This window comes from Hydra viridissima, unplaced genomic scaffold (assembly GCF_058129835.1).
Source record: "Hydra viridissima isolate aposymbiotic clone 2 unplaced genomic scaffold, HvirCarnegie_v1 scaffold_6, whole genome shotgun sequence".
NCBI classification, from domain to species: Eukaryota; Metazoa; Cnidaria; class Hydrozoa; order Anthoathecata; family Hydridae; genus Hydra; species Hydra viridissima.
In genome coordinates, this window is record NW_028324305.1 from 1,587,798 (window position 1) to 1,810,813 (window position 223,016).

The following is a 223,016-nucleotide window of genomic DNA, read 5'->3' on the forward strand; positions in this document are numbered from 1 at the left end:
TTTCGCTTCGTAGTGCGTCACAAGGAAATACGTAACATCCCGACTGTCGTTATTCTAATCAAACAATAACTCAAAGAATGTTATTAATTGTATGATTTTGCAGCATCTTGAATAGAAATGTTATTGTCTCGTAAAGAGTAGTAAATCCCAGTATATTAAAAAAAAAAATTGTACTTGTAGTTTTTTTTTCCAGAAGAAAAAAGCTGCAGAAAAAACTACTAATATCTTATGGAATAAAAATAGAAAATAAAAATAGAAAATAAAGATAGAAATTAAAGATAGAAAATAAAGATAGAAAATAAAGATAGAAAATAAAGATAGAAAATAAGAATAGAAAAAATAATAGAAAATTAAAATAGAAAAGAAAAATAGAACAGAAAAATAGAAAAGAAAAATAGAAAAAACTGAAAAGGTTACAAAAGTGTAAATTTTATTTTAGGGATAAGGCAGCAATAATCGAAGAATAAAAATAAAACGAAAAATATTTTTTGATTGTAAGTATTTGTCAAAAAGTAACTATAACATATTTATATTTACGCAATTTGGATCATAGATTAGTAGTTAAAAAAGTTCTTAGGAAAAATTCGTATATAAACAACGTATTAAAAAATTATTTTTGCATTACCAACTATAAACCGGATATAAGTTATTTGTTACAATTTTATTATAACACGTCGCCTGTTCATTTACATACTTTAAACATTCGGTTCATTTATGCAAGAGTTTAGAGAATACTGGGGGGAAAATTTATTTGATGCAAAAGGCTACAGGGTTATACTTAAAAAATGATCAAAAAACAAACAGCTACAGCCATATAAAAACTAAAAATTATTCTTACATTAAACTGTTTCAAAGTCTGAAACTAAATACACAATATTAAAACAAAGCATTTAACTTAAGGTACTTAGTAAAGTTAAATTAAAACAATTGTCGCGCAAGACAGTTAATAATTAGATAACGAAAAAAGTGTCATCAAACACTCATCAAATTCATGTGTTAACAACCGGATGTTTATTTAACATTTCTACTAATGAACAGGCTTCGATTATTATGACAAATTTTCAGCATATAATGTTAATAATGATTTTTAGGTATTTTGGCACTCTGTCCCGCTGTGCAGTGTTTAAACTAAGGTAACGCTGTTTTTAAGTACTTTTGTAATTGTATTCTCTTAATGTTTGTGTTACTCACTGAGAGTGCTAAAAATATTTCAACTTCCTTAATAATAATAATAGAATACTAGGATCTAAAATCTGGGCATTCAAAGTACAAAGTTGAAAATAACTTACCACCAGAGTACTCTAATCCAGGTTTTTTGATCATCAGCTAATATAAAAATGTACTTTTAAAATTCCTGAAGTTCATTAAATATCATCTTTAAATACTTGGTATCTTCAACTTTATTTAATTTGCTTTTCATATCTTGTACCTGACGCACACGAGGCAAGATTAGTTTTTCTGCAAGGACTTACCAAACTGATCGAAGTTTTGAATAAACTTGATGCTGAATATAATTTGCTCATTGTTTCGTCAAAATATTACATATATGTTTCATCATAATATATCATATGTTTCATCAGAATATAACATATATGTTTCATCATCATTTATAATACGATTACTTATTTTCAAGTTGGGAATGATTCCTTTGCTAAAAAAAAATGATTCTTTTGCTTAAAAAAATGCTTAAAAAAAGATTCCTTTGCTCAAAAAAATGCTTAAAAAAATGCTTAAAAAAATGCTTAAAAAAATGCTTAACAAAATGCTTAAAAAAATGCTTAAAAAAATGATTCCTTTGCTTATAAAAATGCTTAAAAAAATGATTCCTTTGCTTAAAAATATCAGTATAACTTTTAAACATAAGCTTTATCGAGTAAACAAAATCTCTGCAGAATCTTCTAAGGCTATATGCATTGAAAAATAAGGTATTGGTCCATGATGTTTGTATGATGGTCCATGATGTTTGTATGATATTAAAGGTATGCTCTTCATGACTCCTTATTTTTAACTTCAATTTTTTTTAATCTAATTTTTTAAAAAATTTTCAAACTCGTCAAGTAAATTTTTTTTTTTTATAGAGCACGATAACCAAGTGAAATTTCGACTTCTAATCACTTTTGGGGTATAAGTCACCGGTACACCTAAAGTTTGAGGGAGGACAGATTGGGGCAAAACTACCACCTTTAACTATCTTAAGTTCAACATCTTCTGGTTTGAGCACAAATTCTTTTACAACAACTGTCCTTCTAAAACACACAATTAACTCTTTCGTGCCGGATTTTTTTAGGCGATTTAAAAAGCGCAAAACTATGCCACGTAGACACTTAAATAGATGGGTTTCCTTACAAAATAAGTCAAACAAAGTATATATCATTTAAAAGCAGGCAAAATTTAGAATCCAAAAATTAAGTTAAGAAAGTAAAAAAATTAAGCTGATGACGTCTGGATTATTTCATATTGATAAAGAAGAATTGCGAATTTTAAATATTTGCTAATTAAGCCTTTCAAATAGCTTGCTATATTGTTTTAGAAGTGATTAAAGGCTTGTAAAACGGTGCAAAATTTATTCAGCTTTCATTTGATGAGTTACTTTTCTAATATAGATAATTAGAAAATAAATAACATTTTTCTCTGGTGACGTCTTTTTTTTTTTTTTTCTTTTCAGCAAATGCTATTGTATAGAGTCCTTTATTATTATTAGTTCCTGAATTAATAATAGAAAAATCCACATCTATTTTTTCTGTTGAATCATCTTTGGAACAAACATAACCTTCAGATGATGAAGATGAAATAATTTCTGATGATGATGACCGACTTGCTGACAATTCCATTGTCAATGGAGCTGTTGCTGAGCAAATATCAGTTTTATTCTCTTGGAATTCGTTGTCATCAGGCTCTGAAGAATCAGAAGACAAATCACTAACATCTTCCATTTCATCAAGGATTCGAAGAGCTTCATTTGGATCATTTGTAATCCTCTTTCTCAAAGCCATCTGCGCTGAAAACGTGTAACAATTACGTGTAAAATTTTTGTCAATTATCTTCAGTGTTTAAAACATGAAAACTATCCGTGAATTAAAAGTTCCAAATTTTCGAAGCTCAATTTATATGTCTACAAGCACAAAAGGTTAATATTTAAGACTAAATAGGGTTGAATTGTAACTTTTAGAGAGGTGTTTTGATTGGTATATCCAAGGCGCACATATATGCGCCTTCGGCACGAAAGGGTTAAACATGGAATTAATTCCATTACATATAAGTGTATTATTTCTTGGAACACCCTTCCATACACAAACTAAAAACAGATTTTATCCATAGGTACAAGAACCTGTTCTTAAAATCACTCCATCATTTCTACCTTATAGTAACATAGGTACAAGAACCTGTTCTTAAAATCACTCCATCATTTCTACCTTATAGTAACATAGGTACAAGAACCTGTTCTTAAAATCACTCCATCATTTCTACCTTATAGTAAATAGTAATAACGATTAATCTTATTTCTTGATCTTTTTTTTAATTTTTTCTAAATTTTTTAAAACTGCTTATTATTTGTTTAGATATGTATATATACATGTAGTTATGTGAATATACTATATCATTTATTTTACCTATATCTTATTGCTTATAAAAATTTGTTTTGTAAGTACTAGTATATCAATTTTATGAAATTTTACTTTTATTATGTGATTAATTTGTTTCTAATGTTCTTTTTGTATTTTCATCATCATATTTAAGATCATTCAGTTTTTTTTAATGGATCACTGTTTGCAAAGACCTGTATTTTTGTAACATTCTTGTTCGCACAAATAAATTGATATTAATATGTATTGATACTCTAGGTCGTAATTAATATGTATTGATACTCTAGGTCGTAATTAATATGTATTGATACTCTAGGTCGTAATTAATATGTATTGATACTCTAGGTCGTAATTAATATGTATTGATACTCTAGGTCGTAATTAATATGTATTGATACTCTAGGTCGTAATTAATATGTATTGATACTCTAGGTCGTAATTAATATGTATTGATACTCTAGGTCGTAATTAATATGTATTGATACTCTAGGTCGTAATTAATATGTATTGATACTCTAGGTCGTAATTAATATGTATTGATACTCTAGGTCGTAATTAATATGTATTGATACTCTAGGTCGTAATTAATATGTATTGATACTCTAGGTCGTAATTAATATGTATTGATACTCTAGGTCGTAATTAATATGTATTGATACTCTAGGTCGTAATTAATATGTATTGATACTCTAGGTCGTAATTAATATGTATTGATACTCTAGGTCGTAATTAATATGTATTGATACTCTAGGTCGTAATTAATATGTATTGATACTCTAGGTCGTAATTAATATGTATTGATACTCTAGGTCGTAATTAATATGTATTGATACTCTAGGTCGTAATTAATATGTATTGATACTCTAGGTCGTAATTAATATGTATTGATACTCTAGGTCGTAATTAATATGTATTGATACTCTAGGTCGTAATTAATATGTATTGATACTCTAGGTCGTAAACACAAAATTTGCATGTAAAAGTTTTTTAATCCAGTCACGATCCTCGGATTTTATGCTGATTTTTACTAAAATAGTAAACAATGAGAGGTGTGGCTTTACAATTCAGATTTTTAAAAATTGAAAATGATTTGTAAACATTTTACCTTTTTTTAACATTACCATTTTTGATAACATAGTTTGATTAAATGAAAATTAGCGTTGATATAAATCATTTCTACCATCCCTAACTCCTACCCAACTGATCTAATATGTGTCTAACACAGTCTTTTTTGCTGTTACTTATCTCTGTTATTTTAAATTTATTTAGAATTTATCAGAATTACCATAAAATTTGTATGGTAAGCTTGATAAAGCAGTTGTAAATCTTTCCTGCTACTTATAATTGAGGCCTAAAAATAATGTTGGGAGGGGTTTTTGAGCAAGGCTCCAAGGCGTTAAGAAATCAGCTACACCAGTACTCAGTAGTCTAGAAATAGCACTTTTGGATATCAGTAGAAAAATATGAAATTAAAAAAAAACATATATGCCTAAAACATATATGGATGTTCCGGAACCTCCATTCCATGGAATGTTAACAACTAAACCCAAGAATTCTTATCCTACTGAGATTGGAATTCTAGGGTTTTCTTTTATAATAATATCCTTCTTGGTGGGTTATGTCAAAACATAAAACTAAAATGCTGTTATTAAGCTAAATTTAATACCCTGGTAACATACGAAGCCTAACAGCCACTAAGTAAGTCTTGTTCACAAAATTTTTCCACAATAAAGTGCAAATAAAAATAGCTGATTTTCTTACAAAATTTTTCTATAAACAAATCCAGTTGAATTGCAGTTGGTCTTTAAATTCTTGATTATCTTTTAAATCGCTTAAGTAGACCAATTTAGAAAATCTATGACAAGTGCAGTGGTCTGCATTTTTTAAACCGTTCAGATTTTTTTTGTAAAAAAAATTCACCTTTCAATCTTCCTAAAGCCTGTTTTCGCTCCCTTACAATTTGGATTGGAGTTTCATAAAACACATTTATATTAATTTTAGGACATTTATTAAGATCAAACTAAGTTGATTTTTGTCATAGCAGTGGACCCACAATGTGCTGATTTTAGCAAACAAATATTTCGTCAGCCGTGATATGTAATTTTTTTGCTCAAGATATTACGGTTGCGCATTTTTGTTTACACGGTTGTTTCGTCTGAACATCTCATAATTTTGCTTATGTATTCAGTGGATTTTTCTGTATATACTATAAAGTTAGCAGAATGATTTGATATTATATTATTGTTTTAAAAAATGGTTTTTTTAAACTATTATGTAGCAGTTTTTATGTTAGGTTGATATATATTTACCAAAAATAGACTACTGGTCTTTAAAAAACCTACCTGGCAACTATCTATTTTGTTAGTTTAACTAAATTCTCTAGTTAACTATGAAAACACATTAATAAAAGATGCGAATTATAATGGAAATTGGAGAATCTTAATGAAAAAAGAAAACTCTTTCTTGTAAGACAACTTGTCCTATTAAAAAACCAATATAAAATAGTAAGTATATATACCTACTTTAAAGTAATAAAAAGCAAAACATACTATGGTTCAGTAGGTATGAGGTACTCTCAAACAACTTTTAATGAGTTATTAAATAAAAGAAGATAGTTTAAGAAACTGTAAATTTTTCTAGTGAAATGGATTCTAATATTTGTCTACTTTAAGAGAAATGTAACAACCTCATTGCTCAAATATTTAGCACAATACCCCTATATATTTCAGTAATAAGGTTTTTACTTAAGACAATATCTTTTTTGTTAGTCTGTAAATGGTGTACAGCTATACTTGCACAACTAATAAAATGTATTCAATGTCTCTAACTTAAGTATACTGTTCATTTAATAAAATATACTTCAAAATTGTTAGTTGCAATCTCTTACAATTGAAATGGAGTGAGTTACTACTTCAATTAATTTAGCAACAATTCTTCTGCTTCAATGAATAATTGCATTTACAAAAATTATTTATATATTTCCTGTTAAAAAAGGAATTATCAAGATAGAAAGGTATTTTTTTTAATTTGATAAAGAATACATAAATGTATATCACTGTTATCAGGTAAACAAGATACCTACCTTGCAAAAATGGATTTGGGGACTATTTTAAACATTTCTTTTTGTTGTTATGGTATTTAAGAATATTTATATTATGGTATTTAAAAAATAGTATTTAAAAAATACATATTGTAATATTTAAGAATAAATTTATTGTGATGTTGCTTTGTGATAACTTAACTATTTGTCAACTACATTTGAAATGTGAATTTTGCTTTATACTTTACATAAAGATTGGGCAAGAATGCTTTTTACTCAGCTTCAAATAGAGGATTTTGAGTTTTTTGAGAAGTTGGGAAGTGGAAGTTTTGGTTCTGTTTATAGAGCAAGATGGAAATCTCAAAACAAAGAAGTAGCCATTAAAAAAGTGCTCTCCCTCGATAAAGAGGTTTAGAATTTAAGTTGTTAACATAAGTAATGCCTTCTTTTAGATTTATGATAAAATTTCAAATTTACTTTCTATATATATATATATATATATATATATATATATATATATATATATATATATATATATATATATATATATATATATATATATATATATATATATATATATATATATATATATATATATATATATATATACATATATGTATATATATGTATGTATGTATGTATGTATGTATGTATGTATGTATGTATGTATGTATGTATGTATGTATGTATGTATGTATGTATGTATGTATGTATGTATGTATATGTATATGTATGTGTGTGTGTAATCTACATTATGTAGTTACATAAAATTCTGAATATAAGTAGTATTCTGATATAAAATGGGTAATATATTTTTTTATTTAGGCTGAAATTCTTGGTGTTTTGAGTCATCGAAATATTATTCAGTTTTATGGGGCCATAATAAATGCACCAAATTTCTGCTTAATTACAGGTGAACTCTTGTGTTATTAAGGAAATTAATTCAATTTATGATTTTGTTCTTTGCAGCTTCAATAATGAGATTTTACAAAAAAATTTTATTCACAAGATTAGTTGTATATATTTTAGTATATTAAATAATGATAGCGTTTTAACTCAGGGGATTGGTGATGTGAAACTTATGATGGTTTAGTGTTTATACAAAATCTTTCATTAAAAAAAAATTCCTTTAATATTTAGTGTATTTGTCTTTCTTTTTATAACAGTGTTATTCAAGTATACTGTGAACTTTCTATATCCTGGATGTTCCTTTAATGAACCTTTTTTTATTTTTTATTAATTTTTTTTACACTTAGAGTATGCAAAACATGGCTCTCTTCATGACTATCTTGCCAAGCATGAGCTAGACTTCCATCAAATTTTAACTTGGTCTGAACAAATAGCTCTAGGTTACTTATTATTTATTTAGTAACATAATGGCTTTTGCCGTTTTTAAAAAGTATTATCTTGTCATTATAATATATATGCCAACTTGATATTACTTTTTTTAGTTGAAACAATAAAAACAATAGTTAAATTATGAAGTTTAAAGAATATAACAGAGAATTTATTTATTATAGGAATAAGTTATCTTCACAATGAAGCACCTTTTACAATTATCCACAGAGATCTGAAATCAAAAAATGGTAACTCTTCTTATAATTTTCAGAAAGACTATTTTATATTTTTTGTTTTACTAAGGTAAGACCAAAGCATTGTTTTAACTTTTTTTTTTTGGTAATAGAAAAACAATGGTGATTTAATCGTGCCATATAGATGTTTTATGAATGGCAGATCACCTGAAAAATTAAGCTAGGTACATAGATAAATCAGCAGATCATTGTCTAAAGACTTTAGGGTTAAGCCTTTGTTAATATGTTGGTTATGAAGCCTTATAAACAGCTGGCATTAATAAATTCATTAATATTTATACATTCAGATGATGCATAAGTAAAATGCAACAGGCTGACCATTCCTCCTAGAATCTGTTAAAATTTCTAAATATCCTTGAAACTAGAATGTTTGATAAATCATAAATTTTTATTATTTAAAATGAAGGTTCAATTTAACTTTAAGCAGTTTATTTCTAAGAGTTATTTTCTAATAGTTTCATAAAATTCTAATAAATTATATTCTAATAGTTTCATAAAATGGCTAAAAGTTAACTTTCCTATTTCAATTAGAATCTTCTAGAGAAATTTATTAAAGCTAAGATTTTTAGGTAATTATTCTAGAATTTAAAAAAAACTTTTTTCTAGAAACTTCTGAATCTCCTAAAATTTATAAAAGGGTTTTGAGTGGCTGTCCTGTGTAAGCGTATCAAGCTTAAAATATCACAAGATCTTGTGCATCATTAGAATACTTATTATTAGACATTGTTTATCATGGGGTTGTGATAGCTGTATGCAAATAAGTTCACACACGTTAATCTTTCAACAAGTTTCTATGATCTAAAAAAGCTATTTAAAGTTAATGTTATCACTTAATGGCTGTAAAAATATATATAGATTAAAATGTTATTCTTGTTTTTTTATTTTTAAATTTTTCTTATGCTATTTATTTCAATGGTTTTTAATTTTAGTTGTCATAACTGCTGATATGGTGGTCAAGGTAAGACATTATTTTTTATTTTTGACTTTTAACTTATTACTACTTGTATTGCTTACATTGCATTTTTTTATTCTGATTCTCCATTTGCACCTCTGCATCTATTAGTAGATTATTTTTACTTATAGCTCTGTGACTTTGGTTCTTCTCGTTACTTGGATCAAACAACGAAAATGTCATTGGCTGGTACTTTTCCATGGATGGCCCCTGAGGTACATATACTTTTGCTTTGTTTATTCAGGTTTACTATAAAAAATTGAATATTATTTATTACTAAAAGTTTGTAAATATCTTTTTAAATGCACCTTTGAATAGGCTGCTTGATCAAGTATTATAGTTAATGTATTTTATAAGTTCACATTTTAAAATTAGCACTTATTGTTAATTCTATATTTTAAATAGGTAATTCAATCAATGCCAATATCTGAAGCTTGTGATACGTTTTCTTACGGAATTGTAAGTAGAGATTTTTTAAAAAACTTGTTTTTTGTTTTTTTTTTTCAACTCTTTTACAATCTAAAAACTCTTTAAATATATTGAATTGTAATATATTTAATAAATATATATTTTTATAAGTATTCTCTGAAATTTCTTGATAGTACATCAGGGTTAATGTCTTCAAATTTCACCTTTGCACTATATTATCTTTTAGTTAAGAAATAATACTTAACCCTGAAATAATGTTTTTTCTATTAGCTTTTATGGGAAATGTTGACAAGAGAAGTACCATTTAAAGGCATGGAAGGTGTTCAAGTTGCATGGCTTGTTGTTGTTAAAGAAGAAGTTAGTAATTTTCTTTTTCTTTGTGAGCAAAAGTATTAATTATTTGAGCAGAAAGTCTTCTTTTTATTGTAGTATTTGTGTATATTGCTATACGTGTTATTGCAATAATTTAGAGTTTATAAAAATGTTATTAGAGGTTAACAATCCCTTCAACATGTCCTTCAGAGTTTTCAAATCTGTTGGTCTCTTGTTGGCAAACTGACCCAAAGGTAATCATCCTTATGATTTTAAAGGTTATTTTGATTTGAATAGACCATAAATTTCTAAATAACTCAGGTATTCAATTTAACTTCTACACAACTTCATTCTCTTTTATTCTTTTCTTTGCACCTTGTTAACAAATTATTTCCATTTAAGTTTTTTAACTTTTTAATTTCAGCTAAGACCAACCTTTAAACAAATACAGGCAGTCCTTGTCAAAATGCTCTCTAATGAAAGTTTGGCAGAAGAAACTAACTCTTTCATACATAACAAGAAAGATTGGCAGGTTGAGATTGAACAAACCGTTCTGCGGCTAAAGAAAATGGAAAAAAGCTTATCTTCAAAAGAGCAAGAATTGCATGAACGAGAGCTGCGACTTTTAAAAAAAGAACAGAAAATAAGTGTTGTAAAAATGCTTAACAAAACAAAACTTAGTGATTGGGATGAATCAGATGTATATTGCTGGGTTGAGCAACTAGGAAATGAAGCAATTGATCTATTTCCCTACAGTCAAGTTTTTTTTGATAACCACATCAATGGAAGAAGGTAATCATTTTATTTCTTTTCTTTCATCTCTACACATTTTTTCTAAAGTTGTGAGTATTGCAACAACCAAAAAATAAAAAAATGTTTTAAAAAATTTTTCTAAATTTTCTACCATTTTCTAAAAAAATTTTGTATGCAAATCTTGTTTTATCTTACATTATCTTGTATTAATCTTATGTGTAGTAGGTTTTTTTTTTTTATTGAATCTCAACCACCTGGTTGCCCCATTTGAAAAAAATTAATTTGAGCTAAAATCCAAAAATTTTTTTATGTACTCCAAACGACCCATATATCATTTTAGAAGTGGTTGAGAAGTTCACATTGCAAACTGGTTGATTTCTCATTGGTGAAGTCCAGATCCTTTAAGGGATTACTAAAAACTTGGATTTTCAGATAAAATATAAAGATTTTCCTATAAAATGTTCATGGGAAAGAGATCCTAAGACTTAAATATCTAAGTTTACATCTGGATACAAGTAGATGGGTGTAAACTCCACTAGTTCTTTTTAATTACCTCTTGGAAAGACTAGATTGACAAGTGGATATCTGCAAAATTAAACAACTTGTTGTTTTTCTAAAAATTGTTCTTTTAACTGTAAAATTATTAAGCTTAACAAACTTTTACTTAGCCATAGAAATCTTTTGTTGCATTCGAATTTGTTTGGAACTTTTGGAACATTAGATTTTAGGAGCATACTATTTACTAGTATGTTCTTTTTCCCAAAAAGGTTTTGCAGTAAAAGTCATGACTATGTCTTCAACATGCAAGCTGTAATAAAACATAATCCTGCGTATGACTTAACATTTGTACCAGCATGCTTTTTTTGTTTTTCAGTATTAGTTGCTGAAAAATTTTAAAGATGTTAAAAAGTTGGAATAAAGAAAAACAATTAGGAAAAAATTTTTTTAGCAAACCATGAAGTATGCCATTGTCATTTCCTCTGAAATGCAGTTTTGAGGATTGATCTTGGGAACCAAACAAATATTTGGTGAGAGTATATTTGTCAAACAGACGCCTGCATAATTAAAGGTCAAATTTAGATCAAAGTCAAAATAAAAATGCTTTTAATACTATAATTATTTTTCTAATTCTGCTATTTTACCATCATTTCCATTTTTTTTCCAAAACTACACATTGAATTGTACCAAGCTCCCAAAGAAAAAATCCCTGTAAAGATGGCAGAACTCTTTTTTTTTTTATCAACAAGCGCGAGAAAAGCCAAACAAGGTCAGCATTTTGCTACCGACGTTTAACTGAGTATTTAAAAAAAATTAATTCTTTGAAGACATAACGCTGAATTAAAAACTAAAAATAATCTATTTATTTGTGACAAAAAATTTGTAAAAAAATTTTAGAAAGCTTCTTTAAGACCTCAAATAAAAATTTATCTTCAAATAAAAAAGAATTCTTTTGAATTCTACTTCTAATTAACTATTATTTTACTTTTAAATTAAATTACTATTTTTTAAAGCTTCTCTAAGACTTATTTATCTTCAAATAAAAAAGAATTCTACTTTTAATCAACTATTATTTTACTTCTCCATGTTGCAAATTTTTGTTTTGTAAATTCTTTTGATAAATAGAATGAAAAAAAAAAAAAAAAACAACTCATTTTTGTTTTTGTTGATAGTGATCTTTTTTGTGACATCATTTGTTTATTTGATTCTGTTTTTTATCAAAGCTTGAAAGCAGATATTAAACAATGAACCAATCAATGCATTTTTTAACAAAGTGAACTTCCCAACCACTTTTTCTCAACCACTTTTCTAAAATAATAGGTCATTTCATGGGCATAGAAAAAATTCTGGATTTTAGCTCAATTTTTTAAAGTACCTACTTTTTGTCTGGAAAAATGTGTGTTCTTGAGTAGAATTTGTAAAACTCAGAACTTTAAAAAATGGCAATATATTTTTTATTTTTAGATTCAAACTTTTTTTTTTATAATGGATTGTCCTAAATGGTTAACTACCCCAAATGGTTGAGATTCAATAGATAAAAATTAAACTATGACATTGATTAGCAACTACTAACTAATATGTTTATGCAAAAATTTTAAAAAAAGTTAAGAAAATGCGCTTTGTGTTGTTCTAGATTGAGTTTGCTTACAAATGAAGATCTGAAAGATATGGGTATTTTATCACATGGGCACCGATTGGATCTTTTGGTTAGATTAGCTTATACTATTATACAAATTAACAAATAGATATTAAAAGCAACTCTATAAAACCTTCTAGTTGTATGAAATTGAAAAAAAATCATGATTTGAAAATTGATTTTTAAGTGCCAAAATACATTTTTTTTTTAGGACCAGATCAGCAGGTTAATTGAAGAATTAGAACATTTATTTCATTTTCCTCCTCTTCATCAGGTATTATGTAGATTTTTTTTGTTAACAGCTTAACTTTCGTTTGTGGTTGTGTATATATAGTTTAATGGTTTATTTCTTTACCAGGTATTATGTAGATTTTTTTTCCTTTGACAGTTTAACTTTCGTTTGTGGTTGTGTAAATACAGTTTAATGGTTTATTTCTTAAACTGTAATTGAAGTGCTATCTTCATACAGTCTATCTTTAGATTCCAAGTATTGAAAGTCAAGTCCAAAATCAAAAGGTCTTAAATTTGACCTTAATATTTGGCAATCATTGTAGGCTGGGGCCAACTCCAATGGTATCTGTTGAATATTGATGTTATTTTTATTATCTTGATTGCTTTTATTATTTGCTGTTTAGTGTTTAATACTGTGTTTAATATTTGTTTGTTCAAGGATCATAAATGGAAGTTGTTTGTTGAGGTTGATGGAGATGATGAAGCTGTCCTTGCAATCAAGGTTAGTTATTATTTGAAGTTAACATACAAAATGATTGTAACAAGAAAAATAAATGGGTAATCATAGTAAAAATAATAATAATAATAATAATAATAATAATGATGATGATGATGATGATGATGATGATGATGATGATGATGATGATGATGATGATGATGATGATGATGATGATGATGATGATGATGATGATGATGATGATGATGATGATGATGATGATGATGATGATGATGATGATGATGATGATGATGATGATGATGATGATGATGATGATGATGATGATGATGATGATGATGATGATGATGATGATGATGATGATGATGATGATGATGATGATGATGATGATGATGATGATGATGATGATGATGATGATGATGATGATGATGATGATGATGATGATGATGATGATGATGATGATGATGATGATGATGATGATGATGATGATGATGATGATGATGATGATGATGATGATGATGATGATGATGATGATGATGATGATGATGATGATGATGATGATGATGATGATGATGATGATGATGATGATGATGATGATGATGATGATGATGATGATGATGATGATGATGATGATGATGATGATGATGATGATGATGATGATGATGATGATGATGATGATGATGATGATGATGATGATGATGATGATGATGATGATGATGATGATGATGATGATGATGATGATGATGATGATGATGATGATGATGATGATGATGATGATGATGATGATGATGATGATGATGATGATGATGATGATGATGATGATGATGATGATGATGATGATGATGATGATGATGATGATGATGATGATGATGATGATGATGATGATGATGATGATGATGATGATGATGATGATGATGATGATGATGATGATGATGATGATGATGATGATGATGATGATGATGATGATGATGATGATGATGATGATGATGATGATGATGATGATGATGATGATGATGATGATGATGATGATGATGATGATGATGATGATGATGATGATGATGATGATGATGATGATGATGATGATGATGATGATGATGATGATGATGATGATGATGATGATGATGATGATGATGATGATGATGATGATGATGATGATGATGATGATGATGATGATGATGATGATGATGATGATGATGATGATGATGATGATGATGATGATGATGATGATGATGATGATGATGATGATGATGATGATGATGATGATGATGATGATGATGATGATGATGATGATGATGATGATGATGATGATGATGATGATGATGATGATGATGATGATGATGATGATGATGATGATGATGATGATGATGATGATGATGATGATGATGATGATGATGATGATGATGATGATGATGATGATGATGATGATGATGATGATGATGATGATGATGATGATGATGATGATGATGATGATGATGATGATGATGATGATGATGATGATGATGATGATGATGATGATGATGATGATGATGATGATGATGATGATGATGATGATGATGATGATGATGATGATGATGATGATGATGATGATGATGATGATGATGATGATGATGATGATGATGATGATGATGATGATGATGATGATGATGATGATGATGATGATGATGATGATGATGATGATGATGATGATGATGATGATGATGATGATGATGATGATGATGATGATGATGATGATGATGATGATGATGATGATGATGATGATGATGATGATGATGATGATGATGATGATGATGATGATGATGATGATGATGATGATGATGATGATGATGATGATGATGATGATGATGATGATGATGATGATGATGATGATGATGATGATGATGATGATGATGATGATGATGATGATGATGATGATGATGATGATGATGATGATGATGATGATGATGATGATGATGATGATGATGATGATGATGATGATGATGATGATGATGATGATGATGATGATGATGATGATGATGATGATGATGATGATGATGATGATGATGATGATGATGATGATGATGATGATGATGATGATGATGAGAATGACAATAACAATAACAATAACAATAACAATAACAATAACAATAACAATAACAATAACAATAACAATAACAATAACAATAATAATAATAATAATAATAATAATAATAGTAGTAGTAATAATAATAATGATAATATTATTAATAATGATAATAATAATAATAATAATAATAATAATAATAATAATAATAATAATAATAATAATAATAATAATAATAATAATAATAATAATAATAATAATAATAATAATAATAATAATAATAATAATAATAATAATAATAATAATAATAGTAATAATAATAATAATAATAATAATAATAATAATAATAATAATAATAATAATAATAGTAATAATAGTAAATGATAATAATGATAATATTAAAAATAATAATAATAAATATTTTATATTAATGGATTTATATTACTTATTATTTAGATGAAGTATTTAAATGAATTATTTAATTTGAATGAAATATTTAACATATAAAATGTTTGGATTAGTTTTTTGTTTTTTTAAAAAAAAAGATTTATATATTTTTTTTTGACTTACATTTATTTACTATTTTTTTCTTTAAATTTCTTTATATTTATTTACATTTATAGGAAATTCATTTCAGTTGGCTTGATGACCAGATGAGCATTCATGAAGTATGTAGTTTTTTTACATATATTTTACTTTTCAAGTTTTGGTTTTAAAGATATCTTTAATTTTATTTTCTAGCCGCCTTATGTGATGCATAAATGGATCGCTGTTCCTGGAAATAACTCACCCATTTTTGTTGATTGCACTGTTTTTTATGAGGTAATTATACCCATATAAGGTTTTTTCATCCTCTAGCAAAGTTTTGCTTTGTCTTAAATTCAGATTTCTTTCATAAAATCTTAATAAAAAATCTTTAAAACAGTAAATGTATTCTTTGCTTTCATTTATTCAAAAAAAAAGTTTGAAGTTTAAGATTCTTTAAATTGATTTTATAAAAGTTTATCTACATAAAGATGTGAAACACACATCTGATTGTAACACTTTAACTTTTACATGACTTGAAATAAAGAGTAAATTATTACTGACTTTATTATCAACTATTCGTGACGGTTTTACATGCATTATTAACTATTCGTGACGGTTTTACATGCATTATTAACTATTCGTGATGGTTTTACATGCATTACACGTCCTTCCATTTAGAACAGCATTAAAAAACCTCATTCAACAAAACATCGTCACGAAATTTTAATTAAAGAAGGTGGAAATGTCTGTCAAAAAACAATCGAGCTAACTTTAAAAGAAACTGCAACTTTTAAACGTCCCACCAGCTTAATATCCGCAATAGATGACGGGTATTCTTCAGCTGCTGTTGTGAGTTTTGTATTTCGTGTTTCTTTATGATTTTTATTGTTTTCTGTTGTGATTTTTTAGACATTCTTGCGTACGTCAAATCTTTGAACCTTTTTTACATTGTTTGTGCAATCTATTTTTTCATAAAATTCTACAAAGTATATATTTAGAAAGCCGTGTAAATAGAGTTTCTTTTTTTTTTACTTTTTTGGTTTTTGCCCAGACTGGTTCTGCTCCCCCGTCACGTTCCTCAACTGTTTCGCTTAAAGTTGATATTCCGGTGTCGAGTGTAGCAGAAGAGTCTAACGCTATTTCTTGGGCTAACAAAGTTAAAGGACAGTCACCAAAATTGTTTATGCCGAGAGTCATATCTGACGCAAACAATGAAGTTTTAATGAGGAATCGCGAGATTGCTCGTGGGTTTTCTACCTTAAATGCAAACAATGATTTCCTTTGAAGTTTTTAATTATGAAATTTGAAATTTTAAATGAAGAAAAAATTTATTTTTTCCTTTTTAATTTTTTTTTTAGATTCGTCACCTATGTTAGCTAAGCGTCAATTTTCGGGAAAAACATCTCCTGGAAGAGGCTCTCCTCCGTACTATCCGAGAAATTCCAGTAATTCTCGCTATTCTGTAAATTTGGAAAATCTTTCAATTAAAGAACACCCCGAAAAAACTGAGAACGCTGAGAATGTTTGGACTCTTGTAAGACACAATCGAGATGTGAAATGCAATAGCGGTACAATTGAAGTGAATGCACTTCGTGGATCTCAAACACGTGGGCGTTTTCAACCTAATCGCGGAAAATATTGCAGAAGTCAAAGTGACCAACAGCCAGGAAATAAACAAGATACAGGAAATACTTTGAAAAATAAACTGAACTATAGCGATGGAGATCGTCCAATTCGAGGAGGAAGAGGTGGATTTCGGGGTAGAGCAAGAGGTCATCCGAAGCCTTGACATTAAAAGAATAAATGTTTTAAAACGTCAATTTCAATCTTAAATATCTGTCTTATTGAAACGGTCCCATGAAGATATTCTAGGAGTTTTTGAATTGCGTAAATACTTTCTTGTCGAGTTTATTTAATGTTTATGGTGTCATGGAGATTACATTTTCAACAAAGTATCATCTCCACCATATATGAGAGAGATAATATATAAAGATATGAAAAATTAATTTAAAACAATAAGTGACTTTGCAATTGGAAATATTTTGTATTTATATTTATATCATGATAACAATTTTGTAAATAACATTTTTATATTTTATTATTTTAAGAATTTGTTTCATCTATCATCAAAAAGTTTTCTTTTTTTTTTTTATGTTAAAGCTTTTTTTTTTAATTTTTTATTTATTGGATTTAGATATTTCTTACTTTATTTTATTTTTTTATTATTATTTTTTATTTTTTTCAGGAAAAGCTGCTGTATTGATAACTGAAAGATCCTTTCGAAAAATGTTCAGTTTTTATACTTTGAAATCTTAATATCTTTCATAGCTTTATCTTTTCCATCTCAACACCCAATCGAACAAAATAAATCCTTCTCAAACCAAATCAATGATAAAAAAAAAATCAAACGGGTGATGTACAACTTTAATAAGTTATTTTTTGTTTATGAAACGAATTGTTCATCTCCTTGAGCTATTTATGAAATAAAATTGAGTTGAGTAAATTGTGATAACCAAGTGAAACGAAGCGCCTGATTGTAATCTAGGAAGATTCGCATGCTTATTTTGATAGACAATATGATGTTAGTAGCAATATCTTCTTTTTTTTTTTTTTTTTTTTTTTTGTGTGTGTGTGTGTGTGTGAAGAAATTTCAGTAAAAAAATATCTATAGTTACACTCATGAATAACGAAATTACAAAATTTTTTTTAAAAATTTCACTTTTTTTTTGTTTGTTTTTAATACAAAATAATTTCATACTTTATAACATGTTTGTTGCACTAAATATTTCAAATTATATATTTATATTTATAATTATATATTTATAATTATATATTATAAATATATATTTCGTTGTTTCAATTAAGGTGTCACCACAAAAAAACAAAAAAAAAAAGCATTTAATTTTTACGGAGATCACGGAGATGAGTGACATTATTTTTCTTTTTCATCGAAAACTAATATTTAGAGAAACAGGTTGTTACAGGTATTTTCATGGTTACGTGCAAATACTCAACAAAAATCAATAGTCTTAACTACTCTCAATACCTTTATAAACAAACTGTGCATACTTTTCGATAAAATTTCGATTATCAATCGAAATTTTATCGAAAAGATCGAAATCGAAAGATTATCAATCCACGTAGATTAGGATTCCACTTTTACGATTCTTTTGTCGTTTTCGGTCATCTTATTCCTCTTTCGCCGTTTGGCATCGTTCTCATACGCTCTGAATTACCACCTTTTTCATATCCTTTATTGACGTTCAACTCCTCTAATTTTTGATCAAAATTTGATAACTCTTTTTCTGCTTTTATCTTTCTGCGTATAAAATAAACTCCAACGATTAAAACTACGATTATAACTATTAACGGTATTGCTACACTCAGTCCGATTATAGCAGATTTGTTGAAACTGTTAGCTAAAATAAATTAGAGAGGAAATTTTACGTTTCTATAAACTATAATTAAAAATGGCGAATAAAGTTTATTCAGGAACGACACAGCTTTTTGAAGAATTTTAGATTGGGTAATAATGAAAACTTTATAAAAAAAAAGTAAGCGTAAGCATATGAGAGAAAAGTATTGCTCACACTAACCCAAGCAAATACACAAGAGAAAAGTAATGCTCACACTTACTAACGCAAGCATAACTGCCTTCTTTGTTTTCGCACTCTTGCTCAGACTTATTGCATAGAGATATTCCAAAATTTAAACTTTCTTTGCATTCGTCTACGTCTATGCATTTTTTATTATCAAAGGTTGATCTAAAACCAGGGTCGCATAAACATGAGTAGCTGCCTATAAAATTTTTGCACTGCCCCATTCCGCAAGGATTATTATTTTCGCATTCATTAATATCTTGACAATAGGTTCCATTTCCGCTGAAACCAGCTTTGCAAATGCAGCGAAAACTATCAAATATTTCTTTATAACAATCTGCGTATTGATGGCATGTTGTTCTGACATCAGAACATTGCTGACAGAAACCATTTTCTTCAAAATAACCCGAATTGCATACACATTTATAACTTCCAATCGTATTAGAACACCACGAGTTTGGAGTGCATTTAAAATCTCCGGTCTCACATTCGTTTACATCTAAACAACTTGTTACTCCGTCCCCTTTTAATCCTTTGCGACATTGACACACATAACTGCCGATCGTATTGATGCACTCTCCGTTCACATGGCAATTATAGGTATTAAGGAGACATTCGTTTATATCCGAACATTGGTTTTCTTTGTTCTCAATGAAGCCTAAGTTGCACACGCATTTATATGAACCTTCCGTATCCAAACAAGAAGTGTTGTTGCTGCAGTTGTATGAACCAATCAAGCATTCATTGATGTTGTCGCAAAATCTACCATCCCCATCGAACCCAGGTTTACATTTACAGCTATACGAGCCTTGGGTATTTATGCAATCAGCATTTTTATTGCACGTGACATTCGTATACAAACACTCGTTTAAATCTAAATTAATAGAACATATGATGAGAATAGAAAACTAGAATTAACATATATTCTCCTCAAAGTAAAAAACTCTGGCGATTGTTGGGTAATTTTTTGTGTTAAAAAGATTTGCTTTGAGTTAAAGTTAACATACCTGAGCATTCAGTAGGTCCAGAAAACCGGTATCCTAATTGACACTGACACCTGTAATCATTTTCTAACGTTTTAACGCAGTTTTGAAGCTTTTTACAGTACAAATTTTGGGGATCGCATTGAGCACCAAACGCTAGATGAAGTATAAATTAAGTATATACTTACATAAATGAATAAAAAATGTCAATAAACAAAGAGAAGAAAATATTAGTAAATTTCTTTTGTAGAATAAAAAATGTCTTGATTGCCCCACAGAAAAGGGTGCAATTAAAAAGGTTATTTAAGTCATCGAGTTAAAAACTTACAATTAAGTATGGCATTGATAATATCTATGACCCTCAAGTTTGCTACCTCTAGTGCAGGACGACTTAAAAGTACTCCAAGATCGTATAAATCTTTTTCCGTTAATATTAAAGACGCAGAATCAGACTTTGACCACTCTTTTACATAATCTAAGAATTCTTCCATGGTCTTTATAACGTCGTTTTTAAACTGATGTACTATTTGAGGAACACTGTATTGGAGAATCTCCGTTGCAGTTTTATTTTTCGTTGCGGCTAATGCTACAGGAGTCATAAGCATGATGTTTGACAAATAAATATTCAACTTCATACTCGCAATGAGTTGAGTGATTGTAAGTAAAATTAAATCGTTTCTTTCTAGTTTTAATAAGAGTCCCATATCTTTAATTCTAGTGCTTTGGAAAAAGTTATACTCTGCACTTGCTATTCTGTAATTTTCAAGAAATTCGGTGGAATTCAGATTAAATGCCTCAGAAGTAAGCGAAGTTAAAGTCGCATTCATCACGTAATCTTGTGAGAAATCAAAGATAGCTGCAAATCGTGATAAAGGGTACTTGCTCATCAAAATAAAAGATTCTTTAAATTGCGCGTATAATAAAGATGAATTGATATTACCAGCCAACGTGTTCAAAATAAGTTGGAGAGTTTGAAGTTGTAAAAATTTAACGTCAATGTTTGTATTTTTATTTTCTCCATTGATGAGTTTTGGGAGATCTTGAAAATCAATAAACTTTGCCTTCAGAGCGACGAAATCTTCGATGGCGTACATCTTTATTAATACCGTCCATGGAAGCGCGTGAATACGCGTTAGAATCTCACTAATCGTAAAGTAAATCATTGTTCTTTGAGAAATTCCGTTTTCGTTTGATAAAAGAATAAAACAACGTGTTTTTGCAACGTTCACAATGTCCATCCGTTTCTTCATTTCGATTAATTGATCTTGCACTGGAATCAAAGTTGAACTAAATAACGTTCTATTAGCCACAAAGCTTGATTCTTCAACGGTCAACGTTCTAAAGATGTTCGAATTTTCAGGCGAAAGATCGTAAAGGATAAATGCAACCTTTGAGAAATCTTGGTCAAAACATCTTTTACTAAGATTGTCTAATGTTTCTTGAGAATCGGTCAACATAGTCTGTTTACACAACAAACTCCAATGATAAAAACTTGACCTATACAACTGAATACGAACAAGAACGTCCACAACATTATTGTGATACAGAGTAGAATTTTGTTTGTGAATTTTACAGAACACTTCGTTTGCCATCTTTTCGTTAACCACATCAAATAAATCAAACGATAGAACTGTAAGCTGAGTCGGCGTAATTCCGAATGCATTTATAACGCGTAAAGTTTGATTGTATTGCAACTTTAGTAAAATCTGTTTCATGTAAGGATAGGTGTACAATAAGTACGGTTGGCTTATATTGAGCCCTAGCACTTCTGAAAAAACGGATTTCGGATCTTCTTTGTAAATATTTTTTAACAAACTGATTACGTCCTCTGTTCCTGCTGGCTCTAGGTACATAGATACTTGAAATATAAGCACTTTTAACGATACCGACCAAAAATCTTGCAGATCGAAACGTGGCATGTTATTTATTAAATCATCTATAGAAATGTTTTGCACAATAGAAACTACATCGAGAGGAATTTTATTGTTTAGAAAATAGTTTAAGACATAAAAATCCCAGTAAGGCCCGGCTGTTTGGTCAACCAACTCTGGGAGTGTTAATTTTGAAATGCTAAACATACTTAGGTTCTTGGGTGTAGCAAGGTTACTTAGAAGATTATCAAACGCGGGGGGGAAACCTAAGGAAGTATTAAAAAACAACTTGTTATATTTGTATGCGGATGTGTGTGTGTGTTTGTGCGTGTGTGTGTGTGTATAAATATATATCCAAAACAATGAATTATATATATAATTTTACCCGACATTCCTGGTGTCTCTAAGGAGATCTTAAAATTGAAATCTACTCCGCACGAGAACGAAAGGCAGAATAGCAAGAATGCCCGATAAACCATTGTACAGCATCCAACCGTCGTGGCGGTACCTAATAGAAGCCATATTTAAAAATTGCAGCGTTAGAAAATGGCTTATAGCAAGTATATATACGACAAAGCGCACTTGCCTTAAACTAATAATAGCTTTTTGACATTCTTTTTTTTCATTTGGAGATTGCGTTGAACGAAGTCTTTTTACTGTATTGTTTCTTTTTTTATTGAAACTAAAAAAGAAAACATCCATAACGGGTTACAGAAGGAATTCATTCTATTTGGCACACGAAAAATTTTTGAAAATGTTTTTTTTTTTTTTTTTTCTAAAGAAAACTTACCTTTTAAAATAAATACAAAAATAACTGTCAAACTAAATTGCTTTGTTCTTCGCGTGGGGAACGGTGGAATTAGGTTTCATTGTTCTGTTGCATAATACTTTAATTAGTCATGTAGATCGCAACACTCTCAGTTGTAGAGATTTCAAAGTTTAAAGGGAAAAAAAATTAGCAAAAAAAAAAAAATAAACAAATAAAATAGAACTTTTAACATAATAGAACATTTAAACAACATATAAAGAGCACATGTGTAGCGAATACATACATACTTAGAATTTGCTTTACAAGCAAACACATAAAATGAATCCTAAATACGACAATGACGTCCTGAATGGAAGTTTAGTTGATACAATATTGTCGACTATGAAAGGAATTTTGTAAAAAAAGAAAAATACCTTAAAACTCTTCCTGTAAACTTATCTAAAAAGTTTGGCGAGAAGGAAACCCTTACGGTGGGCCATTAAAGCATTTGACGGCATTACGATCTTTTCATCGCTAAATGAGACGCGAGAATTTAGCTTACAGTAAAAGTAGCTTTTTTTAATTTAAATTCAATATTTTTTTTACTTAATTTTGTAAGAAAGTGATATCATGTACTAATACAACTTAAGTATAATAATGTTCCTCACTACTATCTTTCTAAAATGTGTCTTCTTAAACCAGACTAGGTTTCGATTATAAACAAGACTAATTAACGAGGTATATAAAAATCTGTCTTTTTTTTTTTTCAGAAATCTTTATATTTGTAAATCATGGCATCATGAATAAAAATAAGTTGTCAAAATGAAAATTTAAAATATAGAAACATCTCTTTTTAAAATAAAAAAAAACCTTAACGAAGTTTGTCAATTATAAATATTAGTCACACATTTGTATGGCTAATTGCACTTAATCTTTATGCATACTTTTAACAAAAAAAGATTAAAGCTTAAAAACTCTTTAAATGTGTGAAACCAGAGGCGCCCAAAAAGGCTTTGGATTTTTTTAAGTAAACTTTGTTAAACTCATTTCTAAAGCAAGACTCAACAACTGCATTAAACTTTCGCAGTGTTTCAATAAACTCAAAAACTTGGAATGCAGAATCTGCATTCCAATTTTTGAAGTAAAGCATGTCTGTGTTTTTCAAGAGCTTTTTGCTCTCTGGTCCTGCCAACGGACCACCAAGTTATGGCTTGAATTAGACTTTATGTTTAGCCAGCCACTTGTCAGTGTCAGGCCATAAACCTTTGAGTGATTTAAGCAGAAACTTACATTTAAAGTTTTTGCTATTAATGACAAAATCGTGGTGTTAATGACTTTGTCAATAATAGCAAAAACTTTAAATGCAATATTTTTTCTCGGACGCCAATGGGTCAGAAGGATTGGTTTATTATTAGCAGTAAAACTTTTTCTGAAAAAGAAAAAAAAAATTTAGATGTCGAAAAAAAGTTCTAACCGAAATTCGAAAGGTTCTACATCAGAACTGTATAAAATGTTTTTTTTAAGATTCATTCAGCTCTATCCAATCTTTTTTTTTCAATTAAGTTGGAATTAAATTATTATGCAAAAACTAAAAAAAGCAGTTAATAATATTATGTAAAGTTGATTACCATTGTAAATGTTACATAATATTTATAACTGCTTTTCTAAGTTTTTGCGAGCATGTTACTGTAATCTGAAGTGCATTTTGTCGCTATAACCTGTCTTGTTTGGGAATCACAGTTTTTTAAGAATTTTTCTTGTGCTATGACTAAATGTATGCTAAAGATTTGGTCGGCATAAAATTGTTGTGGTTGGTATTTCATTTGTGTTTTTAACACAATGCCCACGCAATAATTTTTAAAGCAACGTTTCACGGGAGTTTGAAATTAGAAAAAAATATGCGTACTGTAACGGTTTGATTATTTTCGTTTTTGAGGTTTCAGAGAAAAAAAGAAGCAAATGCGATAAGAAGAACCAAGTACAATACGTGTTATCGTGATCATATTTATTCAAAAACTTGATTTTCTTCAGTTATAAAAAACAATTTTACTTACAAAAAAAGTGAGGGGGCCTTGACCTTTCTGGCCTCTCCAGTAGTACGGGTACTGTAATAAGATTATGCAGAGTATGTGTAAGTGTGCAATCATCTATTGACCTAGGTACAGGTTTTAACATTACGATTTAACTGTGGTTGGATGTGACAATTTTACAACATGCAAGGTATAATTGACATTTAAGTACATCAAATAAATTTAAAAAAGTATTGTTCACTTCAATCAATCAAAGTAATATGACGTTTTATGACCCAGTGGACTTTCATCATCCGTAAGATATACAGTGAGTCCAGAAAGGTGAAATAACGGCAAAAATTATATAACCATCAAATATAAACATTTTCTAAATCAATATTTGTATTTTTGGGTCAGAAAGTTTAAATCTCTTATTAGAAATGAGTTATACACGTATCTATGACGCGTATTACGCGCGCGTACGCGTCTGTATGTTATTTACGCGCTTAATTAATGATTTAAATAAAATATATGGATTCCTCGATCCCAAATACCATATAATACTACGTATACAATATATGCCACATATTTCTTAAATAAACTTTATGGGTATCTAAGGCGCGTACTACACACCCGTATGCTTGTTAAAGTCTTTTACGCACACAAAGATAAATTTAAATAAAAAAAATTTGGGCTCCTCAAACCAAAACGCGCACATATACTAATTAAAATAAAAAATTTGGATTCAAAAAACCAAAATACCATATTATTTTTTCTAACTATTCTATGACCAAAACAAAAAAAGAAAAAAACTATTTTTAGTTAAAACAGCTTTTTTTTGTTATTACGTCATTATAAAAGACGTATTATCGGGGGGAAGTGGTTTTCCATTTTTAGATTTGTGTTTTTTGAAACTAATGCGGTTAATGAAACTAATATTTTCAGTGGTTGCCTTCTGCTACTTCTAACTTTACCTCAGACTCGACCAGTCAATTCATTTCAGTTTTAAGATGCTCAACTTCATTTCCGATAAACTCTTTCGTTTCCTATTGATATTGGAGATGTAGGGATCTAAAATAATGGAACAATAGCTGTCTGAAAAAGACTTTGCTTGTTAACTCGGGTCTCGCCAATATTTTTATCGGTATATTTTTGTTTACACAAAAATATACTGATAAAAATAAAGAACCCTTTAAAATGAAGAACGTCTTCAAACTCATAGAGTCTTTGCATTCAGTAAAAAGTTAGTATCCTTGTCAAAGTATGATTAAACATACCCTGTAGAAAAGTGGAAGCAGATATTTCTGTCAGAACTACACTCTCAGGATAACATTTCTTTCTTTCATTCTTAATTTCATGATGCGAAGGATAACTATCTGCATTCTGTATTATCCATAATAATTTCTGAATATTTGATACTGTTCATCGGAAAGATCACACTGAACTTTTAAGCTCAAGCCATTTTCAATCTTCATTTTTTTTCGGGAAAAATAACCTCCATGCTTTTAACTTTACCAGGATTTGTAGCCTTTTTTATGACAAACACAAAATTTTTCTTGGTAGGATCTCAAGAGGCTTTTCTGATTGAAGCTAATGAAAATGTTTCAGCCGGATGTTCAGCCAACTTGGTAACCTAAATATTGCTTATAGTTACCAAATATCTTAAATATATGCCTTCAAATTAAATTTTGAACTATTTTTACCTGTATCAACCTTAAAAGAGTAACACTAAAGCTAGTATTTTGTGGGCAAGTTTTGCAATAAAAATAAATAAAATAATGTCTCAGAAAAAGATGTAAAAATTGGCGAATCCTTAAAAATTAACTAAAAAGCAATTAGTTTCCAGTTTTCTGGTGGTATTAGTTACGTCATAACTCAATTTAGTTGTTCCTAGCAATTGTTTTTTGTGGGGCTTTTTGTTAGTTTTTTTGAATTTTAACTCGCTGTGCGATGTCCATAAGACGTCCGGACGATGCATGTCTAGTGGGGAATAATCAAATTGAAAAGTACTATGATACAAGGTAAAGAACAGGAATGACACTTTTTCTTAGATGATTTTGCTCAATAGAGAATATCAAAGTGTGTCAAAGTTACCCTGCGTTATCTAAATGTTACAGATTTAATGAGAAAAACGCTGCACTGAAATCTTACTGATTTAGTGTTATTGATTTCTATTTTTATTTAGCTATAGGAAAAAGTCTATGGCTACAAAACCAACTGAAATTTACTAGAACAAGGTTTTGGGATCGGCATAGAAAGCGTTGGGGAGATCCCCTGCAGAGATCACAGAATAAAAACATGTATCTTCAATAAAAAGTTAAAACTTTTAACGTTAAAATTTATAAAAACATAAATCTTTAAAGATATTGTTAACATCGTATAAACAACAACAATAAACAAGATCACAAAACATGCTTTCTCAAATCGCGAAAATTCGGATATAATATCGAATTAAAACAAGCACAGTTAATTTGTATAAAACGCGTCTAAAATATGAACTTTAGGTAAACAATAGAAATAAGAGCCTTAAAAAGCCATTATAAAATCAATAATATTTTAATAAGATGATTTAGAAATCATCTGGTCATCATGATCTGATCTTATTGATAATTGAAATATACATAAATTAACATTTTAAAGGAAATTTTATAAAAGCTTAAACTTTTTTGAAAATGCAGTCCCCATCTACTCCCCCCATCCCCCATTGCAGCAGTCTCTAGGTTCCAGAGGCTCATCAGAATAAGTTGGGACGGCCGTTAAATAACTAACACGGCCCTTAAATAACTTCTTGACGGACTTGGCAGTCGGCATCCTCTGATCTCTCAAAGAATCATTCTCAAAATATTTAGCATCAGTATTTTGAGATTCTTCAAAAGCAAAAAATTTGATAATACTACGTCGACAGCATTAAAAGATATTGACATATGTAAAGAGCTTTGGAAGATTCCCTCGGAAATATTCGCTAAATTTTATCTTTCCACCTATTCATTACAAGGCTGCGAATAGTTTTACAAAGCTGTACAACTTTTTCATTCCGCAAAATCAAAAAGTCAGACAAAACTTGGAGTTTTAAAAGTCTGTTTTTTTCATCAAGAGTATTTTTGTAGTGACATCAAAAATTATACAAATCTACTGCTATAAATTCTTAGACAGCTGTGCTGAACTTTTGGTCATTGTAAACTAAACTACTGAACTACATGATAATCTCAAGAAGTTAGATCTTTTAATATTTTCGCTGCGATTTTTTTTTTCACGATTTATTTAACAACAAACGTCCAAACCTTAAATCTTTGCACTCCGTTGGCGACTGTATGTCGACACGATAAGTACTTAATTCTATCATACATCAAATTATTTTAATATCCGTTTGTATGGTTTTTTTTTTTAATTTAATTTTAAATAGATTTGAAAATGTAAAGTTTTACTTGAAATTGTAACAAGTACGCTGGAGATACAGGTATATCGTACAAAAAAAATATCAGGAGTTCAAAGGGTTAAAAGTTCAACAAATTTATATAAACGCGCGGTAAAATAACGTAAGAAACGGATGGTAACGAGTTTGTATATACATGGTAACGAACTTGTATGAAATGCACAGTTAACACCAATTTTTATGTTATGCAATGTAACAATTAAAAAAGTTATGCCGAAAACGACTAATTCACACAAAACTTTAATTCCAAATATAAGTCTTTTGTATATTTGATATTTGGTTTTGTAGGAGTCAGTTCAACAAAATGTTTCTTGAGTAATGTAAAACAGCTTGTTTAGTTAAAAATATTTTTTGTTGAATTCCTCCACACACTTAACAATCTTAAAATAAATTTTTTAGCAGAGCAATAACTGGATGAAACACGTGGTTCATTCTTAAAAATGACGATTGGTAAAAAGTTGATTGATAAGTAAATGATTGATAAATTTTGTCAATATACGGCGTAAAAAGCCCGATTTTCATTGGAACGTTTAAATTTTTTGTTTAACTTAAACTTTCAACCACAAGTGGGAACCAGCCTTAACAGTTTATAAACATTTTAAAAATAATATCGATGGTTTACATATGGGCTCTTTTCATTTTCGTGTTCATTGTTTCTACCGTTTAAAAATTTATTTTTGTGGCTTAAAAAATTATTTACATTTGTGAAAAAAATAAGAAAATAGAAATAATCTTTTAGGAAGTCCAAAAATTTCAACTTTAGATAGCTAATCGGTCCGGTTCTTTGTTATGGCCGGAACAAGTGAGCAAATATAAACATTTGAAAAGATCTGTTCTGAAACCTTAGATGAATTTTGGTTTAGTTGTTTTAAAAACCTCCATTTTTAAAAGGGCTATGTACATTTGTAAACATCAGCTCAGCTTACCACATTTACAGCAAACTAGATCTTGGTGATCTTGGCAATATTTAGAATAAAAATATTTAAAATAAAAATATAAACAAGCAGCAATTTTTTTAAATGCACTTTTTATTTAAATATTGTATGACAGAATAGTAATGTAATAATAAAAGAAACAATTTATATTTGGTCTTAATATGTGTGATGCAGTTAGGGAACAACCTGATGGTATAGATAATCCAGATAACTATGAAGAAGATAAACTGGATCCAAGAGTAGAGGTAAAGTTAACGTTTTATATCCTTATGTATGTAGCAGGAATGCTAACAAGGGTTTGATATATGTGTGTGTGTGTGTGTCTCTCTCTCTCTCTCTCTCTCTCTCTCTCTCTCTCTCTCTCTCTCTCTATATATATATATATATATATATATATATATATATATATATATATATATATATATATATATATATATATATATATATATATATATATCTGTATCATTTATGAACTTGTACTGTCCAGTACTGTTGTAACACCATTATTAATGTTGTCAAGAATTTTTAATGATGGTCTTGAATGGTTTCTGACAGATGCCTTTAAAAGAATTCCATGTCAATCTCAGGCAGTTTAGGATTAAAGATGTATTAGCAACAACAACTAAAGTTTTTAGACACAAGTCACATGATATTGGATGATTTTGGATACAATTCTTTACATGCAATGGTTTTGCAATAAGAAAAGTGTAAATCCAAGTTCTTGTAATACAGCAAACAAGTGCAGTAGTAATTACTTTATTTAAAATATGCCTTTTCTAATCATAACTAATATTTTGATTTCCACAATTATAATTTTAAATCAATGTTATGTCAATTTATAGATAACAAAGAATTGTACAAGCATTAATATTGAGGCATGTTTTCACTGCAAAGTGGCTAATGGAAGACATGCTTTGTTTTCATGCTAAAAGAGCATTTTATAAGTAGTAGCAATATTTTATGCATTTTTTTAAAAATTCTGCTACAAAGTGAGTAGCTAGTTCTCTCTGTTTGTTTTGAAAGCTTTGTGATGATCCTGTCTTCTCTTTTACTTGTAACACAAGTTGTTCCTGTACTTCTCCAGTTTTACTCTGTACCATATATATAATATACTTGACTATGAGCAGAAATCTTAGATGAATATTTTTACCTTTATAGATTGAACTTGAAAAATTAAACAGTGCGTCAGATTCAATAAATGTTTTGGAAAAAGAACTTGATGTAAGTTGTGTTAAATTAAATGATTTTGATTTAAATGTCTAATATTTGCATTAAATTTTGTCTAAACATTATGTAAAATACTTAAACTAGTTTTTTTATTATAAAAATAGTTTTTTAATATTTGATCTTCATAAAAAAATTAGATATTTCTATATTTACAGATAAAACATGCTTTTGTCATTTTTTTTTTTTTTAAGTATTTATATTACATTATAAAAATTTACATTATATAACTTCTTTTGTAAAAAATTTTAAATATCTTATAAATTATATCAAAATTTAAATGTTGAAATGTTTGATTTGTGAAAATTTGCCAGCTTTAGAAATTTTTTAAATGTGCTCTGCTAAGAAACTATTGTTTTATTTATAAGAATCCCCAAATCAAGTTTGTTAAATGCCATCTTCACTGAAAATTAAAAAGTAAAGGGTTTATTTTCTGGAGTGAAAGAGTAAGTATGTTCAACATCCTGCTTTTCAACTCCAAATTAAAGCAACAACCTTTTGGTTTAACTCCAAGTATCATCTTCTTGCTGTTAAGTTTGGTGGAAGAATAAATGGTTTTGGAGCAACTTAAGTTACAACATGACTTTTCCAATTCAATGTATTGATAGTTTCCTTAATCAAGTTTTGTACAAAGAAATTTTTCCAATCAAAGATTATTCATGTCTAGGAGTGGCCATTACAAAATCTAGAACTAAATCTGATTGAACATCTTGGGACCACTTAGATTGAGAACTTTAAAAAAGAAAACCATCACACAAAATCTTTTTTTTTTGCACAAACTAATTGCATCATTTTGATTAGTGCAATTTTTAATAAATTTAATATTTTGAAACAAGACAACAATAAAAGTAATTTTTTGGTCATCTATTTTCTTTATTATCTCTTTTTCCTGGTACTTATTTAATGTTTATTAAAATTGAAGTAATAAGCAAATTTTCTTTTATCTAGTTTTTTAATAAGATTTTCATAGGTTTTAGAGTTTTATGATTTCTCTAACACCTTAATAGATATTGGGATTCATACAGTTATTCCTTTAATGAATGGGAAAAATGAAATAGATGGCCTAATACTGTCTTATTCGTGAAACATCAGATGTGTTTATGATCAGGTGGATAAGTTGAGAATCTGCCCAAATATGAACTAAGAATTTTCTTTTTTGAGACCCTTTTAAACTGCAGCAATAAAAGTTAATTTCATGTGTAAAATTTACAAAATGTTGACCATTTGTAAAGTTTAAAACATGAATACTTCATGCTGCATCGACTGTTTCTTTTGATTTTTAACGCTGCTACAAAAATACATGCTGTATGCCTTTCACAACATTTTTGCTTTGATAACAAAAGTTTACCCCAAGTACTAAAACTATCTGGTGAGTTTAGATGCTCAACCATTTTTATTTTGGTTTGCTTTTATTTTTAAAAATAGAACTGAGAAAATTTAAATGGCACGATCTTATTAAAATAAAAGGTCGTCTAATTTAGTGATAAGCAACTAAGAATATTTTTTTAAAATACATCAATTTACTTCATCAATCAATATTTTAACTAATTTTAGTGTAACCTGATGCTTTTTGGTTAGTTATAGTAATAGTTGATAATAAAAGTAAATATTTTGGTTAACAATTTTTATGTGAGTAGGTTTAATCAATCCATTAGAATATGGTGAATATGAAGCAACAAATATTGAAAAAAATATTCCTGAGAAAAAAACAAATAATTCTGATGCTGTAGAATTTTTTGCCTATTTTTTCTGTAACTCGTATTAAAAACCTACTGAAATCATTTAAAATTTAGAGATAGAATTCGTTGCAGATCTGTGTAATCTGCACATTTGTCATTTTTCATAGGAAGCTAGAACATTGTTTCGTCAAAAATTAAACGATGCAACTCGTGATCTTCAACAATTAGCAAAGTCTTTAGGAAATAATATTGACAAAGCGAGACCCTATTTCGAAGTTTTAGCTGAAACAAAAAAGGTTATTACTTTTCTTTAATTACACTTTGAAATTTTTTTTAACACTTTATTTATCTTCAGGAGGTTATTTTAATTATTTTAGGATTCAAATCAATGATTTTTTTAAAAAACTTTTTTCCAGGCACATATTGAATGCTCCAGTGCTGCAATGACATATGAGAGGGCTTGTGACTTACACAAAGGTGCCCGTAAGACAATTTCAGTTGCTGAGGATAAATTAATTAACAACCCAGCATTGTTTGACTCAGCCTGGCAAGAAATGCTGAATAATGCTAACCTAAAAGTATGATTGTTTTTTTATGTCCACTTTGCTTTAAAAAAATAAAGATAACTACATTCTTGGTATAATCATATTGATGAGTATAATTTTTGTTTAGTGTATTAAAAAGATTTTTTAACAAACTCTTTTTTTTAACAGCTGTTAGAGGCAGAACAGGAAAAGATAAAGAATGAATTAGCACATCATGAAGCAGCTTTAGCATATACCAAGCTCCAGCATCGAAAAATGCAATTAGAAAAGCAGCTTAAAAATAGTATAGCTAAAGCAAGGTATTAAGTTAAACTAAAGCAAAGTGTTCAATGAAAGTTAAAAAGCTTGTTGTTTTAGTTAAAATAGTTTTTTGACTCAAGTTTATATCAGAGATATTTTTTTTTTTCTTTGAATCTGATTTCTCTTTTAGACCGTATTTTGAACAGAAGTCATTCTACTTAGATTATTTAGAGGTGCTTTCAATATTCATTTCTTTAACACTTTTTTTTTTTTGTTTTTATATACTTTTAAATTTAGTCTAGATAATCATGAACAAATGTTATAAATTAATATTATAAATTGATAATATAAATTAGTATGAATAACAATATAAATAATAATACAAATGTAAATTGTGTTAAAGAATCAAAAAGGGTACATTCAAGAACTGGAGAGTTCCTATATTGCTGCGAAAGAAAGATATTCCAAAAGTTTGCGTGAGCTTGAGAACATCAGTGAAGATATTCATCGTAAGAGGAATCAATCAAGTCCCGCTGTGTTCCGTGCAAACATACGGAATGAGTGTGTTGGTTCTGAGCGTAATTTCGAGTCATCCAAACCGCGGCGTTTGTCTCGTCAGCTCTCTGAAGACTGTTCAATAAGTTTGACTGAGGCTCAAAAAATAAAAGCCCATGCAAAACAGCGCTCTTTTCTATTAGATTTAGATGGGGATTTTGACCTTGAAACTTTTAATGCTGGGACTAACCCCAAAAGTCCGTCAACTAAAAGCGTTGATATGGGGAGTTTAAGCAGTGCAAAATATTATACAGACTACCAATTACTTGACGTTAAAAAACTATTTGACCCAGAATGGCGAAGAATTACAAAGCCAAATCTTTTGGGTCAGACCTCCGACACTGATCGTAAAAAGGTACTAAATATCAATCGTATCTCAAATAAAATTGAAAAACATCTTCCTTTTGGAAACAAAGATCAGCGACGATCACCAAGAAATCAATGGATATTTGAAGACGAAAATGAGCGTAGCTCCTGCGATGATGTACTTGCAATAAGCAGTGCTGATTAGTCGCGGAAACGTTAGAAACAAGAAGTTGCATGGCTTCAGTTTTATGCAAAAGTAAATCTCTCTAAGTCTTAATACCTCTGAGGAGGACCACCAGAAACGTGTAAACATCACTAGTTTATATATATATACATTTATATGAAGAGTTGTTCTTTACAAATCGATATTTTTAATTTTAAAAAATGAAATAATTTATCCAGATATTTTAACAAACGCATGTAAAATTTATTAATTTAATAAAGGATTCACTGAAATTATTTGTCGTAAAATTACTCGCGGTTTTCTTTGTGATAATCAAATATCGACGGTAAATAAAATTTTTAAAAAATGTGTAAAAACTGATTTCAAAACTTAAAGATCCAGATGTTTTTCATTTGTAAATGGTAACATTTTTTCTGGTTACATTTTGACTGCTTTCAGAAGTCGAACAGTTCACAATTTTTGTCAAGATCCCCTGCTTGATAAAACGCTACAGGGGGTGGATCTTGGTAACTAATGAAATCAGTTAAACAATTTGTTCCTAAGAAACATGAAGCTCGATTTGTTAAATAAAACTTTATACAACAATTTTGAATGAAGATGTGTAAAAGATTTACTTGCTTAAATCATAAACAATGCCCAATTCTTCAGGACGTTCCACTTTCGTAAATTATGCAGGTATCTCTCATTATCCGGAATCAAGTTGCTATAACTACCGGACAATCTACTACTAAGCTATTCGTGTTCTTATTTCTTCAATAAGAGACAGGTTCGATCTGGCGTGTAGTCGAGTAGTCGAGAAATTAGAGTTTAAAAAGTTTAGTATTTGTAGAACTCAGATACAAAGAACTGAAGACACAAGTGGATAAAATGTGACAACTGAGTGGATGAAGGTGTTATTTGTAAAAAACAAACAAGGTAGAAGATCTAAGACTTAAATATCTTTGTAACGAAAAATATTCAAATCTAACACCTTTATCCACTGTCAAACTCGTATTTCTGTTTCTTTTTTAAACAATGTTATTAGATAAAAGTGGATAAAAGACATGTACCGCTGCTAAAAAGAGTGGTGCATGCCTTTTACCCGGATAAAAATGTAACTATTCGTAAATGAGCAACAACGTCGTGATTTGGTTTTTTAAATAACATTGAATAGAGATCCCATATTCCTCCTATGAAATGCTGATTTTTTACTTTAACAGCTTGGTTTTATTCATTTTGGACTTCGTGAATACTCGTGAGCCATAATTTTAGTGACTAAAAGTGGTGAATCCCTGATTCGTGAATTTTGGGATAATATTTATGTCGACAATTTCCAATTATTCATAATGACCATATGAGCTATAAAAAGTTCTAAAAAAAAAAAAATTCGATTTAGTTAATTACACAAAATTTATATTGGATTTCTTTCCTTTTGTATGCAAAACATCTCTGAAACATCTTTTCCTTTTGAAACATCTTTTCCTTTTGAAACATCTTTTCATTTTGTATGCAACACATCTTCTCTGAAGAATCATCTTTTCTGTTGATAAAAGAAAAAATGCTTTACATGCAAAAGAAAAACTGTTGTTAAAAGTGTAACACGGTTTTTAATTATTTGGAAAATGCTATCTAATAGTTGTTAGCGATTAAAATAAGATAAATGCAATATTTCTAGTAATAAATAAGTTTTAAAGAAAAATAAAATATATATATATTGTCTAGAAATCGCTGTTGGTAACTTGTTTTTAGGTTCAAAGATAATTTAGGCTTAAAACCAATAAATCCACAAAATTTTACTCAAAAACATTGACGATAAATTCAGGGCCAGATTAAGGATTTAGGTAGGAAATTCGGAGTGGTCCTTTTGTATTAATTTTAAAAATTCTTAGCAATAATCCAACAACAAAGATAGAAATGATCGACGTAATAATCTGATAAGAGAATGAGTTACATAAAGTATGACAATGGATCAGTTGATGGTACAGGGATGGAGGTCTACAAAAAGAAAAATAACGTAAAAGAAAAAGTAGCTTACAAACTATATATATATATGTATATATATATATATAGTTTGTTATATATATATATATGTATATATATATAACTACTATGACTTGCCGATTCTGGCGCATTGACATTTTTTTATATGCATTGACAGTTTTCAAGACACAATATCGATTCTGGCGCATTGACATTTTTTTATATGCATTGACAGTTTTCAAGACACAATATCGATTCTGGCGCATTGACATTTTTTTATATGCATTGACAGTTTTCAAGACACAATATCGATTCTGGCGCATTGACATTTTTTTAATACCACATTAACATTTTTTATAATTCCGCATTGATACTTTTCTATACTTAAGGATTCAGGCGCATTGACATTTTTTTTAATACTTAATGAATTCAAGATGGCGTCGTGTTTTTAATTTTCTGCAATCATTTTTGTTGACTTACCTTTTTGTGTCTCTGCCTCGTGTTCTGAGTTTATATTTAATCATCATGTCCGAAGAGTTGATCATAGTCCATAAATGTAAAGCACGGTTTTAGTTTGTAATGTCCAAGGGCTAGCGTGTGAATTCCGTCTTGCAAGATGTGTCTTTTGTCATCGTTAGCGCTGAGTGCGACTTTGTTGATTTCTTCGGTGTAAATGTTATGCTGATGTGATCGGATAACGTTCATGGATGCAAGCTTTTCATTTCCACTGAATAAGCAGTCTTTATAATCTTGATGAGTGATGTGTTTTTGAACGACTTTATTTTTAACCCCTTTGCATCTTTTCTCTTCTTTTTCATAGGTTTTGTAAGAGTAGAGCTTAGGACGAAGTCCAACAAACTCTTTAATTATTTTTCCACCAGCCTCGTCTTTGAACATACCGATAATCTTATTATTTAACCCTACTTTAAACCCAGCGTTTTCAATAGCAGGATGGTCTTTAGAAAAGTTGCTCGTGTCAAATTTGGTTTCAAGATCGCCAGAAATGTCTTGATAAAAATCTTTCGTTTCGATTTCATAGATGAGTGAGTCAGTGTCAGTCATGAGTAGTTTCGCGCGATCTCCGTATTTAGGTTTGATATAGTTGTAATGGAAATCAAACATCAAAGTTTTGCTTATGTCTAGAACGCTTAGTCCTAAGTAAACAGGCTTGTTGTAAAAGAGTTTTGTTCTTTTCATATGAACTGCAGTAAGGTTTTCATCAAAAATGGTATTTCTATCATAATTAGACTTTCTTGACAATTTCAAGACTTCTTTTCTTGTGGTGATTAGTTTAATATCAACATGCTTTCGAATATTCTCCATGGTTTTTCCAAAGACAGAGTTATTCATGAGTTTAAAAAATTCTTTTTCAAACTCGTTTTTAGCTTTTGCTCTTAATCCAGTGTTGAGATCGATGTATTGTTTCATGAAGGGTTCTTCTTCAAAGGTGACACCTCGATGAATTTTAGTAGTGATCAATCCAAGTCGTTCATAGAGTTTTAGGTTTTCATGATGAATGACGTATTTTTCTTTGTTGTTTAAATTAGGAACGAGCTTGTCCACTTTATTAATTTTTAGTCTTTCAGGAGCTAAAGGATAGTCGTTGTGTAAATCGTGTAGGCTTTCGGGATAGGTTAAATCGACTTCGAGAATACAAGGCATGGATTTCCAATTAGCGAGCTCCTCTTCAGTCATCCATCTGAATCCTCTAAAAGGAAGAGGCTTACACATAGCCCATCCATATAAATTATTTGCGTCTAAATACTGAATGAATTTCGAAGGTTGTGAAGGATCATAATCACTCATGTATTTGTTATTAGCAGTTCCATGTCGTTTGCTGATCATGCAAATTCCACCGCGTATCCCTTTTTCTATCATATTAAGCATATCAATATCAGACAGAAGCTCTAAACGAATTCCAGTTAGTTTTAACATGGCATCCCAACCCAAACCAGGTGAGGTGTAATACCAAGCAGGATCAAGCTTGTAATAGGTACGGCACACGTCTCTGAAATTTTCAAAGATATCAGCAAGTATCAGAACGTCTGACTTGTTGTACAGTTCTTGATAATCTTTAAACGTTTTACATCCAAATACATCCCAAACGTTTTTTGCATGCGCATAGTCTTCACAGCTTATTCCCTCATCATTCAGTTTGGAATAGAATGCTTCAATAGGAGGTAATTGCGTTTCGGAGAACTTTTCAATCGAGTCCACCCAGTCATAAGGGTAAATACCTTTTTTTCTTAATAAATCAAACTTTTCTCCAGAGTAATATTGAGCAACGTTTTTGCATTGGTCGTTGTTTAGATTTTTAGCTAGATCTTCTAACTTGAAACTCATGAATCTGTAGCTGTCGATAAACCTTAGCTCTTTCCATACTTCCTGAAGTTTACCTTTCTTATTAATAAATTCTCTTACTTTGATTTTTTTCGAGAAACTGATATATTTTTCTTCATTGTTGGGTATGCAATTGAGCTTTCCACCTAATTTCTTGATGAACAAATGACTGTCATAACCGGACAAATTATGGAAAATGATGGGTATGAATTTTGGAAGTTTATAATTCAAGTTGCATTTGTTATGAGCAGCTCCTCGATACTTTCCAGTTAAATGGCAGTGATCCCACACTTTGTCACTGTTAAGATCTGATCCACAAATATGACATAGAGTTGCAGTCTCAAAATTCTTTTCATCCTCATCCGTTACCACTTTCTTTTTTACTATATCAATCTTGTCGAGAATCTTTATAAGGTCAGCTTCAAGCATGGTTATAAACTTTTGAGCTACGTCATCCTCTTCGCTTTCAGCTGTGTACATGACTGGTTCTCCTTTGTAAAGGCTATCGTCAAAGCATTTGATATAATAGCAGAAGGAGCTTGGAACGTGCTTTTGATATTGTCTGGTGTACGACTCTTTCGAATTCGGTGTGCAAGTGTTAAGAGGTTGGATGAAACTTTCAAAGTCTGCATAGACAACGTATGGAACTCTCATAGACTTGTTATAGTTTTTAAAATGAACGGTCGTTCTTTCTTTAGGAAGTTCGATTCTTACTGCATCGTTGTCATAGCAATAAGGTTGATGCTGTTGAAGCTTTTCTTCCTGGTCATAACCTTGTAAGCAATTTCTGCAATAATACATTTTGTGCTGATGATTTGATGTTTGTGTTGACAATAAGCGACTCAAACTTTTAATGAGACAGTAATGGTCAGTGTCTTCGTTTGAAATAAACAACAAATCAACACAGTGCTTTCGATCTACAAAGTCAGATATTTGCAAAGGGTAAAGTTTTTTATTTTCGTATCCAAAGACGTTAATGCTAATCGCTGGGTTATTCTTTTCAAACTTGTTGATTTTATTAAGCTTGACAGGAAACTCCATTCCTTCCCAATTCAGTTCTTCTGATTTTAGAACCAAGTCTTTATCAATTCTTTCGTTGTCTCTATTTTTTAAATTCAACGCTCGAGTGACTGACCATTTAAAGCATTGATCGTCCTTGTTTTCCATGTTGATGATTGCCTTTTTGTCTTTCAGCTCTTTAGACAGCTCAATATAGGAAGAACCGCTGATAGGCTCGTAATCAGTAAAGTTAATGTCCATTCTTAAAATCTTAGATATAGTGCAATTAGATCCTAAAGCATTGTATTTGACACTACTTTCCAAGACTTTTCCTTCCATTTCACCCATGAGCTCTCTTACATTTGTAGTTGCTAGAACAATCTCTGATCTTGATGAAAAGCTTGCTTCTCGAGTCACTTCTTCACCAGTCATCATGCTTACAGATTTCATTTTACACGTTAAAATAATTCTTACTCTGGTGTTTCTTTCCCCTTCCATGGTTTGAATGACAGACTCTCTCACCAAATTAAAAAAGGATGCAAGGTCTTGGTATCGAGAAGAAGGTCTATAAGAAAATTGTCTTACAGAACCCTCTGCCGAATGTTCAGTCATTTTAAACTTTACTTTAATTGGTTTTACCACAGGTTGTTTTACAGCAGGTTGTTTATACTCTGTTTTTGATACAAGCGATTTGATAGACTTTATCTTTTCATCGATTTTGTTCACTGCTTTGCTTACCTGATTCTTGACTACTTCGGGAACGTAAGGCTCCACCCATTCTTTAACATCATTTAACTTAGTTTTAACATAGGACGCCACACTTTTTGTAGTTGCCTTCAGACTTGAAAAAAATGAAGGTCTAGGTGGAATGACTGGTTTTGGTGTTATAGCAGGTGTTAAATCTGAAACAGGTTCGTCAAGGATAGGTCTTTGCAAATGAATTGGTTTTGGAGCAATAGGAGGCTTTTGCACTGCGGAAGGAACAATCCTTACTTTTGTTGGCTTTATTGAAACTTTTGTAGGTTTTATAGAAACTTTTACAGCTGGCCGAACAAACCTAACCACAGTAGGTCTACGAAAAGCAGCAGGAGCAGAGACTACTCTAGGAGGTTGTAAAACCATTATAAGTTCTCTTTTTCTCATTTTAGAGTATCCTCTTATTTTTTGCTCTTTAGCAATTTCTTTTAATTCTTTCACCGTTTTGTTTTCCATTTTATTAACAAAAGATTTTTTTATTTATATCATTTTTCAATTTTTTTAAATTCTTATATTGAATTTAAAAACTTCTTCCTCCAGAAATCTCATATTTGTAACCATCTATCACTTTTCCATTTCTGCATTCAAAGTACTGCCAGCTATGCCCTGTCTTTTTATGAGTCTCGTAAGCAGACTTGTACTCAGTCACCTCACCAGTATCCACATGAGTTATTTTTAAATGTAAAGGATTATTTCTAATTAAACCAAGTCTAGCATATTTTGGATCAAGAGGTTTCTTTTCTTTTTTCTCATGTATTCTAGGTCTGCCAACAGGTTTCTTGTCTTTCGAGTTTTCCAAAATGACATCTTTATCAATCAGATTGTTTTCAACTGCAAGCATCATGAGAGACATTTTATTGTCTGACGTTTTGGAAACACCGTTTTCTTTTAACAAATTTTTCAAAAGTTTTCTTGTATATTTCATCTTTTTTATTTGTAAAGATTTTTTTTAAATCAAATTCGATTTTTTTAAATTTATGTCATTGATGAAAATTATTCTAAAGTTTTTATATACAATATCATTAGGATCAAGTGAATGATTTAAAATTGCGCTTTTTAGATTTCCAGAAATCTTTTTCTTCTCCTCGAAATCACAATCCAAACCAAGCACATAATTGTCAATCATTCTTAGTTTTTCTTTTTTAGGCAAGACTTTCCAAGTACTGAGATTCTCTTTGATTTTCTTTTCCATTCGTGAATATTCTGTCTCACCACTCCATACAAGTAGGTAAAGCTTGTCTCTCTCTTCGTCGTTGTACTCTTTTGGAATATTAAAATCTCCGTTTTCAGTGATGTAAACAGATTCGCGAAACACACCTGCTCTTTCAAATGCAAGAAGCTCAAGATGTCTTTTTTTATTTATATCAGTCTCTTTGATACTACATTCTAGAAAAAATGGAAAAAACTGTTTCATTTTATTCTTCTTTTAACAGATTTAAATCCTTTTTAGGTCTACCCACGGGTCGATCTTCCTTCACGTCTTTAATCAATATGTTTTTATCAATCAAGTTGTTTTCAATCGCAAGCATTAATAATGACATTTTATTGTTTGACGTTTTGGAAATTCCGTTTTCTTTCAGCAATTTTTTCAAATCCTTTTTCGTATATCTCATTTTTTATTTTAAAAATATTATTTTTTGAGTCCTTTCAATAAACAAAATTAAATCTGCTTCCATCTGATTCAAATCTAAGCAATTTATCAGAAATGAGAACAGCAAAAGCCTGGGTGTTTGCAGGAACGTTCGCATTAAATGTAGCTTTTATTTGCACATCTACCACTGAAGTTTTTAGTCTCTCAGCCTGTTTGCTCACATCAAAAACAAACAGAGGGCAAATGTATCTATAGTTTAAGGCAGATATATTAGGTTGACTTATGATATCGCTTACTCCATAAAGTCTATTGTCAAATTTAGAAGCGTCCTTATAAGCTCTTGAGTATTTTTGGTTGTTAAAGTCCAAATTGTAATCAACAGCAGGATATCTTTCACTGTTTAAAGTGACATATATGTTTTTCAAGTCGCAGTGATCAAAGACTGCAGGATTTAGTTCTTGACTTCCAGATTTATTGGTTTGGAATCCAACAATGACATACCTTGGTCTTTCGCTAGCTGATCTTGCGCTTAATCTCCAACTAAAGTTATTGGATACAGGAACAGCGATGGTGTCGCATTGTCTAGATCTGAACGAAATTGGAACATTTACTTTTGATTCAATGATTTTGTAAAGATTGTTGCTAGCCGCTACAGATGGTGTGACATGAGGCATAAACAAAGACAGTTTAGTCAAATCCAGTTTTCCTGCAGCTGTTGCAGCTGTTCTAAAAATAGCATCACTATCGCTCTTTCTCACAAGAGCAATTGTATGCTTAAATCCATAGAGCACTTTATCGTAATCATCACAAAATCCAAAAATGTGCTTTAAAGGAATGCAAAACGAAAACGTTCCTTTTTCTTCACTTTTTGCAATGATGTAGTCTTGTCTTTGCTTAAATCCAGTGTTGTTGACAAGATCTGCTAAAGCTGTCGTGTCTCTTTGCCACAGCTGATTCATTCCTTCAGACACTTGGAACTCTACTGGATATTTGAGGTATCCAATCATGGTGGTAGCTTGTCCAGGTTCGTAAATGGTCTCCACCTCGTTATTCGACAAATGATAAGAAATCTGGCTGAACATGTACATGAAACCATTGTTAACCAAAGTAACAACATCTGTATCAGCGTAAGAAGTTCCATCCGCTTTTAAAAGTCTTCCTTCAACCAAAATGTATGCCTCAGATGGAAGCGTGAACAAATCTTGCTGCTCAATATTGATCCTTATTTCTCCATCCACATTTATATTTTTATTCACGGGCTCGTATTCGTGAAACTCAAATCTCTCAATTTCTTCATCCACCATAATCTCTTCTGTAAAATTTAAAACATCGGAATTTGCCATTTTTATACATCAAAGAAAAAAATTTTTGCATCCTCATGCAATCAAAAGTCCATTTCCCTTTTTTACCAAGTCTTGTATTCTAATCGCGTTGTTCTTCGACAATCCTGATCCAAACATAGAATATTCGTTCATAACCGGTGCTGCTGCTGCTGCTGCTTTGTTAACAATGCTCGAAATAATTTCTTTGCTTTTAAGACTGAGATCATTCTTTGCAGCTGGCTTTGGAGTTCCAGTCTTGGCATACAATTTTTCAATGGTCTTTTTACCTTTATCAATAGCTACGTCTTTAGCAGTGGAAATAGCTGCAGAAGTCAGCTCTTTTCCTGCAGATTTAGTAGCCATGATGGCTTCTCTTCCCAGTTCAGTTTTTGCAATTTTATTAGCCAAAGTAGATGCCGCTCTTGAAGCGCTTGAAGATGCCGCTCTTCTCAAGAAATTCTTAAGCGTGTCTATTATTCCACTTCCACCTACAATATGCTTCTTAACATATCTATTTCTATAAACGATCATTTTTTTATTTCCAAAGATTTTTTTTATTTCATATCGATATACGCCATCATAGCCTTGTACTCGTCTTTATTAATCCTATTCTGCCTCAACAGCTCATCGCAAATGGAAACAGCTACATTTCTCGACTCTTTATTTCCAGCATGCCATGCAGCGATACTCAAGTTGAGATTTTCCACAAGAGCATTTGGATCGCTTGGAAGAATAATCACACCATTGCCTTTTTTGACTTTAGTTTCACTTTTAAATTTATCCCAAAAAGGACCTATAATTTTCCGATATTTTTCGCTTCTGGAGGCTTTTGGCTTGTTTGGATTTGCATTAGAAAAAATAGCACCAGAGTTGAAAATAATTTTTTCATAATTTTCCAAATCTTCATCGGTAACATTGCTCATTAATTCGTTTGGAGCTTTAGATTCTGTCATAAGCTCCCAAAGGCCTTTTGTTCCTTTATACCTTTCTCCTCCAACAATGATATCATTTCCATCCACCTCCACCTCCATTTTTCCAAAGTATAATTTATCACTAATTTTACTAAGTTCGAAATTTCTTTTAACATCGTTTACGAATCGCTTATTATACTTATTTAAATAGACGGATGAAATGTCTCCTAAATGATTTGTCTCATCAAAACTTGGAGGTGCTTGTTCATTGCGTCTTTCTTCGATGCTCTTGATCATCTTTTCATTGCTTTCAATCAGAGGCTTGTAAAGCTTGCTCAAATCAGTCTGAAGATTAGCATCATAAATATTCTCATTCAAACTATCTTGATAGATTCTTTTTCTTCTTTCAACAAATTCTTTCACCAGTTCATCCCTCTTGTTAGGGTCTAGTATTTTAAAAAAGGACATTTTTTAAAACGCAAGAAAAAACTTAAACGTAAACTTATCTATGTTTTTTAAATTAATTTTTCTTAGATCCGTGGAAAATCTATGATTTTTTAAACATGTTGTTGAACGCTTTTATTGCATCTTCTCTTCCTTTTTGGATCAACGACTCTTTAGTTATCTCGTCAATGTTGATTTTTGTTTTAGTTCTTATTTCTTTCATCAGACTCTTAAACTTTTGAAGCTCGTCTAAAATCAATTCATACTCTGAATCGCTCACAATGTTGTCTACTAATGCCTTTGAAATGTGACTGTTGATGGTGTTCAATTTCGACTCGGCCAACACTTTAATCTTTTCATGCTTCTCCGCTTTTAATGTCAGTTTTTTGTTGACTTGTCCTCCTACAATGGATAAAAACCCCATTCCAATAGCCGCACCTTCACACGCAATCGCAATAGGAGCAGCAGCGATGGTGCTCAAAGTTCCAATTCCAACAACTCCAAGTGCAAGACCACCTGCTTGCAACGTAGAGTCTACAAAAGAAATGATTCTGAAAGCGCGATGATACTTTTTGCTGAGATGCACTCTCTTTTTCCTCTCGTTGTCCATCTCTTTTTGGACTTCGCTTATTTTTTGAAGCCTATAAACATGTCCTCCTTCATCTACAGGAGCTGATGGAAGAACTGGATAAAGTCCATGCGCTTTTGCGTTAGATTTAGCATCGTGATTGTATTCCATTTTATATTAAACGAAAAAAATATTTTTTTTCACTCATTAATGAAATTGACAAAGCATAAACTTTCCCCTTTTTTAATAATGACATCTGACTTGCTGTTATTGTAAATTTCCATGATCACATTATCCACCGACTCTGATAGTATGATGCTGTGACTGAAATAATCCTTTCGATCGTTATTAAAAAAACGAGCCTTTCGATCGTTATTAAAAAAATTTTTTTTATGCACATGATTCTCCATTTTTATTATCACAAAAAAATTAATTTTTATAATACATCATTTTATTCCTCACATATAAAGAATAAAATGATTATTGTCTGCGTCCATTAAATATTATTGTTGGTCCTCTTTCAATTATTTCATATCGTTTTTGTTTTTTAAGAGTTAATTTTTCTTCTAATGTAATTTCAACTACAGACGGTCTCCTTATAATAAGTTTAACTTTAATTTTTCCACCAGGTTCAGTAGGCTCTGTTATAATTATTTCAGACGGAGGACGTTCAATTCTTCGTCGTCGTTCGATAATATCATGTTCTTGATTTCTTTCTCTCTCATCACGTATTCTGTTTGCTCTCGTTTCATAATTTTCTCGTCGGTTTAAAAGCTCATATTGCCGTTCTATCATTTCATCGTAATAATAAAAATAACGTAAATCTTCAGGATCGCTTTCTACAATTTCAACATCTTCAGTTACACGGGTTCTTGTAATTATTGTTTCTCGTCTCTCTTCCCTCGGTAATTCATTGTAAGGTATATCCTCTGGATCATCATCTTCAGGGTCAACTAATATAAGTCTGTTTGCACTCGCTTCAATATTATTGTTAGGTATATCCTCTGGATCATCATCTTCAGGGTCAACCAACATATGCCAATTGTAAGGCCTATCCTCAGCATCAGAATCGTCTTCTAAAAATTCATTATCTGACATACTCATTGTTATTTTTTATATGAAAAGAAATTTATTTAAGTCATTTTCAATTTTTTCTTTCATCTGTACATTATATCCATTTGCGGATTCATGGAAATCACTAGTGATTTTTATGCGTAATAATAGGCTTGTCCTAGAAGAAGGTAAAAGCTTCCGGATTGACCGACTTGAGCATCACCAGAGTTGAGCGTGACAACGAGTCTTCTACCAGCTGCAACCGTAGGCATAGAATCTGCTTCTCCGAAATTTCTGTAAAAAGAGATGGTGGTGGTCGATCCGATGGATGAAGTGGATTGGTACAAAAGTCCAGTCGATTTGTTGTTGAAGGAAGTTAAATTTGAGCCGTTCCATGACGACAAATAAAAATCTTCTAATCCAGAAGAGGAAAAGATGCATGTGCTGTCACCGTCATATCCTGGAAAATACGTGTAATTGTTGGTGTTGTACGGTGTCCAAGGAGTGAGTACAGTACCGTTACCTGGAGGTAAATTCCCATCGTACATTCTAACTCTTGATTCCCACCAGTTTCCAGAAGAGCCGATGACGTGCATCCTGATGTATTTCAACGAGACACCATTTCCTTTCCCGCTGGTGTTCAACAAAACGTATTCGCTACCATAAGTGGTGTTCAAATATCGAAACGTTCTGCAGTACAGCTTGTAAAGAGGGATGGTTGCAGGAATGGAGGCAAGTGTGGAAATGAACGGTTGAATCCAGTAAGTGATGGCAGTAGCATTTCTGTTGACGAGTTGAATGGAGACGTCGTTTCTGAAAGGCATGTCCAATGTGAAATATCCTCCCAAGGAAGTGGTGTTATACATGTTGCATCCCTGCAAAGAATTGGCGTAAAAAGCTCCTCCCAAAGGAGAAAAAAGCAAATCAGTGGCAAGTCCTGTTTGATCCACTCCAATTCCTTCTGTTGTTTCTGCATAATTCCCTACATTGATTTCTCCGTCAGTAAAGATTCGAATGAAAACTTGACCTGGAATATTCGTGCCAGAGGAGCTGTATAAAGCCAACCACAATCTTCTCAGCACTCCGGATTTTCCGGAAAACGCAAACACAGGAGAAGTGGTTAGCGCCGCAACCGTCTGAGACTTAAACCCCAAACTGGTAAAACTGGATCCTGGAACGACACTGGTCAAACTCGATTTTTGCAACAACAAGTCTACATAATTCTTTGTTGATCCATCCTGTGAGTTGGTTGGATCAGTCACGTTGATCAATTTGTGTGAATTCAAATCCAAATCTGCTACACCTACAGTTGTTCCACCTGAAGCATGCGTGTCTACATAATTTTTCGTAGCTGAATCTGAAGCTGATGTAGGTTCTGCTAAATTGGTTAATTTGTGCGACGTCATGTTAATGTCGGTGTATGAAATAGCGTTGTAAGAGACTTTGGTGTCTACATACCCTTTTGTTGCAGCGTCTTTTAAAGCGGTAGGATCGGAAACGTTGATCAATTTGTGGCTATTTAAATCCAAGGCTCCAGTGATCGTGCTTGATCCATCTACTTTCACATTCATGCTCGAGCTGACGTCAACATAATTTTTTGTCGCGGCGTCATGCGAATTAGTAGGTTCGTTCAAATTGATCGCCTTGTGAAAATTCAAATCCAAGTCTGCAGTTCCAATCGATGATCCTCCTCCTGACGAATGCGTATCTACATAGTTTTTCGTAGCAGCATCGTGTGCGTTAGTCGGTTCACCTAAATTGATGATTTTATGAGAATTGTAATCCAAATCTGCAGTGATGGTGCTGTTTCCATCTGTCCTGACATAGAGATCACCTGTTATGGTTGTTGATGAGGAAGGATCATAAAAATACCTTCCTAATTCAGTTCTTCCAAATTTGTCAATCATTTTATATAGTCACGACTTTTTTTTCACCAAAGTGTGTTAACAACACTTTGAAAGTCATCTCCTTCCTGTAATTTTTTCAAGACGTAAAGACACAAGTGTCCACAATAAGACGTGTTACCAAACTGCACTCTTTCGCTGTTGTAAAAGACAGGGCTTTTCAAATAGTCAACGAGCTCGACGAGAGGAGGCTGGGCATAAGAGTCAAAGCTGTATTTTTTGTCTCCATCTTTATACCAACAGACCCAATGAAATCCATCTGTGCTGGAATCTCCCGTGTTGGTAATTCCACATTCTTTTACTCTTGGCTTTTTAGGCAATTCATCCCTCACAAAAACACCTCTAAAGTTTTTAATTTTGAGCTTTTTCACAGCATCTATTAATTGAAAGTTGGTGAGAGGTTTATTCGGTAGTACAATTCCTTCAACGTTGATCATTTTTTTAAAATTCAGAAAAATTTTAAAAAGGGTTTTTTTACATTTCATCATCCTGCTCTATTTCATCTTCTTTCACCTCTAAATTCATGTCTTCACACATCATGATGCTATGAGGTAAAGATGCATTTTTTACGATGACGGCTTCGACCAGTTTAACTTGAATAGACACAATCGAAGGACCGATATACACCCCCTCAATTCTAAGCCCTCCAATAGCATAACATCTTTGATTGATAAAATCATGTCCAGAAGATCTAACCAAATTTTTATTACCACGTTCCCCTTTGACTCTATTTTGTGTATCAAGATCTGTTTTCTTTCTATGAAATACAGAAGTAATGAATATTTCGTCTTCATTTTTAGATCCTTTAGTTATATACATTTTAGCATAAAACACTGGTGCTGCATCAGCATGGTCAGCTTTATATTTTAAAATAGTCAATTCGTCTGAATTAATTTGCTTTTTTCTTCCTCCCTTTTTAAGTTTGGCTGACAATTTATCTACTTCACTTCTAATGAACAAAGTAATCTTTTCCATTGTGCTAATAAACTTTTCTTCTTGTTCTGTCTTTCCTTTCTTAGCATCAAAGCAAACGAAGGACATGGAATAGCCAGTCAATTTTTGTGTTGCTGGATCTTTATTCTCGCATACACCATACGAAAATAATATAGGTGTTCGTAATACAAGAGGACCGTCTCCAGTTGAATAAGAATATTTTATCGGTAATTTTTGATAGGCTACTGGTTTGGTTGCTGCGTAAATTTCTCCAACTGATAATTTACTCTCATCAAAATTTTCAATTGTAATAAAACTCATTTCTTTTATATAGAAAAGAAAATTATTTAACTCGTTTTTCAGAATAATGAAAATCTACGATTTTTTAGATCATTTTTTTCATAGAAATCACTTCTTCATTATTCACCCATGAGTTGAAAGAGTCTGGATATCCTAGCCATTTGACTAGTGATCTGTTCTTTTGCTTTCGAATGACTTTTTCAATTCTGAATATGTCTTGTTGCGTCTTTTGCATTTCTTGTTCATAAAATGTACCTTGTATTTCTTCATTGTTAGCATCAGCGATTTTATACGTGGGTGGATTCGTATGCTGAACATTTAACACGGTAAAAACCTCTTCAGTCCATCTCGGTGTATACCCCTTTTCAAAATGAGACTTCTTTTTTACGATCCTCACTTTGTCTCCCATTGAAAATTTTGGTTTTGCTGGTAATGTTTGATCCTTTCCATACAGGTTCCACCATACCCTACCTTTATTCTTTTCATCGCTAGCTTCCATTGGAGTCATTTTGATGGAAGAGTGCTTGGTGTTGTTATAATTTTTCACCATTTCATCTAATACGTCAATGTATTTATTGGTGTTGTTGGCTGAAAAATATTTAAACATTCTCTCTTTCATCGTTCTGTTCCATCGTTCAACAACAGAACTTTTTTCTTCATTTTCAGTGGAGTATAATTGCGCACCTAGAGCTTGTACATGCTTGTTGTAAAACTCTTTTCCTTTATCCACCCACATCTTTGTACACTTTCTCTCCTCAAATATTTTGCTTAGAGCGCTAGCTACATCAACTCCAGTTTTACTCTTTAACGGAACGATCCATCCATACTTTGAAAACACATCGATCACCATGAGCAAGTATTTTACACCGTTGTTGAATTTTGAAAACGAATGCATGTCAACCAAATCAGCAGCCCATATTTCATCGATGTCGTTCACAAACACTTTTCTTCTTTTAAAATGATGAATGACTGGTTTATGAAGCTCCTCTGCAAGCTGATCCGTCCATTTCAGGTTCTCCGGTGGTTTTTTTTAAAACCTAATCCGAATTTAGCTTTGGCTTTGATGATGGGAGTGATCAGTTTTCTTTCGTTAATCTCTTTTTGAGTGGGGTTTGGAATGGAGTTCATTTCTTCAAGCATCATTTGATCTGCTACATTTCTGCTTTTAACATCGTTTAAATATTTGTAAGCTAAATCGTGGTGGTATGCTGCATTGTCTACTCTATCCACCGGTTTACTCCAATCTTGATACATGTCTGTGGATGTGAGTCTTTTGTCCAAGTTTGTGCCAGGTCCTGCAAAATTCATTCCTGGAATGTGCATTTCTCCTGGAAATTTTGCCCATGGAAGCTTTATTTTTTTTGAAAAATTGTTGATCGATTCCACCAAGTCTCCTCCATTGACTTCATTCGCAGAAACAAACTTGCATTTGCCTCTTCCGCAGACGGCACAAGTTCCTTTAAGCATATTTCTATTGCTTTTGCTTATAGAATGGTACAAGTTGTTCGTTTCTGTTATTTTTTTACATTTGACACAATACATTTTTTTATATTCAACATAATAAAAAAATGGAAGTGATTGATTTGTCATGGAATGTAAATAAAAGCAAAAGGAAAAACAACAAGCTTTTGCCTAAAAGTATACGTGGAATCATTATTGGGAAATCAGGATGTGGAAAAACAACGTTGCTACTCAATTTACTTTTAAGACCTGGGTGGTTAGACTATAATCATTTGCAAGTGTTTGGAAAATCCCTTTTTCAGCCAGAATATAAAATACTCAAAAACTCGTTCGAGAAGAAATTGCCAAAGGAAGTTATTCTTAATTTGTTTAACATTCAAAACAAAATTGATGAATTAAACGTAAGCCCTGAATGCGTTATTAATGAAATTTCAAAAAAATGGGATAACACAGAAGATATGGAATGCCAATTTTTCGAAACGGCTGACGATGTGCCTAATCCTGAAGATCTTGATTCATCCAAAAACAATTTAATGATCTTTGACGATTTGCAATTGACTAAACAAAACAAATGTGAAAAATACTATATCCGAGGAAGACATTCTAACGTTGACTGCTTTTACCTTGCTCAAAACTATTTTATGCTGCCTAGGCAAACCATCAGAGAAAATGCCAATTTCATTTGCTTGTTTCCTCAAGACTTTAAAAACATAAACCACATTTATCAAGATCATGTTTCAAGCGATATGAAGATAGAAGAGTTTAAAAAGTTTTGTAAATATTGTTGGTCACAACCTCACGGATTCGCCGTCATTGATTTATCCTCTAAAAAGGATTGTGGGAAATATCGAAGCGGATTCGACAATTTTTATTTTCCCAACTCTATATAAAAAGATGAGCGGATTTTATCTCCTTACAAAAGCAAAAAAAGAAACTCCAACCGTGAGAAACAGCGTCATCCAAACCGAGTTTGACAACCCCATTGAATTTGATCCTAATAAAAAGTATGAAATGGCTCTTGTTGGCTTTGACACTATTCACAGCTATACCAACATCAATTCGACAAATAATGTTTTCAGATACAGTCCTAACGCCGGTTCAAACAGCTACACCATTTACATCGAAGAAGGAGCGTATGAAATTAGCGAGATTAATGATTATCTTCAGAAGGAAATGGAAAAACAAGTTGGAACCTTGTATAGAAAGGATGGTGTTGTTATCGGTGCAAACCTAATGACTTTAAGATCTACACTGAAATTTGGAAAACCTGGATCTACAACAAAATATTGGGTGGATTTCAACGTGAATAACAGTTTAGCTCCTGTTCTCGGATTTAATAAAGCGGAATATACCTATGTAGAGAAAAAAGAAGATCCGACTAATCCGGATAAAGTCACAAGTTATATTGACTATTACGAGTCTGAAGCAATTTCGAGAATAGACGACGTGACCATCATCAGAATCACAAACGATGTTATCGGAGCATCTTATGATAACGGAAAAAGAACATCTGACATTTACTCTTTTCATCCTGACACTCCTCCAGGCTACAAAATTACCGAAAAACCTTTCCACTTGATTTACCTTCCCATAGTAGTAGGCAGAATTTCAAGAATGGAAACAAGAATTGTAGATCAAAACGGTAACTTGATCGACTTTAGAGGTGAAGACATTATCCTCCGATTTCATGTGAGAGAAAGAATAACCTCTGTGCTTCAAGACCTTTTTACGAGCAGCGCTGTTCAACGATAATTTTTTTCTTTTATTTAAAAAATGAGTTACCAAAAAGTAAAATTAAACATTTCACAAAGTCAATCTGACAAAATAAAAAAAGCGATTCAAGACAAGACTGATGTCAATATAAGGCTATCTCATCAAGACTTGAACGGTGAACATATTCTCGCTATTACTCATGCGCAATTGAACAAAATTACAAAAGCGTATGAATCCGGTAAAGGAGTCACTCTTAAATTAAGCAAAAGACAACTTGCACACAACTCAACCATTGAAGGTGGATTCATCGGAGCTCTTCTACCGTTATTAGGTATGTTAGGCAGCACTATTGCTACAAGAGTAGTTCCTGCTCTCGCCACTGGATTGTTAGCAGGAGTAGGCTCTTCTGCTGGCTCTGCTATGGTTGATAAAATTGCAGGAAGAGGAATCGTTTACTTGAAAAAGAATGGAAGTGGAATGAAAATGACTGCTGCAGGATCAGGAGTCTTTTTAAGACCTTGGGTGAAACCTACTATTGGTGAAGGACTCTTTGTTAAAAATGGAAAAGGCTATCAATCTATTGGATCTGGCTTATTGCTCGGACCTAACTCACCCTTTAATAGCATTCCCTTTTTAGGTGCTATTCTATGAATAAACTCTTGTAAATTTTATATATAAAGATATATAAAATTATTCCTTAATTTTACTCATATTGAAATTTGCTTTCGTATTCTTAACAATATCTTCACTATAATCACGATAAATTCTTTTGTTATCGTTAGCATGCACTAAACTTCTATTCACTGTTTTTCTCATTTCAATATGATTATATGTATCAATAGCAGATTTTAATCTTATTAAAACTTCTTCGAATGATAGCATTTGAATCATTTGTATAAACGATTTTTTAACACACTTTGGAAGCTTTCGAACGTTTCTTTCTAATTTAAGAAATTTTCTAGATTTCTCATCACGATATTTCACTTCTTCACCTTCAAGAATATAAAGAAGATCGAATTCATCTATTTCATCCATTTTTATTACATAAGAAATTTATTTAACTCAAAATTCAAATTTTTTTAATTGTACATCGTTTACTGTAGAATAGAAAAATACGATGACGAATTAAAAGAATGAACTCGCTCTCATTTAAAAAATGAGCATTGTCTTATTAAACACGAAAATCATGGAAAAGTTTGACAAGGATAACATTGACGATATGACGCACTTAAGATCCATATTTCTTCTTTTAGAAAACAAACACGACCTGTCAGATGAAGCTCTAAAGCATCTGATGGAGACCAAAGATGAATTGGATAAACGCAAGACTGAAAAAATAACGTTCATCGCCAAGACAAACCATCTCATCCAGCGATATCAAGACATCCTGCAGACGCAGCTTTCGTTTGAAGACCGTGCTAAATTTGACGAAGAAAAAAACCAACTTCAACGTCAATATTTTACCATTGCAGAAGAAACGCTTTCTCAACGACAGTGGACCGATATTAAAATTGCCCAAAAAATTGTCTTGCATACTAAATGTAAATTTTGCATCAACGATGACCCGAGTCAGTTTGAAATGGACGATAGCAATAAAAAATACTGCCTCTTGTGTTCAGGGCAACAAGAAATGTTACAAACAACTGTCTCATATAAAGACTACGACCGATCCAATTCAGTAAACAAGTACACTTACTCGCGCATCATTCATTTTCAAGAGTGTATAAAACAATATCAAGGCAAACAAAACTGCAAGATTCCTGAAGAAGTCTTTGAAAATTTGGAGAAAAAATTTAAGGCGCTCAACTTGCTGATCGATTCTGAAAACACCAATGTGAAATACTCCCGCATTACCAAAGAACACATTCTGATCTTTTTAAAACAACTCAACTACACGAACCAGTATGAAAATGCCAACTATATCTATTACGTGCTCGTCGGTAAGCGAGACGATATAGAATATCTGGAAGAGCAGTTGATTAAAGATTTTAAGGATCTGTCTTTCTTATACGATTTAGTGTACGGAAAAGACAAGCCAAAAGAATTAAAGAGAAAGAGTTTCATGAACGCGCAGTATATTTTGTTTCAGCTGCTTCAAAATAGAAGTCATCCATGTCGCTTGGAAGATTTTTCAGTTTTAAAGACCATTGACAAGAAACGATTTTACGACGACATTTGCTCTCATCTGTTTGAAAAACTTGGATGGAAATTCACACCCACCTTTTAATTATAAAACCGTGCTTTACATTTATGGACTATGATCAACTCTTCGGACATGATGATTAAATATAAACTCAGAACACGAGGCAGAGACACAAAAAGGTAAGTCAACAAAAATGATTGCAGAAAATTAAAAACACGACGCCATCTTGAATTCATTAAGTATTAAAAAAAATGTCAATGCGCCTGAATCCTTAAGTATAGAAAAGTATCAATGCGGAATTATAAAAAATGTTAATGTGGTATTAAAAAAATGTCAATGCGCCAGAATCGATATTGTGTCTTGAAAACTGTCAATGCATATAAAAAAATGTCAATGCGCCAGAATCGATATTGTGTCTTGAAAACTGTCAATGCATATAAAAAAATGTCAATGCGCCAGAATCGATATTGTGTCTTGAAAACTGTCAATGCATATAAAAAAATGTCAATGCGCCAGAATCGGCAAGTCATAGTAGTTATATATATAGTTTGTTATATATATATATATATGTATATATATATATATAGTTTGTTATATATATATATCTATATATATATATATATATATATATATATATATATATATATATATATATATATATATATATATATATATATATATATATATATATATATATATATATATATATAGTTTGTTATATATATATATATGTATATATATATATATATATATATCTATATATATATATATATATATATATATATATATATATATATATAATATATATATATATATATATATATATATATATATATATATATATATATATATATATATATATATATATATATATATATATATACATATATATATATATACCAGCATACCGGCAATCATCAGCCAAAATACATAATGAAAAAACCGTTACAATAGAAAACATTAAAGAAAACGAAAAAAAAACCCGTTAAAAATGCCGTTAATAAAGAATTGTTTTTATAAATGGCTTCAAATTAGTCTTTACTGTCAAATGGCGCAAGCATGTATTTATTCATATGCCTACACTTACTCACCAACTCTTGTTTTATGTTTAATAAATTTGTGCCCCTGTAGATGGCAATTTCAGTTTTTTCATTTAAGCATAGAGCGCATCTTCTTGTGGTTGGTTGGTAAGGTTATCATTTTCTAATGATACTCCATTTAGTTAACGTTTTTCCGTTTTTTTCTTTTATGCGCCACACTTCCTTAGATAGTTCGGTGTCGTTTCTGTACCATGCAGTATAAAACGGCTTAATGTGGTTTGCGTAGCGTAACATAAAAGATGGTTCACTTATGCCAATATATACTTTCTCTAAATAGTTCGGAAGGTCGGAAGAAATAACAGCTTTTTATAGCGTGTTTTTAGTCAGGCAAAGTTGATTTAAGGGACAATGCAACCTGGTGATACAATTGCAGGATTACTTATTTTGATCTGGAATTTCGTCAATGATTTAGTGGTTATGGCAGTTTATTATAGATTTTAAATTCGGCATGAAGCTGTAACTAACTTTTAAAGTTTCTGTTAAACATCTTGTTCAAAATATACTTTGTTTTAAAATGCTTGTCTACTAAGTCAAGAAATGATTTGCATCTTTTGTGATGACATTTTTGCTAAATGGTGGGTTGAACCATGTAATAATACGCTTTCCATTATGTTCCTTGCTGATTTTATTAGGATTATTATTATATTTTAACTTATAACTATAACCTGCTTTATTTAATGCTTCTTCGTAACACTTAATCGCTTTGTTCTCACTGGATGAATGTCTTGATAACCTGCGTTCTAATTAAATAGATATTTGTTTAATAATATTCTGAGGGTGATTTGATTTCTTATGTACAAAGTTTATTTGATTCTCTGGCTTCTGCTGTAGGGTTGGTAAGTGAAATCGTTTAGGTTTAAAGTGATATCCAGGTGGTTAACAATTGTAAAGTTGCATTTAATGGTAATATTTAATCCATATTCTTAAAACATTTTTGTGATTGTTTTCTTAACTCTTTCTGATTTTGGGCTACTTAGATTTTTAAAAACCGCCAAACGATCGTCTTAGTAAATACCTATACATTTTTTAATAATAACTGATAATAGCTTATCTAACAGGAAGATACCTACTAATTCGCAAACTTCAGCTCCATCAAATGCACCCATTGCTACATCAAATAGACCGCATTCTTTTTTCATCCATGTCACATTTCTATGAAACGGAAAGTTTTTCATTTGAACGTTTTTAGACCATGCCATTCTTCTTCTTTTTGATTTTGGTTTTTGTTCTTGTAGCATATAGCCTTCCAACGCATTCTGTTTATGACTAATTCAATTTTCTCCATTTGTTTATTTTTATAACTTTTTTCTGATGGAATCGGAATAATTTTCATTGAGTATTCAAAGTTTTCTTTCTCCATCGTAAGAATGAAAAACTTTCGTTGAGTGCTCGACAAAATTGGAGCAAAATTTTTGACTTTTTGGACAAATTTTGGATGAATTTTTGGACGAAAGGACTTCGCTGAAAGAATTGAAAATTTCAAATGTTGTTACTTAATTATAAGACTCTAGGATGAATCAAAAGCAAGAATCAAAAGCAAGATTTGACAACTAAATTGAAACTTTTGAATACTTTAATTATGTGAAAGATGTTGGGTACCAAGTCTCCAATAGGAGACAACAGTTTGGTCGGATTTTTTTTATCAATAAAACCAGATTAAAGTAATTATGTTTGATATCATTTTAAATGTAGTTAAGAATGTAGTTTGCTGCATAGTTAGCGACTGATATCTGGTTTGTTCTAATAAATATGCCTAAAAAATATGTCATTAATGTGTATTAGTTTCAATAAAATCCGCTCGCCGCCCGGATTTTATTAAAACTACTATACATTAATGAAAGGGTTTAGAAGCTTTCTACATTCATTTTCGTCGAACTGGCCTCCATGATATGGGCTCAGTTGAATGTGGAAGGCAGCTGGCCACTTAACAGCTTCTATCCAAGCAATTTTAAGGATCTTGAAAAGATGATTGACAACTCTACTACTAGGAAATGAGAGTTCTGGGACAAAACATTTTTCGAGCATAAATTGAATATAATTTTTTTTATTCCGCGAGAATTATTTTCTTTAGTTTTTCAATGTTATAAATAATTTTCAGCGTATTGCATCGTATCGTAATCTTTTCGTCATTTGTTTCAAGTGTGTCATGAGATTTCAACTCTATGAGTTGAATATTTTAGATGTCTGTGATTCAAATTGGCGGACAAAACAACAAGGTTTTTTGTCTTGCAATAACAATAACAAGTTGTAAATTGAAAAGGTATTGATGAGAATTACTAAGTCTTAAAATATTTTTATTTTTCATTAAAATATAATATAATATAAACCAATTATTAGTTCGTTCGTTAATAGTTAGTTCGTTTTTAAAGTACTTAATCTTAATAAAAAGTAAAACGTTGGTCGAGGAAGGGATAGAAATATTGGCTTTGCTGCAATTTTGCTCATGCCAAGTATTTAGAAACAACTTCCGTAACTTTGTTCCAGTGAGATATTTGTTCCAGTTTCATTTACATCAGTTTGAAATTTTAGTTGTGCAAAAAAACCAAATCAAATTGAAAGCAAGCTAAGGAGCAGTTTGAATGAAATTTCACAATTCTTGTTTAAGAAATATGTAAAAATCTTATAATATTTACTAAGAATCTTTTAAACAATTCATTTTTATAAACGTTTGTAGATATATGTATTTATGTATATAAATTGTGTATTTTAATGGAAATTTTTTAGTACGTAAGTATTTAGAAATATAAAAATAGATGGATAACCTAATTTAGTACTCGCTAACAATAAGTTTAATATTAATATTAATATTTTAGATAAGCCAGAGCAGATTCTTTTTTTAAATATATAATTATATAACTTCTTTTTTTTTTTAAATATATAATTGTATAACTTCTTTTTTTTTTTAAATATATAATTGTATAACTTCTTTTTTTTTAGTATCCCTAAGTACTGTGATTTATTAAATGTTTTGTTAATTTAAAAAAAAAACAACAAAAAAAAAAAAAACACAAAATTTATTTTAAAATACTCTTTTAGATGTGTTAAATTCAAGCAGGATTTTTCAGGATTTCTCAGGACATCTGTATTGACACTTTTGAGTTAATTAAGTATTTTGTCATCTACCGCAATAGCAATCAAACTTTACTTCAAGAACTAATTTTAACAGTTGGAGCATAGATGTTTTCTAGATTCAGAAAATGTAAATGAACTAAAATTTTACAATCAATATTTTCAAAGTGAAAAGTTATCAAATATATGTTAAACAATTTTACATCAAACCTAATTTAACATGTAAGTCTTAATGTCAATATTCAATTAACTTTATAAAGATTTTAATATCAACTTTTAACACCTGTTAAAACCTCAAGCAAAGTTAAAAAGATTAGAAATTGACATCTATGATGGATTAAAATGCATTTTTCCATTAATTCCATTGGTTAAAAATCAAATCCCCAAACCAGCAATTTCGGCTTCTAAACAATTAAATCACCAAGATACTCATTGTTTAAAATAATTTGTTCAGTTTTAAAAGTTCTACGCAGAGGCTAATATATGTAAAAGATATATTTACAACAAATCTAATAATATTGTTACGTATTTGCAAATAAATTTGTGCGATAAAATTGTGCGATTGTAAATATTGTTACGTAACTTACTTAATTACAATAATTATTTAGATATGGTTTTGTTAAACTTAGACATTCATAATTTTCTCCAAAAAAACAATCTTAGTATTTCAAAACAAAATATTACTGAAGATATATTAAAATTTATTCAGCCAAAATTTGCTGATTTTAAAGACGTTGATTTTAGACATGCTGTTCAACGATTTGTTTACTTGTATAAAAAAAAGTGGAAATCTGCAAACTATACTGTGAAAAATTTTGAAAAGAAGTTTTAGAATTTTTCTTTTCTAAAAGCATTTAATGATATTCAAGATAAAATTCATATGATATACCAAAGTGTAGCTGATGTGAAAATGAAAAATGCAGCAAATGAATTTCGATATCTTAACAACAATATCCAACCAAATGAATTTGTGAATGGGGTATAAGGCTGATGTTTTTTCTTGAATATTTAAGTTTAATGTTTTTCAATCTTCTAGATTAAAATATATAGGGGGTCTGAAGTATGCTAAGCTCGATTAAAAATGTCGAACAAGTTTTTTTTGCATATCTTTCTCTCATGGTATTCATGATCAAATTTATAAATTCTATGTCCAGATACATAGACAATACCTAAATGCAAATATTATGCACATTTGCAAAGTAAGAATCAAATACCATCCAAAATGACTCAAAGCAATGTAATTGGCTAAATAAGGAAAAAATACTGTAACTAAAAATAAGTTACACACAAAGTTATGCCACAACTTACCAACTTAAGGAATTTTAAAGTTTTGCTGAGAGAATTCAAGAATAAAGTTGCTACGAACAGCCAAAAGAATCATTTGTGTGTGTGTGTGTGTGTGTGTGTGTGTGTGTTAAAAGTTTTAATAAATAAATGCTTTGTAGTCCTTTCTTGGCAACTGGTTAATCATAAGTACACAAAAATACTATATCTAAACCTAATCAATATTAAAGAAAGCTGTCTACAGAAGTGCAAGTTCTTTATACTGAAAATTACTTTGACCTAACAAAGTCCTATGCTTTAAGAAAGTTCTAAATTAAAAATTATAGTAAAAGTTTAAATATTCTAAAACAAATTCAGGCAACTTTAGCGCTTCACTATCTTGTTCAGCTTATAATAAAGTCATATACTAAAACGCAAACTTCACCTGAGTGTATTTTAGGGATGTGCTTTAAAAACTTTAAATATGATCTATTTAAAGTTATTAATTATTTTATTTGAAATTTTGTGACTTCTGGAACAAATTTTTTTTTGAATAAATGTAGCATTAAATTTTTCATTGCGCGATAAAGTAAAAATTCAAAAAAAATTTTAAATTGCATGATAAGGTGCAATTAAAAATGTTTGAAGGTATTTAACTTTTCTTTGATTTCGTCTTCTTTTTTTTTTTCGATGATGGTTTTTAAAATTTGTATCTCCCGCCATTTGATTCCTTTATTTTGCAAAATGTGAAGGGTATCTAGAGAGAGTTTTTTTTCGTTTTCATCTCGGAACACTTTAATTCTCGGAGTTTCAATGGAATTCATTTTTAATGTGCCAAGAATTTCTTTAAGTCAAAATTTTCGCAAAATTAAATTTAAAAAGTTTGGAATTAGGCGTAATAATACGCTTGCCGAGGAGAAGGTAAAAGCTTCCGGATTGACCGACTTAAGCGTCGCCAGAGTTGAGCGTGACGACGAGCCTTCTGCCAGCTGCGACGCTGGGCATGGAGTCTGATTCTGCAAAATTTCTGTAAAAGGAAATGGTGGTGGTGGAGCCGATGGAGGCGGTGGATTGGTACAACAGCCCTGACAATTTGTTGTTAAACGAGGTTAAGTTTATCCCATTTCACAAAGACAAGTAAAAATCTTCCAGATGAGGAAAAGATGCATTTGCTGTCTCCGTCGTACCCAGGGAAAGTGTTGTAATTATTTGCATTGTAAGGTGTCCAGGGGCTGAGGACAGTACCGTTGCCTGGAGGTAAATTTCCGTCATACATTCTGACTCTGGATTCCCACCAGTTTCCAGAGAAGCCGATGATGTGCATCCGGATGTATTTCAGAAAAACGCCATTTCCTTTTCCTGTGGTGTTTAGCAAAACATATTCGTTTCCGTAAGTTGTGTTTAGATATCTGAACATCCTCGAGTACAATTTAACGGAAGAGAGAAGAGGAGGGATGGAGGTGAATGTGGAAATGAAGGGTTGAATCCACTAAGTGATGGCCGTAGTATTATTATTAACCAATTGGATGGTTAAGTTTGCTGTAAACGGTAAGTCGAGCGTAAAATATCCTCCCATGGAAGTGGCGCTGGCAACGTTACATCCTTGCAAAGAGTTGGCGTTAGCTGGTCCTCCTCCGAGAGGAGCAAAGAGCATGTCGCAAGCAAGGGCAGTGGAGTCCACTTCTAATCCTTCAGTGGTTGTTGAATAATTCCCCACTCTAATTTCTCCGTCTGCAAATATCCGAAGAAAGACTTGTCCAATGGTTCCATTAATAGCCAGCCATAATCTTCTCAGAACTCCAGGACCGTCTACATAGCTGAAGACTGGTGCAGTGGTCGATCCTGCCACAGTTTGCGACTTTAACCCCAAGGATGAAAAGCTTGAATTTAGAACAAGTACTAAAAAGTTGGATTTTTGTGACAAAACGTCTGCGTAACTTTTTGTCGCAGCGTCTTGTGCGTTTGATGGATCAAGCACATTGATCAATTTATGGGAATTTAAATCCAAGTCTGCAGTTCTCACTGAAGTTCCTCCTGAAACATGCGTGTCCACATAATTTTTTGTGGCTGAATCTGAGGCTGAAGTGGGCTCAGCCAGATTGGTCAATTTGTGAGACGTCATATTAATGTCTGAGTAATTGATGCTCGAATAAGCCACTCGAGTGTCCACTTACCCTTTTTTGGCTGCATCGTGAAGAGTGGTTGTATCAGAGACGTTGAGCAATTTGTGAGAATTTAAATCCAAGTCCCCAGTGATCGTGCTCAATCCGTCCGTTTTGATGCGCATGCTCGAGCTGACGTCGACGTAATTTTTTGTAGCGACGTCATGAAGATTTGTCGGTTCATTCATATTGATCGCTTTTTGAAAAATTAAATCCAAGTCCGCAGCTCCAATCACCGTGCCAGTTTCTCCCGACGAATGCGTGTCCACATAATATTTTGTGTCGGCGTCGTGTGAGTTAGTTGGTTCTGCCAGATTAATGATTTTGTTTGAATTGAAATCAATGTCTGCAGTGATGGTGCTGGATCCGTCCGTTTTAATAAAAACGTTGCTTGCTGAGTCTGTTGAAAGATTGTTGAAATAAACGCTGAACTCGCTTCTGTTGAATTTATCAATCATTTTTAAATGGACAAAATTTTTAAAATTCGATTGCGATCACCTAAGGGTGTTGACGACGTCTTGAAAGCTGTTTCCCTCTTCACATTTTTTCAAGACGTAAAGACACTAGTGACCACAGTAAGACGTGTTTCCAAATTGAACCCTTTCGCTGTTGTAAAAGACGGGACATTTTAAATATTCGACGAGCTCGATGAGAGGCGGTTGGGCGTAAGAGTCAAAGCTGAACTTTTCATCCCCGTCTTTGTACCAGCACACCCAATGAAATCCTTCTGTGCTTGAATCCCCGGTGTTGACAATCCCGCATTCTTTTTACATTGCCTTTTTTGGCAATTCGTCTCTGACAAAAACTCCTCTAAAGTTTTTTAATATCAGTTTTTTTGCTGCCTTTATCAATTGAAAACTTGTTAAAGCCTCGTTTGGCAAAATAATTCCTTCCACATTTATCCTTTTGTTACTCATTTTTTTATTTTGTTAAATTTTTTAAAATCCTTTGTTCTCTGCGATCTATCTCTCTGTAATCCACTCACTTTTCAATGTTTTCCATGGTTTTTCCAAAGACAGAATTGTTCATCAGCTTGAAAAAATCCTTCTCAAATTTGTTTGTGGCTTTTGCTCTTAAATTGGTGTTGAGATCAATGTATTCTTTCAGCCAATCCCGTTCCTCAAATTTGATTCCTCTGTGCACCTTTGAAATTTTTAGCCCTAATCGTTCATACAATTTCAGGTTTTCTCTGTGAATGACGTAATTCTTTTTTTTGTTCAAATTTGGAATGAGTTTTTCTACATTTTCAATGGTCATTCTTTCAGGCGCCAAAGGGTAATCGTTGTGTTCGTCGCGAAGACTTTCTGGATAATCCAAATTGACTTCCAAAATGCATGGAATGGATTTCCAATTGGAAAATTCATCGTCAGTCATCCATTCGAAACCGTGTGTGGGCAGAGGTTTGCTCATAGCCCATCCGTACAAGTTGTTTGCGTCCAAGTACTGGATGAAGGTTGACTCTTTGCTCGAATCGAACGAATCTTCCATATATTTGTTGTTTGATTTTCCAAGTCGGTTTGAAATCATGCTGATTCCTTCACGGATTCCTTTTTTGATCATCAACACTTTGTCAAAATCGCTCAACAACTCCAACTTTATTTTTGTCATTTTTAAACAAGCGTCCCAAGCCAATCCGGGGGATGTGTAATACCAAGCAGGGTTTGTAATTTTTTACACAAACGTCCTTGAAATTTTCAAAGACATCTGCCAGCATCAAAACGTCTGACACGTTGTACAAATTGTGATAATCTCTGAACGTTTTGCAACCAAATTCGGTGTACACCGTTTGAGCATGCACATAGTCTTCAACTTCTATACCTTTGTCGTTGAGTTTGGAAAAGAACGATTCTTTTGGAGGCAATTGCGTTTCAGAAAACTTTTCGATCAAGTCCATCCAATCGTAAGAGTAAACTCCTTTTCTGAGCAATAAATCTAACTTTTTTCCGGAATAATATTTGGCAATGTTTTTGCACTGGTCTTTGGTTAGATTTTTTGACAAGCTGTCCAAACTGGAGGCCATAAATTTGAAACTGTTGATAAATCTTAACTCTTTTTTAATTTCAACAATCTTTCCCTCTTTTTCAAATTCTCCCACTTTTATTTCTTTTGTAAAGCTGATGTACTTTTCCTCGTTGTTTGGAATGCAGCTTAGTTTTCCGCCAGATAATTTCTTGATGAATAAGTGGCTGTCGTAACCTGACAAATTTTGAAACACGACAGGGAAGAATTTTGGAATTTTGTATTTTGTGTTGCAAGTGTTGTGTGCAGCTCCTCGGTACTTTCCAGTCAAATGGCAGTGGTCGCGCACTTTGTCATTTCCGAGACTTTCCTCGCAAATGTGACACACGGTTGCAGAATTGAAATTTTCTTTATATTCGAAGGTCATGATCATCTCTTTTTTTAATTTTGTCATTTCGCAAATATCTTTGATGTCTTTTTCGAGCATATCCACAAATATTTGGGCAACGTCGTCCGTATCGCTTGTTGCCGTGAACGGCTTTTTTTCATAAACGGTTTCGTCGAAGCATTTGATGAAATAGCAGAACGAACTCGGAGTGTGTTTTTGGTACTGTTTTGTGTAAGACTGTTTTGGGTCGGGGACGCAAGTGTTGATTGGTGTGATGAAACTTTCAAAGTCTGCGTAAACGATAAAAGGAACTCTCATCGACCTTTCTTTGTGTTCAAATTTTATGGACAAATTTTTTTTGGGAAGTTCGATTCGAACTGAGCTGTGCTCTTTTCAATAAGTTGAATGTTTGGAAAGATCTTCCTCGCTGTTCATCCCCTGCAAACAATTTCTGCAAAAATGTTTTTTGCCGTTATGTTTGGATGATTGTGAGGAGATCAATCGACTTAGACTTTTGATCAGACAATAATGATTTGTTTTTTAGTCTGAAATGAGCAGCAAATCTATTTCATGTTTTCTGTTCAAACATTTGGATATTTTCAAAGGGTAAATGGATTTATTTTCACACCCGAAAACATTCACGCTGATTTCTGGATTGTTTTTTTTCAAATTTTTTGATTTGATCAAGTTTGACTGGAAATTCAATCCCTTCCCAATTCAACTCTTTCGATTTTTCAATTAAGTCTTTGTCAATTCTTTTACCGTGTTTTTCCTTCATGTTCAAAAACCTTGAGACGCACCATTTGAAACATTCGTTGTCTTCGTTGACCATGTTGATGATTGCTTTTTTGCTCGCCAGAAAATTATCGAGAGGAATGTATGACCTCGCACCGATTGGATTGTAATCAATCAAGTTGATGTCCATTCTTAAAATTTTAGACTCTCTGCAATTTGAACCCGTTTTGTTGTACTTGGTCATGTTTTCCAGGATTTCCTCTTTTGCTGTGTCGTAAAATTCTCCCAAATCCGTCGACTCCAATACAATTCCAGAGCGTGACAAAAAAGGAACAGTTCGAGACACTTCCTCTACAGTGGTAATGCTCTCGCTCATCATCTCGCAAGTCAAAACAATGTACGCTTTTTTATTTTTATTTTCTTGAAGAATTTTCATCGCACCGTCTTTTGCCGAGTCTAAAAAGGCAGAAGCGTCATGATGCTCTCCTTTAACTTGATGCAAAAATTTTTTTGCAACATATCTCAGCGCGTGATCGGTCAATTGAAAATGAATGAGGGGTTTGTAAACTGCTTCGCGCACAATTGATTTAAGGACCATTGATTTAAGAGAGTCTACTTTTTTTTTCACTTCGCTCCCCACATTGCTCACTATTTTCTTCATCGCCTCTGGAACGTACGGGTCAATCAATTTAAGCACATTGTTGAAACTGTTGACGATCACATTTTTTGCGGTCGTCGTCAATCTTGAAAACAGTCCAGGAGTTAAAGCACGAGACGAATCTGGAACAGGAGCGTCAATGAGGTGACGCGATGGCTCTGGAATAGATTTCGTCGTGATGACAGGATTTTGCAAATGGGTCGGTTTTGGAGCAAGAGCTGGTTTCCACACGGTAGATTGACTTGATGCGATGACAGGTCTCGGAGGAATTGTGGACGGTTTCGGAGCGATAACAGGTTTTTGAACAACTTGACGCGGCGCGATGACAGGGCGCGGGGCAGGAATCGGTCTTTCAATAACCCATGAAAATATGCTCCTTTGAGATGATGAGGATTTTAATTCTTTCACGAGATCAACCTTTCGCATCTTTGAATAATTTTTTAATTTTTGGACTTTGGCGATTTCTCGCAATTTTTTTAACGTTTCGTTTTCCATTTTTATTATGCCAAGAAATTTATTTAACTCAAAATCAATTTTTTCTGTTTTTTCAAAATTTTTAACTTTTTCATGTTAAAAAATTTTTTTTGGACATTGTCGTTTTTTTTCAATTCTCCGAAAAGAATTTAAAAAATTTTTTAAGCGGCAGTAGAGCACATTCTTATTTCTTCTGATTTAAAAATTTCAAGCAATGTTTCAACCAATAATTTTTGTCTTTGTTCTTCGTTGACGTCTTCTTCTGACAATTCATACCTAATTATTGCATGAACTTCTTCACCATATTCATCAAATACATGCGCATAACCTGATTCATCAAATTCAATCGTATAATCACTTCCTAAATCATCAGATACAAAAAGTTCCGATTCAGCCGAATGAATTTCTTCACCCGATTCATCAAATATACGCGCTTGACCTAATTCATCAAATTCAATCACATACTTTCTCTCCGTTTCGTTTTCCATTTTTATTATACCAAGAAATTTAATTCAAAATCAATTTTTTTCATGGTTTTTCGACTTGGTCGTTTTTACGGTTTTCGAGTTTTTCAGAACTTAAAATTTCAATCTTGATTCCATTCTCCACTTTTCCATCTCGACGCTCCAAATATCTCTATCCGTGTCCCGGTTTTTTCATCGCTTTGTAAAGGGATTCGTATTCAACAACCTCCCCAGTTTCAATGTTGGCTGTTTTAACAGTCACAGGTTTTTTTCGAATTGAACCAAGTCTCTCGTACTTTGGGTCGATCGGTTTTTTCACCTTTTCTTGTTTCACTTTTTCCGTTTTTACTTTTTCCGTATTCACCTTTTCATTTTTAACTTCTTTTTTTGGCCGACCTACAGGTATGTCTTCTTTTGCACCTTCCAAAAGCAAATCTTTGCTGATCAGATTGTTCTCAACCGCAATCATCATCAAAGTCAACAAATTATTTGAAGTTTTTGTGACTCCATTTTCCCTCAGCAATTTTTCCAGATAATTTTTTGTGAATCTCATGTTTTTTTTTTTTGAAAGAAAAAAATTTTGTTTAATTCATTTTTGTCAAGATTTATTCATGTGAATTCTTAAAGAATCTAATAAACAGCATTCATATTGGTTCCGTCTGAAACAAATTTAATTATTTTGTCGGAAATGATCACTGCGAATATAACGGTGCTATCTGGCGTTGCTGTTCGGAATTTAAGGTTCACAACCAATTCAGCCGTTTCAGAAACAACTCTTTCTTTTTGCTTGCTGATATCGACAAAGAAGAATGGAAACAAATTTTTATATTCAAGCAGAGACAAACCAGATTGACAAACAAGTTCGTTTGTGCCGTTTTTCATCAAAAGAGAACGCGTCAGAATGAGCCATGACAATTTTCTTTTCTCGTAATTGTAATTTGGATACTTTATCCCATTGACAGTCACGTAAAAATTGTTGACATCTCAATAATTGAATATGGCTGGATTTGCAGTTTGACTGGAAGGTCTGTTTGTTTGAATTCCGAATATGATACATCTAGGAACGCTTTTTTCTGTGATTCTTCCGAGAGTCCAGGTAAATTCTGTAAGACCAGCTGAAATGGCTTGCCTTTCAACTTTGTTTGCCTTATATGCCACTGGAACGAAAATTTTCTTCGTCATGAAATTCGTGAATTCGGCTCTCTTCAAAATATCTAAGTCAATTCTTGGCATAAAAGTCTGAACTTTTTAATGTCGATCATTCCCGCAGCAACAGTTCCAGCTCTATAAATGGCGTCGTCATATTCTTTCTTTGTAAAGGTGATGGTGTGTCTGAATCCATAAACAACTTTGTCATAAGTTTCACAAAAACCAAAAATGTGTTTTAAAGGTATCCTGAACGAAAAAGATCTAATGGATGTAGTGTCTGTAAACAAGTGGTCTCGTCTGACGTTAAATCCTAAATTTCCAGTTGCGTTTGAAGTGTCTTTGTACCACATTTGCTTCAAACCATCTGCAAGCTGAAAACTAAAAGGGTATTTCAACAATCCAAGCATGGTTGTTCCTTGACCTGGATACATGACTCCTTCCACTTGTTGTCCTGATAAGTCATAAGTAACATCACTGAACAAATACATGATGGCGTTGTTCACCAAGGCAATATTGTCTGTTGCTGTGTAAGTAGTTCCCTCAGCTTTTTTTAGAACTCCTTCGAAAATGATGTAAGCCTCTGACGGAAGTGTTTGCACAGACTGGCAATCAATCTCAAAAGTGATCGATCCTGAAGAATTTAAATCGAGATTTGTTGGAAGGTACTCGAAAAAATCAATTTTTTCAATGCCAGTGTCATACTCTGGCATTTCGTCAACTCTTAATCTGTTGGTGTTTATCATTTTTTAAATGCGGAAAAAAAAAATTTATATCATTTTTATCCGTGAAAAATTCACGCAATCAAAATTCCACCCCCCATTTTGACGAGATCTTGAATTCTGGCTGCATTTTTTTTCGTCATTTTCCTTTTTGCTTAAATGGACGAACCAAACAATTTTTTATGCAGCTCTTCCATCGGACTAATAGGTACATACTGATCTACCTTTGCCGCTTCGTTCACAATCGTATTGATCAATTGGTTTGGGTTCACCGTCCCTGTCTTTGCGTAAACTTTTTCAATCGCTTTCTTGCCTTTGTCAATGACGACGTCTTTGGCTGTCAATATGGCGGAAGAGGCTAATTCTTTTCCGGCAGACTTGGCTGCTGTGATCACTTCTCTTCCAATTTTGCTTGCTGCTGCCTTATTCTCAATAAATGAAGGGACAATCTTGACGCGTTTGAAGCTGCCATTCTCCTCAAAAAATTCTTAGCCGTTTCCATAATTCCTCCCCCTCCAACGACGTTCTTTTTTACATATCTTCTTTTGTTAACGATGTTTTGTTAGCATTTTTTTTTAAATGAGAAAATTTTTTTAAATCCATTGTGCTTTTACGACTCAATGTATTTTCGAATTGACTTGTATTCTTCAAAAAATTCTTAGCCGTTTCCATAATTCCTCCCCCTCCAACGACGTTCTTTTTTACATATCTTCTTTTGTTAACGATGTTTTGTTAGCATTTTTTTTTAAATGAGAAAATTTTTTTAAATCCATTGTGCTTTTACGACTCAATGTATTTTCGAATTGACTTGTATTCTTCAAAAAATTCTTAGCCGTTTCCATAATTCCTCCTCCTCCAACGACGTTCTTTTTTACATATCTTCTTTTGTTAACGATGTTTTGTTAGCATTTTTTTTTAAATGAGAAAATTTTTTTAAATCCATTGTGCTTTTACGACTCAATGTATTTTTGAATTGACTTGTATTCTTCAAAAAATTCTTAGCCGTTTCCATAATTCCTCCTCCTCCAACGACGTTCTTTTTTACATATCTTCTTTTGTTAACAATGAGCATTTTTAAAATGAGAAAATTTTTTTTAAATTCATTGTGTTTTTACGACTCGATGTATTTTTGAATCGACTTGTATTCCTCTTTATTAATTTTCCCCTGTCTCAACAACTCATCGCAAATTGCGATAGCTTCGTTTCTCGATGCGACATTTCCAGCATGCCATGCGGCGATGCTCAAGTTAAGTCTTTGCACAAGCGCATTCTGATCGCACGGAAGAAAAAGCACTCCGTGACCTTTTTTCCCCTTCGTTTTAATTCTATTTCTGTACCAAATTCCGGAAATAATCGTCTCCCACTTTTCACTTCTCGAAGCTTTTGGTATGGTTGGCTTCCCTTCTCTCTCCATTGCATGCGTTTCGAGAAGTATTTTTTCATAATTTTTAAGGTCTTCATTATTATACTTGCTTTTGTCAGGTCTAGACCTTGAAATTAACTCCCAAAGACCTATTGTTCCCTCATACCTTTCTCCACCAACAATGACATCGTTTTCATTGATGTTAATTTGTTCTTTTCCAATGTACATTTTTCCATCTTTTGCGTGAATTCCAAACACTCTGTCTGAAGAAAATCTGTTGGACGCGTAATTGGACAAATAGTACATAGCAATATTTCCAACATTCATTTTTTCAGGAGGCTTTTCAGTAGTCTCTAAAATTTTAAAAGACGTCTCGCTTTCTGGATAAGTTAAAGCCAGTGGATTGTTGTCAACCGCTCTTTCCACGATGCTCTTCAGCTCGTTTTTCACCTTTTCATTGCTTTCAATCAGAGGCTTGAAAAACTTGCTCAAATCAGCCTTATAATTTGTATCTGAAATGTTGTTGTTGATGCTATCATTGTAAAGCTTTTCTCTGTTAGCCATATAATTTTTAACAATCTCTTACCTCTTTTTCGGGTCTTGTATTTTAAAAAAAGACATTTTTAAATACGTAGAAAAAAACTTAAACAAAAAACACAAACAAGTTTGCGTTTGTGTTTAGTGACCCTCTTTAAACATGTTGTTAAACGCTTGAATGGCGTCTTCTCTTCCTTTTTGGATTAGCGACTCTTTGGTTATTTTGTCAATGTTGCTTTTTGTTTTTGTTCGTATCTTCTCTGTTATGGTCTTAAATTTTTGAAGCTCGAGAATTAATTCGTACTCTGAATCGCTCACAAAGCCGTCCATGAGCGCTTTTGAAATGTGGTCACTGATGGTGTTCAATTTTGACTCTGAAAGAATTTTTAATTTCTTGTGCTTTTCAGCCTTCAGCATCAGTTTTTTGTTCTGTTGATTTCCGAAAATAGATAAAAGCCCCATTCCAATAGCAACACCCTCGCACGCAATCGATACTGGAGCGGCTACGATGGTTGACAAAAGTGCAATTCCTGCAATTCCCAAAGCAATGCACACCATTTGTAATCCATCATCTGTAAAACGAATAATCTTTGCAGCTTGATGATACTTTTTGCTGAGAGCCATTCTCTTCACTTTTTCATCCTCCATTTCTTTTTGGATCTCACTTATTTTTTGAAGTCGAAAAATGTGCACTTCATCCGACGGTGCTGTTGGAAGAGTCGAATAAATTTTATCCGTGTTTTTTAATATTTCCATCTTTTTAACAAATTCATGAATTTTTTTAATTCGAATTGATGTGATTAATTTTAAAAAGTTTCTCACCTTTTTTTACGCTGACGTCACGGCCGCTGTAATTGTGTATGTTCATGACGACTTCATCCACAGACTCTGAAAAAATAGCATCGTTTTTGTAATAATTCAATTGATCACTGATTTGGTTCATCAAAGTAACGATAGCAATCCCACTTTCTAAATTTAATCCGACAGACAACGATATTTGCTTGTGTGATAAATAACCAACTTTAATGTCTTGTTGAGCAAAAATCTCATGCTGTCCATTGACGTTGAAATAGGTTGGATGATTCAATTTTTTAGTGACCACAATAATGTTTTTCGGATTTTTTTGTTCCAACTCTTTAATTCTTTCCTCCAAATGTCTCAAATCAAATCCAAACTATGGACTTCTGCTGAGGCGCTGTTTTTAAACAACTTGTGAGGGGCGTGCATTTTTTTATATGAAAAGAAAATTTTTTAAATCATTTTATTTTCATGAATTTTACGTGATTTCACAACTCAGAATCAGATTCCACTTCTCCCAAATCCATGTCCGTCACCCACGATGCTTTGAAAAGAAGGTGCATTTTTTGTGATGACCACTTCTGAAAGTTTAACCTGAATGGACTCGATCTGCGCTCCGATAAAAACACCTTCAATTTTTAAAGAAGCGATGGCGATGCACTTTTGTCGAATGTATTCCAAAGGATTTGCTTTCACTAGATTTTTATTTTCATTGACGCACTTTTCGTCTTTTGTTTTCTTTTTGAAAAACAAAGAAGTCACTTCAATGTTTTTTCCGTTTTTCTTTGTGAACAACTTTCCGAAAAAAATGGGAGCTGCGTTTGGATTTTCAAGTTTGTTTTTCAAAATGGACAAATCTTCCGTAATGATTTTTTTTGTTCTTCCTCCTTTTTTCAAAGTGGGCATCATTTCCTTGACTTGTTTTCGAAGAAATTTTGATATTTTTTCAGTCACCTCGATGAACTTTCTTTCTTCTTCGTTCATTCCATTTTTTTTCGTTAAAACCAAGAAAGGACATGGAATAACCATTCAGTTCTTTCGTTTCAAAACTGCAACTTTCAAACACACCCAGAGAAAACAAAACAGGAGTTCTCAAAACGACAGGATCTTTTCCAGAGGGGTAATCATAAAACAGCGGAATCTTTTGATATTGAATTGGTTTTGTTGCTGAATAAATTTCTCCAACCGATAATTTGCCTCGTCAAAATTTTCAATCGTAACAAAATTCATCTTTTTATAAAGAAAATAAATTTATTTATATCATTTTTTCAAACGTATCAATTCTTTATGGTCCACCCAGGAGATGAACGAGTCTGGATATCCTTGCCATTTGACTAATGATTTGCTCTTTGTTTTTCGAATTATTTTTTCAATTCTGAATATGTCTTGATTTGTCTTTTGCATTTCCTGCTCGTAAAAAGTGCCTTGAATTTCTTCACCGTTGGCGTCGGTGACTTTGTACGTGGGCGGATCAGTGTACTGAATTTTTGACACTGTGAAAACCTCCTCAGTCCATCTCGGCGTGTACCCTTTTTCAAAATTGGACTTCTTTTTTGTGATCCTCACTTTGTCACCCATGGAACATTTCGGTTCTGGTTTTTCTGTTTGTACCTTTCCATTCAGGTTCATCCAAACCTTATTTTTATTCTTTTCATCGCTTGCTTCAACTGGAGTCATTTTGATGGAAGAGTGTTTTTCTCACCATTTCATCTAAAACATCAATGTATTTTTTGGTGTTTTGGCTGAAAAGAATTTGAACATTTTTTCTTTAATTGTTCTGTTCTATCGTTCAACAACACAACTTTTTTCTTCGTTTTCAGTGGAATACAATTGCATGCCCAACGCTTTCACGTGTTTGCTATAAAATTCTTTTCCTTTGTCCACCCACATTTTGTTGCACTTTCTTTTTTCAAAGACTTTACTGAAAACTTCAGCCACATCAAGACCCGTTTTGCTTTTTAAAGGCACGATCCATCCATACTTTGAAAACACATCAATGACCATGAGCAAATATTTTACTCCGCTGTTAAGTTTTGAAAACGATAGCATGTCGACCAAATCTGCAGCCCTTATTTCATCGACGTCATTCACAAACACTTTTCTTCTTTTGAAATGATGAATCACTGGTTTGTGAAGCTCCTCTGCAAGCTGATCCGTCCATTTCAGGTTCTTCGTTGAAATTTTTTTTTTTTTACCAACATCCAGTCCGAATTTGGCTTTGGCTTTGATGATGGGAGTGATGAGTTTTCTTTCGTTAATTTCTTTTTGAGTGGGGTTTGGAATGGAGTTCATTTCTTCAAGCATCATTTGATTTGCCAAATTTCTGTTTTGTATGTCGTTGAAATATTTATAAGCCAAATCGTGATGGTATGCTGCGTTGTCCACTCTGTCCACCGGTTTGCTCCACTCCTGATACATGTAGGTAGAAGTGAGCCTTTTGTCCAAGTTTGTGCCAGGCCCTGCAAAACTCATTCCTGGAATGTGCATTTCTCCTGGGAATTTTGCCCAAGGGAGTTTAATTTTTTTTGAAAATTTGTTGATCGATTCCACCAAGTCTCCCCCTTTTTGAAATAATTCATGCGAAGGAATAAACTTGCTTTTTGTCGTTCCACAAACGTCACAAGTTCCTTTGATCATATTTCTGTTGTTTTTTGAGACTTCGTTTCTCAAATGGATCGTTTCTGTTTTCCTTTTACATTTGACGTAGTACATTTTTTTATTTAAAAAAAAAATATTTTAAATAAAAATGGAAGTTACTGATTTGTCATGGAATATTGGAAAGAGCAAAAGAAACAACAACAAGCTTCTGCCGAGAAGCATTCGAGGAATCATCGTCGGAAAGTCAGGTTGTGGAAAAACAACTTTGCTTCTGAATTTGCTGTTAAGACCTGGATGGTTGGATTACAACCATTTAAAAGTTTTTGGGAAATCTCTTTTCCAGCCCGAGTACAAAATACTAAAAAGTTCGTTTGAGAGGAATTTACCAAAAGAGGTTATTCTCGATTTGTTCAAGGTACAAAGTCAAAAAAATTGAATTTAAACCCTGAATGTGTTATTAAAGACCTTTCAAAAAATTATGTCAACAAAGAGAATATGGAGTGCCAGTTTTTCAAAACAGCAGACGACGTGCCTGAACCTGAAGATCTCGTTTCATCCAAAAACAATTTGATGATTTTTGATGATTTGCAATTAATCAAACAAAAGTGCGAAAAATATTACATCCGAGGAAGACATTCCAACGTAGACTGCTTTTACCTGGCCCAAAATTATTTCATGCTCCCCAGACAAACCATCAGAGAAAACACCAATTTTATTTGTCTGTTTCCTCAAGATTCAAAAAACGTGGACCACATTTATCGAGACCATATTTCGAGCGACATGAAAAAGAAGAGTTTAAAAAGTTTTGCAGACATTGCTGGTCTGAGCCTCACGGATTTGCGGTGATTGATTTGTCATCAAAAAAGTACGATGGAAAATATCGAAGCGGATTTGATGATTTTTATTTTCCAAAAGAGACAATTTTAAAAAAATGGCGCGTATTAAAAATGTCAGGCATAATCATCGACGTGGATGGAAATTCCAACGTAATCATAACAAATTTTTTGGACAAAATTGTTTTTGAAAAAGGAAAAAGTTACGAAATGGCTTTCTCGGTCTAGAAACGTACAACAGCTTTCCAAACATCACCAGCAAAAACAATTCTTTCAGGTACAGCATGAACAACGGAGTCAATTGGGAAAACATCGCCATTCCAGAAGGGAGTTACGACATCATCGACATTAACAATTACTTGCAAAAGTCCGTCTCAAACACAATAAAAAGTTACGCGTCTCAAAGTACAAGTTACGTCACTGCAAATAAAATCAGTTACTCCCCTGAAAACATCAAAATCGGATCCAATTCCAATACTTTAAAATCGACCATTAAACTTGGTTTGAATTATTTGATGGACTTGAACGTGGAAAACAGCATCGCGTCAGTTTTGGGATTCACGAAAAGGCAGTTTGATTCTAATTCTGAATACATTGTCAGAATTTCAAGCGTCAACACGATCAGAATCGTCAACAACGTCATAGGGTCGGCATACATTAATGGCTACCAATTAAATTGCATTTACTCCTTTTATCCCGATGTGGGTCCAGGTTTTAAAATCATCGAGAGACCCACCCATTTGGTTTATCTCCCTGTCAAATTGAGCGAAATTTCTACGATGGTCACTCGCATCATCGATCAAAATGGAAATCTAATCGACTTTTGAGGGGAAGACATCACGATACGATATCACATTCGAGAAGTGAAATAAATATTTTTCCAACGTTAAAAAAATGAGCAGATATATCAGTGTCAAAGTAAATGTGTCTCAGGGACAGACCAACAAAATAAAAAAATCAATGATGGAAGGCAAGCCAGTAAGCATCAGGATTTCAAAAGAAGATTTTAACGGAAACGATGTTTTGCTTGTGACGGAAAGACAACATCAAAAAATTGTGGACGCTCTCCATCGAGGAGTAGGAGTAACCATTAAAATGAGCAAAACTCAGGTGGAATACAATTCTAAAGTGAAAGGAGGATTTATTGGAGCTCTTTTACCTTTATTGGGCATGCTTGCAGCGCGGTCCAATGTGGTCGACAAAGTTTCAGGAAGAGGTGTCGTTTACGTCAAAAGAAATGGAAAAGGAATGAAAATGAAAACTCTGAGAGGAGATGGACTGTTTTTAACTCCGTGGATAAAAGGAAGCTCAGTGAGAGATGGAATTTATGTAAAAGATTGCTTCTCGGACCAAACTCCCCATTCTCAAGCATCCCCTTTTTAAATTTAATTTTGCGAAAATTTTGACTTAAAGAAATTCTTGGCACATTAAAAATGAATTCCATTGAAACTTGACTCCGAGAATTAAAGTGTTCCGAGAAATGAAAACGAAAAAAAACTCTCTCTAGATACCCTTCACATTTTGCAAAATAAAGGAATCAAATGGCGGGAGATACAAATTTTAAAAACCATCATCGAAAGAAAAAAAGAAGACGAAATCAAAGAAAAGTTAAATACCTTCAAACATTTTTAATTGCACCTTATCATGCAATTTAAAATTTTTTTTGAATTTTTACTTTATCGCGCAATGAAAAATTTAATGCTACATTTATTCAAAAAAAAAAATTTTTGTCCCAGAAATCACAAAATTTTTAAATTCAAAAAAATTTTTTTTTTTTGGAAACAGAAAATAATTCTCGCGGGATAAAAAAAAAAATTATACCACATTTATGCTCAAAAAATGGTTTTGCACCAGAACTCTCATTTCCTAGAAGTACTGTATTAAAGCATTCCAGGAGAATGCATATAAAGCTATTGAACTGCAAGTAAAAAGTCATGAAGAGGCTATTATTTCTACAATTGAAAAGTCTTTTTAGCAGAACGAATTGAAACATTTTTACGCCGGTTACAAGACAAAAAATGAAACTTTGCATTTATCCGGTGAATATTAATACATACGAAGATTTATGGCACACCACTATAAGCCCTAATCACGATGACCCTTTCTGATAAAAATCCAAAGTAACTGATTATTGACAGAATATTTACTTGACTCTAGATAGTAAGTATTGATATTGAAAAAATAATAGATAATGTATTAGAATAATTTTACATGGATATAAATCTATGGCTAATGAAAGAATATGGTATCCGATTAAGGAGATAAGAATAGGCAAGTAGGGGAGATGGGGGCGCATTGATCGCCGTAGCAGTGTTTTGAAAATTGCGCAGAAACTGAAAGAGATGTAAAAACTTATTAACTACGAAACACATGTAGAACTATCTGGCTTTTGGAATATATAAATATTTTGATTTAAAAAAATGATAAACATGAATAATTTTAACTTTTAAACAACCCTCTCAAAAGATCAATGTACCCCAAACTATGGGGTACTATGATCTCCGACTTGGGGCACATTGATCTTATATGCGTAATATTATCTAAACGTTTAACACTTCTATAACTAAATCTTGTAAATAATTTAGTCAAAGGGTAATATTGTATAACATATAATACATCTAAATTTTTAAATTATTTTTTAAATATAGCAGTTAAACCCACTAGTCTAATTTTTAATTAAAAAATGTATAAATCACAGCAGCTATAAGCTACCCGCTTTATATACGTTTAAAACTTTACAACAACTTGAAATTTATAAGAACTGAAATATAAAGACTGAAATAAGAATACAACTTTTAAGTTTACAAAACTTGTTAAAAGTACAATATTTTGATTAAGAATATTTCATCATTTGTGAAAGTCAAGTTGTGAAGCAGCTTTTGGTTTACATTGTTTTTTATTCCTAAGCAAGTAATTCTTAGTTTCTTTCTTATCTTTTGTGGAGACTTTTTGTTGATTTTTGGTTTGCTTCAAAATTTTCTTTTCTTTTGACAAACGAATTTCATTTCTGACAGGAGTATCAGTCAAGATCCTTGTTTTTAACTGCCTACTTTTAACATTTTTTTTTCTGGCAGATGCTTTTGGGTAAGGTTTTAAAACCTCAGGTGAGATTATAGAAGCAACACTTGTTGACACTTTGTTTAAAATACTTGTTTCAATATTTACTATAGTTATTTCAGACTCTATGTGATTAACATGTGCTGGTATCATTTCAGATTCCATGTTGTTGACAGGAGTGATAGTAACTGTATCTGGAGCAGCTCTATCTGTAACTGATGATGGTAAATATTCGTCATCTTTGAAAATTTCAGAATTGAATGGCTCAATGCCAGCTACTCTAAATTCGGTCTGTATATTAGATGGTGAGAAAGCTTTTGTATACGGTTCTCGAACTATTGAAACAATATCATAAATGGTCATTGGTCTTACTACTAGACATTGCCGATTCTGGCTCGTTGTCATTTTCTTAATACCGCATTGTCATTTTTTATAATTCTGCATTGACATTTTCTGCAATCATGAATTGTGCATTCTGGCTCATTGTGATTTATAGAAATACCACATCGGCATTTTTATAATATTGTGATTTGCTATAGTTAAGGTTTTCAGTATGACATCGTGTTCTGAGTTTATATTTAATCATCAGGTCCGAAGAGTTGATCATAGTCCATAAATGTAAAGCACGGTTTTAGTTTGTAGTGTCCGAGAGCTAGCGTGTGAATACCGTCTTGCAAGATGTGCCTTTTGTCGTCGTTAGCGCTGAGAGCGACTTTGTTGATTTCTTCGGTGTAAATGTTATGCTGATGTGATCTGATAACGTTCATGGATGTAAGCTTTTCTATGTTATTCATTAAGCAGTCGTAATAGTCTTGATGAGTGATGTGTTTTTGAACAACTTTCTTTTTAACCCCTTTGCATTTTTTGTGTTCATCTTTAGCGATCTTGTATGGAGTGCTGAGACTGAATATTCACAAATGGAAAAGAAAATCAAAGAGCATATCAGTACTTGGAAAGGCTTGTCAAAAGAAGAAAAGCTAAGAATGATTGACAAGTATGTGCTTGGTTGGGATTGCGATTTCGAGGAGAAGAAAAAGATTTCTGGAAATCTAAAAAGCGCATTTTTAAATCATTCACTCGCTTCCAAAGACATTGTGTATGAAAACTTTAAAATACTTTGTATTCATGGAACTTCTTCAGATGTTAGAAATGAAAAATTAAATTTGGTTTAAATAAAATCAAATCTTGATATAATAAAAATATGCCTTACACAAGAAAGTTTTTGAAAAATTTGTTAAAAGAAAATAATGTTTCCAAAACGTCAGACAATAAAATGTCGCTCATAATGATTGCGGTTGAGAACAACTTGATTGATAAAGATGCAATTTTGGAAAACTCGAAAGAGGTGAGACCTGTGGGAAGACCTAGAAAAAATGAGAAAAAAGAAAAGAAGCCTCTTGATCCTAAATATACGAGACTTGGTTTAATTAGAAATAATCCTTTAGGTTTGAAAATAACTCATATTGATACTGGTGAGGAGGTGAAATACAAGTCTGTTTATGAATCGAAGAAAAAGACAGGACATGGCTGGCAGTACTTTACGAGACGAAATGGAAAAGTAGTAGACGGATACAAATATGAGATTTTCTAGATCATTCAAATTTCAAGCGTGGGAAGTTTTTAAATTCTTATATTGAATTTAAAAAATTGAAAAATGATATAAATAAAAAAATCTTGTGTTAATAAAATGGATAATAAAACGGTTAAAGAATTAAAAGAAATTGCTAAAGGGCAAAAAATAAGAGGATACTCTAAAATGAGAAAGGGAGAACTTATAATGGCTTTGCAGCCTCCTAGAGTTGTCTCTGCTCCTGCTACTTTTCGTAGACGAACGACTGAGGCAAGAACGCTGCCTGAAAGACCTACCGTGGTGAGGTTTGTTCGACCGGCTGTAAAAGTTTCAATAAAGCCAACAAAAGTAAGGCTTGTTTCTTCTGCAGTGATAAAGCCTCCTATAGCGCCAAAACCAAAGATCATTCCACCTGTTGTGCAAAAGCCTCCTATTGCTCCAAAACCAGCTCATTTGCAAAGACCTATCCTTGACGAGCCTGTTTCAGATTTAACACCTGCTATAGCGCCAAAACCAGTCATTCCACAGAGACCTTCATTTTTTTCAAGTCTGACAGCAGCTGCAAAAAGTGTGGCGTCGTATGTTAAAACTAAGTTTAATGATGTTAAAGAATGGATAGAACCCTACGTTCCTGAAGTAGTCAAGAATAAGGTAAACGAATCAGCAGAACAAATCGATAAAAAGATACAGTCTATCAAATCGCTTGTATCAAAAACAGTGTACAAACAGCCTGTGCCAAAGCCGATTATAGTAAAGTTTAAAATGACTGAACAATCGGCAGAGAATAGTGTGAGACAATTTTCTTACACACCTTCTTCTCGATATAACGACCTTGCAACCTTTTTTAATTTGGTGAGAGAGTCTGCCATTCAAACCATGGAAGGAGAAAGAAACACCAAAGTAAGAATTATTTTAACGTGCAAAATGAAATCTGTAAGCATGATGACTGGTGAAGAAGTGACTCGGGAAGCAAGCTTTTCATCAAGAACAGAGACTATTCTAACAACTACAAATGTAAGAGAGCTCATGGGTGAGATGGAAGAAAAAGTTTTGGAAAGTAGTGTTAAATACAATGCTTTAGGATCTAATTCTACCCTGTCTAAGATTTTAAGGATGGACATTAACTTTACTGATTACGAACCTCTTAGCGGTTCCTCCTATATTGAGCTGTCTGATGATCTGAAAAACAAAAAGGCGATCATCAACATGAAAAACGACGACAATGAATGCTTCAAGTGGTGCGTCACCAGAGCGTTGAATCTGAAAAATAAAAACAACGAAAGAATTGATGAAGACTTGGTTCTAAAATCAGAAGAGCTGAATTGGGATGGAATAGAGTTTCCTGTCAAGATTAATAAAATCAAAAAGTTTGAGAAAAATAATCCAACTATTAGCATTAACGTCTTTGGGTATGAAAATGAAAAACTTTACCCTTTGCGAATATCTGACTTTGTAGATCGAAATAACTGTGTTGATTTGTTGTTTATTTCAAACGAAGACACTAACCATTATTGCATGATTAAAAGTTTGAGTCGATTATTGTCTGCACAAACATCAAAACATCAGCACAAAATGTATTATTGCAGAAATTGCTTGCAAGGCTATGACCAGGAAGAAAAGCTTCAACATCATCAACCTTATTGTTATGATAACACCTCAGTAAGAATTGAACTTCCTAAAGAAGGGACGACTGTTCAGTTTAAAAACTATCAAAGGGGTATGAAAGTTCCATACGTTGTATATGCAGACTTTGAAAGTTTTATCCAACCCATCGATGACAACACTGAATATAATAATAAAGAGTCATACACCAAACAATACCAAAAGCACGTTCCAAGCTCCTTCTGCTATTACATCAAATGCTTTGACGATAGTCTTTACAAAGGAAAACCAGTCATGTACACAGCTGAAAGCGAAGAGGATGATGTAGCTCAAAAGTTTATAACCATGCTTGAAGCTGATCTTATAAAGATTTTCGATAAGATTGATTTAATAAAAAAGAAAGTCATGACTGATAAGGATGAGAAAGATCGTGAATCTGCAACTCTATGCCATATTTGCAATAAAGACCTTAACGATGACAAAGTACGAGATCACTGTCATTTGACTGGAAAGTATCGTGGTGCTGCACATAAGAAATGCAATAAAGATTATAAACTTCCAAAATTCATTCCTGTCGTTTTACATAATTTGTCTGGCTATGACAGCCATTTGTTCATCAAGAAATTAGGAGGAAAGCTCAATTGCATACCCAACAATGAAGAAAAATATATCAGCTTCTCTAAACAAATCAAAGTAAGAGAATTTATTAATAAGAAGGGTAAACTTCAGGAAATATGGAAAAAGATGAGGTTTATTGATAGCTTCAGATTCATGGCTGGTAGTTTAGACAGTTTGGCTAAAAATCTAAACAACGACCAATGCAAAAACGTTGCTCATTATTACTCTGGAGAGCAGTTTGATTTATTAAGAAAAAAAGGTATTTACCCTTATGACTGGGTGGACTCGATTGAAAAGTTCTCTGAAACGCAATTGCCTCCTATTGAAGCATTCCATTCCAAACTGAATGATGAGGGAATAAGCTGTGAAGACTATGCGCATGCAAAAAACGTTTGGAATGTATTTGGATGTGAAACGTTTAAAGATTACCAAAAACTGTACAACATGTCCGACGTGCTGATACTTGTCGATGTCTTTGAAAATTTCAGAGACACTTGCATGGAATATTACGGTCTCGACCCTGCTTGGTATTACACCTCTCCTGGTTTGGCTTGGGACGCTATGTTAAAACTAACTGGAATTCAGTTAGAGCTTCTGACTGATATTGATATGCTCAATATGATAGAAAAAGGTATACGTGGTGGAATTTGCATGATCAGCAAACGACATGGAACTGCTAACAACAAATACATGAGTGATTATGATCCTTCACAACCATCGAAATTCATTCAGTATTTAGATGCAAATAATTTATATGGATGGGCTATGTGTAAACCTCTTCCTGTTAGAGGGTTCAGATGGATGACTGAGGATGAACTTTTAAATTGGAAATCCATGCCTTGCATTCTCGAAGTCGACTTGGATTATCCTAAAAGTCTACACGATTTGCATAATGACTATCCTTTAGCTCCTGAAAGATTAAAAATTAATAAAGTGGAAAAGCTTATTCCTAATTTAAACAACAAAGAAAAATATATCATTTATCATGAAAACCTAAAACTCTATGAACGACTTGGATTGATCGTTACCAAAATTCATCGAGGTATTACCTTTGAAGAAGAACCTTTCATGAAACAATACATTGACCTCAACACTGCATTAAGAGCAAAAGCTAAAAACGAGTTTGAAAAAGAATTCTTCAAGCTCATGAACAACTCTGTCTTTGGAAAAACCATGGAGAATATTCGAAGGCATGTTGATATTAAACTCATCACCACAAGAAAAGAAGTCTTAAAATTGTCAAGAAAGCCTATCTATGATAGAAATACCATTTTTGATGAAAACCTTACTGCAGTTCACATGAAAAGAACAAAACTCTTTTACAACAAGCCTGTTTACTTAGGACTGTGTGTTCTAGACATAAGCAAAACACTCATGTTTGAACATCACTATGACTATATCAAACCAAAATACGGAGATCGAGCAAAACTTCTCATGACTGACACCGACTCGCTCATTTATGAAATCGAAACAGACGATTTTTACAAAGACATTGCTAAGGATATTGAAGCTAAATTTGACACGAGCGAATTTCCAAAAGACCATCCTGCCGTTCAAAACTTTGCATTTGACGTTGGGTTTAAAAATAAAAAGGTTATAGGCAAGTTCAAGGATGAGACTGCTGGTAAACAAATTAAAGAGTTTGTTGGACTTCGTCCTAAACTCTACTCTTACAAGATCGCTAAAGATGAACACAAAAAATGCAAAGGGGTTAAAAAGAAAGTTGTTCAAAAACACATCACTCATCAAGACTATTACGACTGCTTAATGAATAACATAGAAAAGCTTACATCCATGAACGTTATCAGATCACATCAGCATAACATTTACACCGAAGAAATCAACAAAGTCGCTCTCAGCGCTAACGACGACAAAAGGCACATCTTGCAAGACGGTATTCACACGCTAGCTCTCGGACACTACAAACTAAAACAGTGCTTTACATTTATGGACTATGATCAACTCTTCGGACCTGATGATTAAATATAAACTCAGAACACGATGTCATACTGAATACCTTAACTATAGCAAATCACAATATTATAAAAATGCCGATGTGGTATTTCTATAAATCACAATGAGCCAGAATGCACAATTCATGATTGCAGAAAATGTCAATGCAGAATTATAAAAAATGACAATGCGGTATTAAGAAAATGACAACGAGCCAGAATCGGCAATGTCTAGTAGTGGTCTTGGGTTTGAAACCATCCAATTATCACATGCAGAATTGTAAAACCTTTTCAATGGTCCAAAAACAGTTCTATCTAATGGCTGCAATTTATGGCTGCAATGGGGAGGAAAACTTATCATTGTAATTCCGTGTTGAATTGCAAGCTCCAAGCCTTTAACAGAAATATGACTTTCATGACTGTCGAGAAGTAACAAAACTGGAGATTCCTGAGAACAAGTTTGAATATTTAACAAAATGTTTAATCCATTCTATGAAAATTTCTGAGTTCATCCAACCAGAAGGATTTGCAAATCCCACACATCCAGGAGGTCCTTCCTTAATCATGTAATCATGAAACTTTACCCTAGGAAAAATAAATAATGGAGGAATGGAATTTCCAATAGCATTAGAGGCGCAACATGCAGTTACCAATGTTCCTCGTTCTGCAGATGTGATTCTTCCAACTTGTTTGCTTCCTCTACCAGCTAAAACCTTTACCGGCTTTTGAACGGTTGTTAAACCAGTTTCATCAACATTATATATACAGTTAGGATTATATTTATATCGATTTCTTACCGTTTTAAGATTTTGAAAAAACTCTCTTACAGTGTGTTTGTTAAAAGCTGTTGATCGAGCGAAGCTCGTTGCTTCAGGTGTTCGTAGAGACAACTCTGGTTGTCTTTTCATAAAACCTTGCAACCAATCAATGCCTGCAATTTTATTTTTGATCCATGATGATGGGCATATCTTATTGTTTTTTAAAGCAAATTCATATGCCAATAATCGCGTTGACCTAGTTGAAAGGCCATAGTTCATTTTTGATGCAATTAGTAAATAACTTGATAAAATTTTTTCATCTTCTGCTGTAAAAACTTGTCTATTGTTGTAGTTAGGCTTGAAAGCTTCATTTGGATTAAGCCTCTTTTTACGACAATATCTTTTTAAAGTCATTCTATCTATGTTAAACTGACGTGCTACAACATTCAGTTGTGTTCCTTCTAAAACTTTATTAACAGCTACTTTCATTGTTTCACTTGCTATAGCAACTTTATTTGTTTTTTTAATTCTATTTCTAACCATTTTAAGATCTGTAAAAAAATATATCAATAAAAACATATGTTTTTAATAAATGCTAATATTTAACATAATAATATTATGTTAAATATTTTTTAACTATTATGTTAAATATTATTCTTTTGATATTATAAAATAATAGTATTATTATTACTAGTTTATAACATAAGTAGATTTAAAAAATGAAATGCTAAAAGCTATTGTTTGTGTATATATAGTTTTTTTTTAAATTATAGATACAATTCCATTCGTTTAACTGTATTGCTTATAAACAAAAACATGGGGCACTTCGTCTTCTATGGGGCACTTTGATCCTCGGATCAATGGGCCCCGCATAGTCAAAGATCAATGTACCCCAATAGGTATAGGTAACATATTGATAGCAATATCTACTGTATAAATTGCAGCCAAATAAAAATTATATATTATATTATACACCTAACACTTACAAATTTAAAATAAAATTGTTGTTAACCCATACAGACATCTAAATAAAAATATATTTTAATTATAGTACGATTTTAAAAAATCACTTTTTATGACGAAAAACAATATTTTCTTTACTTTTTTTGACGCTGATAACCTTATGAAAAAATATTACGAATAATCAATTAGGGAAGCATAATGGTTAATTAAATTGCAACCTCACTTCTAGTAAGGCAAAAATGAACGAGTAAAAGCCAAAAGATCATACTGCCCCGGCGATCAATGCGCCCCCATCTCCCCTATATACTTAGTTAAGATGATCAAAAGCAATGAAGCAGTTTTTTTAACCTTTGATTCATTCATAGGTCAGGCATATAGCAACCCTTCAACAGACATTTCCGTCATCTCATTTATCTAGACCTATTTTTTATCATATTGTTAGGAGGGAAAATAAGAATATTATAAACATCATCTTGAAGTTTTACCCGACTCAAACACGCTACATTCGAACGAAGAAAAGAGCGAGTCAACCAAAAAAACACCAGGTAAACACACATGTCTAATGACATGAAAAATTAATAGGTCCCACCATTAATGGTTAAAACTGTTTTTGCAAACACGACTTGAAACACAATAATATGATTTTAATTAGTAAGTTCTAGAAAGTTCTGTAGCCACTTTGATGTAAAGACTAATAAAAAGAAAACTAGTAAAACTTGTTTTAAAGAATACCATGACTTAGAAGTTGAAACTAAAGTACCGAACGAACTTGAAGGAAAAAAAAAAGAATTCTATTGTCTGTAAGAGAATTCGAAATAACACCTGCGGACAGATAGAAAAGGAACGGTTGAGAAAATCTTTTGGGATTTTTTTTGGCCTCTCTTTGGAGAGACGCTTATGAGAAGATTTTGATGAAGTATTAATTGTAAAGATAAATTCAAGAGAAAGGAGTTTTGAGAGATTTTAAAAAAGGATTTTAAGAGAAAGAAAAAGTTTTGAGATTTTAAAGAGAAATTTTATAAGAAAAGGTTTTAAAAGAATTTTAAAAAGTTTTAAAAGAGGATTTTATGAGAAAAGGATTTTTGAAGATTTAAAGAGAAACTTATGAGAAGTATTGGTAAGGAAACATATTTGAATAACTTTCAATATGCGTTTTTATATGTATTGTTATTTTTATGAATTAATATTAAGAGAATATATATATATTGATGAGAAATAATTGAGAATATTGATTAAGAAAAATAAGTAAGAAAAGAAAAACCAGTCGTAAGTATTTTTATTTTTATTTGAATTTTGAGTAATGCAATATTATTATTGTTAATAATATTATTATTAATATTAATACCATTACTTTATGCGTTAAAAAAAAAAAATCGTTATTAAAAAGTCTGATGTTTCTACCGCGCTACCATCACCTGCATCGCTCTCTAAATCACACTTCAGTATCTCTGAAATGTGATTTAGAGAGCGATGCAGATATGTTGACAATGCGCCACTCTATCCAGCATCACCACATTCACCATAATCACATTCATTATCACATTAATTATAAAAAAATTAAAAAATAAAAATCCCAGGCCTCACAATATATTATTTATATATTTTAGCTAGACCTCTTTTTTATCATATTAACTACTAAAAACTACATTCACTAATCATTTTAGATTACTCTGGTATCAAACGTAAACTCGGTTATAATGATAGAACTTTAAGGGAAATTGTCCAGAAGCTTAAAAGATAAGTTTGGTATTGTTTCTATAGCCCAAGAACAAAAAATTGCCCAATAATGAAGATACCTGCCTCATACTAGTCTATACAAAAAACCCAGAAAAAAATACAAATAGCAGTCGGAATAGTTCAAAAATAAACTTTTGATGGTAAATGTGGAAAATTCAAGCTTTTTTTTTGAAAAAGTAGACCCTAAAGGTATCCCGTTAGGATCCTCTTGTAACTTCCAAAAACGGCCTAAATGCTATGTTGAGTGTTGTATTACCAGATTATTCTTAGACTTTTTCGTTTTTAGAATATCCGCTAAACTTTTATCATGCTAGATGTAATAAACATAGGAACAGTATGTGAGTTTTTTTCAAGCTGATTGTTGATAATCTTGACTATGCGTAAAAAAACCCTTTTACATATAATTTTTATTCATGGAAACAAAATGGGAAAATATTCTGAAGGTAAAATTCTTTTTTAAAACACGATTTAAGTTTGATAAATCTCCTGAAAGATATGCCGTTATTTCGATAACAAATAAAAGTCCTAATAATGTAGAGTAATCATTACTTCGCTCTCCCACATCAGGAGTAATGTTAAGCGTTTCGGTCTTCATAGAATGACTGCGTTCACCATCTGAATTATAATAATATATAACTGTTTGTGACCTATAGTTTGACCCTAGAGAATGTGTAAAATAGTATAACCTTGTTGTAAAGCTGTAGCTGCAGTTTCAAACAATTCTCCCGTGATAAAATAGTGAGTGATTTGCAGCTGAAGTTTTTTGTCCATATTCATCACTAATGATAAGTTGTCGACCTTCCGGATCTAATATTATCATCTCAGGTTTTAAATTTAGTGACAATGAGCTGCTGTTTTTTTGATTCTCAATATTATTTATAGCTAATCTAAAATTTCTCGATTCTTGATTCAGATAAAATTTTACCGCTATTTCATCTCCTAATACTTTTCTCAACTCTTGGAATTCTTGATACTCTTGTGGTTTAAGTCCTATGCCTATCGGCCTATCTACTCTTTTCATTCCAAAATTCAATTTAGCTAAATTAAATAATTCAGATATTTTTTTATCATTCAATATCGGATTATCAAAAATAGCTTCGTGACACAAAAATGGGAGCCAGTTGTTATAATGGGATAGGATTTACTTGAGGTATTGGCAAATTTAACTCCTGGAAAATTACATTATGTTCAGGCCTAATTTTTGCTGCACTCCTATCTGCTGGTTGCATTAGTTGAGCTATATCAATTATTTGCTCTCTTGATAATCCATCTAAGCTTTGAGTGAAAGCTAGTCTTGCTAGTTTTCTCAAGTTATCTGTAGTAAATGCTCCGCAATCATTACCATTTTGTTGTTGTTGTAATTCCAAATCAATAATATTAACAGTTACATCTGGATTTGTATCATGCATGACAGCTTGTATAGTTTGTACAAAAGCAACAGCATTTGGCTCTAACTCCATTCGATCGCCTAAAGGGTTATTAAAAATTACTTTTAATGTTCCATCGTGTTGCCTGTTGATCACAGCACCCACCCAATGATTATCATGAAGATTGATAGGCATTACAGCCACTTGGCCAGCTACAGCAGCTTGTACTGCAGCTATAGTGTTACTTCTGAGTAAATCTGTATTGTTAAAAACTGTCGGTGCGATGATAGCATAGACGTCTTCATTGGGTAAAAAATGTTTTAGCAAATTCCTGATATGCTCATCATTATACCATAAATCTGGATTAGAACTATATGCATATGTTGCTCTATCCTTTTTTTTTTTTATACTTTCAAATAGCTTTGTTAATAACGGTTTTAAGTCTTTAGTAATTATACTAGCATAGCGAACCAAAAACTGATCTAATTTATCAGATGCTAATAAATCAACATATATATTACCGTGCTTTACTACATTTCTTTGAACTTTTAATTCTCTTTGTAGCATCTCTGGTATTCCACCTAAATATTCTTGTTGTGTTTCTGATAGATATGACCAAATCAAACTTACTGCATATTCCATTGCCCACATTAATACAGGATTTTCTTTTAACTTCTGACATATTTCAATAAAATGAGCATAATCAGTAGTTTCTCTAATAATATAATCTATATTTTGAATTACATACAGTTGAACTTCTTTCTCGCTCATTTTTCTTTTTACCGCTTTTCTACTTACGATATCGTCTTCATTGGTAATTAAACGGTCTTTTAACGGAATAGGTATATTAGAGGTTTTAAAATAATCCTGTAATTTTTGTAAAGCTATGACATACTTATTGTTGGTATAAGCACAGCGTTTTTTATCCCATAATTCTGCAGGGGCTTGTAAAAATTGACGTTCTTCAGGAAATCCTTTTTGTATTTCAGCAAGTGAAGGAAATACTGATTCATTAAATAAATGTTCAAGAACGCCAATGGCATCAATAGCATTCTGTAGCACCTTTAATTGTTCAAACATAGGCTGCTTCTTTTTATTGCATTTATACTCCTTATCGTCTGGTAAATTATTTCTAAGATCGAGGATATTATTCAAGTGCTCTTTTCTACAATTTTCCTTATGTTTTGCTAATTCTCTTTTTGCTCTTTCTTGTTGATTTTGAAATAATTCTTTTTCATCGTCCGCACGAGATAAAACTTCATCAATTTTTTTCTTCATTTGCTCTAATTGAATAATCTCTGTGCTTTTCAATTTTTCTTTATATTCTTCAGTAAATTTCTCTTCGCCTATAGCTCGTTTTAATGCAAGTAAGAAATCTAGTGTTTGCTCATTTTGTAGTAATTTTATTAATGCCTTTTCATCATCTTTTGTAATTATTTCATTTTGAGCCAAAGAAGAACAAGTATTAGCTATATTTTTTTTTAATCCTTCTGATATAGGAGGCTTGATATACACAATGAGTTTATGATAACTATCACTTAATTCAACGCTTTTACGACTAATACTCACTAAACCACTTGTTTGTAAATATAACTTTATTACTTGCAATTTTATAGCATCGATTTGAGCTGAGCCACCTTTTGCTGGAATTTCTTTAGATTTTATTTTTCTTATAATTTCTTTAATTTCTGCTGTACGATCTTGAGGTATTAGACCTTTTTCATCTAACAACTTGTATAAGTCTCTTATATAATCACTTTTCTTTTTATTATTTTTTTGAATCTTAAAGTATTGCTGTAAGACATCTACAACTGATACATCAACAATAGAATTACACTGCTGCTGTATATTTTTTGCAAGTATTTCTAATAAACCCTCTAAGCTTATGCTATTCCTCACCTGCCTTTGAATTTCATCAAACTTTTCTTCAGAAATAACACCCTTTGGTAAATTTTTGAGAAATTTAGCAGTTTCTTCTTTAGCTTTGTTTATGTTAGTCTTTTGTGTCAAATCTCCTTGAATTTGATTAAAACTACGTGTTTTTTCTTCTAATGCTCGTAAGCTTTTACCCTTTAGTTCATCTGAATATTTTTGAGTCAATTTCATTTGTCCTATATAAATACGTAATACTGTTAAATCTATTTTTGTTAGATCACCTCCTAATAGTTCTAAGGTATTTAAAAATTGTTCATCATTGATAAAATTATTTTGTGAAAGCCACTCACAATGTTGAATTATAAGTTGCTTAGCTCCATCTGTTAATTTAGCTGACTCTTGATGCTTTGTAAAATAGTCAGTTATAGCCCTATCAAAAGCCCTTTCATTTACTTGAATTTTAGCTTTTGCTACATTATGATTATTCCATATTAATTCTATCCTTTGCCTAATAAATGGAATATCTTTTTCAAGTATTTTCTTCATAGTATTTCTCTTTTGTAAGTTCTGCATTATATCCATACATGAATGTGCCAAATACCATTCATGATGTGCTAACCTATTACGTACGTCTACTAATAAATTCCAATCAATATCATAATCTGAATCTCTGGTGATTGTAGTTAAATTTTTTTGTGTAGAATGCTCTCCTATGATTTCTAATATTCTAAAGATCGCTAATCTTCCTTCTAAGGTTGTACAATCAATTTGCCTAAGAAATGCTGGGTCAGTATATTCAAGAATTTTTTGTAACGATTCTTCTTCACGATAATAGTTTACTATTGCATATATATAAGGCAGCTGAGTGGTATCCTTATAGTGAATACGTTGTTTCTCAACATCTGGAAAAGCATTTAATTCGTTAGATACAATTTGGGCTAATATAGGAATATCATGCTCGAGTATTTTTTTAACTCTATAATCAGGAATAAAATGATTATTATAATTTATTTCAGCTTGAGATATAAGCATCTTATGTAGAAATTCTATGTCTCTCCAGATACTTCTTTCATCAGAAGCCTTATATTTCTCCTTAAATTTTTCAGATTCTCCTGGCTGTGCTTTATTAGAAAGCAATGTAACTGTTCTGGCTATATTATATAGTGTTTCCTTTCTATCTTTTATTGTTTCATGCTTTTCATGTACTGAATCATGGATAATAAATTCTAGTAATAAAGACAAAACCTCTATATCAGTAGCACCATCATTTTTACCTAAAAGTCTTAATTTCCCAATCCTTATTCTTAACTCTTGACCTTTAGTTCTAGTGCGTTCTCTATTATCTAATCTACTATCAGCTACTGTCACTAAAATGTTGTTTATCGAAATAAAACTTTTCGTTGATTCATTCATTATCTGTACCTCAGTTAATTAGTTGTTTGTATCACAAAATAACAATACACATACTGATTCTATAGAAAATTAGGGTTCAACCTATAATTATAAAGCCAATTATAAAACTGTATTTTGGACCTAAATAGTTAATAAATGGTAAACAGATAAATTTATAATTATGATAAATCTTACCCAAATGCCATCAAATCAAAAAATTGCTAAGTTTGAGTCGGATAAGAATTTACAGCTAAAATAGCAACAAATAGCTGATACTGGTTCTTTAATTTTTCGGGTTGCAAATAATTTTCATAAAATGATTTCCGGAGGAAAGGCTAAAACCTAAAAACTAAAAAAATGGATTTACAACACTCAAACATTCTAATAAAGGTGTATGAGATAAGAAGAAAAGGCAATATGATTACTAAGCGTGTATTTTTACCAGAAGATGCAAAGCAAAGGATTGATGAATACTTAAAATAGAAAGAGGAGGTGCAAGATAAAGTTGAGAATAACTTTTTGTTTATTAATAAAAATTATAAACCTCTCAGTAAAACTGCAATCACCAGGTTATGTCAAAAAAATCTCTAAACAAGCTTGTGTTGATTTAAGCGAAGATGAGAAATTTATTTTAGAACCTCATTAATTAAGGCATATTTGTTTAAAAAGGGCTAATGATAAATATGGTATATCTTTTGCAAAAAAATAAGTACTAATATTGGAAATAGAGAGCTTTATCGCTACACCACACCAAGCTAAAAGGAGGTTAAAGAAAAGGTAGAAGGACTATTTTAATGCAGCAAGAATATAAATTTGAATATCTATCAGGTAATGTTGAGCGAGTCACCTATCACAACAAGGAAAATGGGTTTGCTGTCCTCAGATTTAAAGTGAAGGGACATAAAGATTTAGTTTCTGTAATTGGAACAGTGCCAAGTATAACTCCTGGTGAGGATATTACAACTAAAGGATATTAGAGAAATGATGTACAATACGGATTGGGTTTTAGAGCTGAGTTTATTCAATCTATTCCACCAACTATAATTGAAGGAATAGAAAAGTATATAGGTTCTGGACTTATAAAAGGTATTGAAAGAATCTACTTTATACAGCTGTTACTCGTGGTAAGCAGCTTGTTATCCTAGTTGGACAGAAAAAAGCTCCGTAGCTGTAAGAAATAAAAACAAAAATAGATTTACTAAACTCAAAGAATGGATTGCAACGTCCTACTACTCAAAGGAAGCCAGCATGGTATAATTCCATACCAAGACGCAGTTTCTTAATAGCTGTTTTTAGGACACTATCTTTAGTTTTATTGCTCCTGAGAATGTACCAAGCTTATCAGAATCAATCTGAGGTAGAGTCTGGCTCTTAAATACTCGAAAAATTGTGGTGCAATTGCATCTTCTTTGCGGTGCATGATTGTCAATACTATAATTTTTTCTTTCATAGAAGCTTTTGGTTGATGATTAAGAAAGGATCTTGCAGGCTAAGGCGAAATATAGAGGTATTCCTACCGTAACGTTGAAAAGGAAAGTAATGGCAAAACTTATAGGTACATAAATCGCTGATTTTGCTTCGGGTAGCACAAGAAGCATGGGGACTGGTACTGCAATCTATCATGCGCTGGCGCAAATCACAATGAATAATGTACCAGTTCCTACATCCAGTCCAACAATCCTGCTAGTGAATAAGCTGATACTTGCTCCTATCAGTGACATATAGATCCCGAATAATGCTAGTAGCCATGTAAAACTGAGGAGATGATGTAGATTTTTTGCAACTAGTAATCCCATGTCGAGCAAGAACAAACATAGCACGCCTTGAAAAGGAGTGCTTAAAAAACCTTCTACCTTATCCATACCTGATTGCACAGTAATCCAACCAATAAGAAATGTGCTGGAGAGTAGTAGAATAGCACCATTGGTAAATATTTCGCGGCTCAGCTTTTTTTTTTTGCTACAACCTTTAGTTTCTGGCACTGCATGATGGGTAATAAATAGACGAGAGAGAATTGCTGGTGCTTCCATAAGTGCGAGAATGGCCAGGCAACAAGGTGAACTTTTCTTAGGTTATGCCAAACGCATTATTGAGTTGCAGTGGGAAGCTTATAGCTGCCTTAAAGAACGAGATGTTGAAGGTGAAATAAGACTTGGTACATCAGAGGATTTTGCTACGCATTATTTGCCAGATGTATTGTAATCTTTTCGACAAGACCATCCGCGTGTTCAGCTTAATGCATATTGCGATTTCACACTTAATCTGATCGATGGTTTCCGAAATAGCAATTATAATGTGATATTAGTAAAATACGACTCCAAGGCTGCAAAGGGAGGTACAAAAGTATTGCGTGAGCTTCTAGTTTGGGTTGCTTCCAATCGCCACAAAATTGAGGAACCTCTTTCGTTAGTATTATCTCCTGAGCCCTGCATTTACCGTGCACGTGCGATTGCAGTTCTAGATAAGTTCAAAAAGCCGTGGCATATATCCTACACTAGTCCGAGCCTTGCAGGTAATATTGCTGCTGTCAAAGCAGGACTTGGCATTACTGTCATACCAGCTAACATGCTACCTGCAGGTATCTACCCAATCCGTAATCTGCCGGAGCTTGTCGATGCTGAAACAGCACTCATGAAACGTAAGGATTTGTCAAAACCTTCAGAAATGCTTGCAGAACATATTTTTAATAGTTTTTATCTGAGGTAATTAATGAAACATTATAGAGTTTGCTAAGTCTAAAACTCTAAATAAATAAGAATAATGAAATAGATACAGTAAAGTAACAAAAACAAGGTTTTTAGCGCCATCTAAAAACTAGTTAACAGTCATTTTTAACTATGGCTTTTTTTATAGGAATTGCTGTTTTTTCAGCATATCCCTTACCTTTTGTAACTCTATCCAATGGTCCCCTTCGATCTATAAGCACTTCACTAAAGTTTCTATGGTAGCACTTAATATCTTTCACATTGTACACATTGTAATTGTCAGATAATTTATTATTACTCCCACTTAAAATAATTTCTTTCAGGAAATAATGAATCTAAAAAATCAAAAGTTAATAATGCTTTATTAAAAAGATCATCTTTAAGCCAACAAATATACGCGAAATATGTAGCCTAATTTTCTAACCATCTCATCCCTATTCCTATAAGACACTCTACTAAAATACAAGAGGCTCTTATCCAGAAACAATCTTTTCTTGACGCTAGCTATCGAATTAAAATAATTCTTTTTTTCAGGTAAATCATTTCTTTTATACTTATCTAAAATTTAGTTATATTCCGCTTTAATCTGATAACTTATTTCAGTGTATTTTTTATAGCTTGTTAGGGTAGAGTTGCCAAAAAACAAAACTGCAAAAACCATGTAAGCAACTGTCAGAATATTGACTATAATAAAGAAAATTTTTAATACATAACGTCATTTGTTTTTTATCAATTGAGTTATCAAGACAGGCTGCTTTGTTCTGTAGTACTCAACAGATTGCTATTTTCACAAGCATTAAATATTGCCGATTCTATTTTATCTTTTATAAAGTTTAGTTTCTCAAGTAGCTCAACTCCCATGCTCTTTTGCGACAAGTTGTCAATATTGTGTTTCATCTCTGCCCTTGCCTCCAGGTTAGTTTTGCCAAGGCATTTTTTCATTACGTATGATTCGTAAAGGGTACATTCCTTTATATCTTAAGTCATGGATTAATCCTTGCGGTGACAGCCAAGTATTGTTAGTCACCAGGCTATTTTACCGCTTGTTTGCTCAACTAATTCTTCCTTTTGCTTCTCGATGTTTTACGTCAGGTTATTTCTATCCAACTCGCTGTCTCCAACCCCATACGCATCACGTTGAATTGCTTCAACAATTTCTGTTTTAGTGAGCCATTGGAAGATAGCTTTAAACCCAGTTTTGCTTTCTTTTTCCTCCATCAAGAATTTGCTGCTGTTGACCTTTAAGGCGTGATTCCTCCATTTCTCTAAGTTACTGTTAAATTGTGTCTGGTGTAGGTTATAGAGCCTTTTAACCATTTTCTTATTTCTAAAGGCCTTGATTGGCTTAAGGCTGTATTTGAATTCTTCATTCCAAATAGAAGCCATTTCTTTAGCTTTTTCTTGCTCTTCCTGGGTTACTGCTACTTCTAATTCTAGAATGTTCCATCGGTTGTCGGTTTTTAGAAGAAGAAGCTTTGAAACAACTTTTGTTAATATTGTTTTTTATCTTTCCTTCTAAATATTCAGGTTTATTGACCTGACTTTTTCTATATAAGAGGAATTATTTGTAAAGTTATTCTTTGTTATATTATTGATTGATTAATTTTCGACTAATTTGATTAGTCGATTTAGATTACGAACTTTCTATCGATAGACTTACTAACCTTAAAAAGAGAAGAGAGCTTATCGCAATTTATTGTTTCATTAGTATTTTTAGTATGGCTTTTTCACGCACAAAAAAAAAATTTGAAAGACTAAATTTTTTTAGTTCGAAGGTTTCAATAAATTTTTTATTCGAGAACACCATTAGTATGGTTCCATTTTTTAGCATTAACTTTCTTAGATATTAAAATTCCGCTATCTTGTAAAAAATAAATAATTTTTTCCAACTTATTTGAGAATTATATACCAACAAACCATCGTGATCAGGAACCCAGCTAACACAAAACTTTCGAGTACGTTCTTAGAACGTTCTTAGAACGTTCTTAAAACGTTCTTAGAACGTTCTTAGAAATATTGTTTTGCCACATTGAAAAAGATTGGGGCTCTTTTTCTAAAGATAAATTTTATTTAGTGCCAGAGTCTCTTAGAACTTTCTTAGAACGTGCCCGACCGTTTTTAACGTTCTACGAACGTTTTTTGAACGTTTTGTGTTAGCTGGGAAGGTGCTTACCATAAACGTTTATCTAATATTGAATTCTTGTGAGTATAACAGATTCCTCATATCCTATTATTAAACTGAGAGACTCTGGCACTAAATAAAATTTATCTTTAGAAAAAGAGCCCCAATCTTTTTCAATGTGGCCAAACAATATTACCTTTTTAATAAAAATGATTATTAAAAAGCGCAACTCACTTAACTTTTTCCAATAAGGCGGTAGTATATTTATTGTGTGTGCACAACAACTACGAGCAAAGTGGTGTTGTACTTTTTACTTAAATCCCCATGTGGGGACTTATTTTATTTCAACTAAGTCTTTTTCAATTATGCATCTTATTTCCTCTGTTAATGTATTTAACTGAATTTTATCAGTAGATATTAATTTTGAGACACCTTCTGACAAACTAATAGACCATTTATTTTTATAGTTTTTTTTCAATGAAAATAAATAGCTACTACTTTTATCTAGAATTTTCAGGTCAGTTTTTGTGTTTAAAATACCTGTATTTACTATTTTAATTAATTTATTTGCACCAATTTTGCCGCGTTTAAGTGACTGTGCGCTACTTAGTATTATTTCAATATATTCTTGACCTTTAGAACATATTTGCTTTATTTGTTCAGCAGTTCGAGCAGATATTTTGCTCATATCTTCAATTTCCTCTATTACGATGGGAGGTATTTTACTAAAAGAAAGAAATCTTGAAAATTGCTGTTTGCTTAATTTCTTTTAAAATCTTTTTGCTCTAAAATGCCTTGGTCTATCAGTTTAGCATAGCTTATCCCTTTTGCATAATCAGATCTTCCTTTTCTGTTCTCATTTTTTTGCTGCCTGAACTAACACTGCTTCTTTGTCTGAAAGATTTTTGCTTTTTTGGTTTTTAGTTTAATATCAGCTAGTTTTGCTGCTTTCCAGCGTCTCACGGTGGTCCTTTTTCATAATTTATGGTTGGAAAAGGTATAACATTCATCTTCAGGTAACCGGTTGTAATGGCACTCATTGAATACCTAGATAACCAGGTAAACAAAATAAATCGTTATTAGTACTCAACTGTCACCTCGAAGTGAACAATTTAACCCGAAAGTTGTACTTCTTTACCGAGCTTACGCTCAGAAGTTTCAGGCAATTTATCAGCGCCCTTTTAAAGTGAATTTAAGTGTACCTAAAACTGTTATTTTAATATTTTTTTAAAATGGAAGTCGAGCGAACAGGTATATATTTACAATATTATAAAGCAATAGTTGATCTTTGTTGATAAAAAAAATTATTTGATTGTAAAGACGATGATAGATTAGCACTAAAATAAGAATTTGTAATGATTTTGATAGAGTAGAACTTTTGGGATTGTTCGGGATTGTTGCTAAACTACTTTTTTATTGTTACTTTATTTATTTATCTCTCGGAAAAAGTTACTCTTGCATGCTTGAACGTGCTCTTTCTATATTTTTTAAATTTTTGTAGGTTCGATAGCGTGTCGTGTGAGAAAACGAGACATTTTTGAAGTATGGCGGAAAGAAAGAAATTTTAATACAGTGATGAAATTTGTTGAAGAAGCAATTAACTTTAATAGTAGTGACACTAAAGAAGGGCCTAAAGTGAGTTTTGAAAAACAATTAAAAAATTTTTGTGGCGAATTTGCCAAAAAAATAAAACAACGATGTCGCTCAGTTGACAAATTTTTACACCACAACAAAGACTGGTTGGACAGTGATTTTGTAATTTTTAAGTGCTTAGAGGAAGGTGAAAAGACAGAAAAAACAGGGCGTCCAAATAAACATATCGGAGAATGCAGTCATTCCGCGAAAACTAGGAGAGTGAAAGATCTCGTTGAAGGTATGACATCTAATGAGCTTTCTCTAGCTACACGAATTAAGTTAAGGCGTGAAGGTAAAAGGGATGCTGCAAAAGTTATTCATATGGTTTCATCACCTACCAGTTCACCAAGAGAGCTACCAAAGTAAAAAAACGTATTTTCACTGAAAGTAAGGGTCCCATAAAAATGACAGCAGAGCGTGCGTTAGCTCTCTTTGTTGATAATAAATTTACAAAGAATCAATACATCGATATTCAACAAACCTCTAAATCGCTAAAACGCTGACATTTACCCACCATAAAATCGTTTGTTGGAGGCGAAGAAGCAATGTTATCCCGATGACATCAAAATAACTAAAATATCTTCCGAAGTTTCTTTAAAATCATTAGTGAACCACACAGTTCAAAGACTTTTGAGTGCACAGAGAGACAAAAAACGAAATATTTTATTCAAGTGGGGTTGCGATGGTGCATCGGGTCATAGCCGATATATGTAAGGTTTTGAAACGGACGATAGTGACGATTCGAGCATTTATTTTGTATCTATGGTTCCCCTTAAATTGACTGCTTCGTCGGTAAGTGGGTTATGTGATTTGATTCTGTGGAATAATCCTGTACCTTTATCAACAAAATATTGTCGTCCCATCAAAATCAGGTGTTTCAAAAAGAAACACCTGATTTTGTAACAAAACAAATTGATAATGTTAAAAAAAAATACAGGATTTCAGCCCCAGTGAGGTTATTGTGGAAGGAGTACAATTTAAAATACAATCGACGTTTTTACTAACGATGATCGATGGTAAAACTTGCAGCACTCTTTCCAATACAGCTGCTCAAAATTGTCATATTTGTGGTGCATCACCAAAAATAATGAATAATCTAGAAGCAGTGCGAGCAAGACCGATAAATAAAAATGCTCTTCAATTAGGACTATCAAGCTTACATGCTTGGATTAAATGCATGGAATGTATCCTCAATATATCATACCGTTTAGATATTAAAAAATGGAGAATTGAGAAAACACAAAAAGATATAACAGAAAAAAGAAAAAAGGAAGTACAAGAAAGTTTGTGAAGAGAATTGAATATTTTAGTTGATTTACCAAAACAAGGCTGTAGCACAAGTAATACAGGGAATATAGCTCATACTTTTTTTTACAACCCAGAGCTAGCCTCACAAGCTACAGGGGTAAATAAATCTCTTATAGAAAGATTAGGTACCATTCTCCGTACCATTAGCTCGGGGTTTGCAATAAATATACAAGCTTTTGAAAATTTTACCATGCAAACTGCTGATTTGTACATTCAAGAATACTCTTGGTACTACATGCCGCAAAGTGTACACAAAATTTTGATGCATAGAAGCCTCATTATAAAAGAAGCCACCCTAACAATTGGTACACTGTCAGAAGAGGCTCAGGAGCATAGAAATAAAGACATTCAAAATTACAGAGAGTTCCATGCAAGAAAATTTTCCAGAAAAGAAAATGTGGAAGACATGTACTTCTTATAAGCTCTGACCCTTTAATCTCTTCTTTAAGGAGAGAAAAGCCAAAATCTAGTGACAGTTTTCCACAATCAGTTTTAGCCTTGCGAAGAGAAGCTGAAGACTTGTAGGCAAAAATTGTTTTCACATGTTATAAGAATGTAATAAAATATTGAAAAAAATTAGTTACATTTTCTTTTTTTTAAACATTAAATTTAATACCTACTTTGCAAATAAATTGTTTTATTTACATTTTCAGGATTCTGGTTTAGGCGATTTTTTTACATACTAGTAATTTAGAAAAACAAAACTAAAATCGGTTTGATTTGAAATTATTCCCCAGAAAAATAAAACAAATTTTATAAAACGTTATTTTTAACGTTGTTTTTAAATATAGAATTAAAATTATACGAAATTTACTGTGCTTAATATTTCTAAGAAACGATAATTTAACATAGCAAAATAAAAATCATCATTTTTTAATTTTAATATCTAACAAAATAAAGAATAAATACTTAAATTACAGTTCTTGACAAATAAAGACATTTTAAGAAATATAAATGTTTTGCCAGATGTAGACAGATTTCATTTCTAAGAAAATAACTGTAGAATATTGAAACTCTGGCACTTAGGGAATTCCGAGTTTTAATCCTATTACCTGAAGGCAGTAAAAGTGCACCCTACTTACGACAATTGCCATGAAATTACTATCTTTGCTACCATAACTAACCAAAGTCATTCTTGTATTTTACATATACAACAATGTTTTACCTGTATACGAATTTTCAGTCCCTTGTATTGTGGTATAATACTTTTGCAACCATAGATCGCCGGAAAGGACCACTGTGCGTCTTTCTCCTGCGATTAGTTGATAATAATCTTTTTTTGTGCTATGTGGTATAACTATGCAAGGCTGTTGTTGCCCAGTCAGCCTAAAATCATCTATGAGAGCATGTATATCGGCTAATTCAGATTTTGGTCGATCGTTATATAACCAGTTTTCAATTTTACTTGTCTCAATAATATTTGTTCGTGACCATCTGACTCCACAAGAATAGGGATGAAATAGTTAGAAAATTTAGTAACATATTTAGCGTATATTTGTTGACTTAAAGATGATCTTTCTAACAAAGTAGCAAGATTATTAACTTTTGATTTTTTAGTTTCATAAGCTCCTGAAAATCAAATATGGTACACAAATTGGTTTCAGATGCATTATAAGCTAATAAATTACATCCAAGAGGACAGATAATAGCGTCAGTACATATTAGAGCATTTTCTATCAAATGATTCCAGCTTGGGCCATTATCAAAAACTATAACTTCGTATTATTTTAATAATAGGATTAATCTGTGTTGATAAATAAGCTCCCTTTTTTGCTGCTGATTAATCCATTTATCTAATATAACCAAGTTGTGCGTTTCTGGTATAATATCCAGTGTTGGAAGGTAAGTTTTTTTGATTCTTTTTTTGGCAAGATAAAATTAGTTATAGAACATTCGAAGTCTTGACCAAACTTTCTTCCTATACTTGGAATTTGATCCATAGACAAGTGTCTTACGCCTATTTTACCTCGAGATATTCTATGAGATTCAGGAATTTCACCTCTTTCTTCTGCGTTATATAAGGTTTGTATGGATTTAAACCTATCAGCAGTTTTAAATAACTTTTTACAAAAGTTATTTAAAACTGCTGTTTTTTTCTGCTGGCTGCATCCAATCCTGGAATGTTGCATGCATCGATAAGAAACACAATTACAGTGAAGAGCTGTGTTTTTTTGAATCCTCTGTACAAGAGCAAGAAGAAAGTAACGAGAGCAACAAGAAGAAACAAAGCTTGTACAAGTAAAAGAAGAAGAATAAGAAGAAATGTATGATGGTAACAGTGGTTACTATTGTAAGAAGAACAAGAAGAAGAAAAATGAGGGAGAGAGAAAGTTTGAGAGGATCTAACATCCATAGGACTCAAAGAAAGAGACTGTGCTGAAAAAAGGCAAGAGAGGGTGAACTTGCTAACAATGACAGTTGACAAGCATAACTACAACAGTAATAACTATTATTGCAAGTATAGTAACAACAGCAACAGCAACAACAGCAACAACAGCAATACTGAGTCAGAGAGTGTTGATAAAAAAATAATGATAATAAAAATAAAAATTAAGCAAAGTGGGTGATTACTAACAGCAATACCAACAGTGTTTATAATAACAACAATCAAGCATAACAGCGACAGTAACAATTGTTTTTCAAAGTATAACAATAATAACAATAGAAACAACATCAGCAACAACAATACTGACTCAGAGAGTGTTGATAAAAAATAAAAAAAAAACAAACAAGCAAAGTGTTGCTGTTGCACTTTTTCGTTGTTCTTAAAAACATTGTTTTTAACAATGACAAACAAATGTAACAACAACAGCAACAACTGTTTTTTAGAGTATAACAATAACAACAGCAACAACATTAGCTATCAACAACATGGCAGTAACAACAACAAAAGGGATAGGAACCATAGGAATAAAAATCAGGCGATATATAGACAAAAGGAGAAATTTTGGAGAGTACTCGTTTTGATTGCTGCATTCGGACAAGATCGATTGCAAAGAGGGTCTTCTTTTGGACAGAGGAGCAACTGCTTTGGAGGGAAAGAGGGACTTTTATAATTGTGCAGAAACCAACAAACCTTTAGTTCAGAGCGTACCGTAGGTTTTGTTTGCTTCTGTTTTGTGCCATCAAGAAGAGAAAACAAAACAAAAAAACAAAACAAAACAAAAAAAAGTAAGTAAATAAGCAAAACAAAAAACATCGTACCGAGACGTCGCCATTTTGGCCTTCCTCGAGATTTGTTTAGGCGCGCAGCAGTTTCAAATAGACACTTTTTGAAATTTTATTTTGAGCATGCGCAGTCAACAAATGCAAAACATGGAAAAATGTCTAGTTTTTTCCATTACTTCTTTCTGAAGCTCAGCCATTCTAACTTCGATTTTTTTATGTTTGATGTTTTAAATTTGTTCTAAACCGTAGCGATTTGTTTCAGATTTAACAGATAAAACCTTGTATTATAATTTTTATTGCTGTAATCAAGATTTTCAACAAAAGTTTTTAAATCAAAAGGTAAAATATTTTTCTTGAATTGTTCAGTTTTTTAAACAGCTATATAATGAATTAATTAAACAAATTTTCTTGTAGCTAAAAGTTAATTTTTTTTTGTTTTCTTCATTTTGTTGTTCTTTTTTTAAAGTTAATTCTATAGACCGGTTGTGATTTGTTTTGTTTTTTTTCGCACTTTTTTTATTTATCTTACATAACTGCTATATTTACATAGATAGATATTTTGTAGATGTTTTGTAAACATGGACCACTCAACCAAGTTAAATCTTATTTGTCGAATATGTGAAAAAGATAGAATGAAAGACTCAGTTGATGTAAATAAATATTCTGAAAGAATTGAGAATCCATTTTATGTAAACACCAGTATTGACAATAAAAAAGTTCACCCACAAAAAATGTTTAGGAGATGCTATATCATTTTGAGGAACATTGAAAAAGGCTCTAGCACCAGTATTAAAGCAATCAACTGACCATTCCATGCACAGACAAATTTTTTTGTTTCCTCAAAATTTCTGGGAAGAAAATTAAAAAAATTAAAACCTGGTCAACAATGTGTCATGGAACAAAATCAAAAGAGATGGACCTGGCCGATCATAAATAGCTTAATTGGTAATATACCAAAACCAACGTTGTTTTTAAATGCAATTGATATTGACCCTTTATCAAATCCATATTTAAAATTGTGTATATGCAAGTTATGCAACGACATCATGTACAAGCCACTAATACTAAAAGAATGTCAACATTCGTTTTGCTCAGTGCGTTTGTTTAAGGAGATTAAAGGAAAATTGGAAACAGAAGCAAAATGCTTTATTTGTGAACAACATATTCTGTTAGATTACAGTTTTAAATTCTGTTAATCTGATACAAATGATAGAGCACATTCTTTTAGGTTACAACAAGGAATGCAAATTAAAATATGCAGTTAAAAAAAATGAGCTTAAAAAATTACATGAAGAAAATTCTATTGGTGATAAGTTATTGCAGACTCAGATTTGTAAAAAAAGCTAGGGGAGAATGGGTAGGAGTGTGCCAAGGGTAGGAGTGAATCGTTGATCCTAAAGCTAAAACGGGAAACTAAAAAGACTCAAAATTTTCACCAAGTACTTACATTCAAATTGTTGTTAACACAATCCAATTTTTTTACCGCTTCTTGGTGCGGGTGTCTCCGTTAACGTTGTTATCCACTCTTTTCTGTGCAAAAGTTTTTTGTATATTTTGAAACTTTTTTAATGAGTATACCTGCTGTTTCGAGACATTAGATAGTGGTTGAAAATTTAATAATAAACAATGCAGTTTTTTGAACAAAGTATTTTACATGCATAAGCCACGTACTTATTGCACATTTAATGTTTTAATCCAGTTGCACAGCTTGGGGAGGAATGAGCCATTCCTTCACGGGTAGGGTTGAACCGCGGGTCACTAATACTTCACTTTAAAAAAGTTTTGACTTCAGCGTAAAAACATATTTACGTTTGACTTTTATATCTTAGTATATCATTAGAAAACTCGTGTGCAACATTACATTTATTTTTACCATATGTTATAAGGCCTCGAGTCTATAAAATTAGACTCGTTATTTATGTTACATTATAACTTAAGTATGTTATGTTTAATTATAAAGTATTTGTTACTTACTTAGTTTTCAATAAATTAGTTAAAGAAAATATCTAATTTTAGTTTTCAAGTAATCAAACATAATGACTCACTCCTACCATTTGCTTGGTTCACTCCTACCCATTCATGGGTTGGAGTGAACCAGTAGCAACACCTGCGTTATTGTTCAAGTTATTAAAAATCTGAAGATGTTTTGATATTTCGTGTATTACTATTAGAAACCTAATACATTAGGCAACCTTAGGCTCCTTATCCTATACTTTTTCCACTTTTGGTTTTCTTGATATAATCAATTTTAAAAAAAAGTGGCTCACTCCTACCCATCCTCCCCTACAAATGGACTTGATTTAACTCTTGCTGATGTATTTATATTAAAAGAAAATGATGCTTTACCACGGATTTTAGAAGATGCTACATTGCATTTTATAAAGCAAAAGCTTGTTAATTATAAATCAAACTCTTTTGCCTTTCCTTCTGGACGACCAAGGATAGGTGTATTTTATTTATTACAGCATATATAATTTTGGTAAAATTTATATAATTTGTATAATTGTATACATGTATAGTTTTTTTTTATATACCTGTTTGTATTAGAAGAACTAAGATCCAAAACATTTGAAAAATCTCATGGACCACTTGTGAATAAACTTGATCAAGTTCTACGTGGTCTTAATGTTCAAAGGCAAGCTTATTATGAAAAATGTTTTATTGGGAACAATGTTAATAAAATGTTGCAGGTTTTTTCATCCATATTTCTGCATATTTGTAAAGATGAATTGTATAAATATCTTCTCATATACATAAGTTTATAAATACCTGCAGCCTCCAACAAAGTCCTGGATTAGTCGGATATTCCTTTCAGCGCAGTCATTGACACACTTAATCCACTTCAAAAACCTTTTAAATATATCAGATGTCTGACTAGTATCTCCGCTGATCCACTTCTCCACCTCTTTTACAGGAATCTCAAATACCTTGAACAAGATCCAGCTCTGGGAACCTACCAGCTCAGTAAGCTCTGTTGACCTGCTAATAACCGGTAGCTTCGATTTCCCAGTATGAAACTGGTCAGGGACATCACACTTGACCAACTTCTCCAACATTTTCTTCTTTACCTCGTCGTCAATATCATCATCAGCTAGGGACAGAATAACTAACTGTTCTGTTAAATACCAGCGGCATGCTGGAAAGAAGAGTCTGTCCAAGTTTTGGTTAGTGTTCCCTTATGTCAAACGATAACTTAAAGGCAGCCAAGTCATTTGAAGTGGACTTGTCGATTATACAGGATTTTAAGAACCAGGGCCCATAACACACAGAAACAAAGAATGCCGCTGTCTTTACCATCTTCTTCTCTTCCTCATTCATCACCTGGGCAACCTTCTCAGTCATCCTCAGGGTCAGCAGGTATAGAGCATCTGCCATGAACCTTTAGAATAAATTATTATTATTATTATTATTATTATTATTATTATAATTATTATTATTATTATTATTATTATTATTATTATTATTATTATTATTATTATTATTATTATTATTATTATTATTATTATTATTATTATTATTATTATTATTATTATTATTATTATTATTATTATTATTATTATTATTATTATTATTATTATTATTATTATTATTATTATTATTGTTATTGTTATTATTACTATTATTATTATTATTATTATTATTAAGAAAAAGAAAAACTTAAAAATGTACATTCCCCTAAACACAAAAATTATTGATAATGTACTATAACTGTACCTGCCTTCATAGCAGGCTCCTGGTTGATAAAAATGAAATCCTGGCACATCTCAAACCCAAATAGAAGACAACTAGCTCACAAAGTTTCTTGTAGTCCCCCCCCCCCCCCTTTTAAATGTCTCTATGATCAGTACCCTCTTTCCAAACTCCAGGGCCTCCCTTGCAATGTTGTACAAGGATGATCCAACCAGTAGCTCATTCCAATCAAACCTAATGATCTCCTCCATCTTGTCTACCTCCTCCTTGATGTGTGGCCAGGTTTTCTGCAGTCTTACGTAGAGTGCTCTCCTTGGCCCCTTTGTTTTCTCACCAGCAAGAGCCTCCATAAATGAGAGATGTGTAACTCCAACATGTGTCGCCTGCATAGAAACCAGAGTAAAGGAATGTTGAGGATGTTTTTGAGGATGGTAATGGCCCCAACAAATACTCCAGTGTTTGAAGCAGTGGTGTCACAGCATATGGCAAAGATCTGATCAACAATATCGTAATATTCTAGGAGATTTATGATCACATCTGCCTAGTCAATTTCCTTGGAGCTTTCAGCTTGAACTACTCCAAGGAGAATCTCATTTGGGTTGTCAATATCAGGAGATGTAACACTGATTGCAATCTTTTCAACAGTAACAGTTTGTTCAGGTTCTCCTCTATCTCTTTAATCTGTTTGCCGTCAAAATGCAGGACAAGCCTTTTTCCCGTCAAGGTTTCCATTATATCTTGTCTTATCTGGTCTCCTAGTAATTAAAATAAATTTATCACCTATATAATCTAATCTTTATTTATCCTAGTTTTACTTGATCTTCATTATTTTCAATAATTTTATATTCTACTATTTACTCTTACCTAGATCTTTAATCTTCTTGAATCTCTTTTGATGAACGAAGATTTACGTCTGCTTTATTGCAGATTGCTGCAATGATTGGGGTTTGAGGTCAAATCCCCGATCCTGTATCGAGCAGATACTTCAGAAGCACAATCCACCAGATCCTCAGAACTGATACTTATCATTATCTACATAATAAACAGCTATGGTACAACCAACTTTACATTTTATTACAATCTTTTATTTACCTTGCCTTTTACTGCAGAATCAGAGTTTTGGAGTAATTCATCGACAGAATCTGTGAAAGTTACAGCTTCTGACTCGGATGTAGAAGAACCAGCATCAGATTCAAAGGAGGCCTCAAGTTCACTTACAACTAGTTCCCTTGTCTTTTGTACTTTTTTTTGTCCTTCAATTCTTTGTCTACCTCTGTAGAAATATACATTTTTCTATCTTCTTTTTGATCTAAAAAAAAAACTGAATGTCCTCTGCCTTGGCCTTCTGGGAACAAAGTCGATCTGATTGGATCTTCTCCTCAAATTTCCTGACATATATGTTGAGGAGTTTGCTGCTCTCCTTAATGAACTCTTAGTGAATCTATAAATGCTCGAATCCCAGTTTAGATCTCTCAGATAGATTAGTTTTCAATACTTGATCTGGAGCTTCAGAATCTTATCCCTGATATACATAAAAGAAGTTTATTAATTACATAAATATTGGTTATTTTTTATTTATTTGTATTGGTATTTAATTATTTATTTGTTTGTTTTTTGATTTACTTATTTGTTTATTTACATAATTAAAAATTACTTTATTTTTTACCTGACATCAGCTCCAGAAATGAGGAGTTCACCAAAAACCAGACTTTTTCCACACATCCATTACAAGAGAAGTAACACATTTATGGTTGGGATCTTTACAGGATCTACCCTTGCAGATAAGGTCTTTGCCTGGAAAACTTTGAGGACAAGCTACAACAGGTTTTATAGTTTTAACCTTTAAAGCCTAGGAAGATTTGATAAACTGTATATGACCACATTTCCAACGCTGGGTAGTTGCTTGGTGGGCAGCTGGTTGATAGAATACTTGAGAAGAAACAGTAGCCTTCTGGAATTAGTCTGTATCCTCCTCTTTTCTCCTTTATTCTTGTCTTTCTTACGATGACGGATCCATTTTAGAAATTACTATTAAATATTAAATTAATTAACATACTTTAATTTATCGATTCATTCAATCATTCATTAAACAATTATATTATTCATTGAATGTTTTTTTAATTTTTAGCTATGTGTAAAATACATTATGTAGCATGACAACAAAAGTAAACTTATATGTAGTACATATTAAGCTCGGGGCGTCTCGAAACTATTTTTGTTACGAGACATTACGATACGAGATCTCGAAATGACACTGAGTTTCGAGAATAGTTTTTATCGAGATCATGGTTTTCACAAGTTTCGAGAATTTGTTTCGAGAGGTTACGACAAGTAACAAGATTCTCGATTGAGAATTGGCCACAAAATTTCCCTTCTCGAAACATGACAATATTACGAGAATAACGAGAAACTAACGAGATTTAAAATATTTTTTTGATGTTTTTTGAGATATTACGAGACAAGTTTTCTAATTTTTCAAATATATTAAAAACTATTGGAACAAAAGGTTTTTTGTTCACTTTTGTACCTAAATTTTGATTAAATTAACAAAACACTATTTCAATGGCCACCTAAGCAGCCATTGGCAGTCCTCATCGTGAAACATTTGACTCTTTTTTCAGTTTCTACCAGATTGAAGGGAAGGTTGCATCTGGCCAAGAACTTGGCAATTTCTATGTCTCCTCGTAGCTGCTCTTTGTCCTGCGGCTTATACTTCATGTACACATCAATGTTTTTGGCTTTCTCAGATGTTGATGGTCCTACCAACTTCCTCTTTTTAATGCCTCTATCTAAGACTTTAGGTGTATGTCCTCCTTGCTCTTGCTCGTATCGCTCATCTTCGTCGTATAACTAAAAATTAAAAAAAGTTGTAATAAGTACCTTTTTTTAAAAAAAACTAAAAAAGTTTTGGATTCTTAAGTAAACAAAAGAAAATTGATTCAAAAATCCAAAATCGATAATGAAATAATTAATATTCAATAAAAATAGTTTAATAAATATTAATTAAAATGATTTAAAACACCAACTCACCTGCTCTAGATTCTGATAGGCAACATCTCCTCGGCACTTTTTCTCTGCCTTTTCTTTTTCCGAAGCCAGCCAGATTACTGAGTGAGAACTAATCATGTGACGTCTCATACCACTGGTGTTTCCATCTGTAAGCTTGGAGACATGGCCACAGTTTTTAATGTTGCACTTCGCAAAACTTTCTCAATGCCATTCTCGATGACTCTTTCCTCAGTAAAGTGCTTCCATATTTCTGTCCTTGGACGAACCATGTTGTCAGACTAAAAGTATGAAATCAAATATCAACATCAAAATTAAAAAAAAAAAGTTCCAAGACAATAATTAAATACGTCTTATCGTTAAAAAGTTCCAGGAACTACAAAAGAAAACTTGCTTTTTCCCGGATAATCATTATCAAAGTTTTAACTGGAATTAGCCAATTACTTCAATACGACATTTCATCTACATGACAATTCAAACTTGTAAGTGTAAACATAACTGTTTATTTCACTGACGTCATTCACTTTTAACTTTTAACTTTGTCATCTTATTAAAAAACTAAAAAAAAAATTTAACAACAAAATAAATAATATATTATAAAAATATATAATGATAAAATGTTTTCTTACCTGATTCTTTGTAAAAAAGATGATAATATTGCTAAATAACCAAAAAATACTATATATTTAATATAACTTGAACTAATTTCATCAAACTTTTAAAGTTTTTTAAATTTTAGCTCTGTTTACATTGCAAAAAAAAAAAAACAATAACAATTCAGCTGTCGCGCGGGTCAATTGTCCCAAAAATGCGTAGGGGAAAACCTCAATGAATGGGACAGTTTTTACAAATGCTTTTTAAACGTAGATAAAATTGTTTAATATATATATTTAAATATGTTTGATAACCACCGACTCTTACTCAATGATATAGTAAAACAAAAAAATTGGATTTGCATTTGGCTATTGGAAAAAAGAGTGTTTTATTGGAGCATGACATTAGTCCCATTCTTTAAGTATGTCTCATTGAATGGGACAAACATAAAAGAATTAAAAACAAACGTATTTAATTCAATCATTTTTCAAATTAGTTTATTAATTGTAAATGTAGTTAAATATATAGATACATACATAAAGACCACACAAAAAATATTTTTAACTTTAAACATTTTAACTCTAATTAAATTTCAATCAAAGCAGAACTTTCTCATTTTAGAATATTATATTTAGTTATTTTTATTTAAGTAAAATATTGCAGTATAAAAATGTGTAAATAATACCCATTACCCATGGGGATAAAAGTAAGGGACTGCAGCATCCCTCTGTTGAGCTGTAAATAATACTTTGTTAAATTCATTCAATAGGTAGTATTTTGTCCCATTCAATATGCGCATCACTTTATCCAAAAATGATTAGTCACACCAAAAGCACCATTAATTAAGCTTGAATGTTTTACTCACTGTAGTACTAGAGACTGCTATCTATTTAAGCATGGAATTTTATTTTCCATAACTTCAAAAATTGCTGCAAAATCAGAAGAAAAAAAACGTTTTTAAAAATTACTTTTTACATTCGAAAACACAATAACATCCATTGTCATTACGTTTATAGAGCAATAGGATGGATGAGTCGGTCAGTTGAGCTCTTGTTTCTATCACTCTTTGTTACAGGAATTTGAATATCCTTACATCGATGCTTGTATAAGAATCTGAGTTTGTCCCATTCAATAATCGTCCCATTCATTAAGGTTTTCCCCTACTTAGTACGGATTAACTAGTTTATCCCTTTTTTGTTTTGACAAGTCATTACGAGAAACTCGTAGTATCTCGTAATATCTCGAAATTCTCGCTCTATCTCGAAATGAAGTAAATACGAGATTCTCGTAACTAATCTCGAAAAGAATCTCGTAACTCTCGAAAAAAACTCTGAATTTTTAAACCCAATCTCGTAACTTCTCGTATCATCTTGTATCATCTCGAAATAAAAATTTCGATTGAAAATTCCCGAAACGTTTCGGGACGCCTGAGCTTAGTACATATCTCAAAAACGTGCGATATGATCAAATCGCGCGTAATTAAATTTACCTTTTTAATTAACCACAAACGACTGAAATTGGCATTTAATCACACTAATAATAATAATATTGCACTGTTGTAAAAAATGACCAAAAACTACTTTGAGCTGACCCGAGAAAACCGCTTTGACAGGGTGAAACTACAATGTTTCCTGACTCCAAAAATGTAAAATTTGAAATCTAACTATTTTGTCCGTGAAAATAATTTTGATTTTTAGTTTTTAGTACTTTGCACAATAGGGCAAAATGACAGCTTTTCAAATTTTGCATTTTTACAGCATTCAAAAACCCTCCAAAAATAGCATGTATTACTCTAAAACATAACAGTCTATATAGCAAGTATAATTTGTATTTATTTTAACTCAGAAGATAAAATTTTACCTACAATTTCATGGTTGAACTATATTATAAACATTTTGTTGCATCAAAATTGTAAATAAGCTAAAAACTCCGGGAATAGGCAGTGAACATGTTTGTTTTAAGTTTTGCATCAAAATTGTAAACAAGCTAAAAATTCCGGGAATTGGCAGTGAACATGTTTATTTAAAGTGTTTCACTTATCAGTTGTGTGAGAAAAATTTCAAAATGCCAAATTTTTCAAAAAATCATGAAGATTGTCGGAAATCTGTCTGTGTCTTGTGTCTGAAGAAGTGCTCTCGAGAGTTGACACAGTTCCTTGTTGAAAAGATCATCAAGCATTACCATACAAGTCTTGATTTGACTGATACCAGAGTGCCAAGAGGCATTTGTGACTCATGTCGAACAATTCTTCGGAGAAAAGATGAAGGAAAAGATGTTAACCTGCCACCTTTGTTTCCTTTCTCATCTATAAAAGTTAGACCACCAACAAGAGATCAAGGTTGCAACTGTCTTATTTGTCAAGTTGGACATTTGAAGTTGAATGAGAAGAGCCCAGTGGACTATTCTAAACCTGTGGAAGATTGTACCCCTCAAAGATGTGGTGATTGTTTGAGTCTAGTTGGAAGAGGTCTGCCACATCAGTGCACTCCATTCACTTTTAGAGAGAATCTCAAGCAGCTAGCTACAGCTGATCCACTCGCTGCAGAGCAAATAGCTACTCAAGTCATCTCTACTAAACCTTCCACACCTGGTGGTACTGCCAAAATATCGCATCCTAAAGGCGGCCCACCACTTAGAGTTAAAACAGGTGATACTTTTATATTTACATATAAAGATGGCAGGTTCAGAGGGAATACCTTTAATTTTAAAACTTAAAATTACAAAAAGTGTTAATATAATTTCATTTTTAGGAAGCCCAAGTGCAAGAGCTCTTTTTCCTGAACCCAGCATCAAAACTGAAGATCTTGTACAAGTTCAGCTAAACACAGGACTGTCTAACCTTGGCATGAAGATATTGGCATCAACCATCAACAGAGTCAGTGACACCAAGATTGTGGAGACTAGTTTTCTAGCTAAGTTTGAAGCCATTGGCAAACAGTTGTCTGAGTTTTTTACTCAAACCAGCATCCAAGTTTTATCAGAGAGTCACTCCACTGACTTTGTGGTTGTGCATTGCAAGGATCTTGCCGAGCTTTTGAATGAAGTCCTGCTTTCTCGAAGAGTTTTCCAGAATCATATTGTCAAGTTGGGAATTGATGGAGGTGGAGGATTTCTGAAAGTTTCTCTTGGCATCATGGAGTTGGATTCTCACTGTGATTCAAGGTCACCACCACGGAAAAAACTTTTAACTCAGAGGACTGCCAAAGACAGTAGTGTAAAGCGTCAAATGCTTGTGGCTTTATCAGAAGGACAACCAGAAAACTTTGAAAATGCGAGGCAGATCTTGTCTTTAATCAAGTTAGACAAAGTCAACTTTGTTGTCTCATGCGACATGAAACTTGCCAACATCCTTTGTGGCCTTCAGAGCAATGCAAGTACTCACCCTTGTTCTTGGTGCAACACAGAATCAAAGCATCTTTCTCAATCAGGATCTTTGAGAACACTAGGCTCACTTGTTGCCTGTTATCAAGAGTTTGCTAAGTCTGGTGGTGATATCAAAAAGGCAAGATCTTTTGGCAATGTAGTGCATGAGCCTTTGCTATCTGGTTCTGAAAACAAACCCATCTTGGAGCTCATACCACCAATGGAACTCCATCTTCTCCTTGGTGTGGTCAATCACATGTACAAAGCCATGACTGAAGTTTGGCCCAATGTTGTCAAGTGGCCCTCAGCTCTCCACATTCAACAAGAACCATACCATGGTGGGCAGTTTGCAGGGAATGCCTGTCACAAGCTTCTCAGCAATCTTGACCTCCTTCAAAGAATTGCAGAGACTGAGTCTGCTTTTCAAGTCTTTGGAATCATTGATGCCCTTCGAAAGTTTAAGTCTGTGGTGACAGCATGTTTTGGTATGGTTCTGGAGGATGACTTTTCTGAAAAAATTGATCGCTTCAGAGACTCATATTTGGCAATCATGAACATCAGTGTGACTCCAAAAGTTCATGCTGTTTTCTTCCATGTGAAGCAATTCATTGAGATCAAAAAAGCTCCCTTGGGGATCTTTAGTGAGCAGGCAACAGAATCAATGCATCATAATTTCAGCTCACATTGGCAGAGATACAAGAGACCGCAATTATCCTGAGTATGCAAAGAGGCTTCTTTCATGTGTTGTGGACTACAACAGCAAGCATTTTTGAAGAATCAAATATTGAGAAGAATTTATTTTATGTACTATTTGCTCTTTATGTGTTTAGAATCAAGAGGTTGTTTTTGTGTTTTGGCTTAGAATAACTAAAAGAATTATTTAAGAAAGTGTTTATTATTTCCATCTTGTTAATGAAAAACTATATCAGTTGTGTCAGAATAAACTATTATTCAAGTGAATTTTAGACAGTTATGTTTTGGAGTAATAAATGCTTATTTTGAAGAGTTTTTGAATGCTGTAAAAATGCAAAATTTGAAAAGCTATCATTTCGCCCTATTGTGCAAAGTACTAAAAACTAAAAATCGAAATTATTTTCTCGGACGAAATAGTTAGATTTCAAATTTTACATTTTTGGAGTCAGGAAACATTGTAGTTTCACCCTGTCAAAGCAGTTTTCTCGGGTCAGCTCAAAGTAGTTTTTGGTCATTTTTTACAACAGTGATTGCTAAACTAGGGGATCATCACTAAGTTTATTATAAACAAAATATAACATCAGAAAATTTTCATAACAAAATTATCAAACATTGAAATAATGGACATTTATTTTTAAAAAATCATATTTTTTAAGTTTACAGATATCACTTTTTGACAACGGTTTTTTTTTTTTTTTTTTTCGTTTATTTTTAGCCTTAGGGGACATCAGAGAATGGGAAAAACTTGAGAGGTATCATGAAAAAATAAAGTGTGTTTCTGGGACACCCTAATGAACATCACCTTTTGCCATATGAAAGGAGTTCAGTGGCTGAAAAGCATTCTCTCTGAATATTACATCAAAAACTCCCCTGAAGCTTTAAAAACCAGACCAATCATTAAAAAAAGAAAACCTTTGTGAAGTTTGTCAGATGAATCGTATAAACAAAATATAACATTACAACTTAATTTGAATGTTTTTTGTAAGAAATTTTAGTTATATATATTATACATTGTATATTTCCAAATAAAATAAAAATAGTTTATACTTTGAATTTCAATTGTTGGTATTAGAACAGCAAAGAATATTCTATTTTATTATTTCAATATATTGTAGTTTTTCTTCTTTACGTTTAACATCTTGTTCAGTACCTATAACAATATGGATATTTTATGGAAAAGACGCTGAATTTGCACCAAGTCTTGGGCACTTAACTTATACTTTTCTGCAGTTGTTGATTTTGAACATGATGCTCCTAAAAACAAATTTTAAAAAACCTTGTTATGAAATGTAATCTTAGAACAGACAAAATGGGACCATTAAAAACAGGAAAGATACAAAATTTAAGTTACCGAGGGTAACAGGTAATGGACGACCTCCCTCAGTCACTAACACCCTGATTGTGCCACCTGGTGATGATTCTTGACCTTTGATAGTTGCATAGGCTATCTGTTCAAAAACTTTTTTGTTTACTGCTGAAATTTCTCTAAGGTTTAAATTCAAAGAAGTAGAGTTGCATTTATGAGATAAGCCTTTCCTAGTGGTGACAAACAATCTTTTTCAGGGGATTTGTGGGATTTGAAGCTGTAGAATTATCCAAAGGAAATTGGTGAATTGCACTTTTTCATACATACAACACACACTGTTTTTCTACTTTCTTCATGAGATTTGGCACTATTGGGCATTTTGAAAGAGTCCAAGTAAAGTTAAAATTGCAAAAAATACTTGTTTGTGTTTTCATTTGATAAACCACTTATTTTATTGTCAGCAACTAATAAAAAAGTTTATATTCTACAGCAAGAAACATACGCTCAAAATTTATTTTTTTGCGACTGAACGTAAACGACGCTACCGTTTTTAAGTTTCAGAAGACAAGAACTCTTAAAAAGCAAAAAAGCAAGAACTTTCGAGAGAAAAGTTCATTTCGAATCCTTTGGACTTCAAACAAAGACAAAGAAAATAATAATAAAAAAATACGGAGAGAGAGTTACTGGAAGCAGGTTACGATTAATTTGGTTCAACTGCCAGAAACGAGAGTTTTGGCAACTAGTTGTGCTAGCAAGTTGTTAATGAGCAAAACACTTTTCTCAAGCAAAAAACTGCACCGCAAAAACTTAATGAGAGTTTTGCTGGTTAAATTTTATCGATAAGCGGACTTGTTCGAAAGCTCGAACTTTGATCACTTCTCAAAACTGAGAATATAGGATTGCATTTTACTAATTCCCGTCGAAGCGATTTTTTTGCTTGTGGCGCGGAAATTAAAACTTACCGTTTTTGACTTTCGCTTTGAATTTAGAACTTCTTAATCGTTCGATAGCTTTAGGAGAAAAGAAAAAAGAATAAGAGAGAGAGAGAGAGAGAGAGAGAGAGAGTTGCTAGAAGCAGGTTATGATTGACTTAGCTCAACTCCCAAAAACGAGAAGTCATAAACGTTTGGTTGTCCAAGTAAGTTGTTTTAGCAAACGGATGGAGGTAGTAACTGTTGCTGATTGAAAGCGAAAAATCTAGCGTCAGCATGAACTTTTTCAGTTTCAAATCACTTTGAGCTTTCTTAAGCAAAAAAGGGTTTGTGAGCCTCAAGTCTTCGATTTGAGTTTAAAGCTAACGTTTCCCCGTCTTCTTTCTTTACACAGCGTCGTAAACGGATCGGCCGGTCTCTTAGGTTACGAAAAAATGTCTGCTCTCGACCCGAACGCTTAACCGGCTATGATTTGCAGAGTTAGTACAACGAGTCGCATCTGGCCGCCGTAATTTTCTTCAATAAAGTCTTGCGAATTTTGTGACGTCGCTTTCAAAACTCTAGGGTCTAGCGACTAACTGTTCCAACGAGAAAATTAGCTTTAATTGTCGTGCAGATTGACCACTTTGACATAAAACGCGACAAACTTGCTGAACGCTTGGATTGCGCCGCCAAAGAGTCATTCTGTTTCTGCGTTGCCTGCGTCTGTCGGCTAAATACGACTGTAGACTCCGCGCAACTTTCACCGCAAAAGTTGTACAGAGCCATGCCGAAAGCTAAAATCAACTTTTTTTCTTTTTTTGACGATGCAGTGGACAGCGTCGTTTTACGGCCACCGAACAGACGCTCTACACCACCAACGCCTTTGCAGCAATTCGGATTCCTTCGGAACGCTGGAGACACTTGACACTATGACGTCACCAAGCTAGTGAAGCTTGTCAAAGATCCATGTGGCGGCTAAATGCGATGTTTTATACCGATTCAGACGCTAAAGACGTTGGATGGGTGTACAGCTGTCTTTGCTTCAAAAGCCGACCCAAACCCTAACCCTAACCCCCACACCCTACCCTTGTCCCAGGCTTCCTAACCCTAACCCCATTCCCCTCCAACCCCATCCTCAACCAACTCACATTCAAAAGAAAGGAACTCCGCTTAATGATAATTTCTATTCATTTTTCAAGTTCAAGTTCATCTATTCATTCGAGGAATTAAGAATCAGAGTTTTGAAAGTCTTGCATGTTTGATTTTACTATCAATGGTACTTAATCAAACAGCCTCACAGAATTGCCGAAATTAAGAACAAGCAGCAAGAAACAATCTTATTAGTGGGTAGGTTTATCTTTTCATTGAAGGAATTAAGCATCAGTCTCAGAAGTTTCAAATAAAAGATTCTACCATCAACAATACTTAATCAAACAGCCTCACTGTATTGTTTAATTTGACAACGGACTGCAAGAAGCACACTTAGTAGTGGGTGGGTTCGTCTTTTCATTCAAGGAATAAAGCATCTAAGTCTCGGATGTTTTTTATATTCGATACTTCCATCAAAGATTTTTTGAAGTTGTTAACTAAAATTTTCGTCCTTCCGATACCGATATGCTAATTCTGTTGCGTTATGGGTATTGTAGGATGGGCATGGTATAAAATGATCAGTTTAGTGATCATACGACACTTTCATTACCTAGACTCTGATGCATACAAGGAATCTAAAACCATTTTTCTTAGATCTTAAAAATAAAAAGAAGAGCTCTTTGTTAGAAGTTTTTATTTTAATTTTTCCTTAATTTCTTTTCTTTTTTTTTTTCCTTAATTTCTTTTTTTAAAAGAATATCTTTCTTATTTTATTTATTTATTTTGTTTAGCTTTATGTAACATTATCTTTAGGTAGTTTCTGTAAATAACACTGAAATAGTATTTGATAGTTTATACTGTAATAAATTTTTGAACAGAAGAAAATCCTTTTTGTAATGTTAAAAAGTTACAAGAACATTTCATCTTTACAAATAGCGCTTGTAAAAATAGTTTCAGAAAATATCTCTTTTTACATATAGGGTAGACCGGGGCACGTTGGCCCTAGGGGCAGGATGGCCCTTTTGAGTTAGTTCTATGACTATGCGCTTCGGCGCGCTAGGAATCAAGGGGAAGGTCAACAGCATTCCTCCCCTCATTCCTTAGAAGTATCACTGATATCTGAGCACAGTTGCCAGTGTTGTATCTTTTTATCGATTTTGGATAAGCTGAAGTATATTTTAAATAGTTTGCTTGATGTGTTTGTGTTCACTAGTCTTCGACAGTAGTGCTATAGGTAAGTATTTTTTTTGAAGTTTAAAGTCTGAGGATTATTTTAATATACAATGTTACACAGTATCTGTTGATGGGTTAAGAAAAAAGTAATTTTTACTCTAAACATTGCGATGGGGCAGGTTGACCCAGCACAAACGAGGCATGTTGGCCATGTGGGCTAAAGTACCCCGTTTACGCATGCATACTTTTAAATTCATATTAAATTGTTTGTGATGGAACAAAATGCCAGTGATAGAATATTTTTATTAAAACGCTAATCTGATTGAGGCTTTTTAGCCAGTTTCAAAACATTAGATAAGAATTAAGCCTAATAAATCAATTAGGTATTTAATAAATTTATTAGAATCTCATACTATGTAGGGAATATGCAAATTTATGTAAGAATGTAATAACAGTAAGTAAACTTTGAGGGCTGATCTGCCCCAACCCATGGGCCAACTTACCCCAATTAAGGGGCACATTGGCCCAAGGAACATCACCTTAAATAAAGCATTTTAAAAATTTTCACAAGTTTATTTAAGCTTTTAACAAAAGATTTTTTTATTTTTTATAGTTTTAGCAACCTTCTCCCATAAAGAAACAAAATAAAACACGAAATGCGAAAAAGTTAGGAATCAAAGAAAAAAAAGCGGGCCAACGTGCCCTGGTCTACCCTACATTGAAACAAACAAAAAAAAAAAAAACAAACACAAACCGCAAAAAGATAAGATAAAGTAGAAGAGAAACATGAAGTAATGTAAAAAACGAATAAGGGCGCATAAAAAAACATGCCATGGCAAACATAGCATTTTAAGTTCATTTGTTTGTCTTTTATTTTTAGTGCATCATCGCTGGGTTTTTTTTGCAGTTATTTCTTAGTTGTTTTTTGGTTTTTTTAAGTAAAGGTCATCAGGGTTTTTTAGGGAGCTCCTGTAGCATAATCTTCAACAAAATATTCTTTTATATATGTTTACATTGAAATAAATAAAACCTTTTGCGTACATATAGATAAACTATAAAGTAAGACTAAATAAAGAGCCTCATTGTTTTGCCGAGGAAAAAATGCATGGTTAGAGAGACAGCTTTTTAAATTCGTGTGCTATCTTTTTCATTTATGGCACTCTTTGAATTTTTTTTCAAAGAAAAGTTAGCGTAGTTTACTTTTTTTAAATCAAAAAGATGAGATAAAATAAAAGATAAACGTAAAATAAAATATAGATAAAGCAAAAGTAAGGCTGCGTAAAAAAACCTGCCTTGCCAAAATTAAAAAACTGTTGGAAAGAGATTTTAAAGTTCGTTTTTTTTGCCTTTTAGTTTAGTGAATCGCGATTTGGTTTTCTCAGGCGTACTTGCTTCTTAGTTGTTTTTTCTTAAGGAAAGGTCATCAAAGGTTTTTTACGCAGCTCCTGCAACATAATCTTTAGCAAATTTTTCTTTTACATATGTTTACATTGAAAAAAATAAAACCCTTTGCGTAAATACAGATAAATTAGAGAGTAAAAGTACATAAAAAGCCTCGCTATTTTGCCGAAGAAGAAATGGATGGCTATATCTTTTAAATTAAGGAACATTTTGATATCTTTTTCCGAAATAAAGTTGGAGTAGCTTTCCTTTCTTAAATTTCACTTGTGTGGCTTAACATCAGAGGAAATATTATTTTGCTTTTTAACAAACTCATAAAACATCAGAAGTAATTCTAAGAGCAACTCTAAAAAGTTTTAACAGAAAAACAAAACGGCTACTTTTTAAAGATAAAAAGTTTAAACAGTTTTTAAATAAAAAATGTAAGAACATCTCATTTACATGTTAAGCGAAACAATTAAAAATAATAGCAAAAGCATAGATAAAATAAAATTTCAACTACAAAAAAGGTCTATCTTTATTGCCAAACTGAACAAACTTATCTAAACTACATAAATGGTCTCACTATATTGCCATATTGAACAAACTTTTCCAAACTACCCTCTTTTTGAATTTTTAGCTTCATGTTTTTAATTTTGTCTTTAATATGGCTTCGGTATGAGTACTTTTGCAAGACAAAAATTTTACAAACTCTAGTCATAACACAAAGAGATTAAATCGAATCACCATTTGATTCTGATTTTATTTACTTATTTATTAATTAATCTTTTTTTATTGATATTATTGTTTGCACTGATTGCAACAACTGGTTTTTAAAAGTTGTAGAGCTAGTTTTTGTTTATTTTAAACTAGGTTCTTTGTTATTTTGTTGTTCTTTTTTTAATATGAGTTCATTAGATTTTTGTGCTAAATTGATGATTACCTAATTGCTATTGGCTAACTTCTGCTTTACTTTCCTTTATTCTCGGCTGAGTTGATCCTGAAATAAAATACAACCGTGTTTATTTTTACAATTCATAAAAACAGTTTCTAAGTGATAGATATAATAACAAACTGTTTATGATTTCTAACGGTGAAGTTTCTAACTTCACCATTAGAAAATGGGTAGATACAATTTTCTAAAAGTGTACTAGGCATTCACATGTTTTCTTTCACACGCACAATTATTCACAAGTAACGCTATAATTACACTTCCCCTTGGTCATAGCGACCACTTCACCTCATGAACTAAATCGCTCAGGTGCCATCCTTTTTCAGGTGCTTCTGTGCAACATTGGCGTCTGTTTTGTCTCGTCTTCAGGCAACACAACGTACAGTTCTTCATCATCTTCTAGATCCTTTTTCAATTTGTTATCAATTCTGACGTGTTTTAAGTCGCGTATGTGTCGACACACTTTGTCCACTTCTACCGTTTGTCCCGAAATGATTCCTGTAAGTTTTCCAATCTTGTATTGAGAGTCGCATCGGTTATCCGGGGGCTTTACCCATACTTCATCGCCACGTTTAAACTTGTTGGTGATCTCCTTTTAAGGATCAAGTGCTTTTTTATCGTTGTCAATTCCTCTAACTCTAATTTCGTATTGGTATAGTTTATTTGAGGGTGCTGTAGAAGACTTACAATAATCTTTTGGACTGACGTTATACCAATAAACTGCCTCGGGTATGCTGCATGGAACTCTCTTCGCCGTTCTTTTTACTGTTCGATGGCATCGTTCTACAATTCCATTTCCTAAAGGTACGTAAGCGCACCTGAAGCGAAGTTTAACGTTCCATTTGTTCATAAGTTGTGAAAACAATGTACTTCGAAATGCTGTATCATTATCCGTTAAATTTTCGTTTGGAACGCCTCGTTCGAGAAAGATTGCGTTTAATTCCTGAATAACAAATGCACTAGTTTGGTCTTTAAGATGGCGCCATATTGCATATCGTTAAGGCCCACAGTCAATCAGGGTAAGAAAGTGTTGCCCCTCATAATGAGTTATATCCATACCAAGCCGTTGCCACGTCCCTTTAACTTTGATCTTCCCTCTCGGCCATTTTATCGGATTTGGATCAATTGATTGGCAGGCAACACGTTTTTCAACAACTTGTCTGAATTCTTCCCTGCTTACTGATGAGTTAATCCTACGAATAAAATACAATGTTCTATTCTCACCATAATTTCCTGTGGACTTATGAGCATGGTTTATTTCTTTGGGAGATAGAGAAGCCACCTGCAGCAAGTTCAGTGGGCTTATCGATCATTTTTAACCAACTTCCAGGCACTCGAGTAAGTACATCGGCTAAGTTAGCCTCCGAGGGTACTAATTTGATATCCACTCTGAGTTTGTATTCGTCCACAATATTCGTAATGGTCTGAAGTCGTCTTCTAATCAGCATTTTGTTTGAAGCCTTTGTCTTTAATCTGGATTTTCCAGTCAGTGCATCAATGACCCAATGTAATACTGCTTTCGAATCAGTGCAAATATGCAAGACATTCATCTTCCAATTGAGACCCATGTTTAGTCCTTTGATTACTGCATCGAGTTCCGACATGTTTATAAGTGTTGTATCATCTTTTCTTAACCAAAAAGCGTCTTCAATTATATTGCCATCAACTTTAACACTCACACCTAGTGCTAGTGAACCAGCATCCACCCACACTGTTGCCTCGTTGCCATAAACGTTCCAAACTCCTTTGGCAGGATCGTCGTTACGTGTTCTTTTTACCATATTATTCACCATTTTTTCAACAAAATTGCATTGTATCTTCTCATCCCATATTTTCGTTGGGGCGTTTGCCATTCTTTTAAGAAATGACGAAACTACACGCAACCAACCACAAACTGGAAGATTCCCTGTCATTTTTCCACATAAAGAGAAGATCTTTCGCCTCGTTAGTGAACTTGGAGTTTCACCGAAATTGTTGTCTCTCTTCCAAAATAATTTCTTATTTTCAATTCCAACTTGTAACCCTAGATCTCTTGCTCCTTCGGACACACGAACCGCCGGCTTGCAATGTAGTCCGTACAGCTCCAAATGGTCAAGCACACTGCGGACTGATGCGATGTCTTCGTTTACAAGAATATCATCAATGTATGATGATGTTCCCTTCCAGATCTTTTCGTCTTACAACAAAACTTTGTCCAACACCGCTTTCATTATGAAGGGCGCAACGTTTAGACCAAATTCCAAACGTGTTAAAGAAAACCTCGGTCCACGGAACACAACAGTTTGGTAAGCCCAGAGTTCCTCACTGATTTTGAGCTGCATGTAGGCCGAAGATAAGTCAATTATTAAAATATTTTCTCCAAGTGATTGGGAAATTTTCACTCATAGCACACTGATTGTGTTTTATCTTCTAGCAACTTTGGATCACTACTTTTAATTACAGCTACAGCAAACTTTTCCATCATCCCATTGTTTCGTTCCTCAGTCGTTAGCGTCCTCGCTCGCGCAAGTATTTGTACAGTAGTAAGATCATCCATACAAGAACTCGATGTCAGATCCGTCGAACTTCCTCGGGGAGCCCAGTAACAAAGGCACAAGCGATTGCTTTCTCTGGTAGCCCACCAATTAGGGTAGACAATCTTCGCAGTTTCGCCAAATAAACATCAACTGCCTCTCCATGTTTCAGCTTTCTCTTGAAAAACTGCTCGTAGGCTGTAAATGCATCAACGGGAAAAGCTTCAAGCAAAGCCTCCTTTATTCTCTATAACTTTTCTTTATCAGTCTCTGCTAACTGTTGTAATACTACGAATGCACCATCAGTGAGACAGAGAGGAACCACACGTGTCAAATCGGTTACACCAATTATTTTACATACCAATTCAACCTTTTCCAGCCACTCTGCAAGTGACTGTTGATCGTTTCCACTAAACTCTGGAATTAACTTTATATCAAGTTTAGTCGCCATTTCGCCGAAATAGCTTGTAGTTTTGCATAAAAAGATCGTTTATAGTTATGCGTAAACACCAATATATCTTTGTAAAATTCAACACAATTTATATACAAATTAATTCCCTTACCATTCACACAAATCTTTTCACACATACAATTATTCACAGGTAACGCTATAATTACAATATAGAAGTTTTCTGTCATACTTATTTATGTATCGCTACTCAGAAAAGTATTTTAAAGTATTTTTATTGGATAGTCGAGACCAACTTTTTCCGACTTCGAAAAAAATAAAAATACTCCCCGGTTTCGCAATTATCACTAGACGATAATTCGTCTGACTTTTTTTTCCCGTGAACTTTGGGAAGTCAGACGAGAAAACTTTGGTTATTTAAAAAAATGAATAATTGCAAAATGTAATAACGTTTCGCAGGTTTAAGGACGGGGGTAATAAACTTTTTAAAAATCAAATATTAAAAATCAACTATTTTCAATCAATTATTAACCTTTTTGCCAAATTTAAATATACGTCGAATATATTTTGTAAACCCGTATTTTGTAATTTCAAGTCAATGTTTTTTCTGATTGCAGATTTATAAAAATAATTATTATTTAATCTCTTTCTTTTCTTACTTGTAAGTAGTAACCAGACTAGTCTATGGATAGACTTACAACACAGACATAGACAATTCTGTATGTTGTAATGGACACAACAAATGTTTAATTTTTTGTCCTTGTTGTGTCTATCAAATTTTTGATGGTGTCCTAAGATTGCTCAGTTAAAAAATAATTTTCACTTCGTAAGTCTACAAAGCATAATTTTTTGTCTATTTGGTGTCTATGATTTTGTCTAAATTTACTTGATTTCATAAAACCAGAAATATTGATTTTTGCCAATAAAATCTAAATTACCCAAAAAATCCCTTAGAAACAAAAAAGAAAATATACGATACATTATATTTGAATTTTATTTCATGGTAAAAATGACTTTTATGGTGACAAATTTAAGTGGTGACAAATTTTAGGACGGAATATGACAATAATGTTTACACAAATAGTTGATTTTCCAAAATTTAGATCCAATCATAGTCAGATTCACAGTCTGAGGATAGAATGTTAAGAAAATCAGGATTGATTAGATTCTTTTCCTGCAGGCCTGCCAAGGGCTTCCTGTGAATAAGTCCCTCCAGACCAGGTGTTGCTTCAAAAAATGAAGGAGATTCAGCTTCTTCATCTGAGGTTTCATCCTTCTCATTCATGTCACTTTTACTAAAGTACCATTTTTCCACATAGGGGACCAGAGTTGAGAAGTTAGTTTTCACAAAAATGCATTTGCTGGCAAGATCAGGAGACAAATTGTACCTTTCGTCTGTAATAACTTGCCCTGCTTGAGAGAAGGCTCTTTCAGATGAAGCTGAAGACACTGGCATGCCTAAATACCCCCTTAGGAGCTCTGTTAACAATGGTAGTTTTGGGGCATTGATCATCCACCACTTCAGAGGTGGAAATGAAGAATCAGGCCTAGGCATGGAGAGGAAAGTGTTGAATTCTTCTTGTAGTGGAGGAATACCACTGGAATGACGATCCTGCACAAATCCATCTAGATTATTTATCTCATTGATCATTAAGTCATATGCAGCCATCATACCATCCCTTGGCTCTGGTTGTGAAACTGGTGAAGGTGGTTCGGCAAGCAGGCTCTCAGACGAGTCAGTATCCATTGATTGTGATTGAAATTGAGCTGTAGTTTTGTGGCTTGACACCAAGGTTCGAACTACATTGTGAATCTCTGGTCCAAGCAGATGACCCTTGAAGTATGGGTGCAGTAAATTTCCAACAGCCATAGGGAAAATTCCAACCCCTCTTTGAGGAAATTTTTCATGCAGGTTTTTTAGAAACTCAGTAAAGAAAGCTTTAGCAGTGTTGCTGCTTTGTGATGAGGTGCACATCTTCTCAGCACATGCAAACAGACAGAAAACTCTGACCAAAGCTTGGTCCATCCTAGGCTCACTGTCATTTGAAAACCATTCACTGAGTTGTTTTACTTCTGTTAAGAATGGTAGGAGCTCCTCAAACAAATCCATTTCCTCAAGGCTGGGGACAATATTTCCAAAGTCTTTGTTTTCAGAGCTGAGCTTCAGTAAAGGAACTCTCATCCTTATAATAGCATCAAGAATTTTCTGGTGACCATTCCACCGAGTTAGGCTGAGAGTTGGAATTTTAATGGCTCTTACATCACTTAGCCTGCAAGCTCTTCTCAGCTTTTTGTTTTTCTTTCCTGATTGATGCATGTTTGATGCCAAATTTCTGGCTTTGTCAAAAGCTTTTTCCAAAACAGGATCTTTAACAATAGATTTCCTCAGGCATGTGTTGAGCTTGTGATCCAAACATTGCATACTGCCATCTTCAAGAGACTCCACATATTTGCTTTTCCTTAGGCCAACTGCCATATTACTTGCTTGATCAACAACAGCAGTTATTGTGATATCTTGTAGTTCTTTGTGTTTTTCAATGATAGCATCAACTGTTGTGGCAATATTGTCACCAGTATGGTCCTCAGGAAAAAGTTTCACTTCATAAACTATCTTGCTCAATCTGTAATATAAAATAAACATCGATATAAAAATTATTTAAGGACCAATATAACCAGCAATAACTCAGTAAGAACGAATTTTGCGGACCAAAAACAAAAAAAAGTAAAAACTCGGACATAACTACAAGATGAATTCTATTTAGTGAGCAATACTGGCTCTGGTGCGAGCGCACCCGAGTTCGAGTCCCAGTCCATCCAAACTCGACCATTCATTAAAAACTAACAAAACAAAAATGCTTTTCAACTTACTTGAAGTTTTTGTCCATGTAATGCAAGGTTACACCAAGATAGGAATCTGTTGTCACTGAGGACCAATGATCCATAGTCAAGGTGGCCATTTTGCAATCTTTCAGGTCTGTTTCCAGTTTTTTTTGTAATGCATTTTCAAGAGTCAGGTAAAGCAAGGGCACTTTATATTTTGCAAAGGTTGTAGAGTGCTTCAAATTTGCTTTTGGTGCTAAGTACGTCATCACCCTTTTATAGGCAGGAGTGTCCACAGCTCCAAAGGGATAGCCATCACAAACAAGCCATACTGTGATTTCCATGTCAAACTCCAACTGTTTTGCACTTTTAACAGGATATTTAGACACTTGCTTCAAATCAGTTTTAAGCGAAGTAATCAGGGCTTCTCTGGCTGCCTTTTCATCTTTTCTCTCTTTGAATTTCCCAATCAGACCAAGATATTTATTATTATGTTTGGATTTCAGATGATTTTTGATGTTGGTAGTATTGCAGTTCTTAATTTTAACACTTTTTTCACAGAGCAGGCACTGTGGGTCATTCCCTTAAAGAAAAATCATAAAAATATTTTAGATTTGTGTGGCAGGTATAAGTTAGTAAAGCTAATACTTTTGTAGTGGTGTAAAGTTTGCACATTTAGGGATACGAATCCTCTTTAAAAATAAAACTCTTCAATAATAGCCTGCGTTTGGAACTTTGATAAGCTAAATATCATTTTGATCTTTCATTACCGTATTATTTGAAGATTGTTATGTAGTAAATTTATAATATTAAAAAAATATTGAAATGACATCAAAACTCCAAATGACGATCATTGCCCATGATTAATTATTGTTTAAAACTTGCGTACATATTCATCAATAAAATGAAAGTAAAAAACATTTTTCTTTTTCACTATTGTTTTATTCACAAACCTAAATAAATTTTAACACCTATTGGAATCTTCTACTTACTAATCCACATTTTATAAAGGACAACTCCTTGATCACATATTTTTAAAATAATTTTATTGAAGGTGATAAAGATTTTAGTGACTAAGGAAAATTTTTTAAATGATAAACTTACCTTCAACTTTTTTGAAGTAATCCCAAACTGGAGAGGGCATTTTAAAAATAAATTTTCACGCACATTCACTGAGAATTGAAAAACAACTGAACTGAGTAATTAATGAACTTCAATTGAGCACAAAATAGTCCATTTTGAGGTTTTTAAATAGACATTAACTTTTTAATCAACAGCACACGCTGGACAAAAAATTAAAAAATGAACTTCTGTTAGAAAAATTGTATTTTTAATTTTGTGCTCGTTTTCAGTTTTTGAAACGATGCTGCAGTGAAAATTTAATTACTCGTTATAAGTCCAAATTATATATTAAATAGATCTTCTATACCTCATTAAAAAATCGAGATTGTTCATTTAGTGTCCGTTTTTAAAATGATTGTCTAGAAAGACAAACATTTTTTATAGACAATTCATTTTTGATAGTTGTAATTAAAATTGTTGCAATTAGTGCTTTGTCGAAGTCTATTTTTGTCCTTTTATAATAAGGCCATTAGAGATTGTCTGGTTGCTACTTGTAAGTAGTGGCCAAGTTCAGTCAGATTAAATTCAAGTTTAATATTTATTAAATTCAAACATTTTGCTTTGCTTTTTGACTTTTCGTTTGTCATATTGCTTTTGAATAGCACTGATAATTTAATTGACTAAATTTTGGCGCAACCTTTAATTAACCCCCCGAAACTTTACGATATTTCATTAAGATCAAACAAAAGCCGCAGGAATATATTTGTTCCGGTAGATGATAAATTGCATTAGCGCAAAAACCAAAGTTTTCTCGTCTGACTTCCCAAAGTTCACGGGAAAAAAAAGTCAGACGAATTATCGTCTAAATTATCACCTATTGTTTCTAAACAATACCGTAATACGCATATCTTTTTATGAAACAATGCGATGAACGTCCATCTATCAACACGTCCTTGTTGAAACTAATATTCATTAATGAAAGGGTTAAGAAGCATTCTACATTCGTTTCCGTCGAACTGGCCCTCATGATATGGGCTCAGTTGAATGTGGAAGGCAGGACACTTGGATTTGACGTCACACCCTGTGCAAGGGTGCATACTTGAATAGGTTTGAAGACCACTAATTATATTTGCAGTTTTCATATCACAAACCAAAATTAGCTTAAGTTCATTTGCATTAATCAGTGACCAGATTTGTTCATTATTGAAGTAAGTCTTTGTTAGTCCTTTGAGTGAGAGGCTGTTTTTGTGGTAGTTTCATCCCTTAACGTAGTACCGACAAAGCTTAGAAAAAACTTGAGAAAATCTTAGCCACCATCAAGTCCGAGGTTAATTAAATAGCTTCTAGAAATTTTGCGAGATTAAATAACATGATTCACAACACTTGATGAATCGTTGCAGTGCGCAACAACACGAACTGTACCAGAATCTCCTTTTCCGCCGGTGATTTTTAACTGCAGGTGAAGAAGTCATTTAAGTGTTGACTTGCTCTTAGGAAATTCATGTAAAAATTTGGCTCTACCATCTTGCTGCTTGATGTTTGATTTACAGTTCTGATCAGCTTTTTTAATCCGTTGTTTGACGGCCCCGTATTTAATTGTCATTTACAAGAGCTAGAGTGATCAATTTTGGAGCGCTTGATGGTGGCTGGGCAATACTTTGACCTGAAGCCAAAACATATTTTCTGTTTACAAACTTTGTTTAGAAAGTTAAGGTAAAGCTTTTAAACTGTTTGTTTTTAAAGTGATTAGAAACTTGTCAAAAATATACTTGCTGAATTATATTTAGTTTTATTTCTTAATAGTTAAGATTTTTTTTCAATATATGTATGTAAAAATATTTAAGTATAAATATTTAACAGGGGTAGTGAAAGCCCGCTGGATGCTTTAGCAAGTCTCATCGGTATTAACTTGAAGTTAAACAAAGGGAGGGGTGCAACTTTTTCCCCCTCTTGTTTCCCGCGCAAAGAAATTCTGCACGATTCTCAGAGTCCTTGTGGTACCCGAGAATCACTGATATTGATCTTGCTCTTGTACAGTTAGCTTATATTCAGTCTGCTTGGAAAATAGTAAGCTGTCTTAAACATTTTTTCAGACATAGTATGCACACAAACTTTCAATTTTCATTATCATCTTTGCTTGATTTGGCATTGTGTTAATTCACTAAAAATAACTTTACTAAATCAATCTCTAGCTTTTCCAAAATTCAACCTAAATTTATATTGGATAACAATCCACTTAACATACTTATTACTATTTAAATTAAAGATACTTGTCACACATAGTGACAATTTAGAAGAGATCTGTTCAAAGGACTGTTCTTCATAACATTTCTCTCTTCAAAAATGATTACGCTTTTAAAAAACTTTTGATAGAGATTTTCTCTTTTTGTGCATCTGCAATTATTTTTATAAAATGTTTAAAAATTTTGTTTTAAAATAATCCTAATCTGTAAAGATTGATTTTTCTCGGACTGGTCTGACGAACTTTTAAGCGGTCCGACGAACTTTTTAGCGGTCCGACGAACTTTTTAGCGGTCCGACGAACTTTTAAGCGATCAGTTATCTTAGTTATCTTATGGAAATTTTTTAAGTCAATAATCGTAGTCAGTATAAAAAATACTTGGTTTTCTCACAGTTTTTCTGTTTTAAGAGAAATATATATTTTTTATTTCCTATATAGGTAGGCTTTTCGATCATTTTTTTAGGATTTTTTTGCATTCTGGCAGTAGTTATACCTAAGGAAATGCTGAGATTTTCACGCTATGCACAAACCATGTCAAACCACGCTTTAAATAGCAAATCAATATTTTGGTCTAAAAAATGAAAACGGTACATGTAGCAACTAAACAATTATAATAAAATTTGCTGGCGTTAGAACACTGATGTAACCATTATTTTGAAAATATTGACCGAACATCACAGTAATCGGTAACGTTTTAAGGTATAAGTAGCAAAAAAGTAACAAAACTAAATCTGAAACTGCCATAAACCTTTAACCAGTTCACCACTCCGACTGAAATTTTATCCAGAGTTTGGTGTGGTTATAGGCGACATTTGCACCAATTTTTATCAAATTACATAGAGTGGTTCTCATTCTATAGGTGTTTTTATTGGCGCACTATGAAGTCAAAATTGCACTCAGTTTGAACATTCCAATGAAGTTATTTTCCGCTGACAAAGTTAAAAGATTTAAAAATTTGCATCACACGGTACCTTGGTGTGTGCGCTATCACCCCATATAAGTGGCGTTCTTGGGTCAGCTAGGTTGGCATTATCACGATCCATGATAACCGTGCAGATAAGCTCGCACGAAAACTGACCGAGCGAATTAAGTTCACATATTGAAATCCGCCATTAATGGCATTTTGAGATGTGGAATTAATGTTCATTTTCGCGCCTTAAATGCGTAAATAATACTATTACTGTACTGTTTAAAATTGAATTTTATATCGAATAAACAAAAATGGATGTTGCTGATCCAACTATTGGTATACCTCGTGTTAAAGATGAACTAGCCGAAAGATGTCAGAAGTTATTTCAAGATTTCTTAGAAGAGTATGTGAGATTACAACTTTTTTAAAATATGAAATCAGCGTCATATATCTGTTTTTTTGTATGAATTATAATTTTCTAGGTTCAAAATAATCGTAATTCAAAACAAAATGATCATAATATTTGGAATATTTTTCGTTTACATACGAATACCAAACTCTTCTATAAAAATGTTATAATTGTATTATACTTAATAAAATCAAACATGAACAAAAACTAACTACATGTTAACTTTTCACTGCACTTCTTCTTCTTCTTCTTTTTTTATTTAAATACCTTTGAACCAGCCGATTTAGAAAAAAAAAATTTCAGAGTTATCAACTTTGCATCTCTTTATTACAAAAAACACTTTTAATCATTTTAAAGTTAAAGTTGCTTGTATTTCAACTGATATCAGTAGACAATGACAAAAGAGATAGAGCTGTGTTCGATACTTGTATTTTTACTACAAGTCTTTAAACTCATTAGATTTAAAAAAACTACAGAGAAAAAGTAAAAGAATATGAAAAAAGCAGTTTTATCTTAGATACAAAGATGATGATGGTGAGCTAAAGTACTTAATTGATGCTCAAGAGCTTATTCGGCCAGAAAGAAATACACTTACAATAAGTTTTCATGATGTGGAAAAGTACAAATCAGAGTTAGCTACTACTATCCAAGAAGAATATTACAGGTATTTTAATCATAAATGTATAGTATGTGAATTTGTTACTAGTTCAACAATGTATATGTTAAGTAAAGTTAATTTCTTTTTTTTTTTTTAACTTTTTAAAGCATTATTTTTGACAACCACTTTCTTTTAAAAATTAGAAATTCTAAAAAATTTTTTAGGGTGTTTCCATATTTATGTCGTGCAGTTCGTAATTTTGCACGAGATCGAGGTGAAGTTCCTTTAACAAAAGAGTTTTATGCAAGCTTTATAGATTTACCAACCAGACACAAGTAAGACTTTTTTTAAATGGTGTACTTGGATTTGAAAAATTTGGAAAAATTATATTTTAAATGTACTTGAGATTCGTTTTTTTTTCCACATATATAAAGTTGTAAATTTATGAAAGAATGTAAAATTAAGTGTAAGTGTAGGTGACATAAAGTTATCATTTTAAAACATATTCTGTTTCCTTTACTTTCTGTATTTAAGACCAATTTTTTACTTTCTAATTTAAGAGTTCGTGAGTTATCAACAACAAAGATTGGATCTTTATTACGTATAAGCGGGCAAGTTGTTCGTACACATCCTGTTCATCCTGAGTTAGTAAGTGGAACATTTGTATGCCTGGATTGTCGTACTGTTGTAAAGGATGTTGAACAGCAGTTTAAGTTTACCCAGGTAAGTTTGTGATCCACTTTGTAATATTATGTTGTTGTTGTTTTTTTAAATAATTGGTATGTAATTATAAAATATTAATATATAAATATAGTTTTATTTTCTTAAAATTTCAATGACAAAATAATTTATTTAAAGTCTGGTGTATTACTGTTACTTTCTTCAAGGTCCTTTAATGGCCCAAATCCACATAAAATCATGATAATGCATCTATTTTATCATTTTAGTCATCTTTATGAAAAGTCCTATTTAGCAAAAAGCCAGAATTTTCAATTTGATTTTGATAAATCAATTATTCAATCACTATATTACTGAGCAATCACTAAATGTAACATCTAATAAGTTCAATCACTTTATCACATTTCATGTACTCATGTAATAATCACAAATGGTAATTATGTAAATAAGTATAAATAATGGCTTTAAATATACTTAACAAATTGACTTTTCACTGTGCTTTGATCATCCACAACACATACAACAATATCCACTCTCAGTGAAATACCTCCTACCATTCTTTTAGCCACCTCTTTAAAGAGCATAACTCCTTAGATTTAAAACAACTTACATAAAACTCATGTGATAAATAATATAAAATGGTGGTAATGCATCTATTTTGTAATTTTAGCCTTCTGTTTGCAAAAATCCTGTATGCCAAAATAGACAACGGTTCCAATTAGATCTTGATAAATCACGTTTTGTTGATTTTCAAAAAGTAAGAATTCAAGAAACTCAATCTGAACTTCCACATGGTTGCATCCCTAGAAGGTTAGATTTTTGCTGTTGACTTTGTCCATCATGAAGTTATAATTGTTTTTTTATAAAACTTATTGACTTTAGTGTTGAAGTTATCTTACGAGCTGAGGCTGTTGAGCATGCTCAAGCTGGAGATAAATGCGATTTTACAGGAACTCTAATTGTTGTCCCAGACGTTGCACAAATCAACATGCCTGGTTCAAAGGCAGAAACTCGAGGAAATCGAGGAAAAAGTGGTGGTATAATTTGATATTACCAACTAATGTAAATTCATTTTGTATTAAAGTCAGTTTAATTAAGTCTCTCACCTGAATTTGATAAATCAGGTTAGAGATTAATATAGAGTTAGAGATAAATCAGGTTAGAAATTAAATTGTGAAATTTTTTTATTCTGATTTTTGTTAATTATTATGTATATGTTGTTTTTGTCTCCAGGTGATATTGAAGGTGTTCGAGGCTTGAAATCTCTTGGTGTTCGAGATCTAACATACCGTCTTGCATTTTTGGCATGCAGTGTCACACCAACTAATCCTCGGTTCGGTGGAAAAGATTTATCTGCGGAGGACATGACAGCAGAAGCAATTAAAAAACAAATGACTGAACAAGAATGGCATAAAATTTATGAAATGAGTCAAGATAAAAATTTGTATCATAACCTTATCACGAGCATGTTTCCAACAATTCATGGTAAAAGTTGTTTTCATTGGTCAAATAAACTAATTTCAATCAATTTTTTTAAGGAATATTTTTATCAATCAAAAAAACTAATAGTTTGGTTGCAGCATTAATTGTAAACCATAAAATATGCTATTACTCTAAAATCATATAAACTTGAATGCTTGTCATTTTTTAAATTCAGGGAGTGATGAGGTGAAGCGTGGAGTTTTGCTAATGCTCTTTGGAGGAGTGGCTAAAAGAACATTAGAAGGTACTTCACTGAGAGGGGATATAAATGTATGTGTTGTGGGTGATCCAAGCACAGCAAAAAGTCAGTTCCTAAAGTAAGTATATATAAAGTTATTAATCATACTTATTTATATAATTAACTTTTGTAAAGATTGTAAAAGTATATGAAATGACATCATGATTAAACTTATTGAATGTTTTTAGCAGTTGTTTAGTAATATATTGCTTGGACTTAATTAATTTTTCATCACATGATTAGTAACTATTTTTTGGATGATGCATTTAGTGGTTTTTAAGTTATGTAGGACTTTTTGAATATTACATTTAGTGGTTGTTAAGTACTATAGTGATTGGGCTTATTTTTACATCTTATGATTGTTAGGTAATATTTTTGTTCATAATGGATTTAAATTAAAATATGCAGCTCTTAAACTTATTTTGATGTATGCTCACCAATGTACACCAATTGTGTACCAATTGAAAAATGCAATACAGCTACACCAAAAAAGTAAAGTTTTGTCACGTAAATAATTTTTGGTCACAATTACATAAAATTATATTCTACAAAGACACAGTGTTGTAAAATATTCTTTGTAGTACTATTTCTATCTGTACCAATTTCTGTATTCAGGACATTACAAATGCAATTTTTTTTCAAAAGATCATTTGTTAAAAATTATGTGTTGAAAGCTTCACTAAAAAATAATTAGTTCTAACTTTTCAGACAAGTTGAATCCTTCTCCCCCCGAGCTGTTTATACTTCTGGTAAAGCAAGTTCTGCTGCAGGTCTTACTGCTGCTGTTGTAAAAGATGAAGAATCAAATGAGTTTGTGATAGAAGCTGGAGCCCTTATGTTGGCAGATAATGTATGCATATAAAGTTTTTTTTTTTTTTTAATTTATTTTAAAATCCTAATGGTATTTTATAAAATCTCTTTAGGGGGTGTGTTGTATTGATGAATTTGATAAAATGGATCCCAGAGATCAAGTTGCTATTCATGAAGCAATGGAGCAGCAAACTATCTCTATTACTAAAGCTGGTGTTAAGGTATTCTATAGTGTTTTTTTTTTTTTTTTTTTAAATGCAGATAAGAGAAAACACTTTTCTACACTTGTTTTATAAATGTAACACTTAATTATATGTTTAACACATTTTTATCTTCAACCCAACTTTTTATAAGATAAATAAATTTCTTAATATCAACATAAATACGTTAATGTTAAGGAGTTTATTTATCTTTTAAAGATTTTTTTAATTTCTAAAGATGATAATTAAAAAATGTGAATAACTTTGAAAGAGCATTAATTTAGTTTATGAATGCTGTTCATTAACATGATTCATGTGTATACTATTGAGTTGTCTCTGTGTTGATCAAAAAAGGCTGTATGCAGTTTTGTAATCCAGTTTTCCAAGACAATAATTTATTCTGTTACATAATTAAGATTTTTAGTTTGTAAGTCATGCACATGTACTTTTCTATTTAGTATACTTCAAAAATGTTCAATTGGATGTTTTTCTGGCAAAGTTTGTAGGATCAACCTCTTTCTTTAAAAATTTGACTTTCTTGTTATCCATTTTGTCAACAACTGTTGTCAATAACTGGCCTAATGTGATGTTGTGAGATAGTTACCTACATTTTATTTGGGCTTTTGTTTTTTATTTATCATTTTGCTTTGGAATCTTTTGCTTCTTCCTTCTTTTAGAAGATTTCTTATTTTTCATTTTATTAAAATCAAAAATGTAGCAAAATAGATATATATAGAAGCATCCAAAAATTTTTGTTTTTTTGTTGTTGTTTTTTTTCTTTGCTATAAGGCTTTTTCTCTTTTTACAAATCTTTTTTTCATTAAAATTTATGACAATATGAAAATCACTTTAAAGCAGTCTTAAGATTCATTTGGTTGCACTTGAATTTCCAAACTACTTGGTATTGCAAGAATCCATCTTTATGGTTAAACATGACTTTCCAAAGCTAAACATTATTTGGGGTAATACTTTTGTTATCTGATTTCCAGGGGTTCTTTTTTGGCCAGATTCTAGCATGTCATATAAATAGCACTCTTGTGGATTTTCTTGTATTTAAAATTATCTGCTGTAAAATTTTTGTTCTCAGATTTATTGTCCAAATAATAATCTCTTAGACACATTTGTTTATTTTATTTAATAACCTAAAATAATTAAGTATATAAATTAGCATATTTAAACAAGAATTAAATATACTTTAACAAGCTCATGTTGAAAAAGTTGATATTACATATTAACAGTTTAGAATTTCTCATCAAAGTTAATCACATTTCTTTCTATCACCTGTTAGTTGAAGTTAAATATCCACTTAACTGCAAAATTAATGCACCACTTATACATTTCGATTTATTTTAATTGTTGTCAACATTACATATTTTGACAAACATTAAGAATAGAACATATGAACAAAACTATTTTGATAATAATAATAAAATTGACTTTGAGGATGGTAAAAAAAACAACAAAAAAACAACTAAAACCAAACATATGGTTCGTTTAACAAAGTTAGATAAAATTATTATTATTGTTATGCACACACAAATACAGCTTAAATTGAAACATTTTTTATTTATCAATAACTAGTGTTAGCACCTCTTGATGTTATTACAGCCTGACAGCACCATGGCATACTCTCAATTAGAGATCTAATTGTTTTTTGAGAAATATCTTCCCACACAGTGATAAGACTCACAGCTTATCTAGGCTGTTAGGTGGTGGATGTTGGCTTCTAACACAGTGTCCTATTATATCCCAAAGATGCTCTATTGGCTTCATATCTGGACTGCAAACTGGCCACTCCAAAACTTCAATATTAACATTACTTAAGTATTCAGTAACATTATGTACCGTATGTGGTCTAGCATTATCCTGCATAAGAAGGAATCCATCTCCAATGTACAGTGCAAAAGGTACCACAAAAGGTTCTAAAATGTCTGTTATGTATCATTGAGAAGTCAGACATCCACCACCAACAATAAAAAGCTCTGTGCGAGCTGTTAAATATATTTCGCCCTATACTATCAATGTTTCAACACGCTGTCTCCATGTAAAGTTGTTTCTTGAATGTTACAAGCAAAATATCTTTCATTTGGTCTTCTGTACACTCTTGGACAGCTGTAATTTTGAAATTAAATAACGGAAATAAAATCTACAAAAGGCATAACAATAAATGTTATTATCATCTTTGTAATTGATAAATCCAGGAAATATATAATATTTTTAAAAAAAAGTTGGAATTTATAAGTGGTGCGTTAATTTTGTGGTTAAGTGTATTATTACATATTATTAATAGCATTAATCAAATAAAAATGTTTGGTGTAATCTTTTTACAGGCAACATTAAATGCTCGTACATCAATTTTAGCTGCTGCAAACCCTATTGGAGGACGTTATGATCGTACCAAGTCTTTAAAACAAAATATTACTTTATCAGCACCTATTATGTCTCGTTTTGATCTATTTTTTATTTTGGTGGATGAATGTAATGAAGTTATTGACTACGCTATTGCACGTCGAATTGTTGATTTACATAGCCGAAATGAAGATTCTGTTGTAAGAGTTTACAATGTAGATGAAGTGCAGAGGTATTTAGCGTTTGCTCGCTTATTCAAGCCCAGTATTTCAAAAGAGGCTCAGGATTATTTGGTATTGCAATACAAAAGTTTAAGACAACGTGATAGCTCAGGAATAGCTAAATCAGCTTGGCGTATAACAGTTCGTCAACTTGAGAGTATGATACGGCTGTCTGAAGCATTAGCAAGATTGCATTGTCAAGATACAGTAACTACAAAGCATGTAAAGGAAGCCTACAGGCTGTTGAATAAGTCTATCATTCGTGTTGAAACTCCAGATATTCAGTTTGGTGAAGGTGATGAAGGTAAAATTATTTTCAAGGTGAATTTTTCTCAGTTCATTTTTCATGTTGTTGTAATCTTTTTATAAATGTAGAAGTGGGGAATGCAGCAATTGATGTTGCCCCTGTCACTAATGGTACTGACAATAATGAAGAAAGTGATACTCCTGAAGAAACTGTATCAAAATCAACCCATAAAAAGATAAAGTTAAGTTATGAAAAATATAGAAATATTGCTAATACTATAGTTATGTTTATGAGACAAGAAGAAGATAGACCTATAACAGAAGGTAATCTTTTTTTCTTTTTTTTCTTTTTTTGTAACTGTTGTTTAGATTTTTACTGTAGACAAAACACTCATGGAGAATTAAATGATAACAGAGGGTTTTAAACTAGAGATATTTTAAAAGGCATTTTCTTTTCTTTTTTTGTCCAGATTAGACTGCAAAATAATAATCTTTTTAGTTTCAAATATTAAATAATATAATATTATTTAGTCTCAGAAAGGATTGGCATTAAGGTATTAGCTCTCTGTGTGTCAAAAAATTGTGGCTTGAAAAAATCTGTCTTTAGGGTCTGCACAATCCAAATCCATTGAAGTTAGCATGCTCACTTCTTGAGCATTTCGTTAAATTGATTGACTATGTAACAATCATCAGTGTGTGCAAAAACTGAATGAACATGTCAAAACAGGTTCATTAATGGCCTCTTCCCAATCGATAAGTTCAATTAGATACGTTCCTCTCCTCTCCTCTCCTACGTAATTTTTGTTTGAAAAACAAAACTTTTATGATGCTGAGTTATGTCTTATTATTAAACATTAAAAATTTCTCATTCACATCCGGACATAAAGATAAGAATATATATATATATATATATATATATATATATATATATATATATATATATATATATATATATATATATTGTATTTATTGCAGAGGAAAGTGGTTTACGTCGTTCTGATGTAGTTAACTGGTACTTGAAGGATAAAGAAGAAGAGATCGATACCGAAGCAGAGCTTGAAGAGCAAACATTCCTAATCAATAAAATTTTGGACAGGCTAATTAATAATGTAATTGTCAAATATTTATATTTTTAAAATATTTTCTTTTTTATACGAATTTCTCTACATTTTTCTTAATTTTCTTTTTTATGTCATTAGTTTTATATTTTTACACTTTTTTTTAAAAAAGGATGGTGTTCTATTGGCACTGAAAGATCCTCGCGTAATAGAAGAAGATTACAAGCCTGCAGATGATGAAGAATCAAACCCGTATATTGTTGTGCATCCAAACTATATAATAGAGGAGTAAAAATGGTATCTATGGTTACCAGCTATCCACATGGAAATACAGCAGACAAATAATTTATGGGATCTATAATTGAGATAGTTGTTGTTCGATATAAAAGAAGGTATAAACTGAAATTCTTTTCAACTGCTGTTCGTGGTTTTTTGAAGGTTACAGGTCGTAGAGAGGGATTTTGATTCCATTGATGTCAAATTTTGTAACTATTGAAGAGTGAATTAAAAACTGACATTTTCTTGATATTTGCGTCTTTTCTACGCTTTTAATTTGAGTTCCCAAAAACAATTTAAAGAACTTGTAGCCAATTGATTTATTTAATTGATTTGTATCATTATTGAGAAACTTTTTTAAATTTCCCGTTGATGGAAAATATCTTGTCAAAAATTGTGCCGGGTGATGGAATTATGCAAATTACGTATAAAAATCATCAAAACCTAGTGTTACATTTAATGTGGTGAAAGTTACCAAGTCATGGGGTAACAATTACCATGGTGAACATCTCAAAACGTGTTAAGTCTTTAGCTGCTCTTAATCTAATGTAAATTTCTAGTTGTTTTTCGACTTAAAGGAGAACTTAAAAAGCACCTTAAAAGAGCACAATATAAAAATATGAACCCACATTTCTACAATAGTTGAAAAATTTATAATCATAGGTTTTAAAATAATATGATAACTATACATTCTACTTTAAACTATGTTTCGCGTGCTGTTTCAGTTTTCTGATTTCTACAAATTGAAGCCTTGTTGTCTTTTTATCTTTAAAGGTTCTGGTCTTTTTTTTTTTTAAAAAAAAAAAGGTTCTGGTTTCTCGTCTAGTTTTTAAAAGATTCGGGACTTTTTGAAGACACTTTAAATTGTCACTAGTTAAGTTTTTTTTGTTATACACGACATCTTTGTGCTAGATAGTACTTAACCGCAAGTTTTGAACCCCTCTCACTAAGTTTTCCTTTTATGTTTGTTTTTTTTTTTTTTTTATGTTTTCATCAACCGATGTAACAATTTAGGGAAATCTTTATAAAGTTTTAAAATCTTTTTAAAAGTACCCAATATTTTTGACCGCGAATCTCCTATCTCTAAAAATAAGTCGCGTTGCTTTCTTCAATGGAACAGAAATAACGAGTGGCTAAAACAAATGCGTTGTGCTTTAAAAGACAATAAAAAAAAAAAAAAGAAAAGGTTAACAGGTTGCAACAATACTCTGCGTCTCCTTATTTTTTTTTTTCGAGACGAGACAAGACGATGATATCCGGGACACAATTTATAAATTTCGTTTTGCTTGTCCCGGTTCATTTCGAGAAAACGATTCCGAGACGCAGACCCTTAATACTTTTTCTATGTCAAACAGGAATTTTTTAATGTCAAACTGAATATCATGGGCTGAGTAGTTTCTATTTTAAATTAATCCACTGCAAAATGATTTGGATAATTTTCTTCTATTGAGCGTTTTTTTTGTGAATAAAGTTGCAAGTTGATCAAAAATAAGAAGGGACATTGTGGTTCTGACGGCCTGTACACAAATGCTACTATATCGGCTAAAGTAAAGATATGGTCGTTTTACTAAAATGTTAAAAATGTGACGGATGCATAAATTTATATAATTTAAAATATTATGATATAAATAGAAGCCTATTTACTCCAAATAAGGATCTTATTTCTCTAAATAAGGGCAAACGACCTATTTACTCAAAATAAGGATAAAATTTTAAACTTACGACTATGCCGTGCAGTAGTTTTAAATCCAGAATAATTAGTTAACGTTTAATTATTACTGAAAAAAGCCTTTTTTTTTTTTTTTTTTTTTTTTTTACAATGTTTAAAGTTATGATTCTGATGAAACTAAATGATCTTAATTAAAACAAGAAAATAATAATGAACATGAAAACAAGAAAACAAAAATATTAGAGCGGACCTCAAAGGGATTAGTTAATATAAAAAATTTAATATTGGTGCTTATATAGAGTCCACTGTGGTATACATATTTAAACATTTTTAGATTACCTATTACATACGACAACTATATATCTACTATACATACGTGTAATAAAATGCATATTTACAGTTTTAAAAATATATAGTTTATGTAAAAACACACTTTTATGCAGATGTGTGGCCATATAAATAACAAGTGGATAATAGACTGCAAAAGATGGAAGAAAAAATTGCAGCATTTCTAAAAGAAGGACATCATACTACTACAGGAAAAAGAAACTTAAAACGTATTTTATGTACAATTTTAAGTCCAAGCAATGTATTTGATGAAAATTCTGCAAAGTGGTTAAAAATATTGATTGCTGGTGGTTTGTCACCAAGAGACTTTTTTAAAAAGCTACATATTTATGATAGTGCATTGGTTTGTGGTTTGGTTTGGAATGCAAATTTTTTTGCATATCGATGTAGAGATTGTGGTATATCTCCCTGTATGTCTTTGTGTGCAGACTGTTTTTTAGCTGGAAATCATAAAGGGCATGACTTTAATATGTTTAAAAGTCAAGCTGGTGGAGCATGCGACTGTGGGGATGAAACAGTTTTAAAAAAAGAAGGGTAAGTTTAACCTTTTTTTTTTCTCACTGTTTCAAAAAATATATAGTTATTGAAAAAATGTATTTATAGACACAATCTAGAAAGAAAAAGTTGGGAGGTCTGTGTAAGTATAGTTTAAAAAAAAAAAAAGCTAATTATTAAAAAATTACATGACATTAAATGCATCAGGCAAATGAGAATTTATCTTATTAAATTTTAAGTATAAGTTGTCTCCATATCAAATCATTTTTAAATGATTAGAAAAGTTTAATTTGTTAAAGCTCCTAAAAGCCAATGCACTTCCATAGCGAAACCTTTGAGTCAACAGTGAAATGAGATGTTGTTGGTAGGAAGTCCAAAAGGTTTTTAATGAATTTAAATAATTTAAAAAGGTAATAAAGTTAAGTTTTTGTTTTGCAGTAGAAAAATTGAAACATTAAAAAGAAAAGTTTCTGTTAGTATCTAACTTTGGTTTTTTTTTTCACCTTCTGCTCAAGTTGGTGCTTTAAAATCATTAAACGAGCAACTGCCGCCAATCACAACTTTAATTCCAGTTAATTTCCAGCAACAAACCACCTGAGTTTTGTGCATTTGTACTTTATGTCCTTTGGGCCCTGAGCACCAGAACTCTGATTTGACTAAAGGTTTTCTCAATATAATTTAGAGTCTGTTTTAGGTTTATAAGTAGCCATAATGGCTAAAAACAAAAAAACAGTACTCATAAAAATTATAGTCTGACCAATTTCACCCTTTTTTGCTATGTATGTATGTATGTATGTATGTATGTATGTATGTATGTATGTATGTATGTATGTATGTATGTATGTATGTATGTATGTAATGGGGTAGCATTGGTTAGCTTTTTTTTTTTTTTTTTTGACACTTTTATAAGTTATTATAAAAGTTTCGTGTATAAAATTAACAACATCAAAGGTATTCAAATCAAGAAAAAAAGTTTAAGTCTAAAATCTCCTTTATATTTTTAAATGTTAAAGTTTACCCCCCCCCCCTGCCTTTTTAATGATTTAAATCAACAAAAAAAATAGTTTCATGCATTAAAACCACTTGCAATCTATAGATCAGAAAAAATTACATTAGCCAATAGTTTATCAAAAGAGCTAATGACATTTAAAAAAGAAGTAATTTACAGGAAACAAAATCACAAATAGTGGCCAAAGTCACCCCAGTTGATGGTATAAAAAAGACTAGCATGATTTATTACTATCTAATTTTAACATTTTAGTGTATGAACTTGAAAAAAAAATCACTTGTTTTTCTGTGTCAGTTGCAAGATTCAAAATATAAATATTCCTTATAAATTCAATTTATGAATTCCTATGCAGCAAAGAATATTAGTTTTAAATTTTTTTTTTTTTGTCATGCTGTAAATAGCATATTGTTATGGTGTATCTGAACTTTGTCCATAACCCAAATACAGTATGTCACAAGCAACTGTCCCATTTTACCCTAATTCATTACCTAAGAAAAATTTCTTGTAGTTTTTAGGTTATAGGTTATAAAAATCTGGATTTGAAAAATCTTAAAATTATGGATAATAAAAAAGTTACATTATTGATTTATTGTAAAGTTGTTTATAATAGAGCATTTTCAAATATTTTTTTTTAATTCTAAAAATTTGTTTTGGAATTAAAATTGCTCAAGTTCAAGAGTTAAATTTTGATGATGAGTTTTAGTGAAAGATCTTATTATCTAAAACGAGATTATCTAAAAAGAGATAATTTATACATATTATGAAATGTAACCTTTGATGCCTCAAAATGTTACAAGGCAATTTTTAAAAAGGGAATTTTTATAAAGAGTTAATTTTGTTGTAAAAATCCAAAATCTATTTTGCAATAGGTGCCTTGTTCCTCTTTCCCATTTTTATAAATCAAGATTCATAAAGTTATAAGATTTGTAAAGTATAAATAAAGTTTTAAACTGAATCAAGTTGAAGAAGGTGTCAAGAGAAGATAAGACACTTTCTATTGTCAAAGAGAAATGATATCAAATATTTATATATTTTTTATTTATATAAATATTTTAATTTTTATAATAGTTATACAAATATTTTTAATGTCATGGGAATCCTTGACAGTGTTTACCTAATAGTTAGCTCTGAAAGAGCTCCAAAGTGGTTTTACATAGGTGAACTAGAGAGCTATAGTTTTTACATAAGTTGAGTTATTAGTACATAGGTGAAATTTCTGGAACTGTGCTTTAACTTATCAACTCAAAAAAGCAGACTATACTGTCTGCTTTTTTGTAATTTTTAAATAAAATTTTTGTTGCTTAACTTAACAACAAATGGTTTTTTGAGTTTTCTTTAAAATGGTTCATACTAAAAAAAAAAACCCATAAATTATGGAAGTTTATTAAACAAACATTATGAAGACTCCTAATTAAATTTAGATTTTGCCCAACTCATGGAAAAAAGAACCAAAATCCAAGAAGTGTTCCAGATGATTTAGTTGCTCTTGCTCGCATTATCATTCCAGAAATGGTTATCTGTTTGTACAAGAAAGTCAAGTCTCAATGGGATAATGAAGCTGGTGAAGGTAAATCTATTTTTAAATTAATAAAAGATTGTGTCATTAAAAAACATATAAAAAGTCAACAGCTCTTGGTAGGGTACTCTTTCCCTGTCCTGTTAATAAAACCAGTGCCAATTAAAGAGAAGTTTAGTATCTATGTTCAAAATTATAACAAGTAGTCTATGAGAAACAATTATTTTATAACTAATGCCTGTTCAAGTTGTAATTTTTAAGCAAATTTTTACATTTGCAGTATCAAATTACTAGCAATATTTTTCAGAAATTTTTGAACAAAATCTAAATACTGTTAATGGACCAATGATGTTATTTAGGTTATGAAAAAAGTTTGGTAAAACCAATATCCCACTTTCAGTGTTTTTATTGTTAAATGCGCAAATCCTTGTTTAATTTACAAAAATGTCAACCAAATGTCAACAGTGCAATTACTAACTTGGTTTAGAACTACTTGGTTTAATCAGATTTGACTCGAAAAATGGCATTGATAGCAAAATAATTTAAATTACTTGTGAAGGCTATTTTTAATACAACCAACATGAAAGCTTATTTCCTTATAAGTTTATTCATTTGTAAATTTTTCACTTTTTGACAATCATTTTGCAAGAAACCAAGTTATAGCTATTTTTTTTTGCTGAATTTTGTAAGAAATATTTTATTTTATTAGAATTTTAATCTGTGAAACATTTAGTAATAAGCCATATGTACAAATCACTAAAAAATTAATTACAATATTTTTATAAAGCAGAAATTAATAGTGTTGTGACCAAAACTAAATATTGTAACTAACTTAACTAAATTTAGTAGACTAACATTTTAGCGTAACTAAATATAGTCAACTAACATGTCTAACTAAAATTACTCGACTAACTTTTTCGTCTAACTAAAATCAGTTGACTACATTTTTAATTTGCAAAAAATAGATTGTTACTGTTACCCAAAAAATACTTTTTAAAAATCTTGTTATGAGTTAGTTATGAAGTGGTTTGAGCGCTATGTTTTTAATTACAAGTTACTGTAAGTTACAATTTACATCTCCAGAGCATCTATTTCAAGGTTTGATTTTTACAGTTTTTCAAGTTTTTGGACAAAGGTTTGCGACATATACACTTGTAATTTTGCAATAAAGCTTATCTAATTAGTCCCCCGTCATTGTTGTACTTGTTTTAAATTTCAATGAAAAGTGGTTCAGATCTGGATTTTTTCAATTTCTAATTAAAGTGAATTATGAATTATAAAACACATGTGAAATCAATTTATAAAAAAAAAATGGTGCCATATTTTTGAAAGGTGTGTTATATGCAGAAACATTTTGGGATTTCCTTTATGTAATATCTGCAATGATTCTTTGAGATAATAATACATAATTTACTTTGTTCTACACTCATAATAACCCAGATATTTACAGTGATAACAATAAGATTGAAACAGTTAGGCAATTTGTTACTTTTATATTGTGTAATTGAACATACAGTATTGTGAAAAAGTTAAGAACTACAAAATAAAAGAAAATTTTTTTTCAAATAGATTTAATTAATTTTTATTCTAAAGATGATAAAATAGTCTTTTTTTTTCAAACATATTAAATAAACCATGAGAAAAAATAATTTTTTTTTTTTTTTGAAATTTAGTTAATAGAACCTATAAAAATAAGGATTAAATATTAACTGTTAACTTTTTTAAATATTTTTTTTGTGAAAAAGTTAAGAACCACACAGAGAATTTTTGGTGCTAAATGCGGCGGAAACATCTTTTTAAATTTATTTTTACCTTATTTGTTTAAATGTTCTATTAATGACCTAAGTCATTACCAAAAAATCAAAAAAAGTATTTAAAAAAAAATAATTTTTTTAAAATACTTTTAAAAAAAGTATTTAATTTCAAACAAAAAAAATTCTTTTCTTTTGAAAAAATGAGCAGAAAAGCTATTGCTTATGAAGATCGCGTAAAAGTGGTGCATTTTCACCAGGAAGGTAAATCCACTCGTTAAATTGGAAATATAAAATCACGTAGTTCGGTGCTAATAACCATCAAAAGATTCAGAGACAAAATCTTACATTGATCGCCATCGTTCTGGAAGACCGCGTTTGACGACACCAATGATGATCGCCTTTTAAACAGGCAAAGAAAAATCGAACCATGCCGTCGCATGAACTAAGAAGGGAATGGAAGCTTTCAAATAAATGTCAAGCATCGGTATTCATGGGTAGGAAACTATTAGCTAACAATATGCTACGGAAAAAAGCTGTTCTAAAACCACGACTTACCAAACAACATATAAAAAAGTGAAAAGAATTTTGCCAAAGCGTCAAAGAATGGTCTAAACAAAAATGGAGGGCAGTAATGTTCATTGATGAGATGAATATCGAGGTTGATAACCGAAAAAACCGAATTATGATTCGCAGGCAGCTTTCAGAAAAATATAATCTCGAATGTATCGTTTAAAGAACAAAACAAGGTACCGGGTTGGTTGGAATATGGTGCGGCATGACATATAATAGTCTTGGTATGTTTAAATTATTTGATGGTCGACTCAACTCTATTTATTACATCGATATTTTAAATAATAACTTGTTACCTTCAATCGATGCACTTGAGCAAAGCATTCCATTCATTTTTCAGCAAGACAATTCACTATGTCACAGGGCTAAAATTGTCTCTGAATGGTTTGAAAGCAAAAATAGTGAGCGTCTAACTTGGCCACCAAATAGCCCATATCTAAATTGCATTGAGAATCTTTGGACTTGACTTGATAAAGAGATTGCCAAGAAAGCACCAAGGAGCCTTGAGGAGATGCACAATATTTTACCAGCAATACTTGGAAATGTTCCCAAACATATTTTAGAGAATTTAATAGACTCAATGCCAAATCGTATAAATGAGTGCTTAAAAACTCATGGTAGAATTACGCGGTATTAGGTAAAAATTACCGTTTTTTGTTCTGTGGTTCTTAACTTTTTCACAATTTTTTTTTAAATAAAAATTACCTATAAAATATTAAATACATTTTTTTTATTTGTATAAGAGTTTTTATCATTATCATTATTTTTTATTTTGTTTGCCTATTTTCTAAAATTTATTATTAATATTTTTTTGCCAGAAAAATATATTCAGTTAAATAAAAATAAATTATGATTTGTTTTTTTGGTGGTTCTTAAATTTTTCACAAAACTGTATATCTTGTTCAACTCTCAATTTTGTTTTTCTTTTAAAAATTATTATTAAAATGCTAATAACTAATTATGTTTTCAGTATAAAATATCAGCTGCTTTTAACAAAGTTGTTCTGCTAACAAACCAATTTTAATTTAATTCAATAAAAGAAAATGTGGGGCAATACTAGGTACAAACAAAACAACTTTATTACCTAAATTAGGTAGTAAAATTGTTTTGTTTGTACCTAGTGTTGCAATTACAATTAGGTAACCTAATTGTCACAAATTATATTAGGTATTTTAAATTTCTTAAAAACAATAAATTTTGATGAATGTCTATAAATTGATTTATTTGTCATAATTCATATTATGTTCATATAATTTGATGGTACAGGTTGCTCAGTTTTTTTTAGCTTTAAATCTTGTTTTAGTCAACTAATTTTAGTTAGACTAAAATATCACTCAACAATTATAGTTAGACTAAAAAGTTAGTTGACTAATTTTAGTTACGCTAAAAAGTTAGTTGACTAAATTTAGTTATGCTAAAAAGTTAGTCGACTAATTTTAGTTACGCTAAAAAGTTAGTAGACTAAATTTAGTTAGACTAAAAAGTTAGTCGACTAGTTTTAGTTAGACTAAAACTAACCTTAACTCCCACCCCTAGAAATTAACATGAAACTTTTTTTCTTTTTGACAATTGTGTATTTTTTGTTTTAAGTTTAATGTTTTTTTATGGCTCTGATGTTTTCTCTAAAGTTGACTATTTATGTAAATTTTGTTTTAAGCATCTTTAGACATGTATAATTCATTTACAATTTTTTACTATTTTAAAATGTTTAACATTTTTATTTTCTAAGGGCCTGTTTATATGGACAAGGGCTAGCCCGTTTTAAAATTGCGTTTATATGAATTTTGCCAAAAAAATAAAAAATGATATCGAGGTCAGCCTGGCTTTTTCTAGCAGGGCTGACCTCTTTATCTGTAAAATAATAACTTTTAAGATGGCGGCTAGCGACAAATAAAAAACACATTGCATTTTAACAATATGTTTAACTGGTATTATAACACAAATAATACTTCTTAAAAGCCTAACTGTGTTATATAAGCTTTACAAATTTAAATTTGATTATTTTTTAAATATTATTCTTTTACGAAAAAGATCACAATCACTTCAAAAGATGAAACAAGCAAGAGAGAGGTGCCTTAAAAGAAAAAATTGTAGTTGCTGGTTTAAAACTGGCAGAACTGATTTATGGTGGCATAATATAATAACTGGTGTAGCTCCCATTGATGTATGGAAAACAAATTTTAGCCTTTCATGGTTTCTTTTCATGAATTTGGTTTCAGAGTTAAGCCCTTATTTATCTCCTGACCCTTTTTCGCCTAACTCTAGAGCTCTATCAGCAGATAAAAAAGTAGCTATTACTTTATATTACTAAAAAGATACTGGATCTTTGGTAAATTATAAAAGCAAAACAACTAAAATTTTAAGTGCACGGAAGTTGTCAGTTTTATTATTAAATTTATTATTTTATGCGGAAGCTTTAAAATTTAAAAAATGTAAGAGTTTATACGCATGCATACAAATTTATATAAGATATTAACCAGCCCATTTACCGAGATCTCGGCAAAAAACAGTGAGATCTTGCTATCTGGGCCAGCTCGTTTATTCATATAAATGCAAAATAAAATTAAGTTAAAATATTGATGATGTTGATATCTTGGTAAACGGGCTGGCTTGTTTGCCAAACCAGCCCACTTTTCATATAAACAGGCCCTAATTGTTTTTTACATTTTACTTTAATTTATATTAATTGTATTAATTTATACTAGTTATATCTTTTTAACTAATACTATTAGGATGGCTCTACAGCTATTATTAATTTAGCTCACTATAAAGACCCATTTTAATTCTAAATAATTAATATAAAAAAAATCTTTATATATTTAGGTGTACTCAATTCTTCAGCATATCTCTTAAATATATTGAGTGAATTCTCTAAGATTGATGCACTTAGAAGCATAGTTTCTCATCAAATTACAGCAACTATAGAATGTGAAGTTCTGCAAAATGATATGCAAAGTGAAATATCTGAATTAATGCCCTCCCAAATAACAAATAACAGACTTGTAGGTAAAACTTTAGCAGAGAAGGAAATGCATACTGATGATATATCTTGTAAGCCAGAAATGGTTGATTTTCAACGACATGTTTGGCATAGCATTGAGGATTTCCAACAAACATATCTTCATTTTTTTATGGATTTGTTGGTTAAAACAGAGTTTCCAAACAAACTAGCAACATTTTTGCTTCAGCTTCTTCCTATTTCTGACTATAAAGTATGTTTCATTTTTTATGATTTGTAATTAGAAACATTTTGCTTTAAAAAACACACAACTCACAATCACTCTATTATCCTTACACTAATGCAAAAAAAAAAAAAAATTGGAGCTAGTAATAAATTATAACTATTAATTTTTGATCTGTTTGGGAAAAATGAGTAATGAGTTCCATTTTTGGATTCAGCTCTCAAAAATTGTATAAGAACATCTCTTAAACCAATGATGTATTTTGAACAGTGACCAGTCTTATCTTACTTCCTCTTATTATTGTTGCTTTTCTTATAATCACTTATAATAAAATTTATTCATCTATATCATATAAAATAATTGATTTTTGTTATCAATAATAATAATATATATATATTGGTAGCTTTAAAAAAAAATTGTTATATTAAATTTTTCGGTATTATTCTTTATACCTCTGAAATTATTTTCCTTTTTCAAGTTTTCTTTAAAAAATGTAAATTAACTATTTTCTTTAAAACAATGTCAATTATTCTTCTTTTAAGTAATACTACCATGTTTTTCTTTACAGTGACAACTTGTAGAAATCCTATTTTATTTTTTAGAATTTTTTCACTAAACTTTTTTGTCGCCAATACACAACAATTGGTAAATTGTTGACTGCATCAGTAAATCCTGGTCAGTTCAGTAGTCGTATGGTTCATGTCAGTGTTCAATTATTCAGTAATGAATCGCTTGCATATAAAATGGTGAAAGAGGAGAATCTGCTGACAAGGATAATATTTGTACTTCATAAAATGATTGGACAGTGTCTAGATTACTTTTCTGTTGACTTTGAAGGTATACTCCTATTTCAAATAGATTTCTTTTGTAGTGATAATTGAATGCATTTATTTATTTACTTTTATTTAAATCATTTAATTTATCTTTTTTTTGTTTTAAAAGGTATTACGAGAAGTATTCTGGTTGTTGACTGTGATAATAAAGTCCTTAGCGAGCATTGTTACTGGCCGATAGCCAGTGATCTTACAAATATTTTATCTCACCTTTCAATAGCAAAAATTTTTCTTGAAAGTACTGATTGTTTGAATCAATGGTTGTATTTTGTAAAAATGCTTGCTGGTATGTTTGTTCTTTTTTATATAGATCTTTAGATGATCAAGACTTTTTTTAAAGGTTAAAAACAGATTAAAAATGACAGTTGATGCAGTCTTAGCAATAGATGTTTATATACAATAAACATATCTAAAGTAATTTCTAAATATCAAATAAGTTTTTAAAAAACTAAGTTTTTAAAACATTCATTAAAATTGCAAATCACCTAATTAAGTTCATAAAGCACTAAGTTTTCAAAAACTGTAAATAATACCAAAGATTAAAGAATATTTGGTTATTTAAAATGGTCGGGTGTGTAAGGTTACAACAAGTGTAACAAAAACTTTCTAAAGTGAACTTAAAGTGAAAAAAAGCAGATAAAAAATAAACCAGTTAAATGTATGAGCTGCAATTTGTAGAGATTCTCTAGAATGTTCAATAGGAAAACAGGCCTATTAAATAAAGTGTTCAAAAGAAAAACGAAACTTGGGAAGCTAGAGAATTAGCTGAGTGTTTCAGTTTTTTTTCCTATTTCTTCTGCAGGTATGAACGTAAACAAGCGTCGCTTTCTTGTTCATGCTGAGTTCGAATCAAAATCATATTACTCTGCATTCTCAATTGAGTTCGAATGTGTTGCGTCAGTAATGTGGGAGTTGTATCGAGCCATTGATAAATTGGTAAAGCTTTTTTATTTATTTTGGTTTATTCATTTTATACATCTGTTTGTTTAAATCATCGTTATGCTTTAGAACAATAAAACCTATGTAGTGCGAATGATTGAGGCAACACTTAGTTCTTTGGATAACAGCTCCTTAATTGGCAAGGTTACATGTCAAAACTTATACTTTTTTCTTAAAACTTACATAAGTATTTTTCCTCTCTCTGATTTTTAGTGATTTAAATTAGTTATAACTTTGAAAGAGATAAAATTAATAAAAATGTATTTTTTAATATGCTGGATGTGATTTGATAAACATTTGAATTTTTAGCTTAAGAAAACATCTTTTACTTTTCATCTTACGGTCCATCGACATTTGGCTCTTTTTATTCACCAGGTAAATCTAGTGATTAAATTATAAATGAAATTGATTTATAACACATAATTGCACATAATTACACATAATTGATTTATAAGGGTGCTTCTTTTGTCTGACTTTCAGCTTTTTAAACAAAGGCTGTTGGTGTTTTTACTTAGTGCACAGAGCACAGTGCAAAATTTTAAAATGGTGACAATTTTCTTTTTCTAACTTTTTAAAAAACATCTTACAAAACTGATAGTTAAATTTCAAGTTAAATTTTAAGTTAAGTTTTTCTTTTGACTTTCTTGATTTGTTTATTACTGTCCACAATAGGCAATCCAAGAATTTAATGATACATCAGTTTTGCCTGCAATTGATCATATTAAGTCCATAGCGATGAGTTACCTGATAAATTTATTGGTAAGTTTCTACAAAAAACACAGCGGCTTTCGAAAATATTAGGTCAGTGAAATTTTTTTGACAGCTTATTAATTATATCTTAATTATCTCATAAATAATTATCTCTTAATTAACTTTTTAAATGTAGTTTAAGAACTTTTTTAGTTTCTGAGTTTAATTAATCAAGGAGCTTTCTAATAATACATAACACTTATCAATCCTTTTTTTTTATTTGTCCTTTTTTTTTTAACTTAATGTTAAATTAAAGCAACCCTATTAATTAAATTTAAAAAAAAATGTGTCAAAATTATAAGGTCAATTAATTTAAACTTAATAACTCTTAAATTATACAAGAATCCTGAAAATTAGTACTTGCTTTGACCAATATAAGTTGCAAATAAATTAAAAAAAAAAAAAAATCAATTTCCAACCAGTATTTCAAGATATATTTCAATTGGTAAATTCAGAACCAGAAGCAGAAAACTGGGCAGAAAATTAGTTTCACAAGAAGTCTTCTAATGACAAAATGTCCATCCAAATATATCAAATATATCTATTCATAGATAACACAAAAAGTGAAGAAAGACTTCCATGGTCAGTAGAAGAATGGTCTAAGGTCATTTTTAGTGATGAATCAGATTTAGAGTTAATTGTAATTGTAATTGGTTAATTATAAACTAAGATTTATCATTAAAAGATTAGTTTTAGAGAAATATAAGAAAAATATTTGTGTACCAAGAGTACAAGGTTGTGGCAGCTTGATAGGTATATGGGGATGGATTTCTCATAAGGGGATAAGATTTCAAAATATTTATATAGTGAGAATTAACCAGTATAATTACAAAGAGACCTTGAAAAATAAGGCTTTACCTTCTGCTAGATCGTTTTTGGAAGGCGTAAAAATTGGAAAAAAAAAGAAATCTGGAAAGAATGTGGAAAGTATTGCACAATTGAAACTTGCACTGGAAAAAGTTGGAATTATATTCCAAAGGAATTATGCATACATCTGATTGAATATATGCCAAAATGTATTTAAGCCTGCGTAAAAGCATGTGGTGGTCATGCACAATACTGAATTAAACCGTAACCCCTTATATTTTGGACATATTTTTTTTTAATAGTTTTTTGACCTGATTTTGTTTTTTGATTGATTTTGGTACCGAAATGATATATTTTTTTAAATTTGTTTTTTTACTATGGTGTATTCCAAAAAAAAAAAATTAAAAAAAAAATCTCTTTTTGTTTTTTTTTATTTTTTTAAAAAGGATGGAAATAATTTAAGTAATTGGTAAAAAATTTAAGTGACCTTTTATTTTTAAAAGCCACTGTACATCAATCGTTATAAATAGTTTTGTCATGAAATATGAAAACTCTGAATTTACATGAAATATTTTGAACTGTATTTTACTTTATTTAAAAAAAAAATCTATTTAGACTTTTATTATCTTCAATAAATGATGTTTTTAACATGTAAATAACTCATCTTAATTAACTTTAAGGTAAATTAAGGTATTTGTTATATACTTTAAGGTATCTGTGGAAGAAATAAGAGCAGGCTTTTGGCGTTTTAATGGTCACCAGATAACTTGTCAAGCACAATCATACATGCAATCTTGTTTCTGTAACTCCATGTTGGACTTAGACATTTTTTTGTTGCAAGTATGATAATTTTTGTTGCAAGTATGATATTTTTTGTTGCAAGTATGATATTTTTTATGAAGTATGAACCATCTGTTTGGTAAAAGCATTGTAAGGCTTACAATCTAGACTGCATTAATGTGTCTATTTTTATTTGATAACTAGATATTTTAATATAGCATGAACTTGTAATTACTTTTTAATGTTTCTTTGAAGAATCATGTAGAAACTGTTACTACAGAATCATATAGAAACTTATTGTTTTTTTTTTACCATTTCAAACTGTGTTTAGTGACAAAATATGTGAATTTTGTAGAATGGAAATAGTAACCAATGCAACCAAAACTGAGCTTTGTCACCACCTCATAGAAACTTTTCTTCTTAAGACAGCTTGCTCAATTTCAAAAATATTCTTTATTAGCAATAAAGTAAACTGGGAATGCTCAACATTATTTACAAAATAACCTATACCCTAGATTCTATAACATGTCTAAATTCGATAACATGAAAGGACACAAAACTTCAGTGAAATAAGTTTGTTTGTCCACAGTTTTTCTTTTTTTAATTTTTAGATGAAGAGTTTTTCAATCAGAGCAGCTTTTCTCTGAAAGAAATAAAAAGAATATCTTATGTTATCATTGATTTTTTTTTTTTTAATTTTTTATGATTTTAGATTTTTGTTTCACGTCATAATGCTGATGACTTTGTAGAAATGCTTGTTGACAGGTACATATATCTTAACTCTTATTGCTTATTATTATAGCTAATTAAAACAATTGCATTGTTTTAAAGTTATGAAGAAAAGGCTATAGCCTATAGTTACAGCTTCTTTTTTTAGGTTTTCACTTCGACCATGGCTTCATTTTTTTGAAAAAAATAATAACACTGATAATACAGATGAAAATTATCTGCCTCTTGTGCAGGGTTTTCTTAATATCATTCATATGTTACTTGCACATCGCGTTTATTCAGGTTTTTTATTCTAACTATTGTTATTATTATACCTATTAAAACTATAATAATAATTATAATAAGTCGCAAAATAAAAAAAGGGTTGAGTTTTTTTAACAAAACTTTTTTTTTTTAGGATTTTGAATTTTTTTTATTGTTGCTTGATTTAGGATTATCAGAAGATGAACTTTTGCGCAAAGATATGATTGCAAATTTATGTGTGGCTGATCGCACACACAGTCAGTTAACAGATATTGTATCTTTTTTTTTCTTCAAATACATTGGAAAATTTTTGAAATGCTGCACTAGCTGTTATTTATGCCAAATGGCATTCTGACGTAACTTATGATGCTTTTTAGAGTAAAATATTGTTTTTGTAAATAAATAATTTATTTTTAGAGTAAAATATTGTTTTTGTAAATAAATAATTTATTTTTGATAGAACACCAATTTACTTTTAGTCAAACTACGAAATCAGTTTTTTTAGTGAAAAAATCTGAAAAATGAACTGAAAAATCGTATGCAGTTTGTTGGTTGATTTGCACACTGGCAATATTTTAACAACGTTTTTTTTGTTTTCTTTTTCTTCCAATATTTCTTTAACAATTGCTGTTAGGTTCCAACAAGACCTGCAAACACATACTGTTCTTATAAACACTTTGACCAGCTTCTGGCAGAAGTATTTTTTCTTGTTCTTTTTAACTTGTTTTTACTTTTGAGTTTTATTTTTTGAGTTTGTCTATGTAGTTACAATTTGGTTTAATTATTTTTTGTATTCTATTTTTTTATTTTCTTTGTGTAGTTAATGTTATTTTAAATAACATAAATTCTTTAATAGTAGTTTATTTTTCTTCTTTTACTATTTTTTACTATTTACTTTTTTTTTTTTACTTTTACTATTACTATAATTATATTTACTATTATATATTTTATATTATATTTATATTATTTTTGCTATTATATATTTTTATATTCTATAATATATTTACTATATTTATATATATTTATAATATATCGTTATTTACATAATTAAACTAATTCTTTTAATATTATTAAAATGTTTGCTAGGTTGCTGACTATAAACCACCTGTGGCTGAAAAATCTGGCCTCCAGCAAGGAGTCTATGTTCCCAAAGGTTACAGAAATTGAACTTTATTCTAAAGATTTGAAATTGAGTTTCCTAAAACTTATCAATTCTTTTTTTTTTCAGTTTTTTAGTTTAGTTACATTTTAAAACACAACTGAAAAAGTATTCAAAGTAAATGTTTTTCAGTTGCCTTACTTACAGAACCAAAATTAAATTTGAATAAGTTCTAATATATGCCTGAAATAGCTGTTCTAACTTAATAAGCATTTTTAAGACAATTCACCTCACGATCTGCACTTAATACTCAGACCATTCAATGACTTGATTACTTGACTTGATCAGTGGTTTAAATGTTAATACCTACATCGAAAAAAAATTTTGAAATAGTTTTTTTGTTACAAATTGCATAAATGTTTTTAGACAAAGTTTGGGAGAATGAATATGACTACATACACATTTATATGCGTGTTTTTAAAAAAAGCGACCAGCAACACTCATTAGAGCGATACAATAAAGTGTAAAATTTTCTTTCAACTTTATTTACTTCTTTTTTTCTAGTTTGCTTCACTCCTAAAAATTCTCTCTTTTTTTTTTTTAAATATAAATGTTCTTTGAATCACTCTTTTGTATTCTGCAGAATGACAAAAAAATACTGCTCACCTTCTTCCTATTACTGGCCTCCTGCTGTTAAATTGCCGAAAATCCATTCAGCTTATGAAGGTCTATTCAAGTGAGATTTGTTAAATGAAATTTACTGGATTTATTTTCAAAGTTTTGCTTTTTGATTTATTTTAAAGTAATGATGCGGCTAATGTGTATTTTTAATTTATACAAAGCCAGTTATTGTTTTTTTGGTTTATTTAGATTGTTCAGAAGTAAGAAGTTGCAACAAATTTTAATATTTATTGCGTACAAGGTTAGTTTTTTATATTTATTGCATGCAAGGTTAGTTATTTATATTTATTGTGTACAAGGTTAGTTATTTATATTTATTGCATACAAGGTTAGTTATTTATATTTATTGCGTACAAAGTTAGTTTTTGCATTTTAGTTTTCATAGTGAACCAATCCTTTTTTTTTTTGTGATTGTTAAAAGATATTTTTTACATCAGCAAACACAATTTATATTTGCTGATATTTTATTATTTAGATCCAGCAAAACATCAACACAATACCAGAAATGTTATTGATATCAACTGTGCATCTTTTGCAAATTTTTGCAGAAAACACATATGTGGTAATGTGTATAAATTTGATTATCATTTTTTTTTTTTGAAAAGTTTTTTTCTATCTTTTAATTTTTTGATTTATAATTTATATTTCCTCTCCAATTTAAGGTTATTTTTCCTTTTTTTTTTTTTTTAATGCTGATCCCAATAATGGTTTAGAACTTTCAAAACACATCTTGTTTCTAAGATATTTGATTTTTGATATTTTTTTTTCTTGATATTTGATTTTTATCCAATATCTAGAGTATAAAAATCTAGAGTATAAAAACCTCAAGCAAAAGATTTTCATCATGAATCTGAATTTTCCTAAGAACAAAGTAAAACTCCTGACTTCTAGGTTTCAACAGCAAAATCTTATGAATGAAACCACAACATTTAAGTCTTTCTATAGTAGACAAAAGTCTTTTTTTTATCTTACCATATCAATATAAATGAACCAATCACAGTGCTTGGTCATAAACACCATCCAAAGGAATGGTACTTATAGGGATTGCAATCCCGCATTGCGGGATCCCGCAATCCCGCGGGATCCCGCATAAATTTAAGGCATGCGAGATCCCGCAAAAACTACTGCGGGATCCGCGGGATTGGCGGGATTTTGAAACTATTGCTTTTAAACAAAAAAGGTCAATTCTTTTAAACTAAAAAGACAAAAAAAATATCAAATTAAAAGTGTTTAATGTATTTGCGAAACAAATCCATTTAAAAATTTATCTTCAGCTATTAAAATATTTTTCTTAGCTATAAATATAAAAAAATCATTCAAAAATAAATAATTATTTAGCAAAACATTGGTCGAACTCGTTCAAATTTTTTTTTGTTTAATTAATGATTATGTTGAAATTTTCGCTAATGAGTATGTTGAAATTTTTGTTAATGAGTATGCTGAAAACGTGAAATTGAAAACGTGCGTGCATAATTATAAAAAATATACTTTTAAAAACTACTTTTTAAAAAGTCTTTAAAAATTATTTACATTAAGATTTTAATACAACAGTACTAAGCATGTCGCAAATTAAAGCTATATGGAATATTTTAAAAAAAGTGATAAAGAAAATGCGAAGTGCATGCTATGTTCGGCTTTACATTTAATAGTTTTTGCACATCTTCAGATTTACGGTTCTTGTTTTCAAAGAGTGGTTTCCGGCTTCCTACTTCACCTAATACTATAAGATCGATGGTAGTTAAATTCTCAGATTCTGTAAAAGTCAATATAATGAAAAAATTCACATCACTAAAAAAGCAAAATCAAAAGTTTTCAATAACGTTTGACGAATGGACATCACAAAATAGTCAGAGATACTTAAACTTAAATTTACATATGGAGGCGAAACACTTTAATCTTGGATTGATTCGAATCCATGGATCGTGTAATGCAGAATATTGCGTCAAGTTAGTTGCTATCAACAACTATGTTATGCTCATGGAATACAACTTGCAGTTATTGATATCTTATACAAGAAAAACAGCGGAGAAGTCGAAGAATCGTTTACTACATATGAAAATTGTAAAGAAGAAGATGAATATGGTAAAACTGAGGATGATGAAGTTATAATTAAAGAATATGGTTTGACAATGATTTTGACCGACCATCTGCTGATTGGTATTTGGTATTGTATTGAAAAAGCCTTAATTGATATTGGGTCAGAAATTCGTTTCACCCAAGAAGAGTGGTCCCAAATCAATGACTTAATTATTTGCCTAGCACCACTAAAACTTGGTCTCGAACTTTTATGCAGGAGAGAATCGAACCTTGTCACGGCGGAAACAACTTTTCAATTTATGCTATATAAATTGCAAAAGCAATCATCACTTTTGAGCATAGATTTAGCCGCGGCACTTCGTGTGAGGTTTACACAACGTCGTAATAAGAATTTAAATGGACTACTAGTTTACTTACAAAATCCGACGAAGAAAATGAACTCAAAGAAAAAGAAGCTGTAGATTTTATTAACAGTTCCCAAATACTTACTCCTACAATTCTATCGCTGAAAAAAGAATTGGAAAATCAAACACAGAAAGACAAGAAAAGCTGGACAGAAAATGTAAAGGAGAGACCAAATTTAGATTCTTTAGACTTTGATAAATTATTGAAGCCGGAAATGTCTGCCTATAAAAGTAATGGAGTAAGAGGCAAGCTTCAAGATATAGCGCATAGTTACTTGATGACCATACCACCAACAAGCGTAAAGGCCGAGCGAGCTTTTTCAGCAGCTGATTACATATGCAGTCCTTTGAGGAATAGATTAAGTGATGATACCTTAAGTAGGGTCTGTTTCTTAAGAGCGCATTTTTTACAATGATTTTCTCATTTTGATATTAAAAAAAAAAAATAAAGCTAATAGACGTTCTACGTAAAGCTAAAAGATGTCCTATGTACTTTGGCTTGTCTTTTTGTTCATTAAATGTTAAGAATTATATTGATTTACAAATGAATTGTGTTTTTTGGCTTTATTTACCTTATTTTATCAATTTCATAAGTTGAGTATATTTTTTCTGAAATACTTGAAAGAAAAATACAATTGTCATTTTGCCTTTTATAATGTGCATAAGAAACCTACTAATCCCGCGCGGGATCCCGCGGGATCCGCACAAAAATTAAAAAATTCCGCGCGGATCCCGCGGGATTGAAAAGTGTGCGGGATTGCAATCCCTAGGTACTTATTTATAAATTCATTGAAAGTGATTGTGGAGAAGTACAGTCAAACTCCTCCACAATCAAGTACTATCTATCAATTCTGGTTGTGCTCTCAGTTCAGATGAAAGAAACTTATGAATCAAGAAATTTACTTTAGGAAATTAAAAGTATGGATTTCATGTTGTACATATGTGGATATTTAAATGTTGTTACTCATGAGCTGCAGGCATACAAATACTGTTATTGGGAGGGTTGGGCCAGAGTTTCTTACTAGCCAGTTTAAAGTTGACATTGTGCTTATGTTCCTAGCCAAAAAAATATCTCATCCGAGATTGTTTGATTGAAAATGTGTCATTTCATCTCTTCTTCATATCAGACTGGATTTCATAAAAAATTTTGTAAAAGGCATGAGTTGTGAGGGATCAGGATTCCAATATCTTTGCCAAAAGTTTCCACAGTTCTGTTAGGTTATATTTACAGTGGAAAATTTTATAGAGAGAAAAGTAGTACCATTTTAGCTGATTACTGTGAGCATAGAAGAAAAAACATTTTTAATACAGTTTTTTTTTGATACAGTTTAGGAACAAAAATCCAAAGCTAAAAAATTCTAGAAATTAGATTTACAATTTGTGATGTATATTTAGTGTGATGAGTTATTTTTTCTATAAAATGAAAAAAATGTCACCACATGATAATGTTTCACATTCACATCAACGTTCGCATCAACGTTCATCATCAGGTGACAAAATCAGGTGACAAACTCAGGTGACAAAAGTCTGACTACATAATTGAAATCAGTATAAAAATTCTATATATAAGAATGTATAAGATATATTATATAAAAATATGTATAATTAATATACTACATAAGAATATGTATAAGAATGCAGCAATAAGAATAAGCAAGGATAAGTATAAGCATTTAAGTTGAAGAAACAAAAAAAAAAAAAAATGGTTTGTTGACCAAGTGTAATTTATCTTCTGATTTGTTAAAAGAAAGAAGATTGTGCATCTCAACCAGATGTTGAAGATCAGGTGATTGATCTGGTTGTTAAATATGTGGATTGTTACCATAAAGAAGAAGAGTTATCCGTTGTTTCAAAAGATCTAAAAGAAGTCTTAGGTTAGTAATTTAATTAAAATGCTGCTTTTACATTTAGCAAATATAGTTACTGATATTGATTTTTCTCTCCAGATTCAAGCGATAAAAGAGAGATCTGGGCCGAAGAATTGTATAGAAACAACTGTGAAGATTTATTATTTAATGTGTTTTTGATTTATAAGTCTGAACTCATTGTACCATTAAATCAGTACATTGAAACTTTGGTCAAAAAAACATGTGAGTGTTAATTATCTTATGGCAATAATCATAATTTCATCCAATGAACAAATCTTCTATGATGACTTAAATTTATCTAACATAATCAGTGATAATTTTCCTTGATTTAATATTTTTAAAATTCATTTTTAACATGTTTTTTTCTCAATATAATTTAGCACCTGCCTCTACACTGCTGCATTTACGTAGTCTACTATCACAACTTAGTTACAAAAAGTTAGTTTTACTCAAGCGTTTTATTCAGTATTTTTATTATTACTGTAAAAAGAACAGAATAGAGGTTAAGGAGTTGCCTTTCATTGGTGAGGAGGATGTTGTCACAGCTCAAGTTATCACTTTGTTGTTTGATCATTTTAATTTTTTATTTCAGGTAAGATTTCTCTTCTGAATCATTTTACAATCTTTTTTATGTGATATTTATTTAAAATGTTATTCTCTCGAAAAACAAACATTTTTTTCAAAAAATGTTTTAATGCGTTTTGAAATGAAACCTGCTGATTGGTTTGATGTCAGGGAATCTACTTCTATTTAAACTGGATTTTTTTTAAGATTGGTGTTCCATTAAAGCATTTTCCAGTTGAAGCTTATGATATTAAATTACCCCATTTGTTCCTGTATGACAATGCTAATGTTACTTTCAACCACCATGTTTCTTTTGACAACCTGGAAGCCAATAGCATTGATTACATTAGCAAAAATATAGATTCTTATAGTTTAAAGCAAAGATCGAAATCTGATAAAGGTTAGATTTTGGAAATATTGTAACAATGATAATCATAATGATAATGTCTTTACTTTTGTGATGATAAATTAATAAGCCACCTTTTTTTTCAATTTTTCTAGAATCTATTGAAGAACCAATGGATATTTCAGAAAATTTTGGTTGTGAAAAATTGTGTTTAATAAACAATCAATACTCATTATTAACTATACTCATCAAGTTGCATAATATTTTATCAGAACGTTCTAAGTTCGTTAACAAATCCAATGAAGATGTAGTAGCAGGTGATGGTGTATTCTATACTGAAAGACTTTTAAAGACATTTTTCAACAAGTCAAAATTAAATGCAGAGTTTCTGAAAGCAATGTGCCCAGAAGTGTTTGCATTAAATGCTAGTACCAAAGATGTTAAAAGTCTTGTTGAAGATGCTAAGCTAGAAAGGTTTTTTGTTATCATTTGTCACAAGATTGTATTTATAAAGACTGGTCAATTTTTGTTTAGAATTTTAACTTTATTATTATTCATTTTTACACACCCGACCATTTGATTAGATTTGATGATATGAAAAAAGAGATAATGCAATCAAACAAAATAAGGTCCTCTCAGCCCTCTAGACCTTTCTCATAGTACTCAGTGTAATTAATAGTAAAATTTAAAATGTACAGTATACTTTATTATCTTGTGAACCTTAACCTAGACACACCTACAAAGTACCTAGTTATTGTTCTTAGTCATCTAAATTCTAGAACTTATCATTTAATGCAATTAAAAAATTTTATATAAATTTTACATTACAAAATAAAACATGTTTATTTCCAATGAGAAAATAGAAAAAAATTGTTAATTGAATTACATCACTTTCATTCTAATCATGATAATAAACAATATGAAGTTATGAGCCAGAGAAAAAGATGGTCTACTAATGCCGTGTAATACTGTTGCAGACAGTGATAGTTTTTTTTTCACAGTGATGACTTTTTAGATAAAACAAATGCTTCCACAACTGCAAAGTCACTTTTTGTTGCCAAGTAACATTTTTTCTCCAGAAACATGCTCAGATTGTAAAGCACAAGAGAAGACAAAGAACAGTTACCCAAACAGAATTAGAGACAAAATTTACTCTAAAATTACGATATTGATTCATCATGTGGGGCATGATATTTTCAAGATATTGCAGAGCAGGGATATTGGACAACAGTTGAAGATGAGCAATTTTCAATTGATCAGTAAGATTTTAGACAAATGTCAATGTCTATGGAAGACATGAAAAAATGTCATGTGATAGTTAAATACTCAAAGTATGAGAAAGGAGAAAAATTTTGGTTACAAGCAATCAAATTATTAACTGATCCGACTAAAAGTTCAGAAGCTATTATTATTATTGTGCTTCAGAATTTGACTACAATCATTACATAAATGATGATAAAAACAAAACAAACTTTATGGCTGCAAAATCTGAATTCTAAGTACTGCATTCTCAACAACTCAACTCAACATTCTCAAGACTTTGCAAGGCTTACATTATAAATCTTGAAAAAGGAACCATTCTAATGAATGTACAAAATTTTGTGCTTCTGGTGTTTACCACAAAGCGAGATGTTTGGCAAAGGGAAAGATAAAGTTTAAAAATGATTTTGTCATCAAATTCACTTAGTCATGCATGAGCTTGATGTTAATGATTCCCTTTTTTGTTGCAACTATTTTTCCTATTTCATAGTTTGTAGCATCTCTTTCAACTGTTGCTTCTACTAATGATCTGCTGATACTACATTTGATTGGAGACTTCAAACTAGTTAACAAGAAACTGTAGAAAAGAATTTGTAGTCTGCCTTTTCTTAGTGAAGAATTTGCACTGCACTGTTTTTATTTATTACTGATGTTAGTGATGGTGATAAGAATCCTATTGTCCATGCACTTTAAAGAGATCATTTTCCAGAAAATATCTGTTGCGTGGCTCTTAACAAGATTCCAGATTTCCAGAGTGTCTCAGTTACAGATTTTATGACATGCTGTTCACTTACCTTGTTTCATTTTATTTAAACAGAAAATTTTGACTAGTATAGCTTTCAGTATAGCTGTTTTTTTTTAAAATACTTTTTGGTAACAAAACAACAGAGCTGAGTGAGCTGAATGAGCATTATGAAAACTGTTCAATCAAAAAATAAACAGCTATACTTTAAAAATAACAAAAAGACAAATTAAAACTTATCTTAAACTCCGTAGGGAAAAATTAGACTAATAAATCTAAAAGAAAAGATTAACAAAAAACTTGTTTTCACAAAGAAATGAAAAATGTTAAGAAACAAGTTCAATAAAATGATTACATTAGCTGCTGATTTCAATGAAATTCTTACAAAGAGTAATACACAATGCCAATTGCTGTACTAGATTGTGGAACACTACACAAGATTGTTGCCAGCAAGTGCAGCTTGTCAAGACCAGCTTTGAAATTCAATAACTCAAACTCCACATTATGGCTCCAGATCAAAAGACTGAATGTCAGCAATATTTAAATAAAAATTATTTCTTAAACAGAAAATTTTTTAAGTATGTTTTAAGTAATTTTTAGTCAAATTAAAAAAAGAGAGAGAGAGATTTAAATACTCATTTGTAAAATATATAAAATAGGGTCATGAAATAACAACCCAAAAGATTTTAAATGATTATGAGAGATTTTTCATAATTTAATTGCAATCAAATTTTAACCTGGCTTTGATTTCATTATACAAATGAGAGGGTGTGTAATATATTAATAAAAAAATATATGAATTTCTTAAAGCAACAGAATTTATGATTAATTTCTCCTTATACTTATTTAGACGCAGGAAAGTGAACGAAAGGCGATTGCAGTTGCTCGAGGAATTTGCTTCACAACAAAAAAAATTTTTGAATAGCACTTTAGGTATCAATAATAAATCTTAAGGCGAAGATTACTTTATGTCTACCAACATAGTAGGTTACACGCTGTAGAATATAAAAATACAATATAAAAAGTTTGTGCTTTGTCTTTTCAAAGTTTTTGTTTAAAAACAAGACTAAAAAAGCAGTTAAATTTTTTTTTAGCAAAAAGTTCATCGACAGATTCAAGTCTAGATGTCACAGATAACAATAACGTATTTGAGTGTGTGATTTGTTTTCAATCTACTGAGTCAACTGAGAAACGACCGATTGGATTAGTAGTACTTTTACATCCTTCTTCTGGTAAAAAAGCATCGCAGTATAAAAGTTTCTCGCTGTTATCATTGTTTATTTTCTGTAGTTATGTATTTTTGACAAAAGACATTTTGAAAAATATCTTCATAGATAAAAGTATCTTCACAATTATTGCCTTTGCATAATTTATGCCTTTGCATAATTTATGTCTTTGCATAATTTACACAGCTGTAAAGAAGGAAAATGTAGCAATTGATTTGGCATTTAATTGTAAAAAAGTGTAAACTTTTTTGTAGTTTTACAATTAATCTTCATAAAGTTTTTTTTTTTTTTTTTTTTTTTTTTTTAGTTCTTGCTCATCGAACTTCTCAATTTACAAAAGACCAAACTTGTGGAGATCTTGTTCGACAAAGAGAGATTGAGCTGGCAAAAGTTGCAAATTCTGTAATTTATTACTTATACTAGGCTCTTCTAAAAGTTTTGAAAAAAAATCTGTTTTTTTTTTTTTTTTTTTGCATTTTTGCTCTATTTTTTATATCAAGTGCAATTTATCTCTAGTGAGTAAAAAAGAAACAATGATTTTTTAAAAAAAACTCCAAAAGCAATCACATATTTTTTGTTCTGAAGAAGAAAAATAAAAATATTATTAAACAACTTAATACAAACATGTTGAATTTAACATCACATCTAAGAATTGATTATAATGAATTCATATGGATATTTTCCCCACAAATCCTTATGAATTAAAAACAAACAGAATAAAGAAAAATTATGATAACACATTTTAAAGTTTGTTCCGTCTGAGTGGATTTTATCCTCCTACTGTTAATTCTTTCTTTTGAAAGACCAAATTCCAATACACTGAAATATACGAATCCCAAAGTTGACCAAAGAATTTCAATAGGATTAAGATGGCTGGGTTGACTATTCCATCATATTAACATGGATTTGCCATTATCTTTTTATTTCAAAATTGGAAAGCACAGGTTCCTTTCTAATTGTAATAGATTAAAACATTTTCACACACACACACACAAACACACACATTCATACTTATATATATGCATACATAATTATATTCCAGGCAACAATTACCTTTAAACACATTTTCAATTTGATGGGAGGCTTGTTTTTGATTTTATTAAATGTATCATAAATATTAATTTAGTTAAAAATTTACTAAAGATTGCTTTGTTGCATTCATTTTTTTGTTTGTTAAGCAAAAAAATGAAACTCATGCATTTTAACACATGTCTTTAGGGGTTGATCCATTTAGCTCTAGAAACTGGTACTGACATTGGAATTAATGTTCAGTCGTGTGGCCATTTTGTTCATATTGACTGTCAGCAAGCTTACTTTCAGTCGTTACAGGTAATTTTTTTTTTAATGTTAAAAATTTTACTATCATTATTTACATTAATTATAAAAACTATGATAGTGAATATAAAGTTTCTAAGTTATGACTTCAATATTTATTTTAAATTTTTGAAAAAAAATTAAATCAAACTCTTTGTTATGATTAAAATGTTTAAAATGTGACAATTAAAATGTGAAAATTGTTACAGTTAAAATGTCATTTTAATAGAAACAACTTTCACATTTTAATTGTGACAACATTCACATTTGGTTGGTGGCTTTGAGTTCAAAAATTTGTATAAATCAGTTGTAAAAATGTAAAGTTTAGCTTTATTTTCCAAGAATATTTTTAGGTTTTTTTTTTTTTTTTTTTTTTTTCCAAGGATGATCATCAAATACTTTTAAATACAATGAAAGGTGAATTTTTGTGTCCGTTATGTCGTGGCTTCAGTAACGATGTGTTGCCTATTTTACCAGAGTGCATTAAAGAAGTTTCTGACCAGCACAAGGTTGTTGATATTTTTTATTTTTTCTTAAAACTCTATATTACTTTTTGATATCAATTGCTCTGTGTTAATTTTTTTATATCAATTGTATATTTTTTCTTTGATTTTGTAAAGCCAGATGATACCTTTCGAAGCTTGAATGTCTTTGAAGAGCAAGTTGCTCAGATCACAAATATGCTTGTTCAAATGGTTTGTAATCTTCATGCTAAAGAATTTTTTCAAGTTTTTAAAACCACTTAGTCAATCAATTACTTCATTATTCAATTAGTTCAAATTTTTAATCAATTAATTATTTGACCAATCTGTTAAGACTAGTTATTAAGTTAAGTCACTGCAACTAATTTATTTATTTTCTTCAAGCCAAAGTTCTCTTCATTAAGAAGAAGAGCTCTTGATGTATCAGTGCTCACAGCTTCTACATCTTTGTTTTACAATTCACTTGAAGAGTTGACTAAATCTCACATTCTGGAAAAAACATATCAGGGAGACAAGTTTGCTGTCCTAATTGCTACAGTAAGGTAGGTGGACTGATGGGTTTCTTGTGATGGTTTCTTGTGATGGTTTCTTGCAATGGTTTCTTGTTGTGATTATGTAATTATTTAGTTAAAAGAGTGTTTATACATTTATTTATCATTATTTATGGCACATTATTTGCATTTATCTTCCTTTAAATCAGACATAATTTGGAAGAAACAATGATGAACACAACTTTGCTTAAAGAACTGCCAGAACAGAAAAGAAAATGTTTATGTAAGCAACATTCACTTCTAAATAGGCCTCTACAAAGCTTTGAAATTCAAATTGAATCAAATCAGAGATGTGATTCAAGATTTATTTTAACTTTTTTATCTATATGTTATATTCTCTATATGTTTGAACTAGAAGAACTGCATTTTTAACTTTTCAATATACAAGTATATATAATTTTTTTTTTTTTTTTTTTCTGTCAATTTTTCAAATTAAGAAGATTAATAACTCAGCATTATACCAGTTATATAAATAACATTAATAGCACTACAGTTTTAGCTTCATTCATGAGTAAATATATGAGTAGTGTGTACTAAATACTACCAAACATTTTTTGTTGTATAGATTGATACATGGTTTGCTTTATTTTACATGGCTGTTGATGTTTCGGTTTGAAGCTAAAACTTATAACTAATTTAAACAAAACTGAAACAAATTATGTTTATATCTGTCCGTATGGTATAACATATAACACGTGTATATCTTTTTATAACAAACATTAATTAGATATACATTAGGTGTCATATCTTGAATAAATATACAGAGATTGCTTTCTTCTTTCTTATATGGGAGTTTTACAAAGTGAATGTACAGCAGTTTTTGGCTTAAATGCATGCAGAGTGTCAATAAAAATTATTTCTTCTTACTTTGGTTTAAATATGTATACAATTTTTGACACCATTAAGAGATACCATGAGACTCACTTGAATGCTGATTGTCCTAAGTCTTACTCTGGTATCACTGCTACCTCCTCTAAGAAATCCACAAGGTTTGGGAGAAAATTTACCACAAACTTGTCCGATTGGACAAAGAAACTGGGTGCTGAGGAATGTATCAACAGTACTTGATTGTTCCGTCTTTAAGAAGATCCATCTCCAACCCTACAAACACCAGAAAGTCTTTACTCTTGTATTGGCTTGCAGTTTTGAGGTCTTCAGTAACAAGAAGCTATTCAATGTTCAATAATGTTGAAACTTAATGTTGATATTCAGCCATCAAAGTTTCAAGTGTTTGCCGGATCCCCTCAGAAAGTGAGCAAATATGGAACTTGATGGTTTGGGCTGATGAGATGATCTGTTAGCTTCTCTAAAGGCTCCCCTCAATGATGGCTTCAAGATTAGTGCAGCCAATTACATCAGTGGTAGGAGAAAGGACCTCATCCCCAGAATCTCTAAAATATTGGATATCATTTTAATAAAATCTTTAGCCAGATTTTAAATTTTAGTTTAAAGTTTTTAAAAATAGAAAATATTTTAAAGTAAACCATGGTAATCACCCCTAAAATTTTAAGTCATAAAAACTGATGAATTTTAATTCATACTTAAAAACTTTATTCCTTTTTAAAGGGAATTTTCTTTTATTTCCTTTTAAAGTATTGTTTTATTAAAAAAACCATGTTTTCATATAAAGTAATATCACAAATGTATTGCATATAGCTATGTAATAAAGTGGGCTATGAATGGTTTATGCTCATCCAAAAACTTAACAGCCAGTTCAAAAAAAGAAGAATTTGTTAATGTTAAAATGCAATTCAAGTTCTTATATATATACTATTTGATATATGTATGATTTATTGTATATACAATTAGATATGTTTATGAATTGTTCTTGCAGGGGGTTGCTTCTAAAATGATATTTTGATATATTTGAGTTTGGAATTCGATGGAATCTATTCACAAACTCTTGTTTAAAATGTTTTATTTTTGTAGTGAAACTTTTGGAATTCAGTCAGTTTTATGCGCAATCACTTCCTACACCTATGTCTTCTTTATGGATGAAGCTCACTTGTGGTATAAGTAATAAGAATGAATGGAGGTAAGTCAGCTTTGATGCTTTATTAAAAGTTTTTAAAAACAAAGTTCATATACTTTTTTTTTTTCTTTATAAAGAGTCATTTTAGTAAAGTCGTTTAATTTCAGTTACCAAAACATTCCTTTCCTACTGATGGATCCAATATCTTTGTTGATTCAGTTTGTGATAACTTGGCCCTATCAAATAAATTCTGGTAAGATTTTTAAAATTGTTTTTTTAATTTAATTACTTTTTTTTCTAATCCATGCCGGCCTGAAGTTAAGTTTAGAAGCTAACTGTGAACCTTCTTCAAACATTTCATTACCTAGTATGATGCCGTAGAATAGTAATATTGTCAAAAATCATTTGCGTAAGAAAACCTTGTTCTTTTAGGTCAGCTGTACTGTCTCATTCAATTGCTGTATAATCTAACATACACCCAAGTAAGTTTAGTAGTTGATTACCTCAACTTAAATTCATTACATCTGACCATTGTATTACTAAGCAATCAATGAGTGTAACATTTAAGTTCAATCACTGTATAACCTTTCATATACATATCACCAATGTTAATTCATGAACGCACAACACCTAACATATACTCATGAATGCACAACACCTAACATTTAGTGAAGCAGCTTTTAAATGTTTTATGATTCAACAGTAAAATTTGTTTTTTTACCAAAAAGTTTCCTTAAGGATTTTATAAATTTTTACCTATCATGTTTGCTTTATGTAGCATGCTAAATTATTAAATGCTCTTAAAATTTTGTTTAAGGCATTGTTGTTTATTGGGTTGAAAGTTAAGCCTCATGAGAAGGAGAGTTGGTATCGAGATGTTAAGAAAGTAAATTTGTAATTATTTTAAGAAAAATCATAAATTTGTAGAGATGTAAATCAGATATAAATATAAATCAGATATATACATAAATGTCAGTAAAATTTGTTTCTTGTTGCTATGACAAGTATTTTTTGAAGAAAAAAAAAATCCTCGTTAAAATTTTCATGTTTCATAAGATCCCAAGAGTGTCAAACGTTGTTTTGTTTAAATTTTAGTTATGACCTTTTTTATTTAGAGTGACAAAGAAGTCACCTTGAACACTTTAGTAAACTTGGTTTGGAAATGCTCCAGTATGTTAGATGCTAGTGAAGCTAGTTCAGATGAAATGGAGGTTAATTTTTTTTTTTTTATTAACTTAAAAAAAAATTCTCAGTGAAAGTTTAGATTTGTTTTTTTTTTTTACTTATTTATTTTTTTTTATGATAAAAAAATGATTAGTTTTTTCAGATTTAATTATGTTATTACATAAACTTTTATTAAATCATGTATAAATATGTCTTTATGTCAACTTTATAGATAACATTATCTGTTCTGTCTCCACAATCCCTTGAGCATGATATACAACAACACTGTTTACATTTTCTTAAAACTGCTTCTTTTTTTTTGTCAATCTTTTTGGGGCAGCATGAAGTAGAAATGGTATATTTTTGTTTTATTTATTTATGTGTAAATTTTTGTTTTATTTATATGTAAATTTTTGTTTTATTTGTGTGTAAATTTTTGTTTTATTTATGTGTATATTTTTGTTTTATTTACGTGTAAATTTTTCTGAAGAGTTTCATTTGACCTTGTACAGTTATGTGTGACACTAAGTTCTTGTTCCTGGATGATAAAATTTTTAATTTTTATGCCTTAAATTATAAAAGAACCAATATTATTTCACTACTATTCCTCACAAACTTTGCTTTTGTGACCAGGACATTGGTTATTTGAAATTTACCAGTTTTCAGAAAACTCTAGATTGATTAAGTGCTAAAATATTCTTAAACTTTTCGGTAAGTATAAAGGGTAATGTACAGGTGCTTTAAGCTCACAGATTCTCTAAAAGGTGACTCACATGGTATATTTAAACTGTCTTTTAAGCAAACAGCAAATTTGAATATGAGGAATATGATGTAGATTCAGATGAAAATTTCAGTTAGAGCTTTGAGGTAGATGATTCCAGGAGAGAAACTCTAATAGCCTTAACAATCTTTCAGTGGTTTCATTAAGTGCTGAGTTTTTTTGCATGTAACTTGGTCTGCTTTTGCCACAAAGGTCAATGCGAACCAAGTTACATACGGTGATAAATAATTTTTGGAGGAAGATTGCCAGGTACTTCAACCTTTCTTTTAATTTTAATGTAATCAAAGAACTTTACCTGTATGTTGTTTTAATCTGCCTAATTTTCTCCATTACAATTATTTTAAAAAGGTTAAACAACTCTTTATAATTTTGACCCGCATCTGATATAAGTAAACCAAAAAGCAAGAAAGCCTATGTTTTAAAATAATGTCATCTTTTTAATAAACATATACACACATGTATGTATGTATGTATGTATGCATGTATGTATGTATGTATGTATGTATGTATGTATGTATGTATGTATGTATGTATGTAAATTTTTCTTTTTTTTAGGATTCCAAAAATCCATTTTTTTCGTATGCGTCTTTATTAAAGTTAGGCGATGGTACAGTTGGTTGCATAGAAGATGCATCAAGCACTTTATTTTTAAAATGGTGCTCACACAAATCTGCAATTTGTGTTATAACATCTTGGTGCGAAGAATTAGCTGATTACTTGTTTAAAAAAAAAGTCGACTTTCCGGTTAAAATTTATTTTTGCGTTTTTATTTTCTTTAATGTAAAGTATTTAAAACACTTTTAAGATTGAATCCAACCAGAGGAAACGGTTATTTTTGGTCACATTCCCCAAAAAAATGTGACTTGTTTATATGTGGTTAGTACTCGTTTAGTCAGAACCATATAACCTTTATCAATATATGCTAAATAAGTTGCATAAGTTTCAATATTTTCTGAAGCCATTTTAATTTATCAATCTTTAGAGATTACTCCCAATAGCAAATGACTGGAAATTGCCTTCATTAATCCGATTGCCTCTATTATTTGATAGGTATTATTTTGGTTTTTATAACCATTTAAAAAGGTACATTCACATACCATAATAAAAATTTAAAAAATGAATTACAGCCTTTTCCAAGAGTATCGAAAGCAAAAATGCGGACGGTGCAAGAAAATTCCAGAGGATCCTACTTTGTGTTTAGTTTGTGGCAGGTTCTTATGTTTTCACAGCTCGTGCTGCATCTACGATGAAGTTGTTTACGAATGCGTCCAGGTAATCGCAACTTTGGTTGCGACTTAAATAGTTGTATTTGTTTTAATGTTTCATTAAAAATGTTTCATTATCATTCGTGGTACTCTCTTTTTTTAGCATTCGTCTGATTGCGGTTGTGGTACAGGTTTATTCTTGGTGATTTCTTCCTCGGTTACTTTGGTTATACGAGATGAAAGGGTTTGCCTCTGGGGCTCAGTGTATTTAGACAGTTTCGGAGAGGAAGACAGAGATTTAAAGTGAGTTATTTTGTTAAGATAAGATCTACGAATCAACATTTCTTGTTTCAGCTCACGAAGATGCATTCTCTTATGCCGTTGCGTTTCAGCTCTTGTTTTAAAATATTCTTGATAAGAAATTTCACCGTAGTAATTACGCTTTAGGCGCGGAAAGCCACTTTTTTTGAGTCAAGATCGGTACTCAAAGTTAGAGACAGAATGGAGGACGCACACTCTTGATAAGGCGAGCAAACACTGGAGGTTGCATCTTAACAGATTGTAACATTCTTCAGAATTTATACGCTCTCTCACGTGTATTATTTTTACTTGAGCTGTTTATATAAACGAAAATTTAAGAATATTAGGCGGTAATCTATTTTACTTAGAGTATTTCTTTCAAATGTAAATAAATTTATTTTAACCGAATATATTTATCCCTCTTATAATAGCTTTTTCTCTTTATTTTTTTTTATCTCTCGTAAAATGATTGTTTTGTTTTTTTTAACTTTCAAACGAGTTTTTTTTTAAAAGGGGAATATCAAGAATTTCCATAATACCGGAATATTCTAATACCTGTTTTCGGTATTCAAAGAATGTTTATACCGTGAGATACCGGTAATATTATAAAATTTATAAAACATTTGAAAACTTTAAACAAAGCTTTGGAAACTCAATAGAAGCGTTTCAAAAATCAATCTTTCGTATTTTATAGTTAAGTTTATTTCGATTTACAAAAAACTATGATCACATTATTTTCAAGAATATTTTAAAAGTAAACTAAATGTTTTATTGTTCCAAAAAAGATGTTTTAAAAATATTATATCTATGCATTTGGCACTTGAAAATTGATTCGGCTTCGAAGCTTAGTAGAAAAGTGACCAGCAATAGAAAACTAAAATACAAACCCTATTTTTAGAGGATCTGATAAGTTTTTAGTCAAGTTATTTAATCCGATGTTAATAAAAAGTCCAGTTGCATAAAAGTACAACTTGTTGTTTAAAAAATAACAATCGGAAGGTTTTAGGTAAAAAAAACATGGGTTTTGGGGTCGCACCTTTGAAATTGCTCCAGGACCATAAAAACTCTTAATTCGGTCCACTGAGATAAAATGAAGACAATTTCCTATGATAAGTAGCATTTCATCTTACGACTTAAATTTAATGAATTTTCTTTTGTTTTCTTTGCTTTTTTCAGTTAAAAGTTTGTTCCAACTATGTTTATGAATCTTTGGAACTTCATTTGCTTTTTCATACATATGATCGATATTTTATACATATGATCGATTTTTTATACATATGATTGATTTATTCTTAATGCCTTGTTTTGATTGCAGACGATGATGTTAGCGAGGAAAAGTTTCAGAATCTTAGCCAAATAATCGTTAAAAAAAATTTTCTCTTAAAGTGAAAACTAAATTAGGATCAAAGTGTTTAAGATATAATAGTGTACCCATGCAGGTCTGTATATTTTTGAATATAAAAATATGCCAGTGCTAAGTATATTTTTAAAAACTTCAGCAACAAATCAAGAAACTGTCCCCGACTTTGCATTTGTTTACGGCGATATAAAAAGAGCGAGGGAGAAATTAGAGAAAAATTGTTTTTGGTTCAAGAGAACCTGACCCAATTGTCCCCCTATTTCTCCTCCTACAGTAATATGATAAATTAAATACAAATAACATTTTGTGTTCAAAAAAAAAAAAAAAAAACATAAAGATTGAATTTGTACAATAATATCTGCAATGGTAACTATGGAAGCCAATAAACATGGCGTTTCGCCACATGCACAGCGAAACACTGTGGAAACAATTTGGTATTCAGTTATTTAAATTTAAAAAAATTAATAATGCAAATATAATCGTTCCAATATAATTAATCATGCAATAAATAATAACTTTTCTTAGTAATAAAACTTTCTGTAGAGCAAATTTTGGATTTTTGCACAAAATGGTAAGTGTTATGTTATTCTTTTACTGTTAAAACGATCAAAAATTTTCATACTTCAAAAGATTATTTTTCGTTAAAAACGAAAATGGGCGAAAAAAGATTGTATTTATGATTTTTCAGAAGTATTTATCTCGATTATCAATGTCAGGTTATGGTAAAGGAGAGACAAACTTATGCATATCGATTTGTCTGCATGAACAGGGAAAATACATTAAAAAAAAAACAACAAAAAAACAAAAAGCTTGTTTTATTGGCAAACTCTTCTAAAGTTAACTGGATAATCGAGTTTTTAAATTTCACTTACAGAAACTTTTGTTATCTTTTACTCAACATTTAAACTTGATTACATGACGTCATTTAAAAATATAGAAATTAAAACGATTTTTTTTATGCTTCTTGTCCTCGTAGCAATCCAGAAAACAAATTATAATATTTAAGTTTGATGAATAATATTTCGTTGTTGGTGTAAGATACTCGTTACAAACTCTATGTTTGAATTGTTAATGCTTTAAAAAGATTGAACCGAAATGTTCGCTCATAAAGCTAGGCCTAAAATTATAATTTATGGTATTAATTGCAACTTTTAAAAAAAATTAGTTTCAAATTTTTTAGTTCTTTTTTTTTTTGTTGTTAACCAAAATGTTTTAAACTTTTGAAAATATAACTTACAGCTACTAAACAAAAGTTTTGTTAAAAAATAGATAAATTTTAACTTACCAACCAGAGTGAAAAAAAACTCAGAAGTTTGCTAATTCTACGATCAAAAAAATTAATATTCTTATTCTTAGTTGACAGCATTATGGATGGAATTATTACTTTTCGACGGTCGAAAAGTAATAATTTTGAAAAGAAAAATTTCGGCTGAATACTTCGGATATAAAACAAATAGTTTTCGATCTTCAGTGTCAATTACTTTCCATTAAACAACTTACAGTGTCATCATAGGCAATCCATATGCAAAGTAGGTTGCAGCTTGGAACCCTCGATTTTAGGGACCCTCAAAATGGTTCCTTGATCTTCTCATATGATATGAGAGAATCAAAAATTTCACAAATTTATAAAAAGGAATGAAATGAAAAAGAACTTCCTTTTGAGTGACAGCAATTTAGACATTACATTTTAAAAAATGAACATTCATTTGCTGAATTTTATTCAATATTAAAGAGTTTTATTCGATATTAAAGAATTTTATTCAATATTAAAGAATTTTATTCGATATTAAAGAATTTTATTCGATATTAGAGAATTTTATTCGATATTAAAGAATTTTATTTGGTATTAAAGAGGCCACTAGGAGTCAACTTTTCCAAAGATTGAAACTTGAGAATTTTTCTTGCACTATCGAACAGTCATTTTCAAAACTAAATAATATCAATTGAATCTAATTTTTTTCTCAATATTCATTTTATAGATATTATTGAAGAGTTTTCAAGAAAAAAAAACTTGATATCACATCCTAATACTTAGCCCTATGATTACTTATTTTTCTTAGAGTTTATTTATTTAATATCAGTAATTTTTAAAATATATTGAAATTGTGACTACAATTTTTATAGCTTTACAATTAAAGACATAGTTATTTCAATTAACACTTTGAAAAATTAGCTTTTACATTTAAATTCTATTAAAAATAAATAACTATAAAGATTATAAATATGTAAAAATCCTGGGGAAAAACAAGTCCATGAATCAGTGAAAAAAGCGTCAAAAAGATTTTTCCTTCATCAACAAGCAGTAAACCCAAAAATTTTAAAGTTCAAACTGCCATTTGCTTGGATTTGTTTTTGAATTGTGCATTCTTTTGATATGCTCTGTAAAATATTCCTTTTGCTTAAGAATCCAAAATTCTCTTCGTTTTATACTTAAAAAACGGGATATCACAAAATGGGAAATTTGTCATCGCCGTTTTTTCCTGTTGGCTCTTTCATTTGTTATTTACATTGTAACATTTAGAGGCTGTTTATTACAGATGTCAATACAAGAAATCAAGGCAACATCAAGGGCAGATGCAGTGAAACAATTTCAAAAGTTTGGGCTAGCTCAGTAGAGGATTTAGGAAAGGGGGTGTGGGTGGGGTGGGGTGGGGTGGGGTGGGGTGGGGTGGGGTGGGGTGGGGTGGGGTGGACTGACATTACTTATAGTTTCAAGGTCTAAAGGGGAATTTATCAAACGATGAAACCGAAGCTAAAGTCTAAACTTATTTTCAGTTTGAAAAAACGTGTTTATTAACCATTGCTTTAAACCTTCTTACATTTGTGATGTTATTCCAGATCATTAGGCAATCGCTTCCTCGACCAATTTTATAACTACATGTAAATTCATATTGTGTAGTTATGAAAGGTATATGTAGATATTTGAGAGACACTCTAAATTCTTAAAACTTCCTTTATACCCCCCAAACAAAAAAGAAAAATCCAGGCCATTATTCAAAGATCCGTGATTTTCACTATTTTTTTGTTCATATTCAATAATAAGGCTGCAAAAAAAGCATAAAAAGCATAAAAATCAATATAATTCTAAACTTTACTGACCAGAAAATTCGCACCAATTTTGTTGACATGGGCAAAAAAAACAACATTGGCATGTGCTTTATTTTTGTTTTATTTTAAGTTGTATCACATTTTCTTACAGACACATTTTCATAAAAAATGCTTGGACAGGAATGGTATATATCTGATTGCATTACTACTCATCAAGTTTATGTATTCAACTTCAAGTAAGAGTTTAATATTGGATTTTCAATTACACTTTTATTTAACAATGCTGGATTGAATTTAAATCATGTTTTTAAAATAAATAAACTAAAAGCAAAAATATTGCTTCTTAGTATGCTTTAACAATGATGATGAAGAGTATACACAAAACAGTTTGCTCAGCATTGCTTGGTCTTCAAAGTTACAAGTTGGAATTGATTGGCGCAATGTGACACTTGATTCTTCACAGACTAATGTCACTGTCAAATACAAATTGCTCAATGAGTCAAATTTTTCAAACATAACTAAGTTAAGAAGTCAAAATGGATTGGCAGTTCCTGGAACATCTTCATATTTAAAAAACAATAGTGTGTACATAATAATGATTAACATTGGAGATTGTAAAATGTTTTCTCGATATGTGTTAACTGGAAAGAAGACTTTGAGTACTTCATATAATGCTCAAGGTATTTTTCTAAATTTTTTTATAGACATTATTTTTTTATAAAAAGGAGTTCCTGGTATGTCAATAAACTAATAATCCAGCAAAAAATTATATATGAGAAAAATTACAACCTACTAACAAATACGTAAATTAAAAATTAACCATCCATGCGTTAATTTATAAAATAGCTTACTAAAATCACTAAATGAGAATTAAAATAGGATTTATTTTTGAGTTTTATATTTGTGAGTATAAATTCACCAATATATTAATTGTAAAAGATTAAAAAAGATTTTAAATTAATCAGAGTTGAAAATAGCTCAGTGTTTGTAATGCTAAAACTATTTATCTGTCTTTTATTTGTTTTGCTCTGAAATACAGTTTATCTATGAGCAACAATCTTATTACATTCAAACATTTAAGGTGTTACTGCAGTTTCTCGCCCCCCTCCCCCTTTTTTTTTTATGACTGATTATGATAGAGAATTTTATGCTGATTCAGAAAAGTATAAAAACATAGACCTCTAATTCGAAGTCAAAGTTTTAAAAATCCCATTAAAAACCCTAATATTTGCCACATGATAAACTAGATAAGATGAGATTAAATAAAATGATAAGATTATTAAATTAAATTATTTGAGAAAATAGCAAAAAACAATTTTTATTTAAAAAAGTCCATACTGTCATAATGATATTTTTTGGTCTATCTTAACCTAAAATGCTTTTAACATAAGTTTATTTTGCTTTTCTTTATGATTATGTAAAAAAGTTTCTAAAGCTTTGAAAAGGAAATTCCTGAATACAAACCAGTCTTTACTTCAGTATTTTTATTGAAATCAGAACCTTTTGTAAAAAACTTGTTCTTAAAAAATTCAGACTAATTTTTATGTTTATTTAAAATATATAGTAATAAACACATTTAAATTTTGTATTCACTTTTACAGAAGTGTGAGTTTGTATGTATCATACTTTTTGGTATTTAATTTTGTTTGCTTTAAAAAAAATTAAGTTCTCAATTGAAAAAAATTTTATAAGACAAGGTTTATTAAACTTTTTGGTATGTCCTCAGCAACTGTCACTGCTGAATTTTTTTAAATAAATGCTGTTTATGATAAAAACTTCTTTTTAGACTGCACCGATGGTATTTATGATTTTCTCTTGCAACCTATGCCTAACTCAGTAAGTTTTAAATTTTTAGATAACTTCCTAAGATATTTTTTACTTAAAATTTTTCATCTTAAGAAATGTTTTACTGATATTTTGATTTTTAGGTATTTCATCAACAAAATACAATGCAATTATTTTGTTATAATTTCTGAGTTTTACAATATTTTGTTATAATTTCTGAGCTTTACAAAGATGAACAATTAATTTTAGTTTGTTCATCTTGATAATTTACCTGACTTTTTGAGAAAATCTATGGGTTTATAAATAAATACCCATTGGTATTTTTGGTTTTTGTTAATAAACACTCTTTGATTGATGGGTATAAGAAAATTTAAGAAAACATCTTAGGTAACAGATGTTTTGCATCAAGGATCAATTTTTTAAAAATCTAAGTCCAGTTCAGTTTGATGACTTATAACTTTTGAATGAAGCTCTCTTAATCAACTGAATTTTTCTAAAATGTTTATCCAACATGAGTAGATCAACATACAATTTGATTTGTAGCAATTTTTAATCTTATTTGTAAGATCAAGCTCTTTAAATTCATAAAAATTTTTCATTTAATAACAAAAATATCAACCTTAGCCTGCCATTATGGAAAAAAATTAAAAGTCAGATTTTTAACTTTTTGTTTTTCTAAAAGTATCCACAGCATACTTTCTATATTTAAAAAAATTGAAGTATAAAATTAACTTGTTCAAAAGTTTATAGCTGTTAAAAGCCATGATAAAAGCCTTTTAAATTTATGCAAAATACCCTATTTTTAAAATAGTGTTTTCTCAAAAACCATATTATATATTGATCTAAAATTTTCAAGACTTGCTTTTTTTGTATATATATGCCAACCCAATTACTTTCAACAGTTTCTGTGGTTGGCATGGATTGATCCAAATATCAGTTTTAAGGGAATATAAAGCTATACTTACTTCAGTTGTTGAAAATTGAATGGAATAAATTTTTGGTTTTTAACATATATTACAAAAATATTATTTAGAAATAACATAAAAAAATGTTTAAAAATAAATGTAAAATACTAAATTATTTTGTTTTTTTAGATATGGACTTATTTAGCACCATCTTGGTATAACAATGCAACTATAAACAAAGAAGCCTTTATTGATGATAAAAATGGATACAAGTCTATAAATTCTTTTAAACAAGTATATGCCAGTTTTTGTGTCGGAATGAGCCAATATAATAAAACGTTTTCTGATGGAAAATGGATTAAGCTAAATGTTCCATCACAAAACACCTTAACAAAACTTTTTTTATCAAAAGGTCCATTAAATTCTGGTTCCTTGATATCAGCAGCATCTATATTAGCAATGTCAAGTATAAAATTTGAATTAATAGTTTTTATTTATATTAAATATGAGTTAGTTTTAATTTTAGTTATTTTATTAGAATAAATTATGAACATTTGAATCTTTGTGCATACTTTTTTTTAAGGTTTACCATATCAATCTATAAGTGAATCAAATTATGGGTTTGATCCCTCATTTATCCCTAGCACTCCTGGTATATTTCTTAACTGTTTTACTTTTTTTTTTTTTTTAATAAGTTTTATAATTTTGTAGGATTATACAATTAACATAATAACACAATTAACTATGGTTATTTGCATCTTAATCTATATCTTTTTATGAGGCATAAATCTTTAATAACACAAATATTTTGAAATGGTCATTGATTTTCTTTATATATTTTTTTAACCAACTTTTAGGAATTCCAAACTTCATGTTTGGGGGGATGGCCAAAAAAACAGGTGATGGCAGTATCAAAATTTACTACTACATGGCTATGGGTAACCAAGTTAGTGATATACTCTCAGCTCCTATTGTTGGGGCTTTTCAGATTACAAAGGATGGCGCAGTTACACAAAATGCTAGTTACAAAGGTTATTTCTTTGGTAAGTTGAAAAATGTTTTAATTTTTTGTAACCAAACAGGTTGAAAAACATATTTTTAAAATTCCTTTTAAAAGAACTGCTATGATCATTCTAAATTGAACTATTTTTTTTAAAAAAAATTAGCCTTGATTTCCAGGTTATAGAGCACCCATCAGTTATATCATCCCCAATTTTAACAAAGGTCTTTCACAATGTGGCAACTATTCTCAAGGAACTTGTGGAAAGGCAAGATATTCAAATTATTGCCGCATCACTGAGGAATATGCAGATGCTTTTTGTGAACTTCAGCCATATTGTTATATAGAGTGCCCTTGTAAGAAATTATTTTTTTATGTTTTACGTTTAAATGAGTTTTGCAATTAGCTGTGAACTTTTAAACAAGTAGCAAAGAATGATTGAATATTTACAGTATTCTAATATAATGATTACATGAGATTATATTTTGATCTATAATCTTAGTCTAAGTAATTTTATTTTGGCTAGAAAATAAAAGTTAAAGGCACCTGTTTAAATTTTTTATTTGAATTTGTTAAAGTTTTTATAGATTATACATATTATCTATAATAAATATATATTTTCTATATTACATAGACTATATATATAGTTATATGTAATATGTATAGATTACATTATAGTTATTGTAGATTTGTCAATTGTTTATACTGTGACGCTTAGTTCTTTTAAATACTTTGTAATTTTTTTATATTTACAATAATAATTTTTAATACTATTTATGTTAACAAAATCTAAATAAAAACAGTCAAAAAATGACTATCCAAGGCAATATATTAGGTGGAAAAATCAGAAGAAATTTATCAGAAAAATTTCAGAATTTTGTATAATAAAGAAAAAAAACTAAATCTTAGTTTTTACATTGAAAATTAAGTTTTCCATTTGATTTATTTGTAATTTTTCATTAAAACTCAGCTTAAATGCTCTGCTTGCCTTTGAAAGAAATTTAAAAACATGATGTTGTGTGTTGAATGCAGATACAAAAGTGAACAAGCAAATTTTCAAAACTCATGATCTGGCCCCAAATGATGAGTCAATAACTGAAATTTCAATTTCCTGTTTGGTGAGCATTTTTGGACATAAACTAGCTTAAAATTATGCTCTGATAATCTTTAAGAGCTAGGGGGGGGGGGGGGTAATCAGGAAAATGCAGAACATGAACAAAGAAATTTTTATTAATTGGAAACTTAGAATCTAAGCCGTAATTTCTCATTCCCTTTTAACATTTTTGGTTATAAACTTGGGTTTGAAGTAATGGCCTAGTTGAAGGCTTTTTTGAAACTTAGAGAAAAGCATACAAAAAAGGTAAATTTCTAGAACTTGTTGCTTCATAGGGCTAAATATTTTGTCCTAAGTGTTAAATTCTGCAACCAAGTTATGGAACCTACTCAAAGGAGGGGTTGTGTTAGCTAAATTTAAAGTTTTGTAAATAATCTTTCTGAAATTCTCTTTACATCAGCTTCATTCAAGTTGCCATTGTTTAATTTGACTAACTCCAAACAGTTCCCAAGGATATTATGCAATACTTACCATGATGATGTGATGCTTACCATGGACTTTCCATATCTTTGTTTTTTAGGCATAAGAACTGCAATAAAGTAAATATAAAATTAATTGAACTTCAGCACATCAAAAATATTTTTTTCAAGAAAAGTTTCTGATGATAATAGAGAGATACTGTCCATATTTAAATTGATTTCTTAAAATTGATTTGGGATTTCAAAAATAGTTACTTTATGCCTTTCTTTGTTATAAAGTTTGTTTTTCATAAATCTGAAATTCATAATTTGTATATTTTAAAAGTTGTTAGTTGTTTCTAGACCAAACAAACACACCTGGTCTAATCAAGGCTGTAATCTTCATAATATAGTTAATGTTTTTTAGTAGTGTAAAATTTGCTGAGAATTTTTATCATAAAATTTAACATTTAACTACTCTTTTAACTCTAACTAAAAGTTATTTAAGTATCTGAAATGTTATGATTTATGATGAACATTTTAATATAATTAACATAATTAGTTCATAATTTTACATTAATTTTTGCATAATAAGATTTGTTGTATGAGCATATGTTATAATAGCATCCATCTAATATAAAGATGAGCTTATCATGCATGAGTGGTTTCTTTTTTCATTTTTAAGCTAAGTGGACGTTCTTTAATGAGGGATTAATTGATAGAATTTTGCATTCACATTACTTGTGTCTTTCATTACTTGTGTCTCTGGACTCAAGAATTTTTCCATTTTTATTTGGAAAGCCATAATTAAAACTAGAATTTCTTTTGTGGTGAAATGTAGCAACAATGACTGGGGGTTTGTTCTTAGTTGCTAATGATTTTTTCCACATGGAGTGTGCTAAGCTGTTCAAGATTCCATTCTATGAATAACAATAAATCACCATTTTTGTAACTGTTTTAAGATTTGAATTGTTGATGTTGATGTTGATACCTTTTTTTTTCTGTTTAATTTTCTCTTACTGTCTTGATTAATAATCTGGTAAAGTAATGAAGCACTAGATCTAATTTCAACATTAATTCAGCTCTAAGATTGATTGGGAAAAATCTTTTTGATTGAGCTTCATATTTTTATCTACTAAATTAAAATGTTTCACTTTAAATTAGTTTTTTCATTTTTTATTTTATTTAATGGTGAGTTTTAAGTTTCATAGTTCTAAACAAATAGTTTACATGTACATGCTGTTATAAATATTTAGTATGCATCTGATTTCAATTTAGAAAGGAAGCAAAGCATATTTCTTGAGACTTCCATTCTCATCCTTTGTTCATTCTTTTTATCAACCATTTTCTTCCAAAAAAAGATGGAAAAGCCTGATAAAACAAAATTCCATGGCTTGCAGGACAAATTTCCTAACTGACATTGAAAAACAAAAATTTTTGACATTTAAGAACTTATAAACTCAGAAAAAAAGAAAAAAAATTGGTTTGGTGCTTTTTGACCTGATTCAGAAAATGATTCTATTTTTGAAATAGAGTTTAGGTCAGTGTTACTTAACACATAAAGTTTCTACCAACTGTCCTGAACACTGGAGCCCAATAAAGAAATTTAAAATCTAAAGAAAGAATCATTAAAATCAAACAAGTTGTTATAAAAGTTAATGTGAAACTTCAAAATATTTCAAATCGTTTCTGTCAATAAAAAATGGTAGAATTTTGAATGGTTGTACTTTAAATTTGATTAGAGCAATAAACTTTACATGATGGAAACTTCTCGATGTTTTATAAGTTTGAAACAAATCATCAAAATAAAACGTCCTTAAACCATTGACTTGAAAATAAACATTATCATTAATCACCCTTTTCCCCCATTGAAAGATAGGGGAGTATAAGAATTTAAAAAATATATGTTATAGAATAGAATCATGTAACTTAAATTGTAGGTTATTATTGATAACTAATGAGTGAATAAATTGTGTAATAAGTCAGGGAAAGTAAAATAAACAAAAGTAAGAAAAATAAAAGTTAGAAAAAGTAAAATAAATTAAAACAACTTTTTTGTATGAGTAAGAAAAAATATTTTTAGGCAAAATATTTCCAGTACATTTGTTTGAAAAGGCAAAATGTTTTAAAGAGACTTATAAAATGATTTTCAATGTTTTACATTTTCTTGTAGAGAAAAGTTTTCTTAAGTGTTTTGGTGTTAGTTGTTCTTTGGTAGAATCATTTTATTGATAATGGCTGTTATGACCATAAGATACGATCTGTTTTTTTTTGTTTTTTTTCAGTACCATTTCCACCTATAAATTCATGGGAAACAACTAAGTCAAGCTTCACAATCAAATGGGAAAACTTTGATAAAAGTTTGATGCAGAACTCAAGTAACTTTCGTGGTTATACATGTATGTATAAATCTTCTTACAGTACAGTGTGGCTGAAAAACATTAGTGCCCTTACTACCAGTTACTCTGTAAGCAATCTTAGCTCTTTCACCACCTATAATGTTCGGTGCAAGGTTGAGGCTTACACTATGGTGGTGAGTGACAATTATATGTTAATTAACATCACAACAAATGAGAGCGGTAAGTTTTTTGTTCAGTCCTCTTCCTTCAAAAAATCTTTCTTTACCAAAATTAACTTTTTTTCCAGAACTTTTAGCAACTTTGAGGATCATTAATGTTTACGCAAATCTGAAAAGAATCAGAGAATCATTATGATAATCTGAAAATGATCAATGATTTTTAATCATTTTAAATTGCTGTTGTTGTTTTTTTTTTTTTTTTTTTTTTTTTTTGTAAAAGGAAACATTTTCAATTTTTACTAAAAATAAGAAAAATCAGCTTCTCTCAAAGAAGACAATTTTACTAAGAAAAATCAGCTTCTCTCAAAGAAGACAATTTTATCAAAAATAATAAAAAAAACTCAGCTTTTTTTTACAGAAGAAAACTTTACTAAAAAAATATTTAGAAAATATTTCTCATAGAAAACTCTTTTAAAAAATAAGTGAATATTTAATTTGAGTATTCAAACGAAAAATGTTAAAAAAGCCTTTTTAAAGTTAAAATTAATAATTTGTTCACTTTCTATCAGTTATTTGATGTTAATTTGATTTAATTTGTTGATGGAGTAACTTAACTTTTGCTTAGATGTAAAAGCAAAGCTCCATTTTTTTTACTCCATCAAAAGTACTTAACCAAAATATAGAACAAGTATTTTTGTTGTCATCACAAACCAATTATCTTTTTTTTTTTTTTTTTTAATTTTATTTAGAGTTAAGTATCGATGCAACTCAAAGATAATTTTTTTCATTTAAGAACCTACTGGTGAGCCAAGAAACTTCAAAGGAAAAGTGGTTTGGCCATCAGCATTTAACTTCACTTGGGAAGAAGTAGACCCTAGTTTAAGAAATGGCATTGTTTCAACATACCAGTTGATTTGTAAAAATGAAGAAAATGAAAACTCTGTATTTACATTTGAGTTCTCAGATCCAGCATTGAAAGGTCAAGCACTCAACTTGGATTATGACACCATGTACAGTTGTAACCTTGCTGCATGCACTGCTGGTGGTTGTGGGAAAAAAACTGACTCTATCAGTTTAAAAACATTATCTTCAAGTATTGTTTACTTACACTTATGCTATACTTGTTACATATATTTACTATATTTTTATATACACTTTTTTATTTTTTAAATACTTTTCTAATTTGATTTAACAGTTTAATAGATAACACATGAATGAAACTAAATAAAAATCTTTTTTAGCTCCAACCATTTTTCCTAATGTGACATATGCACACTATATTAATTCCACTTCTATGCATATTGAATGGGAAGATGTTGATGTGCAATTGTGGGGAGTGTTGGAAAACAGAATGTTTTGCTTAGTCAGAGAAGAAGATGGATTTGCACCAATACAAAATTGTGTTAAGTAAGTTAGTATTCTTTTTTTTTTTTTTTTTTTTTTTTTATTTTATTTAAAATCAAATTAGTTCTTCCTAGCACTGGCTTGTTGCTCAGTGGCTAGAAATCAACAGCTTAATATTTAATTTGCGCTTTAAAAAACTCCATTAGGTTTTTTTCATCCTTCTTGCCATTTTTTTTCTCTAAAATGTAAAAATAGTAAAAGAAAGTTTTTAAAAAAGTTCTCAACCTTTGTTTTTGAATGAAGGGTAAAATTCCTCTAAGAAATTTTAATAACAGCATTTTTAGTTAATTGTAAATTTAATGTAACATAAAGATAAATAAAATTATAAATTTAAAAATTGAATATAACCCTGCATCAAGAAAAACAAATAGTTTGACTGATACACTGAGCTCACATATAAATCTACTTAACATATTAATGTTAATATTTTTTTATTGAAAGATTTAAAATTAAACTTAAAAGAGATTATCTTTATAATGAAAAAAATAAAGTTAAAAACTTTATTATGTGTTGAATTACTTACATATTTTATATAAAATTATATTCCCCTGGTAAAAACATCACATTATTTTAACATATCTCCCATATTCAAAAGAGCTTTTAACAAACTTTGAGTTTAGCATAAAAAAAAATTGTATTCTCCAGGACAAACTTTGCAGGTGTATGTTTTTTTTTTTCTGGTATGCGCAATTACCTCCAATGAGGAATTTTTTCAAGTACCACTCATTTTGAAGCAGTGATGGAAAATACCATATAAATGCTTTATTTCTGTTTCCAGTCCTTGATGCTTCTTCAACAGTCTCAAAATCGCTAATTTTACACTTACTGTGTCATATTTATAACATGTATAAATATACAGGCTGATCTTAGAGATTGGTGCCGGTCTTAAAAGAAGATAATAAACACAACACTTACAATTAATGTTACAAAAAAGTTGACTTTTTAAAAAGTAATAAGTTTACAATAAATAAATATTCAGATTCTCTTAAACTATTTTACATTTGATTATGTTGTTTCTTTTAAATCTTAATGATATATACATACATTTATTTGGTTTATGATTGCATATTTTGAATAAATAATTTTGAATGTATATTTACAATATATGTTATATGTATATTTTTCATGATTTAATCATAAATATCTGAGTATCAATTTTCATTTTTAGCTACACAACAACTAAGCTTGACATTCATGATCTTATCCCTTACACCAAATATGATTTTTCTGTATACTGTAAGAATTCAAGGGGCAGTGGACCTAAAGATAACAAAAGGGTATCTGCATACACAGATGAAAAAGGTGATTTTTTAAAATTTTAAAATACTTTTAAAAATATCTTGCATAAAATTTGCACTCAATAAAAAAAGTATATAAAATTTTCATTTTTGTCTTGTTTTTTAATTAAAAGAAACTAAATTATTTTTTTACGTTTTTTAAATTTGTATATTAGGTTTTAAATATTTTCTTTAAAATGCATCTGTTTTGACTCTTCAACTGTTAACAATTGCCATGCATTACTGTTTAATCATTATTACATTGAAATGCGCAAGTTTTAGAATTAGCTATGATTTAATTTTTTTATCCAAATGATCTACTGGATTAAAATCTGGAGATTGTGCTAGCATTCTAGAAAAACCATTGCATTCATATTGATTGATGTTCCTTGCATTTTTTGATGCAGAAATCTTTGGACTTATTTTAACTTATGGCCTTTTTGAAACAATTGTTTACCTTTGATGGCCAGCGTGATCTTATGTGATCATGATCTTATGTAATCTTAGCGTGATCTTGCTTTGCTAAGTATGTGCCAGTTTTATCAAACTGTTTGATGATAGAAATAGTTGTTGAAGCTTTGGAAAAAGTTCTAAAAATTTTGTGTTCACTTTTATTCAAAGCAATTTTATGTTTGTTGATCGCAGTTTCTTTTGTTCTTGCCGTTTTTGCAAATATTCACCTAATAAAAAGTTTTGAGTGCAAATAAAATGTATGCAAATGATATTTTGCAATTATTTAAATTGTAAATTACAACAACTCATCTGTTGTAAATGTCATGAACTTGATGCAAAACCAATAGTGAGATGTTATAAATTTAGAGTCGAAAACTTTTTTCATCAAATTAGAGCATTGCAGATATAATTTTAAGTAAAATAATAAATATACATTATATTTTTATTTAGCAATAGTTTTTTTTAAAACATTCAAAACAAATAAATGAAAAAAGTTAATTGATATTGCTTTTTGTTAAAAGGAAAAAAATTAAAACTTACTAGTAAATTTTGATGGTGGTGCTCTGCATATTTTAACCTCACATGACTACAATTTTTAAAATAACCTCATATAACTACAATTTTAACTACAATTTTTTAAAATGTTTAAATTAAGCAGTTATCACCTTTCTTATTAAAAACATTTGTCGTTAATGTTTTTCTTTTGCCTTTAATGTTTTCATCTCGTTCAGCTCCTGATGTTTATCTATTGGATATGGAAGCTCAAGAAGTTGGCGTAAATGGTTTAAATTTTTCTTGGGCAACTCCAGATTTGTCAGATATACATGGAAATATTACTGGATACACTGTTACTGCCACTGCTGTTATCAGTGAAGAAGATTACATCCCTGTTGAAGAGCCCAAAGAAAGAAAGCGGAGAAGTGTTGGAACATCATTTTATGATGGTTCTTTACAAATTAATTTGTATGTCAATAAGTTTTTGTTGAAGAACTGAAAACATTACCAAAAAAAAAATTTTTTTTTAATGTTTTGATTTTATCAGATATGCGCTACCATTCAAAAGTTTAGGGTCACCCAAACAATTTTGTGTTTTCCGTGAAAAGTCACACTTATTCACCACCATATGTTGTGAAATGAATAGAAAATGGAGTCAAGGCATTGACAAGGTTAGAAATAATGATTTCTATTTGAAATAACATTATTTTTATATTAAACTTTGCTTTTGTCAAAGAATCCTCCATTTGCAGCAATTACAGCATTGCACACCTTTGGCATTCTAGCTGTTAATTTGTTGAGGTAAACTGGAGAAATTGTACCCCACACTTCTAGAAGCAGGTCCCACAAGTTGGATGAGCACTTCTTGCGTAACATACGGTCAAGCTGCTCCCACAACAGCTCAATGGGGTTCAGATCTGGTGACTGCGCTGGCCACTCCATTACCAATAGAATACCAGCTGCCTGCTTCTACTATAAGTAGTTCTTGCACAATTTGGAGTTGTGTTTAGGGTCATTGTCCTGTTGTAGGATGAAAGTGGCTCCAATTAAGCGCTGTCCACTGGGTATGGCATAGTGTTGCAAAATGGAGTGATAGCCTTCCTTATTCAGAATCTCTTTTACCCTGTACAAATTTCCCATCTTACCAGCACCAAAGCAACCCCAGACCATCACATTACATCCAACATGCTTAACAGATGGCGTCAGGCATTCTTCAAGGATCTTTTCATTTGTTCTGTGTCTCACAACCATTCTTCTTTGTGACCCAAACACCTCAAACTTGGATTCATCTGTCCACAACACTTTTTTCCAGTCTTCTTCTGTCCAATGTCTGTGTTTGCCTATCTTAATCTTTTTCTTTTATTGGCCAGTCTCAGATATGGCTTTTTCTTTGCCACTCTGCCCTGAAGCCCAAAATCCTGCAGCCGCCTCTTCACTGTAGATGTTGACACTGGTGTTTTGCGGGTACTATTTAATGAAGATGCCAGTTGGGAACCTGTGAGGCGTCTGTTTCTCAAATTAGAGACTCTAATGTGCTTATCTTCTTGCTTAGTTGTGCAATGTGACCTCCAACTTCTTTTTCTACTCTGGTTAGAGCCTGTTTGTGCTGACCTCTGAAGGGAGTAGTACACACCGTTGTAGGAAATCTTCAATTTCTTAGCAATTTCTTGCATGGAATAGCCTTCATTTCTAAGAACAAGAATAGACTGTTGAGTTTCAGATGAAAGTTCTCTTTTTCTGGCCATTTTGAGTGTTTAATTGACCCCACAAATGTGATGCTCCAGAAACTCAATCTGCTCAAAGGAAGGTCAGTTTTGTAGCTTCTGTAATGAGCTAGACTGTTTTCAGATGTGTGAACATGATTGCACAAGGGTTTTCTAATCATCAATTAGCCTTCTGAGCCAATGAGCAAACACATTGTACCATTAGAACACTGGAGTGATAGTTGCTGGAAATGGGCCTCTAGATATTGCACCAAAAACCAGACATTTGCAGCTAGAATAGTCATTTACCACATTAGCAATGTATAGAGTGTATTTGTTTAAAATAAGGACTAGTTTAAAGTTATCTTCATTGAAAAGTACAGTGCTTTTCCTTCAAAAATAAGGACATTTCAATGTGACCCCAAACTTTTGAACAGTAGTGTATATATATATATATATATATATATAACAAACATTTCCTAAAAATATTAGAAGAACATAGTAAAGAATTATAGGAAGCATTTAAAAGTATAAGACATCTTTATGAGTATGTAATTATAGTCATAAAAATGGATATTCACAAATTGTAACACTTATAAGTTTTCATCAGAATTCGTGTATTTGGTACAGGGTTCTAACAATTAATGATCCATCTGCAACAAGTGTTTGGATAAGCGATTTGTTTGGTTATATTACATACAATATATCTGCTGCTATTAACAACAAATACAATGGATCATTCAGTAATGGAATTACTGTTACTACAGAGGAAGGAAGTAAGTTTTTTTTGTATGTTTTAGGTTTTTTGTTTTCAAGTTTTTCAACTTAAAATTTCAACTTTTAATGTTTTCTATTGAAAACAAAAGATCTTTCTATTAACACATATCAACCTAATATCACCTATATATATATAATATATATTGGTGATGTTATATATATATATATATATATATATATATATATATATATATATATATATATATATATATAAATAACAACCTATATATCAACCTAGTTTAATACCTAATTTTTTTTTTTTTTTTTAACTTTTTATCTGATAATTTTTTTAAAAAAAATTCTGAAAATTTTACCATTCAAGTCTTGTTTTTGTTGAATCTTGAATTTTGTGATGATGCCTCAGAATCTGTTTGTAGAGGCTTTAATTTCCTTTGGATAATATGAGAAAGTATACTTAGTTCTCCTATGGCATGAATCGTTTGATGATTATGAATTGTTTTGTAAATAATTATTTGATAAAGCGTAAGACATTTTTGATTTATTAAGCATATTTTATAAACAGTTCATATTATATCAACAAACATTTTTAAATATAAAAAAACAATTCATCTACATAATCAAACAAATTACTTTTTATACCAATATTTATGTCAATATTTTGTCAATATTACAAAAAATTGTTAAAACTTCTAGTTAAAACTACTTGTAAAAAGAATATTTGTAAAAAAATGAGTTCTTTATGGTTTTAAAATGTTTTTTCAAGTTAATCAAAACATTCAATTGTTGATGTTCTGTGCGCAAAACCACTTCACACAGGTTTTGCATGGTAACATTAAGTAGTGGGAACCGACAAATCTTGGATTTTACAAATTCATTATAACATAACAAATATTAGCATTTATTTAAAAATAAGTTTTTGAGAAGTCTAACAGAAGAAGACTATTGACAGAAGAACATTTTTGATTTAATTTTTTAACATTTTGCACATAAAACTGAGAAATTGCTCACTTCCTATTGTAAATTAGGAAAAAAATTACCAGCACAAAATGTGTTAATTTAATTCAATTTGTTAATTTAATTCAATAACAATTATAGTTAGTCTTTATTATGTTTTTTTTTTTAAAAAAAAAAAGATCATTTGAAATCAACATAAAAAATACAAATAAGAAACAAATAGAAAAATTAAAAATGAGAAACCAACAAAAATTAAAAAAAGGAAACAAACATGTAAAGTTTGATATTTATTTATCATTTTTGTTTTCAGCTCCAGTGGTTTCTGTTCTTAATCTACAATGCTGTGATGAAGATCAAGACTCAATAACAATTTGCTGGGATGAGGTTCCACCTCTCTATTTGCAAGGCATACTAAAAAATTATACAGTGTATTACAGGATGAATGATAGCTCGTTAGTTGAATCAATCAAACAGGATTCTTCAGAGACATCTCTGCGAATCATAATGCTTTTGCCTGTAACAAAGTATGTTTTTAATGTTACTGCATGGACAGATCAAGGGGAAGGTGTCCCGTCTGGAGAATTGACATGTGAAACCCTTGAATGGTGTATGTGGTGTTTTTGGATATTTAAATTTAATTTTGTTACTTTTTCATCTCTTTTTTTTTTTACAAATTTATATACAAATTTATATGTAAATTTATACAAAAATTTATGTGCAAATTAATGTATAAATTTATATAGAAAAATTAGATTATTAAATAAAAAAAGTTTTTAGATCCTGATGAAGAACCAACAGATGTAGAAGTAGCAAGCCTAAACTACCCAAATTCTGCATTAGTCACTTGGGAAGCCATTCCATTAGACGATTGGATGGGTATACCAGCTGGATATCAAATATCATATAAGAGAATTATGGAAGGAGTTTCACAAATGACTGAGGACTGGATGGTTGTAAACTCTCCCTCGTTGAATGTTTCATTTACTTTATTAAATTTAAATGTTTTTTCAAAATATTTGTTGAAAGTTGCTGGATACACTGCAACTGGAGTCGGAAAGTATAGTGACATAGTTGAGTTTGGTACGTTTGTAACTTTGATGTTTGTTACTAAACTTTGATGTTTTTTTTGATCTTTTTATACTGTTTTAATTGTTTTTGATTTTTTTTCTCTATTTTTATTTTTTTAGTTTTGATTTTTTTAATTAAGGAGAACATTTTTCATTTAGATACATGTTTGGTTGAAGCTCCAGATGTTATTGTTTATTACTTTGAAAATGTACCTTTTGTGCAATCACCAGTTGCTCCGATCAAAAAACCTTCTGGAGTCATGATTGAAGCTCTTGAAAAATCACTCCTGTTATGTGCACAAACTTGCAGTTCTTTTAAACGCAATATAACTTTAATATACAGACATTTGAATATCTCTTCCACCAAAGATGTCATAAATTTGACTCAAACTTTAAAGGGAGCATTCATGCCAATATTAGATCCTAGAAGTATTATTCCAGGTGCAGAGTTTGTAGCAATAGCTACTTCTCCTGGTTTTGTGTTACTTCAAGTGCCTGATTCTCCAGAAGTTTTACTCAAGCAAAATGAAGAAATTTTTTTGAAAACAATTATTAATTCAATGAGTGTGTTTATCTTATACTTTGTTATCAATGTCTTATCTGGTGCAATTTTCTTTCTCTGCGTAAGTGCACTTGTGTAATATTTTCTTATTTCTGACAACATATTTACTAGCTGTTTTCCCAATTACATTTATTTCATTAATTTTTTTTTACAAGATTTTGTTTATAATCTCTATTAATATTGCTATCATTTTTTCCAAAAATAAGTGGCAATTTATTTTTTTACAAAATTGTATTTTCTGTTATATAATGTAAAAAAACTTACTGTATATTTTTAGGAGCCCCAGAGTGCTGAAAAGAGAAGAGTGTGCTACTCTTTGTCAGGAGTATTTGAAGGTGTTTACTTAGCAATCATGACTAGTACAACAGTTGGGTGAGCATTATATTTTCATTGAACATTTGCTAGTGATAAAAATTAAAATCTCTTTTTATGAAACCAAAGTTAGAAGCCAAACATTGACAAAAAAAGCAAATTATAATTAAGTTTTCCATAATTATAATTTGTTACATTAATTATGTTAATTATTGTTATTTATAAAATGTTAGGTATGGTGATAAAAAACCGCTCTCTGGAAAGGGGAGAATCTTTATTATTTTCTGGACTTTGCTTGGAATAGTTATAACTGGAGTTTGTGTTGGTAACGTAGCATCAGCGATATCATCGGCCAAACTTAGTGCAATGAAGTCACATTTCCCAAATGAAGCTGTGAGTTTTTCAAAAATTTTTGGTAAAAGAAAACAAAAAGGCCAGATGTTTTCAATCTTTGTAAAACTATTTTGTCAATCACATTTTCTATACATTTTAGGCCATTAAAAAAATTTTTTTTTACTGTTTTCTACATATATTTTGTGTTTTACATGTATTGGGTTTAAATGTAGGTGTTTATAAGTCACCTCCTTTACATGATTTGCTACTCAGTAACCCCCTCTACATTAGATTAACTATTTCGAACACAAGCTTTCATTATCTTTACTATGCTCTATGCTTTTCTTATAAAGTTCTATAAAAACAAATTTGTCAGTTACTTCTTAGTTACTTCTATAATACTTCTAGTTCTTTGTTAAAAACTCAAAAGCAAAATTTAAATCAAGATCTGAGGGTAATACATAGAGACTCATAACTTCCTTGATTACCAGTTTTTCATAAGGAGGTATCAGGTACTCAGAGACCTAATCTCAAAGAAAATGCAAGTTTCTGGTTTTTAAAACAATTTTTTTTTTTTTTATTTCTAAAAGTAAAAAACACTTAAACTTTTTCTTATAAAGTTTTTTTAAAAAAAAAGGTTATGAAAAATTTATAAGTCAATGATGAATAATTATTAATCAAAAGCAAATTTGCATAAAAGTTTAAAAAATTTTATTATGTCAAGAAAAAAAAAATTTTTTTTAAAGGATTTTTGAGAATGGGTCCGAGAAGAAATTAGGGCACATATTTTCTGTCTCTTTTGAAGGGCACATATTTTCTGTCTCTTTTGAAGTATAATCCATCTTTGAGTGAGCTTCCTGTGACCCAGGGTGTTAAAAACAGTCCGTCTCCTTTGTATGTGGCAATTTTCATTCCTTTTCCATTGCTTTTGAGGTAAGCAATACCATTTCCAACAATTTTTTCGATCAAAGTGGGCGCAAGAGCTCCCAATAAAGGTAAAAGAAGAGGAAGAAATCCTCCTTCTGATTTTATTCCATTTCCTAAAATTGCACATGGAGTAATACACATAAAAAAACAACAACCAAAAAATTATTGTAAAATTTAAGTTATTAAGAAATGCACAAGAAACATTTTTTTAATATTACAGGAACTTTATCTTTTTTTTCACTTTTAAAATTTTTTTATCTTTTATAGCATCTTTATCTTATTTAATTTACTTTTTGTTAATTAAAGGTAATAGGTGTGGAAGATTCAATAGAGTATGAATGGGCATCCAAGAAGATGGTTGTTGATAACAGTAAGTTTACTGTTTTAAATCCTCATTTCCGTTCTGCTCTTCTTTTTTTCATTGCCATTCTGCTCTTCTTTTTCGATTTAGATAATTATAAATTGTTTTCTGATTTAAATTTAAAAAAAGAAATTTTAGCATCATATAGAAACTATAAATAAATTGAAGGATGAATTAGTTATGATGAATGTTAGCTTTTAAAAGATGATTCTATGCATTTGGCACTCTTATATTAACAGGTTTTTTTATGCATTTGGCACTCTTATACAGTACAATTCATCTAATTCAATCTAATTCAAACTTCATGAGGAAAAATAAAAGTTTGAATTAGAGAGATTTTCGAATTATAGAATTAGAGAGAATTATAGAATTAGAGAGATTTTCGAATTATAGAAAGTTGATTTTTTGTCAAATATTCTGATCAAACTACAAATAGAAATAAAAAAACAAACAAGTAGTGATTCTTAGTCGAATTAAGGAGATTCGAATTAGAGAGATTGTACTGTATTAACAGATTTTTTTATGCATTTGGCACTCTTATATTAACAGATTTTTTTATGCATTTAGCACTCTTATATTAACAGATTTTTTTATGCATTTGGCACTCTTATATTAACAGATTTTTTTATGCATTTGGCACTTTTATATTAACATATTTGGTATTATAGAAATATACCACTCATATTAGACACCACATATTTTTTCCTTATACTTAAATCAGTTGTAGTTAAATGAAAATCAGAACATATTCTGCTCAGTCAACTTTACACTTGTCAATAGTAATGCATATGTAGCGGTGTCAATATCCCTTTGTTTGTAAGGTTTATTTTGTGTTTTCTGTTTTGATTCATGCTTTGATTTATGATGACGGTAAGTACGATGGTAATTAAATCCTATTAAAGTTTTCACGAAATGATTTTTTCTCTTGGAAACCAAGTGTTTTTTTTCTTAGCAACCAAGTATTTCAGTTATGAAGAGGTTGTTCAATCGCTGGAATCAGGTGCTGTTAAGTACGCTATTTTTGACCAGTACGCTGTGGAACCATTCAAACAAAGGCTTAGCAGTGCTGGTATCTTTGTTGCTCACACTTATGCCAATAATTTTGGGAAAATGGGAGGTAAATTGTATTTTGGTTTATCAGAGATTTGTCTTTTTGAAAAATTATTTTCCTTTTGTTAATACCTTTTGATGCAAATTTTGATGTTTTAATATTAAATCATCAGGTAAAAGAAAGCAGGTATTAAGGATTTTTGTTTATTAATGATGATAAAGGATTTATCTGTTCTCTGGCCCCCTGATCTTTATTGTAACAATAAATTTTTTCTCTATAAGGGAAATTTCTACAATATAAAGAAGATTGATTTTGCTTCACTTTCTTTAGCAAGTTTTTAATATAAAAAAAATTAAAAAATTAGTTAAATTTTGATGTAATAGCATATACGAAAGGTTTTCTCATTCTTTCACATTGTTAGTTCATTTTTATAATTTTAGAAGTACTTCTATAATTACTGATATCCTAACATGGTAATACAATATCTATTGTATACATGAAGTTATATCAAGCCAATAAAAATATATTAATACAATATCTATTGAATAAATGAATTTGTATCAAGCCAATAGAAATATTATGTTATCTAATCATAAAATTATGGTCAAATTTATATAACAGTTATATAATGTATATATAAGCATAAACCCCTGTGTTAAAGTAAAAATGGGTTTTAATGCAAAATATCGTAAATTTACATAGTGTTAGTTTGTAATTTAGTATCATTCACAATGATGTAAAGATATATTTTTATAAGTTTATATTATTATTATAGTAATGTAGTTTATGTTACTTCCAATCTCAATTAACTTCTAAATTTTTGTGCACTATAATTTTTATAGTACATAAAAATATAGCTACAAGTGGTTCATATAATTAAACGTTTTTGCTTTGTACCATGCTCACCATGTAGAGTCTTACCAAATTGTCAGTGACAGTTGAACATTCTATAATATATAAGTATTATGTAATTTAGTATTAACATATAATTAATTATCATTTATTACTTTTGTAATAAACAATTTGGATCAATATTCGGATTAATGATAATTATAATTGATTATAGTTTATTTAATTGTAATTTATTATTTTACTGTAGATGCATAGTATAATTTGGATGATATATTTAAAATTCTGAATTTGTAATCTTTTGCCCTGACCAAATAAAGTTTAGTCACAAGAAGGTAAAAGATTACAAAGCTTTATGATCACTGTGAAAAGCATCAATAAAGATTTCATCATAGACATCAAAAGATTTCAATAAGTTTTACTTCCTAAATAATGCTACGTAATGCTAGAAACAACATGCTAAGTCAGAGGCTGCTTAAGGTTGGTTGTCATGAACATCTATCAGGGAGAACTGACGTTCTTGTTATTGTTTGTATGTAAATATGGAGTTTTGTATTTCAGAAGAAGGTCAAAAACAAATCTTGTTTATGAGAATGAATTTATAGTTAGCGTTATTTTTTGTTGTAAAATAATAAAATCTCTATTTTGCTATCTTATGATTTCAATTGCTTTTTTTTTGTAATGTCTTTGTTGTTGTTTTGTTTTGTTGATTTTTTTTAGCAGAAATTTCTCTCATATAAATTCTACATTTTCATGTTGCTTCATATTTTTCATGTTTTTTTCTTATTTTTCTTATTTTATTTTTAGTTTTTTTTGTTTTTTTGTTTTGTTTTTTTTTGTGCTATTTCTCATAGTTATCATTTTGATTATCTCCATCATTTTCTAAATTTATACTTACTCCCTAAATTTTGTATTTAGTCGTTTTAACCGGAAAGTTATCTTTGTTGAGCACTTGTGTCAACCAGTTCATCCAGGCGAATCAAAAAGTTGTGGAAAATGCTCTTGAGAAGTATAAAATGGTGCGCTTCTTTCCTATTAACAATTTAAACATAAACTTTTCCAATGTTCTGTTTAAATTTTAGACTTAGGAAGTTTTTACCAATTTTCATTTTTACATCTTTCAAGATTTTAACTGTAATTAATGCTTTTTAATCAACAGTATGTTTTTGGACATTAGGGTAATTAACTCAAATTAGTAGGCATAATTAGGGTAATTAACTCAAATTAGTAGGCATTTTATTACATGCAAATAAAAGCAAAATAGCATACAAAGTGTTCTAATTCCCGCCACTCTATTTAATTTGTCATCAGTTCTTAGTCTTTTGGCCTTCCTACACTTTTTAAAACGCGCGTGTGAAACAAAAACACGCGTGTGAATCAAAAAGTTGCTTTAAATTTTTGTCTAACCAAAGAATACATCTGCAATTAGAGTATTTGGAATTTTTAGAATGAAAAATTATTTGTATGTCTCATGCATGTACTTTTTCGTTGTCTGGTTGATAAGCAATCACATCAGTACTATTAGATGAGACTGATACAGCTTGAATAAAGATGGAGGCATACTCCCTTTCAAATAAACTAATATAACCAGATAAACTACCTTTGATATAACTTGCAGTAAGAATTTTCCTTGCTTTAGGTGGAAGTAATGTACAAAGTTGCTGGACTAGTTTCCAATAAACGTTTAAACTTAAGAGACGTTTTAAACGACTGTTAAATAATATTCTTTTAAAATGTCTGTGTAACACTGTTAAATAATATTCTTTTTAAATGTCTGTGTAGCTCAGCTACTTTTTATCATGGTCTATCAGGTTTTATTAGGCAAAATTTACATGTGAAATTATTCCTTTAATTCTGATTGATTCTTCAATTAAATTGATTGCGAGCGCCAGCTGAGGAAGCAATCAGAACACAGGAAAAATTCCGCGCGAAGATTTTGCTCTAGAAAATCCGACGGGAAAATTAGACATTTTTTCAAGGTATTTGGTTACGTATGAGAATAAACTTTTTTATTTTTTATAGAATTTGGCAACTAAAGCGGGAAACCTGTCGTTACCGACAAACTCGTCCTCACGTGAAAAATATCAACCACCAGATAAAAACGCGAACTTAATTAGCTTTAACGCTCCACTATTCAGAAAGTTCTTTATATCTTTTTTGATATCGTTGGGAGCCCTTTATTTTATCGGAACTATATATGAATTAGTACGACGAAGACTGCTCAAATCAAAATCCAACAGAGTAAAGTCAACCTTAGGCATGTCTTTGTCAGTTTTATTGACGAGTTTTCTTAAAAAAAGCGTTTTTTAAGTTTTTTAAAAGTTTTCTTCTTTTCTAGAATTAAAGTTGGCATTAAAACAAGACTTGCTCAAGTTAGCTCTAGAGTTTGAGATAGAATATGCCGAGATGGTCGAAGGATTACTAAAGAAGACAGACGACATTTTATTTCGACATTGTAAAGAACTGCTGGATTTGACCAAGAGCTGTTCAAAAATGTACGGTGTGAATTTTAAGTATGTGAACATCAGTGATCTAGGAGTACCTCTGGATTTGATAGCAGAGTATCGAGAAGAAATGAACAACTTGCCTAAAGTACCCTGGTGGATTAAATTTAGAGAGGCGTTTTTTAGAAAGTTTTTATGGCTAAAGATTCGAATAGAACCCATCGGCAAATTTTTTTATGATTTATTATAAAATCGGTTGTAATAAACACAAAAATGAAAACACAAAGCGAACAGGAAAACACGAAGAGAGCAGGAGTATTATTTAAACTAAACATTTTACTAGGAAGATTTGAACCGATTTTTTTAATCAATTTCTCGCTTATGTTTTCTCTCACAAATAGTTTTTGATACTAAGCAACATGAAATTATCAATAAAGGCGTCGTCAAATTTCCTAACTATCTTGTTTAATAGTCATAGTTTGTGAATCGGTTATATTTATTTCCTTGCATCTATTTTACATAACTATCAAACACGTTGTAATTTTTCCATCTTCGTGTCGTGTAACAAGAATATAATGTTGTAATCAAGTTTTTTGGTTATTTTATCTAAAAAAGTTCTATTCGTTTCGAATAGAATTTTGCGCCTCGGAACGCAAGAAAATAATAATTATTTTTATCACATTTGAATTGGGGTAAATGAAAAGGGGTTTTTTGGGTAAATAAATTTTTTATACGTGTCAAAATATAGGTTTTTAGGCCCAAAACTAAGGATTTTAAATTCACTGGTATTCAGTCTGTATTTTTTGGCAATAGTTTATTCAAGATTTTGTGATCTTCAGGTTTTTTGTTGGGAGCTTCGTGTTGTGACCTTCACGATAACACTTTAATAACAATTATTTCTGCGACCAATTTTTAGATTATTTTTTAACCCAGATCAATCTCAAAATAATTTTGACTAGATACACCGTCAAACCAAATTTTAGAATGTAAAACTTCCTCACCTTCTACCAGTTGCTTAAGAAAGATTCTTTTGAATTTATGAACTAAGTTTATCAATCAGCGTAAAATTTTATTTTTTATAAAATCATTTCTACAGCTATTCACGAAAGTTTAAACGATAACAGAATTTTAAGATCTAATCTTCGGCTTTTCTTGAATAAAAATCTAACGGAAATAGATATCAAAATAATTTTTTTTTCCAATTCGGCAAATAGGTTATTTGTTGATAAAATAAAAAAAAGTAGGTTTCGACTCATCACTGTTTACTCAGAAATTTCATTAAAAGGTAGGTGATACAAATTAAGAGGTGTCACAAAAGTTTAAACGATTTTATTTAGAATCAATTATTTTCTAATTAATTGATTAATCCGGTGCGAAAATTTTTTTTATTTTCAAATTAAGTTAAAATAAGTGGTTTACAATCAAAAAATTCATCACAACATCATTAGGCAGCTTTTAATTCATTAAAAATCAACTTGAAATATTGTAAATTTCAAATTAATTTCAATTGCGTGCAAATGGGTCGAATAACAGTTTCTAGTGGGATCAAGTGGCAAGTTATTGGTATGGCGAGGACAAAAAATCACACAAACGTTTAAATAGGCAAAATACTTCATGTTTCTGAATCTTGCGTTCGAAAAAGCAATAAAACCTGGGAACTTACCAAGGACGTCTCCGATATGCCGTGTACTGGGAGACCATCCAAACTCAGCAACCGTGAAAAAAGTGGTATATTCAGAATGAGCAGAGAAAACCCCAGACTCATCTACAAAAAGCTTGCACAAATCTTCAACGACTCAAAAAGTTAGCAGAGAGCTCGTGAGACGAACATAGTTGGACAAAGGTATTGGAACGTACATAGCTGCTAGAAAACCTATTCTTTCAATCACGGATAAACGTTAGCGACGAGTGTGGTCCGAAGAAAGGCTGAACTGGTCTGTAGAACAGTGGGCAAAAGTTATTTGGAGTGATGTAGCTAATTTTCAAGTAGTAAACCGCAACGGAAGAATCTATGTCAAAAGATTTGCAACTGAGAAATATTCAGACAGGTTTTTGTAACATCGTCGACAAGGCGGTGGAGGTTTGGTTGGCATCTGGTGATGTTTTTCTCACAAAGGTATAGGCTTCTGTGAGCTGTACGAAGGCTGAATTAATCAATACACTTACAAGAACACATTGGAAACGTATTTAGTTCCATCAATCAGACGCTTGTATGGCAGAAGCAAGCAATTTATCTTTCAACAAGACGGGGCTTCAGCTGACACAGCTCACTAAATCAAAAAATATTTTTTGAAAAAAAGTTCAATGTGATGCCCTGGTGCCCTAGATCACCAAATCTCAACCCAATTAAAAATATTTGGTCTTGGATCGACAATCAACTGACATACCATGAAATTCAATCAACTCAGCATTTAAAGCAACTTTTGAATGAGTACTGGCTGAAGGTACCTCGCGTGATGTGCATGAAATTAGTTGAATCAATGCATAAACGAGTTTATCTTTGCTATAAAAACAAAGGAGGACACTTCAAATATTAATTTCGCTTTTTTTTTCATTTTTTGTTCGATTGTTGCAATTCGTTTAAACTTTTGTGCTTCTTATTTTTCCTATATGATTTTTTGTAATTGTTTTTTTCTAACTAAATATTAAAGTTTTTATAATATGTTCATATTTATTTTAAAGCTAATTACTTTTTCTTTATTAAATAAAAAAAATTGATTCGATATTATTTTACAGTTTTTTTTTATTAAACAATAACCAAACATACTTGATAAAAATTCTGCAATCGTTTAAACTTTCGTGAATAGCTGTATAAAATGAAGAAAAATTTCCTTAATTTTTTAGAAATGATTGAACTCTGAATAAATGAGTTATTTATAATCAGTTGCAACTGATAATCAGACAAATTAATATGTACCTTAAAGTCTTAACTGACTTTATTCGTATAATTCCGTCGTATTATTGGTGGACCTGACTGTTATGAGTTGTTCACTCTTATTTGACTCGTTCACTCTTCTTTGACTCTTAAAGAAAATTTTACTTAGAAAACCTGAATGGTTTTGAAATATTTCTGCAAATATTTTTACTAGTCTTACTTTTTTTAAGCTTTTCAAATAATGTAATAAATAAATCAGGGGTTCTCAACCTTTTTTAGTCCAGCACCCCCTTAAAGGTTTAACAGAAAACAGTGACCCCCTACAAATATTGAATATATTTTCCCAAAAAACATTAAAAGTACTGATTTTCAATTTCAAAAAATAGTAATTTATTTTATTTATACATTAGGTTAGTGTGATAATTGTTGTTGCTTTTTAGCACACAGTTTTTCTATTCTTGGTTTTGTCTTTGATTGTGCTAGCCTCATATCACAATCAATGTTCAATACACTTCTTTGTTTTATCTTTAACTTAAGCATTGTGGAAAATCCACATTCACACCTGTAAGTTGATGCAAATGGCAATAGCACTGGCATTACTATTTCAGATAACATTCGGTAATTGGCACTATTTTTTGACCAGAATGCAACTTGGTTCTCCTTTTCGATCATCAATCTTGCAGATGCATCTTCCTGCAATTGCATTAACTGTGTCTGTGCAGCATATTTTTTATCTGGAATGCATGTCACGGGAGCATTCAATGGATCTTTGACCAATATTGCTATTTCATTTGGCAGCTCTGGAAAATAGTTATTGAATTCAGATGCCAACTGCTTCAAATGTTCAGTAATCATTTCTTTAATTTCTGAAGATAGCATCACATCACTATTGTCCAATATATCTGAACATTTTGAAAACATTGCAACATTTTCTAACTTTACCTTTCTGTGCCAATTTGCCAATTTTCTAATGAAAGCTTTGTGTCTCTAAAATCAATGATATTAGTTTCTCTGCCCTGCAGTTGCAAATTAAGATGATTCAGTTCAGAAAATATGTCAGTTAAATATCCAAGTTTCAGGTCAAAAAAATAATCATTCATAATATTCAACACCAGACCAATCAGTAAAGAAACAAAGTCATGTGATGTGTACGCTTCTTATTACTGATTGATCTGGTTTTCACAATAATCTTAAGTTCAACACTTTATTTTTTGTAATAAAATAATTATTATAAACTATACTGCATATTTAAAAAATTATATCAAATGCAAGAAGTGAATGACCCCCATATAGATAAAATGGAATACTTTCATGACCCCCCCTAGAAAAGCTATATGGCCTCCTTGGGGGTCACGACCCCCAGGTTGAGAACCCCTGAAATATATAATATTTATTACAATTAACAATGTTAATTTTTCCATTTAAACCCTTTCTCCTTTTTTCATAGTTTTTTTTGTGTATTTTTTCTTACAGTTTGAAAAAATTGTTTTGATCTTCTTTTGATCTAAACTTTTCATCTGTAGCGTGCTAAATGTTTAACTGGTCATTCCGGTTTGATGATGCATTTATTTTGATGTAAATACAGAATCAAATAAAAAGAAATGTTTTGCAACGAAGTTGGCAAAACTTTTATAACACTTTGCTGGTTTACAACAAGCGTATTAAAAAGTTTCGGGGTGATTGCGTAAATCAGAATCAGATGTTTTCTATACATGCTGGCATAACACAAGATGACCGAAAACTAAGCCTTTCCTTACATTTTAGTGGACGAAATGTTAGAGAAACTTTGAACCCTCTTCCCTTAATGACGTAAAACCAGCCGTAAAGGTGCTGGTAAAGTTTTCTCGCGTAAAAAAAAAACATACAAAAAATGTTTTCTGCGCACAAACTTACTTGACGTCATTCTCAAACTAGGATTAACACGCAAATCTGGATGAAGAAATACCTTACAAGTTTATTTTTTCAGATAACAGTAACACGAAGTTCTGGTAAAAAACTTTCTTCTAAAATAAAAAAAAATTCTCGGTGAAAAAATTTATTCAGTAAAAACTACGTTTTAAAACTAATATCTTAAGCACTTTACAGAATGCCAAGTAGCGAGTGAAGTTTACAATTTTTATTGGAAAATTATTTCGAAATAGTTTGTTGTGGAAACTCAAGAGCCATTTGTAAAGTCCTCTTTACAAAAGCAATAAAAATTTTTTAGCGCTTTAAATCATTAAACTTTATTCGAAAAGTCCTTTCAACGCGGCTTACTTTATACACGGTTGGATTTGTTGCATTATAACGCAGAAAATTAGTTGGTCAGTTCTTTAGCATTTAAGTTCCTTATATCACATTCAAGAGATTTTTTATTTTTTATTTTATAGATGTGTACGATGATTATTATCGATTTATTTGATTTGTAATACATCAAGTACAGTTGGGTGAAATTTTATTCGAGGCAAACTTTCACCCCTCTCCCCAATTCGGTTTTTTAGCTTCTCCCAATCGAAAAATATTTTGTAAACATGTTTCCAAATAAAATTCATTAGAGTAAGTCGAGTTTTTTTTTCGCAAAATTATTAAATATTTTAGCATTTCTATTCATCTTGCTGTTAAAAAACATTAGAGTCTTTTGAAGAAAAAAAGAAGAGAATTTGAAAGCTTGAATACTGAAGTTCTAATTGCAAATAAACAACTGTTTGATTGCTCAACGGTTCAACCAGCGGAAGACTTTTTTATTTTTATTTGGATTTGACAAATTAATATTCCTTTTTTTATATACTTTTTTAAAAATGGATAAAAAAAAATCCACCTTTTACAAACAGGATGAGGAGTTTTATTTGTTGACGTCATTCTTTATTGGTGGTGATTAGCAGTGTTTTATACATTTGTTTATATTTACATTTTGCATGGCGGTGCTGTAAATGTAAAAATAGGAAATTGATATGATGAAGGTTCTTTGATTATTAAACGAGTTTGATGGTACAGTAGTGACATTCAAATTTATGCTTTTATTGTTATTACTGCTGGTGTATCGATAGGAAGTTGTGAAAAAATCATAGTTTAGCGTTATCAGTATTTTTGATCTGAATACTAAAAGGTGGTGAAGGTCATGTTGTTGCAAAAAATGTTCAAGCATAAGAATCAGTGTTGCAGAACAGCACTGGACCATTAGGGGCTTTTGATTTGACTACAAAATTGGTCCACTTTTCATGGGTCATTTTGATGAAGAAAGTCAAAGCATGGCTACTTTAAACTTAATATTATTATTATTGTTGTTGTTGTTGTTATTATTATTACTATTATTATTATTATTACTATTATAATTACTATTATTATATTATTATTGTTGTTACTTTTATTATTATTACTATTATTCTTATTATTACTATTACTATTATTCTTATTATTATTATTATCATTATTATTATTGTTATTATTATTATTACTGTTATTATTAGTATTATTATTATTATTATTATTATTGTTTTAATTGACTTGAAGGATTATTTTAAAATTTTCTTTTTTTTTGAAGGATTGGATTTTAGTTGTATTTTGCAAGTTTGCACAAGATCAATTGATTTCTTAAGACTTCATTCAAAGAAAAAAAGTCATTAAAATAAATTTTTTTTTATAATTTTTGTAAATAAAATCTGTAAATAGCACCTTAAATTAGGCGATTATTTGTGTTAAAACAAAAGTTAGTTTTTCAAAATTAATTAACATTATATACTATTTTCTAATATCGACGCTGCAAAGTACGAACTTGAATATCTCTTAATCGAAGGATATCACCGTCTTAAACTCGGGCTTCCGATGTGATTGGTTGGAGGACGTTTCCAATGTGATTATTTGGAGCGACGCTTTTCAATGTGATCCTCTGGACACTTAAAAAGTCATTGCAATTTTTGTGCTGGGCCGTTGAACGTTGGTCGTTGTGTAGTCATGTTTTTTAGAGAAATTTTTACAAATAAGATTATTACGAGTTTCAATTTTTCAAAACAAATTCAAAACTGTTTAATGAGATTTATAAATTAGAGCGAGTTGAAAATAGTAGAAAGGTTGATACATAATATCAACTTAATGTTTATATTTATTAAATATGTAAAAAGTTACTTAAAAAAAAAAATCAAATGTGCATTCTGTTGCTAAGGTGTGAAATAAATACAGATATTACGAAAAGTTTTAGTTCTTTTTAAAGATTATTTACAATTTATTAAACTCCAATAGAAAATTATAGTAAAAAAAAAATATATGTATAATACAATATTCTCTTGAGAAAAAGAAAAGCAGGATAAAAACCGTTGAACATAGATCTTTCGCAACGTCACAAGGTCTCATCAAACGAGGCAAAAGAGTTAAAACGAGGCATCAGGCTTAGATTTTGTAATGATGCATCAGTAGGATGGTTTTATTCAACTAAAAGACATTTGAGTTCAACGCAAAGGAAGTGAAATTTTTTTTAAAAAAAAGAGATTTTGAACACAACTTAAATATTTACTAACGCGCAAAACACGCGCAATCAACTCGGGTAGAGCTTGCTATAATTTAAGTTACTATAAGTAAAATCAAGAAGCGGCGAATTTCTTTCTTCAACATACTCGCGCGTAGAACATTTGGTAAATGTGCGATCGCGCAACTGATCGAAAGGCTGCTTTTCAACGCTATTACTGTGACGAGTATCGTTTTTAGAATCACTATCTCCGCGCAGCCGGTTAGAATATCTTTCGCTGTAGCCATTTTTAGAGTCATTTAATAACTCAGCAACTTGTATAAGGTGATCACCTAATTTTTGAGACTTATTAGGAGATAGAGATATATTTGCTGGAGAACTTCCATTAGAGTTGGTAAAAGGTTTGCTCCATTTTGGTTCGGGTTTTATATCAATTGGTCGAGAGGAAAGAATCTGGGATCTGCCGTTCGAGAAGTTGGAGTTTAACGATGCTTGAGTTTTTGAAGTATTTATCTCTGATGCAGATGCTAATAAAGATTCCACTTTTTTGTCAAGGATTTCTCTTTTATGTTTGAACTCGTCAACACGAGCGACGAGTTGAGGATTATAGGATTGCATAGGGAGGAGTGACACTTTTCGTACGATTGCAGGACTTAACAACGAGTTACTAGTGGTACTTGAACGTTGCTTCATGTCGATCGCGTTTGTAATAATGTTAAGAGCCGAAACTTTGTCCGTCGGCTGACGGCGCGTTGCATCTTGGTTAGCAGAAAAGAAAAAATTTACTTTTGTGTCATCTGTTAATAAATTTGTTTGTTTTAAATCGTTTGAAGATAATTGAGTTTGTTTTGAATCATCTGATGACAACGTCGCTACTTTATAATCATCTGAGGGTAACTTTATTTCTTTAGGATTGTTTAAAGAAAAGCTTACTTGTTTTTCTGAACCATTCGGAGCAAACCTACTTTGGTCAGAAGGGGAAGGGCTTATCAAACGAGGAGGTTTTCGACAATTATTCATTTCTAGTTGCGCTTGACCCTTCATGACACCGTCGTAATTCTTATCAAGCAATGCTCGCATTTTTTCTTCGTAATTATTCCCATCACCAGGCAAAATAGAATAAAGTTCTCTCTTCGCATCGCAAGGTTTTCTTCCCCGACGTATATCACCGCGTTTCTCATTTCTCGATAACGCACATTCGTTTTTAACTTTATTTTCCCCTTCAGATTCTTTCTTTTCTTCTGATTCTAAAGGAAATGATGGGCTTTGAATATTTTTGACAGGCTTAGGTGAAAGTTCGTCCGCACTACTACCACTTATAGAAAACGTCCTCTGCATAGTTGGTATGGAAACTTGAAGACGACGACCAGTGACAGGACTTTGGGAATCATAAAATTCCTTAAGACCGCAACTGCTTTCGCTCGTAATGCTATTATTATCGTCACTGTCAAGTCTTTGAGGACTAGTAATTCCACTATCCTCATCGTCCTGCTTTGAAGCGCTGATATTCGAAGTTTGATTGCTTTTTTTGATAAGTAAATCTGTATTCATAAAGTAATTTGATTCAGGTGAAAATTTATTCCGATCGAAACGCATAGAAACATTAGAGTGCTGTAGGAAATTACCAACATTTTTTGACGTCGATGAAATCGAATTAATTAAAATTGCTTCAGACGCCGGTGCCATGTGACGTATTTCAACACTCTTAAACTTTTCTAATCCATCCACATTCTCATTTTTAACAGGCATCGACGGAGACTGTGTTTCGCTAAATCCCGACGTTTCACTGTCACTGTCAGCTTCAACTTTGTGCCAATCCGGCGGCGGTTCAACTCTTGAAATCTTCTTTTCCATTTTAGGAGAGGTCACTTTATTAGCAGTGTTGCGCAACTTCATTGAAAAATTTGATTTCAATGACTGAAACTTCTTGTTCTGCAAAATTAAAACACAAGTCATAAAATTATAACATTCTCACAAGTCATAAAACTATAACATTCTCACAAGTCATTAAATTAAAACATTCTCACAAATCATAAAATTATAACATTCTCACAAGTCATTAAATTAAAACATTCTCACAAATCATAAAATTATAACACTCTCACAAGTCATTAAATTAAAACATTCTCACAAATCATAAAATTATAACATTCTCACAAGTCATTAAATTAAAACATTCTCACAAATCATAAAATTATAACATTCTCACAAGTCATTAAATTAAAACATTCTCACAAATCATAAAATTATAACACTCTCACAAGTCATTAAATTAAAACATTCTCACAAGTCATAAAATTATACGGAAACCAAAAAATATTGAAAATTTCCAGAAAATTACAAAACTTTTTCTGGAAATTTTTTAATTTTTTTTGGAAAGTAACAAATTGTTTACATCTTCATTATTTTACGGCGGGGAACTTTTACAAAGAAATAAACCTAAAGATTAAATAATGAAAACTAAAAAAGAAAATCGAGATAAATCACCTTTTTTCCTGAAGGTTCTGGTTCTAAAAAAATCAACAAAAAGGGTAAATGCAATTCATAAAATTTTTCATTAAAATGTAACTTTCCTTATTACAACTTTACACTTTCTCTTAGTAACGTTAACAACCTGAAAAGCAATATTACTCATAAAGCATCATTTCAAGTGACTTACCATGCTCTACATTTGAAGCACTTTGCATAGCCAAACATTCCATCATCCCCTTTGAAGTGTTAAGACTTATAATTTCAGCAGTACTGTTCTACAAATAAATTCGAAACAAATTTAAAAAAATGCAATTTTCACAAAGAAAATCCATTTTACCGGTAGATAAAAAAAAAATACTAATATAAAAAATGCATGCTTTTTTTTAAAAAACCATGGGGGGGGGGGGGGGATTGAATGGCAAATTAAACTTACTTCCCTCTCAGGAGGTGGTTCATCCCCTTCACTAAACATCCAATCAGACTGATAAAATGAAATAAAAAATCAACAAACTGTTAAATAATAATTATTAGAAATAAAAATTCAAAAAAAAAAACTCATGAAGTAAGAAAATTATAAAATTCATAAGGAAGTAAAAAAAAAAAAAAAAAAAAAAATCATTACATTTAAAATGAGGGTTTCAATGATTTTACATTGGTCAGACATATCTTTCACCATTGAAGCAAGATCCCCTTCATTTGTTCTGACAATTGTGGGTCCAAAAACAATAGCCAAATTTTTAGGTTCCATCTACAATGATAAAAAAAAATATTAAAAAAAAAAAATTTTTAGATCAACAACAACTTCGTTTAAATCTAAAACTGGTAATATTATTCTTTTAATGTCTGTTTAAACTTTTCCAAAAAACAAAAAACAAAAAAGTTTTTTTATCTTATAATACTTAATATTTAAAATTTAAACTTAAAATTTTTATCTTATAATACTTTAACACATCATTCAAAAAATTGATTAAGAGATAATTAAATAGCCGGTAAAAAAAACTTAACTGACGTTATACTTTTGAAAGACACTGTATACTCTATTAAATGTCTGATTTTAAAAGATAATTGAGATAGCACTTCATTATTTCCCAAAGAATAATTTTGATAACATATTTAGCACCTGTAAGGCTTGCTACTAAATCAAAGCGTGCACCAGATATTTTTCATTTTGAGTTGGATAGTAGAAATTATGAAGTTGTATTTTCATTGCAAAAAATACAACTCAAATAAATTTGTATAAATTTGTAATAACTTGAACTAATTAATTGTTTTTAGATACCTTATTTTTATCACTGTTATCTGCAATCACCCTTAAATGGTTTATTAGGAACTTCAGTGTGCAAAAATGATATTCTGGCAATGACTTGATTACGCTTTTAATTGTTTCCATTCGCTTGGCTTGATCAGCTAAATGATTGGATTCCAGGAGAGTAGAGTAAACATCTACAACAAATAAATTTTACTCTTTAGACTAAGTCTCATTAGTCATTGAGTTAAGTAATACTTGTGTTTATACGCAATTTAAGTTAACAATTAATAAATACAGAATTAACATTAATTCTAAAAAAAAAGAATTTTATTAAGAACTTTAATTAAGCAACACCTTTTATTAGTTATTTCTTATAATTAACTATTTATTGCTTAATTATTTTTATGAATTATTTAAAAAATATTGATGAAAGACAAACAAACAAAAAAACGGCAACTAAAAAACTAAAATTTATAAACTTACTGTTATGAATGATGGGTTCAGGGAGCTCACGTAAAAATGACTTTAGTAAACTTCCGATGTTGTTTAGCTCATACCATTTCTAAAGAAAATATCGCTTATTTCAAAATCAACTCCAGGATATTCCCTTGGTTCTTTATTTTTAATATAACTGAGATAAAAATTTATTTGGGTATAGTTTAGCGGCATTATGATTATTTCTTAATGATATTCAACAAAAGATTTCTTAAAAATGTGATACTTCTTCATCCCAATTGATATCTCTTGGGTCTTTCTCATCAAGCTCTCTTTTTAGCAATTGAATATTGCTTGTATTCCCAGGAACTCTAAAATCAAAAGTTAACTTAAAAAAATTATAAAATGTAAAAAATAAAATTTTCAAGTTAAAGACTTATTTAAGAACTATAAAAAAAGAGTATTTAAAATAATAATAAAAAAAAAAGCCATGTTATTTGATGTAAATCTTGTTTCTAACACAACTGTAAACTTCGCCATTCTCGATTTTAATGTGTTAAAAAAGAAAAATAAGCAAATGTTAAAAGAACCTGTATATTCCTATGATCTCTTTCCCTCTATCTCCGATGACATTACAACAATGTTCAACTATCAGGGGAACATTCTGGACAAAAGAAATTTAGTTCCAGTACTTCAAATTTCATATGGCTTATAACAAATTTGAAATAAGCTGATCCTAAAAGTCATTAAATTAGGATGGCATGGTACATACCTTAACATTTTTTGCAGCAGGGCATGCATGAATGGGTATTCCAAATGTTTTGGGACCCTCTGAAGCCTTGGGATGAACCAAAAGAGGTGGATCAGAGCTTCGACTTCTTCTACTGCGAAGGCCGAAATGCGCTATGAAAAAAGAATGTCTAATTTTTTTAGTTTCAAAAGAGAAAAATTCTAAAGAATGTTTGAAATTAACATAAAACTTAAATTTGAAGAATAAAAGCAGTTATATTTTCCCTATATGTACAGTGTTGATGTTTGCAAATGAAAAACTAATACAAAGTTCTTTTATAAAAAAAAAATTTTGCATTTCAATAATTTCTATTAAATTTGATTAAAAATAAATAAACGACTCACACTTTTTTATGGATAAAACTTTCTTCTCCTTGCCAACAACCTTAGTAGTAGGTGGAGACACTCTAGAACAGTATTGCAATTAATTTTTGTATTTGTTACAAATTGAACCTAAAAAGCAGTCATTTATTTGCCAAATAATACTGAATTATTGCACACAATTACTAATTGTGATCCCCATCCAAAATTAAATTACAAATAAAACAAGGTAAATAATAAGATGATCCTCACTGATCATGTTCAATCTTTTTATCTTTTTTGATTGAAGCAGTTGATTTGAGCAAACTCTAATAATAATAACAATAAAAAAATCAAGTAAAAACTGACTGTAAAAACAATTTTCAGCTAAAATTTACAAAAGTGCTGTTTACGATTAATAATGCATGATATATATATACAGTAAATATTAATGTTGCATGACACATTACATGATGTATTTACAAAATATATCATATGTAATATTAAATGATATATCTAAAGTGAATACTATGTGATATATTAACAGAGAATACACAATATCTTACAAAATAATTTATGATATCTTATACGATGCCTTATGTGATATTTTTACAGTGAATATTACATGATAAACTTTTCTTTTTTATGATTTTGTATTATTTTCTATTTTAAGTCTACCTACTTCTTTATCTGGGTTAGCATCTCGCAATGCAAGGACCCAACTCATCATTGCAGCAGTATCTTCGGCCTAAACTTTAGATATTTATTATTAGTAAATGAAATCTTAGTCTCGGTCAAATCTACTATTATTGTAAAAAAAAGTATTACCTGAAACAGATATTCATTGCCATGCGAGGTAACCATCCTTATAACATGTCTTCTTTTTACATAATCACTAGCAATTTCTATAATAGAACTTCTAAGGGGAATCGGTTGAATAATATCATCATCAGCATCACAACCTTGTGCTTTGTAGCAAAACAAACGATGACCTTTTAAAACAGCATACACAGGCTTCCATGTTCGAGCACTAGCTTTCTAAAAATAGATAATTAGTTTGTTTTTAGAACTAAGAACTTTAGGGTTTTAGAATATTGATTCATTAAGGATTGTATAACTTCAAAAATCTTTTAGATGTTTTATTTATTATTTACAAATTATTTAAGACGTTTGAATGTAGATTAACATTTTAGTTGTAAAATTTAGTAAATCAATCTCTTAACTGGGTTTTTCCACTAAAATTATTTTCCACAAAAAAATCTTAACCTTTTTGTCAAGAGACTTTTCCAGCTTTCTATTAAGTGGACCTTCTTTAATAACCTTGATGATATAAAAAAAATATAAATTTGACCAACAACAGTTTTCAACAACAAATTCAACAACAGTTAAAATAACTTCACCAAATTATATTTAAAATCAAACAATTCATACCAAACTTGGTTCATCATCAGGAGGTTTATGTGAATGATCTTGATCTTTCTGTGAATAATAATAATGATAATGATGATGATGATAATAATAGTAAAAACAACAACAATAATGATAATGATAATAATAATAATAATAATAATAATAATAATAATAATAATAATAATAATAATAATAATAATAATAATAATAATAATAATAATAATAATAATAATAATAATAACAATAATAATAATAACAATAATAATAATAATCAAAATCCATTCAATTGATAGATGTCTATACACTCTAGAAATTAGTTTATCAAAATCACTTACATCACTGTTTTCATCATCAGGATCAATTCTATTTTTGGTATCTTTCAATTGCAAATATGATGTTCTTCTATCTTCCCAATTGTTTAACTCATGTTCATTCTCAGAAGGAACATCTGAGTCATCATCATCGGTGTTCTCAACTGAAGAATTTGAAGGTTTTCTTGTACCTGACAAAAGTGAGCGTTTTCTATGAGGAGCTTCTTCGATTTTTGGTTTTATGATAATGATATTTTCTTCCCCCAAAACTACAGTGTCAGTTTGTTTAAAACCAGAATCTGAACTTTCTATGAGTGTAGCCTGATAGTTTTTAGTTGAAAGTCGAACAGATGAGGACTCTCTTTCTGCCACATCTGAGACTTGTTGTTTTGTATCACCAATTGAGTCTACTCTTTTAAAATCTTCTGAACTAAAATTGAACCCCAAACTATCTTCTTGTTGAAAGTCTTCCCTTAAGACACTGGTAGCTGAGTTTCTCCTTCCTAGATTTACAGAATTCCTACCAGAAGAAAATAACTCTTTAATATTACTTACAGCACCAGGCTTTGATACCCCTGAAATCATTTTTGGTGCCAACCGCATCCCGTATGATTTTTTATAGACTTCACGTCTTAAAGCTTTATTTAAAGTTTGTGGAGGGACTCCTAAACCTAAATCTACATCTTTCAAGTTTTCATTGTTACGAGGCTGACCAATTGATAAAGGGAGATAACCTTCAAATGTAGGAGAATAATTTCCCAGTTCAGAGCTATTGGAACTCTGTGTTAAAGGAAGAGAATCTGACTTTCTCAAAGGTGTGTGCATTCCTGAAGAACCAATGGAACTAGACCTGCTAGAACGAGATTCTTGATTTAAGATTGGAGTTCCAGCTACAAAGGAAACACAGGGATCATATTTTTTTTCTTCCATAAAACTGTTCTGTCTGTTTTCCATGTTTGCACTTTTTCTTGGTTGTATAGGTGCAGCCCATTTGTTGACGCTAGGTTGAGACATTCTTACTGCTCTTTGATTTTTGCTTTCGGAAGAATATTCTTCGCTGTCAAACTCTTGATAAATCTATAAAAATAAAATCAATTACAGCTTTAATAATCACAAACATCTTTAAACTATATTTCAAAATTAACTTTATGTCTTCATTAATGAGTTGAAATACTTTAGGATGTAAATAATGATTGAAATAATTCAAGTGACAAAAAAAAAAGCTACAAATCAATGGATATTGGTTTGATGTTTAAAAAAAAATACTATATATAATGTTAATCAATACATAATACTATACATAATGTTAATCAATATTTTAAAATATTGGCTTAAATGGGTGAAAAGATAATTAAAATACATATCTTAAAAGTAACAAATTTTTCTCTTATTTTAATTTCTATAATTTTTTTAGCAAAAACATTTTTTGAAGAAATTGATAAATATAGACATTAAATTTTTTTAAAAAAAAAAACAGAGAAATAAAGAAACAAAATTACTGTATAGAGAATATCCTGACCATGAGGAATAACTCCAATTTTTAGTTCTCCATCACTAAAATAAGAAATAAGAACTTTTTTTTAACCATACATAAAGTAATAATAATAAGTAATACATAAATCATGACAAATAATGCTCTATGAAGTAAAAAAAAAAAAAAAAAACAAAACAAATAAGTCGCCAAAAGAACCATTCAAAAAGAAATCAATTAGCATTTTTTACATTAAAGAAAAAACTTTAACACAAAATGATATATTTACAAGGGGAAAAAAAAAATGATGCGATTCTTAAGTCAACAGTCCAAGTCTTTCATTCAAAAAATTTGCCAGATTTTCTTCCTGTTTTCTTAAGTATGCTTCTGTTTACTTTTGTTAATCCTAAAAAGTTTTTGTTTAAGCCAAAAAAAAAAAAAAAAAAAAAATCATATTTTTTTGTAATGACAAAAAAAAAAGAAAAGTAGACATGTTTTCATTAATATCAAAAGTAAATTAAAAAAACAGAAGAACTGACCCCATAAAAAGAATTAAAAATATTGCAGGTATTTCCAACCGTGGTTGGTTATATTTTGTAATCATTTTGCACAGAGGAAACTATATATCTTTTTATTTTTTCAAAACAAACTTTGAGAATGCAAGGACTGTTACTTGCTGGGGTAAATTTAAAAAAAACAACTCTCTAAGTCAAGAAAAATGATTCAGTTGTTGAATTATGGGTTGTTATTTTTTGTGGGTTGTTTTTTCTCAAAAGAAAACTAAAAAAAACTTAAATAAAAATTAAACAGCAAAATCTTAATACAAAATTAACAAAAAAAAAAATTATCAAATATTTATATTTCTATACTTTTAAGAATATTATCTAACACAAAAAAAAAAACAACAACAACAACAACAACAACAAAAAAATAACAACAACAAAGTCTATTTACTCTTCCATCTACATCATGAAAGTCATACGAAATCACAATAAGCAAATTAAGAAGCAATTGAACAGAGAGGAAATGAGTGATTAAAAGCATAAATAAGCTTGAATATCTTTCTAATCAGTTCTAATACTAAATGCTGTTTGTAGATGAACAGTTTATAACACAAAGTTACAAATAAAAATTAAAAAATAATCCTTTAAAAAAACTTACGCCATGTGGCCAACACATATAAAAAAAAAGGATCTTAAGAGATGAAAGAAAATCTTTATCGGATTGAACACACGTCTTCATAAAACCATGAAATGACAAGCTGAAGATAGATAAGGCAACAAGATGACATGGTGTGCAGAAAGTAGATAATACTAATAAGATGGCCAGCATTTAAAGCAGATTAAAACAAAATATTTCAGTAAACAATAAACACTAAGTTATAAAAATTAAGTTAACAATTAAATGTCTAAGTTAAATATATAAAAACTAAGTTTAAAAAAGAAGAAAATAAAACTCATAATTTTTTTCTTACAATTAAAAAGTACAAAACAAAACAAACAAAAAGTATATAAAAAGAAGTATGTAAAATTTAATCAAAGAAGGAATTTCAAAAGTCAATATTCTCCATAAAAACAAAAAAACAAAAAAACAAAAAAAAACTTGATGATTACCAATAACTGATTTGTTAACCAATAAATTATAAAATTTATTTTAATGTCTATTTTTTTCTCCATCAAAATAATTTCATTCTGTGTAAACTCCCCCTCCCCCTCCCCCCCCCCCCAAAAAAAAAACAATAATAGTAATAACAATACTAATAATAGTAATAACAATAATAATAATAACAACAACAATAATAATAATAATAATAATAATAATAATAATAATAATAATAATAATAATAATAATAATAATAATAATAATAATAATAATAATAATAATAATAACAACAACAACAATAGTAATAATTGGAACTAATTTCAGTTATCAACACCTTTAAATCAGTATTTCCTTTTTAAAAAATTTTAATGCATTTTTAAGTTTAAATTTCTCATCATAATTCTTTTTTTCCTCTTGTAAGTTTTGTCAATTTATCAATTATCTTTTTTTTTTATATACAAACTGGTGTGAAACAATGCTAACAATTATACCCTTTATTACACTCATGCTAAAAATACTAAACAATCCTAAGGATACTAAAAAATCTTTAAGTGTAAAGTTTTTTTTTTTTTCTCTGCTAATCTCCAGGTAGAATGTCTAATTTAGTAATCAAAAATAATCCCTATTAAAATACATTTATAGCTAAGTGACTCCAATATTACAATCAAGACTGTGAGTGGGAAGAACGTTATTTCTCAAATATTCATCTACATAAAGCCATAGCAAAGCACCTAATATATAGTTAATCATGAATTGTTTTAAAAATATGCACAGTTTTGTGGAGATAGCAAGGACTTAAACCTTTTTCTTTTTTTATCTCTTAAATTAAAATTATTATCTTTTTAAACAAAAGATGCTTAGAAAATCTTTAAAGAAAATATAAAATCACAAAAAATGTTGGTAGATTAAGCACATTAAGCCTTCTATTAATAAAAATTATTAACAGAGAATTATATTGCCCAGCCTTCTACCAATCCTTTACCATTCCACCTCATAGATAAGAAACCTTCAAAATCAAAAGTGCAATATCAGAAAAATCAAATTGATTAAGAAGAATTTAAACAATTTTTTTTTTTTTTTTTTTTTTTTTTTAAAATAAAGAAAATCTATCTGGACAAGGTGTAACATGAAACATCTTCAAGCTCAATCAAAAACGTGGCATCAAAGCATAAAACATCATAGGGATCAAATCACAAACCATTGTGGCTTTCAATTGTGAAACCAAAACTAATAAATTCAATTATTAAGTCCAAATAATTACTTCAGTAAATAATTAATACATAAAAAAAAAATGCAATTGACATAATCAAATTGGTTATCAACTTTTAATAGCAAAGAAATTTTTTGCAAAAAACTTATCAGAACAAATGAAAGATTTCACAGAAAAAGATAAAAAAGATAAAAAAAACTTAAAAACTTTCTGCACTTTCTCTTTTTATTCTATAAGTGAAAAAATAATACTCCACTGAGTTTTCTGAATACTTTAAACACATCTGATGCAATCAGTAATCATGGCTGCGGGGAAGTGTGAAACTTCTTAAGAGAACATGTTTTTTAATAAAATTGGTATTTTATCAAAAAATTTAAAAAATGTAAAGAAATAGAGGTTTTTTGTTTCAATACCTTTAAATAAGATTAACATGGAAAAAAGACAAATATGACAAAAAGCAAGAATACTTTTATATTCTATAACCATCGTTCCACAGATAATATCAAATATGACACAATTTAAGCAAGAGACCAGACAGTATTAGTTTCAAACGAAAAAAAATAAAACAAAAGGTATTTTTTTATTGATAAGATCTTACCAGTCTTTTATCAACTGTACAACATCTTTGTAGCATTTACCACCAATTAAATCCCCATTTACTGATACTAAACGATCACCTAACAAAAAAGATGATACTAAACAACCATCTAACAAAATAATGCAGAATATAAAAAAAAAAAGTCAACCAGCTTGTTTTGGTTATACTTTTATGAATGTGATACAACTTTTGTAAATTATGATGCAACAACATAACACTCAACTCACTCTGCATATTTTACCACTTGTGATTATATTTCTTATTACACATTACGACTATGATATATTATATTTTATTTTTTGTAATTCTATATTACCCTATTGTCTTGTGATATCTAACTATATATACATAAACAAACAGCAACAAATAAAATTTAAGAAATCTTAAGAAAATTAATGAAAGACCTTGTTGCAGCCCTAATTTCTCTGCTCCACTTCCTTTTTCAACATCTTTAATGAAGAAAATATCAAGAACAGCAGAAGTTGTAGAAGAAAACAAATTTTCATTTTCACCTAAACCTTGGTCCAGCCAAAAACTGTTGCGATGAAATCCCTATTTTTAATTATACTTTAGTTTATAGAAAGTAAAACTCAAATGGATAAATATAGATTTATCCATTTTAAATGTTTTTTTTTTTACACATTATTTTATTAAAAAAAAAATTAAATTTATAAATAACATGTTTAATAGATACAAACAAGCGTTAATCTTTATTTATTTAATCCAGGTTAGGTCATGAGTACCACATAGTCATAATTACTGTATTGCTATAATTAGAAAAATTCTTTTATAAACTAAAAATAGGATTGGAAATTATTGCAGTTACATATTCCAGAAGAGCAGTTAATTTCACTCTGAAATCAATTAAAAGAAAACGTTTTTAAAAAAATTTAAGAACACAGTTATTCCAAAAAAAAAGGGTTTAGAAATTAGGAACTTATTTGTTTACACTTTTCACCAATTTTTTTTCCACCAATTTTCTCTTTGCAAGTTAAATGTCTAATGCTGCAATCAAAAACAAAAAATATACAAAAAAAATTCTTAATAGTAAGTATTGAAAGCTGTTTTTTATAAATAGACATTTCAAAATAAAAATAAACTTAGTTGCAACAAGAAGGATGCTGGGAAAAAATGTTGATGACAGATTTGAACTTTCTTTGATTCTTCAAGTGAAACTGTAAATCATTATTTTTTATTTTTTTATATGAAACAAAAGCTTTTTCAGTTTTCTTGTCAAAATTTCACTGGTTTATTTTACTAAAAATGTAAAACTGTAGTTTTGCTAACTGGTAACAGATACTTTTAACTTTGATTGTGCAATCATGAAATGTATTTTTTTCAACAATTAAATTTCTGATACCTTTGCAACAATCAAACTTAATAAAACCAATTGATTAGATCTGTTTTTAGAATGTCACTGAATGAAGCTAAGTTATGGATAATAATAAAAGTTTATACTCTCTAGTTTAATGATAAATTCACCTTTGAAGTAGGGCTGATGGATACTGGAGGTTCAACCACAAAATATCTTAATGAGAAACCAAAGCCATTTTTTCCACGTCTTAAAGTTAAAGTTTTAGGCCATTTTTTATTTGCTCCAAATGATTCACTTGCTAGATAATCTTGATTCTGCATAGAATTAAAGTATGCACTTAGCAGTGAATAAAAAATATAAAGTATTTAATTTTGCATAGATTTATATTACTTTAATGATAATAACAACAATAATAATTATCATAACATTACAAATAAGAATAAGAATATAAATCTTATTAATAATAACATTACTAACACAATTAACATAAATAAAAACATTGACACTAATAACAATAATAACAATAGAAAAAATAATAATCATAAAAATAACTTTATAAAACAAGTTGTTGAAAGATTAAAAACAGGTAAATTATTAAGTTGTATATAAGTAATAATTTTACCTTGCATTTTGGTGTGTAAAGACAACTTTCTTACAAATACATACATACATACATACATACATACATACATACATACATACATACATACATACATACATACATACATACATACATACATACATACATACATACATACATACATACATACATACATACATGTATCTTTTATATACATGTATACATATACCAACAGTTTAAACTAAAAACACTTTTTGGTTGGTAAGTTATAAATAAAATTTTAAACAAAGAATATCTTTAACAAAGTAAAAAACTTACTACACTTTGTATATTTTCTTGAAATGTTAAATGCTTAAAATCAGCCATCATATCCATACAGTCCAACATAGTCAGAGTCATTGTGAAAGTTGACTAACAAATAATAACAACACTTAACCCATTTTCATGTTAAATTTCAACTGTTAAGAAAAATGTGAAGAAAAAAATAAAAAAAGGAAATTTAAAAAATTAAATTTTTCCATTCTTTTCTATTATAATAATGCAAAATAGACATAAATATATAATTATACATTTATAATTCAACACAACACATTTCTGACTAAAAAATTCACCTTAAAAAGCCAGTGTAAAAAGATGTCATTAAATACATATGCTACAAGAAATATAGATAACTAATTTTTTTCTCATCAATAATTTTCTCAAACCAATTCAATTTCAACATAAAAAATGTGTTTTCTAAATATAAAGTAAATATATAAATTTTAACCATTAATTAATCTTTGGGATGAAATAGCAATTTTTAAATTTTAGTTATGTAGCATACTTTGCATGCAACGTGTGTGTGTGTGTGTGTGTGTGTGTGTGTGTGTGTGTGTGTGTGTGTATGTATATATATATATATATATATATATATATATATATATATATATACACACACACACACACACACACACAATTGCTCATATATGGAATATATATATATATATATATATATATATATATATATATATATATATACACACACACACACACACACACACACACACACACACACACACACACACACACACACACACACACACACACACACACACACACATAATTGCTCGTATGTGGAATATATACATACCATATATTTACTTTATAATGTGTATATGAAATACAGCATTTCTAAAGTTTAAATGTAAATAAACTGTACAAAGAGAATTCACTAAACACATTTTGATTTGCCAAAACAATAATATAACACTTGGTAAAGAGACAGCCTTTTCTCAGATTTAATAAACAACATTTAAAAAATTAAACAGAAACTGTTTTAAAGAACATTGACAATTTAAACAAAGAAAGCATTAAATGCCAATATGACAATGAAATAAAATGCCAATATGACGTTAAAAATATCAAATATTCACACAAAACTGAGACAATCAAATAAAAAACAAAATTCTTCACATTCAATTGACTTAATTAAATAGTATGTAGTATTTATTACATGAATGTATATATTATATTATATTATATTATATTATATTATATTATATTATATTATATTACATTATATTACATTATATATATATATATATATATATATATATATATATATATATATATATATATATATATATACACACACACACACACACACACATATATACATACATAAAATATACACACATATATACACAGACAAGAATAAAATTATGTACTGCATTTAAAAAAATATTACTT

At 30.5% G+C, this 223,016-nt stretch overlaps 14 protein-coding genes and 2 pseudogenes across 27 annotated transcripts in view; 6 read left to right on the top strand and 10 right to left on the bottom strand.

Annotated features, from left to right (window-relative positions):
• The first annotated feature begins 5,875 nt into the window (after positions 1–5,875).
• LOC149886560 (mitogen-activated protein kinase kinase kinase 20-like) lies at positions 5,876–18,201 on the top strand. 3 transcript variants are annotated; one of them, XM_090090411.1, is made up of 20 exons: positions 5,876–6,088; positions 6,879–7,033; positions 7,450–7,537; positions 7,881–7,973; positions 8,145–8,210; positions 9,146–9,174; positions 9,300–9,383; positions 9,574–9,627; positions 9,868–9,954; positions 10,089–10,163; positions 10,334–10,701; positions 12,794–12,866; positions 13,008–13,070; positions 13,277–13,369; positions 13,467–13,529; positions 16,164–16,208; positions 16,282–16,362; positions 16,747–16,917; positions 17,120–17,312; positions 17,427–18,201. In XM_090090411.1, exons 2-20 carry the CDS (start codon positions 6,890–6,892, stop codon positions 17,855–17,857), a joined length of 2,301 nt encoding a protein of 766 aa, XP_089946537.1. In that variant the 5' UTR covers positions 5,876–6,088; positions 6,879–6,889; the 3' UTR covers positions 17,858–18,201. The 3 variants fall into 3 exon arrangements, with proteins under 3 accessions (XP_089946537.1, XP_089946538.1, XP_089946539.1); XM_090090412.1 differs by having other exon boundaries at positions 5,927–6,049; XM_090090413.1 differs by lacking the exon at positions 5,876–6,088 and adding an exon at positions 6,503–6,597.
• Positions 18,202–18,970: 769 nt separating this feature from the next.
• On the bottom strand, positions 18,971–28,630 carry LOC149886561 (uncharacterized). Its single transcript, XM_090090409.1, has 8 exons — positions 28,560–28,630; positions 23,312–23,803; positions 23,108–23,203; positions 22,907–23,029; positions 20,979–22,787; positions 20,675–20,806; positions 19,705–20,541; positions 18,971–19,487 (listed from the first exon to the last, which is right to left on the bottom strand). The coding sequence occupies exons 4-8, from the start codon at positions 22,998–23,000 to the stop codon at positions 19,252–19,254; spliced, it is 3,108 nt and encodes a 1,035-aa protein (XP_089946535.1). The 5' UTR covers positions 23,001–23,029; positions 23,108–23,203; positions 23,312–23,803; positions 28,560–28,630; the 3' UTR covers positions 18,971–19,251.
• A 645-nt stretch (positions 28,631–29,275) lies between these two features.
• On the top strand, positions 29,276–34,651 carry LOC145190388 (SH3 domain-binding protein 5-like). The gene is made up of 7 exons (XM_090090414.1): positions 29,276–29,891; positions 30,805–30,867; positions 32,717–32,845; positions 32,966–33,127; positions 33,263–33,393; positions 33,525–33,567; positions 33,738–34,651. The coding sequence occupies exons 1-7, from the start codon at positions 29,808–29,810 to the stop codon at positions 34,398–34,400; spliced, it is 1,275 nt and encodes a 424-aa protein (XP_089946540.1). The 5' UTR covers positions 29,276–29,807; the 3' UTR covers positions 34,401–34,651.
• Positions 34,652–42,080: 7,429 nt separating this feature from the next.
• On the bottom strand, positions 42,081–43,328 carry LOC149886562 (uncharacterized). Its single transcript, XM_090090510.1, has one exon. It carries the CDS (start codon positions 43,326–43,328, stop codon positions 42,081–42,083), a length of 1,248 nt encoding a protein of 415 aa, XP_089946636.1.
• Positions 43,329–70,027: 26,699 nt separating this feature from the next.
• Positions 70,028–70,843, bottom strand: LOC149886563 (uncharacterized). Its single transcript, XM_090090517.1, has one exon. The coding sequence runs from the start codon at positions 70,841–70,843 to the stop codon at positions 70,028–70,030; it is 816 nt and encodes a 271-aa protein (XP_089946643.1).
• Positions 70,844–77,793: 6,950 nt separating this feature from the next.
• On the bottom strand, positions 77,794–79,706 carry LOC149886564 (uncharacterized). Its single transcript, XM_090091683.1, has one exon. The coding sequence runs from the start codon at positions 78,505–78,507 to the stop codon at positions 77,893–77,895; it is 615 nt and encodes a 204-aa protein (XP_089947809.1). The 5' UTR covers positions 78,508–79,706; the 3' UTR covers positions 77,794–77,892.
• Positions 79,707–87,775: 8,069 nt separating this feature from the next.
• Positions 87,776–103,246, bottom strand: LOC149886565 (uncharacterized). 3 transcript variants are annotated; one of them, XM_090091156.1, is made up of 3 exons: positions 102,911–103,246; positions 92,132–92,285; positions 87,776–92,038 (listed from the first exon to the last, which is right to left on the bottom strand). In XM_090091156.1, exon 3 carries the CDS (start codon positions 91,955–91,957, stop codon positions 88,427–88,429), a length of 3,531 nt encoding a protein of 1,176 aa, XP_089947282.1. In that variant the 5' UTR covers positions 91,958–92,038; positions 92,132–92,285; positions 102,911–103,246; the 3' UTR covers positions 87,776–88,426. The 3 variants fall into 3 exon arrangements, with proteins under 3 accessions (XP_089947282.1, XP_089947284.1, XP_089947283.1); XM_090091158.1 differs by having other exon boundaries at positions 87,776–92,278; XM_090091157.1 differs by having other exon boundaries at positions 87,776–92,285.
• On the top strand, positions 103,100–105,296 carry LOC149886566 (uncharacterized; annotated as a pseudogene). Its single transcript, XR_016453542.1, has 2 exons — positions 103,100–103,213; positions 103,440–105,296. The product of XR_016453542.1 is annotated as an uncharacterized LOC149886566 (transcript).
• A 337-nt stretch (positions 105,297–105,633) lies between these two features.
• LOC149886567 (uncharacterized) lies at positions 105,634–108,286 on the bottom strand (annotated as a pseudogene).
• An 812-nt stretch (positions 108,287–109,098) lies between these two features.
• LOC149886568 (uncharacterized) lies at positions 109,099–109,944 on the bottom strand. The gene is made up of 2 exons (XM_090091887.1): positions 109,595–109,944; positions 109,099–109,414 (listed from the first exon to the last, which is right to left on the bottom strand). The coding sequence occupies exons 1-2, from the start codon at positions 109,700–109,702 to the stop codon at positions 109,124–109,126; spliced, it is 399 nt and encodes a 132-aa protein (XP_089948013.1). The 5' UTR covers positions 109,703–109,944; the 3' UTR covers positions 109,099–109,123.
• Positions 109,945–122,275: 12,331 nt separating this feature from the next.
• On the bottom strand, positions 122,276–123,998 carry LOC149886569 (uncharacterized). The gene is made up of 2 exons (XM_090090544.1): positions 123,848–123,998; positions 122,276–123,210 (listed from the first exon to the last, which is right to left on the bottom strand). The coding sequence occupies exons 1-2, from the start codon at positions 123,996–123,998 to the stop codon at positions 122,276–122,278; spliced, it is 1,086 nt and encodes a 361-aa protein (XP_089946670.1).
• A 7,150-nt stretch (positions 123,999–131,148) lies between these two features.
• LOC145189813 (zygotic DNA replication licensing factor mcm6-B-like) lies at positions 131,149–139,805 on the top strand. Its single transcript, XM_080066484.2, has 14 exons — positions 131,149–131,393; positions 131,917–132,063; positions 132,222–132,332; positions 132,558–132,720; positions 133,346–133,485; positions 133,558–133,712; positions 133,909–134,160; positions 134,333–134,474; positions 135,104–135,245; positions 135,319–135,426; positions 137,736–138,279; positions 138,351–138,545; positions 139,197–139,330; positions 139,452–139,805. The coding sequence occupies exons 1-14, from the start codon at positions 131,302–131,304 to the stop codon at positions 139,569–139,571; spliced, it is 2,445 nt and encodes an 814-aa protein (XP_079922610.2). The 5' UTR covers positions 131,149–131,301; the 3' UTR covers positions 139,572–139,805.
• Positions 139,806–141,345: 1,540 nt separating this feature from the next.
• LOC145196097 (E3 ubiquitin-protein ligase ubr3-like) lies at positions 141,346–173,600 on the top strand. 3 transcript variants are annotated; one of them, XR_016453741.1, is made up of 43 exons: positions 141,346–142,106; positions 144,498–144,643; positions 149,740–150,128; positions 150,701–150,935; positions 151,041–151,217; positions 151,734–151,867; positions 151,940–152,014; positions 152,180–152,245; positions 152,543–152,629; positions 154,139–154,267; positions 154,920–154,972; positions 155,085–155,218; positions 155,368–155,453; positions 155,814–155,876; positions 156,266–156,332; positions 156,705–156,801; positions 156,922–157,014; positions 157,149–157,200; positions 157,435–157,521; positions 161,148–161,274; positions 161,347–161,490; positions 161,649–161,860; positions 162,040–162,232; positions 162,334–162,652; positions 165,031–165,113; positions 165,275–165,412; positions 165,714–165,808; positions 166,625–166,735; positions 167,104–167,229; positions 167,345–167,415; positions 167,587–167,744; positions 167,903–167,976; positions 169,683–169,788; positions 169,893–169,978; positions 170,158–170,207; positions 170,543–170,611; positions 170,841–170,936; positions 171,122–171,244; positions 172,226–172,414; positions 172,653–172,720; positions 172,798–172,942; positions 173,039–173,178; positions 173,323–173,600. XR_016453741.1 is itself a non-coding variant. In XM_090091732.1 (43 exons), the coding sequence occupies exons 1-43, from the start codon at positions 141,712–141,714 to the stop codon at positions 173,438–173,440; spliced, it is 5,610 nt and encodes a 1,869-aa protein (XP_089947858.1). In that variant the 5' UTR covers positions 141,346–141,711; the 3' UTR covers positions 173,441–173,600. The 3 variants fall into 3 exon arrangements, 2 of the variants coding, with proteins under 2 accessions (XP_089947858.1, XP_089947859.1); XM_090091732.1 differs by having other exon boundaries at positions 167,341–167,415; XM_090091733.1 differs by lacking the exons at positions 141,346–142,106; positions 144,498–144,643; positions 149,740–150,128; ... (8 more) ...; positions 155,085–155,218; positions 155,368–155,453 and adding an exon at positions 155,454–155,557 and having other exon boundaries at positions 155,597–155,876; positions 167,341–167,415.
• A 1,413-nt stretch (positions 173,601–175,013) lies between these two features.
• LOC145189923 (uncharacterized) lies at positions 175,014–200,821 on the top strand. Of its 2 annotated transcripts, XM_090090407.1 has the most exons (24): positions 175,014–175,106; positions 177,735–177,819; positions 177,931–178,263; positions 179,370–179,419; positions 180,463–180,739; positions 180,857–180,925; positions 181,131–181,316; positions 181,453–181,629; positions 185,071–185,364; positions 186,097–186,396; positions 186,545–186,710; positions 187,876–188,009; positions 189,169–189,400; positions 191,266–191,411; positions 192,638–192,934; positions 193,105–193,407; positions 193,554–194,017; positions 194,234–194,328; positions 194,502–194,661; positions 195,835–195,898; positions 196,842–197,006; positions 198,708–198,808; positions 199,812–200,046; positions 200,128–200,821. In XM_090090407.1, exons 1-24 carry the CDS (start codon positions 175,104–175,106, stop codon positions 200,481–200,483), a joined length of 4,692 nt encoding a protein of 1,563 aa, XP_089946533.1. In that variant the 5' UTR covers positions 175,014–175,103; the 3' UTR covers positions 200,484–200,821. The 2 variants fall into 2 exon arrangements, with proteins under 2 accessions (XP_089946533.1, XP_089946534.1); XM_090090408.1 differs by lacking the exons at positions 191,266–191,411; positions 192,638–192,934; positions 193,105–193,407; ... (6 more) ...; positions 199,812–200,046; positions 200,128–200,821 and adding an exon at positions 189,480–189,708.
• Positions 200,822–203,519: 2,698 nt separating this feature from the next.
• On the bottom strand, positions 203,520–204,029 carry LOC149886570 (protein ZBED8-like). Its single transcript, XM_090090545.1, has one exon. The coding sequence runs from the start codon at positions 204,027–204,029 to the stop codon at positions 203,520–203,522; it is 510 nt and encodes a 169-aa protein (XP_089946671.1).
• Positions 204,030–207,266: 3,237 nt separating this feature from the next.
• The window catches only part of LOC145190476 (uncharacterized), a 15,877-nt gene continuing 127 nt past the window's right edge, over positions 207,267–223,016 (bottom strand). Inside the window, exons 1-23 of one of the 6 annotated variants that reach the window (XM_090089953.1) lie at positions 223,015–223,016; positions 221,607–221,699; positions 220,876–221,022; positions 219,798–219,945; positions 219,394–219,472; positions 216,012–216,066; positions 214,537–215,589; positions 214,223–214,270; positions 214,058–214,111; positions 213,620–213,829; positions 213,474–213,539; positions 213,065–213,120; positions 212,837–212,898; positions 212,475–212,605; positions 212,293–212,366; positions 211,989–212,073; positions 211,751–211,829; positions 211,298–211,461; positions 210,641–210,766; positions 210,452–210,499; positions 210,206–210,293; positions 210,034–210,056; positions 207,267–209,478 (exon numbers count right to left, since the gene is read on the bottom strand). The exon at positions 223,015–223,016 is cut by the window's right edge and continues 127 nt beyond it. In XM_090089953.1, coding sequence (XP_089946079.1) covers positions 207,616–209,478; positions 210,034–210,056; positions 210,206–210,293; positions 210,452–210,499; positions 210,641–210,766; positions 211,298–211,461; positions 211,751–211,829; positions 211,989–212,073; positions 212,293–212,366; positions 212,475–212,605; positions 212,837–212,898; positions 213,065–213,120; positions 213,474–213,539; positions 213,620–213,829; positions 214,058–214,111; positions 214,223–214,270; positions 214,537–215,589; positions 216,012–216,066; positions 219,394–219,472; positions 219,798–219,945; positions 220,876–221,022; positions 221,607–221,687 — 4,740 coding nt within the window. In that variant the 5' untranslated portion in view covers positions 221,688–221,699; positions 223,015–223,016 and the 3' untranslated portion in view covers positions 207,267–207,615. Of the gene's footprint in view, positions 209,479–210,033; positions 210,057–210,205; positions 210,294–210,451; positions 210,500–210,640; positions 210,767–211,297; positions 211,462–211,750; positions 211,830–211,988; positions 212,074–212,292; positions 212,367–212,474; positions 212,606–212,836; positions 212,899–213,064; positions 213,121–213,473; positions 213,540–213,619; positions 213,830–214,057; positions 214,112–214,222; positions 214,271–214,536; positions 215,590–216,011; positions 216,067–216,272; positions 216,333–216,937; positions 216,962–217,144; positions 217,275–219,393; positions 219,473–219,797; positions 219,946–220,875; positions 221,023–221,606; positions 221,770–221,899; positions 222,045–223,014 lie in introns of those variants that run through there. The other 5 variants (XM_090089952.1, XM_090089951.1, XM_090089955.1 and 2 more) reach the window with 5 other exon arrangements.

Excerpts from the sequence above, each read along its gene's own strand:
- LOC149886563 (XM_090090517.1), bottom strand. The coding sequence starts at position 70,843 with ATGGCTAACAGAGAAAAGCTTTACAATGATAGCATCAACAACAACATT.
- LOC149886561 (XM_090090409.1), bottom strand. The coding sequence starts at position 23,000 with ATGGTTTATCGGGCATTCTTGCTATTCTGCCTTTCGTTCTCGTGCGGA. Across the intron at positions 20,807-20,978 it reads TATCAATGCCATACTTAATT|CGTTTGGTGCTCAATGCGAT; the intron begins GTAAGTTTTTAA and ends TACTTCATCTAG. Across the intron at positions 20,542-20,674 it reads TGGACCTACTGAATGCTCAG|ATTTAAACGAGTGTTTGTAT; the intron begins GTATGTTAACTT and ends CTATTAATTTAG.
- LOC145190388 (XM_090090414.1), top strand. The coding sequence starts at position 29,808 with ATGTGTGATGCAGTTAGGGAACAACCTGATGGTATAGATAATCCAGAT. Across the intron at positions 32,846-32,965 it reads TTTTAGCTGAAACAAAAAAG|GCACATATTGAATGCTCCAG; the intron begins GTTATTACTTTT and ends ACTTTTTTCCAG. Across the intron at positions 33,568-33,737 it reads TCTACTTAGATTATTTAGAG|AATCAAAAAGGGTACATTCA; the intron begins GTGCTTTCAATA and ends ATTGTGTTAAAG.
- LOC145189813 (XM_080066484.2), top strand. The coding sequence starts at position 131,302 with ATGGATGTTGCTGATCCAACTATTGGTATACCTCGTGTTAAAGATGAA. Across the intron at positions 134,161-134,332 it reads CATGTTTCCAACAATTCATG|GGAGTGATGAGGTGAAGCGT; the intron begins GTAAAAGTTGTT and ends TTTTAAATTCAG. Across the intron at positions 135,427-137,735 it reads TTACTAAAGCTGGTGTTAAG|GCAACATTAAATGCTCGTAC; the intron begins GTATTCTATAGT and ends ATCTTTTTACAG.
- LOC149886560 (XM_090090411.1), top strand. The coding sequence starts at position 6,890 with ATGCTTTTTACTCAGCTTCAAATAGAGGATTTTGAGTTTTTTGAGAAG. Across the intron at positions 7,974-8,144 it reads GTCTGAACAAATAGCTCTAG|GAATAAGTTATCTTCACAAT; the intron begins GTTACTTATTAT and ends TATTTATTATAG. Across the intron at positions 8,211-9,145 it reads AGATCTGAAATCAAAAAATG|TTGTCATAACTGCTGATATG; the intron begins GTAACTCTTCTT and ends TTTTAATTTTAG.
- LOC149886570 (XM_090090545.1), bottom strand. The coding sequence starts at position 204,029 with ATGTTTTCAAAATGTTCAGATATATTGGACAATAGTGATGTGATGCTA.
- LOC149886562 (XM_090090510.1), bottom strand. The coding sequence starts at position 43,328 with ATGGTGGATGAAGAAATTGAGAGATTTGAGTTTCACGAATACGAGCCC.
- LOC149886568 (XM_090091887.1), bottom strand. The coding sequence starts at position 109,702 with ATGAGACGTCACATGATTAGTTCTCACTCAGTAATCTGGCTGGCTTCG. Across the intron at positions 109,415-109,594 it reads CCTATCAGAATCTAGAGCAG|TTATACGACGAAGATGAGCG; the intron begins GTGAGTTGGTGT and ends TTTAATTTTTAG.
- LOC149886564 (XM_090091683.1), bottom strand. The coding sequence starts at position 78,507 with ATGACAACGAGCCAGAATCGGCAATGTCTAGTAGTAAGACCAATGACC.
- LOC149886565 (XM_090091158.1), bottom strand. The coding sequence starts at position 91,957 with ATGAATGAATCAACGAAAAGTTTTATTTCGATAAACAACATTTTAGTG.
- LOC145196097 (XM_090091732.1), top strand. The coding sequence starts at position 141,712 with ATGGAAGAAAAAATTGCAGCATTTCTAAAAGAAGGACATCATACTACT. Across the intron at positions 157,015-157,148 it reads GCTTATGAAGGTCTATTCAA|ATTGTTCAGAAGTAAGAAGT; the intron begins GTGAGATTTGTT and ends TGGTTTATTTAG. Across the intron at positions 161,275-161,346 it reads AGATCTAAAAGAAGTCTTAG|ATTCAAGCGATAAAAGAGAG; the intron begins GTTAGTAATTTA and ends TTTTCTCTCCAG.
- LOC149886569 (XM_090090544.1), bottom strand. The coding sequence starts at position 123,998 with ATGGCGACTAAACTTGATATAAAGTTAATTCCAGAGTTTAGTGGAAAC. Across the intron at positions 123,211-123,847 it reads TCCTCTCTGTCTCACTGATG|ACGAAAAGATCTGGAAGGGA; the intron begins GTGCATTCGTAG and ends TTTTGTTGTAAG.
- LOC145189923 (XM_090090407.1), top strand. Across the intron at positions 181,630-185,070 it reads TTGTTATATAGAGTGCCCTT|TACCATTTCCACCTATAAAT; the intron begins GTAAGAAATTAT and ends GTTTTTTTTCAG. Across the intron at positions 186,711-187,875 it reads CCAATACAAAATTGTGTTAA|CTACACAACAACTAAGCTTG; the intron begins GTAAGTTAGTAT and ends TTTCATTTTTAG.